The sequence below is a fragment of the Micromys minutus genome (assembly GCF_963924665.1).
Source record: "Micromys minutus genome assembly, chromosome: X".
Taxonomy (NCBI): Eukaryota; Metazoa; Chordata; class Mammalia; order Rodentia; family Muridae; genus Micromys; species Micromys minutus.
In genome coordinates this window covers 105,906,314-106,194,671 of record NC_137970.1, presented here as the reverse complement: position 1 = coordinate 106,194,671, position 288,358 = coordinate 105,906,314, and the positions used below count along the sequence as shown (strand labels likewise).

Here is a 288,358-nt window from a genome sequence, read left to right as displayed (position 1 = left end):
CAAAATTAGGGCAGAAAGAGACCAAATAGGAAAAAAAAAGAACCATCGAAAGAATCAACAAAACCAAGAGATCTTTCTTTGAAAAATCAACAATATTGATAAACCCCTAGCCAGACTAACTAGTTGGCAAAGAGAGACAATACAAATTAACAAAATCAGAAAGGAAAGTGCAGACATAACAACTGAAACTGAGTAAATTCAAGACATCATCAGATACTACTACAAAATCCTATACTCCACAAAGTTGGAAAATAGAAAGGAAATGGATGATTCATAGACAGATATAAGATCCTAAAGATAAATCAGGACCAGGTAAACCATGTAAATAATCCCATACAACCTAAAAAAATAGAAGAAGTCATCAAAAGACTCCCAAACAAAAAAAGCCCAGGTCCAGATGGGTTCAGTGAAGAATTTTATCAGACATTTATTGTGGACATAACAGCAATACTCTCAAAACTATTCCACAAGATAAAATCAGATGGAATAATACCTAACTCATTTTTTGAGGCTACAATAACCCTCGTTCCTAAACCATACAAAGAACCTACAAGGAAAGAGAACTTCAGACCAATCTCACTTATGAGCATTGATACAAAAATACTCAACAAAATCCTTGCAAACCGAATCCAAGAACACATCAAAACGATCATTCACCATGACCAAGTAGGCTTCATCCCTGGGATGCAGGGATGGTTTAATATAAGAAAATCCATCAATGTAATCCACCATATAAAAAAAGTCAAATAACAAAAGCACATGGTCATCTCACTAGATGCTGAGAAAGCATTTGACAAAATTCAACACCCCTTCATGGTAAAAGTAATGGAAAAAACAGGAATCCAAGGTCCATACTTACACATAATAAAAGCAATATACAGCAAACCAACAGCCAACATCAAATTAACGGTGGGACACTTGAAGCAATCCCACTAAAATCAGGGACTCGACAAGGATGCCCACTTTCCCCCTACCTATTCAACATAGTAATGGAAGTCATGGCTGGAGCAATTACACAGCAAAAGGAGATCAAGGGGATACAAATCAGAAAGGAAGAGATAAAAACATCACTCTTTGCAGATGACATGATAGTGTACTTAAGTGACCCCAAAAATTTCACCAGAGAACTCCTACAGCTGATAAACAAGTTCAGCAAAGTGGCTGGATATAAAATTAACTCAATTTTTAGTGAGATTGCTTCAAGTTTCTCGCCATTAAGTTTGATGTTGGCTGCTGGTTTGCTGTATATTGCTTTTATTATTTTTAAATATGGGCCTTGGATTCCTGTTCTTTCCAGGACTTTTAACATGAAGGGGTGTTGGATTTTGTCGAATGCCTTCTCAGCTTCTAGTGAGATGACCATGTGATTTTGGTCTTTAAGTTTGTTTATATGGTGGATTACATTAATGGATTTCCTTATGTTAAACCATCCCTGCATCCCAGGGATGAAGCCTACTTGGTCATGATGAATGATGGTTTTGATGTGTTCTTGGATTCGGTTTGCAAGGATTTTGTTGAGTATTTTTGCATCAATGTTCATAAGTGAGATTGGTCTGAAGTTCTCTTTCCTTGTAGGGTCTTTGTGTGGCTTAGGTACGAGGGTTATTGTAGCCTCAAAAAATGAGTTGGGTAATATTCCATCTGATTCTATCTTTTGGAATAGCTTGGTGAATATTGGTGTTATATCCCCAATAAATGTCTGATAAAATTCTGCACTGAACCCGTCTGGGCCTGGGCTTTTTTTGGTTGGGAGGCTTTTGATGGCTTCTTCTATTTCCTTAGGTGTTATAGGGTTATTTAGATGGTTTACTTGGTCCTGGTTCAACTTTGGTACCTTGTAGCTGTCTAGGAATTCGTCCAGTTCCTCCAGATTTTCCAATTTTGTGGAGTATAACTTTTGTAGTAGGATCTGATAATTTCTTGAATTTCCTTAGTTTCAGTTGTTATGTCACCACTTTCCTTTCTGATTTTGTTAATTTGGATACTCTCTCTTTGCCCTTTAGTTAGTCTGGCTAGGGGTTTATCAATCTTGTTGATTTTCTCAAAGAACCAACTCTTTGTTTTGTTGATTTTTTCAATTGTTTTTTTTTGTTTCTATTTGGTCTATTTCTGCCCTAATTTTGATTATTTCTTGCTGTTTACTCTTTTTGGGTAAATCTGCTTCCTTTTGTTCTAGGGCTTTTAGCTGTGCTGTCAGGTTGCTGATGTGAGCTCTCTCCAGTTTCTTCTTGGAAGCACTTAGGGCAATGAGTTTTCCTCTCAATACTGCTTTCATTGCATCCCATAGGTTTGGGAATGTTGTGTTTTCGTTTTCGTTGAATTCTAGAAAATCCTTAATTTCTTTCTTTATTTCTTCTTTGACCCTGCTATCCTTTACTCGACAAGGCTGCCCACTCTCTCCCTACCTATTCAACATAGTACAGGAAGTCCTGGCTGGAGCAATTAGACAGCAAAAGGAGATCAAGGGGATACAAATCGGAAAGGAAGAGATAAAAACATCACTATTTGCCGATGACATGATAGTGTACTTGAGTGACCCCAAAAATTCCACCAGAGAACTCCTACAGCTGATAAACAAGTTCAGCAAAGTGGCCGGATACAAAATTAACTCAAACAAATCAGTACCCTTTCTATACTCAAAAAACAAACATGTGGAGAAAGAAATTGGGGAAAAGGTACCCTTCACAATAGTTACAAAAACTATGAAATACCTTGGTGTGACTCTAACTAAGGAAGTGAAGGACCTGTATGACAAGAACTTCAAACCTCTAAAGAAAGAAATTGAGGAGGATCTCAGAAAATGGAAAGATCTCCCATGCTCATGGATTGGAAAGATCAACATCTTAAAAATGGCCATCCTACCAAAAGCAATCTACAGCTTCAATGCAATCCCCATCAAAATTCCAACCCAGTTCTTCATGGAATTGGAAAGATCAATGTGCAATTTCATCTGGAATAACAAAAGACCTAGAATAGCGAAATCCATCCTCAACAACAAAAAAACATCAGCGGGAATCACTATCCCTGACCTCAAGCTATATTACAAGGCAATTGTGCTGAAAACTGCATGGTACTGGTACAGAAATAGGCAAGTGGATCAATGGAATAGAATAGAAGATCCAGAAATGAGCCCTCATGTATATGGTCACCTGATTTTTGACAAAGGAGCAGTAAACATTCAATGGAAAAAGGACAGCCTATTCAACAAATGGTGCTGGTCCAACTGCCACTCAACATGCAAAAGAATGAAAATAGACCCGTTCTTATCTCCTTGTACAAAGCTCAAGTGTAAGTGGATTAAAGATCTCCACATTAAACCTCATACACTGGAATTATTAGATGAGAAATTAGGGAAAACCTTAGAACACATAGGCACAGGAGAAAATTTCCTGAACAAAACACCAATGGCTCAAGCTCTAAGGTCAAAGATTAACAAATGGGACTTAATGAGATTGCAAAGTTTCTGTAAGGCTAAGGACATCGTCAAGAAAACAAAACGGCAACCAACAGAATGGGAAAAGATCTTTACCAACACCACATCAGATAGAGGCCTAATATCTAAGGTGTACAAGGAACTCAAAAAGCTCGACACCAGAGAATCAAATAACCCTATTAAAAAATGGGGTACAGAGCTAAACAAATCTTTCTCAGTTGAGGAACTCCGAATGGCCGAAAAACATCTGAGGAAGTGCTCGACATCCTTAGCCATCAGGGAAATGCAAATCAAAACAACCCTAAGATTCCACCTCACTCCAGTCAGATTGGCCAAGATCCAAAACTCAGATGACCGCAGATGCTGGCGAGGCTGCGGAGAAATAGGAACACTTCTCCACTGTTGGTGGGGTTGCAAGCTAATACAACCACTCTGGAAATCGGTCTGGCGATACCTCAGAAAATTGGATATAGTACTACCTGAAGACCCAGCTATTCCACTTCTGGGCATATACCCAAGAGTAACTTTAATACACAACAAAGATATATGCACCACAATGTTCATAGCGGCTCTATTTATAATAGCCAGAAGCTGGAAGGAACCCAGATGTCCTTCAGAAGACGAATGGATACAAAAATTGTGGTACATATACACAATGGAATACTACTCAGCCACCAGAAACAATGACTTAACCAAATTCCTAAGAAAATGGCTGCATCTAGAGAAGATCATCCTGAGTGAGATAACCCAGTCACAAAAGAACAGACATAATATGCAGTCACTGATAGTGGGATGCTAACCCCAGAGGCTTGCACTCCCCCAGAAACAACTCACAGACTGTATGAAGTCCAAGAAATAAAGAAAACAAAAACTAAAAAAAAAAAAAAAAACAATTCTAGGACAGAAAATAATAAAATAATGCATATTGTTTATTTAAAAAAAAAAAAAAAGAAAGAAATGTTGTTAACTAGATGATATGTCACCTGTCCACATTAGGTTGGTGCAATTATTCTCTACATGAAGTTTGTCTTAAATTCTAAAAAACTGATTAGGGTTGTACCCTGTATTACATGTACTGTCTGCTCATTGTTAAAAAAAAATCTTTACACACCAAGAAAACTTTGACTATTAACAGGTTGCGTCTTGTTTTACATGTACTTTTTCTCATTGTAACTGGTGGGATCTTGATCACACTATCAAACCTTTAAAAAAAATAATTACTATCAAAAATGTATTATGTACTTTTATGCAAAAAATTCTTAAACTCTGTACATTTATCTTTGTTCTTTAAAATAAAGTTGTAAAAAAAAAATAAAATTAACTCAAACAAATCAGTAGCCTTCCAATACTCAAAGGACAAACATGTGGAGAAAGAAATTAGGGGAAAGGTACCCTTCACAATCATCACAAAATCTATGAAATACCTTGGTGTGACTCTAACTAAGCAAGTAAAGGACCTGTAGGACAAGAACTTCAAACCTCTAAAGAATGATATTGAGGAGGATCTCAGAAAATGGAGATATCCCATGCTCATGGATTGAGAAAATCAACATCTTAAAAATGGCCATCCTACCAAAAGCAATCTACAGATTCAATGCAATCCCCTTCAAAATTCCAACCCATTTCTTCATGGAATTGGAAAGATCAATGTGAAATTTCATATGGAATAACAAAAGACCTAGAATGGCGAACTCCATCCTCAACAACAAAAAAACATCTGCGGGAATCACTATCCCTGACCTCAAGCTATATTACAAGGCAATTGTGCTGAAAACTGCATGGTACTGGTACAGAAATAGGCAGATGGATCAATGGAATATAATAGAAGATCCAGAAATGAGCCCTCATGTATATGGTCACCTGATTTTTTGACAAAGGAGCTGTAAATATTCAAAGGAAAAAGGACAGCCTATTCAACAAATGGTGCTGGACCAACTGGCACTCAGCATGCACAAGAATGAAAATAGACCCTTTCTTATCTCCTTGTACAAAGCTCAAGTGTAAGTGGATCAAAGATCTCCACATTAAACCAGATACACTGAAACAATTAGTTGAGAAAGTAGGGAGAACTTTAGAACATATAAGCACAGGAGAAAATTTTCTGAACAAAACACCAATGGCTCAAGCTCTAAGGTCAAAGATTAACAAATGGTACTTAATGAGATTGCAAAGTTTCTGTAATGCTAAGGACATTGTCAAGAAAACAAAACGGCAGCCAACAGAATGGGAAAAGATCTTTACCAACTCCACATCAGATAGAGGCCTAATATCTAAGGTATAAAAGAACTCAAAAAGCTAGACACCAGAGAATCAAATAACCCTATTAAAAATTGGGTACAGAGCTATACAAAACGTTCTCAGTTGAGGGATATCGAATGGCTGAGAAATATCTGAGGAAATGCTCGACATCCTTAGCCATCAGGGAAATATAAATCAAAACAACCCTGAGATTCCACCTCACACCAGTCAGACTGGCCAAGATCCATAACTCAGATGACAGCAGATGCTGGCGAGGCTGTAGAGAAAGAGGAACACTTCTCCACTGTTGGTGGGTTTGCAAACTGATACAACCACTCTGGAAATCAGTCTGGTGATACCTCAGAAAATTGGACATAGTACTACCTGAAGACACAGCTATTCCACTTCTGGGCATATTCCCCAGAGACACCTTAGTACACAACAACGATATATGCACCACAATGTTCATAGCAGCTCTATTCATAATAGCCAGAAGCTGGAAAGAACCCATACGTCTTTCAGAAGATGAATGGATATAAAATTTGTGGTACATTTACACAATGGAATACTACTCAGCCACCAGAAACAATGACTTGACCAAATTCTTAAGAAAATGGCTGCATCTAGAGAATATCATTCTGAGTGAGATAACCCAGTCACAAAAGACCAGACATAATATGCAGTCACTGATAGTGTGATGCTAATCCTAGAGGCTCGCACTGCCACAGAAACAACTCACAGACTGTATGAAGTCCAAGAAATAAAGAAAAGAAAACAAAACTAAACAAAAAAATCTTTACACAACAAGAAAACTTTGACTATTTCCATGCTACATTTTGTTTTACATGTACTTTATGCTCATTGTAACTATTAAGTTTTCAATGCATACTATCAAACCTTTAAAAAAATCAAGTACTGACTAAAAATATATATTCATATGGTTTTATGTAAAAATTATTTTAAAATCTGAAAAAAGTACTGACAAAAATGTATTGTATAATTTTATGCAAAAATGCTTAAAATATGTATATTTATCTTTGTTCTGTAAAATAAAGTTGTTAAAAAATAAAATATAATAAAAATAATAAAGATCATTAAAAGATACTAAAGAAAACCAAACCTTTTTATCAAGTGGCATTTCACAGGACTCCTCTGACTCTGTTAGACACAGAAATTTGAGAAGGGAATCAGCATTTGTATGTTTCAAGTTTTCTGGTAATAAAATAACTAAATGTCACTATATATGTGAATTCAGCACGGCACTTTGTATGAGTTCTACCACGTACATAAAAACCAATTTTGAACTTAATGCTATCTATGATAATGTCAAATGAAAGATTTCTGTGAAATGTTTCCCGATATGTAAATCTTGTAGTCTATCTATGTCAGTTAAACTTTCATAGTTTAGTATTTAATTTATATATTTCTTTTGTCTACAATGGACTTAAGAAGATACAATGTGAAAGTGATGTATCATTTAGAAAATAAGAGTGAAAAGATAAATTGGAGCCAAAACAAGGTTAAAACTTATGAACCATTCACAACTTGACCCAAAGCTTTGAGAGAATTGCTTCGATTCAGTTATATACAGCTTGGTGTCCTCAGATAAACATAATAATTTTCTCAATGAATGAAATACTCTTCATAATGCTTGATACCAGACTAAAAGTTGCCTTTCTGCCTCTCCTAAAATACTTTCTTCAATGCACTATTCTCAGTAGCATTACAGTTAATATAAACTAAATCTTGTCATTATTTTCTGTAAGTAAATGAATGAATAAATCTTTAATTTCCAAATTAAAAAAAAAAAGAATTAACCAAGCATTAGATCAACTCTAAGAACAATAGCAGAGAACACGCCATTCCTCAGCCCCACATCTCCTACGTGGTGGTTTATTGTTCCCAGAATCGCTGCCGTAAAAAGCAATATTCCAATGTCTGAACTTAAATGATGTTGGTGATATTTCGTAGGAATTGGTCCTCACAGAAGTGTTTCCCCTGGGCTGCCTATTAATCAACTTACATAGGATGGTGAATTGTCAAGCCTCCAAGCATACTTTCCCGTGTGACATGAAGATCTGTGAGAAATAACTAAGGAAGAATGAGAAACAAGTCAACTGTGTCTCAGCATCCACCTAAAGTTTTACACACAAGAATGTAAGTATATGTTATAATCTGTGTGGGCATTGGCTAGTACACTGTGTCTGTATCACAAGTGACCAGAACACGGTGTGTATCACCAGTGACCAGAACACGGTGTGTGTATCACCAGTGACCAGAACATGTTGTGTTTATCACCAGTGACCAGAACATAGTGTTTGTATCACCAGTGATCAGAACACGGTGTGTGTGTTCACCAGTGACCAGAACATGTTGTGTTTATCACCAGTGACCAGAACACGGTGTGTGTATCACCAGTGACCAGACCATGTTGTGTTTATCACCAGTGACCAGAACATGGTGTGTGTATCACCAGTGATCAGAACACAGTGTGTGTGTTCACCAGTGACCAGAACATGGTATGGGTACCACCAGTGACCAGAACATGGTGTGTGTATCATCAGTGACCGCTGCCTGTGATTTCAGGAGATGCCATCCTAATACGTGAGGTATGGAAGGGTCACTGAGCCTGTGCTCTGCCGTGTGAGAAAGTTGATGCCCAAGTTAGCGTGAAACACTTTGGTGGTGTCTGCTTTGGTGTCTCATGTGCTCCAGTGACAGCTAACCTGATCCATTCACTGTACCCATTTTGGGTGTAAGATCAGTACGTTCCGTGGTCCACTGAAAATATTGTACATGGGGTGAGTAGGATTTTTTTTATCTCTCCCAAAGAAAAATCCAAACAACACATTTGGGTAAAATTTAGTTAATAGACAAATGATCAATTTATGGAATTTTTCTTGGTATATATGCACTGTGCAATGAACTGGGTTTGTAATTTTTCACACAAACATATAAAATGTTATGGCCATGTTTCCCCAGTTAATATAATTTTTGCCTCAACAAATTTCCTGGAATAAATGTACACTAAGAAGAAATGATGTTTCATTTAAATAAAATGTTTGTTTCATATACAATGAGATAAGAACATGAGATAAAACAATCTTTCAGTAACAAAATAGCAAAATATTTTCAATAACAAAATAACATACATATAATGACTTAAGACAAATCCCATGCATTATTTAACAGATCTGTAAATCTAAACGACGGCATGAGAATTCTGAATTTCTGTCCAGGTTTCACAAGGTTTTCAACAAAGCCTGACAAGAGGGTAAATCCTAATGATTGTGTCGAACTCAGAAACTGGACATAATAGTGGCTGACGCCTGTGAGGTAGAGGTAGCTGCAGAAGATTTCCACTAGCGTGATATCAGAGACCCCATCTCAAAGAACTAAAGTAACAAAAAGATAGCATTGCAAAAATGTGTTGGCTGAGACCAAAGGTTTTTCCTCACATGTTTATCTGTATGACTACCATTACATTAAAATTTTTTAACATGTCCCAAGTCCTAAGAGAGACACTCCCTTCTTCTCCCAAATGCTATTACATAACAAAGATCAACCATGTTTTATATTTCTATCACTCTATTGTCTTGAGACCATCATAAAACATGGAAACATAAGAGTGTAGGAACTTTTGAAAATGAGTTTGGTTTTACTCAGTCGGATGCCCTTGAGCGTGACACAAGTTGGTGGCATATCAAGAGTTTGTTTCTTCTTACCCCTTGGAATCAATGCCTCAGGTTTTACTGAAATATTTGTCTTCATGTGGCAACATGTTGTCTCTTTTTATCTCATGGTGTGAATGTCCTACAGTTACTTAAACATATATCCTTTGTTCAACCTACCACCTTGCTTGTCTGCACATTGAGACCTCCACAAACAAAGTTGCAGTGAAAAATTACGTAGAAGATTTTTCTTTGTAGATATAAGGTCTCATTTTCTGGGCTAAGTACACAACTGCTATGCTGCATGGTTAGTTGGAGTTTGAAGTTTGTTTCATCATTTTAAAATCTCCAACTATTTTGTGGTTACTGAACTATATTATACTCCTGACATTTATCGGGGGTCTAATTTCTTGGCATTATTACAGACCATTTGGCATCATAATGTTATTATTTATTTTATGTTTAATATTTATGCTGTGGCATTTAAGAATTGTTTTTAGTTATCAACTACCTGGTATTTAATGTTGAAAATTTATTTCCGTGTGCCTATTTACTGACTGGCTATGACCCTTCTTCAGTGAAATGTCACTTTTGGCTTTTGCCTTCCTTGGCCAGGAGGTGGGGGGGCATGTGGTGATGCTCGGCCTAGAAAAAGTATAATATACAGCTTATGCTAAGCACTCACTCAGCTGGTGAGCTACCCTCCCATTTTAATTTACTGTTTCACTTGTTACATTTTGAGGATTTTTTCTAAACACGGCTTTGAAACATCTTTGTGTAACCACTGGATTCTACTTTCTGTTGACAAGATTAAGCAAACAATTGTTTCTAATTTTAAGTTAGTCTTTGCTAACAATTGTACAAGTTACATTTAGGCCATATATCTAATAACTCTTGATCAAATCAAAGTTTCTCAAAATATTGTTCTTTATTGTATTGGAAAATCTTTGTAATTTAATATTTTATTTTATTTTATTTTATTTTATTTTTTTAGTTTTCAGTTAGTGTTCGGTTTTGTGTGTGTGTGTGTGTGTGTGTGTGTGTGTATATATGTATATATATATATATATATATATATATATATATATATATACATATATATATATATATGTATATATATATTAATTTTTACACTCCAGATTTCATTTTCATCCTTTCCACCCTTGGACTGTTCCAAGTCCCACCCTATGGTCTCCACAAGGATATCTCCAACCCACCCATCCTGACAGAACACATCTAAACTCCCCAAGGTCTCCAGTCTCTTGAGGGTTTAGTGCATCTTCTCAGACTGAACCCCAACCCAGCCATCCTCTATTGTATATATGTTGGGGCCTCATGTAAGCTGGTGTATGATGCCTAGTTGGTGATCCAGTGTCTGAGAGATCTCAGGGGTTCAGGTAAACTGAGACCCCTATTCCCCTTACAGGGTCACCCTCCTTCTCAAACTCCTCCAGATTTTCCCTAATTCAACCACAGGGCTCAGCAGTTTCTGTCCATTAGTTGGGTGCAAATAATCTTCATCCGACTCTTTCAGGTCCTTGTTGTTTCTTTCAGAGGGTGGCCATGACAGTCCCTTTTTGTGAGCCCCCCATAGCCTCAGGAATAGAGTTAGGACTTGGGGCTTTCCCTTGGGCTGCATCACACACCAGGCTCTTCTCCATCTCACCCCTGCATTTCTTTCAGACAAGAACAACCATGGGTCAAAGTTTTGAGTGTGGGGTCCCTCACTTGATGCCCATCTTTCTGTTGGAAGTGGGCTCTACAAGTTCCTTCTCCCCATGTAGGCAATTTTATATACCCCCATTAAGTCCTGTCTCTGGTGCTTTCTGGAGGGTCCTCCAATCCTCCTACCTGCAAAGGTCACCTTTTTACATCCTTCTGGCTGTCAGGTCTTAGGTACTTTCCCCCCACCCAATACCAGATCATGTATTAATTTATTAATGAGTACATACCATGCATGTATTTTCATGGAAATCTATGTCGTTTGAATTATATAAAAGATGTGAGGGTGAAGCTATAATTCAACATTTTCCCCTCTAATAAGTCCTCAATACTGATCTCTCAAATGATAATGGTTTTCTTCCTTAGTATTAAAATATTTTACTAGTACTTTATTATATTTTTATTGATAATTCTTTGAAAATTCCATACATGCATATAATTATTGACCATTCCTACCTCTCATTCTTTATCTCCAAATTCTCCCAGGAAACCTCCACAGTATCTCCCTTCCAACTGCATTCCCTCCTTTCAAAATATTTATTTTTTTTTAGCACAATGACTCCAAGTAGTGCTGTTTATGGCTGTGAGTTCATCTACTGAAGTATGGGGAATCTATCCTGGGCCATGTCTAAAATAAAAGAGACTTCCCTTCCCATGAGGTCCCAATTAGCAAACTCCCCAGCTGGGGTGGAGTGTCACAAGGACTTCTGAAATCAGTGTGTCCAGGATGGAAACTTTATTGGTTAATATTGTGTAAGTTCTGTGTGAGTGATCACAGCTTCTGGGAGAAGGTGTTTGTAGCAGGCATGTCATGTCAAGATATATCTATAGTGACCGATCTTTATATACATATTTCTTTCTGTCCTCACATGTTCTCTCTCCTTCCCACTCTATAACTTCTTTCCCCATCCCTCCATCTCTCTTTGGCAAACCCTGGATCTCAAGGTGTATCACAGTCATCTGTCTTCCTATCTGGTTTGTCTCTAAATCTGCAGGAATGTAAAAAAGTTGAATGTAAGTGTGGCAAGGAAAAGACACGGGAGGAACAGAGGAAGAAAACTGAATACATGGGCATGAGAGATAATGTGAATCTATTGTGAGATGGGGGTGGACAGATGGGGCAAGAAAAACAAAAAAGAGTTAGATAAGGAGAAAAGGGTCCTGAAACCAGGCTTGAATTTTACCATGTTGTCCAGGCTATCATCCAACTTGGGATCATCATCCATTTGTTTTATGTGTCACAATCTCAGAATTGCACCAGCATGCACTGGAATAAGACTGTTATTATATATTCTTAATGAGATAATCATTCATCAATATTTCTTTATGAGTATTTATTGTTATATATCTGACTACACAGACACTCTTGTGCTAATATAACTAGGCAAGGATCCTTTGAAATAGCATTTTTACATTTCCTATCAGTGCTATAAAATCATTATAAATATTAGCAAGTTAAAACAACATGTTATTTTACAATTTTCAGAAGTCAAATATCAGATAGGAATCTCTTCATATTAAAGCATCGGGGGCAGTTTTATTGAGTATCTTTGCATCAATGTTCATGAGGGTGATTGGTCTGAAGTTCTCTTTCCTTTTAGGGTCTTTGTGTGGTTTACATATGAGCATAATTTTGGCTTCAAAAATGAGTTGGGTAGTGTTCCCTTTGTGTTTGTTTACTTGAATAATGTGGAGAGTATTTTTATTAAGTCTTCTCTCAAGGTCTGACAGAATTCTGACTGCTTGTATTTCTATAGGGGTTATGGGACTGTTTAGATGGCTTATCTGATCCTGATTTACCTTCCGCATCCGGTATCTGTCTATAAAAATGTCCATCTCCTCTAGATTTTCCATTTTTGTTGAGCACAGGTTCTTGTATTGAGATCTGATAATTTCTTAAACATTCTCAGTCTCTCCTATTATGCCTCCCTTTTCATTTCTGATTTTGTTTGCTCCCTGTAGCTAGTCTACCTGAGGGTTAATCCAACTTGTTGATGTTTTGCAAAGAACCATCGCCTCACTTTCTTGATTTCTATTATAGTTTATTTTTTCTCTCTTTGTTTGATTTCTGCTCTGAGTTTCATTATTTCTTGCTGTCTACTCCTCTTGTGTGTATCTGCTTCCTTTTGTTCTAGAGCTTTCAGTTGTGCTGTCAAGTTGCTAGTGTATACTCTCTCCAGTTTCTTTTTGGAGGCATTCAGAGCTATGACTTTTCCTCTCAGTACTGCTTTCATTGCATCCCATAGGTTTGGGTATGCTGTGTTTTCATTTTCATTAAATTATAGAAAATCCTCAGTTTGTTTATTTCTTCTTTGACCCTACTATTGTTGAGTAGAGCTTTTCATTTTTGCTATTTTTCAGCTTCCATGTGTATGTGGGCTTTTTGTTGTTTTTATTATATTGTAGGCCAGCCTTATTCCATGGTGGTCTGATAATGTGCATAGGATTATTTCGATCTTCTTGTATCTGCTAAAGCCTATTTTGGGATTGACTGTATGATCAATTTTGGAAAAGTTACCATGTGGTTCTTAGAAGAAGGTACATTCTTTTGTTTTAAGATGAAATTTTCTATGATGTCTGTTAAATCCATTTGTTTTATAATTCTGTCATTTCACTGTGACTCTCTGTTCATTTTCTGCTTTCATGATCTGTCCACTTATTTGGGTGGGTTGTTGAAGTCTCCCACTATTATTATGTGTGGTGTAATATGTGCTTTGAGCTTTAGTAAAGTTTCCTTATCAATATGGGTGGACTTTCATTTGAAGAATAGATGTTCAGGGTTGAGAGTTCATCTTAATAGATATTTTTTTTTGATAAATAAAATGTGTCCTTCCTTATCTTTTTGATAAAATTTTGTTGAAAATCTATATTGTTCTATATTAGAATGGTCACACCAGCTTATTTCTTGGAACCATTTGTTTGGAAAATTTTCCAAGCCTTTTACTGAGGCAGGTTCTGACTTTGTTCTTGGGATGAGTTTCCTGTATGCAGCAAAATGCTGGGTTTGGTTTTCTTATCCATTCTGATAGTCTATATCCTTTAATTGGGGAACTGAGTTCATTAATGTTAAGAAATACTAAGGAATAGTAATTGTTGTTTCCTGTTTTTGTTGTTGTTAGAGATAGAATTATGTTTGTATGCTTTTCTTTTTTGGGGTTTCTTGCAAGTATTTTACTTTCTTGCTTTTCCTATGTGTAGTTTTAATTTTGGGTTGGAGTAGTTCATCCATTATTCTTTGTATGGCTGAATTTGTGGTCAGATATTGTGTAAATTTAGTTTTGTCTTGTAATATCTTGGTCTCTCCATCTATGATGATTGAGAGTTTTGCTGGGCATAACAGCTTGAGCTGACACTTATGTTCCCTTAGGGTCTGCATGATGTCTCTCCATGAACTTCTAGTTTTCATAGTCTCTGTTGTGAAGTCGAGTGTGATTCTGATTTGTCTGCCTTTATATGTTACATGACCTTTTTCCCTTACTGCTTTTAGTATTCTTTCTTTGCTTTGAACATTTGGTATTTTCACTATTATGAGGATTTTTTTATTCTTGTATAATCTACTTGGAATTCTGTATACTCCTTGTATGTCCATGGCCATATCTTTCTTTAGGTTAGAGTTATTTTCTTCTATAATGTTGTTGAAGATTCTTAGTAGGGCCTTTTATTTGGGAATCTTAGCCCTCTTCCATACCTTGAATTCTGATGGTGACACTTGAGTCTCTGACTCCTGATCTGTTTCCTAGGTTTTCTATCTCCTGGGTTTTCTCCCTTTGTGATTTCTTTATTCTTTTTATTTCCATTTTTTAGATCCTGTATGGATTTGTTCAGTTCCCTCCTCTCTTTACCTATGTTTTGCTGTAATTTCCAAAGGGCTTGTAATTTTTTCCCTGTGTCCTCCTGCATTTCTTTATGCGACTTATTCATGTGCTTTTCTAGACCCTCTATAATCAACATGAAGTATAAATTTAATTCAAAATTTTGTTTTCTTTTTTTTTTTTTTCTGGTGCTTTGGAATATGCATTACTTGCCATTGTAGGTTCAGTGTGTCTTGATTTCTGTTGTTTAGGTTCTTGCACTTTTCTTTTGCCATCTCATTATCTGTGATGTTAAGTGACCTTGTTGTCTCTGACTCAAGCTTGTCTCTCCTGCGGGCCCATGGGCTCAGAAGGGAGAAGGCTTCTGGGTGCTGAGCTCTCTTTGGGCAGGCCCTGAGTCCTGATGGGGGTGGGCCAGCTCCAGGTCTGGGCGCAGGTGCAATGGTAACTATTCTTTTTTAAAAAGAGGAATGAACTGGTTCTGGTATCCATCACTGATGTCAGTGTGTAGAATAACTTTTATATTAGGGCACTTTTCTTTCCATCAATTAATTAATTTTATTACCATCAGCATTACCGTCCTCCTCTCCTCCCAGTCTCCCCTTCACTGCACCATTGATGACAGACAAGGACAGTTCAGTTATAGGAAAAGGTTCCGTAGACAAGTAGCAATTTTCGGGTAGCCCCCACTCCAGTTTTTGGGGGACCCAAATAAACACCAAGCTCCAAATTTGTTATGATATGCTGAGATATCCCAGGTCCAGCCCATCCTCCTATTATGTGTTTCCATCTCTAAGAACCCCCAAGGTTCCATGTTCGTTGACTTCTTGTGTGGTCTGTATCCCCTCCACATAATAAAAATGTGTTATGTTGGGTTGCTATTTACTTATCATAGTAATTAATTAGCAAAGAAAAACATAAGATATGAAATGTCATGATCTTCACTGAAGTTAGGGAGTTAAAAAACATATGTATATTACTAATCCTATTTTCCAAAGTTAAATCTAAAAGCAGCCCAGAGTGCTAGACAAAAAAAAAAAAAAAAAAAGATGGAAAAAAAAAAGAAAAAAAAAATAAACTAATGGAGTAAATAATAAAAGGAGAAAATACTTAATGCCAGGATGACCATCTATATAGAGGAAATCATTTAAACCTCATAAAATTATAATCACGATCTTTGACCTGTAGAAAGTATGTTAATAATGAAGTTTGCACAAAGCGGTAAACCCGGAAGATGAAGAGAACAAATTATCAGTATGTATTGTAGCTGACACTCCCCACACTAATCTGGTACATGTCTACATATTAATTATACTATGCTTATTTCTCAAACCGTGGCGAAACCATGACAACACATATCCTGAAGCAACACTGTAACTAGTCAAAAGTTTGCTAGAATATTACCTAGGAATCTCTACATATGAGGTTAAAAAAAACAATTAAAAGACGCACAATGAAGAATTCTGCAGACAAAGAAGCGAAGACATATAAAAATCCGCGGGTTTTGCAGAAGCCCATGTAACAATGCAGAAGAAAAAAGCCTCACCTATGCCAGGGAGCTCAGGGATATGTGCACTGGTGGTACGGCCCACCGGAAGTGACATCACAGAGGGCAGAAGCCTTGCTTGGAGACCTGGGAAGCTGCTGAGGCTGGTGTGCAGCCAAGTTGGAAGAGAGCTGGGTTGTTTCAGGTACTGCTGATCGCTACGAACGTGACCATAAATTAGTGTGTGCGGGATTCTCGTGCATTGAACAGGCACCTGCAGGGCACTGACCCGAATCTTGTTTTCTCCAGCAGGGCTTCATGGGGCCGTCTCTGGACTGTGGTAAAATGTCAATTTGTAATAAAACACGGGTTGTGGTTGGAGGCCTAGTTATAACGGAGGAGTCAACTTTAGAAGAATTCTTCTGGGGAAGGATTAAGGAGTCAGATTTCGTTCAGACATAAGCTTTGATAATGCTTATAGGAGTCAGAATACAAGCTTTGATAATGCTTATAGAAGTCAAAATATAAGCTTTGATAATGCTTATACGAGTCCAAATATAAGCTTTAATAATAAAATATAAGCTTTAATAATAAAATATATTAAAATATAGTCCCCAGGTGAATTTTTGGGGTTCTGTCTGCTGGAAGTAGCCACAATATCTTATGCTTTTGGTCGTTCAGTTGACATTGTAGTGTTTCCATTTAATAATTTTTAAAACAGATTTATTTAGCCAGGTGGGGACGGTACATGCACTTGGGAGGCAAAGGCATGCAGACCTTTGTGAGTTTGAGGCCAGCCTTGTGTATAGACTGAAGTCCAGGACATCAAAGACTGTTCCAAAGAGAGACGCTGTCCCGATAACAAATAAAAAAACAGACCAAACCAAACAAACCAGGACAAAGTTTGAAGTAGATATATTATAATATATATAATATATTATATACAATTAATAATAATATATAATTTATGTTATAAATAATTATATAATATATTATACTTATATATGTTATATATTATATATGTTATAATGAATAGAATCTACTTAGTCAAGGTTACTTGGTATATATATTAAAATATATATAATCTACTTAGTCTCTTTAATGTTCCTTGGTATATATATATTATAATCTATGTTTTCATCACTGACCAGTTACATTTGGAAAACCGGTTAATGCCCTTTTCCCTGGAGAAGATGATTATTCCTGCTCAGCATTCCTTAGTAACCTCTGTGCAATGGTGTGGCCCATAGGCTTTTCCCCACTCACTCTTGTACATCTCTAGGTTTCATCTTATTCAGCTCCTATTGGTGACAATTTATGGGTCTCTGGCACTACTAGGAGATCAAAGCCCACAGAAAACTCTCTGATCTTCTAAATCTTTAAATTTTTCTTTTCTCTGCTCCATAATGCACCCTTAGGTGCTGGGGCAGTTCATGCTGTTCATTGGTTGGAATTTTCTGTATGGTTTTCCATCTACTACAAAGATAAGTTGGCTTGTTAAGGGGTGAAAATGAAACTCATTCGGTGGGTTTAAGGACAAATGTTAAAATTGAACTTAGGAGTTATGTTACTATGCTGGTTGCATGTTCCCGTCCAATATGGATGATGACTTCACTGTCACGGGGATGCTATGTAGGTTTTCAAGCCTGGCTTTCCTCTTGTTAGGTGTGTCTTAAGCCCAAGTAGACAGCTGTTGGCTAGTGCCAAGTGTGTGTTTCACGACTGAAGCTTCAGTATCCTTTTGTTCTGAGTGTGGTTCACAGGTGTCATGGCAGGGCAGGGCTGTTGTTCACCCAGCCCTTTGACAAATGCTTGGGTGATAGATATATTCCAGCTTTGTCATTGCTGTAGCCTCTTCGTGAAGTGCATGGCATCTTAAGTAACACCTGTCTTCCTGACTTCCTGTTGCAGATCATCCTCCCCTCTGTTTAATAACCTAAGCCCACTTCTTGCTCCCCATGTGTGAGTTTTGTTTGTAAGTGTTGGACCGTGTACTGGAACACGGATATAGTCTCTCAGGCCAAACTGACTTTTCCATCTCGAGTTGGCATTTCTTACCAATAGTTCTTCAAATAGAGATTTTAAGGTGTATTTTGTTTGTGTGTGTGTGTGTTTTTTAATGTGTTTGATAAGTTCCTACCTTGTAAGCTGCACAGAGCTTGCCTTTGCCTGTATTTGGCTCTGAATGCCAAGTTGGTCTTCTTGAGGGTAAGGCAGCCCGTCTGTCCCTGCTTAAGGTTTTTGGTTTCTTTTCTTCAAAGTTCTCAGAGATGTAGGTTTATTGATTATGTTGTAGATACACTGATTGGAGCTCAACACCACAGTATGGTGTAACTGTGGATTCTTTATGAATGTAGTGTGACCAGTTTGGGGTTTCTCTGATGGTGTGTGTTGTAAAAGGAATTCATGATGCCAGTCGTGAAGACCCTCCGAGCAGACTTTTGTCCTGTTGCATTGCCGTCGGCTACGGACAAATTACATATTTAATTTGTAAAGTGTACCTTGGACTTTAGCTTGTGATTACTGGTCATTGGTGCTGTTCTTAGAATTCACAGCTGCACAGAGCATGCAATTTGATTGCTTTGCTCTTTTGGCGTGTGGTTAAGGCCCTTCAGATGACATGAGAAAGGGTTGTCATGTAGGAGATGTGTATGTCAGTTAGTGCCCAGGTCCTCTGTGTCCCATGTCTGAAGTGTATAGTGTCTTTACCAATAGGGTCTCACTTTCAAGTCCGAGTAGAGAAAAACGGGCAATGACAATGACCAGTGCTGTTTGAAGAGTTGCATAGACCTCTGTGTTCATCAGGGTTTTACCACTGTGGAGAGACACTGTGACCAAGGCAAGTCTTACAAATGACAACATGTTATTGGGGCTGGCTTACAGGGTCAGTCCATTATCATGAAGGTGAGAACATGGCAGCATCCAGGCAGGCATGGTGCAGGAGGAGCTGAGAGCTCTACATCTTCATCCAAAGGAAGCCAGGAACAGACTGAGTATCCTTAGGCAGCTAGGAGGAGTGTCTTCAAGCCCACCCCTAGGGTAACACACTTTCTCTAACAAGTCCACAGCTTCAAATAATGCCACTCCCTGGGCCAATCATATGCAAACCATCACAACCTCCTTGACCTACAATTCACAGATAGATTTTCCATGCACAGTACTAGGGTTTAGATAGTATGTGGCTCTCGATGTGTCTGGTACCTTCATTGTATATCCCAATACCGAACATAGTCTGTAAGATAATCTTTGACTCTTGGGATGACCATTACCACCCTACCAGCATAATTTTATTCAAATTATACATGTGAGTGTGTGTATGAATGTATGTGATTCTGTGTGTGTGTATGTGTGTTTGTGTGTATGTGTGTTTGTATGTATATATATATGTGTGTATGTGTTTATATATATGTAGATATATATGTGTGTTTGTTTATATATATATATATATACATATGTGTTTATATGTATATAAGTGTGTGTATGACTTTGTATGTGTATATATATATGTGTGTGTATATGTGTATGTGTTTATATATATGTAGATATATATGTGTGTTTGTGTTTATATATATATATGTGTGTATGTGTGTATGTGTATAAATATATATGTGTGTGTGTATGTGTGCGTATGTGTGTGTGTGTATGTGCATGTATGTGTGTGTGTTTATATATATGTGTGTTTATGTTTGTATGTGTGTGTATGTGTATGTGTGTGTATGTGATTATATATATATATATATGTGTGAGTGTGTATAAATGTGTATAAATTTCATAATATGTATAAATTATGTAATATATTATATAATATATTTTATATATATAATAATTTAAGTTACCATAAATAATGTTTCCCTGTGTTTTTTTATTTTTCCTCTAAATGTTATTTCTTCGTTCTCTCTCCCCCCTCTGTGATTCCCTCACTTGTCCCCCCCAAATAAAACCTTTGCCCTGTTTGGCCTGTTACTCCTTTATAATTCTGTCTCCAGATTGCTGCCTTCAGCTCACGTTTCAATTGCCTTCAGTTGTGAAATTTAACTACAGTGTGAACTAAAACCTTTCTTTCTAAATGGCCTTTCGTCGTGTCTTTATTGCGGCATTGAAGAACCAGATGAGGAGAAATATTTCATGGCGTTTATTTGGAAGGATGTGTTAAGATGAGGTTGTCAATTATAGACTAAGAATTGTACACATGTGATTATTAATTAACCTCTCTTTGAGAGACAGAGGTCCCCATGTCCTATGTTGTCCAATGGAATTGCTTATCACAGTGTTTTTTTTTTTTTTTTTTTTTTTTTTTTTTTTTTTTTTTTTTTTTTTTTTTTGGTATTTCCTTAGCCCTTGAAGAACCTGGAAGGAGCATCTACAAAATATAAGCTTTGTCCCATCCATTTCTTTTTTAATTTTCTTTAATGAGCTGTTGCCTTTGATGGTAAGCCAGATAATTAAGAGGGGAGATTGACAGGTGCTTTTGGGATTTAAGGTAATTGATCTAGATCAGCATTGAAGGACACATTCACTTTAGAAAGCAGGTGGCTTTGCAATACTCACCTGTACAAGAAGTAACAAACTAGCAAGATTCATGTGCCTTCCATAGTTTTAGCAAGTGTATGTTATGTTTGGGTAAGCATTCGTCCTCTTCCTGATGGGAGTTTTAAGGACAAAGGTTTGTGGTCATAGACCCATGTCATGTCATGTGGCATAAAACGTCCAAAATCTGAGGCAGGATCCTGAATGAAATCTGAGATATCTCCCTTCCCAAGAGCACAGGTCTCCAAGAGACAGTTGTCACAGAGATAAGCTGGGTTTGGCCAGACAGATTTCTTAGAACCAACAGTTGTCCTGGGACATGGACCCTGGTTCTGGAAGGGAATTGAACTGGTAGCTATGGAAATGTAGAAAGTCCAGTTCAATCAATACTCCAAATAAAACCTACAACTCAGGGCTCAAAGGCATCAGAATATCTGAATTAATTAATATAGCAGTACTCGGTTTCCCAACATGTCTGAGGAGGCCCTTGGTAAGACTCATATACTGAGATATGTGGTTATTCCTTATTCCTGAATATTGAAGATGTGATAATAGATAATTTGTTCTGAGAAAATTAGATTGTATCCCAGACACTACTCTTGGAAAAAGAAAGGACATTTATTGATGCTGATCGATACCCCAAAATGAGTGATCTCAACAAAGCTATGCCCATAATAGTTAAAAATTCTAGCATGGCTAAAAAAGAAGCTAGATGAATTGAATGCCTTCAAGTTCCTCCCTGCTGTTGACAAGACACAAATATTTGGTGTGATACAACCAACAGCAGGAAAGGGTCTCAAACATTATCAAAGTGTTTGGTCTATAGCATGAATGAACCATCCATAGAGTTAAGTACAGGAGTGACCACAAATTAACTATTAACTACCCGTATACTCTGTTCATCCCTGTAGATAACTTAGATACAGACAGTCAAACTCACAACACCTCACTCCGTATACAGGGATCTAGGATGGCCAGTAGTTGAATATTGATAGAGGTAAACTTCCAATGAAGGGGAAACACCTGCTTTTTGGTCACCGAGAGGTACAGGGTGGCCCGGCCATCCCACCACATCAGCCAGATTTGTCGGTCATTGCCATAGATGGCAAAGTTAATTTCTTGGTGAATTACATGCTTGGTGAATCAAATACCAGGTGAGGGAGATGCTGAGCATGAGTGACATCATGGTGCTCGTTGTCAGAGAATATTCAGACCATTATCAGGAAATCCTCGTGAGAGACTCTGAGCGCATGGAGATGGTCTTTGGCCTGGGTTTGAAGGAGGTGGACGCCATCAACCACTTCTCCACCATCTTCATCAAATTAGGCATCACCTATAATGGGATGAGCAGCCATGAGTTCAGCTTCCCCAAGACAGGTCTCCTGATCCTCATCCTGGGCGTCATCTTCATGAAGGGCAACCATGTGACAGAGGAGGACATTTGGGAAGCGTTGAGCCCGATGGGCATCTACCCTGGGATGGATCATTTCATCTTCGGTGAACCCAGAGAGCTGATCACGTGTGAGTTTGTGATGGAGGGTACCTGGAATGCCATCCACTGGGCAACACGGATCCCATGCAGTGTGCATTTGTGTGGGGGCCGTGGGCTAAGGAAGAAACTAGTAAGATGAGGGTGTTGGAGTTTGTGGTCAAGGTTCACGGGTCAGACCCTACTGCCTTTCCTTCTCAGTATGAAGAAGCGGTGCTGGAAGAATAAGAGAGACGCCTTGGCATGATTTTCCAGCATGTGGGCTTGAGTTCGGCCTGTAGTGAAAGTTCTACAGGAGTGAGCAGTTTTTCCTGTCACATCTAGGACAGGCAGACATGAGTTGACGGGGAAAATGCAGGACCTGGTTTCATATATGGAGTGTGATTGCCATGGTTCTGATTGGTGTAAGTGCCCTGAGGGTTTTCTAGCATCATATGTGGAGTATGATCTCCACGGTTCAGATTTGTGTAAGTGCCCTGATTGTTTTCTTGCATCATATCTGGAGTGTGATCGCCATGGTTCTGATATGTGTAAGTGCTGTGACGGTTTTCTTTTAAGCTTTGCCCTTCACATTTGAATGTGGTTGTTTTAAGGTACAGGGATGGATGATTTCGTGAGACCTGCAACACCCATGGGTGACAGCCAAAATAAAGGTAAAACTCTATGCTGGTTATTTTGTGATTTTTGTTTACTAAGACCTGGTTTTCACGCAGAAAGTTGAAGGTGTCTGTCTCAGCCCCCACCTTTGTGCAGTTTAATCTTGTCAATACACTGAGGCTTTATTTGCACATAATATTTATCATGAAAAATTTATATGTCATAATAAGAGACCCAGAAGGTGGTGGGTTACCTGGCAGTTTACCCACTGGATTGTTAACAATTGTTCATTACCGGGGGTGGGGGTGAAGTCGAAAATAATGCTGCTTAAGAGAGACTTTTAAACAGAATATTTCTAGTGTGATTTGAGTTGTATATGATCATTAATGCTCAAAAGTTTAATAAAGATAACAGTAATGAAAATACTTATGATTCAGATGAAGACCAAGAGTTATTCCTTGTCACAATCATAGGAATTTTTACATCATTAAGAATAAACCCATTACTCATTATAAAAGAGTAACAACATGCCGTTCTCCCTGGCAGGGTTCAGATTGTGTACTCTGGGCCCAGGAACACACATTTATCATTAAAATATCCAAAAAAATCTAAAAAATCCTTTGAATAAGCCCCCCTCTAAAAAATTTTTATGGTACATTTTCTGCATTTGGTAACAACACGCTTTCATGTAACGTGGCTTGTGATAAAAACGGCTCCAAGGGTTTTGGGTTAGTACAATTTGAAACACGGACGGGCTATTGGGGAAATGAAGGTACTGCTTCTAGAATGGCCATTAAGTGTCTGTCGGACGATTTAAATCCTGGAAGGAGCGAGAAGCAGAGCTTTGAGCCAGAGTGAAGGAGCTCAGCATGGTTTCCATTAGGAGCTTTGGAGAAGACATGGATGATGAGAGAGTGCTTCTGCAGGTTTGGGGCGATGACACATGCAAGTGGAAAATCCAAAGGGTTTAGATTTGTGAACTTTGAAAGGCAGGAAGATGCTCAGAAGCCTGTGGATGAGATGAAGGGAAAGGAGCTCAATGCAAAACACATTTTTTCTAACACTTTACTTAAAAAAAAGAAAGATACATGTGAAGATTTTTAAAGGCGTTTTTGGCATAACATTATATGGATATTTTTGTCAGTACTTAATTCTTTTAGAGGTTTGATAGTATGCATTGAAATCCCACTAGTTACCATAAGCATGAAGTCCATGTAGGACAGAATGTAACATGGAAACCATTTTCTTGTTAGGTATAGATTAAGCATGACGATCTTATTTTTGGAAAACACATTTATGTTGGTCAAGCTCAGAAAGCAGGGGAGCGGCAGACAGAACTTAAGCACAGATCTGAACAGATGATGCAACATTAGATCCCTGGATACCAGGGTGTGGACCTTTCCGAGAAAATCTCATCCCCTGCAGAAGCCACTCTATGTGTCTTCAGCTCAGCACAAAATAGGGCACCAGGCTCACCTCCCTAAGCAGTATATGCAGTGCATGGCAAGTGTGCAAGTGTGTAACTGTGCAAGTGTGCGTGTCCAGGGTTTCAGACCTCTCAATTCCAGAATATGCCTGGTGCTATCCGCTCAGCTGCTCCTAGACCTGCACTTGGTATGCCGAGAACAGATTCCTCATGGCTTCTATAAATCATGTCAACAAAGTGTGTTGCTGGCATGTCAACACTTAAGACACAGCCACAAGTCAGCATGCAGCAGCCTGCTGCTCACTTGCATGTCCAGGTATCTTTTGACCACTTGCATGTTGGCATCTGCACCCCCACAAGAGCAGAAGCAAAAATGAAATGGCTGTTTCTTTTGGGTGCATGTGTGTGTGCCTGTGTGTGTATGTGTGCTTGTGTATGTATGTACGTGCTTGTGTGTGTTGGGCAGTGCTTGTGTATGTATTTGTGTATATGTGTGTGTGTGTGCCTATGTGTGTGTATGTTGTGTGTGTATTTTTGTGCATGCTTGTCTGTGTTGGGGAGTACTTGTGTGTATGCATTTGTCTCTTTGTATGTGTGTGCATGTGTGTGCCTATGTGTGTGTTTGTGTATATGTGTGTGTGTCCCTTAGTGTGTGTGTGTGTCCCTGTGTGTGTGTGTGTGTGTGTCTGTGTGTCCCTGTGTGTGTGTTGGGAAGTGCTATGGTCTGCATGACAACTTAGGGTTTCAGAATTGTGTATGTCAGTCTTGTGCACACATTTGTATGGTAATAAGACAGACTCTCTGGTTCTGCGACAAATTCATAGCCCTGTTTGGTTCTCAACCCCGAATCTGTAACTCAGATCATGCTCACCTGAGGCCTGTTCATAGGTTTCTGTGGTTTTTTAATATTTGCATATGACTCATTTTTTCCCTTTTACCCTTTCTGTAATTCCTCACAACCGCCCTACTGAGGAGAGGCAGAGGCACCACTGAAAATTGATCAGGGTCTACGGTTTTAACTTGGCTTCCGCTATACCATTAATAAATGGCTACTGAGAGCAATGAAAATCCATAAGTCCCTTCCATTCTGATGGGAATGCACGGGTAGTGTAAAAACTGACAATATGTCTGCTCTGTGGTTAAGAGAAAGAACACGGCCAGAAAAATAAAAAAGAAAAATAATCGTGTATTCATGATATATTATTATGTAACAAATTTTGTGAGCTATAATAATATTTTATAGAATCAATTAATAAAAAAGATAAGTGATTTAAATAATACTAGAATTCAAGAGAATATAAAATTCATTGAAAGTCCTCCCCTCAAAGAAAATAAAGCCAGACTGTTTAAACACAGCATTTTATCAGAATTTCAAAAGAGATTTAATTCCAATATTCCTCAAATAATCCCACAAAGAGAAAACAAAAGAAACAGTGAAAATTTTATTTTACAAGGCTTTAGTCACCAAACCACATAAAGACTCATCAAAGAAAATAAATAACAGACCTTGGAAATATACAAAAAATAAATACTCAAAATACTGTCAAACTGGATTCAAGAATATGCAAAAGGATCATCCAGCATTATTGAGCACGATTCATCATAGATACAAGCATGGCTCAGTATATAAAAATAATTTGATTTAATCAATTTTATAAACAAGCCGAAAGAAACAAAATGGGAAAATTGAAAGTCTAAATACGTAAGTAGTCAATAGAGATGAAATCAAACACCTATTGATCAAAATAATTATCAGTGTAGGGAATATTTATAGAACACACTTTTAATCTTCGGGTTAAGTCAAAATCTTTTTGAACACTGAAACTCCCCATAAATCATAAAGAGCCACCTCTGTGACTCTGTAAATTAAACTTCTGTAATACATTAAAAACAAAATAAAATGAGCAGTGTTTAACTTCAAGTCACATGATCCAAGATCCTGCATGCAGTGTCCAGCAGCCGCACATGGTAAACAGCTTGTGCTACATGCTTTACCTGACATGTCTTTCAAGCCATGCATTACCTGTATTTTAATCCGTGCATCTGATGGGACATTTCTCCATGATTAATTTTTTTTGCTTTATGTCATAGGAATGCTTTTTGGGTTCCGCCACTGTATTAACAAAGGCACATACCTGTCTTTCAAGTGAAATATAGGAATGCTGGGTGATGGGGACGAAGGCAGATCCATGATGCTTTATGTTGAAAGCAAAATGAATCTTTATTTTCTGGTCTTTAAGTCCAACTGCCATGTCTTCAGTTGACATAATTCAATTTACACAAATAATTAGCCAAAACCACAGCAGCCAAAAAGCAAGATTTCTACATTTAGAAACATTCCCACAACTAAGGGCTTTGATAGATCAAGCATTTGTTTTGGTTTCAGCAGTTGATTCTGTTATGGGGCTGAGTTTTATACCCTACGTGGCACTGTCATCATGCCGTGCTGAGGTCTCAGGACATACAAGCGTGTGGAGCCCGGTCACTCTCACCATTGGGTTTAGTCAATGAGTCAAATCATGGACTTGAAGCTGCTCTAAAGAAGCTCAGTTGATCCAAAGGACAATTAATTTTTGTGAAACGAAACATAATTGTCCAGATAGTTGTGGACTTTGAGGCCTGCTGTTAATCGTGAATACAATGAGCAGCGAGGCCCAGTTGGTGCTGATGGTGGAGGAGTTACCCTGGGGCGCTAAGAGAACAGAGAATGGTATCAATTTTCTTAAATTTTGTCTCTTTCTCTTTTTGAAGTTCTTATTTTAATCTTTTAACAAGGACAAGGCCTTGTGAATTTCTCATGAACGATTAGCACAGGAACAGCTGGTTTCTCTGAGGCCATCTGTCGTCTACTCCTTATCATAAGAGGTAAGTTTTAGCCGTTTCCAGTTCTGAGGGATTATTTCTGCACGGGAATGTAAGTGTAGTAGCATCTCCAGGTCCTGGTTAATCCATTTACATTGTTTGCAAAGCAACAGAAGAGGAACATTTGGTGAAGCCGCTGTTAGGTTCCCAGCGAGCTGTGTCAGGGGGTTGGCAATATCCCCGTTATTCAGAGCAACACAAGACTTACAATGGGGTAGAAAAGCAGGGAGTGGACATTTAAGGGTCCAAAATGAGTCTTCATGATAATAAATCCACTGTCCATAGACAGACCATTTGGTTACATCTATGGTGTCTACTTTCTTGATGTAGGTGTGATTCATCCATGGTGTAAGACCATATCTGCTGTGACAGCCACTGGAGTTCGGGAATCATAGTGTAGAGTCTTTTCCAAGTGGGTTTCAGTGACCCTTTGGTTACGTGTCTGAAACACAGGATGCTGTTGAGTCATAACATGGAAGAGCCAGTGATGGGCTTGGAGATCGGCTCCTGATCAATAGATATGTAACGACCCAATGTATGTGTATTCAACTTGCAGAAATGCCTCCAAAGAAGTTCTTCTCATATGGAGATTGTAAATCTCCTCCCACATTTCCAATTTTAAGAAAGGGACAACTTCTGGGTTGACAAGGTGGTTCATCAAGTTACATGAACTTGATGCCAAGCTAGATAACATGAGTTCAGTCTTCAGGACCCACATCATAGAAGGAGAGAACTAATTCTTGACAAATAGTTCTCAGAGTTTGACATGTGCTTACAAATGCATGTGCACATGTAAACCAATAAATAAAGGAGTAAGCAAACAAATTATTCAAATAATATAATATAATATAATATAATGAAACTTTCCATTTAATTGTGAATATGTAAAATTACTTAGCAACCTCTGGATGTCACTGCATAAGATTTTTTTTAAACATTCCCAAAATGTATTTAGTATAACTACAGAGTATTGTATTCATGCACAGTGATACAAACAAAGATATAGCACAATATTCATATTTAGTCCAAGCCCAATCCCTTTGAGGTACATTTATATGTTTTATTATAAATTGGCTTTCTGGAACTTTGAACTATGTTTAGGACTTGGGCTTTAGGGACAAGAGTGGGTGCTTTACAGGCAATTTAAGGGCTCATGATCTTTTTCCTTGCGATCAAGGAACTGCAGTGATACATGCTTCACATGGAAGGTTGGAGATTCCAAGGCTCTTTTGTTACCACCAGAGGAGAGCATAAGCCTAGAGTCAAGGCAGGATCTTGGACAGGAAAGGCTGAATGTCAGCAAGAGGTGAGTAACTCAGGAAGAACATGGGAGTCTGAGAACAGTAGGCTTAGGTTGATAATGAATACCTGAAGCTTGTGGGGAGGGTAGAAGACATGGAGGAGGTTTATAAGAAGGCAGGAGGTTAGAAATACAGACACCAGGCTGGGCTAGTGGGGTAAGTGGAGGCTGGGATGGAGTGGAAATCTGTGGAAGATCTCATAGTAAAGGATAGTAAGCTTAGAGAAGGCTGAGTTTGCTGAGATGGAATGCTGAAGGAACAGATTGTAGGCTAGAGAAAGAGAAAAGTCATAGTAATAAAAAGATAAGGTTTAAGGACTTGAGAGACAGCTGGCATAAACAGGAGAGAAATCCAGGGGTCTAAGTGAGGGTAGGAGAATCAAGAAATCTGAGAGGAGAATTTAGGCTGAATAATGAGCAAGAGAAGACAGGGCTGGGAGACACCATAAAGTCTGTGGGAAGATAAGGTGGGAAGGTCCTCTGAGGATGATGAAGACAAAAGACTGTGGACAAAGGTCAGAGAGCAGGTGACACTTGGAGAATAGGCAGGAGCAGGAGGGTTGGTTGAACTTTAGAACAGATTGTTTGGATAGAACAGAATATCAGAGGGTGAAGAAGAAAGTAGCTCCCCTGGCACCATTGCAGACTGTCCAAGCTGAGAAACTAAAAAGTAAACAAGGCTTTCCTATGTTCCCAAGTAGTATAATTTCTTAATAGTGTGAGTCGGGGCATGGTATCTTGGAGGGTAAGCTCATCACCAGCACACAGACAGCGAGGGTGACTCACAGACTTTTCAGGCATCCAATCCCTTTTTATTTTATGCAGAGGATTCAGGAGATTTCACGTGAATACTGAATGGGAGAGGGTTGGACCACTGAGTTCCCAGAAAAGTCTTAGAGATTAAAGATTTGTCCATTCATTTCCAAGTAAGTCTGGTGATCAGAAAAATAATTCACAGTTATTTTTGAACCAATCAGCAGGCCTGTCTGTTGCGCGCCCCACTTCCCGCCGGTAGGAAAAGGTGTGCAACCACAGGATTCTTCTGCGAACAACCTTTATTGTACAATACTCTGAGCAGGGGATCTCCCTGAGCAGGGGACTTCTCCTTTGAGCAGGGGACTTCTCCACGTGGGAGAGAAAAGCATTGCTTATATATGCCCAGGAGACTCCTGTCGCTACCTGATTGGTGCGCCCTCCAGTAACTCAATAGTATGCCCCGAGATCGGGCTATGAAGTATGTGGCGCATGCGCATTAAGTCTCTTGGCTGGGCAACAGCTCTGGTTGCTGAGTTCTCGGCAGGAAGCTGGCACCATGTTTGGGTGTGGCACAAACGGCTCTTTACACCTGTCCCTTCATGGCAGGGAGGACAAAAAATACTTACTCTCTGGAGCTGTGCACAGCCCTTCCCAAATTGTGTCCATCATTGTAGGGGATTGGGCATGAGAATGAACTCTCCTTCTTGCTCTCCTGACACAGTCTGAGGACATTCCTCAGGCTCTGCATCTGCAGAGAAGAACAGAAAATAGTTGATTCAGGACATTTCTCCCACCCCACAAGCTGAGTCTCCCATCTTAGCTCTTTTCCCAGGTTACCTGAAGCACCTGTAAAGACACTCCTGAGACCCAGAAGCCCATCTACCAATCATGAGTGGCATGGCTGCTGTGTGCCACTGGATGTGGAGAAGTGGGAAGGACTCAAGAAACAGGTAGCTGCTCTCAGAATAGGATCAAAGAAGGGGAATGCATAGAAGGCAAATCTGAAGTCTCTTTCTCAGGTATTGGTCTTCTGGGTGATGGCTCAGCCCTTCTCTAAACTTCAACTGGGATCCTAAGGTGCCACTGTTCCTGTAGCAACCCAGGTAGCAGCTGAGTGAAGAGCCTGCCTAGAAGAAGGTTGACATGTATGTAACTGTGTGATGGGGTTTGGTGCCAATGGGTATGGAGAGGAGCACATGGGAATTCCCTGTTTTCCAAGTACAGGAAGGATCCTGCACTACTGGGAGAAATTAAGTCTGAAGGCCCTGACTCTTAGACTTTACCCTACAGGATAGTTAATCCTTGTCCTTACTCAGGCCTATGGCCTGAGATCAGAGGAAGTGATATTAGGCCTTTGGGCCCAGTGATGTCAGCAAGGAGAGGGGCAGACCTAGAGCTCAGCTTTGAATTCATGTCCCATTCTGGCCCTATTTGGGCTGTGAGCTTCTGCTTTTTTATCCCCTTGGTGACTTTCTTCTCCCTTGTGACCTCAGTGTATAATGTAGTGGTGCACTTTATTTTCAGTCTGTATTGCTGGCAGGAGAGCTTCAACAAATTCAGAAATTTAATGCTGATGATGTTTCCATGTGTGTAGAGACTCTGTGTGATGAGCTCTGTCTGATCAGAGATGTGGTTTCTGAAGTTTTCATGTGTTGCTATCTCACAAAATAAAAGAAACTCCTTGAGTTCTGTACACAGAACAGTTCCTGGATCCTCCATTTTCTGTTGGGTGCCATACCACTACCTGGGTAGGACATGGCACAACAAACTCCAAGTAAAGCCTGCAATCCAGGCCTGATCAGGGCCTTCTCTCCTTTAGAACTTCCTTTCAGATCATGCTTAACAGGATGACTACCTTCTGATACCACACACACACATACACATACACATACACACATATTCTTGCTCTTGCTCTCCCACCCTCTCTTGCTCTCTCTCTCTCTCTCTCTCTCTCTCTCTCTCTCTCTCTCTCTCTCTCTCTCTCTCTCTCTCTCAATGGGCAACAGTAGATCCAGTCGCAGAAGGTTCCAGTTTATCTCTTTCACACTTTTCAGAGAAAAAAATCTGAATCAAAGACATCTCTCTCAATATAAGGTCTAAACTCAAGGTGTTAAATACAAGTTTAACCTCAAGAATAAGAAGAAAAGGAGAGAGATAGAGAGAGAGAGAGAGAGAGAGAGAGAGAGAGAGAGAGAGAGAGAGAGAGTTAGAGATAGAGATAGATACAGATAGTAAGAGACAGAGATAAAGAGATAGATAGAATGCTTAGCAATAATAGCAAGATTGAGTAGCTAGGGACAGGGAAGCTCTTAAGCTGGAGGCATTGCAAGGTAGTGATGGTTTCTAGGATCTGCTTGAAATGTATACCAAGGAAGTGTGATACCTGTGCACATGTAGAGATTCCAGAAGGAAGAAGTAATTATCTGACCAGTCTGCTGCAGGTCTTGAACTGGTTTCACGAGTTCCTGAGAAATGCTGGAATTTATCTAACCCATAGAAACCCTCCAGTAGGTTGAGGTCATTTCCAGATATTTGGATCGCCTTTTGGAAATGGGAGAAACTGAGTTTCTTTTGGAACTGAGGGATGCCTGCTTTTCACTCCCCACCTCAGCTCTGTGTTTTCAGAACTGGATTCTGAGGGATTACCTGAGAAGCAGGAACTCTACACTTGATCTTAGCCAAAAGGCCGAGAAGCGATAAAGCAGGAACACTAGGACTGAGATAAGATGTGACTAAGTAAACGTGCAGGAGGGTTGGTGGCGATGAGCTTGGGGTCTTAGGGTAGCAGATTAATAAAGAAGAATTATTGTTAAGAGTGGGAGGGTAGAGAAAAAGGCAGCAGAAAAACAACGAATGGGGAGGAAGCAAGAAAGAAGGCATGGAAAAGGCATGGAGGGCATAAAACTGACATGTCGTTAGGGAGATGGAAGAGAGATGGGATATTTTTTTGGGAAGGTAGAATCATGGGGAGCAGGGTGAGAAGCTCAGGCTTACTGTAGAGCAGGAGAGGAAGCAGGGGGAACTATAGATCTCTTGGAAGGCAGAACTCTTAGAAAAAAAAAAAAAAAAAAAAAAAACCTGAAGAGATGACCAAGAGCTTCTTCCTATTGCAGTACAATAGGAAGCTGGGCTGGGATTGGGGGAGTCCAGGCAGCAAAGTAAGGCAGAAGAAAGAAGGTAGGGGGTTCAAAGGAAATCCCAGGTTCTGGGGAGGTGGTTAGCTGCCTGTGGACTTGGTAGAATGTTGTACAATTGGAGGATATTGGGTAGAGAAGTTGTAAAAAGTCAGGAGACTTGAGGAAATGTTATATTGGAAAGCAGGAAAAAGGTTCGTAAAGAAGGGTCAGAGGCTAGAGGGGCAGGCTGCATGCTCAAGAGGAGGTCACAGATGAGAGGAGATAGCCAGAGTAGGGCAGGTTAGAGGACACCCTGTATTCCAGAAGGTTATATGACTCAGGAAGTGTGCATGATACTCAGGAAATATAGTTCCTCAGCCAGGACAGAGGATCAGAAGAGAGCATCAATCTGCTAACAGACTATGGGGCTCACATGTCATATAGAAAGCTGAAGGGCAGGGAGGAGGCAGGCAGAGCCAGGGAGAAATATCTTAGAGGAGGCAGAAAGCCAGGACTGAGAGCCATACTATCCTGAGAATATGGTATACAAGGGATAAGACCGAACACTGAGAAAGAAGCTGACAGGAAGATGTTCTGTTCAGGTGGCTTGGGGAAAGTAAATTTTGGAGGAACTTAACAGGCTTTGGGAGAGAGTGGGGGGCACTGAGGAAGGGTGGAGCTAAAAGTAGTCCAAGGATGGGAGGCCAACCCAGAAGCTGACATGGACAGTAAATGGCCTGGAACTTGTGATGGTAGTGGACTTAAGAGGCAGACAGAGTATCATGGAGGATATGAGGCTTGGCTGGGGTAAAATTAAGAGGGCTGTAGGACAGGGAACAGAAGGGGGGAAACGGAGGAGTCTGCTGGACAGACAGCAGGAAACAGGGAAACACCAGTGGAGAGGTGGCACATGAGAGGTAACCAAAAGCTGGGGGAAATCGAAGGCTGTCAGAAGGACAGATGGAAGAGGAGGGCAAGATACAGGAAGGACATGAGAGGCAAGGGGCTAGGTAGGAGAGGATGACTGAGAAGATCAGGCCCAAGGCACTAGGTGAAGGGCAAAAGTTGACTGAGGAGAGCAGGGTGTTCTGGGAAAGGAATGCAGCTGTGGGAGGACTAAAGACTACTGAAGAGAACCTGAGAGTCATGGGGAAAGGCAGAAGGCTGAGGCAATGTGCTGGAGGCTAGGGGGTACTGTTGCAGTGGGATTGGAGTTAGAAGTAAGGGGAGGAGCCTAGAAGTATGTGTTGTAGCTGACACTCCCCCACTACCCAGGTACATGTCTACATATTAATTCTACTATGAGTATTTCTTAAAGCATGGCTAAACCATGACACTTAACACATATCCTCAAGCAATATGGAAACTAGTCAAAACTTTGCTAGACCCCAAGAATCTCTACATATAGGGTTAATAATAATAATAATAAAAACAATTAAGAGACACACAATGAAGAATCCTGACGACAAAGAACTGAAGACATATAATAATCCCCAGTTTTTGCAGAAGCCCATGTAACAATGCAGAAGAAAAAGCCTCACCTTTGCCAGAGAGCCTGGGGGCATGTGCACTGGCGGTGCCGCCAACCGGAAGTGACATCACAGAGGGCAGAAACCTTGCTTGGAGACCTAGGAAGCTACTGAGGCTGGTGTGCAGCCAAGTTGGAAGAGCCTTGTATTTTCAGGCTGATGGCTGCGAATGTGACCCTAAATTAGGATGTGTGGGATTCTGATGCATTGAACAGGCACCTGCAGGGAGCTGACCAGAATCTTGTTTTCGCCAGCAGGGCTTCATGGGGCCAACTCTAGACTGTGGTAAAATGTTAATTTGTAAAAAAATATGAGATGTGGTTGGGGGCCTGGCTATAACGGAGGAGTCAACTTTAGAAGACGTCTTCTGGGGAAGGATTAAGGAGTAGGATTTCATACAACCATAAGATTTGATAATGCTTATAGAAGTCAGAATATAAGCTTTGATAATGTTTATAGAAGTCAAAATATAATCTTTGATAATGCTTATAGGAGTCAGGATATAAGCCTTGATAAGGCCTTGATAATGCTTATAGAAGTAAGAATATAAGCTTTGATAATATTTATAGAAGTCAAAATATGAGCTTTGACAATACTTATAGGAGTCAGAATATAAGCTTTGATAATGCTTATGGAAGTCAAAATATAAACTTTGATAATGCATATAGGAGTCAAAATATAAGCTATGATAATGCTTATAGGAGTCCAAATATAAGCTTTGATGATGCTTATCGGAATCCAAATATAAGCTTTAATAATATAATATAAGCTTTAATAATAAAATATAGTTAAAATATAGGCCCCAGGTGAATATTTGGGGTTTTGTCTGCTGGAAGTAGCCACAATATCTTATGCTTTTGTTCTGTTAATTTGACATTGTAGTGTTTCCTTTTTAATAATTTTTAAAACAGATTTCTTTAGCCGGGTGGGGATGACACATGTACTTGGAAGGCAGAGAAGGTTGGGACTTTGTGAGTTTGAGACCAGCCTTGTGTACAGACTGGAGTCTAGGACAGCCAAGGCTGTTCCAAAGAGAGACACTGTTGCCAAAACAAATAAAAAACCAGACCAAACCAAACAAACCAGGACAAATTTTGAAGTAGATATAATATTTATATAATATATTATATACAATTAATAATAATATATAATTTATGTTATATATAATTACATAATATACTATACATATATTATATATTATATATGTTGTATATAATTTATAATATATTATATATATTATATAAAATCTACTTAGTCAATGTTACTTGGTATATTTATAAAAATATATATAATCTACATAGTCTCTGTAATGTTGCTTTGTATATATATTATGATATATATGTTTTCATCACTGAGCAGTTGCAATTGGAAAACCGGTTGATGCCCTTTTTCCTGGAGAGGATGATTTTTCCTGCTCAGCATTCCTTAGTCACCTCTGTGCAATGGTGTGGCCCATAGGCTTTTCTAAACTCTCTCTTCTACATCTCTAGGTTTCATCTTACTCAACTCCTGTTGTTCACGATTTATGGGTCTCTGACACTACTAGGAGATCAAAGCCCATAGAAACCTCTCTGATCTTCTAACTTTTAAAATCTTTCTTTCCCCGGCTCCATAATGAGCCCTTAACTTTAGGTGCTGGGACAGTTTGTAGATGGTCATGTTGTTCATTGTTTAGAGTTTTCCATACAGTTTTACATCTAGTACAAATATAAGTTGGCTTGTTAAGGGGTGAAGATGAAACTCAATCGGCGAGATTAAGCACAAATGTTAAAATTGTCCTTAGGGGTTATGTTACTAAGCTGGTTGCATGTTCCCGTCCAATAAGGATGATGAATTTGTTGTCACGGGGATGCTATCTAGGTTTTCAAGCCTGGCTTTCCTCTTGTTAGGTGTGTCTTAACCATAAGTAGACTGCTGTTGGCTAGTGCCAAGTGTGTGTTTCACGACTGAAGCTTCAGTATCCTTTTGTTCTGACTGTGGTTCACAGGTGTCATGGCAGGGCAGGGCTGTTGTTCACCCAGCCCTTTGATAATTGTGTGGGTGATAGATATATTCCAGCCATGGCATTGCTGTAGCCACTTTGTGAAGTGCACAGCATCTTAAGCAACACCTGTCTTCCTTACTTCCTGTTATAGATCATCCTTCCTTCTATTAATAACCAAAGACTACTTCTTGCTCCCCATGTGTGTGAGTGTTGGACCGTGTACTGGAAGACGGATATAGTCTCTCAGGCCAAACTGACTTTTCCATCTCGAGTTGGCATTTCTTACCAATAGTTCTTCAAATAGAGATTTTAGGTGTATTTTGTTTGTTTTTGTGTATTATTTATTTATTTATTTGTGTGTGTGTGTGTGTTTGATAATCTTTTACCTTGTATCTTGTCATTGCCTGTATTTGGCTCTGAATGACAAGTTGGTCGTCTTGAGGGTAAGACAGCCCGTTTGTCCCTGCTGAACTTTTTGGTTTCTTTTCTTCAAATTCTCAGAGATGTAGGTTTATTGATTATGTTGTAGATCCACCGGTTGGAGTTCTACACCACAGTATGGTTTAGCCGTGGATGCATTATGAATGTAGTGTGAAAAGTTTTGGGTTTCTCTGATGGTCTGTGTTGTAAAAAGAAGTCATGATGCCGGTGATAGAGACCCTCTGTTCGAGCAGTCTTTTGTCCTGTGACATTGTCATTGGCTACAGCCAAATTACAAATGTAATTTGTAAAGTGTACCTGGTCATTGGTGCAGTTCGTAGAATTCACAGCTGCACAGATCATACGATTTGATTGCTTCTCTCCTTTGGTGTATGGCAAAGGCCTTTCAGATGACATAAGAACAGGTCATCAGGTAGGATGTGTGTAGGTCAGTTGGTGCACAGTTCCTCCGTGTCCCATGTCTGAAGTGTGAGGGGTCTTTAACAATAGGGTCTCACTTTCAAGTCTGAGTATAGAAAAAGGGCAATGGTAATGACCAGTCCTGTTTGAAGAGTTGCATAGACCTCTGTGTTTGTCAGGATTTTACCACTGTGGAGCGACACCGTGACAAATGCAAGTCTTATAAATGACAACATGAATTGGGGGCTGGCTTACAGGGACATTCCATTATCATGAAGGTGAGAACATGGCAGCATCCAGTCAGGCATGGTGGAGGAGGAGCTGAGAGCTCTACATCTCCATCCAAAGGAAGATAGGAACAGGCTGAGCATCCTCAGGCAGCTAAGAGGAGTGTCTTCAAGCCCACCCCATGGTAACACACTTCCTCTAACAAGGCTACAGCTTCTAATAATGCCACTCCCTGGGCCAGTCATATGCAAACCATCACAACCTCTTTGACCTACAATTCACAAATAGGTTTTCCATGCTCAATTCTAGGGTTTAGATAGTATGTGTGCCTGGTACCTACATTGTATGTCCCAATACAATGTAGGTACCAATTATCTTACATTACATAGTCTGTAAGTTAATCTTTGTCTCTTGGGATGACCATTATTACCCTACCAGCATAATTTTATTCAAGTTATACATGTGTGTGTATGTGTATGTGTGTATGTGATTCTGTATGTGTGTTTTGTGTTTGTGTGTATGTGTGTGTGTTTATATATATATATATATATATATATATATATATATATATATATATGTATGTGTCTTTATGTGTGTATGTTTATATATATGTAGATATATGTGTTTGAGCTTTTATATATATGTGTGTGTGTGTGTGTGTGTGTGTTGAGTGTGTGTCTATGTGTGTGTATTTGTCCCACGCTATCGTCTTGCCAGCAAGAATGCACGTGGGTACCAGGATCCTTCTGCAGCAAAGCATTTATTGCATCTTGAAGAGGAAGACCAGGAGGCCCCATGTGCTGTCCCCTATATAGTCTCTAAGGCTGCGTGTCCACGTCTAATTGGTCGCTTATTCATGATCTCACTGGCACGCCCCGGGGTGGGCAAAGACTTGGCGTGAACACACTCTTGCACATGCGCACATATTTTGTTTACAGGGAGTGTAAAGGGTGCTGCAACAGAAATCAGCGCCATCTTGTGATGGCGAATGCTATCCTGGCTTTTCACATCTCCCCCTTTTTGTTTTACTAGAACGGGGCTGATCTAGGCCTCTCTAGTTATGTCTATCTGCTGTGGCTCCTGTCTTAGGTTGTTCCTCTAATGTCGCAGCCATATCCATTATAGGTTAACCCTATCGCCACTGGGCCCTGTGTCTTAGATTGGTCTGCACATGAGAAAAGTTGCCCATCTCTAGATACCACAGTGCTGTGTGACAACAACTGCTAAATGGCCTAGGGCAAACTCTACAAAAGAGGCCAGCCTAAAAATGAATTAGTGGGGAAGTCCTGATCACCCTACTGCATGTAAAGAGGAAACCTCAGTGATGTGCAAGGGCTGATCAATGACCGCTGAGTCTCTTTCATTCCAGTGCAATGGATCCATAAATCCATGGGATGCAAGAGCAGAGAACTCAGAAGCCTACTAATTCTTGAGCATAAATAACCAAATTTCAGGGAGGCCCCTTGTTCAATGGCCACAAGTGGTTGAGTGATAACGACTTTGTCACGTTTTTGTTGAGATCTGAGTTTGCAAACCAACCATAGCGTGAACACTAATCCAGAGCATAGGGCTGCACCAAACAGAGCCACCCCCACCCATTCTTTGAAGTGAGAAAAAGCTGAGGAAATCCGGGAAGAGAATCCCTCCGTCAGCGACTGGTCCACTCATGTTGAGTTGATAGCCAACACTGCTGCCCTCAAAGACTCGAGAGTCTTGTCAAATCCTGCTGACCAATTTCCTGCAAGGTACAATGACAATCATCTAGACAGATTAGCTGCTTGGTAAAATTTTCATATCATACTCTGGTAATGCAAAGCACCCACAATTTTCTCTCACATCCCAATTGGGCCAATTGAAAGATAATATCTAATCTTTTCTCTACCAGGTCGAGGTGTTGGTTAACAATCATTAATCCACCATTTAACTGGGCACTAGCAGAGGTATGAAGATCAACAGCATCTGCCACTATGGCTGACAATTGATTAAGGGCTGTGCCTATTTGGACTGTGGTTGCCATGGCAGCCCCAGCAGCAGTTGCTGCAGCTACCTCAGCAGCCATCTTCACTACCACATCCGCTGTTATTCTAAAATCTTTTTTCTGGCTGATTAAGAACAAGGTGGAGGGTGTCTCTACAGTGACAAGAACCCACCATGGGACTTTTGCAACCATGGCAGGATTAGCCCACTTTGAATTCCAGCATAGTGACATCTAACAAAAATCATTAGAACAGGCTTCAAATGAATCATTGGAAAGGATAAACAAGAAATGGTGGTAAACACAGACTGGGGTAGGTGGATAATTAGTCTGGTTCACCAAAGTTTTATTGAACCCAGTGATTTCTATAGTAGAATTTGCATTTGTGGTTGTAATTTCATTAGTTCCCATTGAAAAAGACTCTGAATCCCAGTACTGAAAAAAATCTTGAGATGCCAGTAAAGGAGGCCTTTCCAACAGCTCTTCCTTGGATAAAAACCAAGGGATTATGTTCTGTACAACTACCATTAATTTCACAAAGTACCCACTTATTAAAGGGGTACATTCTAAGGTCTTGTAGAAAGAGTCCCTGTTTCATGGCCCGAGGTCTAAACTCTTCCAGGTATTCTCCGGAATCCGACATCATATTGGGGGAGAAGGAGAAGGTTCCGTCCTGATCTGCCCAGCGGGAACTGTAAGATTGGCAGTCAGTCCAGGGTGGGATTTGTCCCTCATCCTCCAGACTGCAATGGGGGGCTATTCTGGGTTGATTAGGACGTACCCTGTCTGTGACATTGGGCGATAGAAATGTGCCATTGACCCAAATTGCCTCCTGCCAAAAGGTCATGTTTGTACTTGTTATATTTTGGTTACTAGTGTCCTGGGTCAGCCCCACTCGGCCTCCCGTCTGTGCATCAAACATTCCTAAGGCCTGGCCTGTGAGCTTGATGCATCTTCCTGTTCTATCAATTTGAAAACAAAAAGAACTTTGTTCTGATAAATAATGATTTTCCCCTAGTGGTGCCCAGGTGGGATCAAATGGTAAGTAAGGCAGTTACAGAGATTTGTTGGTTGTAAAAAACTTAGGGAAAACAACTGTATCATGACGAACAGGTATGGGCTTCGGAAAGGCAGACAAAATTGCCCATCTGTATTTTCCCAATATATTAGGAACCCAGATACAAAGAGGCAATGTGAGGGCTAGAGGTAGTTTCCGAGGGATCCATCCAGGAGTCATTTCCAGGTATCAAGATTCTTTGTGTCAATTGTTCTGTTAGCCAAAATGGGTTGTCTTCTTCCTGTGGGAAAACACAAACAGATCCCCTAGATTTTATTAATATTAGATCCGGGCCTTTCCATAGACCAGTCAAAACATCTTTCCATTTTACCATCTTTTTTGGTATATCAGGCTCTGAACAGTAACGTTCGGCTGCAGTATGGCCTTGGGCATCAAGATTTAAAAAAAAATTAAGGGTGAAGAGTGCCATGGAAACAGCTAATCTTGGTACTGAGGGTAGAGCCTCCTCGACTCCCCATTTTTGCTTAATTAAATAGGATTCGAGTGTGCGATGGGCACATTCTAAAATGCCCTGTCCTTGAGCATTATATGGGAGACCAGTCAGATGAGTCACATCTATCTGGTGGCAGAACTGTTGAAATTTTTGAGAAGTATAAGCTGGTCCATTGTCTGTCTTAAGGAGTTTGTGTTTACCCCAAGCACTCCACGCCTCGAGGCAATGTTGAATTACATGCAAGGTCTTTTCTCCTGTTAGAGGTGTAGCAAACATGATGCCAGAACATGTATCAATAGAAACATGTAGATACTGAAGTCTTCCAAAGGAAGGGATATGAGTAACATTCATTTGCCAGAATTGTAGTGGTCAGATTCTCCTTGGATTAACTCCCACATGGGGTACAGGCAAGAATTGACAACTATTTTGACATTGGGTATCTATTTTCCTAGCCTAACCAATTTCTGCAATTTGAACCTTTTCTGTAGCGATTTGTAGTCCCCATTGCCCCAATGTTTTGATTAAGATTGGATATGAGGTCTGTAAGGTTATTAAATCTCTGTGGAACATGAAAATATCATACATGTAATGGACCAAGAGCAAAGATGGAAATTGCTTTCTAATAGGTTAAAGGGCTAATTGCAGATAGAGTTGGCACATAGTGGGGCTATTGGCCATGCCTTGAGACAGAACCTTCCATTGAAACCTTTTATCAGGTTCAAGATGATTAATAGCTGATACAGTAAATGCAAACCTTTGTCTGACTTGCGGGCACAAGGGAATGGAAAAGATGCAATCCTTAATATCTATAATTATTATCTACCATTGTTTAGGTAAGTCCTTGTTGGATCGAGCCAAATAAAGGCATCTGTGTGTTAATGATTCTCAAGTCATGGAGGAGTCTCCACTTTCCTCATTTTTCTTTATCACAAAAACAGGAGTATTCCATGGTGAAAGAGAGGGTTTTAAATGTCCAAGCTGTAATTGTCCATTAACCAACTTAGTGGCAGCTTCCAATTTTTCAGAGGATAAAGGCCATTGAGGAACTCATATAGCTTTCTCCGTGAGCCAGGGTATAGGCATAGAACCCTCTATGGCCCCTAGGTAAAACCCAGGCCCTGTCTTCCTACATTACCCTCTTGTGGGACCAGTTCTAAGCTTCTTTGTTCTTTTCTTCCTAATCCCTTCCCTTCCTTGTAACCCATCTTTTTCATGATCTCAACGACTTGTTGAGAATATTTATTGGTCAGTGTTAGTCCTAGGCCCTGTAAGATATCCCTCCCCCAGAGGTTAACAAGAAGAGGGAGGACATAAGGAATGAACCTTCTTGATTGGCCTTCTGGAGCATGCCAGATCAAGGAGCTTGAGATGATAGTAAGGCTGGCCTCATATCCTAGTACTTGTAAGGAATGGGATGGCTGAATGACAGGACATGCCTTAGGCCACCAGCTGGAGGTGATAATACTCTTATCAGCCCCTGTTTCTAAAATTCCCTTAAAAGTTTTCCTTTCTTTATTCAACTCTAAAGAGGGTCTGAAATTAAGGTCCAATATTAAATAGGCAGAATCAGTCTCGGAAAGGCCAAGCTATGCTGTGTCCCAAGGGACACCGGAAGAAAGAAAATGATCATGTAAACTTGGAAGGATAATCAACTGAACAATCCTGTAACCAGGGGAGATGGAAAAAACGCCTTGAGAGCAAGAGCAGAGAACTTGAAATTCTCCCAAGTAATATTGATCTATTATTCCAGGGTGAACAATAAGTCCCTTTAAGGTTAAGGAGGATTGACCCAAAATAAGGCCAACACTTCCCACAGATAGGGGACCTTTGTAGTCGGTGGGGACAGGCTTTACACCCATCTGTGGCATTAGCATGAATTGGGTGTTGGAACGAAGGTCTACCCTTGCTGAGCTTTCTGTAGCTCTGTGGACTGCGGTGTCTGCTTGCTGTGAGCTGGAGTCCCATATGTTTTGTGGCCCTGAGAACTGGGGCCCGCATACCCGTTTTTTGGAGTGTTTGCATCTTTCTGCTTGGGGATGTCCGGGCTGAATAAGTCTAACTCTGGTATCTCTGACTGGGCAACACTCACTGGCCCAATGATTGCCTTTCCCACACTTGGTACACAGTCCTGGTGCTCTCCTCTTTGAGAGGGCCTGACACTCCCTTTTCAAATGTCCTGGTTTGCCACAATTATAGCAGAACTTGCAATCACCTGTACCTGAGCACTTCTGGCCCTGTAGGATAGCAGCCTCGAGGCCGGCATTAGTAAGTGGGCCTCCAAGTTCTCAGCAAACTCTCAGCCATTCCTGTAACACTTTGCTCTTTCTAGGTGTAATAGCTGCTTTGCATTCTTGTGTGGCTTGCTCATAAACTAACTGTTCCACTAAAAGCATTGCTTGTTTAGGGTCTCCAAAGATCCAGCCTGCTGTCTCTGTCATCCTAGCCACGAAGTCTGAGAATGGCTCTTGGGGGCCTGGTATAATTTTTGTTAAGTGTCCCCCAGCGTCTCCCTTCTTGGAAAGTTCCTTCCATGTCTTAATGGCAGCAGTGGAGATTTGAGCGTATGCTCCCCAGTTGTAATTTGTTTGATTATTGGCATACTGTCCTTGCCCTGTTAACAGATCATGTGTCCAATTTCTTTTCTTTTTTTAAACGACTTTATTTTGCAAAACAAAGATAAATGTACAGATTTTAAACATTTTTGCTTAAAATTATACATTTTTGTCAGTACTGTTTTTTCAGACATTAAAATAAATTTTACATAAAACCATGTGAATATGTTTTTTAGTCAGTACTTGATTTTTTCAAGGGCTTGACAGTATGCATTGAAAACCTAATTTCTTTGATCGCCTTCAGCAGCGGCATTGACTTTGGCGAGCGTCTCAGAGGCGTCATACCACAAGGCTTCCATTCCATATATTGCCCCATATTAGGGAGCACAGCCTTCACTGTTGTCTGCCAGTCTTCTGGAGTCATGGCAAGGGTGGCAAGCCTCTTGACTTGGGAAATAGTAAAATTGGCACTAAGTCCATATTTATGGACTGACTTGGCAAATTCCTTAATTTGAATATATTCTACTGGTGCGTGAAAACGGCCTCCATTGGCAGCCTCAAACACCAGAAATGCCTGCTGTATGTTTTTTTTTTTTTTTTTTTTTTTTTTTTTTTTTTTTTTTTTTTTTTTTTTTTTTTTTGCTCATCTCGAGTAAAGAAGGAATCTGAATAGAATCTTTCCATATAGGGTGGAGGGGCACTGGGGCCAATAGGCCGAAAAACCATGTGGTTTCCACCTCCCACTTTCTTCTGTTTTTTTATCCAAGCTGTTAGCTCGTCCTTCATCTGGGAGGTATATTTCTTCTTCATATCGAGCTGCCTCATCTTCTAAATCCTCTTCTTCATAGGGGCTAAGCATGTCTGTTTCTGAACTATCTAGCCCCAAAGCCTCTAAATCCTTTACCAGATAAAGGCTTTTCCTTTTCAGGGTTTTTTCCTTCTTTCCCTGTTTCTCTCTCAGGGTCCTTTTGTCCTTAAAGTTTTCCTCTTTCTCCTGTCCCTCACACAGGGTGTCCTTTCCCTAATCTCTCACTTCCTTTCATCCAAGGTCCTTGGAAGGGTCTTTTTTTATTTGGTGCACCTTTTCTCTTTGAGCTCTTTAATCTTTCATCTTGCTCTTTTTCTGACATGCTGTCCTGTAGCTCCTCTAACGCTCCTTGCCCTGCAACCAAAATTGGGCTGTATGTTTCATCCTCCAGACCCGAATTCACCAGTTTTCACAGGGCCATAGTCCCTACCTTCAGCTTCGCATTCTGTTGCTCCCTGACTAAGTCTCCCTTTAGTTTATCCCAGGTGGCAAGGGTAAATGACCCTGAACATGTGTACCAAGGGGCCACAGGATCAATATCCTTGACAAAACTCCTTAAGGTCTTCGTTGAAAATTTTAACATGCGCTGCTTCAAAACAGATTGTAGCGCAGTGATCAATGAATGTGAACCTCCCATATTGATCCTTTTTCTACAGGAGAAACTAAATATTGGAGAGGCACCTTGGCTTATCTACGTCTGTCTAACTGTGCCTGGCGGCAGCTGCAGCATCAACTAGCACCACCCTCGATGGAAACAAAATGAAACCAAAAGAAAAAGAATGAACTCTGTCAAAACAAGGATGAGAGCTTCCACCACACCTTCCAATGGGGGAGAGAGATGAGAGAGTTCAAGACCAAACATGCTTCTCAGAGCCTACCTTTGTCCTGCAGTTCTGGATCCTCTCCGAGAGCGGAGGTTATCCTTGGCACCAGCGATGGTGAGGCATTTATACCGGGTTATGGCACCAAATGTCCCGTGTTATCATCTCTCCAGCAGGAACGCACATGGGCACCAGGATCCTTCTGCAGCAAAGCATTTATTGCATCTTGAAGAGGAAGACCATGAGGCCCTGCGAGCTGTCCCCTATATAGTCCCCAAGGCTGCTTGTCCACATCTAATTGGTTGTGTACTCATGATCTCACTGGCATGCCCCAGGGTGGGCAAAAGACTTGGTGCAAACACACTCCTGCACATTCACACACTGTTTACCGGGAGGGGCCAGGCTGCCGCAACGGAAGTCAGCACCATCTTGTGATTGCGAATGCTATAGCGGCTTTCCACATGTATGTATGTGTCTGTGTGTGTGTGTGTATGTGTGTATGTGTGTGTGTATGTGTGTATGTGATTATATATATATGTGTGTGTGTGTATAAATATGTATAAATTACTGAGTATAAATGTGTATAAATAATATAATATGTATAAATTATGTAATATATTATATAATATATTATATATATAATAATATGTTACCATAAAATAATGTTTCCTGGTGTGTTTTTCACTTTTCCTCTAAATGTTCTTTCTCTGTTCTCTCTCTCCCCCTCTGTGTTGCCCTCCCTTCTCCCCCCCAGATAAAACCATCGCCCCGTTTTTTCCATTACTCATTTACAATCCTGTCTCCAGATTGCTGCCTTCAGATCATGTTTCAACTGCCTTCAGTTATGAAATTTAACTGCAGTGTGTACTAAACCCTTTCTTTCTAAATGGACTTTTGTTGTGGTTTTATCACGGCATTGAAGAACCAGATGAGAACAAATATTTCACGGTGTTTATTTGGAAGGATTTGTTAAGATGAGGTCTCCAATTATAGACTAAGAATTGTAGGCATGCAATTTATAAGGAACCTCTCTTGAAGAGACAGAGGTCCCCATGTTCTACATTGTCCAAAGAAATTGCTTATCATGGTGCCATTTTTTTTTTTTTTTGTTGACTATTTCCTTAGCTCTAGAAGAACCTGGAAGGAGCATCTACAAAATATAAGCTTTGTCCCATCCATTTCTTTTTAAATTTTCTTTAGTGAGCTGTGGCCTTTGATGGGAAGCCAGATAATTAAGAGGGGAGATTGACAGGTGCTTTTGGGATTTCAGGTAATTGATCTAGATCAGCAGTGAAGGACACACTCACTTTAGAAAGAAGGTGGCTTTGCAATACTCACCTGTAATGTTAGGACCTGGATATTAGTGAAGGACACTTTTTTAATTAATTCCTAATCTTGAGTCGCTTTTTAAATTAATTAATTGTTTGTCCTAACCTTAAGGCATTAGTACAAGAAGTAACAGACTAGCAACATCAATGTGCCTGCCATAGTTTCAGCAAGTGTATGTTAGGTTTGGGTAAGCATTCGTCCTCTTTCTGATGAGAGTTTTAAGGACAAAAGTTTGTGGTCATAGACCCATGTCATGTCACGAGGCATAAAACATCCAAAATCTGAGGCAGAATCCTGAATAAAATCTGAGAGTTCTCCCTTTCCAAGAGCACAGGTCTCCAAGAGACGGTTGTCACAGAGATAAGCTGGGTTTGCCAGAGAGTTTTCTTAGAACCCACAGTTGTCCTGGGACATGGACCCTGGTTTTGGCAGGGAATTGAACTGGTAGCTATGGAAATGTAGAAATTACAGTTCAATCAATTCTCCAAATAAAACCTACAACTCAGGGCCTGAAGGCATCAGAATATCTGAATTAATTAATATATCAGTACTCATTTTCCCAACGTGTCTGAAGAGGCCCTTGGTAAGACTCACAGACTGTGATATGAGGTTATTCCTTATTCCGGAAAAATGAAGATATGATAATAAATAATTTGTTCTGAGAAAATTAAATCGTATCCCAGATACAACTATTGGACAAAGAAAAAACATTTATTGATAGTGATTGATACCCAAAAATGAGTGATCTAAACACAGCTATGCCCATAATGGTTACAAATTGTAGCATGGGAAAAAATAGCTAGATGAATTGAATGCCTTCAAGTTCCTCCCTGTTGTTGACAAGACACAAGTATTTGTTGTGATACAACCAACAGAAGGAAAGGGTCTCAAACATTATCAAGGTGTATGGTCTAAAGCATGATTGAACCATCCATACAGTTAAGTACAGGAGTGACCAGAAATTAACTATTAGTTACCTGTATACTCATTTCATCCCTGTAGATAACTCAGATACAGACAATCAACTCACAACACCTCACTCCATATAGTGTGATCTAGGATGGCCAGTAGTTGAATATTGATATAGGTTAACTTCCAATGAAGGGGCACACCTGCTCTTTGGTTCTAGTAAGGCTCCTAAGCATAGAGGAGGTCAACACAAACACACATACACACACACACACACACACACACAAACACACACACACACACACACACACACACACACCTGTGGTATTTACTTCCTGCCCTTGGCGTAGAACATTTTCTTTTTCTTTGTTTTAATGTATACTTTTTTTATTAGATACTCTGTATTTAAATATTAGATGTTATCCCTTTACCCTGCATTGCTCCTAAGCCCCATCCCCCTCCAGTTGTCTTCACAAAGGTGCACTCCCTTCTGATCTCCCTCCTCACCCATTGCCTTGTCATTACAACATGTCCTCCCTGGACCAAAAGGCTCTTATTGCATTGATGCCAGACAATGCTATCTTCAGTTACATACGCAAGGGGATAAATGGGTCTCTCAATGTGCCCACAGAGGTTGGTGTTTCAGACTATGGGAGTTTTGGACTGTTTGGCTGGTTGATAATGTTGTTATCTTCCCATGAGGTTACAACCCCTTTCTCCTCCTTAGATCTTTTCTTTAGCAACCTCATTGGGATCTCCAAGTTCAGACCACTGGTTAGCTGCAAGCATGTTCAGCTGTATCTATGTGACTCTAGCATAGTACCTGAGGGGGAATCCCTGTCTGGTTCCTGCCAGTAATTACTTTTTGTGACCATCTATAGTGCTTGGATTTGGTGATTGCATATGTGGTGGATCCCCAGGGGAGGCTGATTCTGAGTGATCTTTTCTTCAATCCCTGTTTCCCTATTTGACCTTGTGTTTCCTGCCATGAGAGTTTTGTTCCCTTTTCTAAGAAGAACTGAGGCATCCCTATTTTGGACTTCCTTCTTTTTGAACATCATGTGGCATGTGAGTTGTTTCTGGGGTATTAAGAGCTTTCTGGGGTTAGTACCAAATAATCAGTGACTGCATATTATGTCTGTTCTTTTGTGACTGGGTTACCTCACTCAGGATGATATTATCTAGATGCATCCATTTCCCCAAGAATTTCATAAAGTCATTTTTTCTGATACCTGAGTAGCACACCATTGTGTAAATATAGCACAATTTTTGTATCCATTCATCTACTGTAGGACATCTAGATTCTTTCCAGCTTCTGGCTATTATAAATAGGGCTGGTATTAATATCGTGTTGCATGTGTCTGTTGTATTTTGGAGCATCTCTGGGGTAAATGCCCAGAAGTGGAATACCTGGGTCTTCATGGAGTACTATGTTCAATTTTCTGAGGAATCTCCAGACTGATTTCCAGAGTTGTTGAACCAGTTTACAACCCCAGCAACAGTGGAGGAGTATTCCTCTTCTCCACATCATGGCCTGCATCTGCTGTCATCTGCATTTTTGTTCTCAGCCATTCTGAATTGTGTGAGGTGGAATCTCAGGATTGTTTTGATTTGCATTTCCCTGATGGCCATCTCCAGGCTCTCTTGTGTGGGCTCAAGTGGTAGAGCACTTGAAAGGCTCCTCTGACAGCTCAGGATTTTTCCCCTTTCAATGTTATTTTAAAAAAAAAACAGAGGAACATGTTCAGATTATAAAAGCATTTTAGTATAAAAATATATGAATATATTTTGCCAGTACTTAATTTCTGAATTATTTGATAGTATGCATTGAAACCTCATTATTTACAATGATCATAAAGTACATGTAGAACAAAACATAACATAGGAAATAGTCAGAGTTTTCATAATGTGTAAAGGTTAAAGAAACATATTGATTTTTCACTAACAAACATTGCCACCAGGCTATCCTCTTAGCTATTGAGTTATTAATGATCAGGTTTTAAAATATACAAATTTTTCCATTTAGGATGGAAAACATCCCTGCAGCTCTTCCAAGCAATCAGGGACCAGTGTGCAGGTCGTCTGAGCATTTCAAATAAGCAGGTGCCTTACCGTTTTAGTCTTGGGAGCAGGGTTGTATTATTATTATTATTATTATTATTATTATTATTATTACTATTATTATTATTATTATTATAAATTTTCATAAAATTTTGATCATATCCACCTTTTTTTACAAGCTTCTCCTCAATCCAACCTCCTTGTATTCCTACTCAATTTGTTTTGTTTTGTTTAACTAAGTTCTACTTTTACACCCACAACGTTTGGTGCGTGTGTGACTATCTAGCAGAGCGTGCTCAACCCACAAAGCAATACCACCTTAGAGAAAATTCAGTTTCTCCATATCAGCAGCTATGTGCAGTTCTTCAGCCACAAACAGAAGTTCAGACCCATCTTGGGGGAAAAAGGTTTTGTTATGGCAAAAAAATGTGTCTTAATATTGATTAAAATAGTGAAGATTTGGGAGCTTTTTCTCTTCATTTAGAAAAGGAGTGACTGCTACAGAGCCACATATGTGTCCTCACTGCCCTCTGATCATTCCCTGTTGGGTGGCCTAGCACTCAGCATGTCTTTTAATTTGCACACATCAGGTCTTCCTTGTGAACTTGCATAACATAACTTTCACAACTCTGCTTGAAGCTGCTTTTGTGTTCACAAAAAGAGGGAATTTTAAAGTCAGATGACATTCATGCCCTTCCTTTTTCTTCCAAATGGTTCCTCCTTGCTGTTGCCTTCCCTCCTCCACACCTGCCTTGTCTAAACTTCAGAAGAGTCCAGAACATACAGCTAACCAAGGCCAGACCTGTGAAGAAACCCAGCAAGTTCAGACCACAGCAGGCTCCGGTCATGTTGAGGAGCCATGTTCCTCATCTCATCTCCCTATGGCTGGAAGTCTGAAAGGTCAGACTGGCGAGGAGGCCCAGGTCCTCAGGCCTACAGAGGAGCCATGTTCCTCCTGTCAACTTATCATGACTGACAACCAGGAAGATCTTTCACATGGGAGGCCCAGTCCTTCCAGGGTCTTCAGCATCCCTGTGCCTCTTCAGGTGACTGTGCCGAGGGCCTGGTCACCGAGAGGTACAGGGTGGCCCGGCCATCCCGCCACATCATCCAGATTTGTCTGTCATGGCCATAGATGGCAAAGATAATTTCTTGGTGAATTACATGCTGTTCAAGTACCAGGCAATGGAGATGCTGATCATGAGTGACATCATGGCGGTCATTGTCAGAGAAGATTCAGACCATTATCAGTAAATCTTCGTGAGAACTGTGGAGCTCATGGAGATGGTCTTTGGCCTGGGTGTGAGGGAGATGGACGCCATCAACCACTTCTCCTCCATCTTCATCAAATTAGGCCTCACCTATGACAGGATGCACAGTCATGAGTTCAGCTTTCCCAAGACAGGTCTCTTGATCCTCATCTTGATCGTCGTCTTCATGAAGGGCAACCATGTGACTGAGGAGGACATTTGGGAAGTGTTGAGCCCGATGAGCATCTACCATGGGATGGATCATTTCATCTTCGGTGCACCCAGAGAGCTGATCACGTGTGAGTTTGTGATGGAGGGGTACCTGGAACGCCAGCCACTGGGCAACATGGATCCCATGCAGTGTGCATTTGTGTGGGGGCCGTGGGCTAAGGAAGAAACTAGTAAGATGAGGGTGTTGGAGTTTGTGGCCAAGGTTCACGGGTCAGACCGTATTGCCTTTCCTTCTCAGTATGAAGAAGCGTTGCTGGAAGAAGAAGAGAGACGCAATGGCATGATTTTCCAGCATGTGGGCTTGAGTTCGGCCTCTAGTGAATGTTCTACAGGAGTGAGCAGTTTTTCCTGTCACATCTAGGACAGGCAGACATGAGTTGACAGGGAAAATGCTTGGCCTGGGTCCATATATGGAGTGTGATCGCCATGGTTCTGATTTGTGTAAGTGCCCTGATGGTTTTCTTGTATCATATTTGGAGTGTGATCTCCACGGTTCTGATTTGTGTAAGTGCCCTGATGGTTTTCTTGTATCATATATGGAGTGTGATCTCCACAGTTCTGATTTGTGTAAGTGCTCTGCCGGTTTTCACGTATCATATGTGGAGTGTGATGTCCATGATTCTGATTTGTGTAAGTGCCCTGACATTTTTCTTGTATCATATATGGAGTGTGATCTCCACGGTTCTGATTTCTGTAAGTGCCCTGACGGTTTTCATGTATCATATATGGAGTGTGATCTCTACAGTTCTGATTTGTGTAAGTGTCCTGAAGGTTTTCTTGCATCATATATGGAGTGTGATCGCCATGGTTCTATTTTGTGTAAGTGTCCTGATGGTTTTCTTTTATGGTTTGCCCTTCACATTCTAATGTGGTTGTTTTGAGGTACAGGGAAGGATGATTTGGTGAGACCTGCAACACCCCATGGCTGACAGCCAAAATTAAAGGTAACACTCTGTGCTGGTTACTTTGTGATTTCTGTTTACCGACACCCGGTTTTCTTGCAGAGAGTTGAAGGTGTCTGTCTAGTCCCCCACCTTTGTGCAGTTTAATCGTGTCAATAAACCGAGGCTTTGTCTGTACATACAATTTTTATGGACAGTTAATATGTCACAGTAAGAGACACAGAAGGTGCTGGGTTACCAGGCAGCTTACCCATTGCATTGTTCACAATTGCTCATTGCCCGATGGAGGGGGGGCAAAGTCAAAAATAATGCTGCTTAAGAGAGACTTTTAAACAGAATATTTTTAGTGTGAATCTAGTTTTATATGATAATTAATGCTCAATAGTTTAATAAAGATAACAGTAATGAAAATACTTATGATTCAGATGAAGGCCAGGAGTTGTTCCTTGTCACAATTATAGGAATTTTTACATCATTAATAATAAATCTATTCCTCATTATAAAAGAGTCAAAACATCCCCTTTTCCCTGGCAGGGTTCAGAGTATGTTCTCTGTGCCTGCAACACACATTTATCATTAAAAAATCCAAAAAAATAAGTCTAAAAATCCTTTGACTAACCCCCTCTAAATTTTTTATGGTACATTTTCTGCATTTGGTAATGACACCCTTTCATGTAAGGTGGCTTGTGATGAAAATGGCTCCAAGGGCTTTGTGTTTGTACAATTTGAAACACGAAGGGCCATTGGGAAAATGAAGGTACTGCTTCTTAAATGGCTGTAAAGTGTCTGTCAGAAGAATTAAATCCCGGAAGAAGCGAGAAGCAGAGCTTGGAGCCAGAGTGAAGGAGCTCAGCAGGGTTTTCATTAGGAGCTTTGGAGAAGACATGGATGATGAGAGAGTGCTTTTGAAAGTTTGGGCCGATGACACGTGCAAGTGGAAAATCCAAAGAGTTTGGATTTGTGAACTTTCAAAGACAGGAAAATTTGCAGAAGCCTGTGGATGAGATGAAGGGAAAGGAGCTCAATGCAAAACAAATTTTTTCTTACACTTTACTTAAAAAAAGAGAGATACATGTACCAATTTTAAAGGTATTTTTTGCATAACATTATATGAATATTTTTGTCATTACTTAATTCTTTTAGAGGTTTGATAGCATGCATTGAAATCCCACTAGTTACCATAAGCATGAAGTACATGTAGAACAGAATGTAACATGGAAACCATTTTCTTGTTATGTATAGATTAAGCATGACGATCTTATTTTTGGAAAACACATTTATGTTTGTCAAGCTCAGAAAATGGGGGAACGACAGACAGAACTTGAAACAATATTGGATCCCTGGATACCAGGGTGTAGACCTTTCCATGAAAAATCTCATCCCCTGCAGAAGCCACTCTATGTGACTTCAGCTCAGTGAAAAGTAGAGCACCAGGCTCACCTCCCTAAGCAGAATATGCAGAGCATGGCAATTGTGCAAATGTGTAACTGTGCAAGTGTGCGTGTCCAGGGTGCCAGACCTCTTCCATTCCAGAATATACCTTGTGATATCTGCCCAGCTGCTCCTAGACCTCCACTTGGAATGACCAGCTTCCTCACAGCTTCCATGAGTCATGTCAACACAGTGTGTTTCTGGCATGTCAACACTTAACGCACAGCTACAAGTTAGCATGCAGCAGCTTGCTGCTCACGTGCATGATCAGAAACCTTTTGACCACTTGCATGTTGGCATCTGCTCCCCACAAGAGCAAAATTAAAAAGACAATGGATGTTTCTTTTGATTCAAGCCAAGTACCCTTCTCCTGAAGGCAAAATACCTGGCTTGATTAACACACAACTCATGTCACTTCACATGTTCGAGTCTCCAGAGTCTCTTTGCTCAAAGGTCGGTGAGGCTGTGGAGAAATGAGCAGTGAACTGGAGTTCCAAGTGTCTACATGTATCACGGACTATGAACAGAAACATGTGCTTCACCAAAGGGGGAAAAAAAGAAGTGACTGGGGTGTGATTTAATTAAATAAAAGTAAAAGGAAATTCAAAAAATCATATATATATATATATATATATATATATATATATATATATATATACATACATATACACATATACACATATACATATATACACATGCACACATATACATATGCATGCTCTTAATAGAACACTTTCCCCCTGTGCATGCTCTTAATAGAACACTTGCACCCAGTGCATGCTTTGCTGCCACAGAGAAATGTGCCCAGTGCTGGCCTGATGTCATTGCAGACTTGGGGACAGGAGCACACACACAAGGCCCACTAACACGGATTTACCCCCAAGAGCCTGAACTAAAGGGGGTTAAGGGCACAAATCATTTGTGGGCCTAATCCAGGGGCCTCTACGCACAACAGCCTGTCTGCCCCAGGTCATTGGGAGAGAGTCCAGGAGCTGACAGGAGCCTCCACACAGGCTTGTGCTCTTCAGCCCCACACAGCAGCAGGGCCGTGCTGTAGGACAGCTCAGGTTGGAATGGGTGGTTGTGAGTCTCTTCCTCCAGGGTATTATTGGTAAATGAAAGCTGCCCTTGAAAGGGTGTGTGTACATATGTGTGTGAGTGTGTGTGTGTGTGTGTGTGTGTGTGTTTAATGTATGTGTTGGTGTATGTTTGTGTGTGTATGTGTTTGTGTGTATATATATATATGTGTGTGTGTGTGTGTGTTTGTACGTGTGTGTGTGTGCCTGTGTGTGTGAATTTGTGTGTGAATTTGTGTAAGCTTGTGTGTGTGCCTGTGCGTGTGTAAGTGTGTGTATGTTGTATGTGTATGTTTGTGCATGCTTGTGTATGTTTTGGAGTACTTGTGTGTGTATGCATTTGTGTGTTTGTATGTGTGTGCATGTGTGTGCCTATGTGTGTGTATGTGTGCCTATGTGTGTTCGTATATGTGTGTGTGTGTCCTTGTGTGTGTGTGTGTGTGTGTGTGTGTGTGTCCCTGTGTGTGTGTGTGTGTGTGTGTCCCTGTGTGTGTGTTGGAAAGTGCTATAGTTTTAATGACAACTTAAGGTTTCAGAATAGTGTGTGTCATTCTCGTCTGAGCATTTGTTTCTTAATAAGGCAGACTCTCTGGTTCTGCAACAAATTCATAGCCCTGTTTGGTTCTCAACCCGACTGTGTAACTAAGATCAGGCCCACCTGAGACCTGTTCATAGGTTTCTGTGGTTTTTTAATATTTGCATATGACTCATTTTTCTTCTTTCACCCTTTCTGTAATTCCTCACAACCCTCCTACTGAGGAGAGGCAGAGGCACCACTGAAAAGGTATCAGGGTATATGGATTTAACACGGCTTCAGCTATACCATTAATAAATGGCCACTGTGAGTGATGGAAATACATACATCCCTTCCATTCTGATGGGAATTCACAAGTAGTGTAAAACTGACAATATGTCTACTCCGTGGTTAGAATAGAGAACATGGCCAGAAAAATAAGAAAAAGAAGAAAAAATTGAGTATTCATGATATATTATTATGTAACAAATTTTGTGAGCTATAATAATATTTTATAGAATCAATTAATAAAAAAGATAAATGATTTAAATAATATTAGAATCCAAGAGAATATAAAATTCATTGAAAGTCCTCCCCTCACAGAAAATAAATCCAGATGACTTTAACACAGGACTTTATCAGAATTTCAAAGGAGATCTAATTCCATTATTCCTCAAATAATCCCTCAAAGAGAAAACAAAAGAAACAGTGAATATTTTATTGTACGAGGCTATAGTCACAAAACCACATAAAGACTCAACAAAGAAAGAAAATTACAGATGTTGGAAATATAAAAACAAAAACCAAAACTCAAAATACTCTCAAAGTTAATTCAAGAACAATCTAAAAGATCATCCAGCATGATTGAGCATGATTCATCATAGATACAAGCATGGCTCAGTATATAAAATAATTTGATTTAATTAATTATATAAACAAACTGAAAGAAGCAATATGGGAAAACTGAAAGTCTAAATATTTAAGTAGTCAATAGAGATGAAATCAAATACCTATTGATTAGAATAATTATCAATGTAGAGAACATTTATAGAAAACGCTTATAATCTTCAAGTTAAGTCAAAATCTTTTTGAAAACTGAAACTCCCCATAAATCATAAAGAGCCACCTCCATGATTCTGTAAATTAAACTTTTGTAATACGGTAAAAACAAAACAACATGAGCAGTGTTTAAATGCAAGCCACATGATCCAAGACCCTTAATGCAGTGTCTAGTAACCACACAGGGTAAACAGTTTGCACTACATGCTTCACTTGACAGGTCTTTCAAGCCATGCATTACCTGACATGTCTTTCAAACTGTGCATCGGATGAGACATTTCTCCATGATTAATCTTTTGCTTTATGCCATAGGAACGTTTTTCGGGTTCCTCCACTGTGTTAAGAAAGACACATACCTGTCTTTCAAGTGAAATATAGGAGTGCTGGGTGGTGGGGACGAAGGCAGATCCATGATGCTTTATGCTAAAAGCAAAATGAATCTTTATTTTCTGGTCTTTAAGTCCAACCGCCATGTTTTTGGTTGACATAATTCAATTTACACGAATAATTAGCCAAAACCGCAGCAGCCAAAAAGTAAGATTTCTACATTTAGAAACATTTCCACAACTAAGGGAATCGATAGATCAAGTATTTGTTTTGGTTTCAGCAGGTGATTCTGTTATGGGGCTGAGTTTTATGCCCTACGTGGCACTGTCATCATGGATTAAGCCATGGTGAGGTCTCAGGACTTACAAGCATGTGGAGTCCGATCACACTCACCTTTGGGTTTAGTGAATGAGTCAAATCATGGACTTGAAGCTGCTCTAAAGAAGCTCAGTTGATCCAAAGGACAATTAATTTTAGAGCTCAGTTGATCCAAAGGACAATTAATTTTCGTGAAAAGAAACATAATTGGCCAGATAGTTGAGGATTTGGAGGCCTGTTGTTAATCTTGACCAGAATGAGCACCAAAGGTCCAGTTGGTGCTGATGGTGGAGGAGTTACCCAGGGGCGCTAAGAGCACAGAGAATGGGATCAATTATCTTACTTTTTGTCTTTTTCTCTTTTTGAAGTTCTTATTTTAATCTTCTAACAAAGACAAGGCCTTGTGAATTTCTCATGAACAATTAGCACAGGAACAGCAGGTTTCTCTGAGGCCATCTGTCGTCTACTCCTTATCATAAGAGGTAAGTCTGAGCCATTTGCAGTTCTTAGGGATTATTTCTGCATGGGAATGTAAGTGTTGTAGTGTCTCTAGGTCCTGGTTAATCTGTTTACTTTGCAAAGCATCATAAGAGGCACACTTGGTGAAGCCACTGTTACATTCCCACCATGCAGTGTCAGGAGGTTGGCAATATCTTCGTTATTCAGAGGAACACAAGTCTTACAATGGGGAATTAGAGCAGGGAGTGGACTTGTAAGGGTCCAGATGGAGCCTTCAAGATGATAAATCCACTGTACAGAGACAGACCATTTGGCAACTTTCATGGTATCTACTTTCTTGATGTGGGTGTAATTCCTCCATGTTATAAGGCCAAATCTGCTGTGACAGCCCCTGGAGTTCGGGAATCACAGTGTAGAACCTATTCCAAGTGGGTTTCAGTGACCCTTTGTTTGTGTGTCTGAAACACAGGATGCTGTTGAGTCATAACATGGAAGAGCTAGTGATGGGCTTGGAGATCGGCTCCTGCATTGCCTGATGAATGGTGTGTGTGGAAGGTTAGATAACTTATGGCGACCTGTGACTAAAGTGGTAAGAATGTTCTGCCAGCTGTTGGTCTCTAAGCCTAGAAAGCATTCTGGGGAGTCTTCTGAACACAATTCTGAAAAAAAAAATAATAAATTCTCTCTATACATAGAGTAGAGGCCAAAGCTTAGCAGAAGAGGAAGGCGGCCCCACCTGTTGCTGGACTCTAATGAGTTTGGTTTGACGTTTATTAAATGACCTGGGCTTTTGTGTTTGTTTGCTTTTCCCTCAGCTCTCTGATATCTTTATGCACAATGAGGTTTTTGGTTTATAACTAAAGCTTTGGCTATTAGTTCAAGGTTTAGGCTTTGGAAACTAGACCCTTGTCAGATTTTTCGGTTTATAACTACAGCTTCAGCTATTAGTGGAAAGGTTTGGGCTGCGGAAACTAGATTTTGTCAGACCCTGTTTCGAGGACAACGGCAAACAGGGGACTAGTTCCTGTAAGAACTTATTGGCTACCATGTAAGCAGTTTTAGTCCGGGTGGGGAACACCTAGAATAGTTATGTATGAAATCTGGCGAGGACTTTTATCCTCCCTGAGGAGGCTAGGTCTTGGTAAATTACATTTTACCAGAATTCATCTTGATGATAGCCTTTTAAGTGGACAGTCCTGGGCAAAGGCCCTATGTTTTGGATTCACTTGAGCACAGACCTGGCATTTGGCTGAGACTTTTAAGTCATCCATCTCAGTCTAACATTCATCAGCGTGAAAGCTTCAGAAAGTTTTGGAGAACTCAGACAAACGCCCAGGGAATGTGCACCTTCAACGATACTGCCTGATCTTTCTGATTCTGTCATAAACACACGGCTTTGAGCTGTTCACTTTTTCCTTACTGTGGAGTCTCAGGCAGTACCAGGCAGTGGCATGTTACAGTCTTACTGCCATTTTTTTATTAGGAAGCCAGCCTAGCAATGAAAACAGCAATTTTTAAGGGAATCCACAAAGCTTCTAGGAGGGACAAGATTAACTAATGCCCCCTTTCCTGTGGTGAGAATTCTTATTACCTATAGATCATGCCTTGCACATGTCCAGCCATAAAAGAATACCCTGGGCTGGTCTGTGTATATGGAGGTGGACTTTGGTTTGCCCTACTTGTGAACCTGGGTCAGATCAACAATTTCTGCTGTTCTGGGATGAGACACCTAACTTGGGTCCTAATCATTTTACTTATAGTCCTTACGGAAGCTCCTACCATCTTCATGTTTCATGTCATGACAGGTGTGGATGAGTACCCAAGTGATGACACATGAAGAAAGCCCAACTTTTGGCCCAAGATCAGCTTGGGGTGTGTCTGTTACTGGGACACACTGTCAATGGCCAGTCAGAATTTTGGTGCTCCTTTGAGGACCTCAAACCTGTGGGGTGAAGTGACAAAGCCCTTTGTCTTCTGTTCAGTCTCAGTCCAGATAAGGGGTTAGGGCCCATCAAACAAGTTCCTACAGGAACTAGTCCCCTCATTATGCAACAACTCACGTGATGGCTTTCATATCGAGTGTGTTTCTTATTTCTTTAAAATTAAATGATACTGAGGCTGGGAATGTCACTCAGGAGTAAAATGCTGGCGGCCTTAAGTCATTAAATATATACCCTAGGATTGTGAAAAAAGTGATTTTTTTTCATCAAACTCACAAAGAACTCATCACATCACACCAGTTCACTAGTTCATTTACATGTATCTACTGATCAATTTTATCGTAATCCCATTGTCTGAACTCATGAAAATGCAGACATGCTAGCCCGAAGGTCACTGACAACTGTCCTTCTTCAAACTCTCCATTTCAGTCAAATGTGGCCCCTTAAAAAGCACACCCCCTAATAGACAATCCTTGAAGGCGCCCATTACCCCAAACTGCTCTGAAACCCCTCAGGCCCTGTGGACCTGGGCTCTGCCTGTCGATCTGAGGTTAAAGAGACATGTTTCCCAATTACTTTCCTGGCACTTGACACGCAGGTCCAACTCTGCGCCTGGAGGGAGGTGTTTTCCAGTTATATTCCTGGCACTGGCCATCCAGGTCCCATTTCAATTCCAAGGGCTGCCCCAGGGCCTTGGAACAAACCACTGAATGGAGGGTTGTTGCTGCTTAGTGTGCATGAGCACCTGCTGCGGGGCAGAGGCCTGTAGTGGCCATTGCTGTCCTGGTGGAGCCTGGATGTAGTCTGGGTAGGGCATGGGCATGGAGGAAGGCTAGGTCTAGAGAGAAAGGAGCAGTGTGCATCCGCACCTATGACCGTGATTTCCAGGTTGCCTAGCGATGCGTGTTGTCCCTCTCTGGTCCCAAGCAGATCTCTGTGTACAGGTTTGTGATGGACATGTTACATGGCGCGGGGTGTCCAGGCCCCCGGGATGCCGATGTCCCAAGGACGAAGTCAAACTGTAGGTCAGCCCCTGGGAGCTGCAGTTCTGGGATGTGGAGCGTAGGAAGCTGTATCACATCCAGCTCAGAAAACCTGTGTCGCCACAAAAAACACTGAGCACAGCATGTGGACACACATAGCAGCTGCTCTAGATATCAGATTTGTGTATGTGGGTGGATAACATGGAAAAGTCCAGGCAGAGACAGCGGATGATGCTGTTCTCCACAGAAGGACCAGGCAGCATGAGCTTGAAGAAGTGAAGTGGAAGAAATGAAGTTGAAGACATGAAGTGGGTCCTGAAAAGGGAGACAAAGAAAAACCAAGGGCACAGCATCCAGTGAGGCAGCATTTTTTTTTTTTTTTTTTTGAGCTTCATCCCAGTCGTTGAGTGTAACATGTGTTTCTTTCAACAGTCGTGGGATTTGAGACACAGTCGTGAGCTTAGGCTGTGTTTTTCAGGATAGATGTAAATATGAGGGCCTGGCAGGTTTCCAGGCAATCGGCGGGACACCAGGGCGTGAAGCATGTTGGGCCTTGTGAAGGGACACCAGAGTGTCGGGCCCAGGCTGGGAAACCGAGAGGCCGGGGATATTCACAGTGTTTCCACAAGTATCCTCAAGTCATTTGACTAGGCAATGAAGGAAGGAGACAGGGTTTTGTGTGTTTGGGGGGTTGTGGTGTTTGTGTGAAGATAGAACTGTGCTGGGGCTCAGTTGGTGCACTGGCCGGTTGTCTGTCAATGTGACACACACTGGAGTTGTCAAAGAGGAGGAGCCTTGGTTGAGCAAAGGCCTCCATGACAGCCACTATGTGACATCATGAGATATAGTAAGAGACATCATGACAGCCAGTAAGTGACATCACTACACCCCGCCATGGCCCCGGCACAGGATCCTGCATCTGACATGTTTAATTCTCGTCCCAACGTCATCTGGTGATGAACTGTCATGTCATTTAAAAAATTCTTGTCCCCAATAAATAGAAAAAAAAACATAAATTGACAGCGAAGATGCCCACACGCGTGTTCATCCCCCTGTGGAGTGTGTCTGCAAGGCTGTCCCGACGAGTCCATGACCATCAGAGTCCGTGTAGTGGAGCAGATCCTTGAACTGTTCCACATGAACAGCAACAAGACATTGGAGTGCATACGGTTCGGGTCTGTGTTCTTTGGCATGGCAAGGATGGAACACGCCATGATGTACAACAACAGCCCTGAGATGGTCAGCTGGGCGGCAGTGATACAGGAGGAATGTGTGGGAGAAGAGCAGGTAAGTGTCCAGAGTCGTGTCACGGCCGAGTCATGTGACCAAAGCAATTAGTTAATCACATACATTAGTAGGATAAAGGTCCATGATGCTCTTCACAGACAAACCGTCTTCGTTTTAGAGGTTCTGGAAAATTTAGGAACTTTAAGAAAGATGTTGTTTACTATGGCCTAATATGATTTTCTGTCATGTTCATGATGTTACCCTGGTATGATTTTGTGTCATGTTTACTTTTCCCGATTTGATTTTGTGTCATGTTTAATTTTCCCTGATATGATTTTGTGTTATGCTCACGTTTCAGGGAACAAACATCCACCAAAGGACAAACATGGCCTTGCACGCTCTTTCCCACTTAAACAAAACTAAGACAGTCATTTTGACTAACTTCCTATCCTGCGTCCCCAGTGAAGGGATGATACTCTCTCATCAAAAGATCATCATCAACTTTTGCTTCAGCCCAAAGTGAGCAAAACTGCATTAGACTGGTGCCAATTATTTGTGAAAGACATTTGCATGGCACATGCTGACAAGACTTGTTTGATGTCATAGTAAAACATGTTACAAGGTTCTTCCTGGGACAAAAACCTCTCTGACTGATCCCTGTCAACTGATTCCCACCTATCTTAGTATGTTGTTGTGTGAATAACACACCTAACTCACAACTGTTCTTTGTGAGAGGATCATGATCCGTGTCCTTCCATTGGAACATGGTCATTGACCATAGCTTTGGAAGCTGAATTGTATTTTAATTTAGCAGGACATGATGGATACATTGATAACACAAATCGGGTGGACCCAGGGTCATATATGAAAGGTTGCCTTGAGAGAGAGAGGGGCCCATTTTGAACATAGGTGTCACTGCTCTGTCTTTGCATCTTGTGCCTAATAAGACTAGAGAAAGTTTACTGCATACGGAAAACACTCGTGTTAGTTTTTCTCTGCTTGGCACGGTGACTGCTCCGTGACTGGTTAGATTTTGGCCTTGACGCCTTCGCTTTGATGGAGTTTGACCTGGAATTGATAATTAAAATAAAACTTTGTCTTCCTGGCTGCTTCATTGCAGCCACAGCAAAAGAACATGAAACAACAACAAACAAATAAGGAAAAAAAACAAAAACCAAAAAACACAAAAACCAAACCACGGAAATTGAGGCCGGAAGCCGACCAATAATTGCCTGACTCATAAAATCAAAATTGTGTTAATGATATTTTGTGTAGAGAGTTTCTCTGGGGAACCTACAAGATTATGATCAAAACACACAAGATGACTGTGTCATTGCATAATTGTGTCTGTTTCTAATTTGAGTGTGTACATTATTGGGTGTGTACTAGTGTGGCTGATATGACACAAATCCCCATGTCCTTTCCCTTGACAAACTTTTGAATTCATTTGAAAGTCTCATGTGGACATTTAGGTGTGAGTATTTGAAGTCTTTGTTAGGTTTGCTGTGAACGCTGCATGTATTCCCACTCTCTATTACACATTAACTTTTTGTGTATTTGGCAGAACAGAAATCAAGTATGTGAGCTAAAATCAGTTAGTGGCCAACCCGGTGTCGTAATTGATCTGAACCTTTGTTCCTGAATATTTTGTGTCTCCTTCCTTCACATTTCCCAGAAAGTCCAGCCTCGTGTCCAGTCATGTTCACTGCCACAAATATAATTAGTCATAAAAACTCTGTTTACTAGAGAAAAGGATCACATAAGGCCAGTTACAACTGGGAGATATGTGTTGTTATAAAGGCTTTAGCTACAAAAAAAAAAATTCTCCCTGAAAAAAATTTACCATGGCATGTAATCATAGGCTTTAAAAATTTGGAACATGTGACTTAGATTTGTCTTAGAAATATTTGTGATAATCCAGGTTTTTGGAAGTTGCAACATGTGAGTTTGATTCCTCTTAGAAATTATTGTGTTAATCTTTTTTTCCCCTCTGAGCTTTAGGCTTTGGGATCTTCCTTTATCAGTACATGTTGCACACAGGTAATGGCTGCATTTTTACTCGTCTTCATTGGCCCACACAGATTTACAGTATAGGTTAGTAATTCTCGCTTAAAAATGTGTCACCTATGCCTTAGGAATGAGAGATTGCGATATTCACAGGCCCGTGGTGGATGTGAAGAAGGACACGGGACCGTCACTCCAGAAATAAGAGGCTCTGAATTGAAATCATACCGCACAATGATGCTAGAGATCTTAGAGTAGCACATGAATAACTCCCTTATACAACTACAGGAGAACACATATAACAATAGAAGCTCTTAACTAGGAAACAAAAAAGATCACTCAAAGAAGTACAGGAAAACACAACCAAACAACAGAAAGAATAAAAATGAAATTGGAGACAATAAAGAAAACACCAGAAAAGACAACCCTGAGATAGTTAACTCAAAAACAGAAATCAGGAGTTACAGATGCAACATCAACAACAGACTAAAAGAGGTGAAAGAGAGAATCTTATACTTCCTCTTCCCTCCTCTCTTCACCTTCCACTTCTCACATCTTCTTTCTTTTTTTCTTTTTATTCTTTCATCTTCTCCATTAAGATGTCACCTTTCCTCCTTCTACTTTTATCCCTATTTTTTGTCCTCCATACAATTCCCTTTTTATTCCTGTCCCCTCTCCTGTCCCACTTATGAAGCACGTATCTTCTTGTCTCATCTTCCCTATGTACTCCTCTACTTTCCTGTTCTTCCCTATACAACTCTCATTCCTCCTCTTGCTTTAAGACAACAGTCTTGCTTCCCTGTTTCCCTCTGTATACTCCTTTACTTTACTTCCATGTTTAAACTACCATCATTATTTTTGCTCTCTACCATGAAGTGATATTTCCTCTGAGGTTTGTTCAAACAGGAGGATTCACATTAGAAAATGAACTTCCTTTTCTCTGGATTGTGAAGAGAGCCTTTGCTTTGCATTTCCATTGAATTGCAATTTCATTCCATTTTTTATGATGATTGCCAAAACAAATCCAGTAACATCATAGTAATGTTTTAGTTGGTATAAACAGGCAAAATTGATCATTTCACTTTAATGTTGGCATGTCTGTATGTAATTACTCAATGAAATATACTAAAAATGAAATTATCCTCAGGAAACATAAAACCCTATGAAGAAAAGTTCAATTATTGACAGGAATCAATAGCAAAGTTGTATGCTCAAAACATATTGGTAGTAAAAGGCAACAACAATTGAATAACATGGTAAGCCTTACTCTACATAGTGTTGGCGATTTCACTTTTTGTTCAATGTGAAAAGCACTATACTACATAAAGCACTGCTCACAATACTCTTCATAGTAATATACTGAAAAGGTATCCTCCATTTTTAATGTATCACTCATAATTTATGTTACCTGAACCCTTGACTAATTTTTCAATCTTATCATATAATTAATTGTACAACACTACCCATTTCTGTAAGATCATGTCCCTTATGTGCCTTCTGTTTTATGATAATTGTCTACATTTCTAAAATGTTAAACTAATCCCATTTATCTTCCTCATATTAATAAACTTCTGTAGGTACGTGATACTTTTTTTCTTGCCATGCACAGAAATAAAAAAAGGATTATATGTAATAGGGATTAGGGAACTTCCAGGGAAAGGCCGTGTTCAAATATCAGCTTCACAGGTGATTTTACGCCTGGACCAGTGGTGATCCTGACACAAAGGAAGAGGGAGGGCAGACTTGGAATTCTCAGTGAGGAGAAAGTTCTTTGTGCTCTGGAAAAGGGTACTATTTGCACTAGAGATAGAGTCAGGTCCCTGCCAGTAGTACTCAGGACAAATGGGAAGGGAATGAGCTCCCAGAACAGCCTTAGGAGAGCTCCCACCCCTGAGCTCACAAAAATTTTACTGAGTAACTGCCACCAGAACTTACAGCTTGCCCAGAAAATCAGAACACTCATAAGGAAATTTTACTTGAGCCCACTGGCCCCCAAATACACGAGAGAGACAGGCACCAGTCACTGACAACAGGACCACATATAATCTCAGATTAAAAAAAAAAAAAAAAAAAAAAAAAAAAAAAAACAGATGGCAAAATGAAAATGAAAGAACTTAAGCAATGGGAACCAGGACAACCTGACATCAGAACACAGTTCCCCTACCACAGCATTAATGGATTACCAAACACTTCAGAATAAAGAGGCTCCAATTTGAAATCATACTGCTCAATGAAGATAGAGATATTGGAGATATGTATGGATAACTTCCTTACATAATGACAGGAAAACACAATAAACAAATAGAACATCCTACAGAGGAAACACAGAAATCATTCAAAGAACTACTAGAAAATATAATCAAAGAGCAGAAAAAATGAAAAATGGAAATAGAAATGACAAATAAAACACAAAAAGAGACAACCCTGTAGATAGTCAACTCAAAAAACAAAGCAGGATTCACAGAATCAAGGGTCACCAACAGACTACACTAGATAGAGGTGAGAATTTTATTCTTCCTCTTTCCTCTTCTCTTCACTTTCCATTTCTTATGGCGTTTTTTTCATTGTCTTCTTTTATCCCCTTCATTGAGATCTCCTTTTTTTTTCATTTCATTTTCTCCTCCTTTTCTTGTCCTCCACACAATTCCCAATTTTTCCTGCCCCATCTCTTCCTCCTAGTTCTGTCCTCAGGCAACCACCCTGCTCTAACCTCATTAAGATTCCCTATTCCTTTTCTTTTCACCTTTACCCTCTTTATATTTTTTCTTACAACTTTTCTCCAATCTCCACTCCCTCATCCCCCTCTAACTCCATCAGTTTCCTTTACTTCCTTCTTCCTATTCACCTGTATCTCTCCTTAATTAATCTATTCTTTACTATTCACTTTTTCCTTCTACATGATCATTGACTTTTTCTCCTCTTAGCTCACCCCTATAATTAAGTCTTGAATCCTGTTTCAACTCTCTCTCTTCCAACCTTTCCCCCACTTCCTTCTTTCTATCTCACTGTCTTTCCATTTTCCCTTCTTCCCAAACATCTGACATCCTTCTTCCCTCCTCCTCTTCACCCCTCACATTCCCTGGAATTGCCTCTTCTCTTAACATTCAAATTTCCTTCACATTCATCCTCAATTATCCCTACTTGTTTTCTCTTTCCTCTGTCCTCTTTTATCTTATTCCCTCTGCCTCTCTTTCAATTCCATTTCCTCTACAACTTCCTTTCTTTCATTTCCACTTCCTTCTTAAACCTTTTTACCTCTTAACTTCTGCATTTCCTACATTTTCTTCATGCACCTTGATGTCCCCCTCATCTTCCCTACTTCCTACAGTACCATACTTCCCACATCTTCTCCCTCTTCTTCTCTTTTTCTCCATATTCCACCAACCCTTTTCTGCTTTTATCCTTCCTCCTTTCTCCCTCCTTCTCCTCCGTCATCATTTCTTTATCCTATTCACTTTACTCCTGTGTTCTCTCTGACTGCTCTCCACTCTATTAGTTCTAACTTCCAGAAACTTATCACTCATATCACTTCTTTCAAGTCTTTCTTTTGTTTATCTTTCTAGTTTTTTGTTCTTTTTTTTCACTTCAATTTTTTTTTATTTTCCCGATTTCCTATTCATCTCCTTTCCCTTCTTCTGTCTTTTAAACTTATCTATCATCTCTTCATTCTCAAACAGTCCTTATGCCTCCTCTTCCATTATCTCTTTTTCATTCTACCCACTCATTCACACATCCTTATTTGCTCCTCCATTCTGCCCTTTATTCTTTCTTTTTGCTTCATCCTCTTCTTTTCTACCACCTCAGACACCTTCCATCTAACATTCCTCTCTCATATCTTTCTTCTTCCTGTCTGTTTTCTCCTTTATCTTATCTACTTTTTAGCCATTCTCTTAAGCCTGTTTGCCCTCACCCCACGAATGAAGCCTGTATCTTCTTGTCCCATCTGCCCTATGTACTACTCTATTTTCGTCTTCTTCCCTCCTAATTGCTGCTTCCTCCTCTTACTTTAAGTAACTTCAGTCTTGCGTTCCTTTTTGCCTGTATGTCCTCCATTTCCCTTGTTCCATCGGTAAATGATGCTAATTAAGTTTTCACCCTATCATGACCTGATATCTCCTCTGAGGTTGGTTCACACAGGAGAAATGACATTACAAACAGGACCGCCTTTGCTCTGGATTATCAAGACAGTCTTTTCTTTGCATTTCCAATATAGTTACAGTTACAATCTATACTAGGATGACTGCCAAAAGAAAACAAACAGCATCATGTTAATGTGTTAGTTGGTATAAAAGAACAAAATGCATCATTTCTACTTTTATGTTTGCAAATCCATATGCTATTACTCCTGGGAATATAGTAGAAATGAAAATATCCTCATGAAACATAAAATCCAGATGAAGAAAAGTTCAGTTATGGCAAGGAAATGATATCAAAGATGTATACTTAAAATATATTGGTAGTAAAAAGCAACAACAATTGAGTAACATGGTAAGCCTTCCTCTACATAGTATCAGTGCCTTCACTGTTGGTTCAATATGAAAAGCACTATACTACGTAAAGCACTGCTCACAATGCTCTGTATATTAATATACTGCAAATGTGTCCTCTACACTTTACTGTATCACTCATAATACACGCTACCTGAATCCTTGCTTAATTTTTCAATCTTAGGATATAACTCATTGTACAACTTTACATATTTCTGTAAGATCTAAAGTGCCTTTGTTTAATGAAAATTGTTCACATTTCTAAGGTATTAAATGGATCCTTTTTCTTTTCCTTATATTAATACACTCCTCTAGGCACTTGATATGTTCTTGTAACACACAGAAATAAAAATAAGGATTATGAGTAAGAAGGCATTGGGATCTGCTTAGAAAATCTGAGTTTGAGGACAAGAAACCCAGGTTGTTTCCCTCAAATTCCAGGAGAGAACATGGAGCACTGGCCTGGTAAGGTGTTGCCTTGAGTACCCAGGCCATAGAGAGTGCTTGGCAGTGTTTGTGGCAAAGGTTCCTTTCCAGGCCACATCAAGTGTTGGGACTCTGATGGAGAGAATTGTGATCTGCCTGGGAAAGGCAGTGATAAAACATAAGATTCTGATGCAACTTCTCACCTCTTCTTACACCTGGGCCAGAAGTGAAACTGACCCATAAGCCCAGTGAGAGCACACTGGGAGTTCTCAGTTAGTAGAGAATTCAGAGCATGCTGGAAAAGCATCCTTGTAGGCCTAGAGATAGGGCCAATAGTACTCAGGCCTGGTGGACAGAGGGTGGAGCTTGCAGGACAGCATCAAAAGAGCTCCCAAACCTAAGCTCACATAGACAGACCAGAGTCACTTCCATGAGAACTCACTGATTGCCTGTCACGCGCCCATGCTTCCCGCCGCTAGGAACAGGCGTGCAACAAAACAAACAGCTTCTTCTTTGGATAACCTTTATTGAACAGCACTTTGAGCAGGGGCTTCTTGAGCAGGAAACTTCTCTCTGAACCGGGGACTCCCTACCGAGTTCTACTGTCTAGATGGCCTCTCACGCGCAGTCCCCCACGAACGATCTTTTTGTCCAGTCTCTGTCCATGCGGGACCTCCCGCAATCTCTTTTACCGAGTCTCTCTCCACGTGGTGCCTCTCCGCCATCCCTCCACGTGGGGTCTCCCACAATCTCCCCACTGTCTTCCTCTTCTTCTCACGTGTGGGAGAAAATGCACTGCTATACATGCCTAGGAGACTTGTGTTGCTACCTGATTGGTGCATCCTCCTGTAGCTCAATCACATGCCCCAAGAGTGGGCTGTGACTTATGTGGTGCATGCGCATTAAGTCTCTTGGCTGGGCAACAGCTCTGTTTTCTGAGTTCTCGGCTGGAAGCCGGCACCATGTTTGGGTGCAGCACAAACTGCTCCCTACATCTCCCCCTACTTTCTTAAATAAAAACATGGCCGATCAACCATCAGGCTTTTGTTGGACTTTTAAGCCAAACAGAGGGAGAGGTGCCCATTACGAGTGCAGCAAGAGCTTGTGCTATGACCACTTTGTCACGTTATTGTTGAGTACAGAGTTTGCACACCATCCAGAGCAGAAACACAGTCTCTCTGCACAAAAGCATGCCAAAATTACTTGATAAGGCAAGAGTTCTAATCCCCATAACCCTGCTATCTCTGTGTCTAAGGGCAAGTACAGTACATCAAAGGTTACAATGGTGACAAACAAACAAGAAACTAGTTATGCATTTAGGCAAAAGGGCATCAGTTTTGGAAACACCGACAGAATCGCCTCTCCTCTGACTCTCTGGTTCCAAAGCATCAGGAGCAGGGCTGTCATCACCCCAAACTATCTAGCCCATCCCCTTACATAGGAATCTGTCCTCGCCTTGGATGTGGAGCCCCCTGATTGGTTGAAACTCATTAGGCCCTATGACGCAACGGGAGAGGCAGAGCTCAAGGAGTGGAAAGTTACCCAGCACGTGCACACATGACTTGTTTACTGCTAACTCCAGCAGGATTTCAACGCCATCTTGTAATGGAGAATGTGCAGGCAGCCACATCAAGCGGCCGATGAACGCGTTCATGGTGTGGTTGCAGCACAAAAGGCTCCCTACACTTGCCCACAAAAAGCAGAACACTCAAAAGCCTTTTTCTTCCTGAACCCATGGGCCCCCACATCCACAGAAAATACAGGTACCGATCACTGACAACAAGACCACATAAAATCTCAGATAACAATATACAGATGGTAAACCAATTCACAAGAACTTAAGCAATGGAAACCAAGACAACATGGCAACATCAGAAAACAGCAATCCCACCACAGCAAGCAGTGCCTAATGAAACACTTCAGAAAAACAAGGCTCCCAGTTGAGATCAGACTGCAAAATGATCTTAGAGATCCTCTTCCTTTTTCTCCCTTCTATTTCCACTACTTTTAAAGCCTTCTTACCTCTTCTCTTCCTGATTCCCAAAATTTTCTTCACTCTTTTTGACGTACTCCACCTAGTCGCTACTTCCTAAAGTTCCATATTTCCCACATCATCTCCATCTTCTACTCTTTCGTAAGTATCCCCCCTATTTTTTTCTGCTTCTAATTTCCTCCATTTCTCCCTCTTTCTCCTCCCTCATTATGTATTTATCCTATCTTGTTTACTTCTAATATTTCTTGCCTTCTCTCCCCTCTTTTATATCTTACCTCCAGAAATTTCTTCTCTCATATTACCTCTTTTCAAGTTTTCCTTTGATTTATTGTTCTAGTTCTTTTTCTTTTTTCCTTTCTTTTCCTCCATTTTTTACCCTTATCTTTCATCTCTTCATTTACTAAATGTCCTCTTACTTCCACTTCAATTATCTCCGATTTTCCCTCCTCCCATCCTTTCACAACTCTTTATTTCTCCTCCTTTCTCTCCATTCTTCCTTTACTTTCTGCTTCTTCCTCTTACCCTCTTCCACCTCAGATGCCCTCCTTCTGCTTTCCTTCACTCTCTTTCTTTTTCTTCCTGCATGTTTGTTCCTACTTCCTTACTCATCCTTTGATCAATTTCTATATTCTTAATTTGTCCTCAGTCCTCTCAACTCTCTTTACCTTCTCCCTTTCTTCATCCACATGCTCTTCTCTTTCCTACATTTTTTTCCTTGTCTCAATTTCACTTCATTTTTTTTTCTCCACAAACTTCTTTTCTCCACTTTTCCCATCCATTCAATTCCCCCCCCTCTTTCTTCTTTCAACAATTTCTTCTGCTGTTTTATTTCCTGTTCCTTCTTCTCCCTTTAAATATCTCTTCCCTTGTCAAGCTTCCTCATATTACATTATCCTCCCTTTCTTCCCACTCCACCTTTCATTTTCTTTTGGTGATCCTGCACTTTCCACTTCCCTCCATTTTACCATTGTCTCATCTCCCCTCAAACCTCCTCTGCTGCCTTGTCTACTCTTTTCCCAATCTCTTCAGCCTGCTTGCCCACAACTCAAGCAGCAGTTATAATCTTATTTCATCTTCCCTATGCACTACACATTTTTCTTCTTCTCCACAAATCTCCTTGTCATTATTCCTTTAAGACAACACTCTTGCTTCCCTGTTTGCCTCTTTGTCCATTTTGCTACTTAAATCAGGAATCTCTGCTAATTAAGTTGGCACACAACCATGACCTGATATCTTCTCTGAGGTTGGTTCAAAAGAAAAGAATCATATTACAACAGAACTTCCATTTCTTTGGACTGTCAATATAATCTTCCATTTGCATTTCTAATGTATTTATAGTTGCATTCTACTTCCTAGGATGACTGCCAAAACAAAACCAATCACACTATATTAATGTTTTTGTTGATATAGAAAGGCATAATGGATCTTTTTTGGCTTTCATGTTTGCAAACCTGTATGTTATTCTTCAAGGGAATATAGTAGAAATGAAATTATCTTGAGGAAACAAATCAAGGATAAGAAATGTTCAATTATGATAAATTATCTATAGCAAAGATGTATACATAAAACATACTAGTAGTAACAAGCAACAAAAATTGAGGAAGATGTTAAGCCTTCCTCTACATAGTATGGACTCTGTCACTTTTTGTTCCATGTGAAAAGCGCTATACTACAAAAAGCACTGATCACAATCTTTTTCATATTAATATACTGCAAATGTGTCCTCTATCCATTTGTGTATCACTAATAATATGCCACCTGAATCCTTGCACAATACTTTCTTAGGATCTAACTAATTGTAAAATACTACACATTTCTTTAAGATCATATTCCCTAACTTGCCTTCTGTTTTACAATAATTGTTTATATTTGTAAGATATTAAACTGACACATTTATCTTCCAAATGTTAATAAACTACTTTATGTACTTCAATTTTATTCTTGCAATGCACAGAAATTACAAATAAAGATTATGTGCAAGAGTTTCCTCGGTTGTGCCTTAGAAAAGCAGTCACAGTCCCTTTTACACATGGATCAGAGGTAAGCCTGACACATAGGTCCAGGGAGGGCACAATGGGAGTTCTCAGTGTGTAGAGAGTTCTGTGCTCACTGGATAAGGGTCATTTTTAGCCTAGAGAAAGGGCTAGATTTCTTTAGCTAGCTCTTAGAAAAGAGCTAAGTCATACTCAGGACTGCTGGACAGAGGTCTGTACATGCAGAATAGCCTCAAAAGAGCTCATACACCTGAGCGCACAAACACAGAACCAATTCACTACCATCAGAACTCAGATCTTGCCCAATAAAAGCCGAACGTTCATAAGCAATTTTCTTCCTGAGCCCATGAGTCCTCAGATCCATGGGAGAGTCAGGCACAATTCACTGACAGCAAGACCACATATAAACCCAGATAACTAGATGACAAGGGGAAATCGAAGGAACTTAAGCAATGGAAATCAAGAAAACATGGCAACATCAGAACCAGGTCTCTCACCAGAGAAAGTTGTGTATTACCAAACACTCCTGACAAATTAGGCTCCTAAGTGAAATCATACTGAATGATGATGATAGAGATCTTGGATATGTATGTGAATATCTCCCTTAAACAACTACAGGAGAACACAACTGAACAAATAGAACCTCCTAAAAGGAAACACAAAACTCACTCAAAGAACTACAGGAAAACACAATCATACAGCAGAAGGAACTAAAAATACATTTAGGACCAATAAAGGAAACACAAAAAGAGACAACCCTGGAAAAAGTTAACTCACAAATTAATCAGGAGTCATAGACTCAAGCATCACCAACAGACTACAAGAGATGGACGAATCTTATTCTTCATCTTTCCTTCTCTCTTCCCTTTACACTTCGTACCTCTTCTTTATTGTTCTTCTTTTAGCCCCTTTATTCAGATCTCCTCTTTCCTCATTTCATTTTTCTCCTGTTTTTTTGTCCTTCATAAACTTCCCAGTTTTCCTGCACCCTCTTCTCTTCCCTATTCTGTACACATGCTATCTCCATGTTCTGTCCTTTTAAAGACTCGATCTTCCTATCTTACCACCTTTAACTTCCTTCTATTTTTACTTACAATGATTCCCAATATCCTCTCTCCTTTCTCCTTTTCCTAATCACAGTTTCTTTTACTTCCTCCCTGGTATTCACCTGTATCTACCTTTTCTTTATCTCTTCTTTTCTATTCACTTTTTACCTTCTACACCATCTGCTGCTTTCTCTCTTTTACCTCACCCCTCCAATGAAGGCTTTCCTCCTGTTTCAACTCTGTCTCTGCCCACCTTTCTCCAAATCCTTCTTTCTATATCACTGTTTTTCCATCTTCCCTTTTCAATCATCTGTCATTCCACTTTCCTCCCCTTTTTCACCTCTCACATTTTCTTGCATCCTCTCTTTTCTTCTCACCACATTAACATCCCCTTCATGTCCCTCCTCAATTTTCTCTTTGTTTCCTCAGTCCACTGTGCTCTTTTACTCCGTTCCCTCTGCCTCCCTATCAGTCCCATTTCCTCTTCAATCTCCTTTCTTTTTTTGCCACTTCTTTCTTAAACTATTTTAACAGTTAACTTCTACCGATCCTACATTTCTCTTTACTCATCTTGATGTCCCCTTCCTCTTCCCTACTTCATACAGTTCCATAAATTCCACATCATCTCCATCTTCTTCTCTTTTCCTCTTTACCATGGTATTATTTACTGCATCTGTCCTTTTCCCTTTCTCCCCGTTGTCCCCTGTCTTCACTTTTTTATCCTATCCTCTTTATTCCTGTTTCCACTTTTTCTGCTGCCTCCTCTCTTATATCTTACCCCATTTTCTTTCTTCACTCATAACACCACTTTTCAAGTCTTCATTTTGTTTACCTTTCCTGTTTTTTTCTTTATTTCTTTTCATTTCACATCTTTTCTCTTTTCCCCATACCCTCTTCATCTACTTTCTCTTCTTCTCTGTTTTACCCTTATTTATCATCTCTTCATTCGCCAAATGTCCTCTTTACTCCTCTACCATTTTCTCATATTTTCAGTCCTCCCACCACTTCACAGTTCCTTCTTTGCTCCTCCTACCTCCCCTATCTTCCCATTATTTCCACTTCCTCCTCTTCCCTTGTTCTACCACAGACATGCTCCACCTGCTTTGCATCTTTGTCAACTTTCTTCTTCCTGGCTGTTTTCTCCTTCTTCTTACTGGATTCTTTGATCAATTACTTCATACTTTGTTCAACCTCAGTCTTTTCTCCTTTCTTTATCTTCTTCCATTCTTCTTCCAGATCTTCTTCTGATTCCTAGTGTTTGCCATGTTCTCAATTTTAATACACTTTTCCCACCATCTTCTTTTCTCCATTTCCTCCAACTTTTCAATTACCCCTCTCTTTCCCTTTCAACCATTTTCTCTTCTGTCTTCTTCCCTTTTCCCCCTTATCCCTCTCACATTCTCTTCACTCTTCACCGTTGTTCACATTCCCTTATCTTCCCTTTCATTCCACCTTCTATTTGTTTCTGCATTCCTCTAATTTCCACTTCATTACAGTCTACCTTTGTCTCATTTCTCTTCCAACCTCCTATGCTGCATTACCTACTTTTTCTCAATTGTCTACAGCCTGCTTGGTCTCACACCGTTTATGCATCATGAATCTTCTTGTCTCATTTACCTATGCACTGATTTATTTTCCTCTTCCTCCCTCCACAACTCTTATTCCTCATCTTAGTTAAAGACAACACTCTTGCTTCCCTGTATGTCTGTGTGACCTCCATTTCACTCCTTACATGTGTAAACTATGTTAATAAAGTTTGCACACTACCATGACCAGATAAATTCTCTGGGCTACATTCAAAAAGGGAAGAATCACATTACAAACAGAACTTCCTTATTTCTGGAATCACAAGAGAATCTTCCCTATGCATTTCTAATATATTTACAGTTACATTCTATTTACTAGGATAACTACCAAAACGAAACCAATCACACATTAATGTCTTTGTGGATATTGAAAGGCAAAATGGATCTTTTTGACTTTCATGTTCACAAATCTGTATGTTATTACTCAAGGGAATATTCTAGAAATGAAATTAATCTCAGGAAACAAATCGCAGAAGAACAAATGTTCAATTATGATGAATTAAGTATAGCAAAGTTATATACATGAAACATATTGGTAGTAAAAAGCAACAAGAATCAAGGAACATGGTAAGGCTTCCTCTACATTTTATGGCTGTTGTGACTTTTTGTTCAGTGTGAAAAGCACTATACTACATAAAGCACTGCTCACAGTATTCTTCATATTAATGAACTGCAAATGTGTCCTCTATCCCTTTGTGTATCTCTCATAATTCATGCTACATAAATCCTTTCCTAACTCTTCAATCTTAGGATATAACAATCTATATAACACTAAACATTTCTGTTACATCACACCCTCAAACATGCCTTCTGTTTTTGAATTTTTTTATATTTCTAATATATTAAACTGATCCCGTTTTTCTTTGTTATATTAGTAAACACTTCTAGGTACTTGATGCATTTTTCTTGTAATGCACAAGACTTGTAATTCACAAGACCACATACATTTATAGATAAGGTGGCAAGAGGGAAAGAAAAAAAAAAACAAAATAAAACCTAAGCAATACAAACCAAGACAAACTGGCAAATTCATAACCTAGCTATACCACCACAGCAAGTATAGGATTACCAAACAATTCAGAAAAAGGGCTCAGATTTGAAACCATACTGCATGATAATGATAGAGATCCTGAAGAACCATATGAATAACCCACCTAAACAACTACAGGAGAACATACATAAAAAGAGAGAAGCTCTTAAATTGAAAAAAAAAATTACTCAAAGAAGTACAGAAATCCACAACCATACAGCAGATGGAATACAAATGGAAATAGAAACTATAAGCAAATCACAAAAAAGAGACAACACAGAAGATATTTAACTCAAAAATCTAAATTATATCATGTGGCAAAGATGCCAGCATCAACAACAAACTAAAGGAGATGGAATAGAGAATCTTATTCTTCCCTGTCCCTCCTCTCTTCACTTTCTACTTCTCTCCACTTCTTTCTTTATTTTCTTCTGATATTTCCTTATTTCAGATCACCTCTTTACTCATTCTACTTTTCTTCTTTTTTTTGTAATCCATCCACCTTGCTTTTTATTCCTGGCACCTCTCTACCTCCCCATTATCTACTAACTATACATCCCTGTTGTGACCTTTTAAGACCCCCTCCTTCCTTTCTTGCCATCTTTTCCTACTTTTCATCCCCTGATTCTCCAATCACCTTACCCTTTCTCCTCTTCACACATCACACTTTCCTCTACTTCCACCTCCTTTTCACCTGCATATCCTCCTTATTTCTTATTTTGTTTTCTATTCAATATGTCTTAATTCAACTGCATCTACCACTATCTCTTCTGTTACACCTCATGTCCAATTAATTATTTTCTCCTTTTTCAACTCTCTGGCTTTTTTTGATTTTTATATGTATCCCCCACCATTCTTTTCTGCTTCTAATATTCATCCCTTTCTTTCTCCTCCTCCTCTCTAGTGGATTCTCTATCCTATCATCTTCACTACTGTTTCATCTTTGTGTGCTCTCCCTTCTTTTAGATCTTACATCCAAAAATTTCTTTCTCATATCACCTCTTTTCAAGTTTCCTTTTGCTTATTGTTCTAGTTCTTTATATTTCTTTCTTTCTTTTCTTCTTTCTTCTACCCTTATCATTCACCTCTTCATTTATCAAAATTCCTCTTTCCTCCTCCTACATTATCTCCCATTTTTAGTCCTCCCATCCCTTCACACCCCCTTCTTTGCTCCTCTTTCTTCAAATTTCTTCTTGTTCTTTCTTCTTCCTCCTCCTTTTACCATCCACCTCAGAAACCCTCCATCTTCTTTCTTTCCCTCTCATCTTTCTTCTTTTTGCCTGTTTGCTCCTTCTATCTACCTCATCCTTTGATCACTTTCAATATTCTTATTCATTTTCAGCCTTCTTATTTATCTTTATCTTCTTCTGTCCATCACCCAGATCCTCTTCTGTTTCCTACTTTTTGCCATGCTTTCAATTTCTCTTCATATTTTCCTCCACCAACTTTCTTCCTCCACTTTTCCCATTCTTTCAATTTCCCCTCTTTTCTCTCTCAAACAGTTCCTCTTCTATTTTCTTCCCCTTTCCCTCTTCTCCTATTTACCTTCTCTTCTCTCTTCACCTTTACTTATATTCCCATATCCTTCAATTTCTTTCCTTTCAGCTTCCATTTCCTTTATGTATTTCACCACCTTCCACATCCCTCCATTCTTCCCTTGTCTCATCTCCCATCCAATCTCCTCTGCTGCCTTATTTACTTATTTCCCATTCTCTACATTCTGTTTGCTCCTACCACACCCATGCAGCCTGTATCTTTTTTTCTCATCTGCCCTATGCACTACTGTATTTTCCCATTCTTCCCTCCACAACTCTCTTTCCTCCTCTTCATTTAAGACAACAGTCTTGCTTCCCTGTTTGCCTTTGTGTCCACCATCTTGCTCCAACCATGTGTAACCTTTGCTAATTAAATTTGCAAGCTACCATGAACTGATATCACCTCTGAAGTAGGTTCAAACAGGAGGATTCACATAAAAAACAGAAATTCCTTTACTCTGGATTTTAAAGTGAGCCTTTCCTTACCATTTCTAAAGTATTTACAGTTAAGATGTTCTATTTTCTAGGATGATTGTCAAAACAATAAAAATTACATTATATTAATGTTTTTGTTAATATAAAAAGGCAAAATGGATCTTTTCGACTTTTATGTTTGCAAATCCGTAGGTTATTACTTAAGAAAATATAGTAGAAGTGAAATTATCCTAAATAAACATAAATCCCATATGAAGAAATGTTCAATTATGATGAGTTAATGACAGCAATGGTACATAGTTGAAACTTACAAGTAGTAAAAAGCAACAGATATTGAGGAACATGGTAAGCCTTCCTCTACATAGTATGGATGCTTTCACTTTTTGTTCAATATGAAAAGCAGTATACTACTTAAAGCACTGCTCACAATCTTCTTAATATTAATATCAATCAAATGTATCCTCTATCTTTTACTGTATCACTGATAATACATGCTACTCTAATCCTTGCTTAATTCTTTGATCTCATGATATAACTAATTATAAAATTGTACATATATCTGTAAGATCAAATCCTCCAACCTGCCTTCTGTTTTGTGAATTTTTTTTTACTTTCTAAGATATTAATCAGATCCCATTTCTCTTCTTTATATTAGTTTGCTCATCGAGGTACTTGATATGTTTTTCTTGTAATGCACAGAAATTGAAAATAAGGATTATGAGCAAGGGAGAGTCGGGATCTATTAAGAAAGGCTGTGCCTGATGACCAGGCATCGAAGGGCTTCCAACAAGGTACATGATAGAACCTGTGGCACAGTACTGCTGAGATCTTGCCTTGAGTAAACAGAGCTCAGAGTGGGATTTGCAGTGCTAAGTGGCAAATTTTATTTTCCAGCCCACAGTAAGTTAGTCCTGGACTCTGATAGAGAAAAAATGTGATCTGCCTGGGAAAGGCAGTGATTGAACATCAGCTTCAGAAGCAACTTCTCACTTCTTCTTGCACCTGGACCAGAAGTGAATCTGACACATAGGCCCAAGTAGTTCACACTGTGAATTCTCAGTGAGTGGAGAGTTCTGTGCTCGCTGGTAAGGAGTCCTTTTAACCCTAGAAAAAGGTGCCAGTCGTACTCAGGACTGATAGGCAAAAGACTTAGCTCCCAGAACAGCCTAATAAGAGATCCTACACCTGAGTTTACATAGATATAACTGAATCACTTCCACCAGAACTCACTGCTTGCTCACAGGAAGCTGAACTACAGAATCCATTTACTTCCTGAGCCCAAAAGTCCCCACATCCATGGGAGAGAAATGCATGAGTCACTGACTACAAGACCACATATGAGCACAGATAACAAGATGGCAAGATGAAAGCCAAAGAGCTTAAGCTATGGAAACCAAGACAATCTGGCCACATCAAAACCCAGCTCTTCCACCACAGCAAGTCGTGGTTACAAACAAGCCACAAAAACTAAGCTCAGGCATGAAATCTTACTTGTGATGATGATAAAGATCTTGAAGAAGCACACGGATAACTTGCTTAAACAACTACAAATGAACACACATAAAAAATAAAAGCTCTTTAATAGTAAACAAAATAAATCAATCAAAATGTACAGGAAAACACCACCAAACAGAAGAGTAAAATGGAAATTGAAACTATAATGAAAACACAAAAAAGAAAACCATAGAGATAGTTAACTGAATTAATGTAATCAAGAGTCACAGATGCATGCATCAATACCAGACTACAAGAGGTGGAAGGGAAAGTCTTATTCTTCATCTTACCTCCACTATTCACTTTCCACTTCTTACCTCTTCTTTCTGTTTCTTTTTATCTTCTTCTGGTATCCCTCTCATTCATATATCCTTTCCTCATTCCACTTTTTCCTCTTTTTTTGTCCCCCATTCAGTTTCCTCTTTATTCCTGCCTCCTCTCTACCTCCAAGTTCCCTTCTCACTCTTCCTCCCTGAACTGATGTCATTAAGACACCCTCTTCCCTTCCTTCCCACCTTTTACTCTTCTTCTATTGTTTCTTCTGCTGTTTCTACACTGAGGTCTTAGCCCTTCTTTTTTTCCACATCACACTATCCTCTCCTTCCTCCCTCCTTTTCACGTGTATTTTATTCTTATTTAAACTATTCTATCTTATTCATTTTTTTTTCTTTTTCTACTTCATCTACCACATTCTCTCCTGGTACACCACCCCTCCAATTAATTCTTCTCTCCTGTTTCATCTCCCTGTATCTTCCCTCGTTTCTCTTCTTCCTTCTTTCCTTCTCATTCCCTTTCCATCTTCCCTTCTTCCAAATCATTTGACATTCTTGTACCTTCTGCTTCTTCATCCCTCACAGACCCCCATCCTCTCCTTTATTCCATCCACATTCAAATTTCCTTCACTTCCTCAATTTTCCTACTTTTTTCACTCCTTTGCTCTGTCCACTGTGCTCATTTCTTGTCTTCCCTCTGCCACACTTTCTCTCCCATTTCCCCTTCCTTTCTCCCTTTTATTTCTATTTCTTTCTAATACTTCTTTACTCTTAACTTCATGATTCTCTGTTTTTCTTTACACTCCTCTTGATGTCCCTTTCCTATTCCCTACTTCCTACAGTTCCTTACTTCCAAAATCTTCTCCATCTTCTTCTATTTTCATCTTAATCCTCCTAAGTTTTTCCTTCTTGATTTTCCTCTCTTTATTCTCCTCATCCTCCCTTGTCGTTTCTTTATTCTATCCCCTTCAGTCCTTTTTTTTTGCCTGCTCCCTCCTCTTTTAGATTTTACCTCCAGAAATTTATTCGCTCATACTACTTCTTTTGAAGACTACCTTTTGTTAATCTTTCTATTTCTTTTTACTTTTCTTGTTTTATCTTTCACCCTTATCTTTTATCTCTTGATTTGCTAAAATTCCTCTTTCCTGCTCTTTGATTATCTTCCATTTTCAGTCTTCCCAGCCCTTCACAACTCCTTCTTTGATCTCCCTTCTTCCACTTTCAATCTGTTCCTTCTGCTTCCTCTTTTTCCCTCCTTCAACCTCAGACACCCACCATCTGCTTCCATTCTCTCTCATCTTTCTTTTTACTCCCTGTTTGCTTTTTCTTCTTACTTCATCCTTTGATCAAATCCAAATTTTTAAATCATCCTCAGTCCTCTCACCTCTCGTTATCTTCTTTCTTCCATCACCCAGATCCTCTTCTGTTTCCTACCTTTTGCCCTGGTCTCAATTTCCCTTCATTTTTTTTCCTCCACCAACTTACTTCCTCCACTTTCCCCATCCTTTCAATTTCTCCACTATTTTCTTTCAAAAAAATCTTCTTCTGTCTTCTTCCTCCTTCCCTCTTCCTCATTTCACCTTATCTTCCCTCTTCACCCTTCTTCATATTCCCTTTATCCTCCACTTAATTCCCTTCTAGCTTCCAATCTCTTTCTGTATTAATCTGATTTCTACTTTGCTCCAGTCTACACTTGTCTCATCTCCCTTTCAACCTCCTCTGCTGCACTATCTACTTTTTCCCCATTTTCTTTGCCCTGCTTTATTTCACTCTACTCAGGCAGCCTATATCTTCTTGTTTCATCTTCATTATGATCTACTCTATTTTCCTCTACTTCCCTCCACAAATCTCATTCCTCCTCTTCTTTAAGACAATAGTCTTCTTTCCCTCTTGGCCTGTGTGTCCTCCCTTTCACTCCTTCCATGTGTAAGCCATGCTAATTATGTTAGCACCCTACCATGACCTGATATCTCCTATGAGGTGGGTTCCAACAGAAAGAATTACGTGACAAACAGAACTTCCTTTACTCTGGATTGTCAAAAGAGACTTTCTTTTGCATTTCCCGGGTATTTTCAGTTACTTTCTATTTCTGAGGATGATGGCCAAGGCTAATACAATAACATCATATTAATGTTTTGGTTGACATAAAAAGCAAAATGGAACTTTTCAAATTATATGTTGGCAAATTTATATGTTATTATTCAAGGGAATATAGTAGAAATGAAATAATACTTAGGAAACATAAAACTAGATGAAGAAAAGTTCTATCATGGCCACGAAATCATAGCAAATGTGTATACTTGAAACATATTAGTAATAAAAATCAACAGCAATTGAGGAACATGATAAGCCTTGCTCTACATAGTATGAGCGCTGCCACTTTTTGTTCAATGTGAAAAGCACTATACTATGCAAAACACTGCTCTCAATATTCTTCATATTAATATACTGCAAATGTGTCCTCTATTCTTTACTGTATCACTCACAATACATGCTACCTGAATCCTTGCCTAATTATTCAATCTTAGGATCTAACTATTTGGAAAACACCACACATTTCTCCAAGATCATGCCCTCTAACTTACCTTCTGTTAGAAGATATTGATTTTTCATTCCTAAGTTGTTAAAATGATCCCATTAATATTAGTATACTCCTCTAGGCAATTAATATGCTTTTCTTGTAATTCACAGAAATTAAATAAGTATCAGGAGTAAATGGGAATCAGGATCTTCTTAAAATTCTGTGCATGAGGACCAGACATCCAGGTGCTTTTTTTACAACATCCAGCAGAGAACTTGGGGCACAGGCCTGGTTACCTTTTGGCTTGCATACACAGAGCTCACTGACTGCTTTGCAGTGCTTGAGGCAAAGGTTCATTCCAGCCCAAAGTAAGGGTATGGACTCTGTCAGGGAGAATTGTGATCTGCCTGGGAAAGGCAGTGCTCCAAGATCAAATTCATAGGCATATTTACACCTGGACCAGAGGTGAGCATGACACATAGTCCCAGGAAGGGCACACCAATGTTCCTAGTGAGTGAAGAGTTATGAGCTCTTTGGTAAAGGATCCTTTTTAATCTACAGAAAGAGACTATAGTACTTAGGACAGGTGGGCAGAGGGCTGATCTCCCAGAACAGCCTCAAAAATGCTCCCACAACTGAGCTCACAAAGAGAGAACTTAGTCACTGCAACCAGAACTCACTCCTTGCCCACAAAAAGACAAACACTTAGAAATCATTTTCTTCCTTAGCCAGCAGGCTCTCACATCTAAGAAAGAGACAGGCACCAGTCACTGACTACAAGACCGCATACAATCATAGATAACAAGATGACAAGAAGAAAGTAAAAAAAAAAAAAAAAAAAAAAAAAAAAAAACCTAAGCAATACAAAGCAAGACAAGGTGGCAAATTCATGACTTGGTTATTCCACCACAGCAAGTATAGGATTACCAAACAATCCAGAAAACAGGGTTCAGACTTGAAACCATATTGCATTATAATGATAGAGATTATGAAGAAGCATATGAATAACTCCCTTAAACAAATACAGGAGAACATACATAAAAAAATATAAGCTCTTAAATAGAAAAGAAAAAAAAAATACTCAAAGAAGTACAGAAATACACAACCATACATCAGAAGGAATAAAAATGGAAATAGAAACTATAAGCAAATCACAAAAAAAGAGACAACACAGGAGATATTCAACTCAAAAAAAAAAAAAATTATACCATGCAGCACAGAAGCCAGCATCAACAACCGACAAAAAGAGATGGAATAGAGAATCTTATTCTTCATCTTCCCTCCTCTCTTCACTTTCTACTTCTCTACTGTACTTTCTTTTTTACCTTCTGACATCTCCTTAATTCAGATCACCTCTTTACTAATTCCACTTTTCTTCTCTTTTTTGTCATCTATCAACCTCACTTTTTATTCCTGGCACCTCTCTAACTCCCCGTTCTCTTCACTATACTTCCCTGCTCTGACCTCTTTAAGATGCCCTCTTTCCTTTCTTGCCATATTTTCTATTATTTATCCCCTGATCCTCCAATCACCTCTTATCCTTTCTCCTCTTTACACACCACACTTTCCTCTACTTCATCCCTCCTTTTCACCCATATCACCTCCTTATTTAATATTTTGTTTCCTATTCAATATTTCTTCATCTACCACTATCTCTGCTGTTACACCTCCCATCCAATTAATTATTTTCTTCTGTTTCAACTCCCTGTCTCTTTACCTCTTTCTCTACTTTCTTCTTTACTTCTCACTCCCCTTACATTTTCCCTTCCTCCACATCATCTGACACTCCTCTTTCCTACCCTGTTTCATCCCTCACATTTTCTCTCATCTGCTATTTTCTTCTCTCCACATTGAAACTCCCTTCACTTTCCTCATCAATTTTTCCTACTCTTTTCATGTGTTTTCTCTTTCCAATGTGCTCATTTCTTGTCTTCCCTCTGCCACATTATCTCCCATTTCCTTTTCCTCTTCCTCCCTTTCATTTCCACTTCTTTTTAAGACTTCTTTCCTCTTAAATTCATGATTCCCCAAATTTCTTGACGCTCTTCTTTATGTCCCCCACCTATTCCCCACATCCTAAAGTCCCATACTTCCCACAATTCTTAAACGTCTTCTAATTTCACCTGAACCCCCCAATCCTTTTCTGCTCCTAATCTTCATCCCTTTCTCCTCCTCCTCATGAGCCGATTCCCTATCGTATCATCTTCACTCCTGTTTTATCTATACATGCTCTCCCTTCTTTTATATCTTTTATCCAGAAAATTATTTTGTCATATCACCTATTTCAAATCTTCCTTTTGTTTGTTGTTCTAGTTATTTTCCTTTTTTTCTTTCTTGTCCTCTTTTTTTTTTTTTTTACTTTTATCATTCATCTCTTGATTTGCCAAATGTCCTCTTTCCTCCTTTTCAATTAGTTCTTATTTTTAATCCTCCCACTCCATCACACCTCCTTTTTGCTCCTCCTTCCTGACATGTCTTCTTGTTCTTTCTTCTTCCTCCACTTTTTTCATTCTTCCTCAGAATCCCTCCATCGTCTTTTCTTCCCTCTTGACTTTCTTCTTCCTGCCTGTTGGCTCCTTCTTTCTACCTTATCCTTTGAGCAATTTCCATATTCTTAATTAATCCTCAGTCTTCTCTTTTATCTTTATCTTCTTCCTTCCAACACCCAGATCCTCTTCTGTTTCCTTCAATTTGCCATGCTCTCAATTTCACATCATTTTTCAACCACCAACTACCTTCCTTCACTTTCCCTATTCTTTAAACTCCCAGTCTCATTTCTCTTTCAACCACTTCATCTTCTGTTTTCTTCTACCTTCCCTATTCTCCTTTTAACAATCTCTTCACTCTTCTCCTTTCCTCATATTTCCTTATCCTTCCTTTCCTTTCCTTCCAGCTTCTATTTTATTTATGTATTCCTCCACCTTCCACTTCCCTCCATTCTACCCTTGCCTCCTCTTCCTTCCAATCTCCTCTGCTGCCTCATTTCTTTTTCCCCATTCTCTTTAGTCTGCTTTCTCTTACCCCACTCATGCAGCCTGTTTCTTCTTGTCTCATCTGCCTATGCAATACTGTAGTTTCCTCTTCTTTCCTCAACAACTCCCACTTCTCATCTTCATTTAAGAAAACTTACTTGTTTCCCTGTTTGCCTGTGAGTCCTCAATTTCACTCCTTCCATTTGTTACCTAAGCTAATTAAGTATGCATTCTACCATGAACTGATATCTCCTCTAGGGTAGGTTCAAACAGAAGCCATCACATTAAAAACAAATATTCCTTTAGTATGGATTTTCAAGAGAGGCTTTTCTTACCATTTCCAATGTATTTACAGATACATTCTATTTTATAGGATGACTGTCAAAAAAAAAAAACAACAAAAAAAAATCACATCATATTAATGATTTTGTTGATGTAAAAATGTGAAATGGATTTTTTCTACTTTTATGTTTGCAAATTCATAGGTTATTACTTAAGGAAATATAGTAGAAATAAAATTAGCCTAAATAAACATAAATCCCATATGAAGAATAGTTCAATTATGATGAGTTAATGACAGTAATGGTTTATCGTTCAAACTTATAGGTAGTAAAAAGCAACAACCATTGAGGAACATGGTAAGCCTTCCTCTACATAGTATGTGTGCTGTCACTTTTTGTTCAATGTGAAAAGCACTATACTATGTAAAGCACTGCTCACACTAATCTTCATATTAATATACTGCAAATGTGTCCTCTTTTAATGTATCATGCATAATACATGCTACACAAATCTTTGCCTAATTTTTCGATCTCATGATATAACTAATTGTACTACCATAAACATATCTGTAAGATCACGTCCTCTAACGTGCCTTCAGTTTTATGAAAACTGATTTCACTTCTAAGATATTAATCTGATCCCATTTCTCTAAGTTATATTACTATACTCATCTAGGTTCTTGATAGGTATTTCTTGTAATGCCCAGAAAACAAAACTAAGAATTATGGGTAAGAGGTAATTTGGCTCTACCTTAAAGGGCTGTGCTTAATGACCAGACACAAAGGTGCTTCTCACAACATACATGAGAGAACCTGGGGCAAAGGCCTGGTAACTTGTTGCCGTGAGTACCCAGAACTCAGAGTGGGTTTGTAGTGCTAGGTTCCACCACAGCAAGTAGTGCATTACCAACCACTCCAGAATATCAAGGCTCAGACTTGAATTCTTACTTTATGATATAGATTATGATAGAGATCTTGAATATGCACATGAATAACTCCCTTAAGCAACAAAAGGAGACACAGAAAAAATAGAAGCTCTTCAATAGGAAAAAATAATATATCTCTTAAAAAGTACTGGAAAACACCAACAAATATCAGAATAATAAAAATTAAAATAGAAACTATAATGAAAACACAAAAAAGTAGACAACCCAAGAGATAGTTAACTCAAAAAAAAAAAAAATCAGGAATCACAGATGCAAGCATCACTAACAGACTACACGAGATGGAAGAGAAAGTTTTATTCTTCATGTTACATCATTTCTTCACATTCCACTCCTCACACATCTTTCTTTTTTTTTTCTTCACTATGCCTTTCATTAAGATGTCTGCTTTCCTCATTCCACATTTATTCTCCTTTTTTTCCTCCATATACTTCCCTCTTTATCCCTACCTTTTCTCTACCTCCCATTTCACTACTCATTCTACCTCCCTGCTCTGACCTTTATAAGACCCCTCCTCCCTTTCTTGCCACCTTTGACCATCCTTCTATTGATTCTTCACCTGATTCTCCAATTGCCTCTTTCCCTTTCTGATCTTTTGAGATTACACTTTCCTCAACATCCTCCCTCCTTTTCATTAGTATCTCTCCCTTATTTAATCTATTCTTTCCTATTCAATTTTTTCTTTCCTCTGCATCTACCACTTTCTTTCCTGTTACACCTCCACTCAAATTAATTCGTCTCTCCTGTTTCAAATCAATGTCTCTTCCTTTCTTATTCCATTTCCTTTTTCACTCTCAATCCCATCCTATCTGACCTTCTTCCATATCCTGTGATATTTCTCTTCCCTCCCCTTTTTCAACCCTTACATTTTATCCCATCCTTCTATTTTCTCCACATTTAAATTTTTGCCAGTCTCCTAATTATTTTTTCATACTCTACTCGTTTTAACTGTCCACTGTGTAAATTTAAATTCTGCCATTTTTCTTGCATTGTTTCCCATTTCCTCTTCCTCTTTTTCCCTTCTATTTCTACCTCTTTTTACTTCTTCTTACCTCTTAACTTCCTGTTTCTGTTCACACATTTTGATGTCCGCCTTCTATTCCCTACTTCCTACAATTCCGTAAGACCCACATGTTCTCCATCCTCATATTTCTTTGTCCTTATGCTTCCAAACCGTTTCTAAGTCTATCATTTCTTCCTTTCACCCTCATTCTCCTCTATAGTTGCTTCTTTATGCAGTCCTCTTCACTCCTGTTTTTGCTTAGTCTGTTCTTCCCTCTTTTAGATCATACCTCCAGGAATTTCTTCTCAAATATCATCTCTTTTCAAGTCTTCTTTCGGTTTATCTTTCTTGTTCTTTTTTTATTTTCTTTTCTTGTCCTCTGTCTTTTACTCTTATCTTTCATCTCCTCATTTGCCAAATGTCCTCTTTCCTCCCCTTCCATTATCTCACATTTTCAGTCAACCCACACCTTCAGAACTCCTTTTTTCTCCTCCTTCCTCCACTTTCATCCCATTCTTTCAGCTTCCTCCTCTTCGCTCCTTCCACCTCAAACAGCCTGCATCTGCTTTCCTTCACTCTCATCTTTCTTCTTCCTGTTTACTCCTTCTTCCATCCGTATCCTTTGATTGTCTTCAATATTCTTAATTCATCCTCCATCCTCTTCTTCTTTTATCTTCTTCATTGAAACACCCAGATCCCCCTGTTTCCTATTTTTGCCATGCTCTCTATTTCAATTCATTTTTTTCCTCAATCAATTTCCTTCCTCCACTTTCTCCTTGTTTCTCATTCCCCTTCTCTTTTATCTATACAACAGTTCCTCTTCTGTCCTCTTCCTCATTCCCTCTTCAATATTTCACATTCTCTTCCCTCTTTACCCTTACTCATATTCCCTTTTCATCCATTTTTTCCCTTCCAGCTGCCATTTTCTTTTCATTTTTCTCCACTTTCCACTTCACTCCATCTATGCTCATCTCATCTCCCTTATAAACTCCTCAGATGCCTTGTCCATTTTTTGCCTATTCTCTTCAGCCTGCTTGATCTCAACCCACTCATGCAGCCGATGTCTTCATTTATCGCCATCCCTCTGCAGTATTCTACCCTACTCTTCTTACCCCCAAAACTCTGATTACTCTTCTTCCTTTAAGACAACTACCTTGCTTCCCTGTGTGCTTGTGTGTCCTCCATTTCCCTCCTTCCATGGGTAACTATGGTAATTAAGTTTGCACCCTACCATGACCTGATATCTTCTCTGAATTTGGTTCAATCAGGGAAAATCACATTACAAACAGAACGTTCTTTTCTTTGGATTGCCAAGCAAGTCTTTCCTTTGCAGTCCCAGTGTATTTTCAATTACGTTCTATTCACTAGGATTACTGCCAAAAACCAATCATATTATATTAAAGTTATTATGAATATAAACCAGAAAAAATGGATCTTTTCAAATTTCATGTTTGAAGATTCATATGTAATTAGTAAAGGGGATGTGGTAGAAATTAAATTATACTCAGGAACAATTAAAACCACATGAGGAAATGTTCAATCATGGCCAGGATATAACAGCAAATATATATACTTGAAATATATTGGTAGTAAAAAGCAACAACAATTGAGGGACATAGTAAGCCTTCCTCTACATAGTATGGGCTCTTCCACATTTTGTTCACTGTGAAAGCCCTATACTATATAAAGCACTGCTCACAATCTTCTTCATATTAATATACTGTAAATGCGTCCTCTATCCTTTACTATATCGCTCATAATACATGCTACATGAATACTTGCCTAATTCTTCAATCTTATGATAAAACATGTTGTACAATTCTACACATTGTTCTAAGATCATGTTCTCTAACTTGCCTTCTGTTTTATGAAAATTGTTTACATTTCTAAGATATTAAACTGATCCTCTTTCTCTTAGTTATATTAGGACACTCTTCTAGGTTCTTCATAGGTTTTTCTTTTAATACACAAGAATTGAAAATGAGGATTATTAGTAAGAGGGAATCCGGGTCTATTTAGAAAGGTTGTGCTTGATGTCCAGACAACCAGGATTTTTCCCAAACTGTTCAGAAGACAACAAGGGGCAGAAGCCTGGCTAGGTTTTTCATTGACTAGCCAGAGCTCAGTGTTCCTTCAGTGCTATGTGGCAAATGTTCCTTTCAAGCCCACAGTAAATGCTGGCCTTCTGACAAAGATAACTGTGGTCTGCCTGGGCAAGGCAGTGATTGAACATCAGCTTCAGAGGCAACATCTCACTTCTTCTTACACCTGGAGCAGAAGTGAAACTGACAAATAGGCCTTGGTAGGTCACACTGAATGTTCTCAATGAGTGGAGAGTCTGTTCTTACTGGAAAAGAGTCTTTTTTTTCCTACAGAATGTGCCATTAGTACTCAGGACAGGTGGACAAAGGGCTGAGATCCAGAACAGCCTTAAAAGATGTCCCACACCTGAGCTCACAAAGGTAGAACTGAGTCACTTCCACCAGAATTCACTACTTGCACACAAGAAGTTGAACTACAGAATCCATTTTTTTCCTGATTCCAGGTGCTTACACATACATAGGAGATACAGGAACCAGTCACTGACTACAAGATCACATATAATCACAGATAAGAGGATGGAAATAATAAAGCAAAAGAACATAAGTAAAGGAAATCACGAAAACCTGGAAACATCAAAACCCAGCTCTGAAAACACAGCAAGAAGTGCATTACTAACCACTCTAGAAATAAAAGGCTCAGACTTGAAATCATACTGCAGTATGATTATCTTAGAGATCCTCTTTCTTTTTCTCTCCTTTATTTCCACTTCTTTTTAAACCTTTTTACCTCTTAACTTCCTGATTCCCCAAATTTTCTTCACTCTTCTTGATGTCACCCACCTAGTCCCTACTTCCTAAACTTCCATACTTCTCACATTTTCTCCATCTTCTTATCTTTTTCTTGGTCCCCCCTATCATTTTCTGCTTCTATTTTTCTCCATTTCTCACTACTTCTCCACCCTCATCATTTTATTATCCTAACCTCTTTCCTTCTGATATGTCTTTGCCTGCTTTTCCCTCTTTTAGATTTTACCTCCAGAAATCTCTTCCCTATATTACCAATTATTGAGTCTTCCTTTTGTTTATTATTTTAGTTCTTTTCTTATTTCTTTTTTCTACTTCTTTCTTTTACCCTTATCTTTCATCTGTCTATTTGCAAAATGTCCTCTTTCCTCCTCCTCAATTATCTCCTATTTTCCTTTCTCCCACCATTTCACAAATCTTTCTTTCTCTTAATTCTCTCCGTTTTCCCTTTTCTTTCTTTTTCTCCTCTTCCCTCCTTCCATCTCAGATTCTCCTTCTGATTTCCTTCTGACATTTTTCTTCTTTCTGACTGTTTGCTCCTTTTTCATTACTCATGCTTTGATCACTTTCATATTCTGAATTCCTTCTCCGTCCTCTCATCCCTCTTTATCTTCCTCCTTCCAACACCCAGATCCTCTTCTGTTTTATACTTTTTTCCATGCCTTCAATTTCACTTCATTTTTTCCTCCACTAATTTACATCCTCCAGTTTCCTCATCTTTCATTTCCCACTCTCTTTTCTCTTTCAACCATTTCCTCTTCTGTTTCATTCTACTTCCTTCTTCTTTTCACCTTCTCTTCTCTCTTCACCTTTCCTCATAGTTCATTGTCCTTCCTTTTCTTGTATCTTCCATTTTCATTATGTATTCCTCCACCTTTCACTTTTCTCCATTCTACCCTTGTGCCATCTCCCTACAAATCTCAACTGCTGCTTTATTTATTTTTCCCCCATTCTCTTCAGCCAGCTTGCTCTCATGCCACTCATGCAGTCTGTATCTTCTTCTCTCATTAGCCCTATCCTTCCTCCACAACTCCCATTCCTCATCTTCATTTAAGAAAACTAACTTGCTTCCCTGTTTGCCTGTGAATCCTCCATTTCACTCCTTCCATGTGTGACCTAAGGTAATTCAGTTTGCATTCTACCAAGAACTGACATCTCCTCAGGAGTAGGATCAAAGAGGTGGGTTCACATTAAAGAAAGACATTCCTTTATTCTGAATTTTCAAAAGAGCTTTTTCTTACCATTTCTAATATATTTTCAGTTACATTCTATTTCCTAGGATGACTGCAAAAAATCACATCATATTAATTTTTTTTTGTTGATATAAAAATGTAAAATGAATTTTTTGTCTTTTATGTTTGCAAATTCGTAGGTAATTACTTAAGGAAATATAGAAGAAATGAAATTATCCCAAATAAGCATAAATCTCATATGAAGAAATGACAAGTAATGATGACTTAGTGTCAGCAATGGTATATAGTATAAAACCTATAGGTAGTAAAAAGCAACATCCATTGAGGAACATGGTAAGCCTTCCTCTACATATTATGGATGCTGGCACTTTTTTCCCATGTGAAAAGCACTATACTATGTAAAGCATTGCTCACAATAATCTTCATATTAATATGCTGCAAATGTGTCCTCCATCCTATACTGTATCATGCATAATTCATGCTACTGGAATCCTTGCCAAATTCTTCGATCTCATGATATTACTAATTGTACAACCATACACATATCTGTAAGATCATGTTCTCTAATGTGCCTTCTCTTTTTTTTAAATTGATTACTTTTCTAAGATATTAATCTGAAATCATTTTCTTCCTTATATTAGTATACCTGTCCAGTTACTTGATTTTTTTTTAATTGTAATTCACAGAAAAGAAAAATAAGGATTTCAGGTGAGAGGGAATCTGGACCTACCTTGAAAGGCTGTGATAATGACCAGACACAGAGGTGCATCCTGCAACGTACGTGAAGAACCTGGGGCACAGGCCTGGTGACGTGTTGCCTTGAGTACACAGAACACAGAGTGGGCTTGCAGAGCTAGGTGGCAAATATTCTTTTCCAGCAAAGAGTAAGGGCAAGGACTGACAAAGATAAATTTGATCTGCCTAGGAAAGGCAGTGATTGAACATCAGCTTGAGAGCCAACATCTCACTTCTTCTTACACCTGGACCAAAATTGAAACTGACACATAGGCTCTCAGAGGTCAAATTGTGAGTTATCAGTGAGTGGACAGCTCTGTGCTTGCTGCTATAGGGACTATTTTTGGCCCAGTGAAAGGACCAGTATTACTCAGGATTAGTGGGCAAATGGCTAAGCTCTCAAAGACAGAACTGAGGCACTTCCACCAGAAATCACTGCTTGCCCAAAAGAAGCCTTCTATTGATTCTTCACCAGTTTCTCCAATTGCCTATTTCCCTTACTGCTCTTTTGGGATCTCATTTTCCTCAACATCCTCCCTACTTTTCACCAGTATCTCTCCCTTATTTAATCTATTCTTTCCTCTTCAATTTTCCTTCCTTCTACTGCATCTACCCCTTTCTCTCCTGTTACACTTCCCCTGCAATTAATCCTTTTCTCCTGTTTCAAATCCCTGTTTCTCCTTTTATTTTTCCACTTCCTTCTTTCACTCTCAATCCCATCCAATCTGCCCTTCTTCCACATCCTGTAACTTTCCTCTTTTCTCCCCTTCTTCACCCCTCACATTCAATCCCATCCTTCTGTTTTCTCCACATTCAAATTTTTGCCACTCTCCTAATCAATTTGTCAAACTCTAGTTGATTTAACAGTCCACTGTGCAAATTTCTCTTCTGTCATTTGCCTCACTTTGTTTCCCATTTCCTCTTCCTCTTTTTCCCTTCTATTTCCACTTCTTTTTATGTCTTCTTACCTCTTAACTCCCAGTTTCTGTTCACACATTTTGATGTCCCCCTCCTATTCCCTTTGTCCTACAGTTCCATACGTCCCACATTTTATCCATCTTCATATTTTTTGTCCTTATCCATGCAATCCTTTTCAACTTCTCTCATTCCTTACTTTCTCCCTCCTTCTCCTCTCTCGTCTCTTCTTTATTCAGTCTTCTTCACTCTTGTTTTTGCTTTGTCTGTTTTCCCCAATTTTAGATTGTACCTCCAGAAATTTCTTCTCAAATATCACCTCTTTTCAAGTCTTCTTTTGGTTTCTGTTTCTTGTTCTTTTTCTATTTTTCTTTTCTTGTCCTCTCTCTTTAACACTTTTCTTTCATCTCTTGATTTGCCAAATGTCCTCTTTCCTCCCCTTGCATTATCTCACATTGTCAGTCATCCCACACCTTCACAACCCCCTTTTCCTCCTCCTTCTTCCACTTTCATCCTGTTCTTTCAGCTTCCTCCTTTTCCATCCTTACAGCTCAAACATCCTGTATCTGCTTTCCTTCACTTTCATCTTTCTTCTTGGACCCCTTTACTCCTTCTTTCTACTTCATCCTTTGATCACTTTTCAAATTCTTAATTCATCCTCTGTCCTCTTCTTCCTTTATCTTCTTCCTTGCATCACCCAGATCCTCTTCTGTTTCCTATTATTGCCATGCTCTCAATTTCACTTCATTTTTTCCTCCATCAATTTCGATATTCCAATTTCTTCTTCTTTCTAATTCCCCTCTCTTTTCTCTTTCAACCATTTCCTCTTCTTCCCTCTTCCTCATTTCCTCTTCTACATTTTACCTTCTCTTTCCTCTTCACACTTTCTCATATTCCCTTTTCCTCCCTTTCATTCCCTTCAAGGTGCCATTTCCTTTTCTTATTTCTCCACTTTCCACTTCCCTCCATCTATGCTCATCTCATATCCCTTATAACCTCCTCAGGTGCATTGTCCATTCTTTGCCTATTCTCTTCAGCCTGATTGTTCTCAAGCCAATCATGCAGCTGATATCTTCTTGTTTCTTCTTCCATCTGCACTACTCTAACCTCATCTTCTTCCTCCCACACCCTAATTCATCTCCTTCCTTTAAGACAACTGCCTTGCTTCCTTGTGTGCTTGTGAGTCCTCCATTTCCCTCTTTCCATGGGTAAAGTATGCTAATTAAGTTTGCACCCTACCATGACCTGATATCTTCTCTGAGGTTGGTTCAATCAGGGAAAATCACATCACAAACAGAACTTCCTTTTCTTTGGATTGTCAAGGAAGTCTTTCCTTTGAATTACTAGTGTATTTACAGTTACATTCTATATTAACTAGGATTACCGCCAAAAATGCCAATCACATTATGTTAAAGATTTTGTGGATATAAACCAGGAAATGGATCTTTTTCAATTCCATATTTGAAAAGTCGTATGGAATTACTAAAGGGGATGTGGTAGAAATCTAATTATACTCAGGGACAAGAAAGAGCAGATGACTAAATGTCCAGTTATGGCCAGGAAATAATAGCAAATGTATAGACTTGAAACATATTGGTATTAAAAAGCAACAACAATTGAGGAACATGGTAAGCCTTCCTCTACATAGTATGGGCTCTTCCACTTTATTTTCAATGTGAAAGCCCTATACTATGCAAAGCACTGCTCACAATCTTCTTCATATTAATATACTGCAAATGCATACTCTATCCTTTACTATATCACTCATAATACATGCTAAATGAATACTTGCCTAATTCTTCAATCTTATGGTATAACTGATTGTACAACTGTACACATTACTGTAAGATCATGTTCTCAAACTTGCCTTCTGTTTTATTAAAATTGTATTCATTTCTAAGATATTAAACTGATCTTCCTTCTTTTACTTATATCAGTACACTCCTCTAGGTTCTTCATAGGGTGTTTTTTCTTTGTAATGCACATAAGTCAAAAATAAGGATTATTAGTAAGAGGGAATCGAGATCTATTTGGAAAGGGTGTGCTTGATTTCCAGACATCTAGAGGCTTTTCCAAAACATTCAGCCAAGAACAAGGGGCAGAAGCCTGGTAAGGTGATTCATTGAGTACTCAGAGCTCAGAGTGTTCTTGGCAGTGCTATGTGGCAAATTTTTCTTTCCAGTCCACAGTAAGTGCCTGCACACTGAAGAGATAATTGTGATCTGCCTGGCAAAGGCAGTAATTGAACAACAGCTTTAGAGGCATCTACTCACTTCTTACAACGGGATCTGAAGTGAAATTGACACACAGGCCCTGGGAGGTCACACCGGGAGTTCTCAGTGAGTGGAGAGTCTGTGCTCACTGAAAAAGTTTGCTTTTTGATCTAGAGAAAGTGCCATTACTACTCAGGACTGGTGGACAAAGGGCTGAGCTCCCAGAACAGCCTTAAAGAGCTCCACACCTGAGCTCACAAAGGCAGAACTGAGTCACTTCCACCAGAATTCACTGCTTGCCCACAAGAAGTTGAACTACAGAATCCATTTTTTTTCCTCAGCCCATGAGTCTCGCATACACAGGAGATACAGGAACCAGTCACTGACTACAAGAGAACATAAAATTACAGATAAGTAGATGAAAATATTAAAGCGAAAGAACATAAGTAATGGAAATCATGACAACCTGGCAACATCAAAACCCGGATCCAACACCACAGCAAGAATTAGATTACCAACCACTCCAGAAAAACAAACAAGGCTCAGATTTGAAATCATACTGCATGATGATGATCTTAGAGATCCTCTTCCTTTTTCTCCCTTCTCTTTTCACTTCTTTTTCAGCCTTCTTACCTCTTAACTTCCTGATTCCGCATATTTTCTTCACTATTCTTGGTGTCACCCACCTAGTCCCTACTTCCTAAAGTTCCATACTTCCCACATCTTCTCCATCTGCTTCTCTTTTCTTCAGTATCTCCCCTATCCTTTTCTGCTTCTGTTTTTCTCCATTTCTCTCTCCTTCTTCACCCTCATCACTTCTTTATCCTGTCCTCTTTACTCCAGATATCTCTTTGCCTGCTCTCCCCTCTTTTAGATTTTACCTCCAGAAATCTTTTCTCTCATATCACCAATTTTAAAGTCTTCCTTTTTAATTATTTTAGATCTTTTCTTCTTTCCTTTCTCTACCTCTGTCTTTTACCATTATCTTTCATCAATCTATTTGCAAAATGTCCTCTTTCCTCCTTCCCAATTATCTCCTATTTTCCCTCATCCAACCCTTTCACAACTCTGTCTTTCTCTCCCTTTCTCTCCATTTCTCCTTTTCTTTCTGTTGCTACTCTTCCCTCCTTACACCTCAGACCCTCCTTCTGCTTTAGTTCTCTCATCTTTCTTCCTCCTGACTGTTTGCTCCCTCTTCATTACTCATGCTTTGATCACCTTCCATATTCTGAATTCATCCTCAGTCCTCTCAACCCTCTTTATCTTTCTCCTTCCAACACCCAGATCCATTTCGGTTTTATACTTTTTTCCATGCCCTCAATTTCACTTCATTTTTCCTCCACCACTTTACATCCTCCACTTTTCTCATCCTTTAAACTCCCACTCTTTTTTCTCTTTCAACCATTTCCTCTTCTGTTTAGTTCTACTTCCCTCTTCTCCTTTTCACCTTCTCTTCTCTCTTCACCTCTCCTCATATTTCTTTATCCTTCTTTTTATTCTCTCCTCCATTTTCCGTATGTATTCCTCCACCTTCCACTTTTCTCCATTCTACCCTTGTGCCATCTCCCTACCAATCTCAAGTGCTGCTTTATTTTTCCCCCATTCTCTTCAGCCTACTTGCTCTCATGCCACTCATGCAGTCTGTATCTTCTTCTCTCATCAGCCTTATCCTTCCTCCACAACTCTCATTCCTCATCTTCATTTAAGAAAACTAACTTGCTTCCCTGTTTGCCTGTGAATCCTCCATTTCACTCCTTCCATGTGTGACCTAAGCTAATTCAGTCTGTATTCTTCCATGAACTGTTATCTCCTCACGGGTAGGATCAAAGAGGTGGATTCACATTAAAAAAAGACATTCATTTATTCTGAATTTTCAAAAGAGCTTTTTCTTACCATTTCTAAAGTATTTTCAGTTACATTCTATTTCCTAGGATGACTGCCAAAATATCACATCATATTAATTTTTTTATTGATATAAAAATGTAAAATGCATTTTTTCGACTTTTATATTTGCAAATTCGTAGGTAATTACTTAAGAAAATATAGTAGAAATGAAATTATCCCAAATAAGAATAAATCTCATATGAAGAAATGACAAGATATGACGAGTAAGTGTCAGCAATGGTATATAGTATAAAACCTATAGGTAGTAAAAGCAACATCCATTGAGGAACATGGTAAGCCTTCCTCTACATATTATGGGTGCTGGCACTTTTTTCCCATGTGTAAAGCACTATACTATGTAAAGTATTGCTCACAATAATCTTCATATTAATATGCTGCAAATGTGTCCTCCATCCTTTACTGTATCATGCATAATACATGCTACTGCAATCCTTGCCAAATGCTTCGATCTCATGATATTACTAATTGTACAACCATAAACATATCTGTAAGATCATGTCCTCTAATGTGCCTTCTCTTTTTTAAAAATTGATTACTTTTCTAAGATATTAATCTGAAATCATTTTCTTCCTTATATTAGTATACCTGTCCAGTTACTTGATTTTTTTTTTTAATTGTAATTCACAGAAAAGAAAAATAAGGATTTCAGGTGAGAGGGAATCTGGACCTACCTTGAAAGGCTGTGATAATGACCAGACACAGAGGTGCATCCTGCAACGTACGTGAAGAACCTGGGGCACAGGCCTGGTGACGTGTTGCCTTTAGTACAGAGAACACAGTGTGGGCTTGTAGAGCTAGGTGGCAAATATCCGTTTCCAGCAAACAGTAAGGGCCACGAATCTGACAGAGATAAATGTGATCTGCCTAGGAAAGGCAGTGAATGAACATCAGCTTGAAAGGCAACATCTCGCTTCTTCTTACACCTGAACCAAAATTGAATCTGACACATAGGCTTTGGGAGGTCACACTGTGAGTTATCAGTGAGTGGACAGTTCTGTGCTTACTGCTAAAGGTACCTTTTTTGGCCCAGAAAAAGGGCCAGTATTAGTCAGGATTAGTGGCAAATGGCTAAGCTCACAAAGACAGAACTGAGGCACTTCCACCAGAAATCACTGCTTGCCCAAAAGAAGCCTTCTATTGATTCTTCACCAGTTTCTCCAATTGCCTCTTTCCCTTACTGCTCTTTTGAGATCTGACTTTCCTCAACATCCTCCCTCCTTTTCACCAGTATCTCTCCCTCTTTTAATCTATTCTTTCCTCTTCAATTTTCCTTCCTTCTACTGCATCTACCCCTTTCTCACCTGTTACACTTCCCCTCCACTTAATTCTTTCCTCCTGTTTCAAATACCTGTCTCTTCTTTTATTTCTTTACTTCCTTCATTCCCTCTCAATCCCATCCAATCTGCCCTTCTCCAACATCCTGTTACATTCCTCTTCCCTCCCCTTCTTCACCCCTCACATTCCATCCCATCCTTCTGTTTTCTCCACATTCAAATTTTTTCCACTCTCCTAATCAATTTGTCAAACTCTAGTTGTTTTAACTGTCCACTGTGCAAATTTCTCTTCTGTCATTTGCCTCACTTTATTTCCCATTTCCTCTTCCTCTTTTTCCCTTCTATTTCCACTTCTTTTTATGTCTTCTTACCTCTTAACTCCCAGTTTCTGTTCACACATTTTGATGTCCTCCTCTATTCCCTATGTCCTACAATTCCATACACCCCACATTTTATCCATCTTCATATTTTTTGTCCTTATCCATGCAATCCTTTTCAACTTCTCTCATTCCTTACTTTCTCCCTCCTTCTCCTTCCTCGTCTCTTTTTTATCCAGTCCTTTTTACTCCTGGTTTGCTTTGTCTGTTCTCCCCAATTTTAAATCATACTTCCAGAAATTTCTTCTCAAATATCACCTTTTTTCAAGTCTTCTTTTGGTTTATCCTTCTTGTTCTTTTTCTATTTTTCTTTTCTTGTCCTCTCTCTTTAACACTTTTCTTTCATCTCTTGATTTGACAAATGTCCTCTTTCCTCCCCTTCCATTTTCTCACATTTTCAGTCATCTCACAGCTACACAACCCTCTTTTCCTCCTCCTTCCTCCACTTTCATTTTGTTTTTCAGCTTCCTCCTCTTCTCTCCTAACAGCTCAAACACCCTGTATCTGCTTTCTTTCACTCTCATCTTTCTTCTTGTACCTGTTTACTCCTTCTTCCTACCTCATCTTTTGATCACTTTTCAAATTCTTAATTCATCCTCTGTCCTCTTCTACCTTTATCTTCTTCCTTGCATCACCCAGATCCTCTTCTGTTTCCTATTATTGCCATGCTCTCAATTTCACTTCATTTTTTCTCCATCAATTTCGATCTTCCCCTTTCTTCTTCTTTCTAATTCCCCTCTCTTTTCTCTTTCAACCATTTCCTCTTCTGCCTTCTTCCTCATTTCCTCTTCTATATTTTACCTTCTCTTTCCACTTCACCTTATACATTTTCCCTTTTCCTCCGCTTCTTTCCCTTCAAGGTGCCATTTCCTTTTCTTCTTTCTCCACTTTCCACTTCCCTCCATCTATGCTCATCTCATCTCCCTTATAACCTCCTCAGGTGCCTTGTCCATTCTTTGCCTATTCTCTTCAGCCTGATTCCTCCAATCCAATCATGCAGCTGGTATCTTTTTGTTTCTTCTTCCATCTGCACTACTCTAACCTCCTCTTCTTCCTCCCACAACCCTGATTCCTCTTGTTCCTTTAAGACAACTGCCTTGCTTCCCTGTGTGCTTGTGTGTCCTCCATTTCCCTCCTTCCATGGGTAAAGTATGCTAATCAAGTTTGCACCCTACCATGACCTGATATCTTCTCTGAGGTTGGTTCAATCAGGGAAAATCACATCACAAACAAAACTTCCTTTTCTTTGAATTGTCAAGCAAGTTTTTCATTTGCATTACCAGTTTATTTACAGTTACATTCTATATTCATTAGCATTACTGCCAAAAATGCCAATCACATTATATTAAAGTTTTTCTGGATATAAACCAGGAAATGGATCTTTTCCAATTCCATGTTTGAAAAGTCGTATGGAATTACTAAAGGGGATGTGGTAGAAATCAAATTATACTCAGGAACAAAAAAAAGCAGATGACTAAATGTTCAGTTATGGCCAGTAAATAATACCAAATGCATAGACTTGAAACATATTGGTAGTAAAAAGCAACAGCAATTGAGGAACATGGTAAGCCTTTCTCTACATAGTATGGGCTCTTCCACTTTTTTTTCAACGTGAAAGCCCTATACTATGCAAAGCACTGCTCACAATCTTCTTCATATTAATATACTGCAAACGTGTACTCTATCATTTACTAAATCACTCATAATACATGCTACCTGAATACTTGCCTAATTCTTCAATCTTATGGCCTAACTCTTTGTACAACTCTACACATTACTGTAAGATTATGTTTTCTAACTTACCTTCTGTTTTATGAAAATTGTATTCATTTCTAAGATATCAAACTGATCCCCGTTCTCTAACTTATATTAGTACACTCCCCTAGGTTCTTCATAGGTTTTTTTTTTTTTTTTTTTTTTTTTTTTGTAATGCACATACATATAAAATAAGGATTATTAGTAAGAAGGAATCGGGATCTATTTGGAAAGGGTGTGCTTGATGTCCAGACACCCAAGGGCTTTCCAAAAGATTCAGCAGAGCACAAGAAGTATTAGTCTGGTAAGGTGATGCATTCAGTACCCAGAGCTCAGAGTGTTCTTGGCAGTGCTATATGACAAATGTTCCTTTCCAATCCACAGAAAGTGTGGGCACTCTGACAGAGATAATTGTGATCTGCCTGGCAAAGGCAGTAAATGAACAACAGCTTCAGAGGCAACTTCTCAATTCTTACACCTGGACTAGAAGTAAATCTGACACAGAGGCCCTGGGAGGTCACACCAGGAGTTCTCAGGGAGTGCAGAGTCTGTGCTAACTGAAAAAGGGTCCTTTCAGGCCTAGAAAAAGTGCCAGTAGTACTCAGTAGTACTCAGGACTGGTGGGCAAAGGCTGAGCTACCAGAACAACCTTCAAAGAGCTCCCACACCTGAGCTCGCAAAGGCAGAACTTAGTCACTTCCACCAGAATTCATGGCTTTCCCACAAGAAACCAAACAACAGAATCCATTTTCTTCCAGAGGCCATGGGACCTCACATACATGGGAGATACAGGCACTAATCACTTACTACAGGACCACATATAATCTCAGTAATGCAGCTGGTATCTTCTTGTTCCATCTTCCCTATGCTCTTCTACATTTTCTTCTTCTCCACAACTCTATTTTTTTCTTCCTTTAAGATAACATTCTTTCTTCCCTGTTTGCCTCTTTGTCCTCCATTACATTCCTTCCATGTTTAAATTACCCTAACGAATTATTAGGTTATTTTAGGAATTAAAAATGGAAATTGAAACAATAAAGAAAACACAAAAAGAGGCCATCTTAGAGATAGTTCAAAATGGGACATCAGGAGGTACAGATACAACATCACCAATAGACTAAAAGAGATCGAAGAGAGAATTTTATTCTTCCCCTTCCCTCTTCTCTCCACATTCCACTTCTCACCTCTTTTTTTTCTTTTTTTATTCCCTTCATTCTGATATCTTCTAGCCTCATTCTACTTTTCTTCTCATTTTTTTTTTTATTTTTTTGGCCTCCATACACTTCACTCTTTATTCATACCCCATTCTCTACCTCCCTGTCATTCCTTTTGTTTATCATTCCAATTCTTTTGATTTTCCCTTTCATGCCCTCTGTCTTTTACCCTTATTGTTAATCTCTTCATTTGCCATATGTCCTTGTTCCTCCTCTTCCATCATATCCTATTTTTAGTATTCCCACCCCTCCTTGACTCCTTGCTTGTCCCTCATTTTTTCTTCTTACAGTCTGTTTTCTTCTTCTTCCTACCTTGTACTTTTATCACTTTCCTCATTCTTAATCCAATCTCAGTCCTCTCTCATCTATTTATATTCTTTCTTTCTTCATCCAGATCCTCTTTTGTTTTCTACCCTTTGCTATGCTCTCAATATTACTTCATTTTTCTCCACCAACTTACTTCCTCCATTTTCTAAATCCTTTCAATCCACCCTCTCTTTTCGCTTTCATTCATTTCCTCTTCTGTATTCTTCCTATTTCCCTCTTCTCCCTCTTCTCTTTCCCCTTCACCATTTGTCATATTCCCTTATCCTCCCTTTTCTTCCATTCCAGCTTCCATTCTCTTTCTGGATTCATCCCATGTCCACTCTACCCTTTTCTCATCTCCTTTCTAACCTCCTCTGCTGCCTTATCTACCTTTTCCCCATTCTCTTAAGCCTGTTTCCTCTTACAACACTCATGAAGCACTTAGCTTCTTGTGTCATCTTTCGTATGCACTACTCTACTTTCCTGACCTTCCCTCTACAACTCTCATTCCTCCCCCTCTTTTAAGAAAATAGTTTTGCTTTCTTGTTTGCCTCTGTGTCCTCCATTACTTTACTTCCATTTTTAATCTAGCCTAATTAATTTTGCTATCTACCATAAAGGGATATTTCATCTGATGTTTGTTCAAACAGGAGGAATCGCATTACAACCTGAACTTCCTATTCGCTGGATTGCCAAGAGAGCCTTTCCTTTATATTTCCAGTGTATTTCCAGTTGCATTCTACTTTTGAGGATGACTGCCAAAACAAAACCAATAATATTATAGTAATGTTTTAGTTGGTATAAACCGGCAAAATGGATAATTTTACTTTTATGTTTGCAAGTCCATATTTAAATATTCAATGAAATATACTAGAAATGAAATTATCCTCAGGAAACATAAAACCAGATGAATTTCAATTATTGGCAGGAAATGATAGCAAAGGTGTATACTTGAAGCATATTGATAGTAAAAGTCAACAAAAATTGAATAACATGGTAAGCTTTACTCAACATAGTATAGGCAATGTCACTTTTTGTTCAATGTGAAAAGCACTATACTACATAAAGCACTGCTCACAGTACTCTTCATCTTAATATACTGCATAGGTATCCTCCATTTTTTACTGTATCATTCATAATACATACTACCTGAACACATGCCTAATCTTTCAATATTAGCTTATAACTAATTATAATATATCAAACTACACATTTCTGTAAGATCATGCCCCCTATGTGCCTTCTGTTTTACAATAATTTTTTACATTTCTAAAACATTAAACTAATCTCATTTCTCTTTCACATATTTGTAAACTTCTATAGGTTCTTAATAAGTTTTTCTTGAAATGCACAGAAATGAAAAAAAAAATAGGATTATGAGTAAGAGGGATTAGGGATCTGCCTGGGAAAGGTGGTGCTCAAATATCAGCTTCACAGGTGCTTTTATGCCTGGACCAGGGGTGAGCCTGACACAAAGGACTAGGGAGGGCACACTTGGAGTTCTCAGTGAGTAGAGAGTTATGTGTACTCTAGAAAAGAGTATTGTTTGTTCTAGAGAAAGGTCAGGTCCCTGCCAGTATTACTCAGGACCTTTGGGGAGAGGTCTGAGCTCCCAGAACAGCCTCAGGAGAGCTCCTACAACTGAGCTCACAAAAACATTGCTAAATAACTCCCACCAGAATGTACAGCTTGCCCAAAAAATCAGAACTCTCAGAAGCATATTTCTTCCTGAGACCATAGTCCTTGACACACTTTCCACTTTTTCCTGCCCAATCACCTTTTCCTAGTTATTTACTCAGGCTATCTCCCTGCTCTGACGTCTTTAAGAATCCTTTCTCCCTTTCTTTTAACCTTTATCCTCTTTCTACTTTTTCTTACATTTCACGAGTCTCCTCTCTCTCATTCCCCTCTACTTACATCACACTTCTCTTTACTTCCTTCTTCCTATTCACCTGTATTTCTCTTAAATGTATCTATTCTTTTATATTCACTTTTTTCCTTCTACCCCATCAACTGCTTTATCTCCTCTTAGCTCACCCCTATAATTAAGTCTTGAATCCAGTTTCAACTCTCTGTCTCTTCCCACTTTCCCCACTTCCTTCTTTTTATCTCACTCTCTTTCCTTCTTCCCTTCTTCCCAAACATCTGACATTCTTCTTCCCTCCTCTTTTTCACCCCTTATATTCTCTGGAAATGCCTCTTCTCTTCACATTAAAATTCCCTTCACTTTCCTTCTCAATTTTCCCTCCTTGTTTCTCTTTCCTCTGTGCTCTTTTATCTTCTTCCCTTGGCCTCTCTTTCAATCTCATTTCCTCTTCCTCCTTCTTCCTTTAATTTACACTTCCTTCATAAACCTTTTTACCTCTTAACTTCTGCATTTCCTACATCCTCTTCCCTCTTCTCTTACAGTTCTGTACTTCCCACATCTTTTCCATCATCTTTTAATCTTTATGTCAATATTCTTTTCTACTTTTGCCCTTCTCTCTTTCTTCCCCTTCACTTCTTTATCACATGTTTAATCCTGTTTTTTATTTTCCTGTCCTCTCCTCTCTTAGATCTTACCTCCTGCTCCTTTTTCTCTCCTATCACCTCTTTAATAGTCTTCATTTTGTTTATCTTTCTGTTTTTTTTTTCTTTTCCTTTTCACTTCAATTTTTTTCTCATTCCCCTATTTCCTGTACATCCTGTACATCTCCTTTCTCTTCTTCTGTCTTTTACACTTATCTGTCATCTCTAACCCTTTTTTACCTTGACCAGAGTTGAATCTGACACATAGGACCAGTGAGTGCACACTGGGAGTTCTCAGTGAGTGGACAGTTCTGTGCTCACTGGAAAAGGGTTGTTTTTGACCTAGAGAAAGAGTCATGTTCCTAGTAGTATCACTCAGCACCTATGGGTAGAGGGCAGAGCACCCAGAACAGACTGAGAAGATCTCCCACACATGAGCTTAGAAAGACATAAGTAAGACACTGCCCCCAGAACTTAAAGCTTGCTGTAGAAAAAGCCAAACACTCAGAAGCAATTTTCTTCCTGAGCCCAAGGGCCTGCATATCTATGGGAGGAACAGACATTGGTCACTGACAACAAGACCACATATAATCACAGATATCAAAGTGGCAAGAGGAAAATGAAATAACTTAGGCAATACAAACAAAGACACCTTGACAACATAAGAATCATCTCTGCTACCACAGCAAGTAGTAGATTAACACTTAGAGAAATGAGGCTCATTAACAAACACTCTAGAGAAATGAGGCTCAGCTATCAGAAACAATGACTTTATGAAATTATTAAGAAAATGAATGCATCTAGAGAATATCATCCTGAGTGAGATAACCCAGTCACAAAAGAACAGACATAAGATGCAGTAACTGATAATTGGATACTAACCCCAGAAAGCTCTGAACAACACAGAAAAAACTCACAGACTATATGAAGTTCAAAAATAGAAAAAGAAAAAAAGAAAACAAGAAAAAATATTATGCTTAATCCTTACACACCAAGAAAACTTTGATTAAATCCAGGTTACATCCTGTTTGAAATGTACTCTATGCTCATTGTAACTATCAAGATCATAATGCCCAGAATTAAACCTTTAGGAAAAAAAAAACCAAGAATAGACAAAAATATATTAGTATAATTTTATGCAAAAATGCTTAAAATTTTTACATTTTTCTTTGTTTTTTAAAATATTTTTTCAATAAATAATCTTTTAAAAGAAATAAAAAAATCTATAGATTCTATAGATATAAAAAATAAAAATAAAAAATTTAACACAATGTAACAAAAGCAGTTGAAATGAAGAATAGTTTAATGATTGAAATATCAGTGTAGCTTGTTTTTTTTTTTTAATTATCATTAAGACATTCATTTTGAGTGGACATAAACATGATTTTTGTAATTGCCACTCTAGTCTAGAGGGGGCACTTTACTTTAGTTGCCAAACCCATTTTTGACAAATCCATATTGTTTCTAGGCTTCCCCAGCTGCCTCTCAATCAAATAGATCAGAATATTGTTGGAGGGCTTCTGGTATTTTAACTTTTTCGGTGGAACTACTTCCATGTTCTGTTCTGGTGGTTTGTGAACAGCTTCAGGATTTTCTTTATCTATGACTGAGATTATTCAATGGCCTCAAGGCAAGAGTAAGAGCCTGAGAAGGCAGATGAAACCAAATAATCAGCTCAACCCAGAGGCCTCTTTTTACTGCCTTCTTGCCTTTTTGTCTGTCAGTTTCTCAAACATAAATGCAACATGCCTGAAACAAATGAAATAGCTTTGAGACACAATATAATTAGCAGTTTCCCACTTATCATAGTCCACATTACCATATTTCACATGACCATATTTCATATCCAGACATATAACTTGATTACATTGATGTATGTTCAGAAGTTCTATTCCTTTATAGTATCTTTTTAAAGACTGTGTGTGTGTGTGTGTGTGTGTGTGAGAGAGAGAGAGAGAGAGAGAGAGAGAGAGAGAGAGAGAGAGAGAGAGAGAGAGAGAGAGAGAGAGAGAGAGAGAGAGAAACTGGTGGGCAGAGACAGAAACAAAGAGAGAGAAATCACAGAATAACCACAATATGGATTTCAAGTCTTGAACTAAGTTAAATAATCTTTGCAGAAATTCATTGAGCAAACTTGATAGCCCTCAAATCCTCCTTCTTTTACTAAATAAAACCCTTATGACACATGCTCACTACTACATTTCTCTATTTTTCTGGTTATAAAAATCAGGGGGATGTCAGGCTTTCTCTTTGCCTCTGTCAAAGATAAAGTTAAAGAAAAACCAGAACACAGGTTTCCAAAGTAAAGGGATGGAATTTCTAGGATTCTACTGACTCATTTAGATATTTAGGTTGATTCAGACAGGAAGAATCACATTACAAACAGGACTTCCCTTTCTATAGATTGTCAAGAGAGCTTTCCCCTTGCATTTCCAATGTATTTACAGTTACATTTACTAGGGTGACTGCCAAAACAAAGCCTATAAAAACATATTATGGTATTGGTTGATATGAAAAGGCAAAATGTGTTGAAATTTTATGTTTGGAAATCCATATATTATGACTCTAGTAATATTGTAGAAAACAATTTATCCCAAGGAAATATAAAACCAGATAAAGAAATGTTCAATTATGACAAGGAAATGATAGAAAGTTTTATACATAAAATATATTGGTAGTAAAATGCAGTAACAGTTGAGGAACATGGTTAGCCTTCCTCAACATAGTATGTGTGCTGTCACTTTTTGTTCAGTGTGAAAAGCACTATACTATGTAAAGCACTGCTCACACTAATCTTCATATTAATATACTGCAAATGTATCCTCTATCTTTTACTGTATCATGCAAAATACATGATACACAAAACTTTGCCTAATTCTTCGATCTCATGATATAACTAATTGTACAACCATAAACATATCTGTAAGATCAAGTCCTCTAACATGTCTTCTGTTTTATGAAAATTGATTTCAATTCTAAGATATTAATCTGATCCCATTTCTCTAACTTATATTAGTATACTCATCTAGGAACTTGATAGGTTTTTCTTGTAATGCACAGAAAAGGATTATGGGTAAGAGGTAATTTGGATCTACCTTGAAGAGCTGTGCTTAATGACCAGACACAGAGGTGCTTCTCACAACATACATAAGAGAACCTGGGGCAAAAGCCTGGTAACTTGTTGCCGTGAGTACCCAGAACTCAGAGTGGGCTTGTAGTGCTAGATTCCACCACAGAAAGTAGTGCATTACCTACCACTCCAGAAAATCAAGTCTCAGACTTGAATTCTTACTTTATGATTATGATAGAGATCTTGAGTATGCACATGATTATCTCCCTTAAGCAACAAAAGGAGACACAGAGAAAATAGAAGCTCTTCAATAGGAAAAAATAATATATCTCTCAAAAAGTGCTGGAAAACACAAACAAATATCAGAATAATAAGAAATAAAATAGAAACTATAATGAAAACACAAAAAGGAGACAACCCAAGAGATAGTTAACTCAAAAAAAGAAATCAGTAATCACAGATGAAAGAATCACTAACAAACTACAAGAGATGGAAGAGAAAGTTTTATTCTTTATGTTAAATAGTCTCTTCACATTCCACTCCTCACACTTCTTTCTTTTTTTCTCATTTTCTTCATTATGCCATTCATTAAAATATCTGCTTTCCTCATTCTACTTTTTTTTTTTTGTTGAGAGCTGCATTCCTTTTTTTTAACCACTTTATTTTACAAAACAATGATAAATGTACAGATTTTTTTAACGACTTTATTTTGCAAAACAAAGATAAATGTACAGATTTTAAACATTTTTTTGCTTAGAATTATACATTTTTGTCAGTACTGTTTTATCAGACATTAAAATAAATTTTACATAAAACCATGTGAATATATTTTTAGTCAGTACTTGATTTTTTTCAAGGGCTTGACAGTATGCATTGAAAACCTAATAGTTACAATAAGCGTAAAGTACATGTAAAACAAAACTCAACATGGAAATAGTCAAAGTCTTCTTGTTTTGTGAATATATGTTTATTTTTTGTTTTTGTTATTTTTTGGACTTCATACAGTCTGTGAGTTGTTTCTGGGGGAGTGCAAGCCTCTGGGGTTAGCATCCCACTATCAGTGACTGCATATTATGTCTGTTCTTTTGTGACTGGGTTATCTCACTCAGGATGATCTTCTCTAGATGCAGCCATTTTCTTAAGAATTTGGTTAAGTCATTATTTCTGGTGGCTGAGTAGTATTCCATTGTGTATATGTACCACAATTTTTGTATCCATTTGTCTTCTGAAGGACATCTGGGATCCTTCCAGCTTCTGGCTATTATAAATAGAGCCGCTATGAACATTGTGGTGCATATATCTTTGTTGTGTATTAAAGTGTCTCTGGGGTATATGCCTAGAAGTGGAATAGCTGGGTCTTCATGTAGTACTATATCCAATTTTCTGAGGTATCGCCAGACAGATTTGCAGAGTGGTTGTATTAGCTTGCAACCCCACCAACAGTGGAGAAGTGTTCCTCTTTCTCCGCAGCCTCGTCAGCATCTGCTGTCATCTGAGTTTTGGATCTTGGCCAATCTGACTGGTGTGAGGTGGAATCTTAGAGTTGTTTTGATTTGCATTTCCCTGATGGCTAAGGATGTCGAGCACTTCCTCAGATGTTTCTAGGCCATTCGGTGTTCCTAAACTGAAAATGATTTGTTTATCTCTGTACCCCATTTTTTAATAGGGTTATTTGATTCTCTGGTGTCTAGCTTTTTTAGTTCCTTGTACACCTTGGATATTAGGCCTCTATCTGATGTGGTGTTGGTAAAGATCTTTTCCCTTTCTGTTGGTTGCCATTTTGTTTTCTTGACGATGTCCTTAGCCTTACAGAAACTTTGCAATCTCATTAAGTCCCATTTGTTAATCTTTGACCTTAGAGCTTGAGCCAGAGCTTGAGCCATTGGTGTTTTGTTCAGGAAATTTTCTCCTGTGCCTATGTGTTCTAAGGTTTTCCCTACTTTCTCATCTAATAGTTTCAGTGTATCTGGTTTAATGTGGAGATCTTTAATCCACTTACACTTGAGCTTTGTACAGGGAGATAAGAACGGGTCTATTTTCATTCTTTTGCATGTTGAGTGCCAGTTGGACCAGCACCATTTGTTGAATAGGCTGTCCTTTTTCCATTGAATGTTTACTGCTCCTTTGTCAAAAATCAGGTGACCATATACATGAGGGCTCATTTCTGGATCTTCTATTCTATTCCATTGATCCACATGCCTATTTCTGTACCAGTACGACGCAGTTTTCAGCACAATTGCCTTGTAATATAGCTTGAGGTCAGGGATAGTGATTCCCGCAGATTTTTTTTGTTGTTGAGGATGGAGTTCGCTATTCTAGGTCTTTTGTTATTCCATATGAAATTGCACATTGATCTTTCCAATTCCATGAAGAACTGGGTTGGAATTTTGATGGGGATTGCATTGAATCTGTAGATTGCTTTTGGTAGGATGGCCATTTTTAAGATGTTGATCTTTCCAATCCAGGAGCATGGGAGATCTTTCCATTTTCTGAGATCCTCCTCAATATCTTTCTTTAGAGGTTTGAAGTTCTTGTCATACAGGTCCTTCACTTTCTTAGTTAGAGTCACTCCAAGGTATTTCATAGTTTTTATAACAATTGTGAAGGGTACCTTTTCCCTAATTTCTTTCTCCACAAGGTTGTCCTTTGAGTATAGGAAGGCTACTGATTTGTTTGAGTTAATTTTGTATCCGGCCACTTTGCTGAACTTGTTTATCAGCTGTAGGAGTTCTCTGGTTGAGTTTTTGGGGTCACTTAAGTACACTATCATGTCATCGGCAAAGAGTGAGGTTTTTATCTCTTCCTTTCAGATTTGTGTCCCTTTAACCTCCTTTTCCTGACTAATTGCTCCAGCCAGGACTTCCAGTACTATGTTGAATAGGTAGGGGGAGAGTGGGCAGCCTTGTCGAGTCCCTGATTTTAGTAGGATTGCTTCAAGTTTCCCACCGTTAAGTTTGATGTTGGCTGTTGGTTTGCTGTATATTGCTTTTATTATGTTTAAGTATGGACCTTGGATTCCTGTTCTTTCCAGGACTTTTACCATGAAGTGGTGTTGAATTTTGTCAAATGCTTTTTCAGCATCTAGTGAGATGACCATGTGATTTTGTTCTTTGAGTTTGTTTATATGGTGGATTACATTGATGGATTTCCTTATATTAAACCATCCCTGCATCCCAGGGATGAAGCCTACTTGGTCATGATGAATGATGGTTTTGAAGTGTTCTTGGATTCAGTTTGCAAGGATTTTGTTGAGTATTTTTTCGTCAATGTGCATAAGTGACATTGGTCTGAACTTCTCTTTCCTTGTAGGGTCTTTGTGTAGTTCAGGTACGAGGGTTATTGTAGCCTCAAAAAATGAGTTGGGTAGCATTCCATCTGATTCTATCTTTTGGAATAGCTTGGAGAATATTGGTGTTATATCTGGAATATATGTCGGATAAAATTCTGCATTGAACCCGTCTGGACCTGGGCTTTTTTGGTTGGGAGGCTTTTGATGACTTCTATTTCTTTAGGTGTTATAGGATTATGTAGATTGTTTGCTTGGTCCTGGTTTAACTTTAGGATCTTGTATTTGTCTAGGAATTCATCCATTTCCTCAAGATTTTCCAAATTTGTGGGGTATAAGTTTTTCTAGTAGGATCTGATGATTTCTTGAATTTCCTCAGTTTCATTTGTTATGTCTCAACTTTCCTTTCTGATTTTATTAATTTGTATACTCTCTCTTTGTCCTGTAGTTATTCTGGCTAGGGGTTTGTCAATCGTGTTGATTTTCTCAAAGAACCAACTCTTTGTTTTGTTGAATTTATCAATGGTTCTTTTTGTTTCTATTTGGTCTATTTCTGCCCTAATTTTGATTATTTCTTGCCTTCTACTTTTCTTGGGTATATCTGCTTCCTTTTGTTCTAGGTCTTTGAGCTGTGCTGTCAGGTTGCTGATGTAAGCTCTCTCCAGTTTCTTTTTGGAAGCACTTATGGCTATGAGTTTTCCTCTCAGTACTGCTTTCATTGCATCCCATAGGTTTGTGTATTTTGTGTTTTCGTTTTCGTTGAATTCTAGAAAGTCCTTAATATCTTTCTTTATTTCTTCTTTGACCCTGCTAACATTTAACAGAGCATTGTTTAGTTTCCTTGTGTACGTAAGCTTTTTATTATCTTTGTTGTTGTTAAAGACCTGCTGCAGACCATGGGGATCTGAGAGGATGCATGGGAGTATTTCAATCTTCCTATATTGATTGAGGCTTGTTCTGTGTCCAATTATGTGTTCAATTTTCGAGAAGGTGCCATGGGGTGCTGAGAAGAAGGTGTACTCTTTTACTTTAGGATGATATGTTCTGTATATATCTATTAATTGTAGTTGGTTCAAGGTCTCTGCTAGTTTTGAAGTGTCCTTGTTCAGTTTCTGTTTCCATGATCTGTCCATTGGTGAGAGTGGGGTATTAAAGTCTCCCACTATTATTGTGTGGGGTAAAATGTGGTTTTTGAGCTTTAGTAGGGTTTCTTTTATGAATGTGGGTGCTTTTTTATTGGGAGCATATATGTTAAGAATTGAGAGTTCCTTCTGACAGATTTCCCACTAATGAGTAAAAAGTGTCCTTCCTTATCTTTTTTGATAATTTTTGGTTGGAAATTTACTTTATTCCATATTAGAACAGCGACTCCAGCTTGCTTCTGGGGCTGTTTGCTTGGAAGTTTTTTTTCCTACCCTTTTACTCTGAGATAGTGTCTGTCTTTGTCTCTGAGATGAGTTTCCTGTATGCAGCAAAAGGCTGGATTTTGTTTATGTATCCAGTCTGATAGCCTATGTCTCTTTATTGGGGAGTTGAGTCCATTTAAGTTAATAGATATCAAGGAATAGTTGTTTCTGTTTCCTGCCATTATTGCTTTTGTGGGTTGAGCTGTGTCTGTGTCTTTTTCTTCTTTTAGTTTTCTTGTTTAGGAGTTTTCTTGTTTTTATGAGGCTGTATTCCCCTCATTGTATTGGGTTTTCCACCTATAATTCGTTGTAGTGCTGGTTTTGTGGTCAGATATTGTGTAAATTTTGATTTGTCTTGAAATATCTTCATCTCTCCATCTATGCTGATTGATAGTTTTGCTGGGTATAGCAGCTTTGGCTGGCACTTGTGCTCTCTTAGGGTTTGCATTATGTCTGTCTAGGCTCTTCTAGCTTTCATAGTCTCTGTTGAGAAATCAGGTATGATTCTGATTGGTCTGCTTTATATGTTACCTGTCCTTTTGCCCTAACTGCTTTTAGTATTCTTTCTTTGCTTTGGGCACTTGGTGTTTTGACTATTATGTGTCGGGAGGTATTTATTTTCTGGTTCAACCTATATGAAATTCTGAAGGGTTCTTTAATGCCTGAGGTCATCTCATTCTTGAGGGTAGGGAAGTTTTCTTCTATGATTTTGTTGAAGATATTTACTGTGCCTCTTAGTTGACACTCTTCTCCAACTTCTATTCCTATTATCCTTAGGTTCAGTCTTTTCATTGTGTCCTGGATTTCCTGGACATTTTGGGTTAGGGGCTTTTTTGTTTTTTGAATCTTCTCTGGCTGTTTTGTCTATGTTTGCAATGTTGTCTTCTGCCCCCGAGATTCTCTCTTCCATCCCTTGTAATCTATTGGAAATGCTTGCTTCTGTGACTCCTGATTTCTTTTTTTGGTGTTTTGCCTCTAGGGATATCTCATTTAGTGTTTTCTTTATTGTGTCAATTTCCGTTTTAATTTCCCTCTTCCATTCCTTTATTTCTTTGGTTCTGTTTTCCTCTATTTCTTTGAGCTCTTTGAGTGTTTTTCTTGTTTTCTCTTTAAAAGCTTCTGAATCTTTTTTGCTTTTCCTCCCGTTCTTGTTTAAGTATCTCTATCAGCATCTTGAGGTATGATTTCAGGTCTGTGTCTTTTTTTTCTGGAGTGTTTGGAATTCCGATGTTTGCTGTTATGGGAGAGCTGGGTTCTGGTATTTCCAGGTGGTCTTGGTTTCCATGGGATATACTCTTTCGCTTTCCTCCTGCCATTTTGTTGTCAGTGCTATGTTCTCGCCTTTAGCTTGTATCTATCTGTTCTGTGTCCTTGGATCTACACTGCACCCTACCATTAGCTTATATCTTCTCTGTATTTGGTTCAATCAGGGAAAATCACATTACAAACAGAACTTCCTTTTCTTTGGATTGCCAAGCAAGTCTTTCCTTTGCAGTCCCAGTGTATTTACAATTATATTCTATGCACTAGGATTACTGTCAAAAAAAGCCAATCATATTATATTAAAATTATTATGAATATAAACCAAGAAATGGATCTTTTCAAATTTCATGTTTGTAAATTCATATGTAATTACTAAAGGGGATGTGGTAGAAATGAAATTATACTCAGGAACAATTAAAACCACATGAGGAAATGTTCAGTCAGGGCCAGGATATAACAGCAAATGTATATACTTGAAATATATTGGTAGTAAAAAGCAACAACAATTGAGGGACATAGTAAGCCTTCCTCTACATAGTATGGGCTCTTCCACTTTTTGTTCAATGTGAAAGGCCTATACTATATAAAGCATTGCTCACACTCTTCTTCATATTTATATACTGTAAATGCGTCCTCTATCCTTTACTATATCAATCATAATACATGCTACCTGAATACTTGCCAAATTCTTCAATCTTATGATATAACGTGTTGTACAACTCTACACATTGTTGTAAGATCATGATCTCTAACTTGCCTTCTGTTTTATGAAAATTGTTTACATTTATAAGATATTATACTGATCCTCTGTCTCTTAGTTATATTAGTACACTCTTCTAGGTTCTTCATAGGTTTTTCTTTTAATACGCATAAATTAAAAATAAGGATTATTAGTAAGAGGGAATCCGGGCCTATTGAGAAAGGCTGTGCTTGATGTCCAGACACCCAGGATCTTTCCAAAACTGTTCAGAAGAGAACCAGGGGCAGAAGCCTGTCTAGGTGTTTCACTGACTAACCAGAGCTCAGTGTTCTTTCAGTGCTATGTGGCAAATTTTCCTTTCAAGCCCACAGTAAATGCTGGCCTTCTGACAAAGATAACTGTGGTCTGCCTGGGAAAGGCAGTGATTGAACATCAGCTTCGGAGGCAACTTCTCACTTCTTCTTACACCTAGACCAGAAGTGAAACTGAAAAATAGGCCTTGGGAGGTCACACTGAATGTTCTCAATGAGTGGAGAGTCTGTGCTTACTGGAAATGGGTATTTTTTCTCCTACAGAAAGTTCCATTAGTACTCAGGACAGGTGGATAAAGGGCTGAGATCCAGACCAGCCTTAAAAGAGCTCCCAAACCTGAGCTCACAAAGTCATAACTGAGTCACTTCCACCAGAATTCACTGCTTGCCCACAAGAAGTTGAAAAACAGAATCCATTTTCTTCCTGAGTCCATGTGCTCTCACATACACAGGAGATACAGGAACCAGTCACTGACTTCAAGATCACATATAATCACAGATAAGAAGATGGAAATATTAAAGCGAAAGAACATAAGTAATGGAAATCATGAAAACCTGAAACATCAAAACGCAGCTCCGACAACACAGCAAGAAGTGCATTACTAACCACTCTAGAAAAACAAGGCTCAGTCTGGAAATCATACTGCACGATGATTATCTAAGAGATCCTCTTTCTTTTTCTCCCCTCTATTTCCACTACTTTTTAAGCCTTTTTACCTCTTAACTTCCTGATTCCCCAAATTCTCTTCACTCTTCTTGATGTCTCCCACCTTGTCCCTACTTCCTAAAGTTCCATACTTCCTACATCTTCACCATCTTCTTTTCCTTTCCTTGGTATCCCCCCCCATCCTTTTCTGCTTCTATTTTTCTCCATTTCTCTCTCTTTTTCCACCCTCATAACTTCTTTATCCTGTCCTCTTTCCTTCTGATATGTCTTTGCCTGCTCTCCCCTCTTTTAGATTTTACCTCCAGAAATCTCTTTCCTCATATTACTAATTATCAAGTGTTCCTTTTGTTTATTATTTTAGTTCTTTTCTTATTTCCTTCCTCTACCTCTGTCTTTTACCCTTATCTTTCATCTATCTATTAGCAAAATGTCCTCTTTCCTCCTCCTCAATTATCTCCTATTTTCCTTCCTTCTACCCTTTCGCAAATTTTTCTTTCTCTTCCTTTCTCTCAGTTTTTCCTTTTCTGTTTTTCTTTCCTCCTTCCACCTCAGACCCTCCTTCTTCTTTCCTTCTCTCATTTTTCTTCTTCCTGACTGTTTGCTCTTTTTTCATTACTCATTCTTTTATCACTTCCATATTCTGAATTCATCCTCAGTCCTCCCAATGCTCTTTATCTTCCTCCTTCCAACACCCAGATCATCTGCTGTTTCCTACTTTTTTCCGTGCCCTCAATTTCACTTCATTTTTCCACTTTACATCCTCCACTTTTATCATTCTTTCAACTCTCGCTCTCTTTTCTCTTTCAACCATTTTCTCTTCTGTTTAATTCCCCCTTCCCTCTTCTTTTTTCACCTTCACATTCCTCTTCCCCTGTCCTCATATTTCCTTATGCTTACTTAACTTCCAGCTTCCATTTTCTTTTTGTATTCCTCCACCTTCCACTTCCCTCCATTCTACCTTTGTGTCATCTCCCTCCTAATCTCAACTGCTGCTTTATTTATTTCCCCCATTTCTCTTCAGCCTGCATCCTCTCATGCCACTCATGCAGTCTGTATCTTCTTATTTCATTTGCCCAATGCACTATTGTATTTTCCTCTTCTTCCCTCAAAAACTCCCATTCCTCATCTTCATTTAAGAAAACTTACTTGCTTCCCTGTTTGCCTGTGTATCCTCCATTTCATACCTTCCATGTGTGACCTAAGCTAATTCAGTTTGCATTCTACCATGAACTGATATCTCCTCAGGGGTAGGTTCAAAGAGGAGGATTCACATTAAAAGCAATCATTCTTTTTCTGTGGATTTTCAAGAGAACTTTTTCTTACCATTCCTAATGTATTTACAGTTACATTCTATTTCCTAAAATGATTGCCAAAAAATCACATCATATTAATGTTTTTGTTGATATAAAAATGTAAAATGGATCTCTTCGACTTTTATGTTTGCAAATCCATACGCAATTACTTAAGGAAATATAGTAGAAATGAAATTATTTTAAATAAACATAAATCTCATATGAAGTAACGTTCAATTATGATGAGTTAGTGTCAGCAATGGTATATAGTTGAAAATTATAGGTAATAAAAAGCAACAACCATTGAAGAACATGGTAGGCCTTCCTCTACATAGTATGGGCACTGTCACTTTTTGTTCAATGTGAAAAGCACTATACTATGTAAAGCACTGCTCACAGAATTCTTCATATTGATATACTGCAAATGTGTCCTCTATCCGTTACTGCATCACTCATAATGCATGCTACTTGAATTCTGGCCTAATTATTCAATATTAGCATATAACTCCTTGTACAACATAACACATTTCTGTAAGATAATGTTCTATAATTTTCCTTCTATTTTATGATAATTGTTTACATTTCTACCTGAATACTTGCCTAATTCTTCAGACTTAGGATACATGTAATTGTCCAACACTACATATTTCTGTAAGATTCTGTCCTCTAGCATGTCTTGGTTTATGAAAATTATTTTCCTCTCTAAGCTATTAAACTGATCCCTTTTCTTTTACTTATGGGAGTATACTCTCTAGGTTCTTCATAGGTTTTTCTTGTAATGCACAGAAAATAAATATAAGGATTATGAGAAAGAGTGAATCAGGATATATTTAGAAAGGCTGTGCTTGATGACCCGCCACTCATGAGCTTACCCAAACCATTCAGGAGAGAACCTGGGCACTGGCCTGGTAAGGTATTATGTTGAATCCCCAGATTTTAGAGTGTTCTTGGCAGTGCTAAGTGGAAAATATTCCTTTTCAACCCAACGTAAGTTTCTGGACTCTGACATAGATAATTGTGATCTTTCTGGGCAAGGCAGTGATTGATCATCACTATTTGAGGCAACTTCTCACTTCTATTTACACCTGGACCAGAAGTGAAACTGACATATAGGCTGAGGGGCGTCACAGTGTAAGTTCTCCTTGAGTGGATGGTCAGTGATCACTGGAAATTGTTCATTTTTGGCCTGGAGAAAATTGCCATTAGTACTCAGGGCTGGTGGGCATAGGGCTGAGCTACAAGAACAGCCATAAAGAGCCCCCACACCTGAGATCACAAAGGCAGAACTGAGCCACTTCCACCATAACTCACTGCTTGCCCACAAGAAGCTGAACTACAGAGTCCATTTCCTTCCTGATTGCACTTGCCCCCAAAGCATTGGGAAAGAATGCATCAGTCACATACTACATACAGACCAGGTATAATCACAGATAAAAAGATGGCAATAGGAAAGCAAATGAACTTAAGTAATGGAAACTAAGACAATCTGGCAACATCAGAACCCAGCACTCCCTCAATGGCAAGTAGTGCATTATTAAACACTCCAGGAAAACAAGGCTCAGACTTGAAATCATACAGCACAATGAAGATAGAGATCCTCTTCCCTTTTTCCCCTTCTCTTTCTATTTCTTTTTCAGCCTTCTTAACTCTTAACTTCTTGATCCCCAAAATTTTTGTCACCCTTCTTGGTTTCCCCTTCCTATTCCCTACTTCATACAGTTCAATCCTTCCCACATATTCTCCATTTTATTCTATTTTCATCGGTATACCCCAATCCATTTCTGCTTTGATTTTTCCTCCATTTCTCTCTCCTTCTCCTCCCTCATCACTTCTTCATCCTATACTCTTTACTCCTGATATATTTTTGCCTGCTCTTCCCTCTTTTAGATCTTACCTGGGGAAATTTCTTCTCTCATATCACCTCTTTTGAAGTCTATCTTTTGTTTATTATTCTAGTTCTTTTTCTATTTTCCTTTCTCATACTCTTTATTTACACTTATCTTTCATATCTTCATTTGCCAAATGTCCTCTGTCTTCCTCTTAGATTATCTCCTATTTTCCCTCACCCAACCTGTTCACAATGCTTTCTTTCTCCCCTTTCTCTCCATTCTTCCTTTTCTTTTTTCTTCTTCCTCTTCCCTCCTTCCACATCAGAAACCTTACTTCTGCTTTCCTTCTCTCTCATATTTCTTCTACCGGCCTGTTTGCTTTTTCTTCCAACCTCATCCTTTGATAATTTTCCATATTCTAAATTCATCCTCAGTCCTCTCTCCCGTATTTATCTTCTTCCTTTCTTCATCCAGATCCTCTTTTCTTTCCTACATTTTGCCCTGCTCTCAATTTCACTTCATTTTTTCCTCCACCATTTTCTTTCCTCCACTTTACCCATCCATTCAATTCCTGCTCTCTTTTCTTTCAACCATTTCATCTGCTGTCTTCTTTCCCATTACTTCTTCTCCCTCTAAATGTCTCTTTCTTCAACAACCTTCCTCATATTCCCTTATTCTCTCCTAGGTCCCTTCTAGCTTCCATTCTCCTTCTGTAATCATCCAATTTCCACTTCGCTCCACTCTGCCCTTGACTCATCTCCCTTCCAACCTCCTCTGCTGCCTTGTCTACTCTGTCCACATTCTTTTCAGCCTGCATGCTCTCCCACCATTATTACAGCTGGTATCTTCTTGTTTCATCTTCCCTATGCACTATTCCAATTTCCTCTTCTCCATAACTCTCTTTTTTCTTCTTCTTCCTTTAAGCCAACAGTCTTGCTTCCCTGTTTGGCTGTTTGTCCATTTTGCTACTTTAATTTGTAACCTCTGCTACTTAAGTTTGCACACTACCATAACCTGATATCTTCTCTGAGTTTGGTTCAAAAGGAAAGGTTCATATTACAAAAGAACGTCCTTTTCTTTGGACTGTCAATAGAATCTTTCGTTTGCATTTCTAATGTATTTACAGTTACATTCTACTTACTAGGATGACTGGCAAAAGAAAACCAATCACATCATACTCAGGTTTTTGTTGATATAAAAAGGCAAAATGGATCTTTTGCCTTTCATGTTTACAAATCTGTGTTATTATTTAAGGGAATATTGTAGAAATAAAATTACCCTCATGAAACAAATCACTGATGAAGAAATGTTCAATTATAACTATATCAAATGTGTATACATAAAACATATTGGTAGAAAAAAATCCACAACAATTGAGGGACATGGTAAGCCTTCCTCTACATAGTATGAGTGCTGCCACTTTTTGTTCAATGTGAAAAGCACTATACTATGTAAAGCAATGCTCACAATATTCTTCATATTAATATATGCAAATGTGTCCTCTATCATTTACTGTATCACTTATAATACATGCTACCCAAATTCTGGCCCAATTCTTTAATATTAGCATATTCTAATTGTGCAACACAACCCATTTTTGGAAGATAATGTCCTATATTTTGCCTTCTATTTTATAATTGTTTGCATTTATAAGATATTGAACTGATCGCCTTTCTCTTCCTTACATTATTACAATTTTCTAGGTACTTGATACATTTTTTATGCACAGGAAGTTAAAATAAGGATTATGAGTAATCGGTATCTGCCCCAAAATACTGTGATTTCAGACTAGACACCCAGGTCCTTTCCCACACTGTCCAGCAGAGAACCTGGGTCAGAGGCTTGGTGAGGTGTGTCCTGTATTACCCAGCGCTCAGACAGTATTTTTTAGTGCTTGTGGCAAAGGTTCCTAACCAGCTCACAGTGGAGGTCTGTACTCTGTCAGAGAGAATTGTGATCTGTCTGGGAAAGGCAGTGCTCAACAATCAGCTTCAGAGGCATATTTACACTTGGACCAGAGGTGAGCCTGACACATAGGTCCAAGGAGGGCACACTGTAAGTTCTCAGTGAGTGAAGAGATATGAGCTTGCTGGTAAAGGGAACATTTTGGCCTAGAGAAAGAGACTGTATTACTCAGGACAGGTGGGCAGAGGGCTGATATCCCAGAACAGCCTCAAAAGTCCTCCCATATCTGAGCTCACAAAGAGAGAATCGAGTCACTACTACCAGAACTCACTTCTTGTACACAAAAAGCTGAACACTCAGAAGCAATTTTCTTCCTGAGCCCAAGGGTCCTCACACACACGGGAGATACAGGCACCAGTCACTGACTAAAAGACCCATGTGATCACAGATAAGAAGATGGCAAAATGCAAGTGAAATAACTAAAATAATGGAAACCAAGACAATCTGTCAACATCAGAATCCTGCAATCCCATCACAGCAAGCAGTGGATTACCAAACACTACAGTAAAACATGGGTGATACTTGAAATCATACTTCCAGATGATGATAGTGATCTTGGAGATTGGCATAAATAACTTTCTTTAAAAACTACAGGAGAACCCACATAAAGAATACAAGAACTCAAATAGGAATAAAAAAACAATCACGCAAAGAAGTACAGGGAAACCAAACTAAACAGTAAAAAGCATAAAAATTGAAATTTAAACAATAAAGAAAACACAAAAAGATACAACCCTGGAGATAGTTAACTCAAAATATAAATGACGAGTCACTGATGCAAGAATCAACAACAGACTAAAAGAAATGGAAGAGAGAATCTTGTTAGGCCCCTTCCCTCATCTCTTCACTTTCCACATCTCACCTCTTCTTCCTTTTTTTCTTTATTTTTTTTTATCAGCTTGATTTAGGTCTCCTATTTTCTCATTCCACTTTTTTTCCTTTTTATCATCCATACACCTCCCTCTTTATTTCTGCCTCCTTTCACAGTCCTCTTTCACTACTCATTTTACCTCCCACCTCTCACCTCTTTAAGACCCCCTTCTCTCCCTCTTGCCACCTTTGACTCTCCTTCAATTGATTCTTTCCTTATTTCTTCAATCACCTCTTACCCTTTTGCTTCTTTCAATATCACACTTTCCTCTACTTCCTCCCTCCTTTTCACCTGTATCTACTTCTTATTTAATCTACTCTATCCTATTCAGGTTTTCTTCCTTCAACTGCATATACCCCTTTGTCTCCAGCTACACCTCCTCTCCAGTTAATTCTTCTTTCCTGTTTAACTTACTTTATCTTCCCTCTTTTCTCCACTTCCTTCTTTTTTTTCTCACTCCCCTTCCTTCTGCCCTCCTTTCACCTCATGTGACATTACTGTTACCTCTCCTTTTTTACCCCTCACACTCCCTCTAATTCTCTCTTCTGTTTTCTCCAAATTCAAATTCTGCCACTCTCTTCCTTAGTTTTACATACTCTCTTTACTCATTTTTTTCTGTCCCTGTGTACCTTTCTCCTCCTCCCATCTCCCTCACTTTCTCACCCATTTCCTCTCCCTCTTCCCCCTTCTATTTCTGCTACATTTTAAGCTTTTAAACTCTTAAATTCCTGATTCCCCACATTTCTATTCACTCATTTTGATGTATCCTTCCAGTTTCCTACTTCCTACAGTTCCATATTTCCCTCATCTTTTCCATATATGCACTTATTTTATCTGTATAGCCCTAATCCTTCTCTACTTCTATTCTTCATCCCTTTCTTCCTCCTCTTCATTTCTTGCTTCTTTATCCTATCCTCTTCAATCTTGTTTTCTATTTGCCTGTTCCCCCTCCTTTAGATCTTCCTTATAGAAATTTCTTCTCTCGTATCACTTCTATTTGGGTCTTCCGTTTGATTGTCTTTCTAGTTTTTTTCTTTTTTCCTTTCTCGTCCTCTGTCTTTTACTCTAATCTTTCATCTTCTCATTTACCCAATGTCCACTTTCCTCCTCTTTCATTATCTCACATTTTCAGTCATCCCACCCCTTCACAACTCATTTTTGCTCCTCTTTTTTCCACTTTCTTCTTATTCTTTCAGCTTCCTCCTTTTCCCTCATTCAACCTCAAATACCTTGCATCTGTTTTCATTCACTCTTTTCTATCTTCTTCCTGCCTGCTTTCCTTCTTCCTACCTCATCCTTTGATCACTCTACATATTCTTAATCCATTCTCAGTCCTCTCTTCTCTCTGTATCTTCATCCTTCCATCAGCCAGATCCTTTTCTGCTTCCTACTTTTTGCTATGCTCTCAATGTCACTTCATTTTTCCACCATCAATTTCCTTCCTCCACTTTCCCCTTCCTTCTAATTCCCCTTCTCTTTTGTCTTTCAACCATTTCCTCATATGTCCTCTTCCTCATTCCCTCTTCTACATTTCACATTCTCTTCCCACTTCCCACTTTCTCATATTCCCTTATCCTTGCTTTCTTTCCCTTCCAGCTTCCATTTTCTTTTGGTATTTCTCCACTTTCCACTTCCCTCCATTCTACCCTCATCTCTTCTCCCTTCTAAAAAACTATGCTGCCTTGTCTTTTCTTTGCCTATTCTCTTCAGTCTGCTTGCTCTCACCTCACTGATGCAGCCAGTTTCTTCTTGTTTCATCTTCCTTATGCACTACTCTACTTTACAATTCTTCCCCCTCAAATCTGATTTCTCTTTTCATTTAAGACAACATTATGAGGGAATAGGTATGGCTCTGAAAGGCTGTGCTTGCAGACCAAACATCCAGGTGCTTTCCCAAACGGTCCAATAGAGAAACTGGGGCTCAGGCCTGTTGATGTTTTGCTTTGAGTTCCCAGAACAGAGAGTATACTTGGAAATGCTTGTGGCAAAGGTTCTTTACCAGCCCACATTAAGGGTCTGGACTCTGTGAGAGAGAATTATGAACTACCTGAGAAACACAGTGCTGGAAGATCAGCTTCAGATGCATATTTACACCTGGCCCAGAGGTGAACCTGACACATAGGCCCAGGGAGGGCACACCAGGATAAGTCAGTGTTTGGAGAGTTCTGTGCATTCAAGAGAATAATGAAACATGGCAGAACAGAGCCCTTCAAACCTGTGTTACAGAGCCTAACATTCTTGCCATCTCCTTTTAAAATTCAGATATCCCATGTTTACTCAAAAATTGATTCAGCTTTGCTATTAACTTCATAGATTTCCCAGGACAAACAATAACTATTACCCGATGAGAGACAGGTTTCTTTCCTCCAGTTGTGCTGGCCATGTCCTACCATGTTATGTACAAAAGTCTGTATCACTGGGCATCCCTCAATATTTACTGATAGAAGAACTATGAGAGACATGGAAGTTATATACTATTTCAAATTTTGTTCATTATCTTCATGGTGGGATATATGGCAGTATCCAGCCCGATGTTGTGCAAGGGGAGGTGAGCAGTCTATATCTCCATTCTAATGCCAGCAGGGGACTTTTCAACAGGCAGCCATGAGGAGGTGCTCTAATTTATTTGGTGAAGCCTGGGCACAGGAGCCTCAAAGCCTATTCCCACGGTGACTCACCTAACCCGCTCATCTTATATGGCCATACCTCCTAATAGTGACATTCTTTCTTGGACATGCATATTCAATTTACCACACTATCCCTGCAAGTGCTGAATGAAAGGACCACACTGAAAATGCCTGATTGATGAATTATGTATGGAGAATGCCACCCTCTATTACATAAATAAATCTCTTATAAGGACATCAATGTCATGGTTGCTTTTGCCTTAACCATGTGCCATCCATAAGTTCCCATTTTTTGTATTCTTGTGACTCTCTTTGCTTTTTTTCATTTCAATTTTGTTACAGAACTTTTTCTTTCTAAAGCTCCTAATATGCACCACCAGAGATACTTTGTTAATGATACATACACCAGAAAAAAATCATATCCAGATGAATGATAGTGAACCTCGATCAAGCTTTGGATCAAGTTTCCTCTATACCCAATTCCATCCCCACTACACAGATTCTCTTCTTTTAATTTCCTTACCATAACACAAATGGCTGCTTCCAGGGTTCCTTCATATCCAGAGATTGCAGACATTGAATATGCTGATTTGAATACTCCAATTGTGATGGCATCAATGTCATCAATCTTAAATACATTTTCAGCTTTCACTCAATGATTCCTGGGGCAAACAATGGCAAACAGGTTTCATGTGTATGCTCTACACTAATGAGTTTTCTAAATATATTATAGCTTACCTACATGTCTCCTGTCACCTTACCATTGCCTCTAAATCTGTATTTAACAAAACCAACATTCTTCAATAGAATAATAAATCTCAGTACATCCAAACCACCTACTCCAGGCTACAGTACTGCCAATATAGAGTGTACCTCTTTCCACTCATGTCCCTTAGCAACTACTCTCAATACTTATTCTGTTCTTTTTTCTACAGGGGTATATAGAATTCGGTTCCCGTTAACATCTGGAATCATGAACCACATGGTTCTTTATCCACAGTACCTTTAGAAAACATACCAGTTTTTGACCTGACCCTCCACATTTGCCTTGCAAAGCCCTAGCCATAATCCCACCTAACATAATCTCATAACATCACTCACCATTCCAAACTGAGCTTGCCTGCTATCTTGTTTGGTGTTAGTAACACTATTGATTACTGCATTAAACACTTAGTTCAAGATTTCTCCACATTCCTAATGACTGTTCTCCTCATTTATCTCCTACCAGGCTGAACAACTCACATTGCTGCTGGTTGGAAACCAAATAAAAGAGGAATTTTCATTCTCCTGCCCTTCATACAGTCTTGAGTATTGTTAGTTTCCACAGAACTTTAGAAACAGCCCAGATTCCAAACCCATGAGGTTAGCAACGTAGCAGACATAAGATAAACTATGTCCAATTTAGTCCTGCCAAATACAAATGCATCCAGAAGGCAGAAGCTAAGAGCTATTATCCCTATCTCCTCTTCTCTTCTCAGTTTTTTTAATTTTTTCTCATATTTTGACTTTTCTTATTGTCCTCTTTTCTTCTTATCCTGTCTTGTTCCATGCTCCTAGTTCCCCTCTTTCTTCGTTTTACCTTTCCTCCTTCATTTTGTTGTTACTTCCCTGAACCCTGCAACTGAATTCACCATTTCTCTGATTCCTCCCTTTCCTCATCACAACTCTTACATTCTTCATCCTCTTTTTCTTTACTTTTTGCTCCTCTTCCTTCCTTTCTTTTGTCTTATTATCTCATTCTTAGTCCTTTCTTCATATTGTCCATCTACTCTGCTTAATGTTTTTCAATGTTGTTCTTGTTTCCTAATTCTTTTCTTTTTCTTGTTATTCTTCTCTTTTTCCTCCTCCTCTTTCTTTCCTTCATCTTCTTCTTGCTTCCCCCATCTTCTTCCCTTCCTCATCCTCTTTTATATTATGTCCTCTTTATTCTACTCTTGATCACTTCCTTTCCTCTAATGTCTTTTTTTCTTTTCTTCCATTTTCTAACTCCCTCCCTTTCTTGCTTCCACTTCTTTCTCTCCTTTCACTTTCCTCTACTTTCCCCTTTGTCCTCATCCCTCTCTTTCCATCCCCATCTGCTCTCTTCTTTCTTATTTTCACATCTTTTTTATCATCACTTTCTCCACCAATACTCATTCCTCATGGGCCCTTCTCTCTCTTCTCAATTCTTTCATACTCCTTCTACATCCTTCTTTCATCTTCTTGCTTTCTACTACTTCCTATTCTTCACTCATTTTGATTCTCTTCTACTTTTGTTCTCTTCTCTCCTTAAAATTTCCCCTTTCCCATCACCTATTCTCTCTATAATTCTTTCCTTCTTCACTCTACTTGATCACTCTTCATCACAATTCTCTATCCTTTCCATTCTTCCTTCTCTTCATTCTAGTCTCCTCTTCCATCTCTCCATATTTTTCTCATCTTCACAGTTTTATCCTCTCTAGAAGTGTCACACATACTCTTCTCTCCTCCTTTACTTTGTCAATTTCCTCCTTTGCTCCCTTCTCTCCAGACTCTATTCCTACTTGTACTACTCTATTTTTTACCCTCATCCTTCTGTTTCCCTTTTCCTGCCTCCTTTACTCTCTCTCCTCTTCTGTATTTTACCATTGCAAACCCATATCTATTTTATTCTCTTTCCTTCATCCTCCTTCTGTTGGTTTGAATCCTAAAAGCCCCCATTTTATAATAGTGTATTATTAAGATGTCTAACCATTTTAGATCAGGTATAGTTTTGTTGGAAGAAATGTGTCATGAGGGGGTGTGCTTTTAGCCTTCATGTCTCAGTAGAGGGCCAACAGTCTTATGCTGCCTGCCAATCCATATTTACATGTAGGATGCCAAGCTAAGAGCCATTAAACTAAAGTACCAAGCCTCTGAGTTGAAAAAGCCAGTATCAACTAAATTTATTTATTATAATAGTTGTGGTCGAAGATGCTCTTCACAGCAACAAAAATGCCAAGAGAATTCTCATTCTGCTTTCTTTTCCTTCCACTCTTTTTTCTATTTTTCTTTTCACTCCTCTTTCCTTTGTATTCCTTCTTCATCTTCCATACTCCTATTCTTAATTCATCTTCGCTTCTCTTGTTCCTTACCTGCCCAATTTTCTTCCTTCCCCTGCATTTCCTCCTTTTCACATGGCATCTTCTCTTCTGTTACATCATTTTTTCCATTTTCTTACCCATCATTCTCCTTCCTGAACCTCTTACATCTACTCTTCTCTTCCCTGAATTCTGCCCCACCTTCTCTTCATTCCTAATTATTTCCACACATTCCAGGTTCTTCTCTGTACATTCCCATCTTACTTCCCCCTCCACTCACGTATCTCTGCATCTCTCTAATCCTTCCTTTTCCTCTCATCTCCCTCATGTCACCTTCCTTTTTTCCTATGTCCTTGTTTTTCTTTCCTATTTGCTCATTATTCCTCTTCTATGCCCTTGCTTTCTTTATTCTCTTCTCCCTTTTCTTTTTTTTCCTCTTTAATTTTGTAGTTTACTTATTTCTCCTTACACCTTCATCTTCTCACACGCTTCCTAAATCTTCTTTGTTTCTTCATCTTTCTCCCCACTCTCATTATGTTCTATCTTCTCTTTGACTTCCTTTTTTCCTCTTCTCACTACTTCTTCTTCTACAATGTGCCTTTTAAAACTTCCACACTCTTCTCTTTTTCTCTCTCCCCATCGTACATATTTCCTCTTACCTTTTGTACTTGCATACCTCTCCATTATTTGGCTACTTAAGTGGGTCTATAGACTTCAAGGGCTACACAAGACTGTAGCCCATGTAGTCTGAATATCTGGAAGATTGATCAACTGTAAATGGCATATATTCTAAAATCCCAACCTACCTCTGATTTGATCTCACCAGTATGGCATTTCACCAGGGTAGTCAGTTGGCTCTTGTAATGGGTTCTAGTCAATATCTCTGTAAAAAAGACAATGAATAGAGTCTTAATAATGAATGGTTATGTGCCAGAGAGTTATGCATACACAATTACATATAAGATAAATAATAGAAGAAACATGCCATGTAATGCAACCTCACATCCTTCTTGTATCTGAGATCCTACAAAAAATCAAGATATATACAACATCCTTTCCAATGCAAACAAAAAAACCAAGTCAAGAAACATAATGTACCATTCTTCCCTTTCTTTCTGCTTCCTTTTCTTCCCTTCTTCCACCTCAGAAACCCACTATCTGCTTTTCTTGTCCCTCATCTTTCTTCTTCCTGCCTGTTTTTCCCTTCTTCCTACCTCATCCTTTGGTCACTTTCCTCATTCTTAATTCATCCTCAGTCCTCTCTCCTCTCTGTCTTCTTCCCTTCTTCTTCCAGATCCTCTTCTGTTTCCTACCCTTTGCCATGCTCTCAATTTTATTTCATTTTAAACTACACCAAGTACTTTCTTCCACTATCCACATCATTCCATTTCCCATCTCCTTTCTTTTTAAATCATCTCCTCTTCTGTCTTCTTCCCCCTTCCCTTTTCTCCATTTCACCTTCTCTTCTCTCTTAACCCCTCCTCATATTCTATTATCCTCCCTGTCCTTCCCTCCCAGCATCATTTTCTTTCTGTATACCTCCAGTTTCTACTTCTCACCACCCTAACCTTGTCTCATCTCCTTTCCAACATCCTTTGCTGCCTTACCTACTATTTCAACATTCTCTTCAGCCTCCTTGCTCTCACCCCATGAAGCACTTATCTTCTTTTCTCATATTCTCTATGAACTCCACTATTTTCTTCTTCTTCCCTCCACAACTTTTATTCCTCCTCTTATTTTAAAACAACAGTCTTGCATGCCAGTTTACCTGTGTGTACTCCATTTCATTTCTTCCATGTTTAAACTATACTAATTAAGTTTGCACCCTACCATGAACAGATATCTACTCTGAGGTTGGTACTAATAGGAGGAATCACATTACATGCAAGACTTTCTTTTCTCTGGATTTTCAAGAGAACCTTTACCTTACATATCCAATGTATTTACAGTTACATTATATTTAGTAGGATGACTGACAAATCAAACAATCAATCAATCAATCAATCAATAAAATCATCTCAATATTTTGATTGACAGAAAAAAGTGAAATGGATGTTTTCCACTTTTATATTTGCAAATCCGTATATAATTACTAATTGAAATATTGTAGAAATGAAATTATCCTCAGGAAACATGAATCCAGATGAGGAAATGTCCAATTATGACCAAAAAATTATAGCAAAGGTGTATACTTGAAACATATTGGTAGTAAAAAGCAGCAACAATTGAGTAACAGGGTAAACCTTCCGCTACATAGTATGGGCTCTGTCATTTTTGTACAATGTGAAAATCACTTCAATATGTAAAGCACTGCTCACAATATTCTTCATATTAATATACTGTAAATGTGTCCTCTATACTTTACTGTATTATGGATAATACATGCTACCTGAATCCTTGCCTAATTCTTTATTCTTAGGTTCTAACTCATTGTAAAACACTACACATTTCTGTAATATCATATCATCTAACTTGCCTTCTGTATTATGGTAATTGTTTAAATTTCTAATATTGTAAACTATGCCCTTTTCACTCCCTTATATTATGACACTGCTCTAGGTACTTGACATGCTTTTCTTGTAAACCATAGAAATTAAAAATATGAATTATAAGTAACAGGGAATCAGGATCTGCTTTGTTTGAGGACCAGACACCCAGGAGCTTTCCATCCCTGTCAAGAGGAGAACCTGGGGCACAGGCCTGGTGACATGTTGCCTTGAGTACCCAGAGCTTAGAAAGTGCTTAGTAGTGCTTGTTGCAAAGTTTCCTGTCCAGCACACAATAAGGGCTGGGATACTATCTGAGAGAATTGTTTTCTGCCTGGGAAAGGGAGTGCTCATAGATCAGCTTCAGAGTCATATTTTCACATGGACCAGAAGTGAGCCTGACACATAGGCTTAGGGAGAGTACACCTGGAGTTCTTGGTGAGTGGAGAGTTCTGTACTACCTGGTAAAGTGTCCTTTTTGGCCTAAAGAAAGATCCAGTAGGATTCAGGACTAGTGAGGAGAGGGCTGAGATCCCCAAACAGAATCAAAAATGTTCCCACATCTGAGCTTATAAAGATAGAACTGAATCACTGCCACCAAAACTCATTGATTGCCCACAAGAAACTGAAAATGCAGATGCAATTTTCTTCCTTAGCCTGCGTGCCCTCACACCCAGGAAAGAGACAGGCAGCAGTCACTGACTATAAGACCACATATAATCACAGATAACAAGATGGCAAGAGAATAGCTAAAGAACAGAAGCAATAGAAACCAAGACAACACGGCAATATCAGAAGCCAGCTCTCCGAGCACAGTAAATAATGGATTATTAAACATTCCAGAAAAACAAGGCTCATACTTGAATTCTTACTTAAAAATGAGTGTAGAGGTCTTGGACAAAAACATGAATAACTCACTTAAACAAATACAGGAGAACACACATAAAAATGGAAGCTCTTAAATAGGAAACAAATAAATAATAACTCAAAGAAGTACAAAAAATACAACCAAACAACAGAAGGCATAAAAATGGAAGTGGAGACAATAAACAAAACTGAAAATTAGAAAACCCTGGAGATAGTTAACTCAAGAAGAAAAAAAAAAGAAATCAGAAGTTACAGATGCATGCATCAACAGCAGACTAAAAGAGATGGAGGTGAGAATCTTATTCTTCCTCTTCTTGCCTCTCTTCACTTTACACTTCTCACCTCTTCTTTTTTTCTTTTTATTCATGTATCTCCTATATTCATATCTCACCTTCTAATTCTACTTTTCTCCTCCTTTTTTGACCTCCATACACTTCCCTTTTTATTCCTGCCCCCTCTATATGTCCCCATTCACTGCTCACTCTGCCTCTCTGCTCTGACCACTTTAAGACACCCTCCTCCTTTTCTTGCCACCTTTCACCCTCCTTCTTCTCTGTCATCCTTTCTTTGTGCTATCCCCTTCACTATTGTTTTCACTTTGACTGCTCTTACCTCCTTTAGAACTTATCTCCAGAAATTTCTTACTCATATCACTTCTTTTCAAATATTCTTTTTGTTTGTCATTCAAGTTCTTTTTCTCTTTTCCTTTCTCATAATTCTGTCTTTTACCCTTATCTTTCTTTTTTTAAAATTTAACAAATTTATTTAAAAAAACAAAGATAAATGTACAGATTTTAAGCATTTTTGCATAAAAGTATGTGAGTACTCTTATTACACACCACTATTATTGTATGGAGTGCAATATATTTTTTAAGCTTTAGTAGGGTTTCATTTATGAATATGGGTGCTTTTTTATTGGAGCATATATGCTAAGGATTGAGAGTTCCTCCTGACAAATTTTCCCTGTAATGAATAAAAAAAAATGTTCTCACATATGTTTTGTTAACTTTTGGTTGAAAATTCAATTTATTCAATATTAGAATGGCTACTTCAGCTTCCTTCTTGGGGCCGTTTGCTTAGAAGGTTTTTTTCCCCAAACTTTTACTCTCAGATAGTGTCTGTCTTTGCCTCTGAGATGAGTTTCCTGTATGCAGCAAAATACTTGGTTTGTTTATGTACACATTATGATAGCCTATATCTTTTTCTTGGGGAATTGATTTTATTTATGTTAACAGATATTAAGGAATAGTGGTTGCTGGTTCCTGCTGTTTTGGCATTTGGAGGTTGAGTCCATTTATGTTAACAGATATTAAGGAATAGTGGTTGCTGGTTCCTGCTGTTTTGGCATTTGGAGGTTGAGTCCATTTATGTTAACAGATATTAAGGAATAGTGGTTGCTGGTTCCTGCTCTTTTGGCAGTGATTGGTTCTTTTAAATGGCCTGTGTACCTTGATCTAATTTGTTTTTCCTGGCAGATGGCCTGAGTGCCTGTTCTGCACCTAAGGGCTGCTGGGTGGAAAAAGACACCCTAAGGCAGGGTTCCTGCTCCCTTGAACCAATCTGGGGGGGGGCACACTTTCCGAGTAATTGGCACAGACATATCTGCTCTCTGGCTACCCAGAGTCCTGTCTCACCAGGCCTGTGTGCCTGGATCTCCTACCCTATCTTTAATCTCTTCATTTGCCAAAGATCCTTTCTCCTCCTCTTCCATTATCTCCTATTTTCAGTCCTACCACCCCTTCACACCTCCCTGTTTCTCCCTCATTTTTCTTCTTTCTGCCTGTTTTCTCCTTCTTCAAACTTCCTACTTTGATCACTTTACTCATTCTTAATCCATCCTCAGTTTTCTAGCCTCTCTTATCTTCTTTCTTTCTACATCCAGATCCTCTTTGGTTTACTACCCTTTGCAATGCTCTCAATTTTACTTCACTTTCTCACATTTCTTCCTGTTCTTTCTGCTTCTTCCCCTTCCCACCTTGCACCTCAGAAACCCTCCAGTTTCTTTCCCTCACTCTAATCTTTCTTCTTCCTGACAATTTGCTCCTTTTTATTACCTCATCCTTTGATAACTTTCCATATTTTTAATTCATGTTAATTGTTCTCTCTTTTCTTTATTTTCTTCCTTCCATTACCCAGATCATCTTCTATTTATTACTTCTTGTCTTTCTCTCAATTTTTCTTCATTTTCTTTCCACAAACTTCCTTCCTCCACTTACCCCATCATTTCATTTCCCCTCTCTCTTTTTTTTCAAACACTTCCTCTTCTGTTTTCTTCCCCCTTCCTTCTCCTTTTCATGTTCTCTTCCCTCTTCACCTTACCTCATATTCGCTTATCCTTCCTTTCCTTTCTTTTCAGCTTCCATTTTCTTCATGTACTGCTCCACCTTCGACTTCCCTCCACTTTACCCTTGTCTCATCTCCCTTTCAACCTCCACTGCTGCCTTATGTACTTTCTCCCCATTTTCTTCAGCCTGACTGTACTCACCCCACTCATAATGCCTGAATCTTTTTGTCTCATTTAACTATGCACTGCTCTATTTTCCTCTTCTTACCTCCAGAAATCTCATTTCTCCTCTTCATTTAAGAAAACAGTCTTGCTTCCCTGTTTGTGTGTGTGTCCATTTCATTCCATCGATGAGTAAGCTATGCTAATTAAGTTTGCATCCTACCATGAACTGATATATCCTCTGAAGTTGTTTCAAGCAAGTGAAATCACATTACAAACAGAAATTCCCTTTCTCCTGATTTCAAAGAGAGCCTTTCCTTGCCATTTCAAATGTACTTACAGTTACATTCTATATTCTAGAATGACTGCCAAAACAAAACCAATCACACTTTAATAATGTTTCTGTTGATTTAAATATCTGAAATTGATATTTCAGATATTATGTTTGTAAATCTGTGGGTTATTCTTCAAGGGAATATAGTAGAATTGAAAGTATCCTAAATAAACATAAATCCCAGATAAAGTAATGTTCAGTTATGAGCAGGAAATGATAGGGAAGGTGAGTACATGAAACATATTAGTAGTAAAAAGCAACAACAAATGAGGAACATGGTAAGCCTTCCTCTACATAGTATGGGTGCTGTCACTTTTTGTTCAATGTGAAAAGCACTATACTATGTAAAGCACTGCTCACAGTATTCTTCATATTTATATACTACAAATGTATCTTCTGTACTTTACTGTATCACTCATAATGCATGCTACTTGAATTATGGCCTAATTATTCAATATTAGCATATAACTCCTTGTACAACATAACACATTTCTGTAAGATAATGTTCTATAATTTTCCTTCTATTTTATGATAATTGTTTACATTTCTAATATATTGAACTGATGCTGTTTCTCTTCCTTACATTAGTACTATATTCTAGGTACTTGATACATTATTCTTTTAATGCACAGAAATTTAAAATAAGGATTATGAGCAAGAGGGAATCTGTACCTACCATGAAAGATTATGATAGCAGAGTAGACACCCAGGTGCTTTCCCAGACTGTCCAGCAGAGAACCTGGGTCACAGGCCTGGTGAGGTGTTGCCTTGAGTACCAGCTCACAGTAAGTGTCTCTACTCTGTCAGAGAGAATTGTGATCTGACTGGGAATGGCAGTGCTCAACAATCAGCTACAGTGTCATATTTACACCTGCACCAGAAGTGAGCCTGACACTGCAACCAGAAATCACTGATTGTACACAAAAAACTTCTCAGAAGCAATTTTATTCCTGAGCACATGGGCCCTCACATAAACAGGATACACAGGCACCAATCCCTGACTACAATACCACATATAATCACAGCTAACAAGATGGCAAAAGGAAAGTGAAAGAACTTAAATAATAGAAACCTAGACAATCTGGCAACATCAGAATCCTGCACTCCCATCACAGCAAGCAGTGGATTACCAAACACTCCAGTTAAAAAAAGGCTCAGACTTGAAATCATACTTCACGATGATGGTAGAGATCTTGGAGATGTGCATAAATAACTCCCTTAAAAAACACTACAGGAGAACACACATAAAAAACACTTGAAAGTTCTCAAATAGGAAACAAAAAAAAATTCACTCAGAAATACAGGAAACAAAACCAAATATCAAAAAGAACAAAAATTGAAAGTGAAATGATAAAAAAAAACACAAAATGATCCAAATGGAGATAGTTAAAAAAAAATCAGGAGTCACAGATTCAAGCATGCACAACGGACTACAGAGTATAAGAGGAATATGAGAATATCTTATTATTCCCCTTCCCTCCTCTCTTCATTTTCTACTTCTCACCTCTTCTTCCTTATTTCCTCATCTTCTTTTATTGCCTTAAGTCAGGTCTTCTCTTTCCTCATTCCACTTTTATCCTTCTTTTTTTTCATACATAAACTTCCCTCTATATTCCTGACCCCCTCTACCATTGTTGGACTTTGTATTTATTTTTCTTTTTTCCTTTCTCATCCCATGTCTTTCGCACTTATCTTTCCTCTCTTCATTTGCCAAATGTCCTCTTTCCTCCTCTTCCATTATCTCCTATTTTCCTTACTCCCACCAATTCAATACTCCTTTTTCCTCCTCCTTCCTCCACTTTTTCCCTGTCTTCCAGCTTCCTCCTCTTCCCTCATTCCACCACAAACACCCTGCACCTGCTTTCCTTCACTCTCATTTTTCTTCTTCCTGCATTTTTGATCCATCTTCCTACCTGATACTTTGATTACTCTACATATTCTTGAATCATCCTCAGTCCCCTCCCCTATCTTTACTTTCTTCCTTCCATCACCCAGATCTTCTTGTTTCCTATTTTTGTCATGCTCTCAATTTCACTTCAGTTTTCCTCCATCAAATTCCTTCTTTCACTTTCCCCTTCCAATTCCCCTTCTGTTTTATCTTTCAATCATTTCCATTTCTGTCCTATTCTTCACTCCCTCTTCTACATTTCACCTTCTCTTCCCTCTTCACACTTTTTCATATTCCCTTATTCTTGCTTTCTTTCAATTCCAGCTTCAATTTTCTTTTGGTATTTCTTCACTTTCCACTTCCTTTCATTCTACCTTCATCTCATCTCTCTTCTAACCTCCTCTGTTGCCTTTTCTATTCTTTGCCTATAATCTTTAGCCTGCTTGCTCTCACCTCAATTATGCAGATGGTTTCTACTTATTTCATCATCCTTATGCACTATTCTACTTTCCATTTCTTACCCCACAAGTCTCCTTTCCCTCCTTTTTTTAAGACAATAATCTTTCTTCCTTGTATGCCTGTGTGTCCTCCATTTCACTCCTTCCATGGGTAAACTATGCTAATTATATGTGCACCCTACCATGACCTAATAACTCCTCTGAGGTTGGTTCAAACAGTAAGAATCATATTACAAACAAAAATTCCTCTTCTCAGGATTGTCAATAGAGCCTTTCCTTTACATTCCGCATGTATTTACAGTTACATTCTATTTACTAGGATGAGTGCCAAAACAAAGCCAATCATACTATATTAATAATTTGATTGATATAAAACTGGCAAAATGAATCCTTTCGAATTTCGTGTTTGGAAATTTGTATGTAATTACTAAAGGGAATATTGTACAAATAAAATTATACTCAGGAAACATAAAATCAGTTGATGAAATGTACAATAATGATCAAGAAATGATGGCAAAGTATATATGTGAAACATATTGGTAATATGAAGCACCAACAATTGAGGAACTTGGTAAGCCTTCCTCTACATAGTATGGGCCTTTTCACTCTTTGTTCAATGTGAAAAGCTCTATACTACATAAAGGACTCCTCACAACATTCTTCATATAAATACACTGTAAATATGTATTCTATCTTTTACTCTATCACTCATAATACATGCTACCATAATCCTTGCCTAATTCTTCTCTCTTGGATATAACTAACTGTACAACACTACACACTTCTGGAAAATCCTGTCCTCTAATGTGCCTTCTGTTTTATGAAAATTGTTGGCATTTTTAAGATATTAAACTGATCGCTTTTCCGTTATTATATTAGTATACTCCTCTTGATACATTTTTCTTGTAATTTGCAGAAATTTAAAATAAGAAATATGAGTAAGAACTAATCTGTATCTGCTTAGAAAGACTGTGCTTGATGACAAGATACCCAGGTGGTTTCCTAAACCATTCAGGAGAGAACTTGGGGCACAGGCCTTGAGAGATGTTGTTTTGAGTATACAGTGCTCAGTGTGTGCTTGGCAGTGCTAGGTGGCAAATGTTCCTTTCCAGCCCACAGTAAGTGTTGGGGCTCTGACAGAGATAATTGTGATCTGCCTGGGAAAGGCAGTGGTTGAAAATCAGCTTCAGAGGCAACTTTCACTTCTCATACCTGGACCAGAAGTGAAACTGACACATAGTCCCTGGGAGGTTACACTGGGAGTTCTCATTGTGTAGAGTGTCTGTGCTCACTGGTAAACAGGCCTTTTTGGCCTAGAGAATGTGCCAGTAGAACTCAGGACTGGTGGGCAAAGGGTTGAGCTCAGAGAACAACATTAAAAGAGCTCCCATTCCTGAGCTCACAAAGATAGAACTTAGTCATTTCCAACAGAACTCACTGCTTGCCCACAAGACTTTGAACTGCAGAATCCATTGCATCCTGAGCCATGGGCCCTGACATCCACATAAGAGAAAGGCATGAGTCACTGACCACATAGAAGCACAGATAACAAGATGGCAAGACAATAGCAAAAGAAGTTAAGCAATGGAAACCAAAACAACCTGGCAACATCAGAACCCAGCACTCTCACCACAAAAACACTGGATTACCAAACACTCCAATAAACAAGGCTGAGACTTGAAGTCTTACATTAGGAGGATGATAGAGATCTTGAAGAAGTGCATGAATAACTCACTAAAACAACTACAGAAGAACACAAGTAAAAACATAGATGCTCTTAAATACGATACAAATAAATCACTCAAAAAGTACAGGAAAACACTACCAAACAGCAGAATAATAAAAATGGAATTAGACACTAGAAGGAAAACACAAAAAGAGACAAACCTTGAGATAAAACAGACAACAAGGGATGGAAGAGAAAGGCTTATTCTTCATCTTTCCTCCTCTCTGCACTTTCCACTTCTCACCTCTTTTTATTTTTTACCTTTTCTTCTGTCATCATTTTCATTCATATCTCCTCTTTCCTCATTCAACTTTTCTCCTTCCTTTTTGTCCTCAATACACTTCCTTCTTCATTCCTCCCCTCTCTCTACCTCTCTTTTCGCTACTCACTCTACCTCCATGCTCTCACCTCATTAAGATCCCCTCCTCCCTTTCTTGTCACCTTTGCCCTGTTTCAATTTTTTCTTCCACTGTTTCTACACACAGCTCTTATTCTTTTTCCTCTTCCCATATCACACTTTCCTCTACTTCCTTCCTCTTTTTCACCTGTATTGCCTTATTTAGTCGATTCTTTCTCATTCAATTTTTCTTCTTCTGCCTCATTGAACACTTTCACTCCTAGTGCATCTCCCCTCCAATTAATTCTTCTCAACTGTTTCAATTCTCTGTCTCTTCCCTTGTTTCTCTACTTCATGCTTTCATTCTCATACCCTTGCATTTTCCCTTCTTCCCAATACTCTGCTATCCTTCTTCACTTTTTTCTTTACCCTCGCCTTCACTATTCTCCTCTATTTTCTTTTCTCCACATTCATATTCCCTTCCATTTCTTCCTCAATTTTCCCTACATTTTTCACTTGTTTTGTCTGTCCACTGTGCTCCTTTCTTGTCTTCCTTCTGCCACACTTTCTCTCCCATTTCCTCTTCTTCCTACTCCTCCATTCCTTTTCTACTTCTTATTAAGACTATTTACTTCTTAACTTCCTGATTCCATACATGTCTCTTCACTCATTTTGATATCCTTTTCTTATTCCCTTATTCCTACAGTGCTATACTTCCCACATATTTTCCATCTTCTTCTCTTTTCTTTTTATCCCCCTAAACTTTTCCTGCTTCTATTTTCCCTCACCTTCTTTCTAATAATCCTTTCTTGTAGCTTCTTTATTTGATCCTTTTCACTCCTCTTTTCTCTTTTCCTGTTTGCCATTCTTTTAGATCTTACCTACAGAAATTTCTTCTCTTATATCACTTTTCAAATCTTCCTTTTCTTTATCTTTCTAGTGTTTTTTTTTCTTTTTTCTTTCTCTTCCTCTGTCTTTTACTCTTACCTTTCATCTCTTCATTTGCTAAATGTCCTCTTTCCTCCTGTTCCATTATCCCACATTTTCAGTCATCCTACCCCTTCACATCTCCTTCTTTGCTCCTCCTTCATCCCCTTTCTTCCCATTCTTTGAGCTCCCGCTCCTTCCCTCCTTCCATCTCAGACACCCTGCATCTGCTTTCCTTCTCTCATCTTTCTTCTTCCTACCTGTTTGCTCCTCTTCCTTACTCATTGTTTGATCACTTTCCATATTCTTTATTCATCCTCAGTCCTCTTCTTCCTTTATTTACTTTTTTCTGTTTCCCAGATCCTCTTCTGTTTCCTACTTTTTTCCATGCTCTCAATTTCACTTCATTTTCCTCCATCAAATCCCTTCTTCCACTTTCCCCTTCCAATTCCCCTTCCCTTTTCTCTTTCAACCATTTCTTCTTCTGTCCTCTTCCTCATTTCTTCTTCTCCATTTCATGGTCTCATCCCTCTTCACCCTTTCTCATATTTCCTTATCTTCACTTTCTTTCCTTTTCAGCTTCCCTTTTTTTTGTTATTTCTCCACTTTCCTCTTCTCTCCATTCTATCCTCATCTCATCTCCTTTCTAAACTCCCCTGCTGCCTGGTCTACACTTTCCCTATTCTCTTCAACCTGATTTCTATCACCCCAATCAGGAAGCCCATATCTTCTTGTTTCATCTTCCCTATGCACTACTTCATTTTCCTAATTTTCCCTCCATATCTCTCATTCTGCTTCTTCCTTTAAGACAACAGTATTGCTTCCTAGTTTGCCTGTGTTTCCTCTATTTCCCTCCTTCCATGGGTTAACTATGTTAATTGGTTTAGCATGCTACCATGACATGATATCTGCTCTGATGTTGGAAGAAACAGGAAGAATCACAGGAAGGGCACATAAGGAGTTCTCAGTGAGTGGGCAGTTCTGTACTAGTTGATAAAGTGACCTTTTGGCCTATAGAAATTGCCAGTAGGATTTATAACTTGTAAGAAGAGGGCTGAGCTCCATTACAGCCTCTAGAGTGTTTACACATGTGAGCTCACAAAGACACAACAGAGTCACTGTCACCAGAACACACTGCTTGCACAAAAAAAAAAATGCCAAACACTCAGAAGCAATTTTCTTACTGAGCTGGCAGGACCTGAAATTCACAAAAGGGACAGTCATCAGTCAGTGAATACAAAACCACATATAATCACAGATAAAAAAGATGGCAAGACAAAAACGAAAGAACTTAAGCAATAGAAATCAAGACAACATGGAAACATCACAACCCATCTCTCACAGCACAGCAAGTAGCAGATTATCAAACACTCCAGGGAACAAATCTGAGAATTGAAATCATACTTCATGATGATGATAGAGATCTTGGAGAAGCACATGAATAACTCCCTTAAACAACTACAGGAGAACACTCAAAAATAGAAGCTCTTAAATAGAAAAAAATTCATTCTAAGAATTATGGGAAAACACAAACAAAGAATAAAAGTAATAAATATGGAAATAGATAAATATGGAAATAAATAAAGAAAACACAAAAATAGAAAACACTGTGAATAGTTAACTCAAAAAATAAATCAGGAGATACAGATGCAGGCATCAACAACAGACTAAAAGAGAAGGAAGAGAGAATGCTATTCTTCCTCTTCTGTTTTCTGTTCACTTTCCACCTCTTCTTTCTGTTTTTTTTTTTTCATTAATTTATTCCCATCATTCAGATCTCAAATTTCCTCATTGTAATTTTCTCCTCCTTTTTGTCTTCCATGCACTTCCCTCTTTATTCCTGACCCCTCTCTACCTACCCATTAACTACTCACACAACCTCCCTGCTATGACCTCTTTAAAACACACTCTACTTTTCTTGCCACCAATGACCTTCATACTATTTATTCTCCAATGACCTCTTACCATTTCTCATCTTCCCGCATGACTCTTTTCTACTTCCTACCTCCTTTTCACCTGTGTCTCCTCCTTATTTTATCTATTCTTTCCTATTTAATTTTTCTTCCTTCTATTTCATCTACCCCTTTCTCTCCAGTTACACCTCTCCTAAAATTAGTTCTTCTCTGTTTCAACTCCTTGTCTCTTTCCTCATTTCTCCTCTTGCTTTTTTCCCTCTCACTTTCCTTCCATTGGCCCTTCTACCACATTATCTGACATTCTTCTTCCATCATCTTCTTCATCCCTCACAATAACTCTCATCCACTATTTTCTTCACATTCAAATTCCGCTACTCTCCTCAATTTTCCCTACACTTTTCACTAATTTTCTCTGTGCACTGTGCTCCTTTCTCCTCTTCCCTGTTCCTCCCTTCTATTTCCAATTCTTTGTAAGCTTTCTTACCTCTTAACTTCCTGATTTCTTAGATTTCTATTCACACATTTGATGTCCCACTCCTATTCCCTACTTCCCACAGTTCCATACTTCCATATCTTCTCCAAAGTCTTCTATTTTTGTCTCTATACCCCAATCCTTTTTGCTTCTATTTTTGCTCACTTTCTCTCTCCTTCTCATCTCTCATCACTTCTTTATGCTATCTTCTTTACTCCTTTGTTTTTCTTTTTACCTGCTCTTTCCTCCTTTAAATCTGACCTCGAGAAATTTCTTCTCTCATATCACCTCTTCTCAAGTCTTCCTTTTCTTTATCATTCATGTTCTTTTTTATTTCTCCTCTCCTTCTTCCTACCTCATCCTTTGATCATTTTTCTCATTTTTAATTCACCCTCAGTCCTCTCTCCTCTCTTTTTCTTCTTCCTTTCTTCATCCAGATCCACTTCTGTTTCCTACCCTTTGCCATGCTCTCAATTTTACTTCATTCTCTTTCCTCTACCAAATTCCTTCCTCCACTTTCCCTATACTTCCAACTCCCTTTCTCCCTTTTTATCCAACCATTTCCTTTTATGTCCTCTTCCTCATTCTTTCTTGTCCATTTCAACTTCTATTCCCTCCTCACCCATCCTCATATTCCTTTATTCTCCCTTACCCTCCCTTCCAGCTGCCATTTTCATTCTGTATTCATACAATTTCCACTTTCCTCCACTCTTCTCTTGTCTAATCTCCCTTCCAACCTCCTCTAATGCCTTATCAACACCTTTCTTATTCTATTCACCCTTATTTCCCACCCCAGTCGTGCAGCCTGAATCTTCTTGTCAGATCTACCCTATGTACTATTCTACTTTCATGTTCTTACCTTTAACACTCTCATTCCTCCTCTTCCTTTAAGACAACAGTCTTTCTTGCCTGTTTGGCTGTGTGTTCTCCATTTAACACCTTCCATCTGTAAACTATGCTAATTAGAGCTGTACCCTACCATGACCTGATATCTCCTTTGAGGTTGGTTCAAACAAAGGAATCACATTACAAACAGGACTTCCTTTCTTTGGATTGTCCAGAGAGTCTTTCCTTTGCATCTCCAGTGAATTTAAAGTTACATTCTATGTACAAGGATGACTACTAAAACAGAACCAATAACATCATATTAGGGTTTTTATTGATATAAATAGGCAAAATGGTCGTTTCAACTTTTATGTTGGCAAATCTGTATGTTATTACTCAATGGAATATAGTGGAAATGAATTTATCCACAGGAAACATAAAGCCAAATGAAAAAAAAAAGTTGAGTTATTGCCATGAAACCATAGCAAAGGTATATACTTGAAACATACTGTTAATATAAAGCAACCACAATTTAGTAACATGGTAAGCCTTCCTCTACCTAGTATTTGTGCTCTCACCAATTGTTAAATCTGAAAAGCACTATACTACATAAAACACCACTCACAATAGTGTTCATATTATTTTACAGCAAATATATCCTCTATACTATACTGTATCTCTCATAATACATGCTACACAAATGTTTCCTTAATTATTCAATCTTAGGATATAATTTATTGTACAACATTTCTGTAAAATCATGCTATCTAATGTACCTTCTGATTTATGATAACTATTTACATTTCTAATATATTAATCTGATACTGTTTCTCTTCCTTATATTAGGACACTCCACTAGGTAGTTGATATGTTTTTCTCTTAATGCACAGAAATTAAAAATTAAGGATTATGAGTGAGATGGAATCTGGCTCTTCTCAAAGTCTGTGCTTGAGGATAAGACACCCAGGTCCATTCTCACTGCTACATTAGAGAAACTGGGAACAGGCCTGGTGTGGTGTTGACTTGAGAACCCAGAGCTCAGAGTGTTCTTGGCAGTTCTTGTGTCAATGTTTCATTTCCAGCCCACAGTAAAGGCCCAGACTCTGTCAGACAGAATTGTGTTCTGCCTGTAAAAGTCAGTGATCAAAGTTCAGCTTCAGAAGCATATTTGTAACTTGACCAGAGGTGATGGTGTACATAGGCCCGGCAAGGGCACACCAGAATTTCTCAGTTTTGTGCTTGCCAATAACTGTTCCTTATTGCCCTAGAAAAAGAGCAAGTAGTACTATGATCTGTGGGCAGAGGGCTTGGATTCTAGAACATCCTCAAAAGGGTTTCTACACCTGGGCTCACAAAGACAGAACTGATTCATGGCCAGGAGAACTCACTGCTTGTCCACAAAACTGAACACTCAGATGTGACTTTCTCCCTGACAGGCAACTGTCACAGACTACAAGACCACATATAATCACAGATAACAGGATGGAAAGGGGAAAGCAAAAGAACTTAAGTAATGGAAACCAAGAAAAAATGGTGACATCAGAAGCTAGCAATCCCACAACAGCAAGTATTGGATTACTAAACACTCCAGAAAAACAAGGTTTAGACTTGAAATCTTATTTTACAATGATGATAGAGATCTTGTAGAAGTCCATGAATAACTCCCTTAAAAAACTACAGAAGAACACACAAACACAAAACAGAAGCTATCAAATAGGAAACAAACAAACAAAAAATCACTCAGTGAAGTACAGGAAAACACAACCAAAGGGCAGAGGAAAAAATGGAAATAGAAATGATAAAGAAAATGCAAAAAGAGACAATTCTGAAGACATTTAATTCAAAAAAAAATGAAAAGAAATGAGGAGTCACAGATGAAAGCATCACCAGCAGTCTAAAAGAGATGGAAGAGAAATTGTTAGTCTGCCTCTTCCAACCTCTCTTCACTTTCCACTTCTCACCTTATCTTTATTTTTTTTATTTTTTTTATTTTTTCCCCTTAATCGAGATCTCCTACTTCATTATTCCACTTTAATCCTCCTTTTATCCCTCCATACACATCTGTATTTCTTCCTTCCTTCTCTTTTCCTCTCCATCACTACTCACTCCACCTCCCTGCTCTGACCTCTTTAAGACCCCCCTCCTCCATTTTTGCCACCTTTGACCCTCTTTTTATTCTTTCTTCCTGTTTATACAATCAACTCTTTTCATTTTATTCCTCTTCCTCCACATCACACTTTCTTGAACTTCCTCCCTCCTTTTCAGGTGTATCTCCTGCTTATTTAATCAATTCTTTCAAATCAATTTTTCTTTCTTCTACCACATCTAACCCTTTCTCTCTTGTTACGACTCCCTCCAATTATTTTTTTCTTTGTTTCAACTCACTGACTCATCCTTCCTTTCTCCACTTCATTCTTTCCCTCACAATCTCCTTCCATCTTCCCTTCTTCCACACCATCTGACATTCCTCTTCCCGCCTCTTCTTCACATATCATAAAAAAATAGACCACATATCATCAAAGAAAAAAATGGCAAGAGGAAAGTAAAAGAACATAAGCAACGGAAACCATTAAAAACTGGCAACATCAGAATCCAGCTCTCCCACCACAGCATGTAGTGCATTACCAAACACTCCACCCAAAGGAGGCTCTGATTTAAAATCATGCTGCATGATTATGATAGAGATCTTGGAGATGTGCATGAATAACAACCTTAAACAACTACAGGAGAACTCACATAAACAAATAGAACGTCCCTGAAAGAAAAAACAAAAATCACTCAGAGAACTACAGGAAAACACAATCAAACAGCAGAAGGAATTAAAATGGAAGTAGAAACAATAAAGAAAACATGAAAAGAGACAACCCTGGAAATAGCTAACTCAAAATACACATCAGAAGTCACAGATTCAAGCATCACAAATAGACCACAAGAGATGAAAGAGAGAATCGTATTCTTCCTGTTTCCTCCTCTGTTCACTCTCCAATTCTCACCTCTTTTTTTTTCTTTTATTATTTTTCTTCTTTTATCCCCTTCATGCAGATCTCCATTTTTCTCATTCCAGTTTTCTCTTATTTTTTTTGTCCTCCACACATTTCCCAGTTTTCATGCCCCATCATCTCCTCCTAGTTGATACTCAGCATACCTTTCTGCTTTGGCTGATTTAAGACTCCCTTCTCCCTTTCTTGTCAGTTTTACCCTCTTTCTATTTTTTCTTACATTTTTTCTCAAATCTCCTTTCTTATTACCCTCTACCTCCATCACATTTTCCTTTACTTCCTTCTTTCTATTCAACTGTATCTCTCTTTATTTAATATAATTTTTCCTATTCACTTTTTTCCTTCTACGCTATCAACCGATTTCTCTCCACTTAGTTCACCCGTCCACTTCAGTCTTCTCTCCTGTTTCAACACTATCTTTTCCTACCTTTCCTCACTTTCTTCTTTCTATCTCTCTCTTTCCATCTCCCTCCTTCACAAACATCTGACATCCCTCTACTCTCCTGTTCTTTACATCATACATTCCCTCTCATCCTCTCTTTTCTTCTCACCACAATATAATTCCTTTCACTTTCCTCCTTAATTTTCCTTACTCATAATCTCTTTCCTCTGTACTCATTTATCCTCTTCCCTCTGTATCTCTTTAAATCCAATTTCCTCTTCATCCTCCTATCTTTTATTTCCACTTCTTTCTTAAAACTTTTTAACTCTTAACTTCTGCATTTCCTACATTTCTCTTCACTAATCTTGATGTCCCCATTCTCTTCCCTACTTCCCACAGTTCCATGCTTCCCACAGATTTTCCATATTCTTCTCCTTTGCTCTTTATGCCCCATATCATTTTCTGCTTCTGTCCTTCTCAGCAGAGATTACTAGATCTAGAAGATCCTAAACAGACATCAATAAAACCCTAAGAGAAAACAACTGACAGCCAAGCTACTATACCCAGCAAAACTCTCAGTCACCATAGATGCAGAGAGCAAGGTATTACAGGACAATACTAAATTTACAATCAAACTGACCACAAATTCAGCTTTATAAAGAATAATAGATGGAAAAAACCAGCAAAAGGAGGGTAACTACAACCTAGAAAAAGAAAGAAAATAACTAAACAAGAAAAATAAAACTAGAAAGACACAAAGACATAATTGTACCTCTAAAAGCAAAAATAGCAGGAAAAATCAATCACCATTCCTTAATATCTGTTAACATAAATGGACTCAATTCCCAAATAAAGAGACATAGACTATCAGACTGGATACATAAATAGAATCCTATTTTGCTGCATAAAAGAAACTCATCCAAGAGACAAAGAGAGAGAATATCTCAAAATAAATGACTGGGAAAAAAAGTCCAAGAAAATAGCCCGAAGAAACAAGATGGAATAGACATTCTGATATCTAATAAAGAAGATTTTCAACCAAATGTTATCAAAAAAGATAAAGAAGGACACTTTTTACTCATTAAAACAAATATTCATCAGGAGGAATTCTCAATCCTTAAAATATATGCTCCAAATACAAGAGTGCCCATATTCACAAAAGAAACCCTACTAAAGCACAAAACATATATTGCACTACTCATAATAATAGTGGGAAACTTCAGCACACCACCCTCATCAATGGACAGGTCATGGAAGCAGAAAATAAACAAGGACACACTGAAATAAGCAATGCTTATGAAACAATTGGAATTTTCAGACATCTACAAAATATTCCACCCTAAAAAAGAATACACTTTCTTCTCATAAACTTATGGCACCTTCTCAAAAACTGAACTTATATTTGGTAACAAAACAAGCCTCAATAGATAGAAGAAGATTGAAATGCCCCCATCCATCCCATCAGATCACCATTGACTAAGGCTAGTCTTTAATGAAACAAAAACATCAAAAAGCCGATATACATATGGACGCTGAACAATGTTCTACTCAACAATAACATGGTCAAAGAAGAAATGTGGAAGGAAATTAAGGATTTTTTAGAATTTAATGAAAATGAAAGCACAACATACCCAAACCTATGGGATATAAGGACTGAAGTCCTAAGAGGAAAACTCATAGCTCTGAGTGCCACCATAACGAAACTGGGAGAACACACACTAGCAACATGAAAGCACAGTTGAAAACTCTAGAACAAGAAGAAGCAGATACACCCAAGAGGAGTAGACTGCAAAAAACAATAAAACACATAGCAGAAATTGAAAAATTAGAAACCAAAAGAACTATTCAATGAATCAACAAAACGAAAAGCTAGTTCATTGAGAAAATTAAAAGGATTGATAAACCCTTAGCCACACTAACTAGAGGGCAAAGAGTGTTTATCCAAATTAAAAATATCAGAAATGAAATTTGATATATAACAACTGAAAGTAAGAAAATTCAAGAAATAATCAGATCCTACTAAAAAATCCTATACTCAACCAAACTGCAAAATCTTGAGGAAATAATTGAATTCCTAGAAATATATCAGATACCAAAGTTAAACTTTGATCAGGAAAACCATCTAAGTAATCTCATGACACCTAAAGAAATAAAATCAGTCATCAAAAGCCTCCCAACCATCAAAAGCCAAATATGAGATGGATTCAGTACAGAACACTATAAAACATTTATTGACCACCTAGGACCAATACTCTCCAAATTTTGCCACAAAACACCGTCAGTGGATCACTACCCAACTAATTTTTTGATGCCACAATAACCGTCATCCCTAAACCACACAAAGATTGTACAATGAAAGAGAACTTCAGGACAATCTTCCTTATGACCACTGATGTAAAAATACTCAACAAAATTCTTGCAAACTGAATCCATGAACACTTAAAAACAATCAAACGCCATGATCAAGTAGGATTCATATCTGGAATGCAGGGATAGTTTAATATATGGAAATACATCAATGTAATCCACCATATAAACAAAGTCAAAATAAAAAAAAATGGTCAACTTACCAGATTCTGAGAAATTATTTTACAAAATTCAACATTCCTTCATGAGAAAGTCTTGAAAAAACAGGAATCCAAGGCCCATACACAAACACAATGAAAGTAATATACTGTAAACTAATGGCCAACATCAAACTGAATGGTGAGAAACTTGAAGCAATCTAACTAAAATCAGGAACTAGGTAAGGTTTTGGACATTCCCCCTACCTAATTAACATAGGACTGGAAGTCCTGGCCAGAGCATTTAGACAGCATAAGGAAATGAAAGGGATACAAATAAGACAGGAAGAAGTAAAAATATCACTATTTGCAGATGACATGATAGAATACTTAAGTGACCACATAAATTCCACCAAAGAACTTTTACAGTTGACAAACAACTTCAGCAAAGTGGGTGGACATAAAATTAGCTCAAAGAAATCATTTGCCTTTCTCTACTCAAAGGACAAACATGCTGAGAAAGAAATTGAGGAAATTATACACTTCACAATAGTCACAAACAACATTAAATACCTTGGGGTGAAACTAATTAAGCAAGTGAAAGACCTTTATTTCAGAATTTGAAATCTCTGAATAAGGATATTGAAGAAGATCTCAGAAGACAGAAAGCTCTCCATTGCACGTGGATTGGAAGGATCAACACTGTAAAAATGGCCACCTTACCAAAAGCTATCTACATATTCGAAGTAATCCCCACCAAAATTCCAACTCAAATCTCCAAAGAGCAGGAAAGAACAATTTGTAAATTCATCTGGAATAACAAAAACCTAGATTATCAAATCCACCCTCAACAACAAGAAATCGTAGTTGGGAATCACCATCCCTTACCTAAAGTTATATTACAAGGCAATTTTGTTAAACACTGTATGGTACTGGTACAGAGATAGCCAGTTAGATCAATGGAACAGAATAGTAGATTCAGAAATGAACTCTTTCCTATATGGTCACTTGATATTTTACAAAGGAGATGAAAATGTTCAATGGAAAAAAAAAAAAAAAAAAAAAAAAAAAAAAAAAAAAAAAAAAAAAAAAAACAGTCTCTTCCACAAATGGTGTTGGTGACAGACATCATGTAGAAGAATGAAAATATACACTTTTTTATCACATTTTACAAATCTCAAGTGCAAGTTGATCAAAGATCTTCACATAATGCCAGGCACACTGAAACTATTTGAAGAGAAAGCAGGAAAAACCTTAGATACAAAGGCACAGGGGAAAATTTCCTGAACAGAACAACAGTGGGATATGCTTTAAGGAAAAAAACTGATAAATGGGACTTAATGAGATTGCAAAGTTTCTGTAAAGCCAAGGACAATGTCAAGAATACAAAATGGCAGCCAACAGACTGGGAAAACCTTTCCCAATCACACATTTGATAGAGGTCTTATATCATATATATAGATATAGATATAGATATAGATATAGATATAGATATAGATATAGATATAGATATAGATATAGATATAGATATAGATATAGATATAGATATAGATATAGATATAGTTATAGATATAGATATATAGATATAGATAGATATAGATAGATAGAAAGAACTCAAAAAGTTAGACTCCAGATAATCAACCAATCCTATTAAAATGTAAGGAATAGAGATAAACAAATGATTTTCAATTGAGAAATATTGAATAGCTGAGAAGCATCTAAGGAATTCCTCGACATTCCCTAGTCATAAGGGAAATTCAAATCAAAACAACCGGAGATTCCACATTACACCAGTCAAAATGGTTGAGATTAAAACTCAGAGACCAGGAACAGTTGAGATCCAGGGACTCAGGACTGGTGAGACTGCACTGAGATGCAGAGAGGTCTTGGTTGGGAGCTCAGAAAGCACCCCCACTCCTGATTGGTTAAAGAAAGCAGGAAATCTGTCTTAGGAACTTGGTTTCCAACCAGAGGGCCCAAGCATGCAAAACAGGCACTCAGGCCATATGCCACCAGGAACAGCAGAAATCCAGGGATGCAGACCTGTTGAGACTACTCTGGGTCAAGCACCCAGAAAGTACACCCCCATTGGTTCAGTGGAGCAGGAACTCTGTCAAACAATATTGGTTTCCACCCTGTGGGCCCATACGTGCAGAATAGGTGCTCAGGCCATCTGCTTCCAGGAACAGCACAGATCCTGGGACAAAGGCCAGGTAGAAAGGAGAAATGAGAACCAATCACAGTCAACACGATGGCAAAAGGAAAGCATAAGAACCTAAGCAATAAAAACCAATACAATGGCAACAGGAGAAAACAGCCCTCCTATCACATCAACAGGCAGAATGACAAACTCTCCATAAAAAAGAAGACTCAGACCCGAAATCATACCTCAAGATGATGATAGAGATGCTTAAATGAGAATGAGAGGAAAAGGAAAAAGAAGAAGAAGCTTTTAAAGAGGAAATACACACTGAAAGAAATCAAAGAGCTAGAGGAAAACAGAACCAAAGAGATGAAGGAATGTAAGAAGGAATTTAAAGTGGAAATGGAAACAATAAAGAAATCAATAAAAGAGACAACCCTGGCAGTAGAAAACCTAAAAAAGAAATCAGGAGTCACAGATGCAAGCAAATACATAAGACTACAAGATATATAATAGAAAATATCAGGGGCCGAAGACAACATCGAAAATGTAGACAAAATATTCAAAGAAAATGCAAAAGCCCAATAGCTCCTAACCCAAAATGTCTAAGAGATCCAGTACACAATGAGAAGACCAAACCTAAGGATAATAAGAATAGAGAAGGGCGAAGAATATCAACTAAGAGTCACAGTAAATGTCTTCAACAAAATTGTAGAAGAAAACTTGCCTACACTTACGAATGTGATGACCATGAGAATAAAAGAAGCCTACAGAACTACAAATAGAGTGGACCAGAAAAGAAATTCCTCCCGAGACACATAATAGTCAAAAAAGGGAAAACCTTAGAACTCATAGGCCAGGAGAAAATTTCCTGAAAAGAACACCAATGTCTAGATCTCTAATGTCAAATATTGATAAATGGGACTAAATGAGATTGCAACCTTTCTGTAAGGATAAGGACACTGTCAAGAAAACAAAAAGGCAGCCAACAGAGTGGGAAAAGATCTTTACCAACCCCATATGAGATAGAGGCCTAATATCCAAGGTATACAAAGAATTCAAAAAGCTAGACACCAGAGAATGAAACAACCTTATTAAAAATGGAGTACAGAGCTAAACAACAACAAAAAAAACTCAATTGAGGAATATCGAAAGGCTGAGAAACATCTAAGGAAGTGCATGACATCCTTAGCCATCAGGGAAATGCAAATCAAAACAACCCTGAGATTTCACCTCACACCAGTCAGATCGGCCAAGATCCAAATCTCAGGTGACAGCAGATGCTGGCGAGGTTGTGGAGAAAGAGGAACACTTTTCCCCTGTTGGTGTTGCTATAAACTGATACAACCACTCTGAAAATCAGTCTGGCGATTCTTCAGAAAATTGGACATAGTACTATCTGAAGACCCAACTAATCCACTTCTAGGCATATACCCCAGAGACACTCCAGTATATAGCAAAAACACATGCACCACAATGTTCATAGCAGCTCTATTTATAATATCCAGAAGCTGGAAAGAACCAAGATGTCCTTCAGTAGATGAATGGATACAAAAATTGTGGTACATTTACACAATGGTGTACTCCTCAGCTATCAGAAACAATGACTTAAAGAAATTTTTAAGAAAATGGTTGCATCTAGAGAATATCATCCTGAGCATGATATCCCAGGCACAAAAGGACAGACATAATATGCAGTCACTGATAATGGGATACTAACCCCAGAAAGTTCTGAACACCTCAGAAACAACTCATAGACTGCTTGAAGTTCAAGAAAAAAAAATAATGCAATTGCCTAAAGCAAAGAAAGAATAGTAAAAGCAGTAAGGGGTAGAGGTCATGTAAAGTATAAAGGCAGACAAATCAGAACCACATCCAACTTCTCAACAGGGACTATGAAAGTTAGAAGATCCTGCAGAGACATCATGCAGACCCTATGAGAACACAAATGTTAGCCCAAGATACTATTCCCAACAAAACTCTCAATCACCATAGATGGAGAAACTAAGATATGCCAAGAAAAACCAAATTTACACAATGTCTGAAAACAAACACAGCACTACATTAAATTATACGTGGAAAACCCAATATAAGGAGGGAAACAACACCCTAATAAAAACAAGAAAATACATAAGCAAGAACACCAAAAGAAGAGAGACACACAGACACAATTCTAACTCCAAAAGCAAAAATAGCAGGAAACAGCAACCACTATTCCTTAATATTTGTTAACATAAATTGAATCAATTCACCAATAAAATGATATACGCTATCAGACTGGATACATAAAACGAATCCAGCATTTTGAGGCATAGAGGAGACTCATCTCAGAAACAAAGAATGACACTATCTCAGAGTAAAAGCTTAGGAAAAAAAAAAAACTTTCAAGCAAACAGCCCCGAGAAGCAAGCTTGAGTGGCCATTCTAATATCAAATAATGTAGATTTTCAACCAAAAGTTATCAAAAATGATAAAGAAGGACACTTTTTATTCATTACAGGGAAAATTTGTCAGGAGGAACACTCAATCTTTAACATCTGCTCCAACTATAAGAGAACCCATATTCATAACAAAAAAACCCTACTAAAGCTCAAAAAATGCATTGGACCCCACACAATAATAATGGGAAACCTTAACACCCCACTCTCATCAATGTATCCATCAAGGAAACAAAACCTGAAAAATACACAGTGAAACTAACCAATTGAAATTAATAGACATCTACATAACATATCATCATAAAACAAAAGAATACATTCACTGATAATTGGATATTAGCCCCATTAATCTATCAATACACAAGAATCAAGTCACAGAACATATGAAGTACAAAGAAAAAAGAAAAAGAGAAAAAAAGTAAAAACTGGCCATTGTTTTTCTTGAAAAAAAACAGTAAGGGTATGGCACCCTCTCAGAGAAGGGTAAACCTAGAAATTAAATCATTCATAACTCAAGAGCTAAGAAGATATGTAAATTTTGGTATTTGAAAATCATTGTGTTTAATCTTTACACACGAAGAAAACTTTGATTATTGTCATATTACCTTTTGTGTAACATATACTTTATGGCCATTGTAACTAGTAAGATTTCAATGCATACTATCAAACCTTTATTCAGATCTCCACTTTCCACATTTCACTTTTCTCCTTTTTTTTTTTTTTTTGTCCTCCTTAAACTTCCCACTTTTCCTGCCCCCCCTCCTACACCCCATTCGGTACTTATGCTACCTCCCTGCTCTAACCTTTTAAATACCCCCTCCTCCTTTCATGCTACATTTATCCTCTTTCTATTGTCTTCTTACAATGTTTCCCAATCTCCTCTCATCCTTTTCCCTCTTCCTCCATCACACTTTGCTCTACTTCCTTTCTCTTATTCACTTATATCTCTCCTTACTTAATTTATGCTTTTCTATTCACTTTTTACCTTCTGACCCATCTACCCCTATTTCCTCATCTTATAGCACCCATCCAATGAAGTCTTCTCTCCTATTTCAACTATGTCTTTTTCCACCTTTCTCCACTTCCTTCTTCCTATCTCATCCTTAATCCATCTTCCCTTTGCTCAATCATCTAACATTCTTCTTCCCTCCTCTTCTTCACCCCTCACATTCCCTTGCATCTTCTCTTTTCTTCTGACCACATAATAATTCCCTTCCTTTTCCTCCTCAATTTTTCCTACTCATTTTCTCTGTTCACTGTGCTCTTTCATCCTCTTCCCTCAGCCTCACTTTCTCTACAATTTCCTCTTCATCCTCCTTTCTTTTATTTCCACTTCCTACTTAAACTTTTTTACCTCTTTACTTCCCCCTTTCCTACATTTTTCTTCACTCATATTGATGTCTCCCTCTTCTTCCCTACTTTCTACAGTTCCACATTTTCCCCATAATCTCCACCTTCTTCTCTTTTCCTTTTCACTTCACAGCTTTTTCCTTTTCCCTATTTCTTCTTCCTCTTCTTTCTCTTCTTTTGTCTTTGACACTTATCTATCATCTCTTTATTTCCCAAAGGTCCTCTTACCTCTTATTGCATTAAATATTTTTCATTCCTTCTACCGATTCACACCACGTTTTTTGATCCTCTATTCTCCACTATCTTCCCTTTCTTTTTGTTTCCTCCTCTTCCCTACTTCCACCTCAGACACCCTCCATCTGCTTTTCTACTCTCTCTCCTTTCTTCTTCCTGCCTGTTTTCTCCTTTTTGTTATCTACTCTTTCCCCATTCTCTTCATCCTGCTTGCTCTTATCCTACTCATGAAGCCCATATCTTCTTGTTTCATCTTCCCTATGCAATACTCTATTTTCCTCATTTCTGCTTCTCAACTATACTTCCTCCGCCTTCTTTAGGAAAACAGTCTTGTTTCCCCTTTTGCTTGTGTACTCCATGTCTCTCACTCCAGTGGTAAACTATGATAATCTTTTTCCACCCTACCATGACTTGATACCTCCTAAGAGGTTGGTTCAAATAAGAGGAATCACATTAAAAACAAGACCTCCTTTCCCCTGGATTTTTTCCCCAGAGAAATAGCCATGTCCAGTCCAGTGATACTCAAGACCTGTTAACAGAGGGCTGAACTCCAAGAACAGACTCAGAAGACCTCCACACCTGAGCTCACAAGACAGAACTGAGTCACTGCCACCAGGACTCACAGTTTACTCACAAAAAGCTGAACACTCAGAAGCAATTTTCTTCCTGAGCCAATGGGCCCACAGGTCTATAGGAAAGAAAGGCAGAAGTCACTGATTAAAAGACCACATATAGTCAAGGATTACACAATGGGAAAAGGAAAGTGAAAGAACTTAAGCAATGGAAACCAAAACAACCTGGCAACATTAGAACCCAGCCATCCCACCAGAGCAAGTAGTGAATTACCAAACACTCCAGAAATATGAGGCACAGACTTGAAATCATACGTCTTGGAGATGAGCATTAACAACTCCCTTAAACAACTACAGGAGAACAAAATAAACAAATAGAACCTGCTACAAAAGAAATGCAAAATAAATCACTCAAAGAACTACCGAAAAACACAATCAAACAGCAGAAGGAATTAAAAATGGAAATAGAAGCAATAAAGAAAACACAAAAAGAACAGCCCTGTTGATATTTAACTAAAAAACAAACCAGGCATCACAGATGCAAGCATCACCAACAGAATACAATAAATGGAAGAGAGAATCTTATGCTTCCTCTTCCCTCCTTCTCCACTTTCCACTGCCCACCTCTTCTTTCTTATTCTTATTCTTCTTCTCCTCCTCCTCCTCCTCCTCCTCCTCCTCCTTTTTCTTCTTTTTCTTCTTCTTATTTTATCCCCTTTATTCAGATCCCCTGATTCCTCACTCCACTTTCTTCTTTCTTTTTTATCCTCCACACACTTCCCACTTTTTCCTGCCTCTTCTTTTCCTCCCCTTTCTATATTCACACTTCCTACCTGCTCTGACCTCTGGAAATCTCCTTACTCTTTTGCTTATCACTATTACCATCCTTCTATTATTTTTCTTATAATGTTTTTCCAATCGCCTACCTCCCTTTCCTCTCTTCCTTCATCACACTTTCCTCTACTTCCTACTTCCTTTTCACCTGTATCTAATTGTAAAACACTACACAAGTCTGTAAGATCATGTCCTTTAACTTGCTCTCCCTTTTACGATAATTGTTTACATTTCTAAGATATTAAACTGATCACTTCTCTCTTACTTATATTAGTACACTCCATTAGGTACTTGATTTTTTTGCAATGCACAGAAATTTAAAAAAGAAAGGATTATGAGTAAGAAGACATCAGGATCTGCCTGGGAAAGGCAGTACTCAAATGTCAGCTTCACAGTTCCTTTTACACCTGGACCAGTGGTGAGCCTGAAACATAGGACCAAAGAAGACACACTGGGAGTTCTCAGTGAGTAGAAAGTTTTGTGCTCCCTGGAAAATGGTCCTTTTTGGCCTAGAGAATGAGCCAATACTACTCACGCCTGGGGGGCAGAAAACTGAGCTGCTCCTGCAATAGATTCAAAAGAACTCCCAAACCTAAGCTCACAAAGACAGAACTGAGTCACAACCACAAGAACTCACAAATTTCCCAAGAAAACCCAAACTCTCAGAAGCAGTTTTCTCCCAGAGTCCATAGTCCATCACTTCCATGGAACAGACAGGTAGCAGAAACTGACAATAAGACCACATATAATCACAGATAAGGATATGGCAAGAGGAAAGCAAGTTAACTTAAGCAATGAAAACCAAGACAACATGCCATGATCAGGACCCAGCACTCCCACCACAGAACATGGTGGATTACCAAACACTCCAGAAAAAAAGGGGAGAACGTCTGACTTGCCACCAGGAACAAAGGAGATCAAGGAACAAAGGCCTGGTGCGAAGGCGTTCTGAGTAGCCGGGGAGAAGAGAGATCCCTTCCGAGCCCGTGCAAAGTGTACCCCCCATCTGATTTAGAGGAGCAGGAATCCTGCTTCGGAGTTGTGTGTTTCCAGCTGGTGGGCCGTGTGTCAGAACAGGCGCTCAGGCCATCTGCCACCAGGAACAGTGGAAATATATGGACACAGGCCTAGTGAGACTGTGCTCTGAGTAGCCAAGTAGCTGGGGAACAGAGATGTCTGAGATAAGCATGCAGAAAGTGCACCCCCACCCCCTGCTTGATTCAGGGAAGCAAGGATCCTTCTTTGGATTGTCTGTTATCATCCAGCGATCCTTTAGAAATTACACGCTCAGGCCATCTGTCACCAGTAACTAGCAGAGATACTAGGGCAAAGCCCAGGTACAAGGGAGAAACAAGAAACAATCACTGACAACAAGAACATGTATAAACACAGACAACAAAATGGCAAGAGGAAAGCGAAAGAATGTACCCCTGGGAAAACAAGACAACCTGGAAAAAAACAGAACCAATCTCTCCCATCACAACAAACAGCAGAATACAAAATAATCCAGAAAGAGTACACTCAGACCTGAAATCATACCTCAAGATGATGATAGAGATCCTTAAAGAAGAACTGGAAGAAAGACATAAAGATTTAGAAGCTTTAAATAATAAAAAAGAAAACACTCAACGAACTCTAAGAAGTAGAGGGAAACAGAACCAAAGCGAAGAAGGAATGGAAGAAAAAATTCAAAACAGAAATGGACACAATAAAGAAAACACTAAAAAAGACAACCCTTGAGGTATAAATCCTAAAAAAGAAATAAGGAGTCACAGATGCTTTGCATTCCCAGTGTATTTACAATTACATTATATTCACTAAGAGTACTGCAAAAAAATAGCCAATCACATTATATTAAAGTTTTTAAGGATAGAAACCAGGAAAATGGATCTTTTCAAATTTCATGTTTGCAAATTCGTATGTAATTACTAAAGGGGATGTGGTAGAAAAGAAATTATACTCAGGGACAATAAAAACCAGATGACTAAATGTTAAATTATGGCCAAGAAATAACAGCAAATGTATAGACATGAAACATATTGGTAGTAAAATCAACACATATTGAGGAACATCATAAGCCTTCCTCTACATAGTATGGGCTCTTCCAATTTTTGGGCAAAGTGAAAGCCATATACTGTGTAAAGCACTGCTCACAATCTTCTTCATATTAATATACTGCAAATGCATCCTCTATACTTCACTATATCACTCATAATACATGCTACCTGAATACTTGCTTAATTCTTCAATCTTATAACTGGTTGTACAACTCTACACATTGCTGTAAGAACATGTTCTACAACTTGCCGTCTTTTTATGAAAATTGTTTCTGTTTCTAAGTTATTAAACTGATCCCCTTTCTCTTATATTAGTACACAACTCCAGTTTCTTGACAGGTTTTTTTGTAATGTACATAAATTAAAAATAAGGATTATGAGTAAGAGGGAATCGGGATCTATTTAGAAAAGCTGTGTTTGATGGCCAGAGACCCAGGAGCTTTCCCAAACCATTCAGAGGAGAACCAGGGGCAGAAGCCTGGTAAGGTGTTGCTTTGAGTACTCAGAGCTCAGAGTGTTTTGGCAGTGCTAGGTGGCAAATGTTCCTTTCCAGCCCAATGTAAGTGTCAGGACCTTTAAAGAGATAATTGTGATCTGCCTGGAAAAGACAGTTATTAAACATCAGCTTCAGAGGCAACTTCTCACTTCTTCTTACACCTGGACCAGAAGTGAAACTGACACACAGGGCCTGGGAAGTCACAATGAAAGTTCTCAGTGAGTGGAGAGTTGGTTCACACTAGAATTGGGTTCTTTTGGCCTAGAGAAAGTGCCATTAGTATTCAGGACTGGTGGACAAAAGGCTGAGCTCCCAGAACAGCCTTAAAAGAGCTCCCACACCTGAGCTCACAAATGTAGAACTGAGTCACTTCAAACAGAATTCACTGATTGCTCACAAGAAGTTGAACTACAGAATTCATTTTCTTCCTGATCCCATGGGCCCTCAGATACACAGGAGAAACAGGCACAAGTCACTAACTACAAGACCACATATAATCACAGATAAGAAGATAGAAATAGTAAAGCGAAAGAACATAAGTAATGGATATCATGACAACCTGGCAACATCAAAACCGAGCTCCACCACCACAGCAAGAAGTGGATTACCAACCACTCCAGAAAAACAAGGCTCAGACTTGAAATCATACTGCAAGAAGATGATCTTGGAGATCCTTGTCTTTTTCCTCCCTTCAATTTCCACTTCTTTTTAGCCTTCTTACCTCTTATCTTCCTTATTCCCCAAATCTTCTTCACACTGCTTGATGTCCCCCACCTAGTCCCTACTTCCTAAACTTCCATAATTCCCACATCTTCTCCATCTTCTAGTCTTTTCATCGGTACCCCCTCTCCTTTTTCTGCTTCTATTTTTCTCCATTTTTCTCTCCTTCTCCAACCTCATCACTTCTTTATGCTATGCTCTTTACTCCTGATATCTCTTTGCCTGCTCTCCCCTCCTTTAAATTTTACCTCCAGAAATCTCTTCTCTCATATTACCAATCATCAAGTCTTCCCTTTGTTTATTATTTTAGTTATTTTCTTCTTTCCTTCCTCTACCTCTGTATTTTACCCTTACCTTTCATCTCTCTATTTGCCAAATGTCCTATTTCCTCCTCCTCAATTATCTCCTATTTTCCTTCCCCCCACCCTTTCCCAACTATTTCTTTCTCCTCCTTTCTTTCCGTTCTTCCTTTTCTTTCTGTTATTCCTCTTCCCCCCTTCCACCTCAGCCACCTTCCTTCTGCTTTCCTTTTCCCCATCCTCTCAACTCCCGCTCTCTATTCTCTTTCATCCATTTCCTCCTCTGTTTAATTCTGCATTCCCTCTTCTCCTTTTCAGCTTCTCTTCCCTTTCTACATTTCCTCATATTTCCTTATCCCTCTTTTCCTTCAAGCTTCCATTTTCTTTACGTATTCCTCCAACTTCTCCTTCCCTCCTTTCTACCCTTGTGTCATCTCTCTAGCAATCACATCTGCTGCTTTATTGTTTTTTCCCGAATTCTCTTCAGCCTGTGTGATCTCATACCACTCATGCAGTCTGTATCTTCTTGTCTCATCTGCCCTATGCACTACTGTATTTTCCTCTTCTTCCTCCACAACTCTCTTTCCTCCTCTTCATTTAAGAAAACTTACTTTATTTTCTATTTGCCTGTGAATCCTCCATTTCACTCCTTACATGTATGACGTAAGCTAATTAAGTTTGTATTCTAACATGAACTGATATCTCCTTTGGGATAGGTTCAAAGAGGAGGATTCACATTAAAAACAGACATTCCTTTATTCTGGATTTTGAAGAGAGCCTTTTCTTACCCTTTCTATGGATTTGCAGTTATGTTCTATTTTCTAGAATGACTGCCAAAAAATCACATCATATTGATGTTTTTGTTGATATAAAATGCGAAATGGATCTTTTTGACTTTTAGGTTTCCAAATTCTTAGGTAATTACTTAGGGGAATATAGTAGAAATGAAAATATCCTAAATAAACATAAATCCCATATGAAGAAATGTTCAGTTATAATGAGTTCATGACAGCAATGGTATACAGTTGGAACTTATAGGTAGTAAAAAGCAACAACCATTGAGGAACATGGTAAGCCTTCCTCTACATAGTATGGGTGCTGGCACATTTAGTACAATGTGAAAAGCACTATACTATGTAAAGCACTGCTCACAATTATCTTCATATTAATATACAGCAAATGTGTCCTCCATCCTTTACTGTATCATACATAATACATGCTCAACAAATCCTTGCCAAATTCTGCAATTTCATGATATAAGTAATTGTACAAATGTAAACATATCTGTAAGTACACGACCTTTAATGTGCCTTCTGCTTTATGAAAATTGATTTCATTTCTAAAATATTAATCTGATACCATTTCTCTTCCTTATATTAGTATACCAATCTAAGTACTTGATATGTTTTTCTTTTAATACCCAGAAAATAAAAATAAAAATTAGGGGTAAGAGGGAATCGGTATCTACTCGGAAAGGCCGTGCTTAATGACCACACACAGAGTTGTTTCCTATTATGTACATGCAGAATCTGAGGCACAGGCCTGGTGACTTGTTTTCTTGAGTACACAGAACTCAGAATGGGCTTGTAGTGCTAGATGGCAAATATTCTTTTCCAGCGCACAGTAAGTGCCCAGACTCTGACAGTGATAATTGTGATCTGCCTGGGAAAGGCAGTGATTGAACATCAGCTTGAGAGGCAACAACTCACTTCTTCTTACACCTGGACCAGAAGTGAAACTGACACATAGGCTCAGGGAGGGCACACTGTGAGTTGTCAGTGAGTGGACAGTTCTGGTTCGCTGGTAATGGGACCTTTTCAGCCCAGAAAAAGTACTAGTATTACTCAGGACTGGAGAGCAAACAGCTTAGCTCCAATAACAGCATTAAAAGAGCTCCCACAGCAGATCGTACAAAGACAGAACTGAGGCACTTCCACCAGAAATCACTGCTTGCCCAAAAGTAGCCGAACTACAAAAGCCATTTTCTTCCTGAGCCCTCGGGTCCAAACATTCATGGGGGAGACAAACACAAGTCATAGACTACAGAAAGACATGTTTACACAGATAAATAGATGGAAAGTAGAAGGGGAAAGAACTTAAGCAATGGAAACAAAGACAATCTGGCAGCACCAAAACCCAGTATTTCCACCACAGCAAGTAGTGCATTACCAACCACTCCAGAAATAAAGGTTCAGATTTGAAATCTTATTTTATGATTATGATAGAGATCTTGAATATGCACATGAATAACTCCCTTAAGCAACTACAGGAGACACATAAAAAAATAGAAGCTGTTCAATAGGAAACAAAAAAAAAAATCTCTCAAAAATACTGGAAAACAAGACCAAACAGCAGAAGATTAAAAATGGAAATAGAACATATAATGGAAACACAAAAATACAACTCTGGAGATAGTTAACTCAGAAAAAGAAATAAAGAGTCACAGATGCAAGCATCAAAAACAGACTACAAGAGAAGAAAGAGAAAGTTTTATTCTTCATTTTATCTCCTCAATTCACGTTCCACTTCTCACCTCTTATTTCTTTTTTTCTTTTTCTTCATTATCCCATTCATTCAGATATCTGCTTCCCTCATTCCTCTTTTCTCCTCTTTTTTTCCTCCATACACATCCCTCTTTATCCCTGCCTCTTCTCTACCTCCCATTTCACTACTCATTCTACCTCCAAGCTCTGACATTTTTAAGACACCCTCCTCCCTTTCTTGCCACCTTTGATCCTCGTTCTATTATTCTTCACCTGTTTCTCATAATCACTTCTTTCCCATTCTGCTCTTTTGAGATCACACTTTCCTCAACATCCTCCCTCCAATTCACCAGTATCTCTCCCTTATTTAATCTATTCTTTCCTATTCAATTTTTCTTCCTTCTACTCCATCTACCCCTTTCTCTCCTGTTACACCTCCACTCAAATTAATTCTTCTCTCCTGTTTCAAATCCCTGTCTCTTATTTGCTTTCTCCTCTTCCTTCTTTCCCTCTCAATCCCACCCCATCTGCCCTTCTTCCACATCCTGTGACATTCCTCTTCCCTCCTCTTCTTCACCGCTCACATTCCATCCCATCCTTCTATTTTCTCCACATTCAAATTTTTGACACTCTCCTAATAAATTTTTCAAACTCTACTTGTTTTAACTGTCCACTGTGCAAATTTCTCTTCTGCCATTTGCCTTGCTTTGTTTCCCATTTCCTCTTCCTCTTTTTTATCTTCTATTTCCACTTCTTTTTATGTCTTCTTACCTCTTAACTTCCTATTTCTGTACACAGATTGTGAGGTCCCCTCCCTACTCCCTACTTCTTACAATTCGATATGTCCCAAATCTTCTCCATCTTCATATTTTTTCTTCCTTATCCATGCAGTCATTTTCTACTTCTCTAATTTCTTCCTTTCTCCCTCTGTCTCCTCTCTCTTTGCTTCTTTATGAAGGCCTTTTCATTCTTGTTTTGCTTTGTCTGCTCTCCCTTCTTTTAGATTGTACCTCCAGGAATTTCTTCTCAAATGTCACCTCTTTTCAAGTCTTCTTTTTGTTTATCTTTCTTGTTCTTTTTCCTTTGTTCCTTTCTTGTCCTCTGTCTTTCACACTTCTCTTTCATCTCTTCATTTGCCAAATGCTCACTTTCTTTCCCTTCTATTATCTCACATTTTCAGTCATTCCACACCTTCACAACTCCTTTTTCCATCTCCTTCCTCCACTTTCATCTCATTCTTTCAGCTTCCTCCTCTTCCCTTCTTCCACATCAAACACCCTGCATCTGCTTTCATTCACTCTCAACTTTCCTCTTCCTAACTTTTAACTCATTCTTCCTACCTCATCCTTTGATCAATTTCCATAATCTTAATTCTCCCTTCGTCCTCTTCTTCCTTGCATCACCTAGATCCTCTTCTGTTTCTTACTTTTTGCCATGCTCTCATTTTCACTTCATTTTCTCCTCCATCAATTTCCTTCCTCAAATTTCTTCTTCCAATTCCCCTTCTATTTTATCTTTGAACCACTTCCACTTCTGTCCTCTTCCTCATTCCCTCTTTTATATTTCACCTTCTCTTCCCTCCTCACACTTTCTCATATTCCCTTATCCTCCGTTTCTTTCCCTTCTAGCTGCCAATTTCTTTTCTTATTTCTCCACTTTCCAATTTCCTCCATCTATGCTCATCTCATTCTCCCGCATAACCTCCTCAGATGCCTTGTCCATTCTTTGCCTATTCTCTTCAGACTGCTTGCTCTCAACTCAATCATGCAGCCGGTGTCTTCTTGTTTCATCTTCCCTCTGCACTACTCTACGCTCCTCTTCTTCCTTCCACAACTCTGATTCCTCTTCTTTCTTTAAGACAACTGCCTTGATTCACTGTTTGCTTGTGTGTCCTCAATTTCCCTCTTTCCATTGATAAACTATGCTAATTAAGTTTGCACCCTACCATGAGCTGTTATCAACTCTGAGGTTGGTTCAATCAGGGAAAATCACATTACAAAAAGAACTTTCTTTCCTTGGATTGTCAAGCCAGTCTTTACTTTGCATTCTCAGTGTATTTACTGTTACATTCTATTCACTAGGATTACTACCAAAAATAAGTCAATCACATTATGTTAAAGTTTTTATGTATGTAAACCAGGAAAATGGATCTTATCAAATTTCATGTTTGCAAATTCATATTTAATTACTAAAGGGGATGTGAAAGAAATAAAATTATAGTCAGGAACAATACAAACCAGATGATGAAAAGTTCAATTATGGCCAGGAAATAACAGCAAATATATAGATTTGATACATATTGGTACTAAAAAGCAAAAATAATTGAGGAACATCGTAAGCCTTCCTCTACATAGTAAGGGCTCTTACACCTTTTGTTCAATGTGAAAGCCCTATACTATGTATAGCACTGCTCACAATTTTCTTAATATTAACATACTGCAAATGTGTCCTCTATCCTTTACTATGTCAGTCATAATATATGCTACCTGAATACTTGCCTAATTCTTCAATGTTATGATGTCACTGGTTGTACAACTCTACACATTGCTGTAAGATTATGTTCTCCAACTTTCCTTCTGTTTTATGAAAATTGATTTCATTTCTAAGATATTAACTAGATACCTTTCTTTTTACTTTTATTAGTACACTCCTCTAGGTTCTTCCAAGGTTTTTCTTGTAATGTACATAAACTAAAAATAAGGATTATGAGTAAGAGGGAATTGGGACCTATTTTGAAAGGCTATGCTTGATGTCCAGACACCCAGGTGCTTCCCCAACTGTTCAGGGGAGAACCAGGGGCAGAAGCCTGCTAAGGTGTTTCGTTGAGTACCCAGAGCTCAGAGTGATCTTGGTAGGGCTACCTGGAAAATGTTTCTTTCCAGCCCACACTGAGTGCTGGTACTCTGACAGAGATAATTTTTATCTGCCTGGCAAAGGCAGTGATTGAATGTCAGCTTTAGAGACAACTTCTCACTTCTTCTTACACCTGGACCAGAAGTGAAACTTACACACATTCCCTGAGAGGTCACACTGGGAGTTCTCAGTGAGTGGCGAGTCTGTGCTCACTGGAAAAGGGTCCTATTTGGCCTAATGACAGTGGATTATTACTCAGGACTTGTGGACAAAGGACTGAGCTCTTATATCAGCCTTAAAAGAGCTCCCACACCTGAGCTAACAAATGCAGAACTGAGTCACTTCCACCAGAATTCACTGCTTGCCCATAAGAAGTTGAACTAGGGAATCCAAATTTTTACTGATCCCATGGGCCCTCACACACACACAGGAGATACAGGCAACAGTCACTGACTACAAGACCACATATAATCACAGATAACAAAATGGAAATAGAAAAGTGAAAGAACATACCTAATGGAAATCATGACAACCTGGCAACATCAAAACCCAGCTCCACCACCACAGCAAGAAGTGGATTACCAACCACTCCAGAAAATCAAGGCTCAGACTTGAAATCATATTGCAGGATGATGATCTTAAAGATCCTCTTCCTTTTTCTCCTTTCTATTTCCATTTCTTTTTAAGACTTCTTACTTTTTAACTTACCAATTCCCCAAGTTTTCTTCACTCCCCTTGATGTCCTGCACCTAGTCCCTACTTCCTAATATTCCATACTTCCCACATCTTCTCCATCTGCTTCTCTTTTCTTCGGTATCTCCCCTATCCTTTTCTGCTTCTATTTTTCTCCATTTCACTCTCCTTCTCCACCCTCATCACTTTTTTATCCTGTCCATTTTACTCCTGATATCGCTTTGCCTGCTCTCCCCTCTTTTAGATCTTACCTCCAGAAATCTCTTCTCTCATATCACCACTTTTCAAGTCTTCATTTTGTTTATTATTTTAGTTCTTTTCTTTTTTCTTTTCTCTTCTTCTGTCTTTTATCCTTATTTTTCATCTCTCTATTTGCCAAATGTACTCTTTCCTCCTACTCAATTATCTCCTATTTTTCTTCCTCCCAGCCTTCACAACTCTTTCTTTCTCCTCCTATTTCTCCATTCTTCCTTTTCTCTCTGATTCCTCCTCTTTGCTCTTCCTACATCAGACACTCTCCTTCTGCTTTCCTTCTCTCTCATCTTTCTTCTTCCTGACTGTTTGCTCCTTCTTCCTTACACATCCTTATATCACTGTCCATATTATTAATTCATCCTCAGTCCTCTCAAGCTCTTTATTTTCTTCCTTTAAAAACCCAGATCCTCTTATCTTTCCTGCTTTTTGCCATACTTTCAATTTCAATTCATTTTTCCTCCACCAACTTCCTTCCTTCACATTCCCCATCCTTTCAACTCCCCATCTCTTTTATTTTTAAACCATTCCCTCTTCAATTTAATTCCCCCTCTCATCTTTAACTATTCACAATCTCTTCCCTCTTTAACTTTCTTCATATTTTCTCATCCTTCCTTTCCTTTCTTTCCAGCTTCCATTTTCTGTATGTATTTTTCCACATTCCACTTCCCTCCATTCTACCCTTGTCTCATCTTTAGGCCAACCTCACCAGCTTCCTTAATTACTTTTCCCCCATTCTCTTCAGCCTGCTTGCTCTCACCCCATTCATGAAGCCTGCATCTTCTTGTCTCATCTGCCCTATGCACTACTGTATTTTCCTCTTCTTTCTCCACAACTCCCATTCCTCATCTTCATTTAAGAAAACTTACTTGCTTCCCTGTTTGCCTGTGTGTCCTCCATTTTACTCATTCAATGTGTGACCTAAGCTACTTAAGTTTGCATTCTACCATGAACTGATATCTCCTCTGGGGTAGGTTCAGAGGAAGATTCATATTAAACACAGACATTCCATTATTCTTGATTTTCAAGAGAGCCATTTCTTACCATTTCTAATGCATTTACAGTTACATTCTATTTTCTAGGATGACTGTCAAAAAATCACATCATATTAATGTTTTTGTTGAAATAAAAATGAGAAATGGATCTTTTCAACTTTTATATTTGCAAATTTGTAGGTAATTACTTAAAGGAATATAGTATAAATAAAATTATCCTAAATAAACATAAATCCCATATGAAGAATTGTTCAATTATGACGAGTTAATGAGAGCAATGGTATATTGTTGAACCTTATAGGTAGTAAAAAGCAAGAAACATTGAAGAACATGGAAAGCCTTCCTCTACATAGTATGGGTGCTGCCACTTTTTTTTCAATGTGAAAAGCATTATACTATGTAAAGCACTGTTCACAATAATCTTCATATCAATATACTGAAAATGTGTCCTCTATCCTTTACTGTATCATGGATAATACATGCTACTCGATTCCTTGCCTAATTCTTCTATCTCATGATATAACTAATTGTACAATCATAAATATATCTGTAAGAACACATCTTCTAACGTGCCTTCTGCTTTATGAAAATTGATTTCATTTCTAAGATATCAATCTGAAACCATTTCTCTTCCTTATATTATTATACTCGTCTGGGTACTTGATATGCTTTTCTTGTAATTCACAGAAAATAAAAATAAGGATTATGAACAAGAGGAAATCAGGATCGTCTTTGAAAGTCTGTGCTTAATGACCAGAAACAGAGGCACCTCCCACAACGTACATGAGAGAACTTGGGGCACAGGCCTGGTGACTTGTTGCCTTGAGTACCCAGAACTCAGGAAGGGCTTGGCAGTGCTAGGTTGCAAATATTCTTTTCCAACACAGAGTAAGGGCCGGGACTCTGAGAGAGATAATTGTGATCGGCTTAGGAAAGGCGTGAATGAACATCAGGTTGAGAGGCAACAACTCAGTCCTTACACCTGGACCAGAAGTGAAATTAGGAATCACAGATGCAAGCATCAATAACAGACTACAAGAGATGGAAGAAAAAGTCTTATTTTTCATCTTATCTCCTCTCTTCACATTCTACTTCTCACCTCTTTTTTCTTTTTTTTTTCTTTTTTTCATTATCCCATTCATTCAGATATCTGCTTTCCTTGTCCACTTTTCTCCTCCTTTTTTTCCCTCCATACACTACCCTCGATATTTCTGCATCTTCTCTACCTCCCATTTCACTACTCATTCTATCTCCTTGCTCCCTTTCTTGCCACCTTTGACCCTCCTTCTATTGATTCTTCACCTGTTTCTCCTATGATCTTGTTTCTCTCTCATCATTCTTCGTCCTGACTGTTTGCTCCTTCTTCCTTACTCATTCTTTGATCTCTTTTTATATTTTCAATTCATCCTTAATTTTCTCAAATCTCTTTATCTTTTTTCTTTCTATTTTGTCCTCTACCCTCCTCCCTACTATTCTCTTTCTACTGCCCTGCTCTAGTCCCTTCCCTCTTTCTTCTTTCCCCAATGTGGATTACCTTCCTTACACTTCTTTCATCCTCCCCCATTTTCTTCTTCACTTCTCTATTTCCTGCATTTCCATTCTTTCTTTTCTTCATTTTTATTCACCTTTATCTACTTTGTATCCCACCACCATTTTTTAATTTCCTCCTCTCTAACTTATCTTTATTTTCACCCTCCTTCATTTTTCTTCTCCTCTCTTCCCTTTTACCTCCATTTCAATATATCTTTACTTATACCTTCCCCCTTTTCTCACAGCCTATATACTCTTTTCTTTCTTGCCATTCTTTACTGGCCTCCTCTACCCTCCTGTCTTTTCCCTCTTCTTCACTCTCCTCTATATTCTCCTTTTTAATCTATTTCTCTGTTCTTTCATCTTTCTTCCTCTTTCACTATCTTCCCTCACTTTCCTCCATCTATCTTCATCAACTTCATCAATCTTTTCCACTCCTTTCTCTTGCCTTCGTCCCCTCCTCTTCACTCTCCTTTATTTTATTCCCTCTACTCCTTCCTTCAATTTCCCCTTCTCTACTTCTTCACACTTCTCTTCCCTTTGCTAACCCTGTCTATTCCATAATCTCTCTCCATTCTGCCCCCTTCTCCCTTCACATTTCTTTTCTATCCTTTTCCCTACTCTTCTCTCTTACATCTTTCTGATTTTTCCCTTCTCATTCCTCATAACCTAGACTTCCTCTTCTCACCCCATTCCTCCTTCCCTAATATTTGTATTTTATACTTGTCCACTTTCATCTTCTTCTTCCTCTTCAATTTTTCACCTTTTCCTGACCTTCCTTGCTCTTCCCTCTTTTTTTTCCTTCCCTCACCCACTCTTGTTCCCTAGTGTCTCCTCTTTCCTCCTAACTCTAATCTTCTCTTAACGGCTATTCTCATCTCTCTCCATCCCTTAATTTTCTGTTACCTTCCTTCCCCCCTTTACACTTTTTTCTATGTATCTCTACTTCCTTTTACCCCTTCTTTCTTTTTTCCCCCACATACACTCTTCCCTCATCTTCTTTTCTATTTTTCCTCCTTCCACTTCTTTTTTTCCACTTTTCTCTCACATTCTCTCCTATCTCTGCTTCTCCTTTCTGTCCTCTTCCCCTCTCTTATTTTCCATCTTCTCTCCCTGTGCCACAACCTCTTCTTCCCTTCAAACCCCTCCTTTTTAAAACATTATACCTCATCCAGATTTTTATTCCTTCCTCTCTTCCTTTTTCATTCATTCTCTCCCCTTCTAAGGCCCTTGCTTCTTGTCTTCTGTCCTCTTTGATTGCTGTTCCTCTCCACTACTTGAGTCATCCCTTATATTCTCTCTCCCTCCTTTCAACACTTTTCACCTTTCTCCTGCTCCATTGTTTTTCCTTTCTTTTATAACATCCCTCTTCTTCCATGTTCTCTTTATCTTACTCTGTCCTTTTCCAGTCTACCTCTTCTCCTATACCTTTCTTGATCCTCTTCTTTTCCCTCCACTTTCCTGTTCCCTCATCTTCCATTCTTTCACCTCATCCATCCTTCCCTTTCTTTCCTTTCTCTTCAGAATCCATTTTGCTTTTTTTTTTTAGACTTCTAAAGCCTTACATCCCAGTCTTTTTAATTCTGGTGTGTATCCTATGCCCATCAGGAATACTGTGTCCAGAGAAATCTCTGAATTTGCCTTTCTCTTCCACACTGTGTCAAATTCCTGAGCTTTTATATAGATTCCTAAAACCCCAGACTCTGTCTCTCTAAACCTGATATAAAATTGACCTTGTCATTCTGCCACACTCCCAACTTATTACACCCTTCCAAATTTCTGACTTCCTTGGTCCCCAACACACCCTGAACTTCCTGTCCTTTTATGAAGTCTGCCTATCCTCCCAGACTTCTCCAAATCTTTCCAATCTCCATTTAACACACTGACACCTGGACTTCTCACTTACCCCTGTCTCTGACCCAGACTTGCTGAGACTCCTGCCTTCATTACAATCAATTGCCCCTTCCCCACAAGTTGCTGACACTTCAAACCAGGTGTTGGCCTTTACCCAGTCACCTAGACTGCCACATACCCTATTGATAACCAACCTTTTCATTCTCCATCTTGTAAGTTTTAACTGGACCATGATGGCCTGCAACTCAGATTTTTTGAAACCATAGAAATGCTTCTGATCATTGTGTCCTGCTCTCCCTGGGAATAGGCTTCACTCCTATCAAAGATATCATCTGCATAAGTTCCTACCATAATCCAAAGAGCTGGCAACTCTGATCTTCTAGATGCTGACCATCCTATTCCAATCTCTGTGCTTTTCCATGACATGTGCTCACATCATACCTCCTACATCTCCTCTTAGTTTCCAGCAACCCCACTGTCTGCCATGCTCCGCTCACTGACCTCCTCCTAACCTCCTTTCCAGGATCCTTGTTCTCCTGATTCTCCTCCCATCCTCTTTTAAGCTTATATCCTTATTACACCTCTGCTGTCAGAGAGCCTCACACTCTCAAGAGATGTTTCCCCATTCTCAGCATCCATTCCTCTGGACACCATCGCTTCCTAGTTCTGTCAATGGGGACTTGATATCCTCACCCTGAACCACCTTATCTTCCTGTCCAGACTTGAACATCATGTCCTCAACTCCATTTTCTGTCTGTCCACATGCTTCTAAATCTGCTAATCTTCCTACCGATTTAGAAGCATAAACTGCTTTTCCACCTTGGGTCCTAAAAAGCTTATTTTTTCCGACCAGACTCTCCAGCTACTCTACCTAGGCTCTGATCCATTCTACCCATGGTTTGTACTTTTTGAGAAACTCTGAATTTCTCATGAGGCTCCCGAAAAGCACTCCTAGCCTCTATACTTTTGCCTTCTGCCCCACACCCACAACCAACAGCTTCCTTATAATCATCCTTCAGGCATCCCTCAATGTTTTTTCCATTCTTCTGTTTACATCAAGAACCCTAAAATTTTCCAACCCTACATCCTCAGAACCCTCATCCATATTGCCCCATATAGAGCCTAGCTCCCAATTTGCTACTGTTTGTTGAGCATCTGGCCTTTCTCATCAACTTCCTAGCCTACAAGTGCACAACTGAGCTCTGACAGTGTCCCACTCTCCTCTCAAGACTCATGTTGCTGTCCTGCCCTCCTTGAAGCAACCTCTTCTCCCTCCTCTTTCCCATCTCTGGATGTGAACCATTTTATCCTCCCATGTTGCCTACCATCTTGCTCCCCAGGTTTCTGCTTTCCACTCCCAGATTTTTTACCACCTCTAACCAAATATCTTCCCTTAATCTTCCATCTTCCTTTAGCCAGTTTTTTTTTTTTTAACTTCCTCTTGAGTCGGACACCAGCTTCCCCTGCTTTCTAGCTCAAACAGACGCTTCTGCTTCTATAGCACTCTGGCCAAAGTCCACCTTTCTACTCTGTCCCTGCCCCCTCCACAGCCTTCTCCTCCCCCACAGGATCCTCCCTTTAGTCTTGCCCTAATTCAAACTCCAATCCCACCACTACAGTACAACATAGCCTCCAGCACATTGCCTCAGCCTTCTGCCCTTCCCCCAGGACACTCATGCTCTCCTCAGTAGTCTTAAGCCCTCCCACAGCTGCATTCCTTTCCCAGAACACCTGGCCTCCTCAGTCAAACTTTGCCCTTTACCTAGTGCCTTGGGCCTCATCTCCTCAGTTGTCCTCTCCTACCTAGCCCCTTGCCTCTCACATCCTTCCTGTGTCTTACCCTCCCACATGTCCTTCTGACAGCCTTCAATTTTCCGCAGCTTTTGGTTACTTCTCATATACTACCTCTCTACAGGTGCTTCCCTGTTTCCTGCTGATGTCCATCAGACTCCTCAGTTTCCCCACTTCTGCCCCTGTCCAACATCCCTCTTAATTCTACCACAGCCCAGTATCATATACTCCATCATACTCTTTCTGACTCTAAAGCCCACTACCCTCACAAGCTCCAGGCCATTAAGGGTGCAAATCAGCTTCCAGGTAGGCCTCCATCCCTTAGGCTACTTTTAGCTCCTCCCTCCCTCTGTGCCTACAACTCTCTCCTGCAGCCTGTTAAGATACTCCAAAATTTACCTTCCACCAGCCAACTGAACTCTACAGCTTCCTCTCAGCTTCTTTTTCACTGTTCTGTCTTGTCCCTTGTACACCACATTTCCAGGACAGCATGGCTCTCAGTCCTGGCTTTCTGTTACCTCTAATTTAGTAATTCCTGGCTCTGCCTGCCTCCTCCCTGCCTTTCACCTTTCTATATGACATGTGAGCCCCATAGTCTGTTAGCAGATTCATATTCTGTTTTGATCCTCTGTCCTGGCTGAGGAACTATATTTCCTGAGTATCCTGCATACTTCCTGAGTCTCATAACCTTTTTCTGAGACACTGGGTGTACTCTAACTTGTCACCCTCTGGCTAACTTCTCTCATCTGTGACCTCCTCCACATTCTACCAAGTCCACAGCCAGCTACCCACCTCCCCAGAACCTGGGATTTTCTTTGAACACCCTACCTTCTTTCCTCTACCTTCCTCTCCTGCCTGGACTCCCCCACCCCAGCCCAGCCTTCTATTGTACTGCAAGAAGCTCTTGAGCATCTATTCAAGTTTTTATTTCTGAGAATTCTACTTTCCAAGAGTTACCCCTGCTTCCTCTCCTGCTCTACAGTAAGCCTAAGCTTCTCACACTGCTACCCATGATTCTACCTTCCCATATAATATGGCGACTCTCTCCCACCTCCCTAACTACATGTCAGTTTTATGCCCTCCATGCTTTTTCAGAGCCTTCTTTCTTGCTTCCTTCCCATTCTGTTTTTTGTCTGATGCCTCTTTCTCTACCCTCCCCCTCTTAAAAATAATTCGTATTTATGAATCTGATACCCTAAGACTCCAATCTCTTCCCCACGGAGCCTCCTGTACTTTTACTTAGTCACACCTTACCTCAGTCTCAGAGCTGCTGCTTCTCAGGTAATCTCTCAGAATCCACTTCTGTGTACACAGTGCTGAGGTGGGAAGAGAAAAGCAGGCATCCCTCAGTTCCAAAAGAAACTCGGTTTTCCGCATTTCCAAAAGGCGGTCCAACTATCCGGAAATGACCTCAACATACAGGAGGGATTCTATTGGTTAGATAAATGCCAACATTCCTCAGGAACTTGTGAAACCAGTTCAAGACCTGCAGCAGACTGGTCAGATAATTACCTGTTCCTTCTGGAATCTCTACATGCGCACAGGTATCACACTCCCCTGTTACACATTTCAATCAGGTCCTAGCAACCTTCCCTACCTTGCAATGCCTCCAGCTTAAGGGCTTCCCTGACCCAGCTCCTCAATCTTGCTATTATTGCTATGAATTCTCTCTATCTCTTTATCTCTATATCTTTCTCCCTGTCTCTATCTCTTTCTCTCCTTTCCCTCTTATTCTTGAGAATGAAATTTTATCTAACACCTTGAGTCTAGACCATAAATTGAGAGAGAAGTTATTGATTCAGATTTTATCTCTGAAACCTGTAAATGAGACCAAAAGGAACCTTCTGAGACTGGATCCACTGTTGCTCATTTAGACAGAGAGAGAGAGAGAGAGAGAGAGAGAGAAACATATTGAGAGAGAAAGAGAGAGGGAGGGAGAGATTGAGAGAGAGAGGGAGGGAAAGTAAGAGTGAGAATATATGTGTGTGTGTGTGTGTCTCTCTGTGTGTGTGTGTGTGTGTGTGTGTGTGTGTGTGTGTGTGGTATCAGAAGTTGGTCATCCTGTTAAGGATGATCTGGAAAAAGGTTCTAAAGTAGAGAAGGTTCCCTGATCAGCCCTGGATTGCATGCTTCACTTGGAGTTTTTTGTGCCATGTCCTACCCAGTTAGTGGTATAGCATCCACCAGAAAATGGGGGAACCAGGCAGTGTTCTGTTTACAGAACTCAAGGAGTTTCTTTAAATTTGAGAAATAGCAACACATGAAAACTTCAGAAACCACATCTCTGATTAGACTGAGCTCATCACACAGAGTCTCTTTACACATGGAAACATCATCAGCATTAAGTCTCTGAATTTGTTGAAACTTTCCTGCTAGCAATACAGACTGAAAATAAAGTGCACTAATACATTATACAGTGAGGGCACAAGGGAGAAGAAAGCAGCCAAGTGGATAAGAAAGCTGAAGCTCACATCCTAATTAGGGCCAGAATGGAACATGAAGTCAAAGCTGAGCTCTAGGTCTGCCCCTCTCCTGGCTGACAGCACTGGGCCCAAAGGCCTAATATCACTTCCTCTGATCTCACGCCATAGACATGAGTAAGGGCAGGGATGGACTATCCTGTAGGGTGAAGTCTAAGAGTCAGGGGCGTCAGACTTAATTTCTCCCAGTGGTGCAGGATCCTTCCTGTACTTGGAAAACAGGGAATACCCATGAGCTCCTCTCCTTAACCAATGCCTTCACCCCCATCACACACATACATACAAGTGAATCTTCTTCTAGGCAGGCTCTTCACTCAGCTGCTACCTGGGTTGCTACAGGAACAGTGGCACTTCTAGGATCCAAGTTGAAGTTTAGAAAAGGGCTGAGCCATCACCCAGAATACCAATGCCTGAGAAAGAGATTTCAGATTGGCCTCCTGTGCATTCCTCTTCTCGAACCTATTCTGAGAACAGCTGCCTGCTTCTTGAGCCCTTCCCACTTCTCCACATCCAGTGGCACACAGCAGCCATGCCACTCATGACTGGTAAATGGGCTTCTGGGTCTCTGGAGTGTCTTTACAGGTGCTTCAGGGTGCCTGGGCAGAGAGGGAGGATGGGAATCACAGCATGTGGGGTGGTAGAAATGGCCTGAATCAACTATTTACTGTTCTTCTCTGTAGATGCAGTGCCTCAGGAATGTCCTCAGAGTGTGTTAGGTGAGCAAGAAGGAGAGTTCAGTCCCAGGCCCAATTCCCTACTATGGTGGATGTAATTTGGGAAGAACTGTGCACAGCTCCAAAGAATACTCTTTGTCCTCCCTGCCCAGAACGGACAGGGCTGCTGACTGGTTCAAAAAGAACTGTGAATAATTTTTCTGATCACCTGACTTACTTGTAAATGGATGGACAAATCTTTAAATTCTAGGGCTTTTCTGGGAGCTCAGTGGTCAAATCCTCTCGCATTCAGTATTCAGATGACATCTCCTAAATCCTCTGCATAAAATAAAAAGGGACTTGATGCCTGAAGAGTCTGTGAGTGGTGCTCACTGTCTGTGGGCTGCTGATGATCTTACCCTCCAAGATACCATGCCCCCACTCACACTATTAAAAAATTACACTACCAGGGAACAAGGGAAAGCCTTGTTTACATTTTATTTTCTCACCTTGGATAGGCTGTAGTGGTGCCAGGGGAGCTACTTTCTTCTTCATCCTCTGGTTTTCTGTTCTCTCCAAACCTTCTGTTCTAAAGTTCACATTACCCTCCTGCTCTTCCCCATACTCCAAGTGTCACCTGCTATCTACACCTTTGCCCCCAGTCTTTTGTCTTCCTTCACCTTTCTCGGAGGAACTTCCACCTTATCTTCCCACAGTCTTTATGATTTCTCCCAGCCCTGTACTCTCTTGCTCATTATTCAGCCTATCTTCCCCTCTCAGATTTCTTGATTCTCCCACCCTCACTTAGACCCCTGGATTTCTCTCTTGTTTATGCCAGCTGTCTCCCAAGTCCTTACACCTTATCTTTTTATTATTATGACTTTTATCTTTCTCTAGCCTCCAATCTGCTCCCTCAGCATTCCATCTCAGCAAACTTCAGGTTCTCTAAGCTTACTACCCTTTACTGTGAGATCCCCCTCAGATTCCCACTCCAACTGAGCCTCCTCTTGCCCCACTAGCCCAGCCAGGTGTCTGCATTTCTAACCTTGTGTCTTCTTATAAACCTCCTACATGTCTTCTTTCCTCCCCACAGGCTTCATGTATTCATTATCAACCTAAGCCTACTGTTCTCAGACTCCCATGTTCTCCCTGAGCTTCTCACCTCTTGCTGACATTCAGCCTTTCCTGTCCAGGCTCCTACCTTGATTCTAGGCTTCTGCTCTCCACTGGTGATAACTTAAAAGCCCCTGAATCTCCAACCTTCCATGTGAAGCATGTGTCACTGCAGTTCTTTGATGGCAAGGAAGAAGATTAAAAGCCTTAAAAGTGCCTGTAAAGAACCCAATCTTCTCCACAAAAGCCCAAGTTCTAAACACAGCTCAAAGTTCCAGAAAGCCGGGGCATAAGAAAACATATAAATGGACGTCAAAGGGATTGTGCTTGGACTAAATATGAATATTGTGCTATATCTTTGTCTGTATCAGTGTGCATGAAGACAATCCTCTGTAGTTGTAGTAAATACATTTTGGGAATGTTTTAAAAAATCTCATGCAGTTACATCTAGAGGTTGCTACGGAATTTTAGATAGTCACAATTAAATGGATATATTTTCTTTCATTTTATATTATATTATATTATATTATATTTATTATATTATATAATATTATTTGAATAATTTATTTGCTTACTCTTTTATTTATTTGTTTACATGTGCACATGCATTTGTATACAATTGACAAATTCTAAGAACAATTTTTTAAGAATTGGTTCTCTCCTTCTGTGATGTGTGTGCAGGAGACTGAACTCATGTTATATGGCTTGGCATAAAGTGCCTGAAACTTGAGGAGCCACCTTATCAATCCAGAAATTGTCCCTTTCTAAAAATTGGAAATGTGGGAGGAGATTTATTATCTCAATATTAGAAGAATTTCCTTGGGGCACTTCAGCAAGTTGAATACATATACATTGGGTAGTTACATACCCATTGATCACTGTAACCATGAGGCAGAAGAGTGATCTCCAAGAAATAAGTTACCTATTGAGCTATCTCCAATTATGTGGTTCACCCCAACTTTGAAGGACACAGATATTTGCTTATACTGGTGAAGAGAAGTAACTGTTCCTCACTCCCAACTCAGGGAAGTATAAATGGAATGAATGATAGCTTGGGTGGATCAAAGACCAAAAGAACAGCTCTTTACATTTTCCCGGATAACAAGAATGGGGTGGGTAACGAGGGATGTGGCAGTTGCTTATATTTGTGTGACCCCATACTGCATGCTCCTTGCACTTTCTACCAATTGTTCAGAGGTAAATAAGAAGAAAAGTGGAACTTTGGAAAAAGCATGTCACATACATGAAATGAACAGGTTTCTATCCTCTTTTTCCTCTATATGAAGAAAAAGCCTAAGGACATACAGTCTTCATGTCTCACTTTGGGTAGATATTTTCACTATGGGTAAAAATGATGAGTGCACAATGTTACTCTTCTCTCTCTGCTATGGTTCGCTGGATCCTCTAGCTTTTACAAGGAAAGGTTCAAATTGGTTCCTCTCCTCAATTCCTCTAGCTGTTCTCGGTCATATGGTAGCCAATGGCATCCTGCTTAACACTTAATGGGACCTCCTTAAAGTAAAATGTGGTTAAGATTATTGAAATTTTCTCAGATCCAATTAAGTTTTCAATGACATAAGATCTTGTACCAATTCTGAGGGCCAACCCTCTCTTGCAGAGGTGACTAGAGAACATTGTTTCCATCCTTCATCTTTCAGAATCGTCTCATAAAAATAAGCATACAGCTGGAACTCTGCACCTAGCTGGCAAAAGTGTAACAAATTGCCCAGGACATTGACAGATTCCCTGAACCTATCCTTTCTGTAAGTTAGCCAGTGGTTCACATCTGACACCCTGTAGTTACTGAAGTGGATATTGAGTAAAGCAAGAATCTGTTTTGTTGCTCCATTTACCCTGCTCTGTGGGCGCTATGGAATGGTAATACTGATTATTGCATATCTCAGCTTGAGTGTTCCTATGGACCTGAGGCAGGGACTCTTTTCACGAGGTCCAGGCCTCGCTCCTGGTAAAATAACATTAATCTTGTGTTTTGAAGTTCATGAACACTCCTGAAGAATGAGTGAAAACCATCTACAATCCCCCTGAATAACCATAAACAACCTCTCTAGTTTTGAGACCCCCCTAATATCCTTCTATATAAGAGACCAATCCAGAAGCCATACTATCTAAAGGCAACAAATCTTTACTCCCCTGTCTTGTCCTCAGAGGCTACTTGTGAGCTAGAGACACCAACACTTTCCTCTAGCGCCTGATTTACCCTTGTGATACACAACACCACCAAAACAATTTTGGGAAGAAAGAATTTATTTTCTCAATGCAATTTGAGGTCCACCATCATGGAAAGCCAAGGGAGAGTGTAATGGTAGGAGTCACAAGCAGAAACCACAAAGTAGTGCTGCTTAGCAAGATGATACAACCTGTGTGTGTAAGCCAAGCAACACCTCACCTCTCCAAGTTTATTTTGTCAGTGTAATTTACCACAGGAGACTAGAACAGGAGGCAATCTGTACTCACAAGAATGATTTCTGAGCTACAGAAATATTCAAAAATCTATCTGAAACCCAAACGACATACCCCTCATACTGGCCATGACCTGCAACTTAAGACATTTACACAGTTGATACCATTTCTTCAACCTCCCCTGTTTACAAAAGCCTTTTGATTCTGGAGAGGTGGCACACTGGTTATGAGCACTTGTTGTTCATCCAGAAGACCTGGGTTTGTGTACTACACCCATAAATTGGCTCACAATAATGTGTAACTCTAGTTTCAAGGGTTAAAATACACTATGCTGCCCTCCATGTGCACAAGGCATGCATATGGTGCACAGACATACTTGTTGACAAAATTCAAATAGACTTAAAATCAAAACAATTATTTTCTTTAAAAAATCCTTCAGTGTTGAATGTACATGGAAGACTTTGACAAAGAAGTTGCTATTTTCTTGTTCAGCTGGCTTTTCAGATAAGGTTGTCTTTCTTACCACAGCATCATTACATGTTTCGTATATCTTACATCCAGCAGCTGAACTTAAATCTAATAACAACCATTTACCACATGGCGGTATCTTAATCGGTTTAATGCTCCTTTCTTATTTTCCCAAGGGAAATCACACCACACGACCTGATTCATAATCTCTGGGGAAGGTTAATTTGCAGGACATGTAGGATCTAATCAGACACCTAGCAGAACCAAGTAACTGTCCTTTATTCATGGGATATCACTCATAGCCTCTCCTGTTGCAGTATATTTTTCTACTAGGAAAGCTGCTTGAGGGGTACACTTGTTTAGATTTATTGTCCATTTGACCATAAGCAGAGCTACAAAGGAAGAGGCAATCTAAGGTGAGGGATTGTATAGGTGTGAATGGCCAGTCAGTATGTCTGTGGGACATTGTCTATAATGTTGTTTAATATAGAAAGGCCAAGCCCACTATGGGCAAGGCAGTTGGACCAGAAATATATTTCTTAAAAAGATGCTAATTGAGTGGGAGTGGGAGCTAGAGAAAGCAGGACATAATTCAAGGCAAAATCCTGAAACCTTGAACAATGAAGGATTTTTACTTGGTGGCTCTCTCACAAAAATTTTTATATATCCCAGACATCCCACTCATACTTAGGCTATGACCTCCAACATCAATTAATTGTCAAGATAATCCTCAAAGATATATCCAATGGACAATGTAGTAGAGGCAATTTCTCAAGTGAGATTTCTTTTTAAAGGGACTCTATGCTATGCCAGTTTGGCATTTAACCACATTACCATCTCAAGCATTACATTACCAAATCACATCCTTGCTCCTGACTATGTACAAGAATAATTGTTCATTAACAATCACTTTTTCACTCTTGTCTCTCTCCCATGACATTACTAGTAAGCTCTCAAGTTTTAACCTGTCTCTATCTTCTAAAGCTCAGAGAAAATTTCTTTATGAAGTTAATGCTCTTACAAAGAGATGAAGTTGTAATCTATAATTTTCTACCATTTTAGTGCTAAGAGCATTTTCTCTGCATGTGATGACCCTGAGTTCCATCCCCAAAACAGTTAAAATATAAACAAAACACAGAAGGGAGAAGGGAGGAGTGGTTAGGCAGGGATACTGTAGATATAGAAACAGGAAAATAGGCAAATACCTAGTTTGGATTCATGTGAATAGGATCCCATGTCAATATACTGGCAGTTCTGGTGTTAGCACTGGTAAACTTCTCAACAGGCAGTGGGGAACAGGCATCTTCTTATCCCTGGTGATATTTCAAAGAAATGGTTTTCTGTCCTTGAAAAATACAACATAATGTAGATTGTAGGTTGAGTACAGAGTGCTTTGGAAAAGCCATTGTCCCAGAAAGCCTCATAAAATTCACTTGGTTTTTGCCTAGATCCCTGAATACTAAAAGGAATGCTGGTTCCAAGGCATGTGAGCTGTGGAGACACAAATGACAATGTCATTTTTGTATTTCGGGACTTGGGCTAAAGACTGAGCTCTGTAATTAACTCACCAATTCTGATAACATGGAACATAGCCTCAGAAAATAATTTCTAAAGGCTCTAGTACATAATTCTTGGTATCTGACAGGTTGGTGCAGGATGATTGCAAGTACAAGAGCTCCTGTGCCATCAGCCTAAATTCAAGGCCAATCTAAGCAATCTGTGTGAGTTAAATGATGCACACCAGCATTTAAAAGATGGAAACAAAGGAAGACCAAAATGTGGATGCTTCAGTCCTTCTTAGAAGGGGGAATAAAATACTCATAGGAGGTAGAGGGTGGGAGAGAATTGGAAGGAAGAAGATGGGCAGGGGAAGTGGACAGGATCAGGTATGAGAGGAGAAAATAGGAAGATATACAGAGGATTAGGAATTTGAATAGAAGTGTGTAGCAATGGGCGATACGGACCTGGGAGAAGCCAACAGCAAGTTCCAGAGGCCAGAAAAGCAAGATGCTCCCAGGACCCAACAGGGAGAGGCTTAATTGGAATGCCCAACAAAAGGGAGGGAGGACTTTTAGAGACTATATCCAGAGGTTAGGAAATGCCTGTGGTCAGGGGATGGGGCCACCCACACTTCTCAAAATTTATCCCAGAATGTCTTCTATCTAATGGAACCCAGTGGACAATGAGTCTATCAGGGACTGAAGAAAAGCCATCCAGAGACTTCTCTACCTTGGAACACATCCCATATGCAGACACCAAACCCAGACACTATTTCTGATGACAAGAGTATGATGACAGGAGCCTGATAAGGATGTCTCCTGATAGGCTCTGCCAGACAGAGCATTACAGACAGATGAAGATGCTTGCAACTAAACATTGAATTGAGCTTGTGCACCCTAATGGAGGAATTAGAGAAAAGCCTGAATGAACTGAAGGGGTTTGCAACCCAAAAGAAAGACAACAGTATCAACCAACAAGAATTCTGAGGTTTCCCAGGGACTAAACCACCAATGAAAGAGTATACATGCAGGGACCCATTGCTCCAGTTGCACATGTAGTAGAGGATAATCTTTTTGGACATCAATGGGAGGAAAAGCCCTTAATCCAGTGAAGGCTTAATGCAATATGCTGGTGTAGTGGAATGCCCAGGCAGTGAGATTGGAATGGGTGTGTGGGGGGGGACCATTCACATAGAACCATGGGGATCATTTATGGGAGAGGACAGAACCAGAAAAGTGGATAACATATGAAATGTAAATACTTAAAAATTTCAATAAAAAAGGTAGAAACAGATTTCAAGGCCATTCTTGGCTACTGAAGCAGGCATACATCAATATTCTGGTGGAATATGCACATAGGAATGTAAATGACATGATTGCATTCAAGAGAATAATTAAGCATGGTAGAACAGAGCCCTTCAAACCTGTGGCACAGAGCCTGACATTCTTGTCATCTACTTTTCCAATTCAGCTATTCTATGCTTACTCAAAAATCAATTCAGCTTTGCTATTAAATTCACAGATTTCCCAGGACAAAACAATAACTATTATCCCAATGAGAAACAGGTTTCTTCCCTCCTGTTGTGCTGGCCATGCCCTACCCTGTTCTGTACAAAAGTCTGTATCACTAGGTATCCCTCAATATTTACTGATAGAAGAACAAGGAGAACATGGAAGTTATGTACTATTTCAAATTTTGTTCATTGTCCTCACGGTGAGATATATGACAGTATACAGACCAATGTGTTGCTAGAGGAGGTGAGCCATCTATGTCTCCATTCTAATGCCAGCAGGAGAATCTTCCACAGGAAACCACAAGGAGGTGCTCTAATTTATTTGGTGAAGCCTGAGCACAGGAGTCTCAAAGACCATTCCCACAGTGACTTATCTAACCTGCTTATCTTATAAGGCAATACCTCCAAATAGTGACATTATGTTTTGGACATGCATATTCAATTTGCCACAGTATCCCTGTAAGTACTGAATGAAAGGACCACACTGACTAAGAAAATGGCTTTCACTGATGAAATATGTATGGAGGATGCCACTCTCTATGAAAAACGTAGATCTCATATAAGGGTATCCATGACCTGGTGGTTTTTGTCCAAATCATGTGCCATCCATAAGTTTATCTTTCCTGTATTCTTGTGACTGTCTTTGCTTTTTAAAATTTTAATTTTGTTACAGCACTTCCTCTTTCTAAAGCTCATAATAAGGGCCACCAGAGTATATTTGTTAGTGATACAGACACCAGAAAAAAACAAAATCATACCCAGATGAATGGTGCTGAACTTGTATTGAACTTTGGATCAAGCTTCCTCTATACCCAATTCCATCCCCACTAAACCCATTCTCTTCTTTTAATTTCCTTACCATAACACAAATGACTGTTTACAGGGTTCCTTCATATACAGAGGTTTCAGACACTGGGTTTACTGAATTGAATGCTCCAATTGTGATGTCATCATGGTCATCAATCTTAAACAAATTTTCAGCTTGCATTCAATGATCCCTGGGACAAACAATGGCAAACAGGATTCATATGTGATCTATACACTAATGAGTTTTCTAAATATATTATAGCTTACCCACATGTCTCCTGTCAACTAGTTTTTGCCTCTCAATCTGTCTTTAACAACATCAACATTCTTCAATAGGAAAATCAAACTCAGTACATCCAAATCACCTCCTCCTGACTAAAGTATCAACAATATACAGTGTATCTCTTTACACTCACCTCCCTTGCCAATTCCTCTCAAAACTTATTTCATTCTTGTTTCTCCAGGGCTATATTTCACTCCTCTCCCATTAACATCTGGAATCACGAAGGCCAGAGTTCTTTATCCACATTACATTTAGAAATCATTCCAGTTTTTTTTTTTTTACCTTCCCCTCCACATTTGCCTTGAAAAGCCCTAGCCATAATCCCATCTTACATAATGTCATAATTCCAATCTCTGCTTGCCTCCTGTCTTGTTTGGTGTTAGTAACACTATGGATTACTGCATTAAACCCTTGATCCAAGTCTTTTCCACCTCCATAATGATTGTTCCACTCATTTATCTTCTACCAAGCTGAATAACTCAACTTGCTGCTGGGAGGAGACCAAAGAAAGGAGGAATTTTCATTCTCCTGTTCTTCATACTCAGTCATGAATATTGCTTGTTTCCACAGAAATTTGGAAAGAGCCCAGATTCAAAACCAAGCTAGTTAGCAACTTAGAGGAGATTAGCTAAAACATAGCCAGTTTAGTCCTAGCAAATACAAAGGCATCCAGAAGGCAGTAGCTAAAAGCTATTATCCTTACCTTCTCTTTTCTTCTCAGTTTTCATTCTTTCTTAATTTTTAACTTCCCTTATTGTCCTCTTTTCTTTTTATCCAATCTTGTTCCATGGTCCTGGTTATCTCTCTTTCCTCAATTGCCTTTGCCCCTTCCTTCTCCTGATACTTCCCTCAATCCTCCAACTGAAGACACCATTTTTCTGATTCCTTATTTTCCTTACCCCACCTCTTATATCCTCGATCCCCTTTTTCATTACTATTTGCTCTTCCTCTTTGATCTTTTTTCTTATTATCTCATTCTCAGTCCTTTATTCATCTTTCCTTCTAATCTGCTTAGTGTTTTTCATTATTTTTTCTCATCTCCTACTTCTTCTTTTTTTGTTGGTATTCATCTCTTATACCAACTCCTCTTTCTTCATGTTCTTCTTACCTCCTCCATCTTCTTTTCTTCAGCCTCTTTTGTATTATGTCCTCTTTCATCTATCTTGATTACTTCATTTCCTCTAATGACCTTATTTATCTTTCATTTTCCTTCTCATTACTTTTCTTGCTTCCACTCCTTTCTCTCCTTTCACTTCCCTCTACTTTCCCCTTTGTCCTTATCCCTCTCTTTATCATCTCTGTCTTTCCTCTGCTTTCCTCTTTCCACATTATTTTTATCCCCACTGTCTCACAGCACACTCATTCCATATGGCCCCTTCTCTCTGTTCTCAATTCTTTAATACTTCTTCTACTACTCTCCTCATTCTTCATCCTTGATCTCCTTGCCTCCCCTGTACTTCCTATTCTTCACTCATTTTGATTATCTTCTACTTTTCTTCTCTTCTCTCCTTCATATTTTCCCCTTTCCCATCACCTATTCTCACTCTAATTCTCAAAATTTTCACTCCACTTGATCACTCTTCATCACAATTTTCTATCCTTTCCATCCTTCCTTCTCTTCATTCTACTCTCCTCTTCCATCTCCCCTTATTTTTCTAATCTTCACAATTTTATACTCTCTAGTAGTGTTCACACCTACATTTCTCTCCTCTTTTACTTTGTCACTTCCTTCCTTCTCTCACTTCTCTCCAGACCCTATTTTTACTTGGATATACCCCTTCTTTACCCTCATCTTTTAGCTTCCCTTTTGCTGCCTACTTTTCTCTGTCTCCTCTTTTGTCTTGTATGATTGAAACCCCTTTTCTATTTTATTCTCTTTCCTACCTCCTCCTTCTGCTTGTTTGAATCCTAAAGGCTCCCATTGGATAATAGAGAGTGCATTATTAAGAGACCTATCCATCTTAGACCAGGTATAGTTTTGTTGGTAGAAATATGTCACGCGGGGATGTGATTTGATCTTTAAATTGCTCAATAATAAATTGCCCTATAACAACCTTCAGCTGCCTGCCAATTCAGATGAAAACTCTAAAGAACCTCTCCAGCATACTATTTGGCTGTGGGATGCCAAGCTAAGAGTCATTAAAGTTCCAAGCCTCTATGTTGGAAAAAGCCAGTCTCAATTAAATTTATTAATTATAATAGTTCTGGTCGATGAATCTCTTCATAGCAACAAAAACGCCAAGAGAATTCTGTTTCTGCATATTTTTCTTTCCACTCTTTTATCATTTTTTTCTTTTCACTCCTCTTTCCTTTGTATTCCTTGTTCATCTTCCATACTCCTCTTCTTCACTCATCTTCCCTCCTCTTGTTCCTTACCTGCACCATTTTCTTCCCTGCCCTGCTCTTCCTCCTTTTCTCATGCCATCTGCACTTCTGTTACATTATTTGTTCCATTTTTCTTACCCCTCATTCTATTTCTGAACACCTTACCTCTACTCTGATCTTCCCTGAATCCTGCCCCAACTCCTCTTCCCTTCTGGTTCTTTCACCATATTCCAGAATTTTCGCTCTATATGCCCATCTTCTTTCTTTCCTCCATGTATGTATCTCTTCCACTCTCTAATCATTCCTCTCCCCCTCATCTCCCTTGTGTCTCCTTCATTTTCTTTCCTACTTCCCTTTTTTTCTTCCTATATTCTCCTTCTTCCTCTTCTATCCCCTTGGTCTTTATGCTCTTCTCTGTGTTCTTTTTTTTCTCTTTTATTTTGTACCTTATCAATTTCCCCATTACACTTTCATGTTCTCACAATATTCCTAGATTTTCTCGGTTTCATCATCTCTCTCCCACTCCCATTATTTTCCTATTTCTCTTTGACTTCCTATTTCCTCTTCTTGAAACATCCTTTTCCACATTGTGCCATTTAAAACTTCTACACTCTTCAATCTTTTACTCTCCCCAACATACATATTTTTCTTACCTTTTATACTTGCTTACCTCCCCATACCTTGGCTAATTGTGTGGTCCTATAGGCTTCATGGGCTATACAAGAGTGTAGGCCATGTAGAGTGAATCTCTGGAATAATGATCAAATATAAATGGCATATATTCTAAAATCCCACCCTAGCTCTGCCTGGCTCTCACCAGTATGGCATTTCACCAGGTAAGTCAGGTGGCTCTTGTAATGGGTTGTAGTCAATATCTCTATAAAAATACAATGAGTGGAGCCTTAATACTGAATGGTTATGTGCCAGAGAGTTATGCATACACAATTACATATAAGACAAATAATAGAAGAAATATAACATGCAATGCAACCTCCCATCAATCCTGTATCTGAAATCCTACAAGAAATATCAAGATGCATACAATATCATTTCCAATGCAAACAAAAAAAGGCAACTCAAGAAACATAATGTACCATTTTTCCCTTTCTTCTGCTTCCTTTCTTCCCTCCTTCCACCTCTGAAACCTACAATCTGCTTTGCCTGTCCCTTATCTTTCTTCTTCCTGCCAGTTTCCCCCTTCTTCCTACCTAATGCTTTGTTCACTTACCTCATCCTTAATTCATACTCAGTTCTCTCTCCTCCTTTTTTCTACTTCCTTTCTTCATCCAGATACACTTCTCTTTCCTACACTTTGCCTTGCTCTAAATTTCACTTGATTTGTTCCTCCACCAAATTCCATCCTCCACTTTCCCCATCCTTTCAACTTCTGGTCTCTTTTATCTTTCATCTATTTCCTCTTCAGTATAATTCCCCATTTCCTATTCTTCTTTTCACCTTCTCTTCCCTTTTCACATTTCCTCATATTTCCTTATCCCCTTTCCTTCCAGCTTCCATTTTCTTTATTTATTCCTCCACCATCCACTTCCCTCCATTCTACCATTGTCTCATCTCCCTTCCAACCTCCGTTGCTGCCTCACCTATAATTTCACCATTCTCTTCAGACCCCTTGCTCTCACTCTACTCATGAAGCCCTCATCTTCTTATCTCATCTTTCCTATGCACTCCAGTATTTTCCTCTTCTTCCCTCCTCAACTCTTATTCCTCCTCTTACTTTAAAACAACAGTTTTGCATACAAGTTTACCACTGTGTCCCCCACTTCACTTCTTCCATGTTTAAACTATGCTAATTAAGTTTGAATGCTACCATGACTGGATATCTTCACTGAAGTTCATTCAAACAAGAGGGATCACATTACAAACAGGGCTTCCTTATCTCTGTATTTTCAAGACAGCCTTTCCCTTGCATTTCCAATCTTATTCTTTCTCTTCCCTCCTCTCTTCACTTTATAACTCTCACCTCTTCTTTTTTTATTAATTCATCCCCTCCATTCAGATCTCACCTTCCCTAATTCTACATTTTCCTCCTTTTTGTCCTCTATACAGCTCCCTTTTTATTCATCCACTTTCTCTACATCCCCATTCACTACTCACTCTGCCTCTCTGCTCTGACCACTTTAAGACACCCTTTTCCCTTTCTTGCCATCTTTCACCCTCCTTCTCCTTTGTCATCACTTCTTTATGCTATCTTCTTCACTCCTGTTTTCACTTTGACTACTCCTGCTACTTTACATCTTACCTCCAGAAATTTCTTACTCATTTCACATCTTTTCAAGTATTCCTTTTTTGTCATTCAAGTTCTTTTTCTCTTTTCCTTTCTCATCCTCTGACTTTTACCCCTATCTTTCTCTTCATTTGCCAAATTTCATCTTTCCTCTTTTTCAATTATATCCTATTTTTTCTCCCCCCACCCTTTCACAACACTTTCTTTTTCCTCCTTCCCTCCATTCTTCCCTTTCTTTCTGCTTCCTCCACTTCTATCCTTGCACCTCAGACACCCTTGGTCTGCATTCTTTATCTCTCATCTTTCTTCTTCCTGCCTGTTTGCTTCTTCTTCCTAATTCACCCTTTGATCACTTTCCATATTCTTAATTCATGCTCAGTCCTCTCAACACTCTTTATCTTCTTCATGTCACCATCCATATCCTTTTTCTCTTTCCTCCTTTTTTTCCCTGCTCTCAATTTCACTTCATTTTTTTCCTCTACCATCTACTTTCCTCCTCTTTCCCCATCCATTCCATTACCCCTCTTTTTTCTGTCAACCATTTCCTATGCTGTATTCTTCCCTGTTCCTTCTTCTCCCTCTTCCCTTGTCACCCTTCCTTGTATTCCCTTATCCTCCCATTATTCCCAATCCATCTTCCATTTTCTTTTGGTGATCCTCCACTTTCCACTTCCCTCTACTCTACCTATGTTTCATCTCCCTTCAAACCTCCTCTGAGGCTTTGTCCACTCTTTCCCCATTCTCTTCAGCCTGCCTGCTCTCCCACCACTATTACAGCTGGTATCTTTTTGTTTCATCTTCCCTATGCACTATTCCAATTTCATCTTTTCCACAACTCTCCTTTTTATTCTTCTCTTAAGACAACAATCTTATTTCCCTGTCTACCTGCTGTCCTTGATTTTGCTACTTACATCATAAACCTCTGCTACTTAAGTTTACACAATACTCTGACCAGATATCTCCTCAGAGGTTGGTTCAAAAAAAAAGGTATTACATTACAAAGAGGACACACTTTTCCATAGATTGACAAGAGAGTATTTCCCTTGCATTTCCAATGTATTTACAGTAAAATTCTATTTACTAGAATGACAGCCAAAACAAAATCAATCACATCATATTAATGGCTTTGTTGATGTAAAAGTGGAAATGGATCTTTTCTAATTTTATGTTGCAAATCCCTATGTTATTACTGAAAAGAATATAGAAGAAATAAAATTATCCTTAGGAAAGTAATTACAGATGAAGAAATGCTCAATTATTATGAATGAACTATAAAAAAAAGTGTACACTTGAAACAAATTGGTAGTTAAAAGCATCAACAATTGAGGAAAATAATACGCCTTCCTCTACATTGTATGGATGCTCTCAGTTTTTGTTCCATGTGAAAAGCACTATACTATGTAAAGCACTGCTCACAATATTCTTCATATTAATATACTGCAACTGCATCTTCTATCCTTTACTGTATCACTCATAATACATGGTAACTTAATCCTTGCCTAATTCTTCAATCTTAGCATATAACTAATTGCAAAGACTACACATTTTTATAAGATCATGTCCTCTAACTTGCCTTCTGCTTTACAATTATTGTTTACATTTCAAAGATATTAAACTGATCCAAATACTCTTCCTTATATTAGTACATTACTTTAGTCACTTGATACATCTTTCTTGCAATGGACAGAAATTAAAAATAAGGATTATGAATAAGATGAAATCAGGATCAGTCTTAAAAATGATACTCTAAGATAAGAACCACAATCCCTGCAAAAGTCTCCTTTTTGACATAGAGAAAGAGCCAGGTCCCCACCAGTAGTTCTCAGGACCAGTTGCCAGAGGGCTGAACTTATAGAACAGCCTCAGAAGAGCTCCCAAACCTGAACTCAGAAAGTCAAACTGTGTCACTGCCACAAGAATTCACAGCTTTGCCACAAATAGTTGAACACTCAGAAGCAATGTTGTTTCTGAGCCCACGGGCCAGAGATCCACAGGAGAGACAGGCACCAGTCACTGACTAAAAGGCCACATATAATACAATATTAAAAGATGGCAAGAGGAAAGCAAAAGAACTTAAGCAATAAAAACCAAGACAACCTGGCAACATCAGAACCCAGCTTGCCAACCACTTTAAGCAGTGGACTACCAAACACTCCAGGAATATGAGGCTCTGAATTGAAATCTTACTGCACAATGATGACAGCGATCCTGGAGATGTACATGAATAACTGCCTTAAACAACTACAGGAGAACACACATTGAAAAATATGTTCTTAAATAGGAAACAAAAAAAAATCACTCGTAAAGTATATAAAATACAACCAAACAGCAGAAGAATAAAAATGAAAATAGAAACTATATTAAAAACACAAAAAATAGTCAACCCTGGAGATAGGTAGATCAAAAAAAAAAATCTGGAGTAATATTTGCAAGCATCAGCAAAAAATAATATAACAGAGTTTTATACTTCCTCTTCCCTCCTCTCTTCACTTTCTACTTCACCTCTTTTGTTGTATATTCTTTTTCTTCTGCTATCCCTCTCATTCTGATTGCCTCTTCCCTCATTCCACATTTCTCCTATTTTTGTCCTCCATACACTTCTCTCTTTATTACTGCCCCCATTCTCTACCCATCCTAGTGCCCTTCTCTGACTTCTTTAAGACCAGCTCCTCCATTTCTTGCCACCTTTTACCCTCTACATTCAAATTCCCTTCACTTTCCTCCTCAACTTTCCCTACTCTTTTCACACATTTTCTCTGTCCACCATGATCCTTTCTTGCCTTCTCTCTGCCACATTCTCACTCATTTCCTTTTCTTCTTCCTCCCTTCTATTTCCACTTATTTTTAGACTTCTTAACTCTTATATTCACGATTCCCCACATTTCTCGGCACTCCTCTTCATGTACCCCTCCTATTCTCTATTTCCTAAAGTTTCATAATTCCCACACCTTCTACATCTTCTTCTATTTTACTCTGTATCCCCCAATACATTTCTGCATCTAATCTTTATTCCTTTATTCATTTCTCTCCTCCCTTGTTACTTCATATTCCTATCATTTTCACACTTGTGTTTTCTTTGCATGCTCTCTCTTCTTTATATCTTACCTCCAGAACTTTCCTTTCTGATAACTCCTCTCTGTTTATTATTCTAGTTCTTTTTCTTTTTTCTTTTGCTCTTTCTTTTACCCACATCTTTCATATATTCATTTACCAAATGTCCTATTTCCTCCTCTTCCATTATCTCCCCATTTTAGTTCTCTCACCCCTTCACACCTCCTTCCTTGCTCTACCTTTCTCACATTTCTTCCTGTTATTTCTGCTTCCTTCCCTTCCCTTCTTGCACCTCAGAATCCCTCCAGCTTCTTTCCCTCCTTCTCATCTTTCTTCTTCTTGCCTGTTTGCTCCTTCTTATTATGTCATGCTTTGATCACTTTCCATATTCTAAATTCATTCTAAGTCTTCTCTAATTTCTTTATCTTCTTCCATCCATGACGCAGATCCTCTTCTGTTTATTACTTCTTGACATGCTCTCAATTTCGCTTCATATTTTTCCACCAACATCCTTCCTCCACTTACCCCAACATTTCATTTCCCCCACTGTCTTCACTTTCAACCATTTCTCTTCTGTTTCCTTCCCCCTTTCCTCTTCTCCTTTTCACCTTTTGTTCCCTCTTCACTTTTCCTCATATTCCCTTATCTTTACTTTCCTTTCCTTCCATCTTCCATTTTCTTTATATATTGCTCTACCTTCAACTTCCCTCCACTTTACCCTTGTCTCATCTCCCTTTCAACCTCCTCTGCTGCTTTATCTACTTTCTCCCCATTCTCTTCAGCCTGATTGTACTCATCCCACTCATACAGCCTGAATTTTCTTGTCTCAATTACCTATACACTACTCTATTTTCCTCTTCTTACATCAAGAAATCTCATTTCTCCTCTTCTTTTAAGAAAAGAGCCTTGCTTCCCTGTTTCCCTATGTGTCCTTCATTCATTCCTTCCATGAGTAAACTATGCTAATTAAGATTGCACCCCACAAGAACTGATATCTCCTCTGAGGTTGAATCAAGCAAGAGAAATCACATTACGAACAGAAATTCCTTTTCTATTGATTTTCAAGAAAGCCTTACCTTTACATTTCAAATGTATTTACAGTTACATTCTATTTTCTAGGATGACTGCTAAAACAAAACCAATCATACCAAATTAATGTTTCTGTTGAAATAAAAAGCTGAAATAGAACTTTTTTTTTATTTTGTTTCTAAATCTGTGGATTATTACTCAAGAGAATATAGTAGAATTGAAGTTATCTTAAATAAACATAAATCCAAGATGAGGAAATGTTCAATTATGACCAGGAAATGTTAGCAAACGTTTATATTTGAAACAAATTAGTGGTTAAAAAAAACATTGAGGAACATGGTAAGCGTTCCTCTACATAGTATGCGTGCTGTCACTTTTTGTTCAATGTGAAAAGCACTATACTATCTAAAGCACTGCTCACAGTATTCTTCATATTGATATACTGCAAATGTATCCTCTCTACTTTACTGTATCACTCATAATACATGCTACGTGAATCCTGGCCTCATTAGCATATAACTAATTGTACAATACAACACATTTCTGTAAGATAATATCCTTTAATTTGTCTATAATTTATCTTCTATTTTATGATAATTGTTTACATTTTTAAGATATTGAACTGATCCTGTTTCTATTCCTTACATTAGTACTATTCTCTAGGTACTTTATACATTATTCTTTTAATGCACAGAAAATTAAAATAAGAATTATGTGCAAAAGGGAATTGGTATCTACCCCTCAAGATTGTGATAGCAGAGTAGACACCCAGTTGCTTTCCCTGACTGTCCATTGAAGAACCTTGGTCACAGGCCTGGTGAGGTATTGCCTTAAATACCAGCTCATAGTAAGGGTCTGCAATCTGTCAGAGAGAATTGTGATGACTGTGAATGGCAGTTCTCAACAATAAGCATTAGAGTCATATTTACACCTGGACCAGAGGTAAGCTTGACACTGCAACCAGAAATCACTGATTGTACACAAAAAGCTGAATACTCAAAAGCAGTTTTCTTCTTGAGCCCTTTGGCCCTCACATACACATGACATATAGGTACCAGTAACTGACTACAAGACCACATGTAATCACAGATAACAAGATGGCAAAACAAAAGTGGAAGAACTTAAATAATGAAAACCAAGACAATCTGGCAACAGCAGAATCCTGCACTCCCACCAAAGCAAGCAGTGGATTACGAAAACATTCCCTTGAAACAAGGCTCAGACTTTAAATCATTCTTCATGATTATATAGAGATCTTGTAGATGTGCATGAATAACTCCCTAAAAAAAAAAAAAAAACTACTGGAGAACACACATAAAAAAATAGAAAGTCTCAAATAGAAAACAAAAGAAAATTCACTCAAAGAACTACAGGAAAACAAAACCAAATAGCAAAAACAATAAAAATTGAAAGTGAAACAATACAGAAAACACAAAATGATCCAAATCTGGGGATAGTTAACTCCAAAAAAATCACCCTTCACTTTTCTTGCCACCAATGACCTTCCTTCTATTCATTCTTTGTCTGTTTCTCCATTGAACTCTTTCCTTTTCTCATCTTCCCACATGACATATTCCTCTACTCCATACTTCCTTTTCACCTGAATCCCCTCTTTATTTTATCTATTCTTTTTTATTCAAATTTTTTTCCTTCTACTTCATCTACCTCTTTCACTCCAGTTATACCTCTACTCAAATTAATTCTTCTCTGATTCTACTCCCCGTCTTTTTCCTCATTTCTCCTCTTTCATTTTTCCCTTCCACTCTCCTTCCAACTGTGTTTCTTCCACATCATCTCACATTCTTCTTCCATCCTCTTCCTCACCCCTCACAAAAACTCTCATCCACTCTTTTCTTCACATTCAATTTCCTGCCACTCTCCTCAATTTTCCCTATACTTTACACTAATTTTCTCTGTGCACTGTGCTCCTATCTCCTCTTCCCTCTCCCTCATGTTCGCCCCCATTTCCTCATCCTCTTACTCCCTTATTTTCCACTTTTTTAAAGCTTTCTTACCTCTTAACTTCTGGATTCCTTACATTTCTATGCACATCTTGATGTCTCCCTCTACTCCCTACTTTCTACAATTTCATACTTCCCCCTTCTTCTCCAACTTCTTCTCCTTTTGTCTGTATCCTCCAATCCTTTCTGCTTCTATTTTTGCTCCCTTTCTCTCTCCTCATTCTTTTTCACTTCTTTATGCTATCCTGTTCAATCTTTTTTTTGCTTGCTTTTCATATTCAAATCTGACCTCAGGAAATTTCTTCTATCTTGTCACCTATTTTCAAGTCTTCCTTTTGTTTATCATTCAAGATTTTTTTTCATTTTTGCTTTCCTTCTTTCTACCTCATTCTTTGATCACTTTCTTCATTCTAAACTCACCTTCAGTCCTCTCCCCTCTCTTTATCTTTTTCGTTTCTTCACCCAGATCCTCTTTTGTTTACTACACTTTGCCATGCTCTCAATTTTACTTTATTTTATTTCCTCTACCAACTTCCTTCCTCCACTTTCCCCATCTTTCAATTCCACTTCTCCCTTTTATTAACCATCTCTCTTGTGTCCTCTACCTAATACTTTATTGTCCTTTTCAACTTGTGTAACCTCCTCACCCTTCCTCAGATTCCTTTATTCTCCCTTACATTCCCTTCCAGCTTACATTTTTGTTCTGTATTCATCCAATTTCCACTTTCCTCCAATCTCCCCTTGTCTGATTTCACTTCCAACCCCTTCTAATGCCTTATCGACACTTTTCCTATTCTCTTCAGCCTTATTTGCCACCCCAGTCATGCAGCCTGCATCTTATTGTCCCATAATCCCTATGCACTACTCTACTTTCCTGTTCTTACCTTTAAAACTCTTATTCCTCCTCTTCCTATTAGAAAACAGTCTTTTGTCCCTGTTTGGCTATGTGTTCTCAATTGAACTCATTCAGTCTGTAAACTATGCTAATTATGGTTGTACCCTACAATGACCTGACATCTCCTCTGCAGTTGGTTCAAACAGAGAAATCACATTACAAACAGGATTTACTTTTCTCTGGATTGTCAAGAGAACCTTTTCTTAGCATTTCCAGTGAATTTACATTTACATTCCAATTACTAAAATGACTACTAAAACAGAACCAATAACATCATCTTAATGTTTTTATTGAGATAAATAGGCAAAATTGATTGTTTTGACTATTATGTTTGCAAATCTGTATGTTATTACTCAATGGAATATAGTAGAAATGAATTTATCCACAGGAAGCATAAAGCCAGATGAAAAAAGTTGAATTATTGCCATGAAAGAATACCAAAAGTGTATACTTGAAACATACTGTTAATAAAAAGCAACCACATTTCAGTAACATGGGAAGCCTTCCTCTACATAGTATTGGTGCTCTCAATTATAGTTAATCATGCAAACAACTATACTATGTAAAGAATTGCTCACAATAGTCTTCATATTAATATACAGCAAATGTATCCTGTATACTATAATGTGTCACTCAAAACATGCTACACAAATTGTTGCCTAATTATTCAATCTTAGGATTAAACTAATTGTGCAACACTACACATTTCTGTAAGATCATTCACTCTAATATGCCTTCTGATTCATGATAATTGTTTACATTTTTAATATATTAATCTGATGCTGTTTATCTTCCTTATATAAGTACACTCCTGTAGGTAGTTGATAAGCTTTTCTTTTAATGCACAGAAATTAAAAATTAATGATTATGAGTAAGATGGAATCTGGCTCTTCTCAAAAGTCTGTGCATGAGGAAAAGAAACCCAGGTCCTTTCTCACTGTTCCAGTAGAGAAACTGGGCACAGGCATGGTGTCATATTGACTTGAGAACCCAGATCTCAGTATGTTCTTGGCATTTATTGTGGCAAAGATTCCTTTCCACCCCACAGTAAGGGCCCAGACTCTGTCAGATAGAATTGTGAAATGCCTGTAAAAGTCAGTGATCAAAGTTCAGCTTCATGGGCATATTTGCAACTCTACCAGAGATGATGCTGATACATAGGCCCAATGAGGGCAAACCAGGAGTTCTGAGTTTTGTGCTTGCTGGTAACTGTTGCCTATTGCCTTATCTTGTTCAAATATAAGCTTCACATGTGCTTTTACACCTGGACCAGTAGTGAGTTTGACCAGGGAGGGCTCACTGGGAGTTCTCAGTGAGTTGAGAGTTCTGTGCTCATTGTAAAATGGTACCGTTATCCATAGAGAAAGGGCCAGGTCCTGGCTAAAAGTACTCAGGACCAGCAGGAGCCCCCAGAACAGCCTCAGGATAGCTCCCACACTGGAGCTCAGAAAAACATTATTGAGTTACTGCCACCAGAATTCACAGCTTGCCCACTGAAAGCTAAAAACTCATAATCAATGTTCTTCTTGAGCCCACAGGCCCTCAGATCCACAGAAGAGACAGGCATCAGTCACTGACAACAAGGCCACATATCATCACAGAAAACAAGATGGCAAGAAGAAAGCAAAAGAACATAAGCAATGGAATCCAATACAAACTGGAAACATTAGAATCTAGCTCTCCCACGAAGCAAGTAGGCTCTGACTTGAAACCATACTGCATGATTATGATAGAGATCTTAGAGATGTGTAAGATTAACACCCTTAAATAACTACAGGAGAACACACAAAATATATAGAACCTCCTACTAAGTAAACACAAAAATTACTCAGAGAACTATAGGAATTCACAATCAAACAGAAGAAAGAATTAAAAATGGAATTAGAAACAATAAAGAAAACATGAAAGGGATGACACTGGAGATAGTTAGTTCAAAGTAAACATCAGAAGTCACAGATATAAGCATCACCAATAAACTACAAGAGATGAAAGAGAGAAGCTTATTCCTTCTCTTTCCTACTTTCTTCACTTTCCATATCTCACCACTTTTTCTTATACTTTTTCTTCCTTTATCCCCTTAATACATATCTCCTGTTTTCTCATTCCACTTTCATATTTTTTTTCTTTTCCTCCATACACTTCCCAGTTTTCATGCCTCATTTTCTGCTCCTAGTTCTGTACTCAGCCTACCTTCCTGCTCTGAGAGATATAAGACTTCCTGCTCCCTGCCTTATGAGTTTTAGCCTCCTTCTATTTTCTGTTACAAAGTTTCTCAAATCTCCTCTCTCCCATTACCCTCTACCTCCATCACATTATCTTTTATTCCATCTTTATATTCACCTGTATCTCTGTGTATTTAATATATTCTTTACTATTCACTTTTTTCTTCTGCCCAATCAATGGCTTTCTTTCAACTTAGCTCAGCCCTCCAATCCAGTCTTCTCTCCTATTTCTATACTCTATGTTTCAACAACATTCCCCACTTTCTTCCTTCGATATCTCTTTCTATCTTCCTTCTTCACAAACATCTGACATCCCTCTTCTCTCCTGTTCTTTATACCACACATTCCATCTCATTCTCTCTTTTCTTCTAACCACAATTATATTCCCTTCACTTTCTCCTCAATTTTCCATACTCATATTCTCTTTCATCTGTGCTCATTTATCCTATTCCCTCTGTATCTCTTTCAATCCCATTTCCTCTTCATTCTACTATCTTTCATTTCCATTTCTTTCTTAAAACTTTTACCGCAAATTCTGCATTTCCTACATTTCTCTTCACTCATCTTGATGTCCCCATCCTCTTTCCTACTTCCTACAGTTCCATACTTCCCATAAAGTTTCCTAATTCTTCTCTTTTCCTTTTTATGCCCCATATCCTTTTCTGCCTCTGTCCTTCTCAGCAGAGAGTATGGGAGATAGAAGATCCTAAACAGACAACATACAAACCCTAAGAGAACACAATTTACAGCCAAGCTAGTATACCCAGCAAAACTCTCAATCACCAAAGATGGAAAGAGTAAAATATCCCAGAACAAAACTAAATTTACACAGTATCTGACCAGAAATTCAGTCTTATGAGGAATAATAGAAGGAAACCCAACAAAAGGGTGGAAACTACATCCTAGAACAAGAAAGAAAATAACTAAACAAGAAAAACAAAACTATAAACACACAAAGACATAATACTACCTCTGAAAGAAAAATTGCAGAAAACATCAATCACTATTACTTAATACCTATTAAAATAAATTGACTCAATTCCCCAATAAAGAGAAACAGACTATCAGATTGCATACATAAACAGAATCCAAAATTTTGCTGAATACAAGAAACTCATCCCAGAGACAAAGAGATGAAATATCTTAAAATAAAAGACTGAAAAAAAGACTTCCAAGAAAATGGCCCAAAGAAACAAGTTGGATTAGACAGTCTAATATCTCATAAAGAAGATTTCCAACAAACAGTTATCAAAAAAGATAAGGAAGGACACCTTTTGCTCATTAAAGCAACAATTTATCAGGAAGAATTCTCAATCCTTAACATAAGTGCTTCAAATACAAGAGCACCCATATTCACCAAGGAAACCCTACTAAAGCACAAAACATACATTACACTACTCATAATAATAGGGGGAGATTTCAGCACACCACTCTCATCAATGGACAGATCATGGAAGCAGAAAATGAACAAGGACACAATGAAACTAGCAGTGCTTATGAATCAATTGGAATTTATAGACATCTACAAAATATTTCACCCTAAAAAAAGAATACACCTTCTTCTCATCAACTTATGGCACCTTCTCAAAACCTGAACTTGTATTTGGTAACAAAACAAGCCTCAATAGATATAATAACATTTAAATACCCACATGCTTCCTATCAGATCACAAAAGACTAAGGCTGGTCTTAAATAAAAGCAAAAACATAAAAAAAAAGGTGATAAACATATGGACGTTGAACAATTCTTTAATCCACAATAACATGTTCAAAGAAATATGGAAGGAAATTAAGGATTTTCTAGAATTTAATGAAAATGAAAGCACAACATACCCAAACCTATGGGATATAAGGAATGACGTCCTAAGAGGAAAACTCATAGCTCTGAGTGCCACCATAATGAAACTGGGAGAGCACACACTAACAAAATGAAAGCACAGTTGAAAGCTCTAGAACAAGAAGAAGCAGATACACCCAAGAGGAGTAGACTGCAAGAAACAATAAAACACATAGCAGAAATTGATCAAAAAAACCATTCAATGAATCAACAAAACGAAAAGCTAGTTCATTGAGAAAATTAACAAGATTGATAAACCCTTAGCCAGACTAACTAGAGGACAAAGAGAGTTGATCCATATAAACAATATCAGAAATGAAGCTGGATACATAACAACGGAAACTGAGGAAATTCAAAAAATCATCAGATTCTACTACAAAATCCTATACTCAACAAAACTGCAAAATATCGAGGAAATAATTCAATTCCTACACAGATATCAGATATTAAAGATAAACCTGGACCAGGTAAACCATCTAAATAATCCCATGACACCTAAAGAAATAAAATCAGTCATAAAAAGCCTCCCAATCAACAAAAGCCAAAGAAGAGTTGGATTCAGTGCAGAACACTATCAGATATTTATTGACCACATAAGAACAATACTTTCCAAATTATCTCACAATAATATTGATGCCACAATAACCATCATTACTAATCCACACAAAGACAAGGAAAGAGAACTTTAGGACAATCTTCCTTATGAACTTTGATGCAAAAATATTGAACAAAATTCTTGCAAATCGAATAGAAGAACACATCATAACAATCATTCACTTTGATCAAGTAGGATTCATCTCTAGAATACAGAAATAATTTAATATATGGAAATCCATCAAAGTAATGTACCATATAAACAACCTAAAAATGGTCATCTCTCTATATGCAGAGAAATTATTAGACAAAATTAAACATACCTTCATGAGAACGTCTTAAAAAGAATAGGAATCCAAGCCCATACACAAACATAATGAAAGCAATATACAGCATACCAATGGCCAACATCAAACTGAACTGTGAGAAACTTGAAGCAATCCAACTAAAATCAGGGACTAGGCAAGGTTTCACACTTTCACCCTACTTATCCAACATAGTACTGGAATTCCTGGCCAGAGCATTTAGACAGCATAAGGAAATGAAAGGGGTACAAATCAGAAAGGAAGAATTAAAAATATCACTATTTGCAGATGACATGATAGTATACTTACGTGACATGAAAAAATTACACCAGAGAACTTTTACACTTAATAAACAACTTCAGCAAAGTGGTAGGATATAAAATTATCTCAAATAACTCTTTTGCCTTCCTCTACTCAAAGGACAAACATGCTGAGAAAGAAATTGCGGAAATTATGCACTGCACAATAGTCACAAAATAATGTGAAATACCTCGGTGTGATTCTATAACTAATCCAGTGAAATACCTGTATAAAAAGAATTTCATTTCTCTGAAGAACGAAATTGAAGAAGATCTTAGAAGACAGAAAGATCTCTATTGCACACAGATTTAAAGAATCAACATTGTAAAAATTACCAAAAGTAATCTACACATTTGAACTAATCCCCACCAAAATTCCATCTCACATCTTCAAAGTGCTTGAAAGAGCAATATACAAATTCTTCTGGAATAAAAAAATTCCTAGATTATCAAATCCACCCTCAACAACAAGAAATCTTGTTTGGAAATCACCATCCTTCACCTAAAGCTATAATACAAGGCAATTTGTTAAACACTGTATGGTACTGGTACAGAGATAGTCAGTTGGATTAATGGAACAGAATAGAAAATCCAGAAATGAACTCTTACATATATGGTCACTTGATATTTGATGAAGGAGCTGAACATGTTCAATGGAAAAAGTACAGTCTCTTCCACAAATGGTGTTGGCCTGCAGTCAGCATGCAGTAGAATGAAAATGTACCCTTTTTATCTCATTTTACAAATCTCAAGTGCAAGATGATCAAAGATCTTCAAATAATTCCAGGCACACTGAAACAATTAGAAGAGAAAGCAGGGAAAACCTTAGATAAAAAGGCACAGGGGAAAATTTCCTGAATATAACAACAGTGGAATATGCTTTAAGGACAAAATTTAAGTAGAATTCAAAGTTCCTGTAAGGCAAAGGACACTGTCAAGAATAAAAAATGGCAGCCAACAGACTGGGAAAAACCTTTCCCAATAACACATCTGATAGAGGTCTAATGTCATATATATATATATATATATATATATATATATATATATATATATATATATATATATATATATATATATATAAAGAACTCAAGAAGTTAGACTCCAGACAATCAAACAATCCTATTAAAATATGAGGTAGAGAGCTAAACAAATAATTCTCAATTGAGGAATATTTAACAGCTGAGAAGTATCTAAGGAAGTGCTCAAGCAGAGATTCAGGGATGCAGACCTGGTGAGACTACAGCTGCCGGTACCCAGGGTGCAGAAATGTCTGGGTAAAGCACCCAGAGAGTGCAGTGCCCATTGGTTCAGTGGAGAAGGAACTCTGTTGAACAGTATTGGTTTCCACCCTGTGGGGCCATGCATGCAGGACAGGTGTTCAGGGCACCTGCCAACAGGAACAGCTGAGATCCAGAGACACAGGCCTGGTGAGAATGTCCTGCTAGTAGCTGGAACACAGAGATGTCTGGAATGAGCCTGTGGAAAGCATGCTCCCCATTGGATCAGAGAAGCAAGAACTGTGCCTTAGGGACTTTGTTTCCACCTGGCGTGCCCTTGCAGGCAGAACAAATGCTCAGGCCATTTGCCACCAAGAACAGCAGAGATCCAGGGACACAGCCCATTTACACGGGAGAGATGGGAACCAATCATTGCTAAGAAAATGGCAAGAGGAAAGCATAAGAACCTAAGCAGTAGAAACCAAGACAACCTGGCAACACCAGAACGCAGCTCCCCTATCACAGCAAACAGCAGAATGCCCAACAGTCCAGAAAAAAAAGAGTCAGACCTGAAATCATAACTCAAGATGATGATAGAGATCCTGAAATGAGAATGATAGGAAAAAAAAAAAATAGAAGCTTTTAAAGAGGAGAAAAAAACACTGAAAGAAATTAAAGAAATTGAGGAAAACAGAAACAAAGAGATGAAGGAATTGAAGAAGGAATTTAAAATGGATACAATAAAGAAGACACTAAAAGGGACAATCCTCGAGGTAGAAAATCTAAAAAAGAAATCAGAAGTCACAGATGCAAGCCTCTCCAACAGACTACAAGAGATGGAAGAGAGACTCTTGGGGGCTTAAGATAACATTGAAAACATAGACAAAACAGTGAGAGAAAATGCAAAAGCCCAAAAGCTCCTGACCCAAAATTTTCAGGAGATCCAGGACACAATGAAAAGACCAAAGTTAAAGATAATAAGAAGAGGGTGAAGAATATCAACTAAAAGGCACAGTAATTGTCTTCAGCAAAATCATAGAAGAAAACTCCCCTATACTTAAGAACGAGAAGATCATGAGCATAAAAGAAGCCTACAGAACGCCAAATAGAGTGGACCAGAAAAGAAATTCCTCCCTAAACATAATAGTCAAAATGCAAAGTGCCCAAAGCAAAGAAAGAATACTAAAAGCAGTAAGGGGTAAAGGTCATGTAACATATAAAAGCAGAAAAATCAGAATCACATCCAAATTCTCAATAGGGACTATGAAACCTAGAAGACCCTGGACTAAAACTATGTAGACCCTATGAGAACACAAGTGTCACCAAAAATGCTATACGGAACAAAACTCGCCATCACCATAGATGGAGAGACCAAGATATTCCAAGACAAAAGCAAATAGACACAATATCTGAACAAAAACCCAGCACTACAAGGAAATATAGGTGAAAAATCCAATACAAGGAGGGAAACTACATCTTAGTAAAAACAAGAAAACATCTCAGCAAGAACACCAAAAGAAGAAAGACACACAGGCACAATTCTACCTCTGAAAGCAAAACTATCAGGAAAAAGCAACCACTTTTTCTTAATATCTGTTAACATAAACAGACTCAATTCTTCAATAAAAAGATATAGTCTATCAGACAGGAAACATAAAGCGAATCCAGCATTTTGCTATATACAGGAAACTCATTTCATAGACAAAGACAGACACTATCTCAGAGTAAAGGGTGGGAAAAAAAACTTCCAAGCAAAGAACACTGAGAAGCAAGCTGGAGTGGCCATTCTAATATCAAATAAAGTAGATTTTCAATAAAAAGTTATCAAAAAGGATAAGGAAGTACACTTCTTACTCATTACAGGGAAAATTTGTCAGGAGGAACTCTCAATCCTTAACATGTATGCTCTAAAGAAAAAGAACCCATATTCATAAAAGAAACCTACCCAAAGCTCAAAAAACACATTGCACACCACACAATAATAGTGGGAAAACTCAACACTACACTCTCATCAATGGACCAATCCAGGAAACAGAAACTGAAAAAGGACACAGTGAAAGTAGCAGAGGTTATGAAACAATTGGAATCAAAAGACATCTACAGAGCATATCAACCTAAAACAAAAGAATATACATTCTTCTCAGCACCTCACATCACCTTCTCAAAAATGATCATATGATCAGTCACTAAACAAGCTTCAATAGATTTAAGAAAATTGAAATACTCCCATGCATTCTATAAGATGACCATGGTCTAAGACTGGTCTTGAATAACAAAAAAAGACAACAAAAAGCTCAGATACACATAGAAACTAAACAATGCTCTATTAAACCATAACATGGACATGGAACAAATAAAGAAAGAAATTAAGGATTTTCTCGAATTTAAGGAAAATTAAAACACAACATACCCAAACCTATGGGGTGCAATGAAAGCAGCACTAAAAGGAAAACTCATAGCTCTGAGTGCTTCCAAAAGAAACAGAAGAAAGCATACACTAGCAACTTGACAGCACAGTTAAAACCTCTAGAACAAAAGGATGCAGATATACCCAGGAGGAGTAGAAGGCAAGAAATAATCAAACTCGGAGCAGAAATTGACCAACTAGAAAAAAAAAAAAAAAAAAAAAAAAAAGAACCATTAAATGAATCAACAAAACCGAGAGCTACTTCTGTGAGAAAATTAACAAGATTGATAAATCCTTTGAAAGATTAACTAGAGGGCAAAGAGAGAGTATCTAAATTAACAAAATCTGAAATGAAATTGGAGTCATATCAACTGAAACTGAGGAAGTTCAAGAAATCATCAGATCCTACTACAAAAGCCTATACTCAACATAGCTGGGAAATCTGGACGAAACAGATGAATTCCTAGACAGCTACTAGATACTAAAGTTAAATGTAGAACAGATAAATAATCGAAATAATCCCATAACACTGAAATAAATAGAAGCAGTCATCAAAAGCCTCACAACCAAAAAAAAAAAAAAAAAAAAAAAAAAAAAAAAAAAAAAGAAAGAGATAAAAAATGACCAGGTCCAGATAAGTTCAGTGTAGAATTCGGTCAAAAGTTTATTGATGATCTAATCCCAATACTCTCCAAACTATACAAAATAGTGACAGGTGGAAGACTACCTATCAAATTTTTGTGATGCCACAATAACCCTCATTACTAACCACACAAAGACCTTTCAAGGAAAAACAATTTCAGACCAAACTCACTTAGGAACTTTGATGCAAAAATACTCAACAAAATCCTCGCAAATCAAATCCAAGAACACATCAAAATGACCATTAACCATGATCAAGTAGGCTTCATCCTTGGGATGCAGGGATGGTTTAATATACAGAAATCCATTAATGTAATCCATCAAAGAAAAAAACATCAAAGAAAAAACTGCATGGTCATCTCACTGGATGCTGAGAAAGCATTTGACAAAATTCAATACCCCTTCATGGTAAAGCTCTTGTAAAGAACAGGATTCAAAGACCCATAGCTAAACATAATAAAAGCAATATACAGCAAACCAATAGCAAACATGAAACTTAATGGTAGGAAACCTGAAGCAATCCCCCTAAATTTAGGAACTAGAAAAGGCAGCCCACCTTCCTCCTTCCTTTTCAGCATATTGCTGGAAGTCCTGGCTGGAGCATTTAGACAGAAAAAGAAAATCAAAAGGATACAATTTGGAAAAGTAGAAGTAAAAACATCTCTGTTTGAACATAACATGATAGTGTAAGTAAGTGACCCCAAAAATTCCAAGAGAGAACTTCTACATATGATAAACAAGTACAGCAAAGTGACTGACTACAAAATAACTCAAACAAATCAGTAGCCTTCCTTTCCTCAAAGGACAAACATCGGAGAAAGAAATTAGGGAAAAGATACCTTTCACAATAATTACAAACAACATGAAATACCTTGTTGTGACTGTAACTAATCAAGTGAAGGACCTGTATGACAAGAACATCAAATCTCTAAGGAAGGAAATTGAGGAAGATCTACTAAAATGGAAAGATATCCCTTGTTCATGGATTGGAAGGATCAACATTTTAAAAATGGCCATCTTAACAAAGGCAATCTACAGACTCAATGTAATCCCCATCAAAATTCCAACATAATTCTTCATGAAGCAATGTGCAATATCATCTGTAATAACAAAAGAACTAGTATAGCAAAATCCATTCTCAACAACAAGGAAACATTTGCGGGAATCACTATTCCTAAACTCAAGCTACATTACAAGGCAATTGAGCTAAATACTGCATGGTAGTGGTACAGAGATAGGCATGTGGATCAATGAAAAAGAAGGTCCAGAAATAAACCCTCTCCACAGGGTACTTGAGTTTTGACAAAGGATGTGTAAACATTCAATGGAAAAAGGACAGCCTCTTCAACAAATTGTGTTGGTCCAACAGCAACTCAGCATGCAGAAGAATGAAAATAGACCCTTTCTTATCTCCTTGTACAAAGCTCAAGTACAAGTGGATCAAAGGTCTCCACATTAAACCAGGTACACTGAAATTATTAGAAGAGAAACTAGGGACAATTTCAGAACACATAGTTACAGGAGAAAATTTCCTGAACAGAACAGCAATGGCTCGTGCTCTAAGGCCAAATATCAACAAATGGGACTTAATGAGAGTCCAAAGTTTCTGTAAAGCTAAGGTTACTGTCAAGAAAACAAAACAGCAGCCAACAGATTGGAAAATGATCTTTACCAACCCCACATCTGACAGAGGCCTAATAACCAAGGTTGACAAAGAACTCAAGAAGTTGGACAACACAGAATCAAACAACCTTATTAAAAAATGGGGTACAGAGCTAAAGAATAAATTCTCAATTGAGGAATATTTAATGACTGAGAAGCAGCTACGGAAGGGCTCAACATCATTAGCCATCAGAAAAATCCAAATCAAAACGATTCTGAGGTTCTAGCTTACACAAACCAGAATAACTAAGAACAAAAATTCAGATGACAGCAAATGCTGGCAAGGATGTGAAGAACGAGGAATACTTCTCCACTGTTGGTGGGGTTGTAAACTGGTACAACCATTCTGGAAATCAGTCTGGCAATTCCTCAGAAAATTGGACACAGTACTACCTGAAGACCCAGCTATTCCACTTCTGGGCATATGTCCTAGAGAAACGCCAACATAAAACAAAGACATATGCACCACAATATTCATAGCAGCCCTATTTATAAGAGACAGAATCAAGAAAGAACCCAGATGTTCTTCAGTAGATGAATAGATACAAATATTCTGGTATATTTACACAATGGAGTAGTACTCAGCTATCACAATAAATGAACTTATGAAATTCTTAAAAAATGGATGCATATAGAGAATATCATCCTGTGTAAGATAACCCAATAACAAAAGTTTAGACATAATATGAACTCAATAATATTTGGATACTAACTCCTGAAAGCTCTGAACACCTCAGAAACAACTCACAGACTATATTAAGTTCAAGAGAAAGCAAAGGCAAAAAAAAAAAGAAAATAAAATGAAAAACTATTATGCTTAATCATTACACTCCAAGTAAACTTTGATTATTTTCAGGTTACATCCTATTTCACGTGCTCTTTATTATCATTGTAACTAGTAAGATTTTAATGCACACTATCAAACCGTTCAAAAAATCAAGTATTGACAAAAATGTATTCGTATACATTTATGCAAAAATACTTAAATTATGTATATTTATCTTTGTTTTTAAAATTATAATAGTTCAATTAAAATAAAAGCACTAAAATGACAGCAGATACCGACAAGTATGCTAAGAAAGAGGAACACTCCTCCCATGCTGGAGGGTTTGTAAATTGGTAGAAGCACTGTGGAAATAAATCTCCTGGATCCTCAGAAAATTGTACACAGAACTACCTGAATACCAAGCTATTCTACTCCTGTTTGTACCCCAAAGATGATTCAACATAATATAAAAACACATGCTCCACCATGTTCATAGCAGCCTTATTTATAATAGCCAGAAGCTGAAAGAACCCACATGTCCTTCCACTTACGAATAAATATAAAATTTTTAGTATATTTATACAATGGTATACTACTCAGCTACTATAAACAACAACATTACAAAATTCCTAGGAAAATGGGTGTATCTAGAGAATATCATCCTGAGTGAGGTATTCGTCTCACAAAACAACAGACATAATATTCAGTCACTGATAATTGGATATTAGTCCCATTAATCCATCAGTACCCAAGAAACAACTCACAGACCACATGAAGCTCAAAAAAAAAGAAAAAAAGAAAAAAAGAAAAAGAAAAAAGAAAGGACAGTCCTTTTTGGAAAAAAAACAGTAACTAGAAATTAAATGACTCATAACTCAAGAGCTTAGAATATATGACAAATTTTGGTTTTTGAAAATCATTATGTTTAATCTTTACACACAAAGAAAACTTTCTCTATTGTTATATTACCTTTTGTTTAACAGGTACTTTATGAACATTGTAAATAGTGAGATGTCAATGCATACTATCAAACCTTCAGTAAGATCTCCTCTTTCCTCATTCCACTTTTATCCTGTTATTTTTGTCCTCCTTAAACTTCCCACTTTTTCCTGTCCCCCTCCACCACACTATTCTAGACTCATGCGACCTTCCTGCTCTGACATCTTAAAGACTCCTTCCTCTTTTCATGCTACCATTACCCACCTTCTATTTTTTCTTACAATGTTTCCCAATCTCCTCTCATCCTTTCCCTCTTCCTCCATCACACCTTGCTCTAATTCTTTTCTCCTATTCACCTATATTTCTCCTTTCTTAATCTAAGATTTCTATTCACTTTTTACCTTCTACCCCATCTACCCATATCACTCCTCTTACAGCACTCCTCCAATGAAGTTTTCTCTCCTGTTTCAACTCTGTCTCCTCCCACCTTTCTCCACTTCCTTCTTTCTATCTCATCCTTAATCCATCTTCCCTTTGCTCAATCATCTAACATTCTTCTTCCCTCTTCTTCTTCACCCCTCACATTCCCTTGTATCTTCTCTTTTCCTCTGACCACATTCAAATTCCCTTCATTTTCCTCCTCAATTTTTCCTACTCATTTTCTCTGTTCACTGTGCTCTTTTATCCTCTTTCCTCAGCCTCCCTTGCTCTCCAATTTCCTCTTCATACTCCTTTCTTTTATTTCCACACTGTACTTAAACCTTTTTTCCTCTTTACTTCCCCCTTTCCTACATTTTTCTTCACTCGTATTAATGTCTCCCTCTTCTTCCCTACTTCCTACAGTTCCATATTTCCCAAATCATCTCCATCTTCTTCTCTTTTCCTTTTCAAGCCACATCTTTTCACTTTTTTCTATTTCCTCTTCATCTCCTTTCTCTTCTTCTGTCTTTTACAATTATCTATCATCTCTTCATTTCCCAAAGGTCCTCTTACCTCCTATTGCATTAAATATATTTTTCATTCCTTCTACCCCTTCACACCCCTTTCTTGGCTCCTCCTTTCTCCCCTTTCTTTTTGCTTCCTCTTCTTCACTCCTTCGAACTCAGACAGCCTCCATCTGCTTTTCTACTCTCTCTCCTTTCTTCTTCCTGCCTGTTTTCTCCTTTTCTTATCTATTCTTTACCCATTCTCTTCATCCTGCTTGCTCTCATCCCACTCATGAAGCCCGTATATTCTTGTCTCTTCTTCCCTATACAATACTCTATTTTCCTCATTTCCCCTTCTCAACTATTCTTCCTCCTCCTTCTTTAGGAAAACAGTCTTATTTCCCTTTTTCCTGTGTGTCCTCCATGTCTCCTTCCAAGGGGAAACTACGATAATTAAGTTTGCACCCTACCATGACTTGATATCACCTAGGAGGTTGGTTCAAATAGGAATCACATTAAAAACAAGACCTACTTTCCCCTGGATTGTCAAGAAAGCCTATCCCTAGCAATTTAAATGTATTTATAGATACAGTCTATTTACTAAGATGACTGCCAAAAGAAAGCCAATAATATTATACTAATGTATTGGTTTGTATAAATAGGTGAAATGTATATTTTTGAACTTTCTGTTTGCACATGGGTACCTTATTACATAAGGGAATATAGTAGAACTGAAATTATCTTCAGAAAATATGAAATCAAGAAGACGAAAAATTCAATTTTGATCCGGAAACAATAGTAAATGTGTATACATAAAAAATATTGGTAGTAAAAAGTAACAACAATTGAGGAACATGGTAAGCCTTCCTCTACATAGTATGGGCTCTTCCACTTTTTGTTCAATGTGAAAAGCACTATACTACGTAAAGAACTGCTCACAATATTCTTCATATTAATAAACTGCAAAAGTGTTCTATATCCTTTACTGTATCACTCATGATATATGCTAAACTAATCCTTGCCTAATTCTTCAATTTTAACATCTAATTGTAAAACACTACACATTTCTGCAAGATCATGTCTTCGAACTTGTCTTATGTTTTACGATAATTGTTTACATTGCTAAGATATTAAACTGGTCCAATTTCTCTTCATTTTATTAATACTCCCTTTTAGTTACTTGATATGTTTTTCTTGCAATGCACAGATATTAAAAATAAGAATTATGAGTAAGAGAATATCAGGATCTGCCTGGGAAAGCCTGTGCTCAAAGATCAACTTCACAGTCACTTTTATGCCTGGACCAGAAGTGAGCCTGACACACAGGACCAGGGACGGCGAACTGGGAGTTTTCAGTGAATAGAGAGTTCTGTGCTCACTGAAAAATGGTCCTTTTTGACCCAGAAAAATAGCCATGTCCAGTCCAGTGATACTCAAGACCTGTGAGAAGAGGGATGAACTCCTAGAACAGACTCAGAAGACCTCCAAACCTGAGCTCACAAGACAGAACTGAGTCACTGCCACCAGGATTTACAGTTTACCCACAAAAAGCTGAACACTCAGAAGCATTTTTTTTCCTGAGCCCAAGGGCCCATAGGTCAATGGGAAAGACAGGCAGTAGTCACTGACTACAAGACCTTATATAATCAAGGATTACAAGATAACAAGAGGAAAGCAAAAGAACTTAAGCAAAGGAAACCAAGACAACCTGGCAACATTAGAACCCAGATCTCCTTCCACACCAAGTAGTGAATTATCAAATATGAGGCACAGGCTTGAAATCATAGTGCATTATGATGCTAGGGATCTTGGAGATGAGCATAATTAACTCCCTTAAACAACTACAGGCAAACACACATAAACAAATAGAACCTCCTACAGAGGAAATGCAAAAATCACTCAAAGAACTACAGAAAAACACAATCAAACAGTAGAAAGAATTACAAGTGGAAATAGAAACAATAAAGAAATCCAAAAAAGGAAAACCCTGTTGATTGCTAACTAAAAACAAACCAGGCCTCACAGATGCATTCATAACCAACAGACTACAATAGGTGGAAGAGAGATTCATATTCTTCCTCGTCCCTCCTTCTCCACTTTCCACTGCTCACCTCTTCTTTCTTCTTCTCCTTCTCCTCCTCCTCATCCTCTTCCTTCTTCTTCTTCTTGTTTTATCCCCTTTATTCAGATCTCCTGATATCTCATTCCACTTTCTTCTTTCTTTTTTATCCTCCACACACTTCCCACTTTTTCCTGCCTCGTATTTTCCTCCCCTTTCTATATTTACACTTCCTACCTGCTCTGACCTCTGGAAATCTCCTTACTCTTTTGATTATCACTATTACCATCCTTCTATTGTTTTCTTATATTATTTTTCCAGTCTCTTACCTTCCTTTCCTCTCTTCCTCCATAAAATTTTCTTCTACTCCCTTCTTCCTTTTCACCTGTATCTAATTGTAAAACACTATACATGTTTATAAGATCATGCCTTTTAGCTTGTTATCTGTTTTACAATGATTGTTTACATTTCTAAGATAGTAAACTGATCACTTCGCTCTTACTTATATTAGTACACTCCATTAGGTACTTGATTTTTTTTTTTTTTTTTTGCAATGCACAGAAATTACAAAAAAATCATTATAAGTAAGAGGACATCAGGGTCTTCCTGGGAAAGGCAGTACTCAAAAACCAGCTTCACAGTTCCATTTACACCTGGACCAGAGGTAAGCCTCTGTTGTCAGAGAGCCTCACACTCTCAAGAGATGTTTCCCCATTCTCAGCATTCATTCCTCTGGACACCATCCCTCCCTAGTTCTGTCACTGGGGACTTGATATCCTAACCCTGAACTTCCTTAACTTCCTGTCAGACTTGGACATCATGTCCTTACCTCCATTTTCTGTCTGTCCACACCTATCTAAATCTGCTAAGCTTCCTGCACCTCTCACATTTCCAGTTTCTTTCCTTACTCTCTGCCTTGTTTCTGACCTTACTGCTCTCTTCCCCAAACTTTATTCTTTACCCTGCTCACCACTATCCCCTCTGTGTGCTCCTTCTCTCCTCTTGTTCACATGTCCTCTCTTGTACTCTTCTCCACTGACCCAACAGGATGCTCATCCCCTCTGCCCTTCTTCAGTACGCTGTCTTTCTGGACAACATCCTGTAGCCTCCAGACTCACCTTCAGAATCCATTTTGTTCTGTCACCAGAAATCATCCATTTTCAGAGTCTCTTGAACTCTTCCTAAGACATATGCCTTTTGTTGGCCTTTGGCCTTCTCTTCATGCTTCTTAAACTCCCCATATTCTACATACTCTCTCCTCTGCCACCCTCAGTAGACATTGTTCACTAATTCCTCCCCTTATGTTGAGTCTCTGACTCCCTCCTCAGTCTCCTACACCCCTGAATCCTCAATCTCAGACATTCTGTCCTGTAATACCCCTGCTCTCACCAGAGTTCAGTCACTCCCCATTTTCAATATTTTTCAACACGCTAGCATCCTTTCCACTGCCCTGCTCCTTGTGCCCCTTGAGTCCTCTCTCATTTCCTAGTGTCCCCAAGCTATCACATATCTTGCTGCTTCTCCTCAGACATTCCAACCCCACTGTGAGTACCTTCCCTCTCAGATTCAAACCCTCCACTCTCCAATTTCACCTCAGATTTTTCTCATTTCCATTTGTCCCCTATAACCTTGCACTTCATCCCCTAACTTTGGTTAGACTGTTCCTCTTGTCCTGCTACTCTTGTTCCTAGGTACCCTCAGAGCTTCTAGTCCTTCTCCCCCTTGAACTCCTTTCTTCTTCTACCACCAGTTCTGTGCCCTCCCCTGAGAAGCCCAATGCCCTCCTCACTAACCTTGCCCTCTTAACCTGCCCTTGCCTCCAGTCTTTCCACCATCAGGCCTTTCTGTTTTCTTTCAGATCCTTCTCATTTTCTTCAACACAGTCCTCTGAATCCCACCCTCTGTTTCTTCTTCTACTTCCATAAGGTTCTTGCACTACTCCTCATTCCTGGACCCTCCTTTTTTCTGCTACCATACCATATGCCTTAGACTCTGTCATCAACTCAAGCTTCTTGTCCAGTCTATTGATATTCAAACCTTAAAGATCACCCAATTAGCCTCCTTTCCTTTGTGAGCCTCCTCACAAACACCTGTCTTTCTCCTCACCATCCTATCTTCTGCCAACCTTCTTAACCTTAGCATTGGCCTGTCTCTGAATACTCTCACCTTGCTCTGTAACCTCTGTTCATATAGCCTTTTACTAAGTTCTGCCAGACCATTCAAGATCTGAAATAAAGTGATTGTTAAGAATCATAATCTTTGGGCTCATCTAACCAAGGGGTCTTAGGAGCTGATTTGCTCAGACTATCCTGTTTTGGATGACCCTATGCTTGGAAAGATAGCAGCTAAAGTCGACAGCCTTGGACTTTACTCTTGAATTATCTGCCTATGCCAATATTGATTGTGCTTGGTATCCTGGCCCATCTCATATATAAACTGCTTTCCCACCTTTGGTCCTAAACAGCTTATTTTTTCCTACCAGATTCTCCAGCTACTCTACCTAGGCCCTGTTCCATTCTGCCCATGGTTTTCACTTTTTGAGAAACTCTGAATTTCTCCTGAGGCTCCTTATAAGCACTTCTAGCCTCTATACTTTTGCCTTCTGCCCCACACCCACATCCAGCAGCTTCCTTCAGGCATCCCTCAATGTTTATTTCCATTCTTCTGTCTACATCAAGAATCCTAGAATTTTCCAACCCTACATCCTCAGAACCCTCATCCATATTGCCCCATATAGAGCCTAGCTCCCAATTTGCTACTGTTTGTTGAGCATCTGGCTTTTCTCGTCAACTTCCTAGCCTACAAGCGCACATCTGAGCTCTGACAGTGTCCCACCTTCCTTTCAAGACTCATGTTGCTGTCCTGCCCTCCCTGAAGCCTCCTCTTTTCCCTTCTCTTTCCCATCTCTGGATGTGAACCATTTTATCCTCCTATGTTGCCTACCATCTTGCTCCCCATGTTTCTGCTTTCCACTCCCAGATTTCTTACCACCTCTAACCAAAAATCTTACCTTAATCTTCCATCTTCCTTTAGCCAGTTTTTTTTTTCTTTCTGCTTTCCTCCTGAGTAGGACACCAGCTTCCCCTGCTTTCTAGGTCAAACAGACTTTTTGGCTTCTATAGGACTCTGGCCATAGTCCACCTTCCTACTCTGTCCCTGCCCACTCCACAGCCTTCTCCTCCTCCACAGGATCTTCCCCTTAGTCCTGCCCTAATTCATACTCCAATCCCACTACTACAGTACAACATAGCCTACAGTACATTGCCTCAGCCTTCTGCCCTTCCCCCAGGACACTCATGCTCTCCTCAGTAGTCTTAAGCCCTCCGACAGCTGCATTCCTTTCCCAGATCACTTGGCCTCCTCAGTCAAACTTTGCCCTTTACCTAGTGCCTTGGGCCTCATCTCCTCAGTTGTCCTATCCTACCTAGCCCCTTGCCTCTCACATCCTTCCTGTGTCTTACCTTCCCACATGTCCTTCTGACAGCCTTCAATTTTCCCGAGCTTTTGGATACTTCTCATCTACAACCTCTCCACAGGTGCTTCCCTGTTTCCTGCTGTCTGTCCATCAAACACCTCAGGTTCCCCCCTTCTGCCCCTGTCCAACACCCCCTCTTAATTGTACCACAGCCCAGTATCATATCCTCCATAATACTCTTTCTGACTCTAAAGCCCACTACCCTCACAACCTCCAGGCCATTAAGTGTTCAGATCAGCTTCCAGGTAGGCCTCCATTCCTTAGGCTACTTTTAGCTCCTCCCTCCCTCTGTGTCTGCCACTCCTCCTGCAGCCTGTTAAGATACTCCAAAATTTACCTTCCCCCAGCCACCTGAACTCTACAGCTTCCTCTCAGCTTCGTTTTCACTGTTCTGTCTTGTCCCTTGTATGCCACATTTTCAGGACAGTATGGCTCTCAGTCCTGGCTTTCTGCTACCTCTAAGGTAGTATGCCCTGGCTCTGCCTGCCTTCTCCCTGCCCTTCACCTTTCCATATGACATGTGAGCCCCATAGTCTGTTAGCAGATTCATATTCTGTTTTGATCCTCTGTCCTGGCTGAGGAACTATACTTCCTGAGTATCCTGCATACATCCTGAGTCTCATAACCTTCTTCTGAGACACTGGGTGTACTCTAACTTGTCACCCTCTGGCTATCTTCTCTCATCTGGGACCTCCTCCACATTCTACCAAATCCACAGCCAGCTACCCACCTCCCCAGAACCTGGGATTTCTTTTGAACACCCTACCTCCTTTCTTCTGTCTTCCTCTGCTGCCTGGACTCCCCCAAACCCAGCCCAGCCTCCTATTGTACTTCAAGGAGCTCTTGAGCATCTCTTCAAGCTTTTTTTTCTGAGAGTTCTACTTTCCAAAAATTACCCCTGCTTCCTCTCCTGCTCTACTGTAAGCTTGAGCATCTCTCCCGGCTCCCCATGATTCTACCTTCCCATAAAATATCGCGACTCTTTCATCTCCCTAACTACATGTCAGCTTTATGCCCTACATGCTGTTTCAGAGCCTTCTTTCTTGCTTCCTCCCCATTCTGTTGTTTTTCTGCTGCCTCTTTCTCTACCCTACCCGTCTTAAAAATAATTCTTGTTTATGAATCTGCTACCCTAAGACTCCAATCTCTTCCCCACGGAGCCTCCTGTACTTTTACTTAGTCACACCTTACCTCAGTCTCAGAGTTCCTGCTTCTCAGGTAATCTCTCAGAATCCAGTTCTGTGTACACAGTGCTGAGGTGGGGAGAGAAAAGCAGGCATCCCTCAGTTCCGAAAGAAACTCGGCTTCCTGCATTTCCAAAAGGCGGTCCAACTATCCGGAAATGTCGTCAACCTACAGGAGGGATTCTATTGGTTAGATAAATGCCAACATTCCTCAGGAACTTGTGAAACCAGTTCAAGACCTGCAGCAGACTGGTCAGATAATTACCTGTTCCTTCTGGAATCTCTACATGCACACAGGTATCACACTCCCCTGTTACACATTTCAAGCAGATCCTAGAAACCTTCCCTACCTTGCAATGCCTCCAGCTTAAGGGCTTCCCTGCCCCCAGCTCCTCAATCTTGCTTTTATTGCTATGAATTCTCTCTATCTCTTTATCTCTGTATCTTTCTCTCTGTCTCCATTTCTTTCTTTCTTTCTTTCTTCTTTCTCTCTCCTATCTCTCTCTCTCTCTCTCTCTCTCTCTCTCTCTCTCTCTCTCTCTCTCTCTCTCTCTCTCTCTCTCTCTCTCTCTTCCCTCTTATTCTTGAGGTTGAACTTATATTTAACACGTTGTGTCCAGACCTTAGATTGAGAGTGAGGTCCTTGATTCAGGAAGTCTTTGATTCAGATTCTTTCTCTGATCAGTGTGAATGAGACCAACAGGAACCTTCTAAGACTGGATCCACTGTTGTCCATATATATATATATATATATATATATATATATATATATATATATATAGAGAGAGAGAGAGAGAGAGAGAGAGAGAGAGAGAGCAAGAGTGAGAATGTGTGTGTGTGTGTGTGTGTGTGTGTGTGTGTGTGTGTGTGTGGTATCAGAAGGTGATCATCCTTAACAGGATGATCTGGAAAGAGGTTCTTAAGTAGAGAAGGTTCCCTGTTCATCCCTGTACTGCATGCTCTACTTGGAGTTTATTGTGCCATGTCCTACCCAGTCGTGGTATGGCACCTAACAGAAAATGGTGGAAGCAGGCAGTGTTCTGTGTACAGAACTCAAGGAGTTTCTTTTAATTTGAGAAATAGCAACACATGAAAACTTCAGAAACCACATCTTTGATCAAACTGAGCTCATCACACTGAGTCACTTCACACATGGAAACATCATCAGCATTAAATCTCTGAATTTGTTGAAACTCTCCTGCCAGCAATACAGACTTAAAATAAAGTGCACCACTACATTATACAGTGAGGTCACAAGGGAGAAAAAAATAGCCAAGTGGACAGGAAAGCTGAGGCTCACAGCCCAATTAGAGCCAGAATGGGTCATTAAGTCAAAGCTGAGCCCTAGCTCTGCCCCTCTAATGGCTGGCAGCACTGGGCCCAAAGGCCTAATATCACTTCATCTGATCTCATGCCATAGACCTGAATAAGGACAGGGATAGACTATCCTGTAGGGTGAGGTCTAAGAGTCAGGGGTGTCAGACTTAATTTCTCCTAGTGGTGCACGATCCTTCCTGTACTTGGAAAACAGGGAATTCCCATGAGCTCCTCTCCATACCCAATGGCACCAAACCCCATCACACACATACATACAAGTGAACCTTCTTCTAGGAAGGCTCTTCACTCAGCTGCTACCTGGGTTGCCACAGGAACAGTGGCACCTCTAGGATCAAAGTTGAAGTTTAGAGAAGGGCTGAGCCATCACCCAGAAGAACAATGCCTGAGAAAGAAAGAGACTTCTGATTGGACTCCTGTTCATTCCTCTTCTCGACCCTATTCTGAGAGCAGCTGCTTGTTTCTTGAGCCCTTCCCACTTCTCCACATCCAGTGACACACAGAAGCCATGCTGTTCATGACTGGTAGATGGGCTTCTGGGTCTCAGGAGTGTCTTTACATGTGCTTCAGGGAGCCTGTGCAGAGAGGGAGGATGGGAACCACAGCTTGTGGGTGGGAGAAATGGCCTGAATCAACTATTTACTGTACTTCTCTGCAGATGCAGTGCCTCAGGAATGTCCTCAGACTTTGTAAGGGGAGCAAGAAGGAGAGTTCAGTCCCAGGTCCAATCCCCTACAATGGTGGATGTAATTTGGGAAGGTCTGTGCACAGCTCCACAGAGTATTTTTTGTCCTCCCTGCCAAGAAGGGACAGGCCTGCTGATTGGTTCAAAAAGAACTGTGAATAATTTTTCTGATCACCTGACTTACTTGGAAATGGATGGACAAATCTTTAATCTTTAGGGCCTTTCTGGGAGCTCAGTGGTCCTATCCTCTCCCCTTCAGTATTCAGATGACATCTCCTGAATCCTCTGATCAAAATAAAATGGGATTGGATGCCCGAAAAGTCTGTGACTTGTGCTTGCTGTCTGTGTGCTGGTGATGAGCTTACCTTTCAAGATACCATGCCCTGACTCAAACTATTAAGGAATTATACTACCAGAGAGCACGGGTAAGCCTTGTTTACTTTCTATTTTCTCAGCTTGGACAGGCTGCAGTGGTACCAGGAGAGCTACTTTCTTCTTCTCCCTCTGGTTTTCTGTTCTCTCCAAACCTTCTGTTCTAAATATCACCCAACTCTCCTGCTCTTGCCCATTCTCCAAGTGTCACCTGCTCTCTGACCTTTGTCCACAGTCTTTTGTCTTCCTTCAGCCTCCTCAGAGGACGTTCCCACCTTATCTTCCCACAGTCTTTATGGTTTCTCCAAGCCCTGTACTCTCTTCCTCATTTTTCAGCCTAAATTATCCTCTCAGATTTCTTGATTCTCCCACCCTCACTTAGACCCCTGGATTTTTCTCCTGTTTATGCCAGCTGTCTCCCAAGTCCTTATACCTTATCTTTTTACTACTATGACTTTTATCTTTCTCCAAACTGCTCTTTCAACATTCCATCTCAGCAACCTTCAGGCTTCTCTAAGCTTACTACCCTTTATTGTGAGATCCCCCTCAGATTCCCAATCCATCCCAGCCTCCACCTACCCCACTAGCCCAGCCTGTTTTTTGTATTTCAAACTCCTGCCTTCTTATAAACCTCCTCCATGTCTTCTACCCTCCCCACAAGCTTCATGTGTTTTCTTATGCCACGGCCTTCTGGAACTTTGAACTGTGTTTAGGACTTGGGCTTTTGTGGAGAAGAATGGTGCTTTACAGGCAGGTTAAGGGCTCTTGATCTTCCTCCTTGCCATCAAGGGACTGCGGTTATACATGCTTCAAAGGAAGGTTGGAGATTCAGAGGCTCTTAGGTTATCACCAGAGGAGGACATAAGCCTAGAGACAAGGCAGGAGCTTGGAGAAAAAAGGCTGAATGTCAGCAAGAGGTGAGAAACTCAGGGGAACATGGGAGTCTGAGAACAGTAGGCTTAGGTTGTTAATGAATACTTATCTATTTCCCCATTACACTTTCATGTTCTCACAATATTCCTAGATCTTCTTGGTTTCATCATCTTTCTCCCTACTCCCATTATCTTCCTTCTTCTCTTTGACTTCCTCTTTCCTCTTCTCAGAACATCCTTTTCCACATTGTGCCATTTAAAACTTCCACACTGTCCAATTTTTTTCTGTCCCCATCACACATATTATTTTATTACCTTTTGTACTTGTTTACTTCTCCATACCTTGGCTAATTGAGTGAGCCTATAGGCTTCATGGGCGACACAAAACTGTAGCCTATGTAGTGTGAATCTCTGGAAGAATGATCAAATGTAAATGGCATATATTCTAAAATCCCACCCTAGCTCTGCCTTGCTCTCACCATTATGGCATTTCACCAGGGCAGTCAGTTGGCTCTTGTAATGGGTTGTAGTCAATATCTCTGTAAAAAGACAATGAGTGGAGCCTTAATACTAAATGGTTATGTGCCAGAGAGTTATGCATACACAATTACATATAAGACAAATAATAGAAGAATCATAGCATGCAATGCAACCTCCCATCAATCCTGTATCTGAAATCCTACAAGAAATATTAAGATGCATACAATATCATTTCCAATGCAAACAAAAAAGGGCAAGTCAAGAAACATAATGTACCATTTTCCCCTTTCTTCTGCTTCCTTTCTTCCCTCCTTCCACCTCTGAAACCTACAATCTGCTTTGCCTATCCCTTATCTTCCTTCTTCCTGCCAGTTTTCCCCTTCTTCCTACCTAATGCTTTGTTCACTTACCTCATCCTTAATTCATACTCAGTTCTCTCTCCTCCTTTTTTCTTCTTCCTTTCTTCATCCAGATACACTTCTCTTTCCTACACTTTGCCTTGCTCTAAATTTCATTTCATTTTTTTCTCCACCAAATTCCATCCTCCACTTTCCCCATCCTTTCAACTTCTGGTCTCTTTGCTCTTTCATCTATTTGCTCTTCGGTATAATTCCCCATTTCCTATTCTTCTTTTCACCTTCTCTCCCCTTTTCACATTTCCTCATATTTCCTTACCCCCCCTTTCCGTCCAGCTTCCATTTTATGTATTCCTCCACCTTCCACTTCCCTCCATTCTACCATTGTCTCATCTCCCTTCCAACCTCCATTGCTGCCTCACCTATAATTTCACCATTCTCTTGAGCTTCCTTGCTCTCATTCCAATCATGAAGCCTTCATCTTCTTATCTCATCTTCCCTATGCACTCCAGTATTTTCCTCTTCTTTCCTCCACAACTCTTATCCCTCCTCTTACTTTAAAACAACTGTTTTGCATCCAAGTTTACCAGTGTGTCCCCCAATTCACTTCTTCCATGTTTAAATTTGCTAATTAAGTTTGAATGCTACCATGACTGGATATCTTCACTGAGGTTCTTTCAAACAAGAGGGATCACATTACAAACAGGAATTCCTTATCTCTGTATTTTCAAGACAGCCGTTCCCTTGCATTTCCAATCTTATTCTTTCTCTTCCCTCCTCTCTTCACTTTATACCACTTACCTCTTCTTTCTTTTTTCTTTTTTCTTTTTTATTATTTTATCCCCTCCATTCAGATATCACCTTCCCTCATTCTACATTTTCCTCCTTTTTTGTCCTCCATACAGCTCTTTTTTTATTCCTCCACTTTGTCTACATCCCCGTTCACTACTCACTCTGCCTCTCTGCTCTGACCACTTTAAGACACCCTTTTCCCTTTATTGCCACCTTTCACCCTCCTTCTCCTCTGTCATCCCTTCTTTATGCTATCCTCTTCACTCCTGTTTTCACTTTGACTCCTCTCAGCTCCTTTAGATCTTACCTCTAGAAATTTCTTACTCATATCATGTCTTTTCATGTATTCCTTTTTTTGTCATTCAAGTTATTTTTCTCTTTTCCTTTCTCATCCTCTGACTTTTACCCCTATCTTACTTCTCTTCATTTGCCAAATGTCATCTTTCCTCTTTTTCAATTATATCCTATTTTTTCTTCTCCCACTCTTTCACAACACATTCTTTCTCCTCCTTCCCTCCATTCTTCCCTTTCTTTCTGCTTCCTCCACTTCTATCCTTGCACCTCAGACACCCTTGGTCTGCATTCTTTATCTCTCATCTTTCTTCTTCCTGCCTGTTTGCTTCTTCTTCCTTACTCATACTTTGATCACTTTCCATATTCTTAATTCATGCTCAGTCCTCTCAACATTCTTTATCTTCTTCATGTCTCCATCCAAATCCTCTTCTCTTTCCTACATTTTCCCTGCTCTCAATTTCACTTCATTTTTTCCTCCACCATCTACTTTCCTCCTCTTTCCTCATCCATTCAATTACCCCTCTCTTTTCTTTCAACCATTTCCTATGCTGTCTTCTTCCCTGTTCCTTCTTCTCCCTCTAAATGTCCCTTTCATTGTCACCCTTCCTTGTATTCCCTTATTCTCCCATTATTCCCATTCCATCTTCCATTTTCTTTTGGTGATCCTCCACTTTCCACTTCCCTCTACTCTACCTATGTCTCATCTCCCTTCTAATCTCCTGTAATGCCTTGTATACTCTTTCCACATTATCTTCAGCCTGCTCTCCCACCACTATTACAGCTGATATTATCTTGTTTCATTTTTCCTATTTACTATTCCAGTTTCCTCTTCTCCACAACTCTCCTTTTTTCCTCTTTTTTAAAGACAACAGTCTTGTTTCCCTGTCTACCTGTTGACCTTGATTTTGCTACTTACATCAGTTACCTCTGCTACTTAAGTTTGCACATTACCCTGACCAGATACCTCCTCAGAGGTTGGTTCAAAATAAAGGAATTAGATTAAAAAGAGGACATACTTTTCCCTGTATTGACAAGAGAGTCGTTCCCTTGCATTTCCAATGTATATACAGTAAAATTTTATTTACTAGAATGACTGCCAAAACAAAATCAATCACATCATATTAATGTTTTGGTTTATGTAAAAGTGGAAATGGATCTTTTCTACTTTTATGTTGCAAATCCCTATGTCATTACTGAAAAAAATATAGTAGAAATGAAAGTATCCTCAGGAAAGTAATTACAGATGAAGAAATGATCAATTGTTATGAATTAAGTATAACAAAGGTGTATACTTGAAACAAATCGGTAGTTAAAAGCATCAACAATTGAGGAACATGGTAAGCCTACCTCTACATTGTATGGACGCTCTCAGTCTTTGCTCCATGTGAAAAGCACTGTACTATATAAAGCACTGCTCACAATATTCTTCATATTAATATACTGCAACTGTGTCCTCTATCCTTTAATGTATCGCTCATAATACATGGTACCCAAACCCTTGCCTAATTCTTCAATGTATATATTCTTTATATAAATACACTGTAAATATTTCCTCTATCTTTTACTGTACCACTCATAATACATGCAACCATAATCCTTGCCTTATTCTTCTACCTTAGGATATAACTGATTGTAAACACTTCATGTTTCTGTAACTTCTTATCTTCTAAACTGCCTCCTGTTCTATGAAAAGTGTTTTCATTTCTAAGATATTAAACTGATCCCTTTTCTCTTACTTATATTAGTATTCTCCTCTAGGTTCTGGATATGTTTTTCTTGTAATGCACAAATATTTAAAATAAGGATTATGAGTAAGAAAGAATCTGGATCTGCTTAAAAAGACTGTGCTTGATGATAAGATACTCAGGTGCTTTCCCAATCCATTTAGGAGAGAACATTGCACACAGGCCAGGGGATGTGTTGTTTGAGTAACCAGAGCTCAGTATTTGCTTGGCAGTGCTAGGTGGGAAATGTTCCTTTCCAGTCCACAGTAAGTGTTGGGACTCTGACAGACATAATTGTGATCTGCCTGAGAAACACAGTGATTGAAAATCAGCTTCAGAGGCAACTTTTCAGTTCTCATACCTGGACCAGAAATGAAACTGACACACAGTACCCTGGAGATCACACTGGGAGTTCTCACTGAGTGGAGTGTCTGTGCTTACTGGAAGAGAGCCAATTTTGGCCTAGAGAATGTGCCAGTAGAACTCAGGACTGGTGGGCAAAGGGTTGAGCTCAGAGAAAAACATTAAAAGAGCTCCCATACCTGAGCTCACAAAGATAGATCTGAGTCACTTCCAATAGAACTCACTGCTTGCCCACAAATAGTTGAACTGCAGGATCCATTTCTTCCTGAGCCCAAAGGCCCTGACATCCACGGGAGAGACAGGCATGAGTCACTGACTACCAGAACACATATGAGAAGAGATAACAAGGTGGCAAGACAAAAGGAAAAGAAATTAAGCAATGGAAACCAAGACAACCTGGCAACATAGGAACCCAGCACTTCGATTACAACAAACACTGGATTACCAAACACTCCAGTAAAACAAGGCTGGGACTTGAAGTCTTATATTATGATGATGATAGAGATCTTGAAGAAGAGCATGAATAACTCCCTAAAACAACTACAGGAGAACACAGGTAAAAACATAGAAGCTCTTAAATATGATACAAATAAATCACTCAGAAAGTACAGGAAAATACCACCAAACAGCAGAATAATAAAAATGGAATTAGAAACTATAAGGAAAACACAAAAAGAGACAAACCTTGAGATAAAAAAGACTACAAAGGATGGAAGAGAAAGGCTTATTTTTCATCTTTCTTCCTCTCTGCACTTTCAACTTCTCACCTCTTTTTTTTTTTAATTTTTCTCCTGTCATCACTCTCATTCATATCTCCTCTTTACTCATTCCACTTTTCTCCTTCCTTTTTGTCCTCAATACACTTCCTTCTTTATTCCTGCCCTCTCTCTACCCCCCTGTTAGCTACTCACTCTACCTCCCTGCTCTCACCTCACTAAGACCTTCTCCTCTCTTTCTTGTCCCCTTTTGCCCTATTTCTATTGTTTCTTCCCCTGTTTCTACAAACACTTCTTATTCTTTCTCCTCTTCCCATACCACACTTTCCTCTACTTCCTCCCTCCTTTTCACCTGTATCACCTTATTTAATCGATTCTTTCCTATTCAATTTTTTTCTTCTACTGCATCTACCCCTTTCAGCTCAGTGCATCTCCCCTCCAATTAATTTGTCTCACGTGTTTCAACTCCCTGTCTCTTCCCTAGTTTCTCTACTTCCTGCTTTCCTTCTCACCCCCTTGCATTTTCCATTTTTCCCAATCTTCTAATGTCCCTCTTCACTTCTTTTCTTTGCCGCTCACCTTCCCTCTCATCCTCTCTTTTCTTCTCTCCACATTAAAATTCCATTTAATTTACTCCTCAATTTTCCCTACACTTTTCACATGTTTTCTCTGTCTACTGTGCTCCAGTCTTGTGTTCTGTCTGCCACACTTTCTCTTCCATTTCCTATTCCTCCTCCTCCATTCCTTTTCGACTTCTTAAGACTTTTTTTACTTATCTTCCTGATTTCATACATTTCTCTTCACTCATTTTGATGTTCTCCTCTTATTCCTTTCTTCCTACAGTTCTATACTTCCCACATCTTCTCCATCTTTTTCTCTTTTCATTTTTATCTCTCTAATATATTTCTGCTTCTATTTTCCTTCTCCTTCTTTCAAATAATCCTTTCTTGCAGCTTTGTTATCTGATCCTCTTCACTCCTGTTTTCTCTTTGTCTGTTTGCTATTCTTTTAGACCTTACCTACAACAATTTCTTCTCTTATATCACCTTTTTTCAAATCTTCCTTTGCTTTATCTTTCTAGTTTTTTTTATTCTTGTCCTCTCACTTTTATTCATATCTTTCATCCCTTCATTGCCCAAATGACCTTTTTCCAGGTCTTCCATTATGTGACATTTTTAGTTCTCCCACCCATTCACACCTCCTTTTTTGCTATTCCTTTCTCCCCTTTCTTTGCATATTTTGAGCTTCCTCTTCTTGCCTCCTTCAACCTCAGACAACCTCTATCTGCTTTTCTTCTCTCATCTTTCTTCTTCCTGCCTGTTTGTGACACATCCTACCTCATCCTTTGATCACTTTCCATATTCTTTATTCATCCTCAGTCCTCTCTCCTACATTTATTTTCTTCCTTCTGTCTCCCAAAACCTTTTCTGTTTCCTAATTCATTTTTTCCTCCATCAACTTCCTTTGTTCACATTCACCTTCCTACTAATTCCACTTCTCTTTTCTCTTTTAACCATTTCCTTTTTGGTCCTCTTCCTCATTCCTTCTTCTCAATTTCATCCTCTCTTCCCTCTTCACAATTTCTCATATTACCTTATCATCACTTTCTTTCCTTTTCAGTTTCCATTTTCTTTTGGTCTTTCTCCACTTTCCCCTTTCATCCATTCTACCATAATCTCATCTCCCTTCTAAATGCCCCTGCTACCTTGTCTAACTTTCCCTATTCTCTTAAGTCTGAATGCTATCACCCCCCTCAGGAAGCCCATATCTTCTTGTTTCATCTTCCCTATGCACTACTTCATTTTCCTATTCTTCCCTCCACAACTCTCATTCCTCTTCTTCCTTTAAGACAACAGTATTATTTTTGTTGGTCCGTGTCTCCTCCATTTTCCTCCTTCCATGGGTAACCTATGGTAATTATGCTAGCACCCTACCATGACATGATAACTGCTCTGTGGTTGGTAGAAACAGGAAGAATCACATCCCAAACAGAATTTCGTTTTCACTGGATTGTCAAGAAAGCCTTTCCTTTGCATTCCCACTGTATTCACAGTTACATTCTATTTACTAGGATGACTGACATAACAAGGCAATCACATCATATTAATGTTTTGATTGATATGAAACAATCAAATTTGATCTTTTTGACTTTCATGTTTGCAAATTCATATGTTATTATTTAAGGGAATATTGTACCAATGAAATTTTCCTCAGGAAAAATAAAACCAGATGAAGAAAAGTTCAATTATAAACAGGAAACAATAGCTATTCTTGAAACGTGTATACTTGAAACATATTGGTAGTAAATAATTGAGGAACATGGTAAGACTTCCTCTACATAGAATGGTTGGCTGTCACTTCTTGTTCAATGTTAAAAGCACTATACTATGTAAAGCACTGCTCACAACATTCTTCATAATTGTATGCTGCATATGTGCCCTCTCTTTTTAATGTATCACTCATAATACATACATCCTGAATCCTTGTCCAGTTCTTCAATCTTAGGATCTAACTCATTGGAAAACACTACAAATTTCTCTAAGAGCATGTCCTCTAACCTGCCTTCTCTTTCATGATAATAATTTATATTTCTAACATTTTAAACTATTCCTATTTTGCTTCCTTATATTATTACACTCCTCTAGGTACTTGATGTGCTTTTCTTATACTGCACAGAAATTAAAAATAAGTATTATTAGTGAGAATCAGGATCTGCTCAGAAAGGCTTTGCTTGAGGACCAGACAACCAGGTTCTTTCCCACACTGTCCAGGAAAGAACCTGGGACACAGGCCTTTGAGGTGCTTTTTTGAGTACCCACAGATCAGAGAGTGCTTGGCAGTGCTTTTGGCAAAGGTTCCTTTCCAGCACAAAATAACGGCCGGGACTCTATCAGAGAGAATTGTTTTCAGCCTGAGAAAGGCAGTGCTGGAAGATCTCCAGCATTCAGATGCCACCTTTCCTCATTCTACTTTTCTCCTCTTTTTTATCCTCCATACACTTCCCTCTTTATTCCTGACCCCTCTCTACCTTCCCATTAATTACTCACACAACTTCCCTGCTATGAACTCTTTAAAACACCCTACTCTTTTTCTTGCCACCAATGACCTTCCTTCTTTGTCTGTTTCTCCATTGACCACTTTCCCTTTCTCATCTTCCCACATGACACTTTACTCTACTTCCTACATCCTTTTCACCCAAATCTCCTCCTTATTTTATCTATTCTTTCTTACTCAATGATTCTTTCTTCTACTTCATCAACCCCTTTCACTCCAGTTACAACTCTACTCAAATTAATTCTCTCTGATTAAATTCCCTGTCTTTTTCCTTATTTCTCCTCTTCAGTTTTTCCCTCTCACTCTCCTTCCATTTGCCCTTCTTCCACATCATCCGACATTCTTCTTCCATCCTCTTCTTCACCCCTCACAATAACTCTCATCCACTCTTTTCTTCACATTCAATTTCCTGCCACTCTCCTCAATTTTCCCTACACTTTACACTAATTTTCTCTGTGCACTGTACTCTTTCCCCCCTTCCCTCTGACTCATGTTCTCCCCAATTTCCTCATCCTCTTACTCCCTTATTTTCCACAGTTTTGTAAGCTTTCTTACCTCTTAACTTCCAGATTTCTTACATTTCTATGCACGCACATCTTGATGTCCCCTCCTACTCCCTACTTACTACAATTTCATACTTCCGCATCTTCTCCAACTTCTTCTCCTTTTGTCTGTACCCTCCAATCCTTTCTGGTTCTATTTTTACCCCCTTTCTCTCTCCTTCTCATCCTTCATCACTTCTTTATGCTATCCTCTTCACTCCTTTTTTTCTCTTTGCCTGCTCTTTCATACTTCAAATCTGACCTCAAGTAATTTCTTCTATCATGTCACCTCTTTTCAAGTCTTCCTTTTGTTTATCATTCAAGATTTTTTTCATTTTTCCTTTTCTTCTTCCTACCTCATTCTTTGATCACTTTCTTCATTCTTAACTCACTCTAAGTCTTCTCTCCTCTCTTCATCTTCTTCCTTTCTTCACCCAGATGCTCTTTTGTTTACTTCCCTTTGTCATGCTCTCAATTTTACTTTATTTTATTTCCTCTACCAATTTCCTTTGTCCACTTTCCCCATTCTTCAATTCCCCTTCTCTCTTTTTTTAACCATCTCCTCTTGTGTCTTCTACCTCATTCTTCCTTGTCCATTTCAACTTCTGTTCCCTCCTCACACTTCCTCATATTCCTTTATTCTCCCTTACCTTACCTTCCAACTTACATTTTTGTTCTATATTCATCCAATTGCCACTTTCCTCCACTCTTCCCTTGTCTGATCTCCCTTCCAACCCTCTCTAATTCCTTATCGACTCTTTTCCTATTTTTTTCAGCCTTATTTCTCACCCCAATCAGGCATCATGCAACTTCTTGTCCCATCTTCCCTATCCACTACTCTACTTTTCTGTTCTTACCTTTAAAACTCTCATTCCTCCTTTTCCTTTTGGACAACAGTCTTACTTCCCAGTTTGGCTGAGTGTTCTCCATTGAACTTGTTAAGTCTGTCAACTATGCTAATTATGGTTGTACCCTACCATGACCTGATATCTCCTCTGAAGTTGGTTCAAACAGAGGAATCACATTACAAACAGGACTTACATTTCACTGAATTGTCAAGAGAATCTTTCCTTTGCATTTCCTTTACATTCCATTTACAAGGATGACTACTAAAACAGAACCAATAACATCATATTAATGTTTTTATTTATATAAATAGGCACAATTGATTGTTTCGACTCTTATATTTGCAAATCTGTATGTTATTACTCAATGGAATATAGTAGAAATGAATTTATCCACAGGAAACATAAAGTCAGATGAAAAAAGTAGAATTATTGCAATAAAAGAATACCAAAAGTGTATACTTGAAACATACTGTTAATAAAAAGCAACCACAATTGAGTAACATGGGAAGCCTTCCTCTACATAGTATTGGTGCTCTCAATTATTGTTAATCATGCAAACAACTATACTATGTAAAGAATTGCTCACAATAGTCTTCATATTAATATACAGCAAATGCATCCTGTATACTGTATTGTATCACTCATAATACATGGTACACAAATGGTTGCCTAATTATTCAATCTTAAGATATAACTAATTGTGCAACACTACACATTTATGTAACACCATTCCTTCTAATATGCTTTCTGATTTATGATAAATGTTTACATTTCTAATATATTAATCTGATACTGTATCTCTTCCTTATATTAGTATACTCCTGTAGGTAGTTGATAAGCTTTTCTCTTAATGCACAGAAATTAAAAATTAATGATTATGAGTGAGATGGAATCTGGCTCTGCTCAAAAGTCTGTGCTTGAGGACAAGACACCCAGGTCCTTTCTCAGTGATCCAGTAGAGAAACTGGGCACAGGCTTGGTGTCATATTGACTTGAAAACCCATATCTCAGAATGTTCTTGGCATTTATTGTGGCCATTTCCTTTCCACCTCACTGTAAAGTCACAGACTCTGTCAGATAAAATTGTGATCTGCCTGTAAAATTTAGTGTTCAAAGTTCAGCTTTGTGGGCATATTTGCAACTCGACCAGAGGTGACGCTGATACATAGGCCCAATGAGGGCAAACCAGGAGTTCTGAGTTTTGTGCTTGCTTGTAACTGTTGCCTATTGCCCTATCTTGCTCAAATATAAGCTTCACAGGTGTTTTTACACCTGGACCAGTGGTGAACCTGACCAGGGAGTGCTCACTGGGAGTTCTCAGTGAGTTGAGAGTTCTGTGCTCACTGTAAAAGGGTACTGTAATTCTGAGAGAAAGGTCCAGGTCTCTGCCAGAAGTACTCAGGATCGGTAGGCAGAGGGCAGAGCCCCCAGAACAGCCTCAGGAGAGTTCCCACACTGGAGCTCAGAAAAACATTATTGAGTCACTGACACCAGAATTCACAGCTTGCCCACTGAAAGCCAAACACTCAAAAGCAATGTTCTTCTTGAGCCCACAGGCCCTCAGATCCACAGGAGAGACAGGCACCAGTCACTGACAACAAGGTCTTGGAGATCTGCATGATTAACTCCCTTAAATAACTACAGGAGAACACACATAAATATAAAGAATACCCTACAAAGAAAACAAAAAAATTACTCAGAGAATTATAGGAATTCACAATCAAATAGCAGAATAAATTAAAAACAAAAATAAAACATAAAGAAAACATGAAATGGATGACACTGGAGAGAGTTGATTCAAAGTACACATCAGAAGTCAGAGATGTAAGCATGACCAATAGACTACAAGAGATGAGAGAGAAGCTTATTCTTTCTCTTTCCAACTCTATTCACTTTCCATTTCTCACCACTTTTTTTAATACTGTTTCTTCTTTTATCCTCTTACAACAGTTTTACGGTTTTCTCATTCGACTGTTCTCTTTTTTTTCTTGTTCTCCACACACTTCCCAGTTTTCATGCCCCATCTTTTCCTCCTCGTTCTGTACAAAGCCTACCTTCCTGCTCTGACTGATTTAAGACTCCCTGCTCCCTGTCTTGTCAGTTTTACCCTCCTATTTCCTGTTACAAAGTTTCTCAAATCTCCTCTCTCCCATTACCCACTACCTCTATCACATTTTCTTTTACTTCCACCTTTATATTCACCTGTATCTCTCTTTATTTTATATATTCTTGACTATTCACTTTTTTCCTTCTGCCCGGTCAACCACTTTCTCTCAACTTAGCTCAGCCCTCCAATTCAGACTTCTCTCCTGTTTCAACACTCTGTCTTTTCCCACCTTACCCCACTAACTTCTTTCTATCTCTCTTTCTTTCCATCTTCCTTCTTCACAAACATCTGACATTCCTCTTCTCTCCTGTTCTTTACCCCACACATTTCCTCTCATCCTCTCTTTTATTCTAACCACAATCAAATTCCCTTCACTTTCCTCCTCAATTTTCCATACTCATATTCCCTTTCATCTGTGCTCATTTATCATCTTCCCTCTGTATCTCTTTCAACCCCATTTCCTCTTTGTTCTCCTATCTTTTATTTCCATTTTGTTCTTAAAACTTTTACCTCAAACTTCTGCATTTCCTACATTTCTCTTCACTCATCTTGATGTCCCCATCCTCTTCCCTACTTCCTACAGTTCCATACTTCCCATAACTTTTCCTACTTCTTCTTTTTTCTTCTTTATGCCCCATATCCTTTTTTGCCTCTGTCCTTCTCAGCAGAGATTATGGGAGATAGAATATGCTAAACAGACATCATACAAACCCTAAGAGAACACAATTGACAGCCAAGCTACTAAATCCAGAAAAACTCTCAATCACCAAAGATGGAGAGAGCAAAATATCCCAGGACAAAACTAAATTTATACAGTATCTTACAAGAAATTTAGCCTTATAAGGAATAATAGATGGAAAACCCAACAAAAGGGTACAAACTACATACTAAAAAACAAAGAAAATAACTAAACAAGAAAAACAAAACTATAAAGACACAAAGACATAATTCTACCTCTGAAAGAAAAATTGCAGGAAACATCAATCACTATTACTTAATATCAGTTAAAATAAATTGACTCAATTCCCCAATAAAGAGATGCAGATTATCAGATTCGATACATGAACAGAATCCAATATTTTGCTGCATACAAGAAACTCATCCCAGAGACAATGAGAAAAAAATATCTTAAAATAAAAGACTGAAAAAAAAACTTCCAACAAAATGGCCCATAGAAACAAGTTGGATTAGACAATCTGATATCTAATAAAGAAGATTTCCAACCAAAAGTTATCAAAAAAGATAAGGAAGAACACTTTTTGTACATTAAAGCAAAAATTTATCAGGAGGAATTCTTAATCCTTAACATATGTGCTCCAAATCCAAGAGCACCCACATTCATAAATGAAACCCTACTAAAGCACAAAACATACTTTGCACTACTAATGATAATAGGGGGAGTTTTCAGCACACCACTCTAATCAATGGACAGATCATGGAAGCAGAAAATGAACAAGGACACAATGAAACTAGAAATGCTCATGAAACAATCAGAATTAATAGACATCTACAAAATATTTCACCCTTAAAAATAGAATAAACATTCTTCTCATTAACTCATGACTTGTTCTCCTATATTGAACTTATATTTGGTAACTAAACAAGCCTCAATAGATATAATAACATTGAAATACCCATATGCATTCAATCAGTTCACAATGGGCTAAGGCTGGTCTTAAATAAAAGCAAAAACATCAAAAAAGCTGATAAAAATATGGACATTGAACAATGCTCTAATCGACAATAACATGGTTAAATAAGAAATATGGAAGGATATTAAGAATTTCTAGAATTTAATGAAAATGAAAGCACAACATACCCAAACCTATGGGACGCAAGGAATGAAGTTCTAAGAAGAAAACTCATAGCACTGAGTGCCTCCAAAAAGATACTGGGAGAGCATACACTAGCAACTTGAAAGCACAATTGAAAGCTCTAGAACAAGAAGAAGCAGATACACCCAAGATGAGTAGACAGCAAGAAACAATTAAACATGGAAGATAAATGGACTAATGGAAACAAAAAAGAATCAATCAAAGAATCAAAAAAACAAGAGCTACTTCTTTGAAAAAATTAACAAGATTGATAAACCCTTAGCCAGACTAACTAGAGGGCAAAGAGAGTTTGTCCAAATAAACAATATCAGAAATGAAACTGGATAGATAACAAATGAAACTGATGAAATTCAAGAAATCATCAGATCCTACTACAAAATCCTATACTCAACCAAACTGCAAAATCTCGAGGAAATAATTGAATTCCTACACAGATGTCAGATACCAAAGTTAAACCTGGACCAGGTAAACGATCTAAATAATCCCATGACATGTCAAGAAATAAAATCAGTCATCAAAAGACTACCAATCAACAAAAGCCAAAGACGAGACAGATTCAGTGCAGAACACTATCAGACATTTATTGACAACATAAGAGCAATACTTTTCAGTCTTTTTTAGAAGGGGGAACAAAATACTCACTGGAGGTAGAGGGTGGGATAGACTTGGAAGGAAGAGAGGAAGGACAGGGTCAGGTATGAGAGGAGAAAATTAGGATGATATACAAAGGATCAGGAATTTGAACAGAGGTGTGTAGCAATGGGAGATGGGGACCTGGGGGTAGCCAACAGCAATTCACAGATGCCAGGAATGCAAGAGGCTCACTGGACACAAAAGGGAGAAACTTAATTGAAATATGTAAAATAGGTGGGGCAGAGCCTGTAGAGACTATATCCAGAGGTTAGGTAAGGCTTCTGGTCAGGGGATGGGGCCACCCACACTTCTTCAAATTTTAACACAGAATGGCTCCTGTCTAATGGACAATTAGAAAGTGCAAATTGCTAGAGGACAGTAAAATGAGGAAGAAGGGGGAAAGGACTGGAAAGAGCAGAGTCCCAGGGAGCCCAGAAGTCTAACACAGAGCCTTCAGAAGACTCCCATCTCTGGGGCTCTCACCATCCCCTTGATTGGAGCTGTTATTTCTGTTCTTATAACATTTGCTGATTATGTTCTTGTTTCTCTCTCTGGTTGGTGTTTCTCCACCTTCTGTGTCTGGGACCCCACGAGCTCCACCTATAGTTTTTATTTTGTGGTAATAGCCACTTACTCTCTGGGTCTGTGAACCCCAGAATCTCCTGTTCCTTTTGCTTTCAGGTAGCAACTGCCCTCAGAGTCCCTGAATCTGAAGCTCTTGACAGCTCTACCTGCCCCTTCACTTTCCTGTTGTTAGTGGCTATAACTTCCCTCTAGTCTGGTGACTTAGCTGTCTCTGCATTTGTCTTATTTTAAGAACTAACAAATATTTATCTCTCTCATGGAACAAACTTGGTGGAACTCCCAAGATGCCCACTCCTCACCTAAGATGCCTGTGACCTTGGTAATAACGTATTAGAGGCCTCTGCTAACATACTGCTTACTGTGGCCTAAAAGTCATGTTTTAACCCTTACTTCCTGGCCAAGATGTCTGGATTATTAACTTTCATCATAGCTCTGTTGAGTAGAAATGTACTACTTAAGTAGTCAGGAATGAGAAGAAAAGTGGACTTGGGGGAGTCCTGGTTGTGTCACTTCTGAACATCTGTCTTATCCCTCACATCTCAGGTCTTGGCCTATAAGTCCTTATCTACAGTGTCTTGTGAAATTGGGTCTCATGGTAAACACATTCCCCAATGAATTCTCACAACTTTAAATAGCACCACAAGGATAGATTTTGTTCTGCTTTGCTTTGCTTTGTTTTATGAGATGGGTTTCTTTGTGTTGCCTTGGATATCCTTGATCTCAGAGGCTTATCTGCTCCTACCTTTCAAATGCTGAGATTAAAGATCACTACCACTTCCTGCCCCCTTCCCCCAGGAATCTATCAGCTACATATTTTGTGACTCAAATTGCATAAAGGCATGTCTCAAATGAGGGGCAAGAAATCTGAGTGTACTTGTTATCTGTGTGGAAATAGATTAAACTATGTGCTATGTCATCCCATAATTACTTGGGAAGTTGATGGATAGCTGCAGGAATATAACATTAGAATCCAGGCCAAACTGTTGCTCAGACCACAGTAACTACAGAGGGCCTTCTTCTCTCACAGTTATGAACAGCCAGTTCACTGAGGCATTGCCTATGGATCTTTAGCTAACAGACTTCTAGGTGACTGAATTTCTCATCTGAGAAAATGAGTTTACATGAAAGAGATTATTGGTGACTACACAGCTTGCTCACCACCCCTTTGCTGCCTCCTGCCCAATAATCAGAGTCTAAATGTAGGCTCCAAGCTGTAACCCCCCATGCTCATATTGTTATAAAAGACTTCTGTTTCTGCTCCTAGAAGCCTCTGACATGCTGTTTTCTGTCTGTCTGTCCAGGGCATCAATAACTTGTTTATTTTTGAGACAGGGTTTCACTATGTAGCCCTGTTTGGCCTGGGATTCACTATGTACACCAGGCTGTCTTTGATTACACAGAACTATGCCGGTCTCTGCCTCTCAAGTGCTGGAATTAACATGTGTGTGTGTCACTACTCCTGAGTAATAGCTTTTGAAATAAACAAATTTCCATCAAACAATCAATCTCAGTGTCCCCTTGATCCCTAACATCTGAGAATTTTTAAGAGCAATTGAGAGAAATGTGTTAGTATGAAAAACTATTCCCATCTTAATGGATTTTTCCAAACCCAATGCAGTCTCTGATGACCCATATGGTACTAATCATAATCCATATCAGAGGTAATCCTTCAAAGGTATAGTTGGACCCACGGTTCTCCCCTTGTCTCTTGAATGCTTAGAAAGTCAAGAAACAATGGTAACTGGAGCTGTGAGGTTTTATTGCAGGACTTCCCTCTCAATATATGAAGAAAGAAATCTCATGGTAAAACTTCAAGCTGCTCATTTGTGTTGAAACGAAGAGATAAGCTGCAATTATAACGAGGATTATGGGATAACACAGCAAGGCCTAGAATGTGAGGAAAATGCATATCTTAGCTATTTTCCTATTGCTGTGTGGACACAACTTCACAAAAGCAACAAACAGATAAAAGCATTTGATTGGGGGCTTGGTTTGAGTTTTAGAGAATTAGTCATGATCATCATTTTGGGGAGAGAAGTAGCAGGAAGATTCTAGAGGAATAGATGAGAACTTAAACCCTGATCCATGGAATGGATATACACACATGTATGTGTGTGTGTGTGTGTGTGTGTGTGTGTGTGTAGAGAGAGAGAGATAGAGAGAGAGAGATGGAGAGAGGGAAGGAGGTGGTTGGGGGGAGATTGGGGCTGGTGGGGTTTTAGAAACCTCCAAAACCATGTCACTCAATTATTACTAAATAGTACATCAACTGGAAAGCAAACATTCAATATATGAGCTTATAGGGGACATACTTATTCAAACCACTGCAATTCATAAGAAGGCTTATAGTTGGGTATGAGATAACCAAGCTAGACAAATAAGAGGAAGGACAGGGTTTTGGGCCAGTGATAGAAGACCAGTTTTCTCCCTCAACCCAGAAAGTCCTTGAGGAACAATAGTCACAATATTCTTCTTCTTCTTCTTGTTCTTTTTCTTGTTCTTCTTGTTCTTGTTCTTGTTGTTGTTGTTGTTGTTCTTCTTCTTCTTCTTCTTCTTCTTTTTCTTCTTCTTCTTTTTCTTCTTCTTCTCCTTCTCATTCTCCTTCTCCTCCTTCTCCTTCACCTTCTCCTTCTTTTTTTTCCTCTTCCTTCTTTGTTTAGGAGGTTGTTTCATGACATGTTTTCTCTGTGTTTCTCTAGCTGTCCTAGAACCCCTTTTGTAATCTATGCTAGACCAGACTGGCCTCAAAACTCAGAGACCCAGCTAAAGGTCCTCAATTTCCGGGACTAAAGATGTAGAGAACCACCACCCAACTTTACATTCTTGTTATAACAGACTAAACTGGAAGTAAGAATTGAAGAACTAGGATTTAGATCCCTGATGTGGTGCCAAACAGGAAAAGGGACACAGGTAGATACTGAAGATGACAAACATTTTGCTTCTTCCTCACCCTCCTCATGGAAACAAAGGTTTGGCAGGTTAAAACAAAGGCCTGGAAGGCATCTCCTTCTGTCAGAGGGATCCTTGCCACAAGAATGGTCCAATCTGGACCATGACACATTTACCCAAAGCAATGGGCTCACCAGCTTCTCTTTCTTTATATACATTGACCAACTCTAATTATGATGAAAGGCCTTACATTCAATTCTACTAAAGATCTTGACAACCCTCAGGCCTCCAGGAAAGATTTGACTTCAGCTTCCTCAGAACCTCCTACTTTTTGGGGGAGGGCTTTTCCTCTGTCTATGTATGTGATCTCATGTTTATATGTAAGCGTGTGAAAGTGTGTATATCCTATTTTCATCTGTTATAAAGGTATTTTTCATCTATTCACTTTATCCGTTATGTCTGAGATTCTCCATTATCCTGCCTGTCATGTTTGAGGGTTTTATTTTCTTTATTTTTTTTTTTTTGGTTTTTTTTTTTGTTTCTTTTTTCTTTTTTGTTTTTAACTGCCTCATAATTCTTTAACTGAAAAAGAAAAAACCCAGTGAAGACCTTTAGAAGGTACTAGGATGGTTTCTAAAAAGCTTCTGCTTTGGGACTGGCACCTTACAACCCCATAGTTGAGGATTCAACTATGTTATAACCAATAAATAGCAGAGTTGCATCTTGGCACTATGACAGAGTTAGCTTTCTCCCGAGGTAAAGCCCCAAGCTGGTTATATAAATGTGAGACTGAAAAGAATTTAGTATAATACAAGACATTTCCATGTTCAGAGTGTACTAAAGTTGGCCAAAGACTAACAGTTATCATACAGTCAAGGTCAATAATTCACAAAGCAACTAAGGATGAATAGTTAGCCAATCTCAAAAGACATTACTACAAACTTTGCCCAGTTTCTGCCAAGACATGTTAAAAATGCCTAGACAAAGGAGCTCAATGAATTTCCTTTTTGGAAACTCTTTCAACTTTAAGGACTTTTCTAAATTTCTCTCCATCTTGTACTTCTAACATAACTCCTGTTAAGTCTGTTTTGACTTTGCTTATTCCTACAAGAGTTTGCACCTTTAATTTTCATTGTCATGAGTCAAGGAACTCAGAGCCACTATCTCGGATTAACTTCACTGACTACTGAAGCCTACTATATTTTTTGAGTCAGACCTGGGTTTCATCCACTGGGGTCATCAAAAGATCCTGTTATGCTTTAAAAACATGCATCAGCTGAAAGACTTTTTAATTTGTTCTAGTTGATCCTCAATGAGGACACATACTCCATTTGCAATGAGATATGCTATCAATTCTGTGCAAGCAAGGATGATGGACCCAGTTCTGTTTAGGGGCCTGTGAGATCTTTGCTGTGTTTCCGTCTCCTATAAGCTTACCTTGGCTCTGGATGTCAGTCTGCACCTGTAATCTTGTTGTGCAGTGAGAGAAGAAACAGTATGGGTAAACCTCAGAGTTCCAGAATAGTTGACTGGGAGAGAGGGATGCAGGAAATCAATGTGTACTTTCAGAATGTAGGATAACAGCTCTTGGGCTGCAAGTGTTCCATACCCTTCCATTTATACCCACTCCCCTTCACACACAAAGAAACACAGCTGCTGAGGAGCTCAGTGAAACCTTGCTCAACAATAGCCACTAAACCGTGCTACCCCATTTTTCTCTGTCTGCAGCACTTCTCCATATCTAATGACTTTATAGGTTTAGTTTTTTGGCCCATCCCATGGCCTTCCAACATAAGAATTGGAATATCTGCTTCGCTCACTTCTGGCTTACAAGTGCTTAGCACACTTGATGTCCAAAATGCAGTCCTGGTGTTGCCTTTAGATTTGATTGTTGAAGAGGTGGAACTTTTATTTAGTTTTCAAACTTCCAAAATTGGAATAATATTGCAAGGGAGAGAGCATTCATCATAGCATCTTTTCACAGGACTGCTTGAAATATCTTGTCTTTCTGTCTGGAAAACAACTTGAAAGAGTGTGTCCCAGTGAAAAAAATTACATCCTCCTTACAATCCCTCTTTTAGCAATGAGTACATTAAGCCAAAGGTTTAATTATTGACATGCAAAACAATCTTAACATGACAATTTACATATTGTCTTTCTGGTTTGACTGTTGTCAGTGGTTTCCTGTATAGTTCAGTCTTAACCTCCAAAACCACCACCGTTCTTGTTGTTTTTTCTCCTCCTGTCCTGAAAGAATAGTAGTTTAGAACTCTAATTGCAACATTTACAATACTATACACGGCAACAATATGCTCTTAGCTCCTTTCACGTTTTCTTTACATTGATCTATTTATTCATTAGTGTGTCTCTCTGTCTCTGTCCCTCTTTATGTGTGACGGTGTGTGTGTGTGTGTGTGTGTGTGTGTGTTCATGTACTTGTCACAGTCCCTCTCCAGCTTCCTTTTCTGTGCCTGGGGGATAGAGCCAGGGCTTTGGGCTTGCAAGGGTTCTACCACAAAACTTTATCGCAGACTTAAAAAAAATGGTAACAAGTATGCATTTAAAAATAGTACCCTAGAGTCAAGTGTGGATTCTCATGCTTCTATTTCTAGCACTTGCATAAGGGTAAGCAAGAGGCTTATGAGCTCAAGATATGCTAGATGGTGAATTGGACCTGGACTACCTAGGGCATCTTCTCAAAAGAGGAATGGCCCGAAAAAATGGCTCAGTGATTAATTAAGATCGTATAGTTATCTTACAGAGGACCCCAGCTCCAGGGATACTAATTCAATTCTGAGTACCCACAAGGTCAACTCCAAGCACCCACATTGGCTACATCCTAAAACACTTTCACTGAAATTCCAAGAAATCTAACATTTGTTCCTTTCCCTGGATTCCTCTGGTAACTTTACCCATGGACACAGATACAAATGTACACACACATGTTTAAAGTTAATAAAAGTATATTTCAGAAGAGGGGATAAGGGAATAGATGGCTCAGTAGGTAATGGGCTTGCCACAAAGACTGACAACCTGAATTGTACCACCAGAACACATATGGAAGGAGAAAACCACTTTGTAAGGTTGTATTCTGACCTGTATGCTTGTGCTGAGGCACGTGAATATCCCACCTCAGTCTCACTGAAAATAAATTAATAAAGGTAATAATCTGAAATAAGAAAGAGCAGTCATGCTAGATTTGTGTTAGTTGAGGAGAACCGGAGGAGGAAATTGGGGTTCCATGAGGGGTCAGGAAGAAGGAATTAGTGGAAAATATGTTCAAGGAGTACAAATTACATATATAAAAATTCCAAGGATGAAATTGAAGAGAATGTCATAAAAGAATATTTAGTATTTTGAAAAGACCTTCACAAGATTTTGTTGCAAACTAGAAACAAGATATTGTGCAGGTAAGTATACATTAAATTTTTAATTACATTAAAATAAATGCAAAATAACGTGAAGAAAGTAATGTGATATTCTGGGTGTCTATTCAAGGTAGCATATGTCAGGTGAATTTGATCTTTGTTTTGCAAGTATTATGAAAATATTACACACTTTAGTTACAGAAGTTAATAAAATGTTCTAAAGTTGTGCAGCTCTGCCATGTTGTGGCTGAACTAGAGATTACTTTTTAAACACCTCGTCAAAAATCTTTGTGGTGTGTGTGTGTGTGTGTGTATGTGTACACATGACATAATCATACACATGAACACATGTCTGTCTCCCATGTTCTTCCTGGAGGTCAGAGGATAACTAAGAGTTGGTTTTATCCTTCCACAATGTAGGTCCCAGAAATTCAACTCAGATCATCAGGGTTGAAAACCAACCTTTTGCCCACAGAGCTATCTTGCTGGCCATGGAACTGTCTAATTGTAGTCTGAGGGACGGATGCTGGAATCCAGATTGCAGAGCAAATACTACTCAGGGTATAACCTCAGGGTAAAACATTCTAATTTTACATTTAGTTAGGACATGTAACTATGCCGATGTCCTAGAAGAGTAGTAGTTTTGAACTCTAACTGCTGCATTTACATTACTAACATGGGGATAATATGCTCTTAGCTCCTTTCAAGTTTTTCTTTACATTTATTCAATATTCACTCATTGTCTCTCTTTCTCTCTCTCTCTCTCTCTCTCTCTCTCTCTCTCTCTCTCTCTCTCTCTCTCTCGCTCTCTCTCTCTCTCTCTGTGTGTGTGTGTGTGTGTGTGTGTGTTCATGTCTTCATTCACTTTTCATAAAACAACTTTAAGGAATTTATTCTCATTGTGGGTTCTGAGGATTGAATGCAGGTAGTTAGGCTTTGGGGCAAGTGTCCTTACCCACTGAGTTATTTTACAAGTCCCTCACATATAACCATTTATCAAGACATTCTTTTACTTGCTATCTTAACAAAAATGATGATTTTGCCATATTGCTATAGAGACCTGGACACCACGCTGGGTTTGAATTTTATTTCACTAGATACCTACTGAAACTAGTTACTTTCTTGCCTATTACCCACCCCCTGGATACGTGTTTCTTTGAGGGTTAGGTTCAATGCACCTCATATCCCTATGCTGGAGAATTTAAGAAGCTACAATATCTCACTCAGTGGAAGGCAAAACGATGTCTTCACTCAAAGTATGATGTTATAGGAATCAGAAGGTTGCCTACAGTACCACTTGGAGAATACCAATCTGATAAGATTCTTAGCACTTTCCAGGCTACTCCTGCATATATATTAGTAATAAGTACAAAATTTTAATCCAAAAAAATTATGAGTATACAACAGCATGCTGGGTTTGGTTTTGTTGATGTTTATTTGTTTGAAGACAGGCTCTCACCCTGTAGACCAGGCTAGCATTAGACTTGTGTTGACTCTTCTGCCTCAGATAGCTCTGAGTTGCAATACCCGGCATTCTTCAATCAACTTTTTAGATTTCTTGACCTGTCTGAATTAAGAATTAAGAATAGAATATTAACAGTTTGGTGGTTTGAATAACAATGGTCCCATATGCTCATATATTTGACTTCTTAGTCATCAGAGAAGGGCATTGTTTGAGAAGAATTAGAAGGATGAGTATGTGTGGACGTTATGGAGGAAGTGCATCATTGTGGGTGAGATTCAAAGTTTCCAAAGCTCATGTCCTCCCAGGTTCTCTCCCTGCTCCCTGTGGATCAGGATTTAAAGATCTCCACTCCAGGAGTATGTGTGTGCATGCCGCCATGCTTCCAACTGCTGCAGCAACAATGACAACAACAACAACAATAATAATAATAATAATAATAATAATAATAGACTAAGCATCTCAAACAATGATCAAGCCTCCAGTTAAATGTTTTCTTGTACAGGATTGTTCTGGTCATGATGGCTCTTTACAGTACCAGAATATTAACTAAGACATGAACATCTTTTGAAGATTTCAAATGAACATGATTTTGAATATAACTATGAATGTGTTTGAATGTGCATAACATACTTATAAAAAGCTTATTAAAGTGTCTTTTTATAATCGACTTTTGAAGTATTTTATATTTTTTTATTTTGTTTTTATTTCAACTAGCATGGAACTTAATACACAGCCTAGACTGGCCCCAAGCTCTCAAACAACCCTGAGATTGCAGTCATGAGTCAGTCTGTCCAAAATGTAACTTGAATGTGATTTACATGCAGATCTGCTGAACCATGAGATAGAGTGGAAGAAGTCTATACAACCATTGTTCTGTTACTCTCTTTGTTTGAATGCTAATCTACAATTATACAAGTTGTACCTCTGCTCTGAGGTGAAGGCTAGATAAAGAAGAATTCAAAAGACCTGCCCTCAAAGTATGTGGAGGAGAAAGCCCTGAGGACAGAACATTGAGGAATCCAGGCCTACAGCATCATTTGTCTGTAAACTACCTACACTAGGTCTAGTCAATACAAATAACATACAACTGTAAAGTTCAAACATTTCCTGATCTTAGAGACAGGACTGTGTGGTTTTGGTATGGATAGCTTAGCCTAGAAGGCACCCAGCATCCAGTGAGCTCTTTTGGATTTCCACAGACATGGAATGGTTACCCATGTGTTTAAAAGGTGAACTGTATCACTTCAAAATAAAACATAGATAAAACTCAAAACTCTGGCTTTATGTGGAGATAGTGGCAATCATTAGGGTGGCCCTGTCTGGTGACATGTGAGGAGAGAAAGGAGAACAGAGATATATACACAGAGGCAACAAACCAAGGCATTCTAAAGAGAAATTTAATCAATATTTCATCGACATTCTAAAGAAGGAGAGAAATTTAATCAATATTCTGTGCTCGCACAGATGCAACAGGACCCGTGGCTTGAGGAAGGAAGGAACCAGCACAAGAGCTGAAACACAAACACAGTCTGTTCTCATCGATCAGTGCATATTCACAATAAGGGAAGGATAATGGTTGGGGCAGGGGGATCTCTCGAATGATCCAGAATCCTTGGACCAAGGAAAGTCTCAGGAGATGCCTAGAAATGGGGGACTTGGAGCCTGTAACTGGCTTGACATTCAGTAGAGAGATTGGGACACCAGCCTAACCACAAAACCTTTGACCTAGAACCTGTGCTGCTGACAAGATGCGCAGCAAAAGTCTGGGACAGAGATTGAGGGAACTGCATACAATGTCAAGTGACACAGGGCCCTGGTGGCCCAGACACTGAGCTTCCCAAACAAAGAGTGTGCATTTGACCCACCTAGGTCCTATGTAACAGGTAGTGCTTGTGCATCGTGGTCTTCATGGGGGACTCCTAAAAGCAATATTACAGGCCAGCTCTGACTCTGTTGCCTCCTTTTGGCACCAGGCTATTAGCTAGCGCACATTAGGAGATGCAACTAACTCTAACATGCAAAAAAAAAAAAAAAAAAAAAAAAACAAAAAACAAAAACAAAAACAAAAAAAAAAAACATGAGTAAGATGAGTAAGTTCTATCATAGGCCCTACAATGTTCCCAGCCATGGACTTCTGAACATTGCCAGGCATTAAATTACCTCTATGACATAGGTCTCCAGTCTGACCAGAATGTTGGTATCCAGGCCATGCTATTGTCATATTAAAGAAGCATCTTGCCTTGTAGGTCAGTATTGCACCATCTAGGATCCAGGTCTGGTTACACAGCCTGTATTATGAGATGTAGCCAGCAGTGGGCGAATGTATCAGTCAATTTGTAACATGTCTCTAAATTCTGTGTACTGTCTTCAGCAATAGTTTCTTAATAGCTATGGCTGCCAACAAAAGGCTATCGCATCACAGGAAGACATACATGCATGCACAGATCTAATTAAAAGAAGGAACACTGGAAATGCTACCCTGTTTATCTCTGTGACACTTTACAGCACCAAGGGCCCCTCTTCTTATTGAAGGACAAAAGACCATCCTCTGTTACACATGCCGCTGGAGCCATGAGTCCCCATGTGTGCTCTTTGGTTGGTGGTTTAGTCCCTGTGAGCTCTAGGGCTCTGGTTGGTTGATGTTGCTCTGATGGGGTTGAAAAACCTCTGCAGCTCAAGAGAAACAATTAAACTATTGTCTTCAGATAATAAATATGTGTCAGTAGTTTACGAAGTAGTAATGAATGTTTCACTGTGGTAGGCAATGTACAGGCTGTTCTTTTCTGAACACAAAGAATCCAGGGGAAATAAGTCCTTTATCTTCAGGTTTTCTGTGAGCATAAGGGTCCTCTGAAATTTCTATTGTAGAAATCAACTTTATCCACCCCAGACAGCTTTGGAAACCAGGAAAGTGAATTAATATTACTGACTAGTATTTTGTAAAATCAACATCAGAAAAACCCTGGGAATATAGAGTTGTGTGTTGATATGTCTGTAAAGCCAATCATTCTTATTACAATAGGATCATTTAAAAGTCACAAAAGTTATTTGGAAAGTACTGTCTTCAAAATATTATTTTCTTGATGATTTCCTTGATTGTCTATAAATTAAGAAATGAACTAATGTTAGTAGAAAGGTATCATTCCAAAGGTTTTCTTGATCTACAACGCCAATAACAAACTTCATGAAAAGTATGAGAAGAAAAATACATATAAATCATATCATTTTCTAGGAAATTTGAGGAATTAATAGACTATAACCATAGTCCAAATAATACTACATGTGCTAAACTCCACACTGTGATTCCTCTGAAACCTTGAACAATACAAAACTTTTTTGTTTAATCTGGAGCATAAGAACAGAATATTGAGACTTTTAATGGGAAACATGGCCAACTTACTTTCATTGATTTTTGATGCCAACACACTATTTCCTAATCAGTATGGTTAACTTTGTAACCAAAGGCTATTTCAATCAAATTTTATATGTCTATCCAATGCAGGTCTCAAGATTAATATCGTGAAGATTTCTTGCAATGATAATATTTATGTGGATCGTCAGTGAGAAGCTTTATTAATTGTTAAAACCTCTCATTAGATCCCCTTATCAATTTTTCTAATTACGTATAGATATTAATATGTTTTATTAGTTTTCTTATATTGCTTATGTATTATTTTATGGATAATACATAAATTTTGAGTATTTTGAGGAGATATAAAGTTCCTGAAACTGAAATGGAAGTTGGTGGTACTGAAACCATTACATATAACAAGGTAAATCATACACGTACGCTGTAAGCCTAACTTGAGATTTTCTGCAGCTGATTTAATCCCAACAGATACTAACTATTCTGCTTGGTTGAGTGAAGGTTTTGCTAGACTCCATTTTCTGCAGGTATTCAGTTTTGATTTTGCTCTTCTAAAAGAGTTGAGCCTAGGAAATAAATAAATTGAAAGATGCTATTTGATTTACTAACAGTTCTGGAGCTTTAAAATTTGAGACCCTCCCGTCCCGTTTGCTTAATGTCTGAGTGAGAGCTTGTGACTAATGGTGGGTACACTTATAGATATTTACCTGGAGAGAGGGAGGTGTCAAAAGAAAACTGAGGGATCATTCTTCCAACCTCACAGCAAGTCACGCTTAAAAAAATAACCAATCATTACATCAAATCTAAAGACAATAGTAGAGAACATGCCATTCCTCAGCCACACATCTCCTACGTGGTTTATTGTCCCCAGAATCGCTGCAATAAAAAATCAATATTCCAATATCTGAACTTAAGTGATGTCGGTGATGTTTAGTAGGAATTGGTCCTCACAGAAGTGTTTCTGCTGGGCTGTCTGTTAAGCGACTTACATATGATGGTGAATTGTCAAGTCTCCAAGCATCCTTTCATGTGTGATGTGTCGCAAACTCCCCAGCTGGGGTGGAGTGTCATGAGGCCTTCTGCAATCAGTGTGTCCAGGATGGAATTTTTATTGGTTAATATTTTGTCAGTTCTGTGCGAGTGATCACAGATTCTGGGAGAAGGTGTTTGTAGCAGGCATGTCATGTCAAGATATATCTATAGTGACCGATTTTTATATTCATATTTCTGTCTGTCCTCACATGTTCTCTCTATTTCCCACTCTATACCTTCTTTCCCCATACCTCCATCTCTCTTTGGCAAACCCTGGATCTCAAGGTGTATCACAGCCTGCCTAACTGTCTGTCTCTATATCTGCAGAAATGTAAAAAAAAAAAAAAAGATGAATGTAAGTGTGGTGAGGAAAACAAACACCAGAGGAGCAGAGGAAGAAAACTGAATACATGGGCTTGAGAGGTAAAGGGAATCTAGTGTGAGATGTGGGTGGACACATGGGGCAAGAAAAATGAAAAAAAAAGTTAGATAAGGAGAAAATGGTCCCTGAAACCAGACTTTAATTTAACCATGTTGTTCAGGCTATCATCTAACTTGGGATCATCAGCCTTTTGTTTTATGTGTCACAATCTCAGGGATGTACCAGCATGCACTGGTATAAGACTGTTATTATATATTCTTAATGAGATAATCATTCATCAATGTTTCCTTATGAGTATTCATTGATATATATATATATATATATATATATATATATATATATATATATATATATATATATAAATGACTACATAGACTGTCTTGTGCTAATATAACTAAGCAAGTTTCTTTGAAATAGCATTTTTCCACTTTCTATTGGTGCTATAAAATTATTAGAAATATTAGGTAGTTAAAACAACATGTTATTTTACAATTTGGAGAAGAGATTCTTCTGCTTCTATAGGCCTCTGGCCATTGTCTACCTTTCTACTATGTCCCTGTCCAATCCACAGCTTTCTGCTCCCCTCTAGCCCCCCTTACTTCTAACTCCAATACCACTGCAACAGTACTCCCTAGCCTCTGGCACATTGCCTCAGCCTTCTGTCCTTCCCCCATGACTCTCAGGCTCTATTCAGTAGTCTTAAGCCCTCCCACAGCTGCATTCCTTTCCCAGAACACCCTGACCTCCTCAGTCAGCCTTTACCCTTCACTCAGTGCCTTGGGCCTAATCTCCTCAGTCATCCTCTCCTACCTTGCCCCTTGCCTCTTATGCCCTTCCTGTGTCTTGCCCTCCTCTTCCATGTGTCCTTCTGACAGTCTTACATTTTCCTCAGCTTTTGGTTACCTCTCATCTGCTACCTCTCCACAGGTGTTTCCCTGTTTCCTGCTGTCTGTCCAGCAGACTCCTCAGTTTCCCTGCTTCTGTCCCCTGACCTAATTAATTGTACCCAAGCCCAGCCTCATATACTCCATGATACTATGTCTGCCTCTTAAGTTCACTAGCATCACAAGCTCCAGGCCATTTACTGTCCATATCAGCTTCTGGGTTGGCCTCTATCCCTTGGACTACTTTTAGCTCCACCCTTCCTCAGTGCCACCCACTCTCTCCTGCTGCCTGTTAAGTTCCTCCAAAATTTACCTTTCCCAAGCCACCTGAACTGCACATCTTCCTGTCAGCTTCGTTCTCAGTGTTCGGTCTTGTCCCTTGTATACCATATTCCCAGGATAACATGGCTCTCAGTCCTGGCTTTCTGCTGCCCCTAAGGTAGTACTCCCTAGCTCTGCCTGCCTCCTCCCTGTCCTTCAGCTTTCTACATGAACTGTGAGCCTCATCCTCTGTTAGCAGATTCATATTCTGTTCTGATCCTCTGTCCTGGCTGAGGAACTATACTTACTGAGTATCCTGCACACTTCCTGAGTCTTATAACCTTCTTCTGAGGCACCGGGTGTCCTGTACCCTGCCAAACTTTGGCTATGTCCTCTCATCTGTGACCTCCACTTGAGCATGCAGCCTGCCCACCTAGCCTGTGACCCTTCTTTATGAACCTCCTGCCTGCTTTCCAATATAACCTTTCCTCACGTCTCCTGCCTTTTTAAACCTTCTGTACCCAATATCGTTCAATTGTACCACATTCTACCAAGTCCACACCCAGCTACCTGCCTCCTCAGAACCGGGGATTTCCTTTGAGCACCCTACCTTCTTTCTTCTGCCTTCCTCTGCTACCTAGAATCCCCCAATCTCAGCCCAGCCTCCTACTGTACTGCAAGAAGCTCTTGGGCATCTCTTCAGGTTTTTTTTCTCAGACCTCTGCCTTCCAAGAGATCTACAGTTCCCCCTGCTTCCACTCCTGCTCTACAGTAAGCCTGAGCTTCTCACCCTACTCCCCATGATTCTACCTTCCATAAAAATATCCCGACTCTCTCCCATCTCACTAACTACATGTCAGTTTTATGCCCTCCATGCCTTTCCCAAGCCTTCTTTCTTGCTTCCTCCCCATTCCTTGTTTTTTTGCTGCCACTTTCTCTTCTCCCCCACTCTTAACAATAATTCTTCTTTATTAATCTGCTACCCTAAGACCCCAAGCTCATCCCCACCGAGCTTCCTGCACTTTTACTTAGTCACACCTTACCTCAGTCCGAGAGTTCCTGTTTCTCAGGTAATCCCTCAGAATCCAATTCTGAGAACACAGAGCTGAGGTGGGGAGAGGAAAGCAGGCATCCCTCAGTTTCAAAAGAAACTCGGTTTCCCATATTTTTAAAAGGCGGTCCAAATATCCGGAAATGACCTCAATTTACAGGAGGCTTTCTATTGGTCAGATAAATTCCTGCATTCCTCAGGAACTTGTGAAACCAGTTCAAGACCTGCAGCAGACTGGTCAGATAATTACCTCTTCCTTCTGGAATCTCTAAATGTGCACAGGTATCACACTCCCCTGTTACACATTACAAGCAGATCCTAGAAACCTTCCCTACCTTGCTCTGCCCCCAGCTACTCAATCTTGCTATTATTGCTATGCATTCTCTCTATCTCATTATCTCTGTCTCTCTCTTTCTCTCCCTCCCTCTCTCTCTCTCTCTCTCTCTCTCTCTCTCTCTCTCTCTCTCTCTCTCTCTCTCTCTCTCTCCTTTCCCTCTTATTCTTGAGGTTGAACTTGTATTTAACACCTTGAGTCCAGACCTTAGATTGAGAGAGAAGTCTTTGATTCTGATTCTTTCTCTGAACATTGTGAATGAGACCAACTGGAACCTTATGAGACTGGATCCACTGTTGCAAATTGAGAGAGAGGAGAGAGAGAGAGAGAGAGAGAGAGAGAGAGAGAGAGAGAGAGAGAGAGAGGGAGGGAGGGAGGGAGGGAGGGAGGGAGGGAGGGAGGGAGGGAGGGAGGGAGGGAGGGATAGAGTGAGAATATGTGTGTGTGTGTCTGTGTGTGTATCTGTGTGTGTGTGGTATCAGAGGGTAGTCATCCTGTTAAGGATGGTCAGGAAAGAGGTTCTAAAGTAGAGAAGGTTCCCTGATCAGCCCTGGATTGCATGCTTCACTTGGAGTTTGTTGTGCCATGTCCTACCCAGGTAGTGGTATGGCACCCACCAGAAAATGGGGGAACCAGGCAGTGTTCTTTGTACGTAACTCAAGGGGTTTCTTTTAATTTGTGAAATAGCAACACATTAAAACTTCAGAAACCACATCTCTGATCAGACTATGCTAGCTTTTGTCTAGCACTCTGATCAGCCCAGAGTGCTAGACAAAAAAAAAAAAAAAAAAGAGAGAAATGGAATAAATAATAAAAGGAGAAAATACTTAATGCCAGGATGACCATCTATATAGAGGAAATCATTTAAACCTCATAAAATTATAATCACGATCTTTGACCTGTACAAAGTATGTTAATAATAAAGTTTGCACAAAGCGGTAAACCAGGAAGATGAACAGAACAAATTATGAGTATGTGTTGTAGCTGACACTCCACCACTACCCAGGTACATGTCTACATATTAATTCTACTATGAGTATTTCTTAAACCATGGCTAAACCATGACACTTAACACATGGAAACTAGTCAAAACTTTGCTAGACCTCAGGAATCTCTACATTTAGGTTTAATAAAAAAAACAATTAAAAGACACACAATGAAGAATCCTGCGGACAAAGAACTGAAGAGATATAAAAATCCACGGTTTTTGCAGAAGCCCATGTAACAATGCAGAAGAAAAAGCCTCACCTCTGCCAGAGAGCCTGGGGACATGTGCACTGGCGGCGCCGCCCACCGGAAGTGACATCACAGAGGGCAGAAGCCTTGCTTGGAGACCTAGGAAGCTACTGAGGCTGGTGTGCAGCCAAGTTGGAAGAGAGCCTTGTTTTTTCAGGTACTGCTGATGGCTGCGAACGTGACCCTAAATTAGTGTGTGTGGGATTCTCGTGCATTGAACAGGCACCTGCAGGGCGCTGACCGGAATCTCGTTTTCGCCAGCAGGGCTTCATGGGGCCGTCTCTAGACTGTGGTAAAATTTCAATTTGTAAAAAAATATGGGATGTGGTTGGGGGCCTGGCTATGACGGAGGAGTCAACTTTAGAAGACTTCTTCTGGGGAAAGATTAAGGAGTCAGATTTCATACAACCATAAGCTTTGATAATGCTTATAGAAGTTAGTACGTAAGCCTTGATAATGCTTATAGAAGTCAAAATATAAACTTTCATAATGCTTATAGGAGTCAGAATATAAGCCTTGATAAGGCCTTTATAATGCTTATAGAAGTCAGAATATAAGCTTTGATAATTTTTATAGAAGTCATAATATGAGCTTTGACAATACTTATAGGAGTCAGAATATAAGCTTTGATAATGCTTATGGAAGTCAAAATATAAGCTTTGATAGTGCTTATAGGAGTCAAAATATAAGCTATGATAATGCTTATAGGAGTCCAAATATAAGCTTTGATGATGCTTATAGGAATCCAAATATAAGCTTTAATAATAAAATATAAGCTTTAATAATAAAATATAGTAAAAATATAGGCCCCAGGTGAACATTTGGGGTTTTGTCTGCTGGAAGTAGCCACAATATCTTATGCTTTTGGTCTGTTGACATTGTAGTGTTTCCTTTTTAATAATTTTTAAAACAGATTTATTTAGCCGGGTAGGGATGACACATGCACTTGGAAGGCAGAGAAGATTGGGCCTTTGTGAGTTTGAGACCAGCTTTATGTACAGACTGGAGTCCAGGACAGCCAAGGCTGTTCCAAAGAAAGACGCTGTCCCGAAAACAAATAAAAAACCAGACCAAACCAAACAAACCAGGACAAAGTTTGAAGTAGATAATTTTTATATAATATATTATATATAATAAATAATAATATATAATTTATGTTATATATAATTATATAATATACTATATATATATTATATATTATATATGTTGTATATATTTTATAATATATTATATATATATATTATATAAAATTCACTTACTCAATGTTACTTGTTATATTTATAAAAATATATATAATCTACATAGTCTCTTTAATGTTGCTGGGAATATATATTATAGTATATATGTTTTCATCACTGACCAGTTGCAATTGAAAAACCTGTTGATGCCCTTTTCCCTGGAGAAGATGATTTTTCTGCTCAGCATTCCTTAGTCACCTCTGTGCAATGGTGTGGCCCATAGGCTTTTCTCCACTCTCTCTTGTACATCTCTAGGTTTCATCTTACTCAACTCCTATTGTTGACGATTTATGGGTCTCTGACACTACTAGGGGATCATAGCCCATAGAAAACTCTCTGAACTTCTAACTCTTAAAATCTTTCTTTCCCCGGTTCCATAATGTGCCCTTAACTTTAGGTGCTGGGACAGTTTGTATATCGTCATGTTTTTCATTGGTTGGAGTTTTCCATCCGGTTTTCCATCTACTACAAAGATAAGTTGGCTGGTTAAGGGGCGAAGATGAAACTCAAACGGCGGGATTAAAGACAAATGTTAAAATTGACCTTAGGAGTTATGTTACTAAGCTGGTTGCATGTTCCCGTCCAATATGGATGATGACTTCACTGTCACGGGGATGCTATGTAGGTTTTCAAGCCTGGCCTTCCTATTGTTAGGTGTGTCTTAACCATAAGTAGACTGCTGTTGGCTAGTGCCAAGTGTGTGTTTCACGACTGAAGCTTCAGTATCCTTTTGTTCTGACTGTGGTTCACAGGTGTCATGGCAGGGCAGGGCTGTTGTTCACCCAGCCCTTTGATAATTGTGTGGGTGATAGATATATTCCAGCCATGGCATTGCTGTAGCCTCTTTGTGAAGTGCACGGCATCTTAAGCAACACTTGTCTCCTGACTTCCTGTTGCAGATCATCCTTCCCTCTGTTTAATAACTGAAGCCTACTTCTTGCTCCCCATGTGTGAGTTGTGTGCGTGAGTGTTGGACCGTGTAATGGAACACGGATATAGTCTCTCAGGCCAAACTGACTTTTCCATCCCGAGTTGGCATTTCTTACCAATAGTTCTTCAAATAGAGATTTTTAGGTGTATTTTGTTTGTTTGTGTGTTTTATTTATTTATTTATTTGTGTGTGTGTGTGTATGTGTGTGTGTGTGTGTGTGTATGTGTGTATGTGTATGTGATTATATATATGTGTATGTGTGTATAAACATGTATAAATTACTGTGTATAAATGTGTATAAATTATATAATATGTATAAATTATGTAATATATTATATAATATATATTACATATATAATAATTTAAGTTACCATAAAATAATGTTTCCCCTTGTGTTTTTCACTTTTCCTCTAAATGTTCTTTCTCCGTTCTCTCTCTCCCGCTCTGTGTTGCCCTTTCTTCCCCTCCCCAGATAAAACCATCATCGCCCTGTTTTTTCCATTACTCCTTTACAATCCTGTCTTCAGATTGCTGCCTTCAGATCACGTTTTAACTGCCTTCCGTTGTGAAATTTAACTGCAGTGTGAACTAAACCCTTCCTTTCTAAATGGCCTTTCATCGTGGTTTTTTTTTTTTTTTTTTTTTTTGCAGCATTGAAGAACCAGATGAGGACAAATATTTCAGGGTGTTTATTTGGAAGGATTTGTTAAGATGAGGTCGTCAATTATAGATTAAGAATTGTAGGCATGCAAGGAACCTCTCTTGAAGAGACAGAGGTCCCCATGTCCTACGTTGTCCAAAGAAATTGCTTATCACTGTGCGTTTTTTTTTTTTTTTTTTTTTTTTTTTTTTTTTTTTTTGGCTATTTCCTTAGCCCTAGAAGAACCTGGAAGGAGCATCTACAAAATATAAACTTTGTCCCATCAATTTCTTTCTTACTTTTCTTTAGTGAGCTGTATCCTTTGATGGGAAGCCAGATAATTAAGAGGGGAGATTTACAGGTGCTTTTGGAATTTCAGGTAATTGATCTAGATCATCATTGAAGGACACATTCACTTTAGAAAGCAGGTGGCTTTGCAGTACTCACCTGTCATGTTAGGACCTGGATACTAGTGAAGGATGGTTTTTTAATTAATTCCTAATCTTGAGTCGCTTTTTTAATTAATTAATTTTTGTCCTTCTTTTCCAACCTTCTCCTCCATTCAACCTTTTTTTATTCCTACCCAATTTGTTTTGTTTTGTTTAACCTACTAAGTACTACTTTTACTCCCCATGTAGTTTGTTGCATGTGTGACTATCTAGCAGAGCGTGTTCAACCAACAAAGCATTACAACCTTAGAGAAAATACAGTTTTTCCATATCAGCAGCTATGTGCAGTTCTTTGGCAACAAACACAAGTTCAGACCCATCTTGGGGGAAAAGGTTTTGTTATGGCAAAAAAATGTGTCTTAATGTTGATTAAAATAGTGAAGATTTGGGAGCTTTTTCTATTCATTTAGAAAAGGAGTGACTGCTACAGAGCCACATATGTGTCCTCACTGCCCTCTGATCATTCCATGTTGGGTGGCCTGGCACTCAGCAAGTCTTTTAATTTGCACACATCAGGTCTTCCTTGTGAATGTACATAACATAATAACTTTCACAACTCTGCTGGGAGCCGCTTTTGTGTTCACAGAAAGAGGGAATTTTACAGGCAGATGAGCTTCATGCCCTTCCTTTCTCTTCCAAACAGTTCCTTCTTGCTGCTACCTTCCTGCCTCCACACCTGGGTTTCAGTGACCCTTTGGTTACGTGTCTGAAACACGGGATGCTGTTGAGTCAGAACATGGAAGAGCCAGTGATGAGCTTGGAGATCGGCTCCTGCATTGCCTGATGAATGGTGTGTGTGGAAGGTTAGACAACTTATGGCGACCTGTGACTAAAATGGTAAGAAAGTTCTGCCAGCTGTTGGTCTCTAAGCCTAGAAAGCATTCTGGGGAGTCTTCTGAACACAATTCTGAAAAAAAAATTAATAAATTCTCTCTATAAATTGAGTAGAGGCCAAAGCTTAGCAGAAGAGGAAGGCGGCCCCACCTGTTGCTGGACTCTAATGAGTTTGGTTTGACGTTTATTAAATGACCTGGGCTTTTGTGTTTGTTTGCTTTTCCCTCAGCTCTCTGATATCTTTATGCACAATGAGGTTTTTGGTTTATAACTAAAGCTTTGGCTATTAGTTCAAGGTTTATGCTTTGGAAACTAGACCCTTGTCAGATTTTTCGGTTTATAACTAAAGCTTCAACTATTAGTGGAAAGGTTTGGGCTGTGGAAACTAGATTTTGTCAGACCCTGTTTCGAGGACAACGGCAAACAGGGGACTAGTTCCTGTAAGAACTTGTTGGCTACCATGTGATCAGTTTTAGTCCGGGTGGGGAACACCTAGAATAGTTATGTATGAAATCTGGCGAGGACTTTTATCCTCCCTGACCAGGCTAGGTCTTGGTAAATTACATTTTACCAGAATTCATCTTGATGATAGCCTTTTAAGTGGACAGTCCTGGGCAAAGGCCCTATGTTTTGGATTCACTTGAGCACAGACATGACATTTGGCTGAGACTTTTAAGTCATTCATCTCAGTCTAACATTCATCAGCGTGAAAGCTTCAGAAAGTTTTGGGGAACTCAGACAGACGCCCAGGGAATGTGCACCTTCAACGATACTGCCTGGTCTTTCTAGTAGAATATTCCCTTCTGATTCTGTCATAAACACACGGCTTTGAGCTGTTCACTTTTTCCTTACTGTGGAGTCTCAGGCAGTACCAGGCAGTGGCATGTTACAGTCTTACTGCCATTTTTTTATTAGGAAGCCAGCCTAGCAATGAAAACAGCAATTTGTAAGGGAATCCACAAAGCTTCTAGGAGGGACAAGATTAACTAATGCCCCCTTTCCTGTGGTGAGAATTCTCATTACCTGTAGATCATGCTTTGCACATGTCCAGCCATAAAAGAATACCATGGGCTGGTCTGTGTATATGGAGGTGGACTTTTGTTTGCCCTACTTGAGAGCTTAGGTCAGATGAACCATTTCTTCTGTTTTGGGATGACACACCTGACTTGGGTCCTTATCATTTGACTTATAGTCCCTACGGAAAATCCCACCACCTCCATCTTTCATGTCATGACAGCTGTGGATGAGCACCCAAGTGATCACACAAGAAGAAAGCCCAAATTGTGGCCCAAGATCAGCCTGGGGTGTGTCTGTTACCAGGACACACTGCCAATGGCCCTGAAGAATTTTGGTGCTCCTCTGAGGATCTCAAACCTGTGGGGTGAAGTGACAAAGCCCTTTGTCTTCTGTTTATAGTCTCAGTCCAGATTAGGGGCTTAGGGCCCATCATTGTGCTGACGAACAGAGGCCTTACAACTTCCACAAACCACTGACCCCAGGCAGCAATATTCAGCTGCACTTGGTCTGGAACCTGTGTCTTTGTAGCGGGGATTTGAAGGATGATATGAGTTCTACATTGAAACAGGCTCTGCCTTCATCAGGGTTTTACCCCTGTGAACAGATACCATGACCAAGGCAAGTCTTATAAATGACATCCCTTTATTAGGACTGGCATACAGGTTCAGTCCATAATCATCAAGGTGAGAACATGGCAGCATCCAGGCTGTCATGGTGCAGGAGGACCTGAGAGTTCTACATCTTCATCCAAAGGAAGACAGGAAGAGACTGAGCATCCTTAAGCAGCTAGGAGCAATGTCCTCAGAGTGACATACTTCCTCCAACAAGGCCACACCTTCTACTAGTGCCACTCCCTGGGCCAAGCACTCGCAAACCATCACAACCTCCTTTTGCTTCTCTTCAGCTGGTAGTCAAAATTGTCACTGTCTATTAAGTATAGCTTTCTTGTACATTTTTCTGTCACTCTGGCTGTTAATCTATCACTAATTTTTATGTAACCGATTTCCCAGGAAATCTCTGATGGAGGAGCAGTAAATGTTCATTTAGTGTATCACGGGATCCATCCATTTACAATCAAAGATTACTGTGCATACTTCTGAGTTCCACACGTCCTTAGTGTAAATGAAAGCCAAAAGAGGTTCTGCCCACTTCAGACCTTCACCATCCTTTGCTTTGAATGTGGGCCAAGCGAAATGTTGACTCTCATTTATGATTTCCAATTCTTTTGATTTTGTTTGGAGAATTTTACAGAAACCATTTTTCCATCTACACAAGCCTTGGGCCTTTCAGGGTCACACAGCTACCTTAGGTTGGGCCCCAGGTTCCAGACAAGCTTTGCTCTGTGCTCGAAAGACAAATAAATTAGAAGCTAATGCAGATATTTAATCATTTTCCAGAACTTGCACATAATAACCAACTGCCTTCCCATTCCAACTGCCAACAATTCAGAAAAACCACAAGTTGAGTTTTTATTTAGAACACATTACTTTCTCCATCTTTGTAGGAAATAAACCACTTATGACCTTGGCGCTATGAGATCCTTGCAAAAATTTCAGAACTTTCAAAGAGGTGGGTGGTTGGTAAATATAACACTACAGTCACCAGCGTGGGGGTCCAGTGGCCAATAGCAAAGGAGAAAGAGAACCATGCTTTGTTCTTTGCTTGTGTGAAAAATCTCCATCTAAAAATGCACGTTTCATTTTTGCACCTCATTCAACAACTTCAAAAGTTACTCTTCAGACACACAACTAATACCATTTCTCAAGCCTCCGTGATTGGGGTCCAGCCCACTGACCACGATGGCTGACAGACTCTGGGAACTTGCAAGTTCTTGGGAACTGGTCTAGATATTGCAGAATATGCAACAACTCACATGATGGCTTTTATATCAGGTTTGTTTGTTATTTCTTTAAAAGTCAGTGATACTGAGGCTGGGAATGTCACTCAGGAGTAAAATGCTGGCCAGCTTAACTCATTAAATCTAGTCCCTAGAATTGTGAGAAAAATGATTTTTTCATCAAACTCACAGAGAACGCATTGCATCGCACCAGTTCACTAGTTCATTTACTTGTATCTCCTGATCAGTTTAATCCCTAATCCTATTGTCTGACCTCATGAAAATGCATACATGCCAGCCTGAAGGTCACCTACACTGTCCTTCTTCAAACTCTCCATGTCAGTCAAATGTGGCCCCTTAAAAAGCACACCCCTTAAAAGGCAATCCTGGAAGGCACCCATTACCACAAACTGCTCTGAAATCTCTCAGGCCCTGTGGACCTGGGCTCTGCCTGTCGATCTGCGGCTGGAGGGGCATGTTTCCAGGTTATTTTCCTGGCACTTGCCACCCAGGTCCAACTCTGCTGCTGGAGGGAGGTGTTTCCCTGTTATTTTCCCGGGCACTGGCTACCCAGTCCCATTTCAATTCCAAGGGCCTCCCCAGGGCTTGTGACAAACCATTGAATGGAGGATTGTTGCTGCTGAGTGTGGATGAGCACCTGCTGCAGGGCAGATGTCTGGAGTGGCCATTGAAGGCAGGGCAGGGCCTGGTCGTGGGAATGGAGGAAGGCTGGCTCCAGAGACAATGGAGCAGTGTGCACAAGCACCTCTGACTGTGATTTCCAGGTTGCCTAGCAACGTGTGTTGTCCCTCTGTTGTCCTGAGTGAGTCACTGTGTAGAGGTTCCAGATGGACATGGTGCGGGTGTCGCGGCCCCGGGGATGCTGATGTCCCACGGCAGGTCAGCCCCTGGGAGCTGCAGTTCCGTGATGCAGAGCATGGGAAGCTGTACCGCCTCCAGCTCTGAAAACCTGGGTTGCCACAAAACCTCACAACCTCCGGCTCAGGAAAACCTGGGCCACCACAACCTGAGGCTCTGCTTCCTGGAGCCATAGCTGCCTCAGGTGACTCATGGGATTCTGGGAGACTGTGCACTAGGACGTGGGGGATGCTGGGAGTCTGCGCACTGGGGTGTCAGGTATGCTGGTAGTTTGAGCACTGGAGTGTCCCTGGGGTCAAAGTGTGAGGTGGGGGAGGGGAAGGATGGGGTGGACGGACACACTCCCTATACTCCCTACCTATAGTGTGGAACCTAAGTGTGACAGGAAGACACATGCCCTACCTATAGCTAAGGAACCTAAGCATGATAGGAAGACACTCCCGACCTACAGCGAAGGTCTATGTGTGACAGGAAGACACACTCCCTACCTATAGCTAAGGAACCTAAGTGTGATAGGAAGACACTCCCGACCTATAGCTAAGGTCTAAGTGTGTCAGGAAGACACATTCCCTACCTATAGCTAAGGAACCTAAGTGTGCCAGGAAGACACAGTCCAGGCCTATAGAAACCTAATCGTGATAGGAAGACACACTCCAGACTTATAGGAACCCAAGTGTGACAGGAAAACACACTCCCGACCTATAGCTAAGGTCTAAGTGTGACAGGAAGACACACTCCAGACCTATAGGAACCCAAGTGTGACAGGAAGACACACTCCCTACCTATAGCTATGGTCAAAGTGTGATAAGAAGAAACATGCCCTACCTAAAGCTAAGATACATGTAGTTTTCATGTTACGTGTTTTCCTCCCACCAAAGTTCAAACTGCTGTTGCTGAGTCTGGATAAGGACCTGGCATGCCTCTTTCAGATGACTGCGATGGTGGAATATCACCCCAACAAAAATGAGGACACACTTGATCACATGTTTATTTCCGTAGGAAATCAATTCCTGGACATTCCTCTCATTGGCTGCGTAGTCAGCACATATGTGTCTGAGGAGAGTTGTGTTGTCGTTAAATTGTATTAGTAAATTCAGAGCATCCATATATGTACACTAAGTATGACATGACATGTTCCTGTGTAGCAATGCATTTTCATAAGAGACCTGAAAACACACAGTACAATATGACATGTGTAAACACATTAAAGCCATATGTATGTAACACATAAAATTCCTTTGTGTGGAAATCTGTTTTATATACCATACATATTTTGATTATCCCAACACTGAGTCCCCTGTGAAGACACGCTCTCAATTTCGGTTCTTTATTACCTTGTAATCAAGTCTGTGGGTGTGTTTTCTTGATTAATGATTGGTGTGTGCATGTGTCTGACCCACAGTAGGCAGTACCTCCTCTGGTCACTTAATCCTGGTGTATGTGTGTGTGTGTGTGTGTGTGTGTGTGTGTGTGTGTATGTGTGTGTGTGTGTGTAAATGTGTGTGTGTTTGTGTATATATGTGTGTGTAGATGTGTGTGTATCTTTCTGTGTATGTGTGTGTACATGTGTGTGGTCTCCATATGAAGAAGTTACTCATTGGTTAAACATGTTACTTCTTCCATCTTGGGCTGATTCCCGTGTGCCAACTGGAAATTGTGCCGCTGGTTGATTTTGGCACGTTGGTTGCCAACAGTAAAGTGCATTGTAAGGAGATCACCATCAGCAACCGAGGAAAAGTCCCAGGTCAGTGCTGTGTGTCCTATGAGCTCATGAGTTTACACACGTAGCCATCATGGTTTTAAATGTGAATATTGTAAGATAGCTTTTCTGTGTCGTAAAGACAAGGTGTCCGTCCCGTGAAGTAGGTGAAATCTAAAGCCTCTTGAACTTTGTGACGACACAGAATGGACACGCGATCGTTCAGCACAAGTGAACCTGTGTCCTCACATCCATGTTAACACAACCCGAGTGTTACAGGGCTGGTGATTTTCCTGAGGACAGAAACCAGAATGACTTCATACAACATTATTGTCATGCTCACCCTGAGACTTAGCAGATGTTGCTTATTCCCTCTCACATGAACTGGCATCAAATGTGTTCCATCATGGACATGGAATGTTTCTTCTTGGCCTGTATGTCACAGCCCCTTGCAGACTTTTGATAATTTATTTATTGTTGTTGAAAATACACTGTATTCCCAGATTAATTTTAGAATTTCTTTATTGTGTGCATTTTGTAGGTACAGTTCCTGTAGATTCTGTGGGTACAGTCCGTGTAGATTCTGTGGGTACAGTCCATGTAGATTATGTGGGTATAGTCCGTGTACATTTTGTGGGCACAGTCCATGTAGGTTTAGCTGATGATTGCCACAGCCCGTCACTCCTCTCCGTGCATACGTGGGGTGATGGTGGACATTCAGTGTCTCCCTGACGTAAACACGTGAGGAAATCTCAACTCCATTTCCTTGACCAGGTATCCCTTCCCTCAGCTGCCCCGATGGCGGGGAATCATTAACACATTAACACATATAAAAACATACACAAGAGTATGACTGACATCTATGTGTATTGGATCTGTGTTCATCTAAATCCATGACATATTTCTTCAAAACCTACAAAAGACTATGACTGACAGCCATGTGTATTGGATCCGTGTTCATCTAAATCCATTTGATACCGACGACTTTTGATGTTTCAAAGTCATGATTTTCAATCGAAAACATATTTTGCATTTCACAGTCTTAAGGTTTCTATCCGTCATCCTGTAGAGATGAAGAAAAAACCAGATCTATCCCAGTTCGTCTTACATACAATAGCTCTCGGTATTTAAAATTCACATTTTATTTTAATGTAGAAAAATAAAAATAAAGACAATGCTAAAGCACTGTGGGATAAACGGGTTTTTCGCGGCGTGTGTGACTGAGCAGCTTTCACTTGTAATTGCTTTATGTGTTCATGGGAAAAACATGGGCCAAGTGTAGCATATCTCCTCACGTCCAGTTCGTGCTTTCGAGATGAAGCACATCCACATATCTGATTCCTTATTTGCAAACTGGATGTGAGTAGTGGGACGTTCACATTAGAACACAGGTAGAACACATGTGTGGATATTCATAGTTCTGAGTATAATTCCTTCCCCAAGTCACATATACATTAATTTCAGCCCCTGATGCAGGTTCAATTCCATGTGTCGAGAGATGTCAGGACCTGTCATTACAATACATGCCATAATTTTTGGTCAGTGGTGATATATGTGTTTAATATGTTCCCGTGTCTCTCGCTATCTTCAGGGATGTTTAAGACAGAATGCCAGGGTCAGCTGCCAATTGTCATCTATCCAAGCACTGGCACCTTAGAGTCTAAATCATTTCTAGTCGTTAGGGTGGATTTCTGTGCTGACTGGGCCCAGCTTGTCCAGGAAGTTGCAAGGTTAATATGTATGTACCGTGTTCTTTTTTTGACAAAAAAATCTACTTTTGTGGAACTTGAACTATGGAAATCGAACAGTTCCTCGGTTCTTCTTCTGGATTGATTTGCGTGTTTGCTTCAAGTGCCTTTTACCAGCTAGGAGTTCATTTAATACTTTCAATGTGTCATGTTACACATGCTCAGACCGTGCTCAGCAATGGGAAGTTCCTGAGCACAGCATGTGGACACACACAGCCGCCACTCTCGATATCAGATTTGTGTATGTGGGTGGATAACATGGAAAAGTCCAGGCAGAGACAGTCGATGACGCTATTCTCCACTGAAGGACCAGGCAGCATGAGCTTGAAGAAGTGAAGTGGAAGAAATGAAGTTGAAGAAATGAAGTGGAAGAAATGAAGTTGAAGAAATGAAGTGGAAGAAATGAAGTTGAAGAAATGAAGTGGAAGCAATGAAGTTGAAGAAATGAACTGGAAGAAATGAAGTTGAAGAAATGAACTAGAAGAAACGAAGTTGAAGAAATGAACTGCAAGAAATGAAGTTGAAGAAATGAAGTGGATGAAATGAAGTTGAAAAAATGAAGTGGAAGAAATGAAGTTGAAGAAATGAACGGGAAGAAATGAAGTGGGTCCTTCAAAGAGAGACAAAGAAAAACCAAGGGCACAGCATCCTGAGGGGCAGCAATTTTTTTTTGAGATTCACCCCAGTCTTTGCATGTAACATGTGTTTCTTTCCACAATCGTGGGATTTGAGACACAGTTGTGAGCTTAGGCTGTGTTTTGTGGGATAGAGGTTAATCTGAGGGCCTGGCAGGTTTCCAGACAATCATGGGGACACCAGGGCGTGAAGCATGTCAGGCCGTGTGAAGGAACACCAGGGTGTCAGGCCCGGGCTGGGAAACTGAGAGGCTAGGGGGCATTCGCGGTGTTTCCACAAGTGTGGTCAAGTCATTTGAGGCACTGAAGGAAGGAGACAGGGTTGTGTGTGTTTGGGGAGTTGCGGTGTTTGTGTGGAGATGGAACTGGGCTGGGGCTCGGTCGGTGCACTGGCCTGTTGTGTGTCAATGTGACACATGCTAGAGTTGTCAGAGAGAAGGAGCCTTGGTTGGGGAAAAGCCTCCATGAGAGCCAATAAATGACATCATGAGATCGAGTAAGTGACATCATGACAGCCAGTAAGTGATATCATGACAACCAGTAAGTGACATCATGACAGCCAGTAAGTGACATCATGACAGCCAGTAAATGACATCATGACAGCCAGTAAATGACATCATGAAATCCAGTAAGTGACATCAATACACCCCACCATGGCCCCAGCACTGGCTCCTGCCTCTGACACATTTAATTCCCATCCCAATGTCCTCTGGTGATGAACCATGATGTCATTTATGGTACGTTTTCTGCATTTGGTAATGACCCCCTTTCGTGTAAGGTGGTTTGTGATGAAAACGGCTCCAAGGGCTTTGGGTTAGTACAATTTGAAACAGGAAGGGCCATTGGGAAAATGAAGGTACTACTTCTAAAATGGCCGTAAAGTGTCTGTCAGATGAATTAAATCCCTGAAGGAGTGAGAAGCAGAGCTTGGAGCCAGAGTGAAGGAGCTCAGCAGGATTTCCATTAGGAGCTTTGGAGAAGACATGGATGATGAGAGAGTGCTTTTGATAGTTTGGGCCAAAGACACGTGCAAGTGGAAAATCCAAAGGGTTTGGATTTGTGAACTTTCAAAGACAGGAAGATTTGCAGAAGCCTGTGGATGAGATGAAGGGAAAGGAGCTCAATGCAAAACAAATTTTTATTACACTTTATTTAAAAAAAGAGAGATACATGTACAGATTTTAAAGGCATTTTTGGCATAACATTATATGAATATTTTTGTCAGTACTTAATTCTTTTAGAGGTTTGATAGCATGCATTGAAATCTCACTAGTTACCATAAGCATTATGTACATGTAGGACAGAATGTAACATGGAAACCATTTTCTTGTTGGGTATAGATTAAGCATGATGATCTTATTTTTGGAAAACACATTTATGTTGGTTGAGCTCAGAAAGCAGGGGAGCGGCAGACAGAACTTAAAAACAGATCTGAGCAGATGAAGCAACATTGGATCCCTGGATACCAGGGTGTAGAGCTTTCCATGAAAAATCTCATCCCCTGCAGAAGCCACTCTATGTGGCTTCAGCTCGGTGCAAAGAAGGGCACCAGGCTCACCTCGCTAAGCAGGATATGCAGAGCATGGCAGTGTGCAAGTGTGCAAGTGTACAAGTGTGCATGTCCAGGGTGCCAGACCTCTTCCATTCCAGAATATACCTTGTGCTATCTGCCCAGCTGCTCCTAGACCTCCACTTGGAATGACCAGCTTCCTCACAGCTTCCATGAGTCATGTCAACACAGTGTGTTTCTGGCATGTCAACACTTAACACACAGCTACAAGTTAGCATGTGGCAGCCTGCTGCTCACGTGCATGGTCAGGAACCTTTTGACCGCTGGCATGTTCGCATCTGCACCCCACAAGAGCAAAATTAAAAAGACAATGGTTGTTTCTTCTGATTCAAGCCAAGTACCCTTCTCCTGAAGGCAAAATGCCTGGCTTGATTAACACACAACTCATGTCACTTCACATGTTCGAGTCTCCAGAGTCTCTTTGCTCAAAGGTCGGTGAGGCTGTGGAGCAGTGAGCAGTGAACTGGAGTTCCAAGTGTCTACACTTATCACGGACTATGAACAGAAACATGTGCTTCACCAAAGGGGGGAAAAAGAAGTGACTGGGGAGTGATTTGATTAAATAAAAGTAAAAGGAAATTAAAAAATCATATATATATATATATATATATATATATATATATATATATATACACATACATATACACATATACATATATACACATGCACACATATACATATGCATGCTCTTAATAGAACATGCCACATACATGCTCTTAATAGAACACTTTCCCCTGTGCATGCTCTTAATAGAACACTTGCCCCCACCCAGTGCATGCTTTGCTGCCACAGAGAAATGTTCCCAGTGGTGGCCTCATGTCATTGCAGTCTTAGGGTCAGGAGCACACACACAAGGCCCACTAACACGGATTTACCCCCGCGAGCCTGCCCTAAAGAGGATTGAGGGCACAAATCATTTGTGGGCCTAATCCAGGGGCCTCTACGCACAGCAGCCTGTCTGCCCCAGGTCATTGGGAGAGAGTCCAGGAGCTGACAGGAGCCTCCACACAGGCTTGTGCTCTTCAGCCCCACACAGCAGCAGGGCCGTGCTGTAGGACACCTCAGGCTGGAAAGGGTGGTTGTGAGTCTCTTCCACCAGGGTATTATTGGAAAATGAAAGCTGCCCTTGAAAGGGTGTGTGTACATATGTGTGTGAGTGTGTGTGTGTGCGTGTGTGTGTGTGTTTAATGTATGTGTTTGTGTATGTGTGTGTGTGTATATATGTGTGTGTGTACGTGTGTGTATTTGTGTGTGCTTGTGAGTGTGTGCCTGTGAGTGTGTGTGTGTATGTTGTATGTGTATGCTTGTGCATGCTTTTGTATGTTTTGGAGTACTTGTGTGTGGGTTTGTGTGTTTGTATGTGTGTGCATGTGTGTGCCTATGTGTGTGCCTATGTGTGTGTATGTGTGCCTATGTGTGTGTTCCTGTATGTGTGTGTCTGTGTCCCTGTGTGTGTGTGTGTGTGTGTGTGTGTGTGTCCCTGTGTGTGTGTTGGGAAGTGCTATAGTTTGAATGACAACTTAAGGTTTCAGAATAGTGTGTGTCATTCTTGTCTGAGCATTTGTATCTTTTTTTAAACAACTTCATTTTACAAAACAAAGATAAATGTACAGATTTTAAACATTTTTGTTTAAAATTATACATTTTTGTCAGTACTGTTCTTTCAGATTTTAAAATAATTTTTACATAAAACTTTATGAATATATTTTTAGTCAGTACTTTTTTTCAAAGGCTTGACAGTATGCATTGAAAACCTAATAGTTACAATGAGCGTAAAGTACATGCAAAACAAAACGCAACATGGAAATAGTCAAAGTCTTCTTGTTTTGTAAATACTTTTTGTTTTGTTTTTTTTTTATTTCTTGGACTTCATACAGTCTGTGAGTTGTTTCTGGAGGAGTGCAAGCCTCTGGGGTTAGCATCCCACTATCAGTGACTGCATATTATGTCTGTTCTTTTGTGACTGGGTTATCTCACTCAGGATGATATTCTCTAGATGCAGCCATTTTCTTAAGAATTTAGTTAAGTCATTGTTTCTGGTGGCTGAGTAGTATTCCATTGTGTAAATGTACCACAATTTTTGTATCCATTCATCTTCTGAAGGACATCTGGGTTCTTTCCAGCTTCTGGCTATTATAAATAGAGCCTCTATGAACATTGTGGTGCATATATCTTTGTTATGTATTAAAGTGTCTCTGGAGTATATGCCCAGGAGTGGAATAGCTGGGTCTTCAGGTAGTACTATATCCAGTTTTCTGAGATATCGCCAGACTGATTGCCAGAGTGGTTGTATTAGTTTGCAACCCCACCAACAGTGGAGAAGTGTTCCTCTTTCTCCGCAGCCTGCTGTCATCTGATTTTTGGATCTTAGCCAATCTGACTGGTGTGAGGTGGAATCTCAGGGTTGTTTTGATTTGCATTTCCCTGATGGCTAAGGATGTCGAGCACTTCCTCAGATATTTCTCAGCCATTCGATATCCCTCAACTGAGAACGTTTTGTTTAGCTCTGTACCCCATTTTTAATAGGGTTATTTGATTCTCTGGTGTCTAGCTTTTTGAGTTCTTTGTATACCTTAGATATTAGGCCTCAATCTGATGTGGAGTTGGTAAAGATCTTTTCCCATTCTGTTGGTTGCTGTTTTGTTTTCTTGACAGTGTCCTTAGTCTTACAGAAACGTTGCAATCTCATTAAGTCCCATTTGTTAATCTTTGACCATTGGTGGTCAAAGCTTGAGCCATTGGTATTTTGTTCAGGAAATTTTCTCCTGTGCCTATGTGTTCTAAGGTTTTCCCTAATTTCTCATCTAATAATTTCAGTGTATCTGGTTTAATGTGGAGATCTTTGATCCACTTTCACTTGAGCTTTGTACAAGGAGATAAGAAAGGGTCTATTTTCATTCTTTTGCATGCTGAGTGCCAGTTGGACCAGCACCATTTGTTGAATAGGCTGTCCTTTTTCCATTTTATGTTTACGGCTCCTTTGCTGAAAATGGTGACCATATATATGAGGGCTCATTTCTGGATCTTCTATTCTATTCCATTGATCCACATGCCTATTTCTGTACCAGTACCATGCAGTTTTCAGCACAATTCCCTTGTAATAGAGCTTGAGGTCAGGGATAGTGATTCCCACAGATGGTTTCTTATTGTTGAGGATGGATTTCGATATTCTAGGTCTTTTGTTTTTCCATATGAAATTGCACATTGATCTTTCCAACTCAATGAAGAACTGGGGTGGAATTTTGATGGGGATTGCATTGAATCTGTAGATTGCATTTGGTAGGATGGCCATGTTTAAAATGTTGATCTTTCCAATCCATGAGCATGGGAGAACTTTCCATTTTCTGAGATCCTCCTCAATTTCCTTTTTTAGAGCTTTGAAGTTCTACAGGTCCTTCACCTGCTTAGCTAGAGTCACACCAAGGTATTTCATAGTTTTGGTGACGATTGTGAAGGGTACCTTTTCCCTAATATCTTTCTCCACGTTTGTCCTTTGAGTATAGGAAGGCTACTGATTTGTTTGATTTAATTTTGTATCCAGCCACCTTGCTGAACTTGTTTATCAGCTGTAGGAGTTCTCTGGTGGAATTTTTGGGGTCACTCAAGTACACTATCATGTCATCTGCAAAGAGTGATGCTTTTATCTCTTCCTTTCTGATTTGTATCCCCTTGATCTCCTTTTGCTGTCTAATTGCTCCAGCCAGGACTTCCAGTACTATGTTGAATAGGTAGGGGGAGAATGGGCAGCCTTGTCCAGTCCCTGATTTTAGTGGGATTGCTTCAAGTTTCCCACCATTAAGTTTGATGTTGGCTGTTGGTTTGCTCTATATTGCTTTTATTATGTTTAAGTATGGACCTTGGATTCCTGTTCTTTCCAGGACTTTTAACATGAAGTGGTGTTGAATTTTGTCAAATGCTTTCTCAGCATCTAGTGAGATGAACATGTGGTTTTGTTCTTTGAGTTTGTTTATATGGTGGATTACATTGATGGACTTCCTTATATTAAACCATACCTGCATCCCAGGGATGAAGCCTACTTGGTCATGATGAATGATCGTTTTGATGTGTTCTTGGATTCGGTTTGCAAGGATTTTGTTGAGTATTTTTGCATGAATGCTCATAAGTGAGATTGGTCTGAAGTTCTCTTTCCTTTTAGGGTCTTTGTGTGATTTAGGTACTAGGGTTATTGTAGCCTCAAAAAATGAGTTAGGTAGTATTCCATCTGATTCTATCTTCTGGAATAGTTTGGAGAGTATTGGTGTTATGTCTGCAATAAATGTCTGATAAAATTCTGCACTGAACCCGTCTGGACCTGGGCTTTTTTAAGTTGGGAGGCTTTTGATGACTTCTTCTATTTCTTTAGGTGTTATAGGGTTATTTAGATGGTTTACTTGGTCCTGGTTAAACTTTGGGACCTTGTATCTGTCTAGGAATTCGTCCATTTCCTCCAGATTTTCCAATTTTCTGGAGTATAAGTTTTTGTAGTAAGATCTGATGATTTCTTGAATTTCCTTAGTTTCAGTTGTTATGTCACCACTTTCCTTTCTGATTTTGTTAATTTGGATACTCTCTCTTTGCCCTTTAGTTAGTCTGGCTAGGGGTTTATCAATCTTGTTGATTTTCTCAAAGAACCAACTCTTGGTTTTGTTGATTTTTTCAATGGTTTTTTTTGTTTCTATTTGGTCTATTTCTGCCCTAATTTTGATTATTTCTTGCCGTCTACTCTTTTTGGGTATATCTGCTTCCTTTTGTTCTAGGGCTTTTAGCTGTGCTGTCAGGTTGCTGATGTGAGCTCTCTCCAGTTTCTTCTTGGAAGCACTTAGGGCAATGAGTTTTCCTCTCAATACTGCTTTCATTGCATCCCATAGGTTTGGGTATGTTGTGTTATCATTTTCGTTGAATTCTAGAAAGTCCTTAATTTCTTTCTTTATTTCTTCTTTGACCCTGCTATCCTTTAACAGAGCGTTGTTAATTTCCATGTGTATGTGGGGATTTTGTTGTCTTTGTTGTTGTTAAAGACCAGCTGTAGACCATGGTGATCTGAGAGGATGCATGGGAGTATTTCAATCTTCTTATATCGATGAAGGCTCGTACTGTGTCCAATTATGTGGTCAATTTTCGAGAAGGTGCCATGGGGTGGTGAGAAGAAGGTGTATTCTTTTACTTTAGGATAGTATGTTCTGTATATATCTATTAATTCTAGTTGGTTCAAAGTCTCTGCTAGTTTTGTAGTGTCCTTCTTCAGTTTCTGTTTCCCTGATCTGTCCATTGGTGAGAGTGGGGTGTTAAAGTCTCCCACTATTATTGTGTGGGGTAAAATGTGGTTTTTGAGCTTTAGTAGAGTTTCTTTTATGAATGTGGGTGATTTTTTATTTGGAGCATATATGTTAAGGATTGAGAGTTCCTCCTGACAGATTTCCCCGGTAATGAGTAAAAAGTGTCCTTCTTTATCTTTTTTTGATAACTTTTGGTTGGAAGTTTACTTTATTCGATATTAGAATAGCCACTCCAGCTTGCTTCTTGGAGCTGTTTGCTTGGAAGTTTTTTTCCCACCCTTTTACTCTGAGATAGTGTCTGTCTCTGTCTCTGAGATGAGTTCCCTGTATGCAGCAAAAGGCTGGATTTTGTTTATGTATCCAGTCTGATAGTGTATGTCTCTTTATTGGGGAGTTGAGACCATTTATGTTAATAGATATCAAGGAATAATTGTTTCTGTTTCCTGCCATTTTTGCTTTTTTGGGTTGAGTTGTGTCTGTGTGTTTTTCTTCTTTTAGTTTTCTTGTTTAGGAGTTTTCTTGTTTTTACTAGGCTGTATTTTCCCTCCTTGTATTGGGTTTTCCACCTATAATTCGTTGTAGTGCTGGGTTTGTGTTCAGATATTGTGTGAATTTTGATTTGTCTTGAAATATCTTTGTCTCTCCATCGATGGTGATTGATAGTTTTGCTGGGTATAGCAGCTTGGACTGGCACTTGTGCTCTCTTAAGGAGTGCATGATGTCTGTCCAGGCTCTTCTAGCTTTCATAGTCTCTGTTGAGAAATCGGGTGTGAGTCTGATTGGTCTGCCTTTATATGTTACCTGACCTTTTTCCCTTACTGCTTTTAGTATTCTTTCTTTACTTTGGGCACTTGATGTTTTTACTATTATGTGTCGGGAGGTATTTCTTTTCTGGTCCAACCTATTTGGAGTTCTGAAGGCTTCTTTTATGCTCGTGGTCATCTCATTCTTGAGGGTAGGGAAGTTTTCTTCTATGATTTTGTTGAAGATATTTACTGTGCCTCTTAGTTGATACTCTTCTCCCTCTTCTATTCCTATTATCCTTAGGTTCGGTCTTCTCATTGTGTCTTGTATTTCCTGGACATTTTGGGTTAGGAGCTTTTTGTTTTTTGCATCTTCTCTGGCTGTTTTGTCTATGTTTGCAATGTTGTCTTCTGCCCCCGAGATTCTCTCCTCGATCTCTTGTAATCTGTTGGAAATGCTTGCTTCTGTGACTCCTGATTTCTTTTTTTGGTGTTCTGACTCTAGGGTTATCTCTTTTAGCGCTTTCTTTATTGTGTCAATTTCTGTTTTAATTTCCCTCTTCCATTCCTTTATTTCTTTGGTTCTGTTTTCATCTCGTTCTTTGAGTTCTTTGAGTGTTTTTCTTGTTTCTTCTTTAAAAGCTTCTGAATCTTTTTGCTTTTCCTCCCATTCTTGTTTAAGTATCTCTATCAGCGTCTTGAGGCATGATTTCAGGTCTGTGTCTTCTTTCTCAGGAGTGTTTGGAATTCCGATGTTTGCTGTTATGGGAGAGCTGGGTTCTGGTGTTGCTAGATTGTCTTGGTTTCCTTGGGATATACACTTTCTCTTTCCTCTTGCCATTTTGTTGTCAGTGATATGTTCTTGCCTTTCCCTTGTATCTGGTCTGTGTCCCTGGTACACTTTCCATGTGCACTCCGCAGAGATCTCTCTACTCCCCGGCAGCCCAGGTTCCGGGTGGCAGCTGGGCCAGGCTCCGCTCTGCGTACTGAAGTTGCGTCCGGGTGGGAACAGACGTTCCTAAGATCTGTTCCTGGTCACAGATGCTCAGCCTCTCCGAGCCACCTTTCCGGCTGGCAGGTGGGCCAGGCTCTGCTCTGTGTCCTGAAGTCGTCTCAGGGTGGGAACAGAAGTTCCTAAGATCTGTTCCCGGTCACTGGGTCGGGGAGGACAGGCCAGGTCAGGGCAGGGGGTGCCCTTTCCGTGTGCACTCCGCAGAGATCCCTCTGCTCCCCTGCAGCCTAGGTCTCCCACTCACCAGTTGCTCAGCCTGTTCGAGCCGCCTTTCCAGCTGGCTGTTGGGCCAGGCTCTGCTCTGTGTCCTGAAGTCGTCTCAGGGTGGGAACAGAAGTTCCTAAGATCTGTTCCCAGTCACTGGATCGGGGAGGACAGGGCAGGTCAGGGCAGGGGGTGCCCTTTCCGTGTGCACTCCGCAGAGATCCCTCTGCTCCACCGCAGCCTAGGTCTCCCACTCACCAGTTGCTCAGCCTGTTCGAGCCGCCTTTCCGGCTGGCAGTTGGGCCAGGCTCCGCTCTGCGTCCTGAAGTCATCTCCGGGTGGGAACAGAAGTTCCTAAGATCTGTTCCAGGTCACAGTTGCTCAGCCTGTACAAGCCGCCTTTCCGGCTGGCAGTTGGGCCCTGGCTTTATTTTCTTTGAGGGGAGGACTTTCAATGAATTTTATATTCTCTTGGATTCTAGTATTATTTAAATCACTTATCTTTTTTATTAATTGATTCTATAAAATATTATTATAGCTCACAAAATTTGTTACATAATAATATATCATGAATACACAATTATTTTTCTTTTTTCTTTTTCTGGCCGTGTTCTTTCTCTTAACCACAGAGTGTCCATATTGTCAGTTTTTACACTACCCTTGAATTCCCATCGGAATGGAAGGGATGTATGTATTTCCATCACTCACAGTGGCCATTTATTAATGGTATAGCGGAATCCGTGTTCAATCCATATACCCTGATACCTTTCCAGTGGTGCCTCTGCCTCTCCTCAGTAGGAGGGTTGTGAGGAATTACAGAAAGGGTGAAAGGGGGAAAATGTGCAAATATTAAAAAGAAACCACAGAAACCTATGAACAGGCCTCAGGTGGGCCTGATCTGAGTTACAGATTCGGGGTTGAGAACCAAACAGGGCTATGAATTTGTCGCAGAACCAGAGAGTCTGTCTTATTACCATACAAATGTGTGCACAAGACTGACATACACTATTCTGAAACCTTAAGTTGTCATGCAGACCATAGCACTTCCCAACACACACACAGGGACACACACACACACACTGGGACACACATACACACTAAGGGACACACACACATATACACAAACACACACATAGGCACACACATGCACACACATACAAACATACAAATGCACACACACAAATACTCCCCAACACAGACAAGCATGCACAAAAATACACACACAACATACACACACATAGGCACACACACACACACACATATACACAAACACATACACAAGCACTGCCCAACACACAAGCACATACATACATACACAAGCACACATACACACACAGGCACACACACATGCACACACAAAAGAAACAGCCATTTCATTTTTGCTTCTGCTCTTGTGGGGGTGCAGATGCCAACATGCAAGTGGTCAAAAGGTACCTGGACATGCAAGTGAGCAGCAGGCTGCTGCATGCTGACTTGTGGCTGTGTGTTAAGTGTTGACATGCCAGCAACACACTTTGTTGACATGATTTATAGAAGCCATGAGGAATCTGTTCTCGGCATACCAAGTGCAGGTCTAGGAGCAGCTGAGCGGATAGCACCAGGCATATTCTGGAATTGAGAGGTCTGGCACTCTGGACACGCACACTTGCACACTTGCAAAAAATATTCTGTTTAAAAGTCTCTCTTAAGCAGCATTATTTTCGACTTCACCCCCACCCCCGGTAATGAACAATTGTGAACAATCCAGTGGGTAAACTGACAGGTAACCCAGCACCTTCTGGGTCTCTTATTGTGACATATAAATTTTCCATGATAAATATTATGTGCAAATAAAGCCTCAGTGTATTCACAAGATTAAACTGCACAAAGGTGGGGGCTGAGACAGACACCTTCAACTCTCTGCGTGAAAACCAGGTCTTAGTAAACAAAAATCACAAAATAACCAGCATAAAGTTTTAACTTTAATTTTGGCTGTCACCCATGGGTGTCGCAGGTCTCACGAAATCATCCTTCCCTGTACCTTAAAACAACCACATTCAAATGTGAAGGGCAAAGCTTAAAAGAAAACCATCAGGACACTTACACCAATCAGAACCATGGCGATCACACTCCATATATGAAACCAGGCCCTGCATTTTCCCCGTCAACTCATGTCTGCCTGTCCTAGATGTGACAGGAAAAACTGCTCACTCCTGTAGAACTTTCACTACAGGCCGAACTCAAGCCCACATGCTGTAAAATCATGCCAAGGCGTCTCTCTTTTTCTTCCAGCAACGCTTCTTCATACTGAGAAGGAAAGGCAGTAGGGTCTGACCCGTGAACCTTGACCACAAACTCCAACACCCTCATCTTACTTGTTTCTTCCTTAGCCCGCGGGCCCCACACAAATGCACACTGCATGGGATCCGTGTTGCCCAGTGGCTGGCATTCCAGGTACCCTCCATCACAAACTCACACGTGATCAGCTCTCTGGGTTCACCGAAGATGAAATCATCCATCCCATGGTAGATGCCCATCCGGTTCAACGCTTCCCAAATGTCCTCCTCAGTCACATGGTTGCCCTTCATGAAGACGACACCCAGGATGAGGATCAGGAGTCCTGTCTTGGTTAAGCTGAACTCATGGCTGCTCATCCCATCATAGGTGAGGCCTAATTTGATGAAGATGGTGTAGAAGTGGTTGATGGTGTCCACCTCCTTCAAACCCAGGCCAAAGACCATCTCCATGCGCTCAGATGCTCTCACAAGGATTTCCTGATAATGGTCTGAATCTTCTCTGACAGCGAGCACCATGATGTCACTCATGCTCAGCACCTCGCTCGCCTGGTATTTGATTCACCAAGCATGTAATTCACCAAGAAATTGACTTTGCCATCTATGGCAATGACAGACAAATCTGGCTGATGTGGTGGGATGGCTGGGCCACCCTGTACCTCTCGGTGACCAAAAAGCAGGTGTTTCCCCTTCATTGGAAGTTTACCTCTATCAATATTCAACTACTGGCCATCCTAGATCCCTGTATACGGAGTGAGGTGTTGTGAGTTTGACTGTCTGTATCTGAGTTATCTGCAGGGATGAACAGAGTATACGGGTAGTTAATAGTTAATTTGTGGTCACTCCTGTACTCAACTCTATGGATGGTTCATTCATGCTATAGACCAAACATTTTGATAATGTTTGAGACCATTTCCTGCTGTTGGTTGTATCACACCAAATATTTGTGTCTTGTCAACACCAGGGAGGAACTTGAAGGCATTCAATTCATCTAGCTTCTTTTTTTCCCATGCTACAATTTGTAACTATTATGGGCATAGCTTTGTTGAGATCACTCATTTTGGGGTATCGATCAGCATCAATAAATGTCCTTTCTTTTTCCAAGAGTAGTGTCTGGGATACAATCTAATTTTCTCAGAACAAATTATCTATTATCACATCTTCAATCTTCAGGAATAAGGAATAACCACATATCTCAGTCTATGAGTCTTACCAAGGGCCTCCTCAGACATGTTGGGAAACCGAGTACTGCTATATTAATTAATTCAGATATTCTGATGCCTTTGAGCCCTGAGTTTTAGGTTTTATTTGGAGTATTGATTGAACTGGACTTTCTAGATTTCCATAGCTACCAGTTCAATTCCCTTCCAAAACCAGGGTCCATGTCCCAGGACAACTGTGGGTTCTAAGAAATCTATCTGGCCAAACCCAGCTTATCTCTGTGACAACTGTCTCTTGGAGACCTGTGTTCTTGGGAAGGGAGATATCTCAGATTTCATTCAGGATCCTGCCTCAGATTTTGGATGTTTTATGCCACATGACATGACATGGGTCTATGACCACAAACCTTTGTCCTTAAAACTCCCATCAGGAAGAGGACGAACGCTTACCCAAACCTAACATACACTTGCTAAAACTATGGAAGGCACATGAATCTTGCTAGTCTGTTACTTCTTGTACTAATGACTCAAGGTTAGGACAAAAAATTAATTAATTAAAAAAGCGACTCAAGATTAGGAATTAATTAAAAAGTGTCCTTCACTAGTAAGTATCCAGGTCCTAACATTACAGGTGAGTATTGCAAAGCCACCTGCTTTCTAAAGTGAATGTGTCCTTCAATGCTGATCTAGATCAATTACCTTAAATCCCAAAAGCAGCTGTCAATCTCCCCTCTTAATTATCTGGCTTCCCATCAAAGGCAACAGCTCATTAAAGAAAATTAAAAAAGAAACGGATGGGACAAAGGTTATATTTTGTAGATGCTCCTTCCAGGTTCTTCTAGGGCTAAGGAAATACCAAAAAAAAATCACTGTGATAAGCAATTTCATTGGACAACATAGGGCATGGGGACCTCTGTCTCTCAAAGAGAGGTTCCTTAATAATCACATGTGTACAATTCTTAGTCTATAATTGACAACCTCATCTTAACACATCCTTTCAAATAAACGCCATGAAATATTTCTCCTCATCTGGTTCTTCAATGCCGCAATAAAGACACGACGAAAGGCCATTTAGAAAGAAAGGGTTTAGTTCACACTGTAGTTAAATTTCACAACTGAAGGCAATTGAAACGTGAGCTGAAGGCAGCAATCTGGAGACAGGATTATAAAGGAGTAACAGGCCAAACGGGGCAAAGGTTTTATTTGGGGGGGAGAAGTGAGGGAATCACAGAGGGGGGAGAGAGATCGGAGAAATAACATTTAGAGGAAAAATAAAAAACACACAGGGAAACATTATTTTATGGTAACTTAAATAATTATATATATAATATATATTATATAATATATTACATAATTTATACATATTATGAAATTTATACACATTTATACACAGTAATTTATACATATTTATACACACTCACACATATATATATAATCATATACACACACATACACATACACACACATACAAACATAAACACACATATATATATAAACACACACACATACATGCACATACACACACACACATATGCACACATACACACACACATATATATTTATACACATACACACACATACACACATATATATATAAACACAAACACACATATATATCTACATATATATAAACACATACACATATACACACACATATATATACACATACAAAGTCATACACACACTTATATACATATAAACACATATGTATATATCTATATATAAAAACAAACACACATATATATCTACATATATATAAACACATACACATACACACATATATATATATATAAACATACAAACACACATACACACACACATACACACACACAGAATCACATACATGCATACACACACTCACATGTATAATTTGAATAAAATTATGCTGGTGGGGTGATAATGGTCATCCCAAGAGTCAAAGATTATCTTACAGACTATGTTCGGTATTGGGACATACAATGCAGGTACCAGACACATCGAGAGCCACATACTATCTAAACCCTAGTACTGTGCATGGAAAATCTATCTGTGAATTGTAGGTCAAGGAGGTTGTGATGGTTTGCATATGATTGGCCCAGGGAGTGGCATTATTTGAAGCTGTGGACTTGTTAGAGAAAGTGTGTTACCCTGGGGGTGGGCTTGAAGACACTCCTCCTAGCTGCCTGAGGATACTCAGTCTGTTCCTGGCTTCCTTTGGATGAAGATGTAGAGCTCTCAGCTCCTCCTGCACCATACCTGCCTGGATGCTGCCATGTTCTCACCTTCATGATAATGGACTGACCCTGTAAGCCAGCCCCAATAACATGTTGTCATTTGTAAGACTTGCCTTGGTCACAGTGTCTCTCCACAGTGGTAAAACCCTGATGAACACAGAGGTCTATGCAACTCTTCAAACAGCACTGGTCATTGTCATTGCCCGTTTTTCTCTACTCGGACTTGAAAGTGAGACCCTATTGGTAAAGACACTATACACTTCAGACATGTGACACAGAGGACCTGGGCACCAACTGACATACACACCTCCTACCTGACAACCCTTTCTCATGTCATCTGAAGGGACTTCACCACACGCCAAAGGAGCAAAACAATCAAATTGCCCGCTCTGTGCAGCTGTGAATTCTAAGAACAGAATTAATGACCAGTAATCACAAGCTACAGTCCAAGGTACACTTTACAAATTAAATATGTAATTTGTCTGTAGCCGACGGCAATGCCACAGGACAAAAGTCTGCTCGAACGAAGGGTCTTCACGACTGGCATCATGAATTCCTTTTACAACACACACCATCAGAGAAACCCCAAACTGGTCACACTACATTCATAAAGAATCCACGGTTACACCATACTGTGGTGTTGAGCTCCAACCGGTGCATCTACAACATAATCAATAAACCTACATCTCTGAGAACTTTGAAGAAAAGAAACCAAAAACCTTCAGCAGGGACAGACGGGCTGCCTTACCCTCAAGAAGACCAACTTGGCATTCAGAGCCAAATACAGGCAACGGCAAGCTACAAGGTAGGAACTTATCAAACACATTAAAAAACACACACAAACAAACAAAATATACCTAAAAATCTCTATTTGAAGAACTATTGGTAAGAAATGCCAACTCGAGATGGAAAAGTCAGTTTGGCCTGAGAGACTATATCCGTGTTCCAGTACATGGTCCAACACTCACACACACAACTCTCACATGGGGAGCAAGAAGTAGGCTTCGATTATTAAACAGAGGGGAGGATGATCTGCAACAGGAAGTCAGGAGACAGGTGTTACTTAAGATGCCGTGCACTTCACTAAGAGGCTACAGCAATGACACTGCTGGAATATATCTATCACCCAAGCATTTGTCAAAGGGCTGGTTGAACAACAGCCCTGCCCTGCGATGACACCTGTGAACCACAGTCAGAACAAAAGGATACTGAAGCTTCAGTTGTGAAACATACACTTGGCACTAGCCAACAGCTGTCTACTTGTGCTTAAGACACACCTAACAAGAGGAAAGCCAGGCTTGAAAACCTACATAGCGTCCCCGTGACAATGAATTCATCATCCTTATTGGACGGGAACATGCAACCAGCTTAGTAACATAACTCCTAAGTTCAATTTTAACATTTGTCCTTAAACCCACCAATTAAGTTTCATCTTCGCCCCTTAACAAGCCAACTTATCTTTGTAGTAGATGGAAAACCATACAGAAAATTCCAACCAATGAACAGCATGAACTGCCCCAGCACCTAAGGGTGCATTATGGAGCAGGGGAAAGAAAGATTTTAAGAGTTAGAAGATCAGAGAATTTTCTGTGGGCTGTGATCTCCTAGTAGTGCCAGAGACCCATAAATTGTCACCAATAGGAGCTGAATAAGATAAAACTTAGAGATGTACAAGAGTGAGTGGGGAAAAGCCTATGGGCCACACCATTGCACAGAGGTTACTAAGGAATGCTGAGCAGGAATAATCATCTTCTCCTGGGAAAAGGGCATTAACCTGTTTTCCAAATGTAACTGGTCAGTGATGAAAACATACATTATAATATAAGGAACATTAAAGAGACTAAGTAGATTATATATATTTTAATATATATACCAAGTAACATTGACTAAGTAGATTCTATATATTATAACATATATAATATATAACATATATAAGTATAATATATTATATAATTATTTATAACATAAATTATATATTATTATTAATTGTATATAATATATTATATATATTATAATATATCTACTTCAAACTTTGTCCTGGTTTGTTTGGTTTGGTCTGTTTTTTTATTTGTTTTCAGGACAGCGTCTCTCTTTGGAACAGTCTTTGATGTCCTGGACTCCAGTCTGTACACAAGGCTGGCCTCAAACTCACAAAGGTCTGCATGCCTTTGCCTCCCAAGTGCATGTACCGTCCCCACCTGGCTAAATAAATCTGTTTTAAAAATTATTAAATGGAAACACTACAATGTCAACTGAACAGACCAAAAGCATAAGATATTGTGGCTACTTCCAGCAGACAGAACCCCAAAAATTCACCTGGGGACTATATTTTAATATATTTTATTATTAAAGCTTATATTTTGTTATTAAAGCTTATATTTGGACTCGTATAAGCATTATCAAAGCTTATATTTTGACTTCTATAAGCATTATCAAAGCTTGTATTCTGACTCCTATAAGCATTATCAAAGCTTATGTCTGAACGAAATCTGACTCCTTAATCCTTCCCCAGAAGAATTCTTCTAAAGTTGACTCCTCCGTAATAGCCAGGCCTCCAACCACAACCCGTGGTTTATTACAAATTGACATTTTACCACAGTCCAGAGACGGCCCCATGAAGCCCTGCTGGCGAAAACAAGATTCGGGTCAGTGCCCTGCAGGTGCCTGTTCAATGCACGAGAATCCCGCACACACTAATTTATGGTCACGTTCGTAGCGATCAGCAGTACCTGAAACAACCCAGCTCTCTTCCAACTTGGCTGCATACCAGCCTCAGCAGCTTCCCAGGTCTCCAAGCAAGGCTTCTGCTCTCTGTGATATCACTTCCGGTGGGCCGTACCACCAGTGCACATATCCCTGAGCTCCCTGGCATAGGTGAGGCTTCTTTCTTCTGCATTGTTACATGGGCTTCTGCAAAACCCGCGGATTTTTATATGTCTTCGGTTCTTTGTCTGCAGAATTCTTCATTGTGCGTCTTTTAATTGTTTTTTTTAACCTCATATGTAGAGATTCCTAGGTAATATTCTAGCAAAGTTTTGACTAGTTACAGTGTTGCTTCAGGATATGTGTTGTCATGGTTTCGCCACGGTTTGAGAAATAAGCATAGTATAATTAATATGTAGACATGTACCAGATTAGTGTGGGGAGTGTCAGCTACAACACATACTGATAATTTGTTCTCTTCATCTACCGGGTTTACCGCTTTGTGCAAACTTCATTATTAACATACTTTCTACAGGTCAAAGATCGTGATTATAATTTTATGAGGTTTAAATGATTTCCTCTATATAGATGGTCATCCTGGCATTAAGTATTTTCTCCTTTTATTATTTACTCCATTAGTTTATTTTTTTTCTTTTTTTTCCTTCTTTTTTTTTTGTTTTTTTTTTTTTTTTTTGTTTGTTTTTTGTCTAGCACTCTGGGCTGCTTTTAGGTTTAACTTTGGAAAATAGGATTAGTAATATACATATGTTTTTTAACTCCCTAACTTCAGTGAAGATCATGACGTTTCATATCTTATGTTTTTCTTTGCTAATTAATTACTATGATAAGTAAATCTCAACCCAACATAACACATTTTTATTATGTGGAGGGGATACAGACCACACAAGAAGTCAACGAACATGGAACCTTGGGGGTTCTTAGAGATGGAAACACATAATAGGAGGATGGGCTGGACCTGGGATATCTCAGCATATCATAACAGATTTGGAGCTTGGTGTTTATTTGGTTCCCCCAAAAACTGGAGTGGGGGCTACCCCAAAATTGCTACTTGTCTACGGAACCATTTCCTATAACTGAACTGTCCTTGTCTGTCATCAATGGTGCAGTGAAGGGGAGACTGGGAGGAGAGGAGGACGGTAATGCTGATGGTAATAAAATTAATTAATTGATGGAAAGAAAAGTGCCCGAATATAAAAGTTATTCTACACACTGTCATCAGTGATGGGTATCAGAACCAGTTCATTCCTCTTTTTAAAAAAGAATAGTTACCATTGCACCTCCGCCCAGACCTGGAGCTGGCCCACACCCATCAGGACTCAGGGCCTGCCCAAAGAGAGCTCAGCACCCAGAAGCCTTCTCCCTTCTGAGCCCATGGGCCCGCAGGAGAGACAAGCTTGAGTCAGAGACAACAAGGTCACTTAACATCACAGATAATGAGATGGCAAAAGAAAAGTGCAAGAACCTAAACAACAGAAATCAAGACACACTGAACCTACAATGGCAAGTAATGCATATCCCAAAGCACCAGAAAAAAAAAGAAAACAAAATTTTGAATTAAATTTATACTTCATGTTGATTATAGAGGGTCTAGAAAAGCACATGAATAACTCGCATAAAAAAATACAGGAGGACACAGGGAAAAAATTACAAGCCCTTTGGAAATTACAGCAAAACCTAGGTAAAGAGAGTAGGGAACTGAACAAATCCATACAGGATCTAAAAAATGGAAATAAAAAGAATAAAGAAATCACAAAGGGAGAAAACCCAGGAGATAGAAAACCTAGGAAACAGATCAGGAGTCAGAGACTCAAGTGTCACCATCAGAATTCAAGGTATGGAAGAGGGCTGAGATTCCCAAATAAAAGGCCCTAGTAAGAATCTTCAACAACATTATAGAAGAAAATAACTCTAACCTAAAGAAAGAGATCGCCATGGACATACAAGGAGCATACAGAATTCCAAGTAGATTATACAAGAATAAAAAAATCCTCATAATAGTGAAAATACCAAATGTTCAAAGCAAAGAAAGAATACTAAAAGCAGTAAGTGAAAAAGGTCATGTAACATATAAAGGCAGACAAATCAGAATCACACTCGACTTCACAACAGAGACTATGAAAACTAGAAGTTCATGGACAGACATCATGCAGACCCTAAGAGAACATAAGTGTCAGCTCAAGCTGTTATACCCAGCAAAACTCTCAATCATCATAGATGGAGAGACCAAGATATTACAAGACAAAACTAAATTTACACAATATCTGACCACAAATTCAGCCATACAAAGAATAATGGATGAACTACTCCAACACAAAATTAAAACTACACATAGGAAAAGCAAGAAAGTAAAATACTTGCAAGAAACCCCAAAAAAGAAAAGCATACAAACATAATTCTACCTCTAACAACAACAAAAACAGGAAACAACAATTACTATTCCTAGGTATTTCTTAACATTAATGAACTCAGTTCCCCAATTAAAGGATATAGACTATCAGAATGGATAAGAAAACCAAACCCAGCATTTTGCTGCATACAGGAAACTCATCCCAAGAACAAAGTCAGAACCTGCCTCAGTAAAAGGCTTGGAAAATTTTCCAAACAAATGGTTCCAAGAAATAAGCTGGTGTGACCATTCTAATATCGAACAATATAGATTTTCAACAAAATGTTATCAAAAAGATAAGGAAGGACACATTTTATTTATCAAAGAAAATATCTATTAAGATGAACTCTCAACCCTGAAAATCTATTCTTCAAATGAAAGTCCACCCATATTGATAAGGAAACTTTACTAAAGCTCAAAGCACATATTACACCACACACAATAATAGTGGGAGACTTCAACAACCCACCCAAATAAGTGGACAGATCATGAAAGCAGAAAATGAACAGAGAGTCACAGTGAAATGACAGAATTATAAAACAAATGGATTTAACAGACATCATAGAAAATTTCATCCTAAAACAGAAGAATGTACCTTCTTCTAAGTACCACATGGTAACTTTTCCAAAATTGATCAAACAGTCAATCCCAAAATAGGCTTTAGCAGATATAAGAAGATCGAAATAATCCTATGCACATTATCAGACCACCATGGAATAAGGCTGGCCTACAATATAATAAAAACAACAAAAAGCCCACATACACATGGAAGCTGAAAAATAGCAAAAATGAAAAGCTCTACTCAACAATAGTAGGGTCAAAGAAGAAATAAACAAACTGAGGATTTTCTATAATTTAATGAAAATGAAAACACAGCATACCCAAACCTATGGGATGCAATGAAAGCAGTACTCAGAGGAAAAGTCATAGCTCTGAGTGCCTCCAAAAAGAAACTGGAGAGAGTATACACTAGCAACTTGACAGCACAACTGAAAGCTCTAGAACAAAAGGAAGCAGATACACGCAAGAGGAGTAGACAGCAAGAAATAATGAAACTCAGAGCAGAAATCAAACAAAGAGAGAAAAAATGAACTATAATAAAAATCAACAAAGTGAGGCGATGGTTCTTTGCAAAACATCAACAAGTTGGATTAACCCTCAGGTAGACTAGCTACAGGGCGCAAACAAAATCAGAAATGAAAAGGGAGGCATAATAGGAGAGACTGAGAATGTTTAAGAAATTATCAGATCTCAATACAAGAACCTGTGCTCAACAAAAGTGGAAAATCTAGAGTTGATGGACATTTTTATAGACAGATACCGGATGCGGAAGGTAAATCAGGATCAGATAAGCCATCTAAACAGTCCCATAACCCCTATAGAAATACAAGCAGTCAGAATTCTGTCAGACCTTGAGAGAAGACTTAATAAAAATACTCTCCAAATTATTCCAGTAAACATACACAAAGGGAACACTACCCAACTCATTTTTGAAGCCAAAATTATGCACATATGTAAACCACACAAAGACCCTAAAAGGAAAGAGAACTTCAGACCAATCACCCTCATGAACATTGATGCAAAGATACTCAATAAAACTGCTCCTGATGCTTTAATATGAAGAGATTCCTATCTGATATTGACTTCTGAAAATTGTAAAATAACATGTTGTTTTAACTTCCTAATATTTATAATGATTTTATAGCACTGATAGGAAATGGAAAAATGCTATTTCAAAGGATACTTGCCTAGTTATATTAGCACAAGAGTGTCTGTGTAGTCAGATATATAACAATAAATACTCATAAAGAAATATTGATGAATGGTTATCTCATTAAGAATATATAATAACAGTCTTATTCCAGTGCATGCTGGTGCATCCCTGAGATTGTGACACATAAAACAAATGGATGATGATCCCAAGTTGGATGATAGCCTGGACAACATGGTAAAATTCAAGCCTGGTTTCAGGACCCTTTTCTCCTTATCTAACTCTTTTTGTTTTTCTTGCCCCATCTGTCCACCCCCATCTCACACTAGATTCCCTTTATCTCTCATGCCCATGTATTCAGTTTTCTTCCTCTGTTCCTCCCGTGTCTTTTCCTTGCCACACTTACATTCAACTTTTTTACATTCCTGCAGGTTTAGAGACAAACCAGATAGAAAGACAGATGACTGTGATACACCTTGAGATCCAGGGTTTGCCAAAGAGAGATGGAGAGATGGGGAAAGAAGTTATAGAGTGGGAAGGAGAGAGAACATGTGAGGACAGAAAGAAATATGAATATAAAAATTAGTCACTATAGATATATCTTGACATGACATGCCTGCTACAAACACCTTCTCCCAGAAGCTGTGATCACTCACACAGAACTTACACAAATTAACCAATAAAGTTTCCATCCTGGACACACTGATTTCAGAAGTCCTTGTGACACTCCACCCCAGCTGGGGAGTTTGCTAATTGGGACCTCATGGGAAGGGAAGTCTCTTTTATTTTAGACATGGCCCAGGATAGATTCCCCATGCTTCAGTAGATGAACTCACAGCCATAAAACAGCACTACTTGGAGTCATTGTGCTAAAAAAAATAAATATTTTGAAAGGAGGAAATGCAGTTGGAAGGGAGATACTGTGGAGGTTTCCTGGGAGAATTTGGAGATGGAGAATGAGAGGTAGGAATGGTCAATAATTATATGCATGTATGGAATTTTCAAAGAATTATCAATAAAAATATAATAAAGTACTAGTCAAATATTTTAATACTAAGGAAGAAAACCATTATCATTTGAGAGATCAGTATTGAGGACTCATTAGAGGGGAAAATGTTGAATTATAGCTTCACCCTCACATCTTTTATATAATTCAAACGACATAGATTTCCATGAAGATACATGCATGGTATGTACTCATTAATAAATTAATACATGATCTGGTATTGGGTGGGGGGAAAGTACCTAAGACCTAACAGCCAGAAGGATGTAAAAAGGTGACCTTTGCAGGTAGGAGGTTTGGAGGACCCTCCAGAATGCACCAGAGACAGGACTTAATAGGGGTATATAAAATTCCCTACATGGGGAGAAGGAACTTGTAGAGCCCACTTCCAACAGAAAGATGGGCATCAAGTGAGGGACCCCACACTCAAAACTCTGACCCATGGTTGTTCTTGTCTGAAAGAAATGCAGGGGTGAGATGGAGAAGAGCCTGGTGTGCGATGCAGCCCAAGGGAAAGCCCCAAGGCCTAACTCTATTCCTGAGGCTATGGGGGGCTCACAAAAAGGGACTGTCATGGCCACCCTCTGAAAGAAACAACAAGGACCTGAAAGAGTCGGATGAAGATTATTTGCACCCAACTAATGGACAGAAACTGCTGAGCCCTGTGGTTGAATTAGGGAAAATCTGGAGGAATTTGAGAAGGAGGGTGACCCTGTAAGGGGAACAGGGGTCTCAGTTTACCTGAACCCCTGAGATCTCTCAGACACTGGATCACCAACTAGGCATCATACACCAGCTTACATGAGGCCCCAACATATATACAATAGAGGATGGCTGGGTTGGTGTTCAGTCTGAGAAGATGCACTAAACCCTCAAGAGACTGGAGACCTTGGGGAGTTTAGATGTGTTCTGTCAGGATGGGTGGGTTGGAGATATCCTTGTGGAGACCATAGGGTGGGACTTGGAACAGTCCAAGGGTGGAAAGGATGAAAATGAAATCTGGAGTATAAAAATTAATATATATATATACATATATATATATATATATATATGTATATATATACATACACACACACACACACACACACACACACACACACACACACACACACACAAAACCGAACACTAACCGAAAACTAAAAAAATAAAATAAAATAAAATAAAATAAAATATTAAATTACAAAGATTTTCCAATACAATAAAGGACAATATTTTGAGAAACTTTGATTTGATCAAGAGTTATTAGATATATGGCCTAAATGTAACTTGTACAATTGTTAGCAAAGACTAAATTAAAATTAGAAACAATCGTTTGCTTAATCTTGTCAACAGAAAATAGAATCCAGTGGTTACACAAAGATGTTTCAAAGCCATGTTTAGAAAAAATCCTCAAAATGTAACAGGTGAAACAGTAAATTAAAATGGGAGGGTAGCTCACCAGCTGAGTGAGTGCTTAGCATGAGCTATTTATTATACTTTTTCTAGGCCGAGCATCACCACATGCCCCCCACCTCCTGGCCAAGGAAGGCAAAAGCCAAAAGTGACATTTCACTGAAGAAGGGTCATAGCCAGTCAGTAAATAGGCACACGGAAATAAATTTTCAACATTAAATACCAGGTAGTTGATAACTAAAAACAATTCTTAAATGCCACAGCATAAATATTAAACATAAAATAAATAATAACGTTATGATGCCAAATGGTCTGTAATAGTGCCAAGAAATTAGACCCCCGATAAATGTCAGGAGTATAATATAGTTCAGTAACCACAAAATAGTTGGAGATTTTAAAATGATAAAACAAACTTCAAACTCCAACTAGCCATGCATCATAGCAGTTGTGTACTTAGCCCAGAAAATGAGACCTTATATCTACAAAGAAAAATCTTCTACGTAATTGTTCACTGCAACTTTGTTTGTGGAGGTCTCAATGTGCAGACAAGCAAGGTTGTAGGTTGAACAAAGGACATATGTTTAAGTAACTGTAGGACATTCACACCATGAGATAAAAAGAGACAACATGTTGCCACATGCAGACAAATATTTCAGTAAAACCTGAGGCATTGATTCCAAGGGGTAAGAAGAAACAAACTCTTGATATGCCACCAACTTGTGTCACGCTCAAGGGCATCCGACTGAGTAAAACCAAACTCATTTTCAAAAGTTCCTACACTCTTATGTTTCCATCTTTTATGATGGTCTCAAGACAATAGAGTGATAGAAATATAAAACATGGTTGATCTTTGTTATGTAATAGCATTTGGGAGAAGAAAGGAGTGTCTCTCTTAGGACTTGGGACATGTTAAAAAATTTTAATGTAATGGTAGTCATACAGATAAACATGTGAGGAAAAACCTTTGGTCTCAGCCAACACATTTTTGCAATGCTATTTCTTTTGTTACTTTAGTTCTTTGAGATGGGGTCTCTGATATCACGCTAGTGGAAATCTTCTGCAGCTACCTCTACCTCACAGGCGTCAGCCACTATTATGTCCAGTTTCTGAGTTCGACACGATCATTAGGATTTACCCTCTTGTCAGGCTTTGTTGAAAACCTTGTGAAACCTGGACAAAAATTCAGAATTCTCACGCCGTCGTTTAGATTTAAAGATCTGTTAAATAATGCATGGGATTTGTCTTAAGTCATTATATGTATGTTATTTTGTTATTGAAAATATTTTGCTATTTTGTTACTGAAAAATTGTTTTATCTCATGTTCTTATCTCATTGTATATGAAACAAACATTTTATTTAAATGAAACATCATTTCTTCTTAGTGTACATTTATTCCAGGAAATTTGTTGAGGCAAAAATTATATTAACTGGGGAAACATAGCCATAACATTTTATATGTTTGTGTGAAAAATTACAAACCCAGTTCATTGCACAGTGAATATATACCAAGAAAAATTCCATAAATTGACCATTTGTCTATTAACTAAATTTTACCCAAATGTGTTGTTTGGATTTTTCTTTGGGAGAGATAAAAAAAATCCTACTCATCCCATGTACAATATTTCCAGTGGACCACAGAAGGTACTGATCTTACACCCAAAATGGGTACAGTGAATGGATCAGGTTAGCTGTCACTGGAACACATGAGACCCCAAAGCAGACACCACCAAAGTGTTTCATGCTAACTTGGGCATCAACTTTCTCACACGGCAGAGCACAGGCTCAGTGACCCTTCCACACCTCACGTATTAGGATGGCATCTCCTGAAATCACAGGCAGCGGTCACTGATGATGATACACACACCATGTTCTGGTCACTAGTGGTACCCATACCATGTTCTGATCACTGGTGATACACACACCATGTTCTGGTCACTGGTGATAAACACAACATGTTCTGGTCACTGGTGATACACACACCATGTTCTGGTCACTGGTGATACACACCGTGTTCTGGTCACTTGTGATACAGACACAGTGTACTAACCAATGCCCACACAGATTATAACATATACTTACATTCTTGTGTGTAAAACTGTAGGTGGATGCTGAGACACAGTTGAATTGTTTCTCATTCTTCCTTATTTCTCACAGATCTACATGTCACACAGGAAAGTATGCTTGGAGGCTTAATAATTCACCATTCTATGTAAGTTGATTAACAGGTAGCCCAGGGGAAACACTTCTGTGAGGACCAATTCCTACGAAATATCACCAACATCATTTAAGTTCAGACATTGGAATATTGCTTTTTACGGCAGCGATTCTGGGGGACAATAAACCACCACGTAGGAGATGTGGGGCTGAGGAATGGCGTGTTCTCTGCTATTGTTCTTAGAGTTGATCTAATGCTTGGTTAATTCTTTTTTTTTAATTTGGAAATTAAAGATTTATTCATCCATTTCCTTAGAGAAAATAATGACAAGATTTAGCTTATATTAACTGTAATGCAACTGAGGATAGTGCATTGAAGAAAGTATTTTAGGAGAGGCAGAAAGGCAACTTTTAGTCTGGTATCAAGCATTATGAAGAGTATTTCATTCATTGAGAAAATTATTATATTATCTGAGGACACCAAGCTGTATATAACTGAATCAAAGCAATTCTCTCAAAGCTTTGGGTCAAGTTGTGAATGGTTCATAAGTTTTAACCTTGTTTTGGCTCCACTTTATCTTTTCACTCTTATTTTCTAAATGATACATCACTTTCACATTGTATCTTCTTAAGTCCATTGTAGACAAAAGAAATATACAAATTAAATACTAAACTATGACAGTTTAACTGACATAGATAGACTACAAGATTTACATATCGGGAAACATTTCACAGAAATCTTTCATTTGACATTATCATAGATAGCATTAAGTTCAAAATTGGTTTTTATGTACGTGGTAGCACTCATACAAAGTGCCGTGCTGAATTCACATATATAGTGACATTTAGGTATTCTATTACCAGAAAACTTGAAACATACAAATGCTGATTCCCTTCTCAAATTTCTGTGTCTAACAGAGTCAGAGGAGTCCTGTGAAATGCCACTTGATAAAAAGGTTTGGTTTTCTTTAGTATCTTTTAATGATCTTTATTATTTTTATTATATTTTCTTTTTTTAACAACTTTATTTTACAGAACAAAGATAAATGTACATATTTTAAGCATTTTTTGCATAAAATTGTACAATACATTTTTGTCAGTACTTTTTTCAGATTTTAAAATAATTTTTACATAAAACTATATGAATATATATTTTTAGTCAGTACTTGATTTTTTTTAAAGGTTTGATAGTATGCATTGAAAACTTAATAGTTACAATGAGCATAAAGTACATGTAAAACAAAATGTAACATGGAAATAGTCAAAGTTTTCTTGTTGTGTAAAGATTTTTTTGTTTTGTTTTCTTTTCTTTTCTTTATTTCTTGGACTTCATACAGTCTGTGAGTTGTTTCTGGGGCAGTGCGAGCCTCTAGGGTTAGCATCACACTATCAGTGATTGCATATTATGTCTGTTCTTTTGTGACTGGGTTATCCCACTCAGAATGATATTCTCTAGATGCAGCCATTTTCTTAAGAATTTGGTCAAGTCATTTTTTCGGGTGGCTGAGTAGTATTCCATTGTGTAAATGTACCACAATTTTTGTATCCATTCATCTTCTGAAGGACGTATAGGTTCTTTCCAGCTTCTGGCTATTATGAATAGAGCTGCTATGAACATTGTGGTGCATATATCGTTGTTGTGTACTAAGGTGTCTCTGGGATATATGCCCAGAAGTGGAATAGCTGTGTCTTCAGGTAGTACTATGTCCAATTTTCTGAGGTATCCCCAGACTGATTTCCAGAGTGGTTGTATCAGTTTGCAACCCCACCAACAGTGGAGAAGTGTTCCTCTTTCTCGACAACCTCGCCAGCATCTGTTGTCATCTGAGTTTTGGATCTTGGCCAGTCTGAATGGTGTGAGGTGGAATCTCAGGGTTGTTTTGATTTGCATTTCCCTGATGGCTAAGGATGTCGAGCACTTCCTCAGATATTTCTCAGCCATTCGATATCCCTCAACTGAGAACGTTTTGTATAGCTCTGTACCCCATTTTTAATAGGGTTATTTGATTCTCTGGTGTCTAGCTTTTTGAGTTCTTTGTATACCTTAGATATTAGGCCTCTATCTGATGAGGAGTTGGTAAAGATCTTTTCCCATTCTGTTGGCTGCCATTTTGTTTTCTTGACAATGTCCTTAGCCTTACAGAAACTTTGCAATCTCATTAAGTACCATTTGTTAATCTTTGACCTTAGAGCTTGAGCCATTGGTGTTTTGTTCAGAAAATTTTCTCCTGTGCCTAAATGTTCTAAAATTTTCCCTACTTTCTCATCTAATAGTTTCAGTGTATCTGGTTTAATGTGGAGATCTTTGATCCACTTACACTTGAGCTTTGTACAAGGAGATAAGAACGGGTCTATTTTCATTCTTGTGCATGCTGAATGCCAGTTGGTCCAGCACCATTTGTTGAATAGGCTGTCCTTTTTCCATTGAATATTTACAGCTCCTTTGTCAAAAATCAGGTGACCATATACATGAGGGCTCATTTCTGGATCTTCTATTCTATTCCATTGATCCACATGCCTATTTCTGTACCAGTACCATGCAGTTTTCAGCACAATTGCCTTGTAATATAGCTTGAGGTCAGGGATAGTGATTCCCGCAGATGTTTTTTTGTTGTTGAGGATGGAGTTCGCTATTCTAGGTCTTTTGTTATTCCATATGAAATTGCACATTGATCTTTCCAATTCCATGAATAACTGGGTTGGAATTTTGATGGGGATTGCATTGAATCTGTAGATTGCTTTTGGTAGGATGGCCATTTTTAAGATGTTGATTTTTCCAATCCATGAGCATGGGAGATATTTCCATTTTCTGAGAATCTCCTCAATTTCTTTCTTTAGAGGTTTGAAGTTCTTGTCGTACAGGTCCTTCATTTGCTTAGTTAGAGTCACACCAAGGTATTTCATAGATTTTGTGATGATTGTGAAGGGTACCTTTTCCCCAATTTCTTTCTCCACATGTTTGTCCTTTGAGTATTGGAAGGCTACTGATTTGTTTGAGTTAATTTTGTATCCAGCCACTTTGCTGAACTTGTTTATCAGCTGTA

At 39.1% G+C, this 288,358-nt stretch overlaps 3 pseudogenes across 3 annotated transcripts; 1 reads left to right on the top strand and 2 right to left on the bottom strand.

The window, feature by feature from the left end:
• The first annotated feature begins 49,692 nt into the window (after positions 1–49,692).
• Positions 49,693–50,824, top strand: LOC308415179 (melanoma-associated antigen B16-like; annotated as a pseudogene). The gene has a single exon. The product of its transcript is annotated as a melanoma-associated antigen B16-like (transcript).
• A 54,559-nt stretch (positions 50,825–105,383) lies between these two features.
• LOC308415178 (embryonic testis differentiation protein-like) lies at positions 105,384–245,094 on the bottom strand (annotated as a pseudogene). The gene is made up of 3 exons: positions 245,018–245,094; positions 243,114–243,178; positions 105,384–105,569 (listed from the first exon to the last, which is right to left on the bottom strand). The product of its transcript is annotated as an embryonic testis differentiation protein-like (transcript).
• Positions 245,095–270,461: 25,367 nt separating this feature from the next.
• LOC308415177 (melanoma-associated antigen B16-like) lies at positions 270,462–271,266 on the bottom strand (annotated as a pseudogene). Its single transcript has one exon. The product of its transcript is annotated as a melanoma-associated antigen B16-like (transcript).
• Positions 271,267–288,358: the final 17,092 nt, after the last annotated feature.